The sequence below is a fragment of the Phalacrocorax aristotelis genome, chromosome W (assembly GCF_949628215.1).
Source record: "Phalacrocorax aristotelis chromosome W, bGulAri2.1, whole genome shotgun sequence".
Lineage (NCBI taxonomy): Eukaryota > Metazoa > Chordata > Aves > Suliformes > Phalacrocoracidae > Phalacrocorax > Phalacrocorax aristotelis.
In genome coordinates this window covers 28,715,504-28,944,899 of record NC_134310.1, presented here as the reverse complement: position 1 = coordinate 28,944,899, position 229,396 = coordinate 28,715,504, and the positions used below count along the sequence as shown (strand labels likewise).

The window sequence follows — 229,396 nt, the reverse complement described above, 5'->3', positions numbered from 1 at the left end:
AATAAATCAGGTCTTGTTTATTCTCGTGCCTGGACTTGGTGTGTGAGTTCATTTTAAAACGTTCTGCCTTAAATTACAGCCTAATAAATCAATACCCACTTAGCAATGCAAGCGAGCGGGAGCAGTTTGCGCAAAGAATTAAAGTTGCCTCTGCGGCTCTTGGGCTTCGTGAAGGACAAGGGAGTGAGTCCCACCAGGATTGTGGCCTGGGACACGTGTGTGCATGGCCGGGATACACATGTGCATGGCTGGGACAGGCGTGTGAATGGCTGTGCATGGCTGGGAGACGTGTGTCATGGCTGTGCATGGCCCTGACATGCATGTGTGTGGCTGTACGCGGCCAGAACATGTGTGCATGTCAGGGACACAGGTCAGGGCAGGCATGTGCCATCAGCTGCCCCACGCAGGGGCTTGGGGCAGCCTCAGAGCTAATCCCAGCTCCTCTGACATGGGGTGTCTCTGGATTCCCCCCCAAAAAGGTGACAACACAGTTCCCCCCCATCCAGCTCCCACCTGCTTCTGCCTTTCCACCCCCTCCCTGCTCGGGGTGCTTTGTTTTGCCCCCCCTAATGGCTTTCCCTGAGCATCCTCCTCCCCTTCGCCCCTCCGCTCACACCTTTCACTTGTCTAATCCCCTTATATTTGTCTGGGCCGCCTTCCAGGGCCACCCACCTCTTTATAGGGCCACTGCTAAGTAAACGCTGCCTTTGCTCTGCTAAATGGGGACTCCTCCTCGGCACAGTCAGGGTTAGCGGGACCAGACCTTTCATGTGCCGCTCGCCTTTCTCAGGGGCTGCCCTTTGCCACCTGGCATGGCACCCTCCATCCTTATCCTCCTCCTTCCCAGGCGTTTGGGGCACACCGGGCTCTAGATGCCCAGCACCGGGGCGGTCGTAGCTTTCAGTGCCATTGCTGCCTGCTCCCACCAAAGCCGCCCTTGGCGATGCCCAAGGACCCTCGTCCCCATCCCCGTCCCCTCCTCCGGGCTTGTGTCAAGGCCAGTTTCATCCCTCCCCCCCTCGTCTCCCTTGCCAAACCCTGACACTTGATGGCAGCCCATTCAAAATGCATGGACTCCCCTTTCCAAGCGCCCCGGTCCTTTTGAACTAAAAGGATTTTCTCAGAGGCTAAGTTCAAATGTATGGCCGTTATTTATTTATCACGCCGTTATGTATTATTCATTTATTTAAAAATGTATGGCAGCTGGGAGCCCCGTGTTTAATCACCCCACGGATGGCGAGGGCCAGGTGGAGCCGGCCCCTTGCTCCGCCGGTAACCTGGCGCGGTGGCTGCCGCCGGCCCGCCGGCCTCACGCCTGATTTACCACGAACCCAGCCAAAACTAACCCCAGCCCCCCAGCAGCCGTGCCGGGTGGGCGCGGGGCCGGAGCCGGTGCTTCAGGGGGAATGCCAAGGGCCTGCGGTGCCCCGATGCTGCGTGTCGCTCCGTGGAGGTGCGGGGGGTTGTTATCCCCCCACTCCGACGTGACTTTTTGGGGTCGGGGATGGGGACATGCCCTGCTTGCCGCCTGGCTGGCCCCACCGGTGGCCTCGGCTGCTGTCCCCAGTTGCTGCCCGTCTCCAGCACAAGGACGAAGCGGCTGACTTGCTGCTGATGTGCAGGGAGGCTGCAAGGGGCTGGCGTTAGCTGTCAAAAAGAAAAGAAAAAGGCAGAAAAAAGGAGAAAACTGGCTGTGCTTTGCTTTCTGCAGCATCACAGGGGGAAGGGGACACATCCAGCCCTCCCCGCATCTCCTTGTCCCTGCAGGGCTTAATGCAGGGGTGAAGGAGCGAGTCCCCTCGTGGGAGGAGCGTGAAGGGTTAAGGATGCTTTCCTTCCCCGCTAAACTCTCCACAGCCCCACATGAGCCCCCACCACCCTCTTCCTCGCTGGGGACACTCGCTAATTGAGACAGCTTCAGCCCCTGCCTCCCTCCTCTCCCCCTGGGGCTGAGCTGCCTCTTCCCAGGGGGAGCACATTGTCTGCTCCAGCCGGGTTGATGTAATCCCTAAGCCCGAACAATACTTCCCCACCCCGCTCCTGCTGAAAGGGTATTAGTTGCCCAATGAGATAATTACTCCACAGGCCACCCTAATCATCCGGCCGGCCCAGCCGCTTTCCCCGGCAGGCGATGAGCTGCCCAGCTCAACCCCACAGTGCCCGGGGTGCGGGTTCGGGGTCCCCCGAGGTGATGCTGCTGGAGATGCTCACCCCATGCGGGCACCTAGACCCCCCAAACACCAGCAGGAAACTATACAGGGGAAGGGGGACGCGCTGCTGAGATGCCACCTCCAGCCCCATGGCTGTTGTCGCCCCAAAATGCCACCCATGCATGGGGTGTGGGGTAGGCATCCTGGGATGCTGAGCCTGGGCTGGCAACGCATGGGTGGGATGAACCTGCTCCCAGTGTGATGGGGTTTGGGTTTTTCCTGAAGTCACGACCCCGCCTCGGCCCCCTCGGGAAGGGTCTGGGCTGGCAGATGTCCCTCGAGTGCGCGGTGGTGAGCACAGACCCACCAGCACATTGAGAAACCAACTATCAGGCTAAAATTTTGAGCAACAACATTCTAAATTTTTTCATTAAATACCAGAATTTGCACAGACCTGATTTAAAACCCAGAATTTCAGCAATTAAAAGCCCTGCCCCAACCTATCGGATAAATGGGACCAGTTTCCTGAATTGGTTTAACAGGAAATAATCCCGGTTTTCAGCGCCGCTGTGCATAGGGTTTGCTGCCGGAGGGGCCTTGCCCTTGCTCCCATGGAGTGTGAGGGGACACATGGCACGCGTGTGGCGTTAGTGTGCACCCCTGAGCACACGCGTGTACCCACACACGCGGCGTTGGCTGCTTGGCTGGGCTCAAAGCTGACGGTTTTCCCAGCTGGAAGGTGCCAGGGCTGGCTTTCCCCTCCCAGAGCAGCTCAGATGTGGCCGTCGGCTGCAGAACTCCCCTGTCCCTTAATTGTCCGGCGTGCTGGAATTGGGGATGCTGCAGGAAAAGGGACCTGTTCAGGGCTGCTGAAATTAAAACCTAGTTCTTATTAATCCTGCTCTTTGTGGATCTGGCTACGCTGAAGTCGGGGATTATCCTGTCCGCCTTCCTGCACGCCGGTACAGCAAGAGCGAGGCAGCCGGAGAATTAATCTCCTGTAGGTTTTGCTGATCCCATCCCTGGGAACAGCGGCTGGGGGGGGACCTGGAGGGGCTGGAGCCAGGTGGGGGACCCTTTGCCACCACGGATTTGGGCTGGGCTTGGGGAGGGGAGCCGGCGTTCGGTGGGATGCTCGCCGGGATGCTCAGCGGGATGCTCACTGGGACCAGGCATGGGGTTTGAGCGATGGGTCCAGCAGCACCGCGGCCACCAGGCTGCACCTCCCCAAGTTCCCGGCAAGGACTTTCCCCCCTCCCGGCACCGCTGGGAACATTGTCGGTGGCGCGGGGGCCGTGCAAGGCCAATGCTGCGGCGAGGGACGCTGCCCCGCTCCAGCCACCACTCCTCCCCGTCCCTTTCTTGGCCGATCTCTTCTGACAGACAAACACCGGTTCTTTCTCCGCCACAAAGTCCTTGTCCAGCCAAGCACACAAAGCGGATCCATTATCCGATGGGGGACAGAAAGGAGGGGCCGGGGGGGGGCCGCCGCCGCACAATGCGTGCAAGTGGCGCGCGGGGCCGCCCCTATTGTGTCTGGGCAGGAAGGGCTGGGACCCACGGCGCGGCCCCCTCAATGGCAGCATTGTGTCTGAGCCCCCCCCTCCCCTTGGGCGTGTGTCCCCCCCCTCCAGCTCCCGCCACCCGTCTGGGGCAGCGCCGTCAACCCATCCCGTCTCTGGTCTTTTTGGGGTCTTCTCTTCCCATCGGACACCCTTGGGAGCGCTGAGGGGTGTCAGAGGGGCTGAGTTTTTGGAAGCAAAGGAAATGTGCTGATGAGTGTGTCCCCCCCGCCCGGGGCAGGGCTGTGCAGGGTGAACGTGGGTACTGGGTGCAGCAAAGGCTGAAGTCCTCACCTCCACACCATGTGGTTTTGGGTGATAAAAAGGCTGATCTGGGGCAGAGCGAGGCATCCCATCGCCAGGAGCAGGTGTTGGGGCTGGGGGGAGATGCCTAGGGGCACTTCTGGAGGGGGTTTGCCCCCACCACCTGACACAGAGGGGTTTCCCTCCCCACCGGCTCCTGGGAAGGTTTGGCTCCTCTCCCTGCCGATGCCACCCCATCTGTAGAATGGGATGCGGGATGCAGTCCGGGATGTGATCCATGGCGTGATGGAGCCCCCGACCCTCTCTCTAGACCCCAACGGAGAGGTCAAACAGAAATCTGTCCCGAAGCGGGGACCCGTGCGGGTTCCCGGGGGGCTTTGCCGATAGGGGTGGGTGCGAAGACCTTGAGACCCTTTGCCAGGCTCCGGCGGTGCCAGGAGACACCTTTGTGATCCCCTTGAAGCATCGCCTTGGCCACGTGGGCCTGCCCAGCGCGGCGGCTGGGCTGGTTAAGATGGCTCAGTGAGGAGCAGAGCGAGATGAGTGTGGGTCTGGAGGTGATCAGTAGGTTTTTGGAGGTGATCGCTTTGGTTTTGGACATGACGGCATTGCTCATTTTATTTTTTGCAGAGGAGAAATCCCCACCTTGCTTTGATCAACGCAGTCCAAGAGCATCCATCGGCAGGGATGGGGATGGGACGAAGCGGCCAGAGCGACAGGGAGCAGCCAGGCCGGTGTGGGCAGAGCCCCGCGGAGACCACCCGCACCGCCGCACCCTCGCCCTGGAAACCAAAGGATGGAGGAGCCCCGTGGGGTGCTGTGGACTGGGCTTTCCTGCCCGTGGGAGCTGTCAGGCTGGAAGAAGGCTGCTCCCAGCATGGGTTTGCAGCAGCAAAGTTGTACGTGGCTGTCGGGGATGGGCTGGTTTGGTCGCATCCCTCCACGGCAAGGGCAGTGCCTGCGGAGCCAGGCAAGGGAAGTTAGCTTCGCTCCCTCGAGGATGCTCGAGACCCCGTCGCCACTCCCAGATGGGGTAAGTTTGGGCTTTTCTTGTTTTCCATTCCCTGCCTTCAAGCCCCCCCCCACCTGGCACTGTGTTTTCCCCACAGAACCTCCTCCTGGGCTCTCTCTAGCCAGGGATTTGGGGGGACCAGGGAGCAGCGCCAACGAGGGGGGCACACACGATGGCTCCACGCATGGCTGGGCTGCCCCTTGCCGCCAGGTCCAGGCAGGTGGCTGCAATTGCCAGGCTGTGAGGTGCTGGACTGATTTTTTTCTCATTGTTTCTGGGGAAAAAACCCCAGCTTTTGTCCCCATTTTCTTTATATTCCTCTTTGAAAACATTTAGATTCCTCCCAAAGCTAGTGGAAGATGGGCTAAAGGTAACAGCTTTTGGTTGCTGAATAATTGACTTTTTCTCCCTATTTCCTTTTAGATATACATCTAAAAATCTTTCCTCTGTCACTCAAAAACATCCCTTTTTATGACTAAACAGCATAAGGGGGAATCTTCCCCCCCTCATGTCTTGCTTTGCCCCTCGCTGGGAGTGCGACCTCCCACACCATCCATCCACAGTTCCTCCAGCTCTGCCCCATCCAACCCCCCCGAAACCCCATTTTTCCCGCTGGCAGACATTGGATTTAGCCACACAAGCGACTGCCAGTCCTGCCTGGGAGCCTGTTTTGGGGTAACATCTTCATCCCAGCCCCAGCAGCGCTGGGAAGGGGGGAGGAGCGCAGCCCCACAGCCGCAGCCGCAGCAGCATCGCATCCTTGGGAGTCAGTCAAGGGAGAAAAACCACATCCCCCGCGGTCTTTGCTCCTCCGAGTTTTTCACGTGACAGTGAAGCTGTCCGAAACATTAGAAAAATAACTTTCACCTTTCCCAGGGTGAGTCTGGCAGCTGGCGCGGGCGCTGCCGTGGTGCCCATCGGCAGCCCCCGCTCTCGGGGCTGGTTTTTCAGCAGGGATTTGGTTCACCTCCAGATTCACGATGGGGAGATGAGGACCCTTAGCCCCCATTTTCCCCCAAAACCATGCTTGTGCAGGAGGGGGTTTGGGTATCTGCTTGTTGAGGCTGGATTTTCCTGGCTTTTCCTGCTGGCCAGCACCCCAAGGGGGACACGGGGTGCATCCCCATGGGATCACGCTCCGGAGGTGGTTCTGGGATGCTCCCATGGCACGGGGCTGTGTTGGTGCTGCTTTTTAGGGGAGCAAGGCGCGGCAGCGGTCCCGGGGAGACATCCGCCACCGTGCCTTGCTCCCCATTGCCCACCCCCTCCAGCAAAGAGCTCCAGGGACACTAATCCCCGCATCGGCAGCCGATCTCCATCCGCACGGAGACCGGCGCCGTCCCATCTGGAGACCCCAGGATGCAGGGCTGGAGCGGGGAGCCCCAACCAAGGGTGAGGGGTATGTTAACACCCCCAAATCACGATGCCCCATCACTTTAAACGCCCCCTCCCATCCATTTTTCCTTCGTTCCTTCTCCCCCCTGCTTTTTAAATAGCCTCTTCTTCCTCAAAGCAATATTAATGATGGTCGATGGGGCTTGTTGGTGCCGGTACCCGGCACAGCCCCGTGCCCGATGGGTGCCCCGAGCAGATGCTTGGCGCCGCAGGCAAAGCCGCCGCCGCCGTCGTCGTCGTCGCCGTCGTCCTCCTCCTCCTCCTCCTCCTCGCTCTAAGATGGCCGGCAGCCCCAAAATGGTGCTGAGCATGAGACGCCATCTGCAAGGCTGGTCCCACGCCCGCCCGTGGCCTTTTTATGCAAAGGGGAATTAATTAGATTTGAATATGGTAATTAAGCCATCAAGCCCTCCGGGTGCTGTGAGGTCCCTTCTTTTCTTCGGCTTTCTTCTCACCCCTCTCTCCCACCGCCCCTTAACCCTTCCCCCTCTGCTTTTTGCACCCAAAGTACCGCTCCTGCATCTTAATTAAATGCTGTGTCTAGGCAATGCCATCGCCGCCCCCTTTCCCGCACCAAATTCTGTCCGTCCTGGGGATGCTGTCTGTCTGTCTTGGTCAACGGCCGTGTCTGTACCCCCGGAGCACCCATTTATCCCCCCTCTAAAAAAGCCAGGTGCTCGCAGAGGGATGAGGGTGGCCACCAAAAGGAGAAGTGGGGTTTGGGCAGGCGATGGCCGCAGCAAGAAATCGGTCCGAAATTAATTCCCCCAAAGCTGGGTCGTATTTTAAGCGTCTCTGATCCTCACATTCCCAATATTGTCTTTTTTTTTTCTGATGGCTACGGGTCGTGGGGGTCCTGGTGTCACCCAGGTGCTGCCCTTGGCTGATGCACAGGGATGGGCGAAGCTGCTTTTGGGATTTCTCCTGGGGTATTTTGTGATGGGAAGGAAAAGAATCAAGAATTGAAGGTGCTTTCCACATGTGCCCAGGAAAGGAATTATTTTTAACTGGGAATTAAAGCTTTTGCTGTTCCCACATTTCTTAATAGCGCCCATCCAGTCACCCTGACCCGTACCTGCTGGGTCTGTATCCACCTGAGCCAGGCGACGGTGCCGAGACTGGAAAACTGGAAAGAGGGATCTGTGCAGGGAAAAAAAAATCCCTGGAATATTTTTTATACATATATCTATATTTATAAGGAAAATATTTCTCTTTTTTTCTCATGTACCTCATAAAGCAAACGAAGGAAATTGGGAATACCTGTGGGAGCTCGTCAGAAAAGCCCCCGGGCGCTTTCTCAGCAAGTTGCTGAGAACTCGAACCGGCTTCTTTAAAAACCGGAATATTTGCAACAGGGTCGTTTCTTACCAGAAACTTTTAATTGCATCGGCAAGCTGCTTCCATCTGAACTAAGAAAAAGGCTGCGATAATACATATATATATTATATATGCACACATATTTGGTATGTGTGCATATATATATACATGGTGATTGGGCGTGTGTGTATATATATATATACAGTGCTGGTAAGAGGCTCCCAGGGGTTTAATCCCAGCCGGCAGCTCGGCGGCGGGCGGGGGCGACCCCGGGGCTGGGGGCTGCCGCGCTCCCTCGCAGCGCCAGCTCTGACCTACATAGCGGGTGCAGGATACGGCCACCCCAGCAGCCGCTGCAGGCACCCGCTCCCCACGGCTGGTGTGCCTGCGGTGATGGACACGGCGGGGCCGGGGTGCTTCCCCGTTCCCCAGCCTCCCCCTTGGCTTCAGTTTGGGTGAAATAAGGGAGAAATGGTGGTTTTCTCTGCCGGCTGCTGCTGCAGGGCAGGCATGGGGAGCTTGGCAGTGATGCTCTGGGCACCTTTGGGGACTGGTTCCCAGGCGCTCCTCATCCCAAACCAGGCTCAGCTCTCTCCCGAGATGCAGGAGATGTCAATGGCATCTCCTGGGCTGTATTTTGCAGCTCAGCCTGAAATAGGACCACAAGACCTGCCTGTGTCAGCAGCCCAGGGACCCAGCTTCATGGGGATGCCTGCCCCGGGGTGCTCATCCCCACTGCCACGGTCCTGCCGACCCCTCCTGGGATGGCAGAGGGGAGAGAAAAAACACTGGGAAGAGGGGAAAGGAGTAGGAGAAGAGACAGGGCGAGGAAGAAGAGGGAAATCTGTAGAACAGGGGAGAAAAGAAACCAGTGAGAGAGGAAACTATAGGAAAAATAAAAACATGGAGGGGAAAAGAGGGGAAGAGGAGCAGATAACGGAGGGGCTGATGGGCTGAAAGACAAATCAGGGGGAGGTGATAAAGCAGGAGATGGGCAGATAAGACAGAGAGGACCGGAGGCAGTGTGAGCGGGAGGCAGAGCGTGGCAGCCGTGGAGCTGGTACCCACGGGAGGATGCTCGAGGCTCTGGCTTTTGCCAAGGCTCAGCCCCTCCTAGGGTGGGACTAGGGGGGCTGGTAACGGTGGTAGTGCAGTCCCTGCCAAGCTGGAAGGACCTGAAGGTCTACAGTCACACAAGCATCCCCGTATCCCCATATCTCACTAACCAGGGGTCCCGGCTGACGGGCCGGGCCCCGCAGAGCAGGTGAGCAGCATCCATCTCAGGCAGGTGGCTGCGAAGCGCAGGGCTATAAATCTCCCGCGCGGTGCGGGTGCCACCGAAAGCCTTCCAGCAGGATTTATCTCCCCTTCCCACTTTCTCCGCCTTCCCGCAACCGCCACGTGGATTCCCCGCGGCAAGGGAAAACAAGCGAAGATGCTTTCTTTTGTCTCCGCCGCCCGCTCGGCCGCAGCTCTCCGGCTCTAATCCACCTCGGCCTCCTCCCCTCCATTCACAATCTTCTTCCCATCCCTGGGGTGGAAGAAAAGGGACAAACCTTCTATTTTATTTTATTTTTAATTGAAAAATAAATCAGTGTCGGGGAGGTGGTGGCAGCGCTGGGGAAGGAGGGATGGAGACACCCCAATAGCCGAGCCCAGCTCTGGCCGGTCCCAGGGTAACCCCAGGGGTTTCACCTCCTTGTGCCCCTGCACGACGCCCACCTCAGCTCGCTGCTGCCTGTTATTCCTTAGAGCCCTTACAAACCATTTATGCTACTTCTTTGCAAAAAAAAAAAAAAAAAAAAATACATATAAGTGATTGATGCACTGGTGAGAGCTCTGCATTGGGGGAGAGAGGGGGGAAAAGGGGGGAGGATGGAGAGAGCTTAAAAATTACAGTGGGAATTAGCAGGAGTCTGAGCTGTTGTTTGCGCTGCCCATTAGCATCTGCCTATTTATCTGTCACCAGATCCTCGTGGCATCTATCCATCCATCTGGATCCTTGTCAGTCTGTCTGCCTATCTAATTATCCATTAGCATGGCAAAGCCCCCCTGACAGCGGGCCCGGAGAGGCAGACGTGAGACCACCTCAGCTGCCCTTCACCGTCGCGTGGAGGCTTTTATGAGCGTTACCGACACGCCAGCAAAACCCCACTCATACGTGTCACAAAACAATACGTTATGGTGGGCAGGGAAGGTTCTGCAAGGCTGTGGGATGCGGATGCATCCAGCGGTGATGCGGAAAAACCAGGCTGGAGCAGGAAAATGCCGGGGGTTTCATGGCAGGGGTTGTCCGTAGGGTGTTGATTGCGTAGGGGTGCGTGTGTGCGTGCCACGGTGTACATGCGTGCCACGGTGTACATGCGTGCCACGCCACACGCTTTCATGGCTCACAGATGCTCCATCTCGCCCACGGAAAACAAACCCAGAGGCCTCGGCGAGCGCGGGCACCGCCGTGCCGTGCCATGGGCAGCTCCGGTGCCGGCGGCTCTTTGTGCCCGCGCCCTCGCGTGGGGTTTCTTTGTTCCCGGCGCTGGGCAGGTTCCCCCTCCCCGCCTGCCCACGGGCCCGGCTCAGAGCGGCCACCGAGGAGCAAATCAGCGGCGTTTGCATATTCAGAGCAGGTGGGGGCCCATATGCCTAAGATGCACCAGACAAAATTAGCCACCATAATCATAATCAAGTGTGCCGTTGTGCTGGGGGAAGGGAGAGGCTGGCAGACAAGCCTGATAATTATGAAGCTCAGCATGTGCGCAGCGGTTTTGCAACAATTATGCCTAGCTCAGCAAGCCGGCAATGATGCTTGTTACAACCACCCTCCATCGCCCACCCGCCCGCCGGTAGCTGGCTCCCAGGAGGGCTGTGCTGGCCTCAGCCCTCCCCGTGCCGCTGTTGGGAGGGAGCATGAGGCCAGCGAGGGGCTGCGGGCAGACCCCATGCTGCCCTTTGCAAGCTGGTTTGTGGCTTGGTGGTGGCCGTCGCTCGGGTATCCCCCACTGAGCTGCCCCCTGCTCCCCCTGTGTCCCAACCACCTTCCCGCACCCTCGTTTTGCGGCAAAACCCTTGTTTCCCACCTGGACTAAACCCACGGTGTCTGAGGCGTCTCCAGAAACCATCCTCTGCCAACCCCGTCAGCACCCTGCTCCTCTTGCCCCGCACGGAGAGCAACACAAACCCTTTGCATAGAGGAGCTCCGGCACTCCAGCTTCACACAAAAATCAGTTTATATTTGCCTCCCAGGACTTTCCCTTTCCCATCCTCCTCTGCTCACCCAGCTCTTTGCAGGGGCGTGTTATCTCCCACGCATCCGCTCCGCAGGCTGGGAACGAGGGCGGTGGCAGGAGGTGACACTCCAGATTCATCTCCAGCCGCCAGCGCTCAAGGGCCGGTGTCACGGAGCATTTCCCTGAATGAGCCTGGGGAAGGGCAATGGGAAGCAGCCGCGTGCGCACGAGGCCGATGGGGGATGTTCTGCGGCACAGCGAGGACCAGCCTCTGCGCCGTGGCCTCGGGAAGCGGCGGATCTGGGCTGCGCAGGCACGGCTCGGCACCGAGCATCGGCAGGATGCTCCACGGCGCCTTCCAAACTGCATCCAGCGGAGGAGGAGGAAAATAAACCGGTTTCCTCTTTGAAAGAGGCTGGAAGCTGCCCCAGCTCAAGCTGGGTCAGAGGGTGGTGGTGGGGGACGCTTGTGTTTCCCCGGGGTTCAATGGGGACAGGGGGACTGAGGTTGTAGCTGTTTCCCTGATGGATCAGCTGTAAAGGAGCTCAGCGTGCATGGAAATCACGGCTCTGCTTTCCCCATCATCCCTCCTCCTCCTCCCTCCCATGCAGCGTTTGGGGGTCAGGATGGGCCATGACCCCAGCCCCAGGGAAAACCCTGCTTTAAGCTCAGTGGTACCCGCAGCTCTGGGGTTAAACAGCCCAAAAGGAGATTTTCCATGCAGGGAGGTTTGTGGACGTACCCGGCATCCCGTCACCTTTCTGCCTGTTACCTCCTGGCTCAGGTAACAGAGGGAAGCACCAAACCAGCGCAGAAATGCCTGTTGGCACTGGAGGATTGCTCTGCTCGGCACCGGGATCAGCCTGGGGCTGTTTTGCTCACTGGAGGATTTATCAGAAGTTGATGGCAAATCTCGGAAAGGACCAGCTTTATCCCATGGCCAGCACAGAATTGCTCCCAAAGTCCAGTGAAATAGCCTCAAAATCCAGTTCCTGTGGGATGGGGCAACACTTGCCTTTGGAAATGGCGCATGGAGCAACTCGACATCGCGGCGGGTGTTTAGGCTCTCCGAAGATCCGGCCCGGCTGTTGGAAGAGCTGTCGGTGTCAGTCCCCAGGTGCCTGGTGAGTCATTTGGGGGATTTGCTGGATCCTTTCTGGGCTGTTTTTTCCCCCCAGGAAGCGGGGAAGGATGTAAGCCTTGGCAATTCCCCGTCACTCAGCAGCTGGTCCACAGCGAGAGGCTCCCACTCTTACCCACGTGGGAATAGCGGCGGTAGCATCCGACTCAACTGACCAATTTCTGCGCAGCTGGAGCATCTGGGAACAACCAAAACAGCCCACATTGGCCCCATTTCCCACCTGCAGAGATCCACTGCTTCAGCCCTGGGTTTGGTAGCATTTGATATAACTCTGCAGGAACCTGGATTCACGCCCGGTCCCTTCTTGCCCCGAATCACCCATCAGGGAGAAGTTACCCTTTATCAGGATTGTCCAAATCCCACCAAACCAGGGTCATCACTGTGCCCTGCGCCTTCACCGACCCTCCTTCCTCCCCAAATGTTAAGGTTTCCCTGGTTGATCCTTTCCTGAACAAACACCTTTGCTTCAAACATCTGCTCTGGAGCCCAGGGTGCCGAGGGAGCCTCCTAGGGACTCCGGTGATCTCAGGGCAGACCCAAATCCCCCCCACCCCGGGGGTACCATGGCTGCACCCATCTGCAGCATCTCTGGCAGGAGGATCTTAAAATATTCTTTGCTGGAGCTTTGGAAAGGAGCTCTCTGTTGTTTTAATTGATGGAGGAACTGGGCAGTGAGCAGAAACACAGTAAAATAAGTCAGCAGAGCGTTTTCATCGCCTTCTCCACCCCCCAAAGCTGGTTTGGGAGCAAAGCGGCTCCACAAGACTTGGGAAAAGTGAGAAAATTCCCCCACTTGTTTGCTTTTAAACAGGCGTTTTTTAAGGAAAAAAAAAAAAGACTCGAGGGCTGTGAACAGTACCCGGAGCCAGGCCGGGGCAGGTTATTCACGCACACATGCTATCCGAGGGGCCGGATCCACCACTCCACACCCCACGGGGCTAAAGAGCAGCAACTCGCCGGACTATAAATTCCCAGATTCCCTGGATCTCACCAGCCCGGCTGTTATTGAGATGCAGGGAGCAGGGGAGAAGGTGACTGCTGACTCCATAAATATTATTGGGGGCGACGGGGCTGCGCGGGGCCGGCGGGCGCAGACAAAGCGCCCATTGAGCTGTCGGCGGAGGCGCGACGGCCCAGCTGCCGCGGGGAGCCAGGATGGGGGTCAAGGTCAGAGGTGGCCCCTGCCCGTATTATTTCCCCCCCCCACCCCCAGCCCTTTTGCTCATGCCCATAAAATTAGTAAAGTTAACTGGGTATCGCCGGCTCAGCGTGCCCACGGAGGATGCCGGGAGAAGTGGGTGCTGACGGCAGCCCCCACCTTGGTCGTGCAGGAGGGGAAACTGAGGCGCCGAGCAAGAGCCTGGCATTGCATGCACTCTGAGGGGGCAGCACTGGTGTCTTTATCCCTTGGGGACCCTTTTGTGAGTCTGTTTAATAATATATATGCTTGTTTTAAAGGGTGGCGGACTTGACATCGCCAGCTCTGTGCTGCAGCACCCCCAGGACCATGCCAACGTTGGTGGGGAGCCCGTGCCCACCCCAAATCACCCAGCACCCTGCGCCCAGTTCTCCCCGTGCCAGGGGTTTCTCCATATGGACGGAGAACTGGAGCTTTCAGCTGCACATGGGAGCTGCTGCGAGGGCAGCCCCCCACAGCCCCATCCACCCCCCAGGATTGGGAGGGTTCAATCCTGCAGCCTCATAAACTTAGATTTTTAGAATATTTTACTCCCTATTAAGCAATCCCTTAGCAACGCTTGTTTCCATGGCAAAGAGCAGAGAACCTCCATGCTGATGCCGAGCTTTGCCTTAAACTATAATTCAGCTCATTTCACTTGGCCACAGCCCCGTGGGCCAGGTCCCCAGCACCCATGGGAGCCACCCACCCTGGGACAGACCACAGGTTCCTGTTCTGGGCTCCAGGCCAGGCTGGGGACACAAAGCAAGGGTGGATTACCTGGGAGGAGGAGGTGTGCAGCATGCAGAGCCTCTTCTTGCAAAAAAAGAGGACCTTGGGCCACACTGTGCACCCCAAAAACGCTGGTTTCCATCACCTGCAAGCCCAGCTCTGGAGCTTCTGGGGTTTCAAGGCAGAGCCGTGCCCAGCTGCGGGGCAGCCCAGGCTTCTGAAATGGCTCTAACGAGCCCAGCTGCCAGCAGCACTGGGGGATTTCCTTCCATCCCTGCTTTCCCGTGTCTCCAAGACTTAACGAACTCAAGCAAAGGAGGTGCAGGACACTGGGACAGCACTGGGTGCCAGTGGGGGGCTGCAGCACCAAACCAAAAAGGGGGTGGGTGCTTTAGAGCCTGAGTTGGTGGGGGCTGGCACTGCACGGTGAGAACTGCCCTTCCAGCAGCCTCGCTTTTCCAAAGGGGTAGGCGAGTCATTTGAAAATCAGAATTACTAAAAAAAATCCAAATGGAAAGGGTATTTTTTAGTTTTTAAAACCCCCGGTGATGGTCTGCGCTTTGCTTGGCATTTTCAAAGAAATAGGTTTAATCCTGACTTATCCATCCTCAGTGGAATAAAGCTCCACTTCCTCCAGGGGAACATTCCCTCCAGAAATCAGCCAGGATCCCTGTTTTCCGCCCCAGGGCCCAAAATCGGTATTTCTGTGGGTACAAGACCCCTGGCAGACCTGGCATTGCTGGGTTTGCCCGTCTCCATCTCCATGGGAGGAGAACTGAAACTCCTTCCTCGCTGTGCTTTTATTTTGCTGCAGAGGTAACGACTTCTCGCAGCAGTTTGTACCCTGAAACCTTAAAACCTCCCAAATTTGACGGCCAAAAATAGCTATTGCTCTGCTTGTTTCCAAGTATTCACTAGCCCTGATTTATTTACCCCGGTTATTTGAATCCGTCGTGCACTTTGAATCCCAAACCCTAAGCAGAATAGAAAAAAAAACCCCTGCATGTGTCATTTTGATGCTCTTGCACCCATTTAATGGGGGGGGAATTATAATTTCTCCTCGCCGAAAGGGTGTCCCCTGCGCTGGGGGTCCTGGGAAGGGCTGGAAAAGCTGAAAGACAACATGGCATTATCAGCTCCCAGGATTTCCAAGCATCTGGACTGTGCTGCGGCTTGAGGAGTATTTTTCCCAGCCCTCGATATCCCCATTTGTGGTGGGGGAGGCTGCTGGGGCTGCGGGTGAGCAGAGCTCGGGGTGACCCGTGGGCTGAATTACTCAGGAGCGTGGGAGCACTGAGCAGCGAGAATTGCTGGTGGCAACCCCGTGCACCCCCTCTGCCACGCGCCGGGGGTCCCCCACGCCGGCGCCCATCGGTGCGGATGGAGAAGCCCTCGCTGCGTCCCTCCTTGTCCTGGCTCCGCCGTGGTTTTGGGTCCGGGGAGCACTGAAAAGCAAAATGCAGATTTTTGGCGCAGAAGGACCCAGGTCAGGCACCCTCAGGGCAGACCCCGTGCCAGGATGAGGCCAGGACAAGGCTCTGGTGGGGCTGGGGGACTTCCAAGGGCTTTCAATCATGGCAAATCCCGTGGATTTTCTTCCCCACTGGCTTGCGCAGCCCAAATCTCTCTCCCTGATGGTATTTCAAGCCACCCGATGCCGACCCTTTGCTCACTGTAACTCTGTTTGGAAAGTTTTGCAATTTTTGGGTGCTGGATGTTTTGCGCTGGATGATCCCCCCCTGCTTGGGTCCAGCATCTCTGGCACCGAGCACCCGCTGGGCCAGGCTCGTGTGTGGGCGAGGACAGGCTCGAAACCTTCCCGAAGCTGGAAATGAAGGGATGAAGGGCAGCGAGGGTGGATGGGGCTGCGGGGGGAGGATGGTGCCCCTCATCCTCCTCATCTCCCCAGCTTCCCCAAAACAGGCTGAGCTTTTCTTGCGTGCACACACAGACACACGCTTGCCTCCGCCACGCCGCTGGAGAAGGGGTGAAATTAATCCCTATGGAAATTTATTTAAATGAATTCCCTGCCCGGACACTCAAGCTGTTCCCAGCCTGGCGAGGGCAGGGCAGCCGGGGAAGGAGGGAGCGCTGGCCCCCCGCGGACCCCCATTCCCATATTACAGCCACATCTCACAGGGTTATTCCCCCCACCAAGAAGTTGTCCCAGCGGTGCTCGGCCGCGCCACAAACCCAGGTTTGGACCAACAGATTGCCCCGGGGCTCCAGGAAGGGTCGCTTGTGTCTCACCTCAAGGTCAGAGCAGGGAAAAGATGCCGGTGGCTCTCGCTGCGCCTTGGTGAAGGGCCGGGGAGAACATCTGAACAGGTTGCTTTGTGCCCTGTAAGCAGCTGGGCTTGGTCAGTTCGTTGGGGAATAGAGAAATTAGCTGAGCATTTCAATAAATACGAAATACCGGTTTTGCTGCCCAAAACACACCCTGGTTAATTAATGAATTTCACACTGTGTGCAGCAGCGAGATCGAGCCCTTCCCATTCCCATCACATTGGATGAGCTGCTGAGATCCTCATCCCTCCCAGCCATCCCTGTGCCAGGTGCTGCACAGATCCTCGGCTCGAGTGGTCTCACCCCATAAGATAGGGGAGGTGGGGGGCAGATGGGGAACCCCTTAGCTACAGGGAGGCAGAGCAAGCACCACTGTGATCCCCCAAGCTCCGGGGAAGCAATGCAACTGCCCTCGGAGAGGGGGATCCAGGGCATCTGCATCCCCCGGGCAAGGCTTCTTTGAGATGGGGCACAGATGTGGTATTGTCAGCGCAGGCAAGGGGCAAGGGGGATCTGGGAAGAGGGTTTGATGAGGGATTGTGGTGGGAAAGGTTGGGTTTGCAGGGAGCCTGGCTGTGCGAGGGACCCCCCCGGCAGTGAGCATCTTCCCAGCACCCCGGCGGCTTTGCAGCATCCTGGAGGGAGAGCCCAGCCGGGCTCTGGCAAAGCCCAAACATAAAAACATCGAGGAGGAGTGTCTTTAAGCACAATATTCCTGCTGGAGCATCAGGTGATCTCGGCACATACGAAAGCGCTTAGGCCTTCCCCAGCCCTGCACGGGCATCCCTACGCACGGCGGGGATGCCCGGCCCCGCGTGCGCATCCCTGCGGGCATCGGTGTGCGCGGGATCGGAGGGGCTCAGGGGAAGGAGCCTGCACTGATTTCCCGCCCCACGCAGACCACGGAGGGAGATGGACCCGAACCCCAAAGCTGGCAGAGCCCTCGTGGGGGTTCAGGGCTGGGTGAGCCAGCAAGAACAGGCACTTCTTGGGGATTTATGCCATGCAGCGCTTGTCAGCGCAGCTTTAGCACCCCATAAAGCAATGCCGAAGGCTGAACGTGAAGGGAGAGCACAAGGATGGCCCGACTGGCCAATTAATGAGCAAATTTGGGCTCAGGCCCTGCAAAGCTGTGTAAGGGAAAGGCTGCGGGGGGACGCAGCCATGGGGAGGAGGGGGAAAATGCAGGAGGAAGCTGGAATTAGGGAAGGGGTGTATATGCTGCGACGTGGCGTGGCAGCCCCGGTGCAGGCAGCAGCTAACGCTTTGTGTGTTCATCCGCAGGCAGCTGCTGGCAGCACACGGGGGGCTTTGCTGACCGCGCCCCACAGTTGGGTCATTGGGACCCCCTGCAAGCGACCGGCAGCAACAAGGACATGAGTGAAGAGGTGCCACCGCATGGGCCGGGGACGGCGTTGGGGTCACCCTGTTTGCAAGAGACCCAGCACGAAGCATGGCTCTTGGTGAGGAGTTTTTGGAGCAACCTGCGGGAGCGGGGCGGGAGGTGGGCACCCCGTGAACCCCACAGCAGTGCCCAGGTTCCCCCCAGAGCTCTCGCTGCTGAAAGGTCTTGCACCTTAAAGGTCTTGCATGAGTCTTGCGCACAGAGGGGACACAACCCCTTCTCCTGCCTGCTGGGAGCTCTCTCCATTAGACACCAGCAGCGACGTGGGTTTTCCTGCTCCCGCTGTCACCTGCCTTCTTTCAAGATGTCCCGAGGGGTCACCAGCCACTTGAACAGACGCTGACCCCAGACTCCTGCCTGTCCCCACTGCTGGACCCTGTTAGAAACGTCCCTGGGTGCATGGTGGGATGGCAGCTGTGGAGTTGTTCGGGCAGGGAGTCGGCGCGGTGGTGACATGGTCACCTCCCGGCCATCCCGCTGGGACGTGGCCCTGGTTCTCACGGGGTTGGGACTGGGCTCACACCAGTGTCTCCCATTAACAGTTGACACGAGCGGATTCCGTGGGGTCCAGGTGACCAAGGAAGGCTGGAGAAAAGCCAAGGCTTGGTTTGAAGCGTGGGCAGGATCCGTGCGGACGCCCTTCCTATCCCCAGGGTAAGGGCTTGCTCCCTCCCTTCCTATATAAACTGAAGCCAGATGTGCCCGGGGGCTCCCACCTGGGGGTCCCCCCACACCTCGGTGCCAGATGGGGAGCATGGACCACGAGGTGACATCCTGGGAAGCTGGAGGGACACAGAGCTGCTGCCACCGAGCCTCAGGCATCAGGAGGACGAGGTTGACAAGGCTAAAGGATTAAAAAAAAATCACGTGCATTAAAGGTGTTCAAAGCCCCCACTGTGTCACAGCCTGGTCTCCCTCGCGCCACTGGTGTTCGGGCAGGATTTTGCCCCTTTTTCTTACAGGACACCCCAAATCCCTGAGAGACCCCATGTGCAGGGTGTGTTTCCTTCCCAGCGTGTCGAGTTTTTATCTTGCCAGCCCTCTCCTTCCTCACGGCAGGAGGTGAGGGGTGCCCCGAGGTGGTCCCAGCCCCAGAGGGGATCGTGTCCCATCCCTTTTGGGCTGGGGAGAGGCAGGAGGAGCCCAGCTTCGGGCTTGGCCGGTTTGAGGATGGGCATGACTCACCTCACCCTCGCTCCCTCTCCCTCCCCTCATTTCCACCCCAGACCTGGGAACTGGGTCTGGCCCTGCTTTGCCCATCCACAGGGCTCCCCGGGGTTGGCCCTGATGGGGGACAGGCGGGACAAACGGGGACCCGGGAGGGACAAACGCCCAGCCAACACCACCAGCTCCCAGTGCACTGACTGGTTGCTCCAGCCCCAGCTGGTGCTGCTGCTTCTGAGACTCACTCCAGCCCTCCAGCCCATACTTTTCTGTCTTTAAATCAAATTTCAAGACAAAAACAGAGCCTGGAGACCTGCAGCTCCAGGAGCAGACAGGGGACGGTGCACAGCGTCACCGCAGAGGTTGGTGACTCTGGTTGCTCACTCGGCATCGGGGTGCCAGAGCTGTGGAGCTGGTGCTGGGTCCAGCCGGGGCTGCCGTGGCTCAGTCCCCTCCCCAGGGAGGGCTGTGGGGTCCCACCAGTGTTGCTGGTGACCAGTTAAACACAGCGTGGGTGATGTGGGGCCGGGCTGGCTCCCCTACGGATGCGTCAGAAGGACATCCTCACCGAAATCCCTGCCTCCAACCCCCCCCAGAACGCGCTCGCCCGCTGCCGCCAGCAACCCAGACGCCCAAATATTGAGCTATACATTAAATAACCCCGGGAAAAGGGACCGGAGGGAGCCGGAGCACGTTGGAGGGAGCGTGGCAGTTTGTTATGCTAACCGAGGGGGGCTCCGCTCAGGGGACGTGTCGGAGAGGTCTGAAGAGCAAGGAGTTCACAGGCCCTCTCCTTTTGTCATGCTAAAAATGCAACACAGAAAATATATACAGGCAGCTGCTCAATGGAGCGTGAAATACAAGTGATTTCTCCGGGAGCCCTGGGTAATGCGATGCAGCCCGGACAATGCCCACCGCCGCCGTCTTTGTGCAAAATGGGAAACTTCTGCTGCGGGGAATGGGCACAGACCGGCTCCCGGCCCGCCAGCTGCCCCCAGCATCGTCCGGAGGTGGAAAGTCCCCCAGCCAGTCCCCGGCCACGGTGCCCAAGGGGTCCCGCGGCTGTTCCCACGGGGTCCCCCGGCTGCGGGACCAGCAGGAGCTCGGTTGTCCAGGGATTGGCTCCGGCTTGGTGGGCACCGTGTAGCTGCCAAGTCCCAGCCCTTCAAAGAAACGTCCCCCCGGTGCGTACGGGGTCTGTGCTGGGCCTGGCACCCCTTAACTGGGCGCAGGGCCGGGGCGCCCCGTTAATTCAATGACTTTACAGCAGCACTGACAACGTCCGTCCGTCGTGGCAGCTCCCTTTGCTGATGCTAATTTGGGCGTCTCTGCAGGAGCGGTGTAAAATCAATCCTCAAAGGGGCTTTTGTGTCCTGGGGGAGGGCAGCCGGGCTGGGGGTGCTCCGAGCATCCATCTTCCACCTTTCCCTCCTTTTCTTGTGTCTCGGCGGGGCTGAAAGCTGACGCTGTGGGGGCTGCGAGGATCCTGGGGCCCTGCATTCGTTCCAGAGATACGCAGCCACCGGTTTGTGCAGACCCTGCAGCCAGTGCTGCGTCCCGGTGCAAGGGCTGGGGGGATCTGGGGGTTCTCGGGGGGCCAGGACACGGGCTGTGCCCAGACAGCAAAGGTGATGGAGCAGGTGCTTCCCCGACCCCAGCTCGGCTCGCAGCCAGGGGTACCTGGCAGCCAGGATCGGGCCACTTGGGGTGGGCGAGGGGGGTTTTTGGCTTCACAGCCCCTGAGTTCTCCCTGCCGTCGGGCGGAGGGGCTGCTCAGCTGGCACGGGGGGGCACACTGGGGGCTGCGTGCCCAGGCCGCCCTGGGGATGCCTGGGGCGGGCAGGGATGTGGCACCCCCCCAAACCTGGGTACCCCAACCCACAGGGGATGCTCGGGGCACGGGCGGAAGCGACATCTAGCGGGAAGCGCATCCCTTCGCCTGGGAGATCGATATCCATGGCAACCCTCGGGGCCATCAGCACCCTGCCAGGGGCACCCACCAGCACCTGCAGAGCCCCCCACGTGGGTGAGTGGGTGCTTCTTGCAGGGCAGGGCTGTCACAGCCCTAAATAACCCCGAGCTCAGCTGAAATGCCTGCAGGTCCCTGCTGTGAGCAGGAGCTGGCATCGTGGTGGGCCCTGAAGCCCCTCACCCACCGCCAGCCGGGACGAGCTGCACCCAGCGGGCTGTGCTCGGGCCTCGGCCACCTTTTGCTCCTCCAGTGCTCGCAGGGAGCCGCAGCAGGGAGCAACGGGGGATAAGTGCAGGAGAGGAGCCCGTTTGTCTTGCAAGGAAGACATGGGCAAAAGGACACAGCAGGGTCACAGCCTGCCCCGTGGCATCATCGCTCCACAGAGAGCACTGAGGAGGGGAAGGTCCCAACTTAGCCAGCCCCGGGCCCAGGGGGGAGCACGACGGGGAGGTCACGGGGCTCGAGCTGCTGCTGCCCAAACCCGTGTCCTGCTTTGCCCCTGAAATGCAGCGCCCAAGGGGCTGCGTGCAGGGATGGGTATCGCAGAGCCTCGGCCCGAAGGGGCCCTTCAGGTGCAAATACATACCCACATGCGTGCAGGTAGATACATAGGGGGTGCAGGCGTATACATGCATATGGTTTAATTTATAGACATACCTGCAGCTGGGGCGGGGACCGTGCCGCTGACCCGCACGGCGCAGTCGGGGCTCGAACCCGCGACCTCCGGGGCCGCGCGGGAACCACAGCTCCCAGCAGGCAGCGCCCGCGGAACCGCGCGCCGCGGAGGGCCCGCCCCCGCCCGGTGCCGCTTCTCCATTGGTCGAGAAGCTGCCAATCAGCGAGAGGGCAGCGGGCGGGCTTCCTGCGGCCGCCTTTGCACTGACCCCGGCATGGTGAGCGGGGGGCTGCCGGCGGCTGCCCCCGGGGGTCTCTGACCGGGGGGTGCATGCTCAGGCTTTCCCAGGGGGTTACAAGCTCGGGGGTGCATGTACGGAGGGTGCGTGCTGGGGGTGTCCCGGCGGGTTCATGCTTCAGGCTGTCCCGGGGGGTTGCATGCAAGGAGGGTGCATGCTCGGGGTGTCTCAGGGGGTGCACACCCGGGGGATTGCATGCACAGGGTGCATGCTCGCGGTGTCCCGGGGGGTTGCATGCACGGAGGGTGCATGCCCAGGGTGCCCGTGGCAGGGACAGGGGCTGTGGGGAGCAGACCGCCCCAGCACTGCAGGTTGGTGGGAGGGTCCCCAGCTCTCCCTGGCTCTGGGAGACTGGGTCCTGGGGTCGACCCCTGAGGGTGTCCCCAGCGCAGGCGGTGATGGGGGTGCAGGTGGTGGTGAGCCTGCTGGCAGCCAGCATCATGCAGAAGATGGCCCCGCACTACTCCTTTGCTCGCTGGCTGCTCTGCAACGGCAGGTACGTGGCCCGTCCCTCCCTGCCCGTCCCCGCGGGGCCCCAGGGACACCCGGTGCCACTGACACCCAACTACTCCCTTCCAGCCTGCACCGCTACAAGCACCCCTCGGACGAGGAGCTCTGCGCCCTGGCAGGCAAGCAGCGCCCCAAGGCCAAGCGGGACAGGTCAGCTCAGCTCGCGCCCCTGGCACCGGCGGGCGGGAAGGACTTAAAACGATAAATATGTTGGTTTGGTGCTAACAGAAGTCATCCTGGTGTGCTGCGGGACTCTCCTGGGGAGGCACGGCACTGAGCCTTGGCCACAGACGGGCTCGGGGCTGGTGCTGGTGATGAGGGGCCCCACGCTGGGGACGTGCCACCGCTCGAGGGGCTTTTGGCACCATCCCACACGAGGGATGAGCCAGCTCTTTCCCTGCTGTCCCGAGCCCGGATTTCCCTTGCAGGAGGATGAACGGTGTGATGGATGACAAGCCCCTCTCCGTGCCCCGGGACATCGACCTCCGCCTGGACACCAGCCCCATCACCGCCGTGGATGCTCTCGGTAACCCCCGCAACCTCAGCCCCAGCACCCTTCCCGTGCACGCAGCACCCAGCCATCCTGGCACGCGGCGTCGCCCTGGACCCGGGACCCTCGCCCACACCTGGGGACCCCCCACGGGTCCCCGCAGCGAGGTGACATGTCCCTGTGTCACACCAGTGCTGCGTTATTTCCTGGAGTACCAGTGGTTTGTGGATTTTGCTGTTTACTCCGCCGCCGTGTACGTCTTCACCGAGGGCTACTACTGCCTGGCGGACCCCCAGAAGGAGACGAACATCGGGGTGCTCTGGTGCCTGCTGACGGTCGTCTTCACCATGTATCCTTCTGCCGGCTTTCGGGGTACAATTGCTGCTACGTGCCGGGTCCGGGCTGCCGATGGGTGGGGGTGGAAACCCACCGTCCTTGGTTTTTTCCCCATTAAAAGCCAGTTGAGGTAGAAAATGGAAATTTATGGATTTATAAACCGCTCACTGATGATCTGCGAAGGTGCCTTATGAGAGCCTTCCCTGTGGAGAAGGTGGTGGTGGCCTAACGGCATGGATAGTTTATGATGTGTTAATGAGCAGGGGGGTCCTGCTGGCGTTGGGGTGTGGTCCTGAAGCCCCTGGTTTCCTTGACGGCCACCCCTCACCCGCAGCAAGGTCTTCTTCATGGTGATGCGCCATTACTTCCGCTCGGAGGAAGGGGGCGAGCGCTCTGTCTGCCTCACCTTTGCCTTCTTCTTCCTCCTCCTCGCCATGGTGGCCCTGGTCATCCGTGAGGACTACTTGGAGTTCGGCCTCGAGCCCGGTGGGTATGGGGGGATGGGGAGAGGTGGGTAGGCAGGTGGTCCCTGGGGGCTGCGGGCCCCCCCACTCATGGGGAGTCGCTCCCCACAGGGCTGGCCGGCGTCAGCAGCAACCTGGAGAGCATCCTGAAGCAGCGGGGCTGGGAGTGGACGTGAGTTGGTGGTAGGGCGGGGAGGGAAATGGGGTTTTGGGGAGGTTTTTTGGAAGTCTGGAGTGGGAATTCCTCTTGGGCTCACCAGGGCCGACCTGTCCCCCCCCACACTGCTTTCTCTCTCCCCACAGGCTGCCCCTCGCCAAGCTGGCCTTCAAGGTGGGGCTGGTGGCCCTGTGCTCCTTCCTGGGTGCCTGCCTGACCTTCCCGGGGCTGCGCCTGGCCCAGACACACCTCGACGCCCTCCGGATGGCGGCCGACAAGCCCCTGACCCAGTTGGGTGAAATCTGTGGGTGGGGAAGGAGGCAAGAGGGGGGTCAGTGTTGGTATTCAGGGACCGGGACCTCCTGCCTCTGTGGCTGCAGGGCGGCGAGGGGTTGGGTGGTGGGAGAGGGTAGGTGGAGCGTGGGTGAGGACTGGTCCGTGCCTGCGGAGAGGGGGAGGGAGGGAGTGGGGGGCACCAGGCTGCATGGGGGTCTCTGACGGCTCTGCCACAGGGTCCTGCTCCACCTGAGTTTCTTGGCGCCGGTACTCGTGGTGGTGATGTGGATCAAGCCCATCTCACGGGATTTCCTGCTCCACGCACCCATGGGCAAGCAGACGGTGCAGATGTAAGTGGGGCACCGACAGTGGGTCCAACTCTGTGCCCCAGCATCCTTGCTCCGAGGGGAAACTGAGGCACGGGTGCACCGGTCTATCTCCTCCAACACCAGTACCCCCCACTGTCATCCCACCACCACCACATCTCCCATCAGACACCCTCTCTGGGGCATAGGGGGTTTTGTGGATGCTGAGAGCCCCCTGACAGCCCCCTCCTCTTGCCCCAGCATGTCGGACTCTGCCTACAACACCGCGCGCCTCTGGACCATCGTCGGCCTCTGCCTGTTGCGCCTGGCCGTCACCCGCCACCACCTCCAGGCGTACCTGGGCCTGGCCGAGCGCTGGGTGGAGCAGATGAGGAAGGAAGCCGGGCGCATCACTGTCCTGGAGATCCAGCGCAAGGTCCGGACGCGGGAGCTGGGGAGCGGGGGTCCGGGCACGGCCGCCGGCCTCCTGCTGATCCCCCACTGCTGCCCACAGATCACGAGGATTTACTGCTACGTCTCCGTGGTCAGCCTGCAGTACCTGGGACCCGTCATCCTCACCCTCCACTGCACGCTGCTCCTCAAGACACTGGGTAAGCAGGTGGGAGGGGGGGTCACAGGGGACTTGGGGGCTCAGGAGGGGCAGGATGAAACCTGCAAGACATCGTCAAGCTGTCAGCATCCGAGGCATCCCCAGGCTCTCAAGACATGGTTTGCAGTTGGCACGAACCTAACGCGTGCAGCAAGCGTGCTGGGACTTGGCCGTAAGCACGTCTGTAGCATGGGGAGGGGGCTGCAGCGCAGGGACTGACCCCTGCGGACCCTTCCCTTTGTCATGCAGGGCAGCACTCGTGGGGGCTGTACCCGGAGCCCCCTGCCCTCCCTTCGGCAGCGACCGCAGCGTCGCCACGTCCCGGCGGCGAGGATGGGGAGGACGTGCGTGCTGCGGTGGAGCAGATCACAGGCGTCTTGGGTGGCATCTTCACCCCACTCTTCTTCCGTGGACTCTTTGCCTTCCTCACCTGGTGGGTGGCTGCCTGCCAGGTTGTCACCAGCCTCTTCGGCCTCTACTTTCACCAGTACCTGGCAGCCTCCTGAGTGGGGGAAGCTGGGACCTGCCTCAGGGCACAGTCGGTGCCCGGCTGCTGGTCCCCTTGCTCCTGCCTCAGCTCCTTTCCCCCTTTGCACATGCCTGTGGCACACATGGACATGCACATGGGGTCACTTCTGCCACCAGCTCTCAGTGTGACGGGTTTTATGCCTCTGGACTGGCACGGGCATCACCTGCTCCTGCCGCCCCTCACCACCGTGCCTGCTCTCGTCCTGCTGCTGCTCCGGGCTGTGTCCCTCCGGCCCCTCTTACCCTTCCCGGCCCCGCACGGTGATGGAGGAGGCGAAGCCCCGCAGCCAGGTTTGCTGCTGCCTGCTCTGACCCGTCACGGCTGCCCAAGGCTCTGCTGCTGTGTTTTTGAGGGCGGCAGCTCCTGCCCACGCCGGGCTGTACGTGCCAGGCAGAGGACTTGGTGGGGATCGCCCTTGTGTGGTGGAGACCTCACAGCCGGGCTAGAGCAACAGCGTGGCGTGCCAGCACAGACTTTGGGGTTTGCTCTGCCTAGCAATTGCCTCACCCGGCTGAGGGTGAGTGTATTTTTGTAGGGTCACTGCTCTGGCCAGCCAGGTCAGAGCTCCTTGGGGCCACCCCTCTGCTTTGTGTGAAATCCTCCGACCCAGCAGCCTCGGCTGTTGACTCTTTTAGAAATAAATAAGTTAACCCAGAGGCCATTTGCCGTGCTGAAAGCTGGGGCTTTGTTTGCGCTTTGTGGCCCTGAAGCCCCTCGAGCGGGGCTGGGGGTCCCACGGTGCGAGGGCAGCTGCCTCCGGGCAGGCGGGCGAGCAGCAAAGACCCCGTACGTGGTATTGCAGCAATGGGAAGAGGCTGAGCACTTGCCCAGACCCTGCAGCCGTCCCCGCCACGCTCCAGGAGGGGACCTCACATTCACCCCGTCACAGCCCAGCTCGGTGCCTGTTCTTGGCCCTTCCTCCCCTCGGCACTGGGATCACACCCGGGCCGATGAGGCACTGCTCAGCCCGGGGAGGGGGACGGGGTCCACGGCCCCTTGTCCATCTCAGCCAAGCTCTTCCCCACCGCATGGTGGGTGCTGGTCCAGCTGCATGAAAAAGGATTAGTAGGTCTGGGCTGCTCAGAGAAAGGGAGAGGCTCTGATCCTATTTGATAGCCTTGTAATGGTCTTAATTCCCTCTTGCTAAGGGCTGAGATGAGAAGGCAGCCCTTTGCCCCGTGTTAAAGGGCTATTCTGGACAGCCCTCCTCTGCCTGGTTCCCAAGTGCCCAGGCTGCAGAAGCAGTAAAAGCCCTTTTGCAAAAAAAAATTATGGGTAAATTCCTCTTTAGCAAAGAGCTGGGGAAACCAGAGCCCAGCGCGGCACCATTAACCAGCACAGGGCCAGGAGGAATTTGGCTCCAGCAGCACCGTCACCGGGATATGGGTGGAAAGGTGCAAGGAAGAAGCAATTCCCCCAGGGCCAGGGTGCAGAGGGACTTGTTCCAGCCTACCCTGTCCCATTAAAAGCTAGTCCGACTGCCTTGATGGCTCATTTATCTAATTTTCCTTAAGCATGTGGAGCAAGCAGCCGGGGGGCTGAGCTGGCAGGGAAGCCTTCGCAGCAGGAGGACGGTTGCTAGGGCCTGGGGTTGTGCTGCATTCAGACATGCAGACAGTTCCTCCCCTGAGATCTGCCCAGACGTGACCCTCTCAGGCGGGGACAATGACTGATAGACTAGCCAAGAGCAGGAGACAGATCCACAGGCACTGAAATTGGGCCACATCAAATAAAATGAAAGAGCCCCCCCATCTTCCTCTCCCCAGAATTATTTTTACTCTTTGTAGCTTTGCTTTACACGGGGTACGGGCGCTGCGAAGGGCCACGCTCAGGCTCTCAGCAGAGAGGGGAGCAGCTGGGGCCGAGGGGTTGCGTTGCTGCAGAGGCTCCGCTGGCACCAGGGTTGAGGCTGGCACCAGGAGGCCCTGCGGTGACCCGCATCTGGCCTCGCAGCGCCCCTGCTCGCCGGGTGCACGCCTACCTGCGGCTCCCGCTGAGCCAAACTTGGCAAGACACCACAGTCTGGGGAGAGGGCTTGGACTGCAGCAGCTCCCGGAGGTCTTCCTTCACGCCCTGGCAGGGAGGGAAGCAGTGAGGGCTGCCTTCCCACCCCACTTCCATCCAAAATGAGATCCCCTTGCATCCTGCAGAGCGGTGCCTGCTTGGAGCAGAGGGAAATTTCTAATCGCAGCTCCCTCCGTGGCTGGCAGCCCCAAACCAAGCCGAGTGGATGCTCCCCTGCGCGCAGGGAGCCGAAGGTAGGGATGCTACCCTCGGCTGGCAGGGTGCGGAGGCAGCCGCTCCAGGGGAGGTAGATGGGGACCCTTCTCCAGCTCTGCCACGGGCTTCCCGCAAGGTTTAGCGCAAGTCTCAGCCTCTGGGTCTCAGTTTCCCTTGGGGTACAACCAGGACATGGGCTGTGTCTGTCCTCGCTGCCGAGACCTTCCTACCTTGCAAGGAAGGTAGCGAAGGAAGGACGCGGGGAAGATGGCAAAGCACCACAACGGCGCATCCACGCTAAACCTGAAACGCAGCTGCAAGCACTGAAAGCCCCAAGAGCTGAGCAGGGCTGAGCAGCAGCCGGGGCGGGGGGGACCCCCAACTTCGGGCCATGCCTAAGCCGACAGTGCCACCTGCTGCCATTGCACACCCGTCCCCGTCCCACACTGCGGCGCTGGGGAGGGGGACAGCACCCGCCAGCTCTGGATCCAGCTCCAGAGGGGCTTTCCTTCCTTCTCCCACCTTCCACGGGAGGGACCGTGGAGGGAGGGCCACTTACAGGGGACCTGCGTGGTGGGGGGCACAGTCAGCCCAAGAGGTACCCCCAGCCACAGTCGTCCCCCCCCCCCCCAGACATTTATCCTTCGATAAACGCACCCAGATGTGCCAGACCCCTCTTCTCTGATGAGCAACGTGTAATAGGAGACACCCTCAGAGAGCCTGCGAAGTCAATTATATTTTTTATTAAATATACATCCTCTCTTGGCACAAATCTTAAAATATATAAACATTATGTAACAAAGTATCTTCACTGCAATAAAATAGAACTCCAGATCCAAGAAAAGCAGTCAAAATTGACACACACGCATACACGCACACATCGATGGTGAGGACACGTCTTGACGAAAGGCATTTAACAGTGTTTGTGCTAACATATGCATAGACCACACAGGCAGCGAACAGCGCTGGGAAACCCCGCATCACACGGCTTTAAGGGGCAGATGGGGGTAGCAGGAGGAATCAGCCCCTACAATAATAAAAAAAAAAACAAAAAAGGGGTGTTTTGTAGGAAGGCCACCTCCTCCTCTGGCCCAGTCCAGGTAGGGAAGGTCCAGAAGATGCCCAAGTACCCAGTCAGGCACTGGGGAAATGCCCTGGGATTTATCCCACTGCATTTCCTCCTCCTCCTCCTCCTGCCCGCCCAGGACTGGCACCAGACTCGCTCAGGGTTGCCACAGTGCTTCTGCTCAAAGTTTCCTTTCATGCCTCATCTGCTTTTGTGTTAAAGACACCAGAGGTGAAGACGATAGTGCTTGAGTCCTCCTACGTGGAAGGCCGTAAAAAGTTAACCGAATTACCACTGCTTTTCCACAGAAGCTGCGAAACCGCTTTTGGGGAGCTTCCACAGAGTACCAATGCTACACCACACTACCCACCCCATGGCTTTCAGTGATTTCATGCCTCAGGAGGCCACGATTCCTCTCCTGATCCTTCCACCACAGCCCTGCCAACCACCAGCTGGCTCTTCGGCAGCTCTGTCTTCCCAGGGAACTAGCAGAGGGCTGCACGGGGCATGCAGGGCAAAGGGGTTTGCAAGAAGCCAGCTCAGATCCCACCTCTCACACACTGGAGCTCCCTAAGGGACCCTCCGAGGCTCCCCGAGCTCCCTACCCAGCAAGCAGCCACTTCCACAGGGCACAGCGGGCATCACGTGGCGGTACCGAAAGAGGAAACGATGAGAAGCAGCAGCGTTTCGCAGCTTGTGAAGGAAAGGCGCTAGGCTGGACAAGTAGTTGAAGAACCTTGCAAGAAAACCACGTGCCCCACCATCTAGTGCCTTTAACTTCGTGGCCCCGCACGCGAGCACCCTCGCCTGCGCGTGGGAAGCCGAGTTGGGCTGTTTGGGCATCGCTATCAAAGCTGCAATTTTGTCATTTTGGATGCGTTTCATTGGATCCGATTCTCTTGAAGTGCTAGTGCGGGACTAAAGGTGCAGAAGCAGGAAGGGAGAGTAGACACGAAAAAAAAAAAGGAGTAGAAATTAATGTTTGGTGGTAACGCATTAAGGAACAAGGAGAAACACGACTGGAAAATAAAAGCAAGAAATTTGAGAAGAATAAAGTGACAAAAAAAAAATATGGGGAATTTGGGGTAGTAAAGAAGTTCTAAAGAAAAGAAGGACTAGAGAACATTCCTGTTCGACTTGCCTCCTTTCTCACAGCTAAAGGCAACGGACCTTCTTGGCCAGCACACAGGCACCCTCCCTGTCCAAATCAGCGTGCCCCAAACTCCTCGGGCACTCACTCCAGGCAGCAGAGAGATCTGGAACGTGTCTTAATACATGCAAGGATTAAAGGAAGGGAAGAGAACACACTGTTTCTCCTTTTCTACATTCAAATCGAAGGGAAAAAAAAAAAAAAAGCTATTTAAAACAACCCCAAGCAGTAACACACAGTTGCTCTGAACACTTTTGCCCAAGAAACAAAAGCACCAAAACCATTCCAGACTGAATTCGAAGGTCTGCCCTTGAACACTCAGCCTGCAAAACTTGGAAAAACGTGTTTGGCTAAAATTCCGTTGAATTCAAATCAGGCGCAGCTGCTAATTAAGGAACAACTTATCTGAGCCCAGCGCTTCCAAGTCTGGCTGCGCTTCAGGTCTTGTTTCTCAGCTCAGAGTCGCCAGGCTCTGGCCGAGCTGCCTGCCCCGCGTTTCAGCTGCAAGGCGGGTGCTGCCCGGGCCGCCCAAGCGCCGCCTCCTCCGCACGCTTCCCCGTTCACTCAATACACTCGCTGCGCTCCTGGCGTGGCAGAAGGTACCGTGTGCGGATCTGCCCTCCCACTCAGTCCCAAACAAGAGGCTAGTCATCCAGTGTAAATCCCTTCTCAGTCAGGACCCAGGAGGAATTAAGCCACCTCCGTTACCATAGGGGTTCAGTGATGCTCAACATCTCATAAGACAAGGTCTGCTGCGCTTGCCTCCGAGATGACCTACCGTGTTGTGGAGCAAAGGAGCCCGCCCTAACTTGGGTGCCCCAGCTCAGCTTCCTCTTGGCTTCATATAGTACCCGTCGGCTGTGCAGAAAGGACTGAGCTTCCAACTGGCAGCCTCCAAGCCGAGAGAGACCCTGGCATGGATTGTGCACACAGTCAGACACGCATGTACGCGCCGTCAGCTGCCGACACACCTAGGTGCTGGTCTGTACCTCGCTTCTGTGGTAGGATGCGACTGCCTTAGTATTTCCTCACTGGGCCAGACAAGATAAAGACAAGAGCACGAGTAATTGGCTTCTCCATTGGAGAAAAGAAATCAGAGCTCTTGCAAAGGACTGAACAGAGTTTTACCCAAACGAAGGGAACAGCTTATCATCTTCCATTAGCAATGGGAGCTAAAAATATACAGAAGTCCTGGCTATCATCTCTAAAGACTCTTAGAACACCACCACCTAACGTTTCTTTAACTACAAGGTAAATCAGTGACTGCAGTCAAGTTTCACAACAAAAATCATCATTTGTGGGCTCGGAGGCAGAAATTACTGAGGTTAATACCCCGCCCATCCACAACCATTAAAGCATGATTGATCCCACGTGTTCTGGGAACAACATGCACGTTAATACTTCGGTCTGCTGGCGCTCTGCCAGTCCACAAAATGGAAGCGTAGGTGCTCAATTCCTAGGGAAATATTTGGCATTAGAAGCAAGTTATGCTCCAAGAACAAGTGCAAAGACAAAAGAAAGGAGAAAGCTATTTCTACCGGTTGTGCAATTACCTCCATTCCCATTAATAAAGCAATGACACAAGGCTCAAACTACAACGGCTAAAATACATGCACCAGAAAAGGACAGCTTTTAAACTTATTTTTCTTTTATACATTACCGACTATATCAGCTGGAAAAGGATTTTTAATCTTGGTTTACGTAATCTGATTCTCAGAGAAGTCTAAAGTTTGCTCTGACCTCTCCTGCACTCCAAATTTAATATAGGAATGGAACATAAAACAAAACCACCCCCAAATCTCCATTTCCTTGAAGACTGTTTGAAATAGAAACACTGAAAGGTACTTTACCATTCGTTTTCAAATTGCAATTGGAAATGATTGGCACTATATGTAATTTCTGAAGGGTCAATACCAGCTGTGGAGCCCATTCTCCCAAGGACCCAGTTGGTCCAGAGGAACTCTAGGAATAAAAGCAAGCTGGCTTAGGTGCGGAGTAATGAACGGAGGTGACAGAACCTACACAGCAGGCACCAAAAGACAACAAGGTTGTTCAGAAGCAGGGCCAGCAGCTTGAGTCAGCTGCATTCACCAGACGTGAAGAGCCTTTCGGGACAGCCAAGCCTGCATCACACGCGCGTCTTTTGGAGATGTTTGTTCTTGCATCGTGCGTAAAGCAGCAACGGTAATACTGAAGGATAAAACTGCTTCAATTTTAAGCTTGTAACACTTCCTTTTCCTGCGCATTGACAGTTCAGCCTGCCAAATCCCTTGCAAAACACTGCCTTCAGGACCACGACAACACGGAAGGGTTTGGGTAGCCCGAAAGCACTACTGGAGTTCCACTCAATCCAGTTTGTGAATCCAGGCTCAGTCCCAACTCAGCAACACTGACAACGAACATGAGAATTTGATTTACAGAACCGCTCAGAGCTTTCCTCCCCTGCTGTCTGCAATCTTTGGTAATCTCAGAGGGACACTGCAAGCAAGGGCTTTTATGCAACAAAACCCATAAATGAGAAGAACATTTGAAAGAGGGCGGCGTTTCCAGGCAGAGCTCGCATTCAACTTCCAGAACAAAAGTGGTGACCTGGACCTGTTAAATCCTGCTGCATCCTGTTTTACAGAGACCGATGCCTACACGTCGGAGGAATCTGGAATTCCCTACAGACTAACTGGAATATTGCACTTGGCAGACTGCCTCCAGCTAACACATGTTCAGTGACTACAAACCGCCTACCAGGAGCAGCAGCCACACTTCCCAGATTCAGGGGTTCACTCCAACAGCACCGAGTCCTCTCTTTCATCATCCACCGCTTCATCTGCCCACAGAGACCAGGTGAGGAGCCAGCAGCAGCACGGGTTTGTTTGAGAGGCTCCGCTCCTGGTATCGAAGAGTAAAACAGAAGGGTGAGGCAGCTACTTTAGAGGACTCAGTTCTGCAGAACTGTAAGAAGAATTTTGTTTAGGGAAGAGTTAGTTTCAGGTCGAGGTTTCCAAATAACTCCGAGGCTCATTAAAAAGAAAAAAAAAAAAATCCAACAACAACAGAAAAACCAACCAACCAAACAAGTTTTCAGCTGCATGTACAAAGTGAGGGAACACTAGCATTGCTCTTTTGACACGTGTTGTACTTTTCCCCAGCGAGGGACGTGGGGATTACGCTACTACCTTTCAATATTAGCGCTGTGCTGTAATTTACGGAGAAGGATCTGCGTCAGGTCAAAGGTTGTGAAGCTTATTCCCACTGCAATTGGACCTTTGACCCAGTTCATGCTGAGTCCTTTGTACAAGCCGCGGATTAGTCCCTCTTCTCTTATAATCTCCTGCATGGTGAGAAGGATGGAACTGTACGTGTGTCCCATAACCCCCGCCGTCTGCATTCGTCGGCGAACCACGTCCAGGGGGTAAGAAGCCGACTGGCCAATCAAGCCTGCACAGGCACCAAACAAAAGCCGCTCCGGGGGGGAAGGCTGCGATTTCCCACTGTGATCTGGGAAAGAGAAAGTAGCAGAGTGTAGAAAGCTTCTTGAACAAACACACGATTAAGGTCAAGTGGGCTGAGAGCCAAAGAGAGTACTGAGTGCCAGAGCTCCCGAGATTTTGTTCCCAACTTGGTTGTTAGCTGACTCGGTATGCATCCGAGTCCTTCTGCACCCAGGGCTTGCACCTTCTTGTTCCTCTGCAAGACAAAGATACTGCTTTTCTGCAGCCTGCCTTCTTCATAGTCTGGAACTGGAGAGATGAGGGCACAAGGCATCCTCCACGAGCACAGGACTGTGCAATTGGCTTCAGGGCCAGGAAAAGGCCTCGTACCGCTGAATTCAAACATTTCAAATTGGCCAAAAGCCTACACCACGTCATTTGAAAGCAAACCGAGTTGCCTTTACCTGCATGTAGTTTCTTGAACGTCTCGTAGGTGAAGAAGCTAAGCCCAGCATATGGAATCACTCCAAGGATGGTCGGTGTAAATCCCCTATACAACGTCTTCAATCCTTCCTCTCGGGATATCCGGATGAAGACATGAACAATATTGCTGTACCTAGCATGTGGACACAGGAAAAGCAAATCTGTGCTGGTTAGTGACTGCACACACAAGAAATATTTCCAACAGGACTTTCTGAAGGATCAGCAATTAATTAATTTGGCTCTGAGCTCATCAAACAGCTCAGAAGGGATTTCAGAAGCCTGTCTGCCAACGGAGAAGCCAGTCACTAGCTCTCCTACAGCCCTATCACAACGTGCTGTCCTGTCTGTTAGATCTCTTCCAGAGGCATCATGCCAGCTGGCCTCCTAAAGAACCAACACACAGGTTTTACTAGTGAAGTCTTTCGGTATCGATCTCCTTCCAGCCCCTGGACTAACCAGGACTCTGGTCATTTAATCAGTGCTCAGACCCCAGCAGTAAGAGGTTTATTACACCAAAGGCTCCGAGCAAGAAGTGACCCAGAAAATGGCAATAAAGTCATCTGACCTTAAAAGAAAAGTTCTGCATTTGTTCGTGGTGCTTGTACTTGCTTTCGTTAGGCACTTACATCTCCTTCGGCGTGACAGCCATTCGAGCACGGACCATATCCAAGGGGTAGGTTAACATGGCAGCCGTTGTGCCTGCCAGAGAGCCAGCAATGAATCGAGGAAAGGGTGTCAGCGCTCTAAAGTAAGGTGAGAGAAGAGACCAAATAGATCACCTGGAGATGGAAATAGTATGTGGCTTTTGAGGATGGCTCTACTCTATCAGCTACTGAATCCCTGCCCCGCCTGGGTACTGAAGAGAGTTGGGGTGGGGTTGAAGCAGCTGTGGTTTGCCACAGCCATTCATGACATAGGCTTAGAAAAGTATCTGCTGAGGACAGAAAGCCTGACTTGGGGTGTTTCATACGCTACATGCCCAAGAGCAAGAGGCTCAGGCCACGTGTGTGGCTCGGATAACAGTGCAAGGCTGGATCTTCTTGCTTCTCCTGCAGAGAAAAGCTCTTTGTTTTGCCTGCCCGCTCTCAGCACAGGGAAGTGCTAACTCAATGTCTAGGCCACTTCTTGCTCATGCCTCTAGAAGATGGGGGTCGTCTTCTTACAAAGATCTCCCCTGTGCAAGACTTTCTGGTCTTCTGCCCAGCCCTTTGCTTCGCACCCTTACGCACCCCCTGATCTGCGAAGCCATCACGAGAGGGGCCGGCACAGCTCTGCACCAACAGAGCCTTCAACTCAGCAGGCCTGCACACAGAAACGCACTCCCTCCCTACGATCTACGGTCCCACAGGCTGCTCCATCCTCCTCTGCAAGGACCAAAGCCACGCTGCATCTTACTTTCCCTGGAAGCCGTAGTAACTCCCCAGGAGCTGCTTGTACTCTTCGTGCGCGCAGAACTGGATGGCAGCGTAAGGGATCACACGGACCATGGTGGCTGAGTTCCCCCGCCAGAGACTCCAGAAGCCTTCGTTGAGGTAGGTGCGATAAATCAGCCTGTAGGCCTCCTGCAGGCGAGGGAGCAAAGGTCAGACGGGGAGATCATGATAAGAGGGAGTCCAAACAATAGAGGGGGAAAAGGTGACCCTACAGCTTAACCTCTCCAAATCCTCCTTCCCACCCCAGCCACAGTAAGCTGATATCAGCTGCTCACGCTCGCAACCCTGACTCTGGAATAAGACAACTAAAACGTCTTCTCTGGGGAGACTGAATCAGACACATTAGAGCGAAAAAGAACTGGAGTCAGGAAGACAGAGTTTTACATTCAAAACACCTTCACTTTCCCTCGGAGGGCAAGGCACAGAGCTGGGCTGCTGTTTGCAAAAACCATTCCTCAACCCAAATTAATCTTCTTAGCATAAGACAGAAACATTTGGGTTACACATATTAGCACACCACACGTGGAACAGCCATAACGCACATGCAACAAAACACTCGGCAAGCCATGAGAGCGATCAGCCCCCAAAATTCAAATTCCTTATATACTCTGAAACAACTCCGGTGGTGGTTGGGGGAAAGAAAGCAGCCACTAAAGGAGAAGGCCTAACAAAACAAAGCCCTGAGCGATGCCACAACATTTACTGTCATGTCACAGGTAGAACCCGGAGCATCAACGAGGACCGAGGCCCCTCTGTGCCAGGCACCGGACAAAACCATGAACATGAAAGGGCACCGTCCTAGGGAACATTATAAACACGACTGTTTCCAGCCTTTCCCTCTAGGCTCCTTCACTATGAGTGCTGCTAATAAAACCAAGCGAGAAAGTTAAATAAATACAAACAAAAGATGCTGTTAGGGCTATTACTACCATTAATCAAACATTTCAGGTCAACAGGAGACAGACACATCACCTCACCTTGGCAGAAAATCTTTTCGAAGACACTAAAAAGAAAAAATGAGCATTAGGTCTTGCAATACATTGAGATGGATCAAATAAACCATACAGGCATTTTATCTCAGGGATAAAAATAGAAGCAAATGAATTAATGCAAGAGAAAAATAGAGATTCTTTATAATAAACAAAGACATTCACTGGTAAGTGCTTCCAAACTCTCTTTAGCACATAAGTTCATTTTTCCAGCTACTGTTATGAAAACGCTCAGTTTCTGTCACATTTCTTACGTTAAAGCACCAAAAATAAATGAATAAATAAAAAATTAAAAAAAACCCAAAAACCTGCACCGACCGCTTATTTTAGTAGAGCATTTCCATGCACAGGTTCCAGCCCAATGCCAGAATCCAGCAAAGAACGGGTCTGTTTAGTGAGGCTCCACGCAAGAATGGTTTCATCCTAGCGAAACTCAAATGAACACTCAGTTTCTCTTCTTGCATCCATTCAAACTGACAGCATCTCTTTAACTATGTAATACACAAGGCATTTGGAAGCAAGATTTATTTGGCATACAGCAGCTCTGTTTTGTAACGTTCCTACAGCAGGAAGGAAACCCAGGCTAAAACGCGAACAGCAACGCTAATGAAACATGGTTCCAATTAAGTGTCTGCTGCAGTTTCTTTCAAACTCCTTCGAGACTTGTAACCTCTCAAGTGTATCAAACAATCGCATGCAAATACATTTTCACCACGCTGCTCCTTTATGCAATTCAACACTTGTTGTTTTTTTTTTTTTAAGAAACAAAACCACCTCGATAACCAATTGCAGCTGGCTCTGCAATGGAAAAGAGCTCTTCTCCCTCTCCCAAAGGAAAATTCTTCAGTCTCTAGTTCAAGGCTTAACCTTCCTAGCTCGTATGACCCAAAGATGCTTTTCCTCTTCACAGACAGGGAAGAGGTCCCGTAGTAAAAACCTTCAGGAGAGCACGAGACTAAGAAATCCATTAGATACAAACAAATTAGTCAGAACAGGCAATTTTTAATCACATCCTTCGCAGCGAGTTTAATGGGCCAAACCAAACAGGTCTTTTTCTAAACGTAGGCTTGAACAAATTAGAGGTGATTTATACGGACAGCTGTTGACTCACTCCAGTTCTGCCGCTTTCATCTCACCTCTGATCCTGACATTTCTAACCTTAGGTGAACTACAGCGTTTGTTCTGGCGCGAAAGCACAGCGCGTACTCGCTGCTGCACGAGCATCTGGTCCCAGATGCGAGCCCAGCCTGCAGCCAGCCCAGGCTTTAGCTCCCTGCAGCCTGAACTCCCCGATCTATATCCCTGCTATTGCAGACCTCAGCCCCTGGTATGTTGAGAATGAAAATCATGTCAAATGAAAGTCAATTCAAAATTAAATCTCATCCAGGGATTAGATTAAAGCTACCCAGTTCATTTAATCGGGGATGTCAACCAGATTTAAAATTCTTGGCCTCACCAAATGCCTGCTCTATTAACTGTCTGCGCCCCTCCCTTTGGGACAATTAGTGCAGCTGACGGTTCCTGCACTGAAACAGGGGAACCGACCAGAGCCCATGATGGGGCTGAATCCCAAATCCCACTAAACACGTGACAGTTTTCTATTCCAATTAGATGAATTTCATTTTCAGTTACACACTTTACGGGTTGCAAAAAGGGCTTTGTAATACAAAGCTAGGTACGCCAGCTTTGATGCCTCTTGCAGTACTTTTCGTCATGAATTTTAACTCGAAGCAAACCAATTCAGCTGCAACGCAACGCAACTCGGAGTACAAAAGACTGCATGCATTTGAGCGGGCACAGCCTGGCATCCAACCTTTAGCAAGAAACTCAAACAGCTCAGTTACCTCCCTCCAGTGTCGCCACATCTTATATCGCTCCGTTCCCCTCCCCACCTTATTTCTCCAAGCTGAACAGACACGGAACTCCGGAGAGTTACCAATCCTCCCCTCAAACACTGCCTTTACAGCGGCTATTTACTCTGCGCTCCAAAACTCTTCCGTATGTGACAGAACACACGTGGCCCAGCCAACATTTGGGAGCCACAGGCATCGCCTCTAACCAGCAATACGTGCATCTGCGTTACACTGAAATAGCCAAGCTCTGGCTGACTACCACGAGACTTGGATCCAAGAGTACGGGCCAGATGCGCAGCTGATTGACACCTGCAATAATCCTACCATGAGTCAAACAATAGGTTTTTAGACTCAATTCTTTGATGTCACTATTCTGCCCGCATCCCGCCAGGTCTCTGCGGCCTGAAGGAGGGCAAAGCACTGGAGAACAAGCCGGCTGAGCAGATCAGAGAAGCTGGTTTGGATTCTGCTAACAATAAAGCAATAGCATTTTGTGAAAGCCGACGGGACTCACCTTGAAACATGATTTTTGTCCTATCCAGTGGAGCTACCGCAGTTTTAGCGACAGCGCCAGCCAATGCACCAGACATCAGGGAGTTGAGTACTTTCTTCTTCTCCCGGTTATCCTGGAACAAAGCATTGTTCAGTACGACACAGTCAGTCCTAAGCAAAAGTTGTAATATTTTACCTTTGCGGCAGCGTTTACCCTCTCTCGAGGACTTGGGTCAGAATTCTCTTCAAAATTTCAAGCACAGTAAATTCCTGCTCCGATCGTGAAGAACAAGGTTAGACTTGTCTGCCAAGATGCAAAGTTCCAAGGTCTGCCACCTCTTACATGCACTGTTTTCTCTCTGTTAAGATTCCTGACAGCTAAGCCACTACCTCCTCATGATTTAGCCACGTACAGAAGGTAAGTTTCTTTCTTGCCCATCCAGTAACACGCACGCCCTATTTCCACATGTTCCCAAGATAAAACAAGACAGGTTTCCTACTATGATAAACTGAATGGGAATGTTTTTGTTATTGACATTCCTGCCACAGCTCATATTTATAAAGCAGCTATCTTCTCATAACACATGGGCAGAAAGCAAGTAAACGACTTGAAATCTAACACTGAAGGTTATGGACTGAAAGTCAAGTCAAGACAAGGCTTAAGAATGTTAACTTTTGATATGCTTTATGTTTTCATGGAGAAAAAGAGTTAACATTTTTCTATTTTCCAGAATTTTTCACAGCTAAAGTGTTAATGTTCATTACCAAAATACATGGTTCAGTCCAATTTTCCATTTCAGCCTTTGCCTGTCTGGTGCTAAGCATGAGAGTAGCCATGCAAAGGCAGCACTGCGTGAACCTGAGCCTGAGTTTTGGTCTAAATCAGACCAAGGTTCAGCGTCTCTTCCATTGTTTCTAGCAGGAGTCTAGTAATAGCAGCAAGAGCAGGGAAACTAAGACCTATGGCTCTCTTCCCAGCCCTGCCACTGAAGACATAACAAGACGTAACCTTGAAGGCGAAACACAGCCCTGCCTGCCCGTCAGCTGTGAGCGATGTCCAGCCTCTTCCCAGAGGACTGGAACTGCTGGGCTGTCCTCTGATAAAGCCAGAGTTATGCATTACGTGGCTTGCGTGTACACCGCGACTCTTTCAGGACTCTGCAGCTCAAATCCCATTGAGATGCTTCCTTTGGAGAGCAGCCACGCAGCCCTTCTCTCAAACCCACTGCATATACCCAACAATCTCCTGCTCTTACCTCTGATGGAAGATGGGTTGATGTAATCGGCTCCGCATCCTGCCGTTTGAAATCCACTTGACCTTCTCTCACACCATTACCCATACCAGTTGCACTTACGAGTGGGCAGAAGAGCTACGGCTCCTAAATTGAAAACAAGAACAAAGCAAGAGTTAGCGTCAAAAGTAGGAGATATGCAGGTAATGAAAATCCCGTACAAGAACAAGAGCGACCTACTCCCAGGGCCACTTTCTGCAGGAAAACCCCCATCCCAAGCTGAGCGTTTCCAGGATCTCAGCGCCATTTCCTTCCTTTAAGGTGTGTGTTTGTGTGGGGGGGTATTTTGGTGCTATGCAAAAACTGTGGCAATCATATTCACTCTTTTCAGCCCACAAGAAACCCAGCTACAACATCAAAATATCCATGGTTTCTAAGACAGAAGAATCGGACCCTGCTCTGTCCTCTTCCATCGCTTACAGTAAGGAATTCTGGTTGCTGCTCAGTCTGATGGCTGAGCGTTTAGATACTGGAGAGGGCACACAGAAATTTAAAACCCAGCCCTGGAAAGTAGAAAAAATAGTCACAGCAGTAAGTCCCGAAAGCCTGCCCTAAGCAATAGGAGGTTATTTTAGGAAAGATCCAATGCCTCACACGTGCCATAAAGGCTATTTTGATGACGCTCGCGATTTGACTGCAAGCAGCACAGCAGTGATTTCAGAAGTCCCTTTCTTCACAGTCGCAGCGCACACGTGCTTGTAGCCGTGGATCGGTGCAGTTTGCACAGATGTTTCTGGCTGTGATACAAGCTCTCATTTGCCTCATGAAAGGCAAGGTCAGTCTAACCTCAGTGCGGAGTATAAATGTAGAAATAATGCTTCAAATAGAAGCTATCGCTTTAGCATCGAACTTTCTAATATTTCTGCTTTTTATGATGCGGGTTTTTTTCATCCTTAAATAAGCAGGAACGGGAGAGCTGAATTTTGAAGAACTTGAGTTAGCGCAGAAAGGCGGCCTCTCCGAGTTCTGAACCTATTCACAAATGGGATGTGCAACCACAAAGATCAGTTTTCTAAGCAACAAGCCTGCTCAAACAGCCACATTCCCATTTCGTCAGCTTCTTTTCAAGGAACGTGGTATTTGGAAACCTGAATTCCTACATCGCTCCCCAGTTCCACCACAGCCCTCTCACATGTCCTCCAGCAAGTTACTTCACCTCTTCCCCGCTCTGGTGCCTGGGAAACCTCAGGCACAACAGCTTGCTTGCTTGGAAAGGCTGTCTTAAGGCTTCCCCCCTCCCCCCCCCTTTTTTTTAACAATCTCTAGATATTATATGCTTGTCAGCACCTTTCATACTTGCTGACCTATTTTTTCCCCCACATCGCTCTCATAAATTAGTGCCAGACTTCACTTCCAAAACCCCTCGGTTGCAGCAGAGATATTAACGCAAAGCCAGAGGCGGATCAGCTTTGTCTGTATTCGTGCATGACCGATTTGGGATGATGAAGCTACGCATGACCCCAGCACTCAGTCCAAGGGAGGACAAACACACCTGGCTTTCTTTAATGCCAGGCACCACTTGCTAGAGCTTTAGGAAGACACGTATCAATGTGTTTACAACTCCCGAGGGTGTTTTCGGAAAGAGGAGATGGCAGGGTGTTGCTCAGAGAGTAAAACCTCAACATTTTAATGAAAGATAAACATCTGATTGTCCAAAGCACGACCTAAACAGCACCAACGTTTGCACTTGGAAAGTTCTACCACGGAAGCCTGGTCACATCAGTCCACGTGAACAAAAACTCCCGTATAGATCAAGAGCAAAGATGATTCATAACACCACGGAGCAGAGCATTTCATTACATTATTTTGAAGAACACAGACTGTTGATTATTTCTAATTACTCTCTGTAGCTGCTTCCCTTCTTTTTATCTCACGTACCTGGAAAACGTATTGTAAAACAACATCTTTCAGCAAAAGCAGGAAAGAATTCACAGGTAGAGACGTTATCCCCAGCTATCTCCAATAAAGAAATGTAGGTCACAGTATCAGATTTATCTCTACCAAAAATAAGCCCACAAAAATAGAAATCATGCTAAAGAGCTTAGAAATGCAATATGCTACTTTATTTTAAAACATGATTTTGAAAGATGATTGAGAAAGAGATGACTAAAAGGAAATTTTAAATACTAAACTGATGTTATTAAGCCTGGACTTATTTCAGAACATGCACATGCATAAAGATGATACCCATTTACTCAACAATATTCTCTTTGATCCTACTCAGAGATGGTCTTTTTTTATTATTTTTAGTGCCCAGTGCCCTGGTCTTACAAACACCTGCCTTTAGGCTCAATTTTACATATTAAAACTGCCCACATGCTCTACATAAATATAGGCCCTAAACTTGCAGGGGCTTAAGTGTAAAAATAGCATTTATTATTTTTATTCACATCTGCTCTCTGCAAAGCAACGCAGATTTATTTTCTTTTGGAGTTGGGCCGGATTCTGCCATCGGTGAGTTATTAACTGAATTCTGGCTGTTCTGACCAATAATACATACAGCAGCCACTGGTAACAAAGCTTTGCCTTAAAGTTTCGGTGTGAATTTGTAGCGCCAGGCCATTAGAAGCCAGACGTTATTTTGCATATGCAGCAATCTGACTCGCTCATGAAGTAATCCGCTGAAACCCAGCGTGGAGCAGCTGGATATTTTCTAAATCCTTGTATTTCGTATAGCCCCGTACACAGTCATTACTTATGTTTACAAAGTCACAAGAAGCGAGAAAAAAATAGCTGCGGATTAGATATTTTTTTTTTTTTTTTGGTAACACGCTTCTGTGTTATTTATGTTGTAGTTACATGGGTCCTTGTCACACATCTGGATCCAGGCTCCTCGTCACACATCTGGATCCAGGCTCCTCGTTACTACACGCTGTAGAGCGAACCACTTCCCTAAGGGAATATATAATCAGAAAGCAGAACTGCTGGCGAAGGCGAGTTCAAAAGTTAAAGAGGTTTAATGAGTAACACACCCCGTGCTTTTACAACAAAATTCACGACAGTTTATTGAAAGTACAAAGCGCTCACTCTGGCATCCAGTTTCAGCTCCATCTGTACTGCAGCCACGCTAATTCACAGTCACTGATTAAAGCTTATTTACCAAGCTGCGAAGCAGGGAAGCTCAGGCCCTTCGTTTCTGGCAGTGGCGTCTTAGACAAAGTGCTGAACCCGGCTGCAACGGTCTGCTTTGTGACGGTCCTCCGAGCCCCGGGACTCTTTCTAGGGATCCTGCCCGTGTTCTAGCAATTGCAGAAACATCTGTGCGCGAAAACAAGTTTCGTTCCCTGCATACCAGGAGATGCACGGAATATGCTCTGCACATTAAAAAGTAGAGCATTGTTAGTGTCTCCTTTCCATTCTCCCAGCTCTCTCTAGCGGCACTTAATGAATACCTGAGCAAGTTCAATCAAGCTGTCAAATTGACTCTCTGACAAGTCAGACATTCTGCTTTTCTTGGTGGTGATTTTGATTAAAAGGACAGGCGAGACAGAATCAAGTTATTCAGATGATAAAAGCAACCTACTAGGAAGGATGTCTTACAGGCAGGTGCCAGTTCATTGCCCAAAGCAGGGGTGGGGGTGCAGAGAAAAAACCAGCTCTAGCTGTCCAAGCCACTTGTGAATCCAGTCATGAGGCTGTATTTCAGCTATTTCATTCAAACGTGTTTTAAATTACACAGAGAGACAATTAGTTCCTCAGCAGAAAAGCCAACGAGTTTCAGAGACCAGCATCACAACTAAGAAATAAGCACAAATTCTCCAGTTCGGGTGCGTACAATTAAAAATCACACTGCTAACGTAGAGGCTTGCAGGTTATTATACAGTTCCATATTTCAGAATTAAACCTTATTTAAACGTTTGACTTCACACCATTACAGCACGACCTGCCCAAAATTCCTCCTTTATGTATTTTATCAGCTACGCACATGCTTTCCCCTGGCAGATCGACCCCAGCAGCTCCCAGGAGCAGCAGGAGGGACGGAAGGAGAACAACTGGGGTTTGCACAGAACTCACAGCCGATGGAGGCAGAAATCACGATGCCCATCCTCTCCAAGCTTCACCATCGTCCTAACCGCTCCCATTCTGCCAACACCCGGGCAGACCCAAAACGACCTGTTCATAATAAAATACCTTAACTACAAAAGCAGACCTAGTCATTACGGTTTTCACGTTACTATATGGTCAGAAATCAGGAGAAGGCCGGGCATCCAGCCCAGAGACTGGCTCGCAACATGTCATTTACCGAAAAACAAGTTTGTCTGATCTTCTCCAGCGGAATTTAGACCTGTCACAAAATCCCAAGATTTCTGAAAGAATGCCATCCATCCATCTATACTGCAAAGCAAACAGTCAGCACCATCAGCTATCTGAATCCAACAGCAGCTATTTGCAAAGAAATGTTTGCTTTTACCTCGAACAATCCCACTAGTAATTATAAAAGTAGTTTAGAGCCCTGGACATGGGAGTGTCCTGACAGACAGGTAATGGCAGAGCCACGTAGTTTCAGCAGGGAAGAGCTGCTATGGCTCGATGCCCACAGAATACTCCGCGCTCATAAGGCAGGCGGAAGAAACGTAGTCCTGCTATCCACTTCTCTCTCATCGTCAGCAAAGCCAAGGCCGGGTAACTGCTTCTGAGGAGACAACATAAGGTGCACTCAGGAGCTTAGCACACTTTTGTGTTCAGTAACTGGGAGCTGCGTACAGCACCCCCATACTTACGGCTCACAGATGTTCGTTACACAAACTTTGATGAAGTCACAGTTCACCTCTGGGGCGGAATTTCAAGTTCATTCGGGTAAAGTCACTCGTACGCTCCATTCAGCCGTGCCAGCTCCCCTCATTACTCACCAGCTATCCAGTTCCTAATTCTTGGTTTAGTTTTTTTTTTACTATGTCATTAACATCACTAATGAAAGCGTATAATTAAATTAGGAAAAAAGAAAATCAAGACAGCTCCTACAGAAATTTTCACACATAATCCCAGGCAAGCTGAAGTTAAACAGTACCCAGGGAAGTTGCTCAATTAGGTTTCCTTCAATTGTTACTGTTAAACTGAGCAATTGAGCCTGACAGAGGAGGAGATGTGGTTAAGAGCTGAGATTACTACGGCCCTAAATTCACCCTTGCAGCCAAAGCATCGCAGGAAATCACAGAAAAAAGGGCTGAAACACTCGGAACAGGGGGATGAACCATAGTCAGATGGCCCCTTGAGGTCCATCTTTGCCTTCCAGTTTGATTAAGCCATTAAAAATCAAAGCCAGATATGCCCTGCAGACTCAACTCCCCTCAGTCACGTTCACCTTTCAGTTGCATACAAATCCGATCCCAAAACATTAGCCGTGAATAGCCCATTGCATTTCTTCCTTTGAAGGTCTGTACAGAAACTGTTAGCGTGATTTTAAAGAATCATTGGCTAGAAGACTCACTAAATTAGAATATCTGGAAGAGTTTAATTTTTTCTACACGCTTTCTTAGCTCCAAAGCTCCTCCTGCCTCCCTCAGCCAGATACAACTCAAGCCTGCCAATAAAATTGAGGGTGAGGATACAAATTCTTTGCGTGGCTTCAGATTATCTGACTTCAATTAAGCCAGTTGCAGAACACTGAGAAACAGTTAAATATAAATCTCTGCGAGCAAAGCCAGCTGTATTATTCAGAGGAGTCCAGGAGACTCATGTTTTGAACTAAGCTTGGAAGGAAGGCATGAGCCACAGAACAGAGAAAATCTTGGCAAGAAAAAACAGTGCTTCATTCTTCAGCTGCTAAAGACTGACTGTTGCTGGGAACACCTCAACTATACTTTCCACAGCCAAAAACTGAAGACCTGTTCTTATCTTCGAGGCAGATAATGGCTTCAGCTGGGGGAGGACAGAGCACTTAACCAAGGGGACTGAATCACAGGGGCCCTCTGCAGAAGCCCCTCCATGTGTCAGACAGCAACCACCTTCCTGCAGAAACAAAGGCTGAAAAACAACCAAAACCAACGACCACACAAATCCCCAAGCATCCTCCCAGAAATTACTTCTGAAAGGTAATGTCATAAAGAAATAACAACATTATGTGTGACCTCCGGCAGGTCCACGCAAACCCAAGCTTTCCCATCAGCGGTCCGTAGATATGCTCACCTGACCGTCACCACGGGCACATAAGAGGTCCCAAAGTGACCGATCCCAGCACAGACTAAATTGTGGAATTAAAACTGAGATTATTTGGAATACAAGCAACCCCCAGCCAATACATGAGCAACCTTTGCCAGGAACTATTTCAACACAGTAACGGATAATTACAATCTCTGCTCTAAAACCCCAGCAGTTTAAATTGCCTATTAAAAAAAAAAAAAAAAAAGGAAAATAAAGAACTAAAATCTTCCATCGACAAGCAGAATGCCCCACCAGTGTGCCAAGCAGGCGGCATTTCCTAGCAGCAACACTTTCCGTGTTGACTGTATGGAGACACGCTAGAGCGCGCGTTACCCACCCTGCTCTCTCGTACTTGCTCTAAATGGTACAAAGACTAAAGCCAAGTTTAGCATCAGCCCTGCTTAGCCAAAGCGTTGCCAATTTCGACTAAGTTTGAGTACCTTACGGTACCTGGGGCCCAGCAGCGCTGACACACGGCACAGACCTTCACCGTTAACTGCACAACAGCAAGGAGTAGCAGATTTAAAGCACAACTAGACAGCAAAGAACTCCTCCAACACTCATTTATTTTGTGACCTGGAGTAAGCTGCTTGCATTTCTGTTCACCTTGCCATACAACGCAGAAAGCAACCTCCTTTGTAAGACAGCTATACCAGGAGTACTTACAGATCACCCAGAAAACAGAGAAGAGCACTGCAGAGCCAAGTACCGGTATCAGTTTCACATAAGGACGGTACAAACCCGAAAATGTCTTCCTACCTTTAGCAGCAAAGTTACTAGAAGAGGATTATTCCTGGTTCCTGAGCTTTTTTCTAACAGCAAACCTGTCTGACCTGTACCAAGCCCGTCTGCTTCACCAAGTAACCACACACTCAAGGCCGCCTCGGTGCGCACCTTATTTTGCTCTTGAAGCCAGGTTTAGCACACCAGGTATGCCCAAAACATGCACTTGCCTAAATCACTCTGCTGGCTACAGTTGCAGGTCAAGCAAAAAGAAGCGACTGCAGCTCCTGACTCATGCTGCTGCGCTATCAAGAGCTAAAATTCCCCTGCCTGAAGCAATCACCAGGGTCAGAGAGTTCTTGCTGAAATCCAACATCAAGGACAGTCCCAGTCCCCCCCTACACCGTGACTCTCCTCAAGACCGACGTTCAGAGGTCCTGAACACTGATTTTGACTTGCAGCGGGAAAGAAAAATAAGTGTTGAGTATGCACAGCTCTAGAAGCTTGCAAAGGTGCTCAGAGTTACAGAGAATCCAGCCCTGGTGTTTCAGACACCCAGTCTCACAACTGTTTTTAAATACATTCACCCACAGGTTGCTGGTACAATTATACCAACCCTCTGGTACCTTTATTACAGTGTCTCTCTTTCGTCAGCTGTTTTCCAACACCCACAGACATCTCTTCTGTTCCTTTACACATGCACCCTTCTCCCAAACTAGAGCCATATAAAAAGCAGAATGTTTTCAAAACACTTTAAATTCATCAAACCACAGAAAAACATCGGAGGAGCACACAACCTCCGGAAAAAGCTTTGCACTTAATGTGACCATAAAGCACAAGAACTGAACACAAAAAAGAGCCAAGTGACAGCAGACTCCAAACCCACCCTACATGGTTTGCTAAATTAACAGCCAACTGGAAAAACCCAGTCAACAAACGCAAACGGCATCTTCAACCCCTCCGAACTTCAGGGGAGCGCAGGTTTACGGTCAACACAGCAACTGCAGCACCAAGCGCTGCGCCTGCGGTTCAGCGAGTTACACGTTTGCATGCCGCCCCGAAGGTGGAACGGTGTTTATTAACCCTGCGCGACCACTTCCAGCATTTTCCATGTGCCTTTTCACGTTACAGTTTAAACCCAATCCGAGACGCTTCTTCCATTTCCACACTTGAAGGCGAAGCAGGAAAGTCACCCCTGCTCTGCAACTTTTTGCTTACGCTGAAGCGGGATAGAAGCAGAAGACGTCGAGAGATGCGCATTTAGTATCTTCCACGCCCTCAGCAGAGAAACTCAAGCTTGCCTTATTGGCGGGTTCACATCAACTTAAAAGACAAAACAAAAACCACATCTCATGTCTGGAGACACGCGCTCCTCTGAGCCCAGCTTTGAGTGAAAGGCTCTGAAGGGAAGAGGAGCCTCATGTGCCGTGTCTGTGCCACACAGGCAGCCGCCTCGCACCTGAGAAGTACGGGCTGGCGGGGGGTGGGCAGGAGGCGGACGAGGTGAGGGGCGAGATAGGCCGACAAGGTGACAGGGCAGGCAGGTGGGCAGGCAGGGGCCAGGACAGGCAGGCAGGGAGGGCAAGGGACCGGGCGGGCGGGCAGGGTGGGCAGCGAGGAGGGCAGGCAGGCGCCGGGAGGGCAGGCCGGGCAGGCGGGGCCGTGAAGGCAGGCAGGGGACCCGGGCAGGCAGGGGACCGGGCAGGCGGGCGGCGGGGCATGGGCCGGGCAGGCAGGGCGAGCCGGGGGCGGGCCGTGCCTCCGCCGCGGTGCCGCAGCTCGGCGGGGTGACCACGGCGGAGGCCAGCGCCGCTCTCCTGCAGCGCGGGGCCGGCTCCCGGCGCGGCTCCAGCCCCGCTCCCCCGCAACTCCCGGGCAGAAGGCGGCGGCGGAGGAGACAGCCCGGCCGGAGAAACCCGAGCCCCGCCGGGCCGGGCCGGCGGGGAAGGCGGGGGCGAAGAGAGGGTGACCCCGCGGGAGGCCGCGGCAATGTCACCCGGCCCCGCACGCCGCGACACAGCCCGGGACCGCCCGGCCGTCAGGAGCGAGGCCGCGGCGACGGGCGCCCGGGGACCGTGCAGGGGTTGGTGGGGGAAGGGGGCCGCGGAGGGGCGCGGGGCCGCCCCACACTCACCGGCTCCGCTCCGCGATCGCCACCGCCTCAGCCGCCGTCTGCCCACGGCCGCCAGGCCTCCCCCTCCCTCCCCTGCGCCCGCGGGAGGCGGGGCCAGCCCTGACGGCCCACCAATGGCCGCGGTAGGGGCAGTACGGCGGCCGGGGAGTGGCTGCACGGCGGAAGACGGGCGGTGACGGCAGCCAACCGGTGCCGGGAAGGGGCGGGCTGAGAGGGGGTGGGCCGGAGGGAGGCGGGGTGCGCCCGGCCGGAGCACGCAGATCCCGCGCAGATCCCGCGCAGGGCCCAGCTCAGCCCCCAGGCTCTGCCCGCTCCACCTGCGCGCAGTGCTCCGCTCCCCCGGCGCCTGTCCGGCACGGCTGCGCGCCCCGTCCGGCCCCCGCGTCCCCCAAAGGCGGCTGCGCCCAGCCCCCGCGTCCCACACAGCATTGCGGGGTGCCTGGCCCCGGCGGCGTGCCCCAGGGGGGCATGCAGCGCCTGGCTGGTGCAGCCTGGAAGGCGGCACGCCCATGCGTGGCTGGCAGGTCCTGCAAGGCAGCATGCCGTGCCTGGCTCGCAGCTGCAACCCAGCAGGGCTTTGCCCATTCCCCGTGTCCCAGTCAGGGGTTAACCCCAAGACTGTAGCTACAAGAAGCTCAGCATTCCACCTACACATGTTTAAAGTGGAAGGAAAATAAACCCAAGCCTTCCTGCCACTGTAGGGGAACTCCACGTTTGATTCTCTCACAGCACCATGTTATGCCTCGGTGCTGCTTCTCACCCACCCCAGACCCACCAGCGAGGCAAAGCCCCGAGAGAGCTAGGCTGCAAATGTGGTCCCCAGAGCACTCAGGTGCTCCCTCCAACACAGGGCACCCACAGGACTTGGGACCTCAGGGTTTCTTCATCAACTCTGCCACAAAGGAGCGGGGTACCTCCACCAGAGGATGCCAGCTGGGAGGTCAGAGCCGACGCAGACCCAAGTGTTTCACACAGCAGGAAGAGAGGAGACCCAGGCAGCTCCTTCTCGTACAGACACTCTTGCGGGGTCAGAAGCCTTTGGAGAACGCAGCGACCTTTGCTACCCGCTGCCAGATAGCGCAGGGCTGCAGGGGGCTTTACTTACAAACTCATCAGGAAGGCACTTCCACCACCTTTCTTTTCCTGTCTCAAAAAGGCTCCATGAAGAGCCAACCACCCTTGTACATTTTAATGTTTTATAAGGTCAACATTTCTACAGAGAATATCACATTAGAAAACATCCACTCACATACAACACCAGCAGCGCAGGAGGAAGGTTCAGCACCCAGGGCAGAGGTGGTAACGCCAGAGCCCAGCAAGCAAGAAATAAGAACCACGTGGCTGGGGGCACACAGAAGCCTTTAGCTGAGGCTTCAGAACCCTTCTGGATGTTTCACCTCTCCTGTTTTGCCCCCAACTCCGCAGTTGTCTTCAGTCCACGTGGCGCACAGGCTCTTCGTTACAATTACAGCACTCGGGGATTCAGGGAAGCACCGCCCTGCTAAGATGTGAGCAAAGCCCGGGCTCCCCAGCGCTGGCGTCCTGCTGCGTGCTACCACTGCCAGTTTGTCCCTGCTTTGAAACTACCATCCTCGCCACCAGTCCCTGACTTGCTCATCTCCCTGAAAGAGAAGATGAACTTTCCTCCTGGATGCAAACGGCAACATCATAAAGTACATTGCTTTGGGCCGTACTACGGTAATCCTTACTTTGCTTTTCTTTAAAATGTCAGCTGAAAATCCGAAACAGAGAAGCAACACAGCACATGGTGAGCAGTAAAACAACAGTTAGTAGAAAAGTACAACAGGACAGAACACATTCACAAATGATGGGATTATTCCTCCTCATCCATCCCATTAGCAGACCACACTGCTAGCCTCCATCGGCAGAGAGCGGAGGAACAAATCAGAGCCAGCTGCCACGGTATGTACCCAACTCCGACCAGAAAAGATTCACTTTTGCTCCTCCCGTATAGAGCAGCACACGCGGGAACGGCCCCGCTCTGTGCACAAGCAACATACGCAACAACAGGGGGGAGCAGATCATCTTCAGGCATTAGATGATGCGGGGAATGATTACTACACAGGGTTGATTTGCAGCCTGTGAATGCATAAAGCCATTTCAGCTGTAGCTCCCAATAAAAAGTTCACTGCAGCCTCACAAGCCAGGCATTTGCTTCAGATAGTCCAGTTCAATGTAACTGCAAATTAATCCATGCCCCTTGGTTTCCCCCCCCTTAGGCTTCATGTCTTGAAGCTCCGCTGCTCAGTGGGAAGATGATTCACTGAGCTAGGCTTCCCTTCTGACCTGTCCACAGCTCTCGGAGCTCCACTTTGCAGCCAAGGTCCCTCAGCGCGGCTTTGGCCACATCATCGCAGTCCCTGTGTGTCGCACGAGCTTCTGTTATTAAGTTCTCAGCTCCCATCTCTAAGATGGGCTGAGAAAAGTCCCGGCTCCGGGAGACCAGGTTGCGGATCAGCATGCAAGCCTGTTTCTGAGGAGAGAGGTAAATGAGAGATATTAGCGTCTTTTGCAGGGAAATACCTTCCATATAGGATGCTGGCACACACAGAGCAGATCTGGCTCCAACTACAGAACCTTTTCTGGTCAACCAAAGGTTAGATGCTCTAGACGGCAACAAACTATTTTCTGGAAGAATAAAATCCACGGACAAAAGCATGGCTGCTATTTCACACTGAAGTTTGTACAACAAAACCTCCTGCCTCTGCCAGAACACCAGCAAATCTCAAGCACCAGCCAGGCAATACCAAGTACTTCTTTAAATAATGCAAAGACAGACCTCTCCTGCTACAGCAGGCTCACTTTTCCACCCGCTTGTACACTGTTCCAGGCACCTTCCCTGGCACTTAGCTTAAACTACTCTTTCAGAAAATATTTTCTATGGTATTTTAATACTCTGAAGAGCACAAAAGTAGACATAAGGCCTACTGAGACTTGCATGAGAAACCAGAGGCTAACTTCTTGCCGTGTGGGTGTTTTTACTGGACTCTGGAGAACAGACGGCAATGTCTCCTATAGGCCAGGTAACATCATAGTACAGGCTGGGTCTGAAAGAGCCTATCCTCATCCTGCTCTTTCGAGGAGGAGGAGAAGTAATGTCTGGAAGAGAATCATGGCATTCCACAGTCGCTTGAACCTGCATTCAGGTGGATTTGGCACCCAAACTGAATTCTGCTCTGATCACATCAGGGTGACAGATGCAGGCAGTCCTGCCTTCAGCCGCCGCGTTCCCAACCCATTCAGAGCGTTTTGGTGTTTGTCAAGGGAAGCACAAAACTCCAATGAAGCAGCGAACACAGCCAACGCCAGTCCTGAAGAAATAATCAAGTGCTCTGAGGCAAATACCTGCACGGCCACTTCCCGTGGGTGTGCTTTCATAGCCTGAAGAGCTGCCAACGCCCCTCCACCTTCCATGATGACATTACAGTTCTCAGGTTTGCGCAAAGCCAACATGCACAAGGCTGCACAGCCTTGCTCGCAGATCTGCAAGATAAAGGGAAAGAAAGGCTCAGGGGCTGAAAACGTTGCTTTAAGTAAAAAAATGAAATGTTTGGAGTTTGCTTCCTTTTTTGGCAATTCTTAAAGTTTATTTTTATAAGTTTCTTCCACTGAAACTTCCTGCTTCTCCGGCAGGTAAACCAATTTGTACACCCTAGAGGTGTAAAATGCTGTATCCAATATCCACCTGATTCAGAAACAAGATAAAACCCTCATAAAAAAGGTGGACATAACTTTACATTTACACAAGTATTTGCCAAAGCACGCGCTTAACTGCTCTGCAACTACTGCCTGTTAGAGGTTTCATACATTGCTCAGTTGCAATCATTTAACAACTGCTCTTAGAATATATCTGCTCTCAGCATAAGCTGTTTATCACAAGTCAGAGCAATGCTGTGGGTTGTTCCCCCACACGAAGCCGAGATAACACAGCCACACTACGCAGCCCAAACCTGATGTCCCCTCCCAGCCCCGGTGGGACTCCGTCAGCCACCCAGGTGCGTACCTGAGGGTTGGCAAGGTGATGGCTTATAGCGAGCACAATGAGGTCCGTTCCCCCAGCGTTGACGATGGCATCTTTCACGTCGTCGTTACCCGCAACCGCTCGGATGGCACTCAGTACCTGCTTCACCACGTCCTGCGTTCGTCAGGGAAAAACAGCTTAGAGAGCTGCGGAGATGGTCTTACAGGCTTTTGAAAAGCAACCAGAACATCCCCCAGCAACCCTTGTAATTCCCAGTTATGAACAGCAATGCTATTCTCAGTCCCTCACACCTCAGACACACTTTCTTGCTAGACAGAGCAATAAGGAACCTTGGTAGTTTGGCAGAGGTTTTCAAAGCAGCTTAAAGAATCAAACATCAACCCTCTGGGACCCCAGCATCTAAATCCTCTTGAATCTCTTCCAGCTGGAATGGTGGAAGACCAGCAGCTCAGCTTTTCTGGGAGCAAGCAGAGTTCTGCTTGTGGAGGACCGAGCAATAACTAGAAGCCAGGAGCTCTGAATGACTGTAGTCATATCTGACAGAGCGTATGTAACCTAGTGCTGAGTGTAAGGCCAAAATAGGGAGGTAAACAGAGATCAGTGGGTGGGTTTCGACCCTAACTGCACCTAAAATAACACATAGTCTATGGCCCATTCCCAGCCAGGACTTGAAACTGAGAAGCACTCCCTGCTGCACTATCTCCACTCCCAAGCAGACTTTAAATCACTCACCGGATGGTCGATGCAGTCAGCCAGGAGAGCCACCATAAAATTTAAGCCACCAAGGTCCACGATTTCTTGACAGAATTCATTCCTGACAGAGAGGCGAGAAAGGGTGGCACACAGTTCACTGAGAACACTGGAGTTATCTGTGAACGCTGCAGAGGAGAGATGATGCATGGGGTAACTGTGAGGAAGGAAGGGTGCTGCAGAATCAAGGTGTTTTACTTTGCTCCATTAAAAAATAGAAACAGGAAACAGTGACTTTCCCTTTATATATTAAAAAACATAGGCACAGATGACATCCGGCTCACCCTGTATCTAGACAGAGACAGAGCCTCTTTCCTTGGCAAGGATGCAGCACCTCAGCACAGATAACCTGTCTGTAAACCTGCACTGGGCTGTAAAATACTTCCTAGAGAGACTGACAAATAGCTCTGATAACTGCCACCTTGGTGCTGCTGCTAACATGACTGCTCCAGAGGCTATTTTTCTCTCTCGGGGCACATTTCATCGAAAGAATTAAACATCGTTTCAGTGGCACGTTTCTGAATCATCTCTGGGGAGCTTCAAGTTACGACAAAGCACAGCTCTGAGATAAGAAAGAAGGGATGATTCAAAATTAGGATCAACAGTCACAGGGTTAATTTTACCTTTTGCAGCTTCAATGAGGACTCTTAACCCATCGTTTTCCAACACAATCATTTTGGCATGATCGTGAGCGTGACCAAAGGGCACGCGGATGTCATCATCAAACGTCATGATCCGGAGTGCTGAGGCGGCCGTTCGGACAACATCAGCGCTGTCTCCATGCTGGACTATAGCTCCGGTCAGAAGCGGGAGAACCCCGCCTTTCACAAAGTCCTGACGATTCTGCTCGTGTTTCAGACAGGCATGCCGAATGCATCGGATCCCAGCCACCGACATTTCCGCATCCTCCCTATGTTCTTTCAGAGTTTGTAGCAGTAGATCCTGGCCAGCAGAGTCAAGTAGGTCTGGCTGCCCATCCAAGATGGCAGACAGAGTATAAAAGGCTTTCAGCATTAAATTTCTGTCTCCTGAAGCCAACTGGCAGGCAGAGAATACCACAGAATAGGCACCATTCTGCCCAGCCAGGTAGCGGAAAGCCAGCTGTTCTTTGCACTGATCAGTGAAGACCACGAGGTGCTCGGCCATCTCGGCAAGATCAGAGTCAGCAACGGCTCTCCCAAGGGAATCCAAAGTCTAAAGAAGAGAACAAGGGTTACTTTTTGATCCAAACTGTGAAGGAACAAGAACGGTTCTTTAGAGTCAATCAAATTTGTTTATTTCTAATAAAAGCCTTCCTTTAAATTTAAAATTAGTTTGGCATATGAAGTAACAGCTGTCACAAAGAGCAGCATTTTGTGTCACGCACAGGACCCTCGGAGGAACAGGGGTTTCTCCGTACTCCTGCCATCGTCATGCCATCCCCCTATGCCAGCCTGACCAGTAGCAGGTGGTTGTGTCCAACCAGCACATTTCACAGGGGTCAGTGGCGTGCACGAGTGCTTCTATATTCCTGCTGGATTCAATCTTTTCAGCTACCCTCAGATGGGCTAGATAACGGCTACCGCTTGGGTTACTTGGATTTCTTTCATTCGAGGTCTTCTGCGGTTTGAGTTTACCTGACAACAGCAGGATCTGTTTCTAAGTTATGAAAGGCAGCCCCTGCATTTCCTAGGCAGGAAACGCTGGCTTTCTGCACTTATGCAGATACTTCCACTGGAAAGCGCAAGCTAGCTCTTCGAACTTTCACATTATTCCTCGTTTGCAGAATAGATGGGATTAACTGCTTGTTGAAGAGCTCACAAAGAAATGGGACAGAGGCAGAAGGTATGTCTCATTATTTTTAGTCTATTACTTAAACTACGATATTACCCTGATCCTTAGAAGACAACATAAATTTGCGCTCCTACCAGCAAAATTTCATGCTTTTGCTTTTGACCGTTCTCAGAGGCAGGCTGCCGCACAGCTTTCACAATATTGCTTAGGTCAACACCTAGAAGGAAAAACAAACCTGAGATTAATAATAGTTACAGGAGCTTGGGGCAAATTTGTCAAGTTAACCACAGCGAACAAAGACAAACTTATTGTAAAGCCTGGGTCAACGCACAAAGACGCTGAAAGGCTGCCAAAGTTCCAGCTAACTGTAATGGTCAAATATGACCTGGCACAAAGTATCAATTCTAGCTAAATGTCAACTGGGGGTGGGAAATTATACCCTGCAGTGTCACCTAAAGCAGCTTTGCAGTCATAATTATTTAATCAAACTAGGTTAGCATTAACAGTATCTATGTTCTACCTCAGAAAGGCTTCTTTTCAATGCTGGATGATCAATATTGGCGTACAAGTTGTCTTCAACTTTGAGATATGTAAAACGTCAGTCTGTAATAACCTGAACTGCGAAGCAGATGAATTTACAATACCTTGGGACTCAAACTGCTGCACGGCTTCTCTCACAGCCTCTTCTGGATCCATTTCAAATTCTGTAATGTTTTCTTGCACTGCATCATCAAATGTTTCCTGCGCAATCTGTTTTGATCCCATTTTACTCGAATGGGATAAAAGGCTTCCTCGTCCTGTCATTAAGATAGTCCACAGTTAGTTTTGGTGCGAAACCATCTAAGGTTAATCAGAAACAAAGGGAGTGACTTGCTCTTTCCAAAACAAAAAGCACAGAACTTGAAAAAAAAAAAGACAAAGGGATGGGTTTTGGTTTCTTTCGTTTTTGTTTTTTTTTTTTTTAATAGGTAGAAATATACCAATTAAAAGGAATAAGGAGGAATTCCAGAGGCCCAGGACCTGGACTTGGAAGCCGTTGCCGCTCTGGTGCCGATGGGTGTGTTACTGTGACACGGCTCGCTGGGGCACAGAGGGCAGCCTGCCCAGAAACGCACGGCCCCGAGGGCCGACACAGCCCGGAACCCCTGGGCCTGCCCCCGTCCCCACTCCCGCAGCGGGGCCCGGCTCACCCCCGCACCCCCCGCAGCAGGCCCAGCCGCCCAGGCCGGCCCAGCCCCTCAGTCTTTCGGCGAGGCTGGCCCCGGAGGGGCCCCAGGCACCGGGCGCAGGTGCCGGGGGAGCTCCGGGCCGCACAACGGCCCCCGGTTCTCCTCACGACCCACCTCCGTCCCTCGCCGCCCGCAGCGCCGCTTCCCGACGGGCTCCCCGCGCCTGACAAAGAGCAGCAAGCTGAGGGGACCGGCCCCACTCGGCCACCGTACACGGGCCGGCCCCGCCCCTCACAGCGCGCATGCGCCAAGGCAAAAAGTCACACCAATCCCCCCTCATCGGAAAAAAAATGCGGCGCGAAAAAGAACCCGGGGTGTCCCAGTGCGCATGCGTCCTGTCCCGTAACGCGCTGCCCCGCCACACACATGCGGTCGGCTGCCTTCTGCGCAAGCGCGGTATGCGGGGACTCGCTGAGGCGGGCCTGCAGGCCAGCGGGCGCCCCGGGGCCCCGCCGAAGGAGCGGAAGGCTGCGGCCCGCTCGCTCCGCTTACGGTGCCGTCTGACCCGGGACCGCGCCCTCACCGTTAGTACCAATAGGCGCTAAAGCAGCACCTTCCCCGAAAGCACCCGCCTTGAGGGGATGAGGTGTCGCGGCAGGGCCCGCACTGCGCAGGCGCGGCTGAGGGCAGGGCAGCGGGCGAGCGGCGTGCCGCGGGGGCTGCTGGGAGATTCCCGTGTGGCGGGGAGGCTGCGGGACCGGGGCGGGGGGGCGGCCTCGGTGAGGGCGGGGGCGGGCCGCGGGGCGGGGCGGCGGCGGCCCCTCCCCTCCTCCTTCCCCCCCCCCTCCTCCCGGTGCCCGCGGCAGCGCGGGGCGGTGGGCGGTGGGGTGCTGGGGGGGGGGGGGGGGGGGGGGAATCGTCCGGTGAGGGGCGGGAAGGCGGGAGGCGGCCGCGGGTCCCCCCCTCAAGCTGCGTTTTACCTCAGGTTGGTCCCCCCCACCCCGTGCGGGGAACCGGTGGAGGGAACTGCCTGCACCCCTGCTCAGTGCTCACGGGGATCCCCCCGGGCCGAGCCCAGCGGGGGGGTCCGGGGCGCCGGGAAGGTGCCGGCAGCGCTCGGGTAGCGGGAAGACCGTCCCCGGCGTCCGTGCCCCGGTCAGGGACGGCATTGTGCTGTTTTGCTACAGGATAAAAATGGCCTCTCGGCGGATCACACGGGAGACGTTTGATGCTGTAGTGCAGGACAAAGTTAAAAGGTATCGCATGGACCGGGGTGATGCTCTAGAGGACACAATCCATCATTTCAAAGGTAATGAAGCCCCGGCGTGCTGTGCCGTAGATTATACCTGCTCTTCTGCTAACAGCTCTGTGAGATTCCTTGCCTTCTATTTACGTATATTTGCCTGAAACATGGACTTGTGCTGGTCTGTTAGATTCCTTGCCTTCCATTTACGTATATTTGCCTAAAACATGGACTTGTGCTGGTGCTTTTCAACACCTATTTTATCCAAGAGGCTAATAGCTTGGTATGACTGACACTATTTCAATGTGGAATGCAAATTCCAGGCAAAAAAAAAAAAAAGAATTTCAAACAAAGGAATTCTGTTCGGGCTGCATCAGAGAGTGGGTCTGATTTCAGGGAGGTCTCCAGAGCCATCGCTGCGGGACAGAATTCTGTTGATATCTGATAAGCTAAATAAATGTAGGACTGCGTATTTCATGTTGGTTTTGGAGAAAAAGCTAGAGAAAGGACACTAATCTAGTGAACATATACAAAACATGATCTGCGAATTCTTCTAAATTTGACATTTAAAACGTCTAGAAAAGTAACTTGGATTCCATTCATAGGAAATTGAGAGTTTTAAAATGACGTCTCTTCTGTTCTCGTAAAGTTGAATAAGTTCCGAAGAAATAATTTCTTTTAAATACTTAATTTCTTTGAATATTCTTTACTTTCTGAATTTAACTACCTGAACTGGGGAATAGGGGTTCTTGGATACTTTGCAGGAAATTCTAGTGTTTTTTACTTTAACATTATCTTAGATAATTGTGTATGAGTTTGTAGAAAATATGGTCTTCTCTTCAACTGTGGAATTCGAACATTCAGCGTGGAAACAGAAAGTGCACGCTTTTGATATTTTTGCATCAGAGAAATCCGAGCAGAAGCATTATGAGCACAACGTTAGCGTCTTCCTAGACCGAGAAAGTTGTGAGCAAGTAGAAAATGGGGTTTATAGCAGAATTTGCGTTTCGGCTTTACTGAGAGTGGAATTTTTAATAAATTGTTTTGTTGGGTGTGTTTAGCCTTTGTTGATCATTTGTTGCTTTTTGCTTATTATGAATTATTCAATGTACGTAAGAAAGCAAATGGGAATATCCTGAAGTCAGACACATGTGCTGTTCTTCAGAAGTTTTGATGCGTTGACTCCTGTAAGTGTCTAAATGTGTTCATAAATTTTTTTCTCAGCACTGCTTGCAGTGCATTGGTGTATTTATGTTTTTATCGTTTCAGCTCATTCAAGGCCAGTCCCAAGACCACGATATGAAGACAGTTTTCATGATGATGGAAGATATACTCATGACAATGCCCAGCACCATCCACATGATGACTGGAGTGAAGACCCTAGAGATGACTATCCAGGACCTTCTTACAGATCTACTAGTCCTCTCATAAGGAAAGATAACTATTACCATGAACAGTATGGCCGCCCGGCGTCTTGTGACCGGGAATTTGGCCGCCCGGCATCTCGTGACAGGGAGTATGGGCATCCAGCTTCGCATGACAGGGAGTATGGGCGTCCAGCGTCGCACGATCGGGAGTATGGGCGTCCGGCATCTCGCGATCGGGAGTACGGACGCCCGACATCCCATGACCGGGAGTATGGGGGCCTGGCTTCTCATGACCAGGACTATGGCCCTCCTGATGCTTGGGAATCCACCGGACCACACGAAACTGACTTCAGTTCTTCAGATATTTTAGGTGATTTTAGATCACCAGGACTCATGGAAGACGAGTATGGCAACATGGAGAATCAGGAGTATGACGTAGACTTTGGAATTCAATCTGACAGCGAGTTCCGACCCCCGATACGGAGGGGCAACATTGGCAGGGGAAGACCTCTGCGAGGGAAGCGTATTACAAGGGGCGCTGTTAAAACGAAAGTATTCAAAGGAGATATCAAAACTCCCCTGAAGAAATGGAACACTAAAAAACTGCCACTGGGCCCTGATCAGAAGCCAGCTATGCAACCTGATCAAATGCCGGACGCTGCTGAACGCCCTAACCAGCGGCCGGTGGCCATCCAGCGCCCTAATCAGAAGCTGCCCCCACGACCTACTCAGAGGCCGACTATAACAACCCAGAGACCTATTCTCAGGCTCCCAAAGCCTGCGCATGTTTTCAGAAATCTCAATTTTGACCTTGTGGACAAATCGGACATTTTTTCAACGTTTGGAATAGAAATTATAAAATGGGCTGGGTTTCATGCAATAAAAAACGACGCAGAGTTTTCCCGGCTCTTTGGAGCTCTCTTTGAGCTAGAGACAGAAACCTGTGCAAAAATGCTTGCTTCGTTCAAATGCTCCTTGAAGCCAGAACACAGAGATTATTGTTTCTTTACTATCAAGAGTTTACAACATGCTGCTCTGAAAACTCCCAAAGTGGACAATGAGTTTTTAAATATGCTATTGGACAAGGGTGCTGTGAAAACAAAGAACTGCTTCTTTGAAATAATAAAACCTTTTGATAAATACATAATGAGGCTACAAGACCGGCTCCTAAAAGGTGTTACGCCGCTGCTTATGGCCTGCAATGCTTACGAGTTAAGCATTAAGACGAGCGGTTTTGGTAATCCAAGAGAAATGGCAAGTGCTTTCGAGACCACTGTTTCTCTGTGTCGTAAGTCTTTAGCACTTCTGGGTCAGACCTTCGCGCTAGCCTCTGTTTTTAGGCAAGAGAAAATACTTGAAGCCGTGGGGCTCCAGGAGATGGCTCCGGCACCAACACTATTCCCAAACTTCGATGATTCAACGTTGTTTGGAAGAGAGTACATTGAAAACTTGAAGGCTTGGTTGGAGAAGAGCGGGTATCCGATTCAGATGAAAAAAGCTGAACCAGAGTCCACAGTACAGCTTAAAAAACCCTCCCCTGACACAAAAGTTAAAAGTGAGTGAACTGCTATAAGATACTTTGCACTATATAATGTCTTTATTTGTCGCTAGCATTTTAGCTTAATTTTTATGGTGTCATTAGGTCAAGAATTCCTGGTTCTGGGAATCCCATGTGCATCCCTAGCAGTGCCGAGGCAGGTAGTAGATACTATCTGTTGTAGCAATTGCTTTCAGCTTTGTGGATGAAAGCGCGTCTCCTTCCTCCCCTCTCCTGCACATCCTTACAGTTGAACTCTAGGCTTTTCACCTTGTGCCTGTGGCTGCTTCAGCTGCCCTGCCCTCCAGCTTCACAGCTTCGAGGTGGGGAAGGCAGGACCACAGCTGGAGCTGGCTGTGCCACACAGTAAGTGCTTGCGTGTAAGCAAAGTCAGAGATGTTACGGTTACTGCGTTTATCAGATGCAGGTGTATTTCTTTGAAGTTGTTTATATATTACCATCTATAGGAGTACTGTCTCCTCTATTCTGTCGGGCCACCGAGTTTGTCCTCCCTGAAGCATCCTCCCTCACTTTACTCATCTGTTTTTTCCTAATTGAACTTCAGATACTTCCGCAGGGAGGTCTTGTGGCACTGACACTGAATAGCTAATAATTTGGAGATGTCCCCTTCAGAGCACTGTTCAAATATGCTTCTTTTGCACAAAATCCTGTTGATGCAATAAGTAATTGCCATTTAAAGGATGGCTTGACTTGCCCAGGACGGCAAAGGTTAAGTTTCCTAAACCACAGTCCTTCTCATAATAAACTGTCCCAGAATCTAAGTTGAGTTGAGAAAACAGTTGGAAAGTTTCCAAGGTTTCCTTAGTTTATTCTAGTATTAAGTGCAGCCTTTTTAATATTAACGTGTTGAAAAATTGCAAATGTCAGTATGTCAAAGAATAACGAGGATGCCATATTGATACTCTGTTGATGAGAATAATACGACTGCATTTTATTTCTTCCTGCAGCCCCACAGCGAGCTGATCGGAAAGTTGTAGAGACAATTGAACAGCTGGTGAATAGCATTGTTTCAGGAACATTGTCTGCCAAAGAGAGAAACGCTCAAAAGAACTGTCCTGAATATTGGTAGGTGTGTTTGAACAGTATGTCGTAATACTACTCTCTGCTGAAGATATTTGGAATATATTTAATTAAATTCACTATTTCATTCCAGGGGTGTAAGATCAAAGCATATTGTATATTTAATGAGACTTCTTGGAGATGTTTCCTCAGCTAATTATACTTCCTGATATCCCTGGAAACTGTCCTGTTGCTTCTGCTTTGTCTAGTAGACCACATTCCTTTTGATCTGTCAATAATGACTGTCTGTCAATCCAAATAGATGATGTTAGAAGCAATTTACTTTTACAAGATGAAAATAGTAAGCAAATGTAGTTAATATCACCGCACAGGAAGGCAACAGGCTCACGGATCTGGTGTTCTATGAATAATGTTGGGAAGGGAAAGCTGAGACACTTCCAAGTGTGATGACCTTTAATACAACAGTATCTCTTCGTGTGTGAATTGCAGCCCAGCTGATTAATTACTAGCCAAATGATTTATGTCAAACCCCTCCATCATTTATTTGCTTGGCATGCTTTACTCACTGCTGTAGAAGTGGAGTTGTATGTTCTTCTGAGAAGAACCTCTGCTGGCCAACGTTAATGTAGCAACTTGTGTAGGCCCCTGGAAAAAAGGATCAATTGCTGCTGAGTTTCTGATCTGAGAATTTGAGGTTGGTTGTGCTTTCAGCTTAGGCTTTCCTTTTATTTATATGATTTTGTTTAGGTTCTTGTCTGATGAAGATAGTCTAGAATACAAGTATTACAGACTGAAGTTATCGGAGATGCAAAGGCGGACATCATCGGGAAAGGAAGAGGGTGGTGAGGGCAGAACGCTAGAAGAATCTGCGACAGAATCAGTCAGGGCCATGTTGTATGCCAGGAAAGTCGCAAGTATTAAGAGAAGGCTGTTTAAAAGAAAAAGGCTTGGGATTATCACACAACATGGTATTCGAGGAAGGAAGGTGAGGAGAGCAACCATAGGGACCCAGACCGTGCTTTCGGCTGGTACGGTGCTGAAGCACCAAGACAAGCATCTTCAAGGTTCAGTCCAGACAAAGCCTTCCGTAGCGGAACCCAGCCTGTCTGAGAAGAGTTCTTCCCTCGATGCAACCTTATCGTCACAGTGTGCCACCAGTTCGGAGGTCCCTCTGCCAGCAGAAGAAAGGGCGGATTCTGAGGATTTACTAGCACCGCCTGAACTCTTCCCACCATTGTCCTCTCAGTTTCCTGACGGTAAGCGAAGATTCAAGATTAGATTTTAAATTGTAAATTATGTGAGAGAAAAATCGAATAATGTTCTGCTGGAAATTCTAAAAAGGATTTATTTTGCTAAAGTAGATACTTCTCAACTGTAATGACCTTCCAGTGATGCAGGTTTTGTATGAAGCTATAGATAATGGCCGTTCTGTTTCTTGCAGTGGATGCTAAAACAATGGAAACTGCAGAGAAACTTGCCAAGTTTGTCGCTCAGGTAGGACCAGAAATTGAGCAGTTCAGCATAGACAACAGTGCAGATAACCCAGATCTTTGGTGAGTAACCTACACATTTATCTGCGTAAATGGGCCAATACGAAAAATCAAAATACATCTAAACAATTGCTAGAGAGATATTTGCTTTTATCGTTTGTTGAGATGTGTGCTTTTATTCGATGTGTTTAGGAACAGAGGACTTTGAGCAATACTCCCTGTTGTCCTGCTCAGCACCTCCATTAATGGTGAATATCTGAAATATCTAAGACAGACAAACGCTTCTCCCAAATGCGTACATGCACTGATATAGTATCTCTTCTCTTATATCTTAAGTAATCAGCTTGCATCTTGAAACAGTGCTCTGCCACAGTATTTTCAATCTCGTTATTTTCTTTAAGCGAGGCTTTGATTAGGAAGGCCTAAGTGCTCTGGTGTCAATTAGCACAGGTTTTTTCCTTTTAGTCACGCTGTGCCAACAGAAGCGGAGCCCTGTTCTCTCTTCTGTCTCTCAGAATCGATACACCTCCTTCCACATAGACCGCAGGACTGAAATCTGGAAAACTTGAATTCTCTTCTGGGGTCTGTGGTTTGCCTTCTGGGTCATCCAGAGCTAGCGTCTTGTCTTAGTTTCTCCATCTCTATAGTGAAGAGTAGCGAGTTCTTTACTGCGCAGTTAGAGAAGTGCTGATTAACAGTAGCCTATAAGAACTGAGGAGAATGATTGCTGCTCTTAGTACGTGTCGTCGGGGAATCCTGCAGTTCTACAAAAACACACCTGGAAGGACCGTTCAAAAGATTATTAAGATATTTACTTCTAGTGTCTTGCTTCATGCTTGCTAAAGAAAATGTCTTTCTGATGTTATTTTCACTGTAATTTTTGCTCAGGTTTCTACAGGATCGAAACAGTTCTGCTTTCAAGTTTTACCGAATGAAAGTCTATGAGTTATGTCCGTCTATTAACTTCAGTGCTGTGTCAGAAGTGTCTGATGCTGGGGAAGGTGCTAAACCTGAAGAGAGAAATCCAGATATTTCAGAAGAGGAGGAGGATGAAGAAGAAGAGGAAGAAGAAAATGAGGAGGAAGCTGAGTTTGAGGAGGATATCTCCCAGCCTTTGGAAGAAATGGAAATGGAGCAAGCAGAGGAGGGAGAAGAGGATGACGTGTCAGCAGGTAGAAGTGTGGAAAACGTAGCTGAAGAGATGATTTCCAAAACAGGAGAGGAAATTTCAACAGGTGAAATGCAGCTAGCCACATCATCTGATGGTGCTATACCAAATCTGTCGACACAGGCATCAACTCCTGCTCCTGGTACCCTATTTCCTCGCAAACGAATCAGCAGCAAGTCTCTGAAAGTCGGCATGATTCCTGCATCTAAAAGGATTTGCCTCATAGAAGAACCAAAAGGTGAGCATTAATTAAAAGATATTTTGTAGGCATCAGTAGAGAATTCCTGATTTTTATGTACTTTGTTACTGTTATTGGCTAAAAGAATTACATTTCTTTAATACAAAAATGAACACGCTGTTCATTTAAAGGTTCATTCAACTGACAAAGGGGAATCTGAAAAAATTGCATAACAGTTCTTGTGTTAGAGTGCAATAGCAAAGTTTGTGTCAAGCGTCACTCCTCAAATATTCTCGAAGTGTATGTGAGTGTTATCCTCCCTCTCCTGCTTAAAAATCACACGGCAGTAGTTTTTTGTGGGGTTTGTTTTATCAGTGTACGGAAGGTTTAACAGACTTAAGTACTGCACTGAACATATTCCGAGTGTTTGACTAAATATGTTTAGACTTTGGATTGGCCTGTCAAATTTTGTCAGTATGGCCACAGCAGGGGTGGGTCATGATATTCTAAGAACTGGGAAAGAAGTAGCTTAAAACTGATTATATGTGCTCTGCAGCTACTTTAACAAATGTCTTGTCTTTGCATAATGATTTTTTTTCATGAAGGTTGTCATTTGTGCTATGAAGGCGATGTACAATAACCTCATTTAAGTCTAGTCTGAATTTTCTATCAAATACTACAGAAGCTCAGGGAAATGAGAGATCTAAAGTCCTTACAGCATATCATATATCAGTGTATTGCTGGCATGATATGTCCAAAACTAAATACATGTATGTACTAAACGCCTGTTTTGTGGTGGAGGGGAAAAAATGTTGTATAATTTCTTTTGTGGTTTGTTTTTTGGGGTTTGTTGTCTTTTTGTTTATTTGTTTTATTCTCATCTTTTTTCTTGGCTCTGATTTGAGACCAAGGCATTGAGTTAGTGGCATCCCAGTTGAGACGTATTTTGGAATTCTCTATTAAAATTGGTTTTCTTTACAGCTGAATTTTGTCTTTGATTTGACTTGCAGTGCATGAACCTGTCAGAATTGCTTATGATAGGCCTCGTGGTTGCCCAGTTACAAAGAAGAAGAAGGTAAAGGACACTTCTGGTTTACCATTGCATTCTGAGAATCGACTGTCTTTACAAGAGACAGCCGCTGAAAATGTGTTATGGTCAGAAAATCGAATTAAAACCTGAAGAGCCTGATCCTGAAAAAGACTGGGCTAAATCTGACGAGAGCCATGGCTCCTGTTGTCTTTTAATTACCTGTGTCATAATTAAAGATTTTATGCTCAGAGCACTATTGAACAGCTCTGTGTTAGTCTTGTCTTCTATTAAAAAAAAAAAAAAAGAAATCAGTGTGTTGCTGTCTGGAATATATATTGTCGTTTTCCAAAATTGGTGAGATGTTATTTGACTGCTTCTGTATTTGTAGTAGGGATTCAGTCATCGGATCAGTCAGTATTTATTACTAAAAAACCATAAATACCTTTTAAAATATGAAGGTGTACTCTTTGCTGTTTTAATAATGTAATTAAACAGTTTGAGACTCTGAAATAAATTTGTTAATTTTTGGGTTTTTTTAAACTAGCAAGGCAGATATTACTCTTTGATAGGCCTTTCCTGGGTATCTAGAGAAGTGCTCCTTAGAAGATATTTCTGTATATCCGGAAATTCAAACACACTTAGTTCTATAAGCGGGTTTTTTTTTTAAGGGATTTTTATTACACGATCTCCCTGTATAACAAACTCCCCCCTTTGCTTTTCTGTTATTTCCTCTCCACAGAAACCAAAAGACTTAGAATTTTCACACAAGAAACTGACAAACAGGAATGTGGGTTTCCAGATGCTCCAGAAGATGGGCTGGCAAGAAGGACATGGCCTTGGTACACGAGGAAAAGGAATCAGAGAGCCTGTAAAAGTGTATGTAATGGGCACACGCTACAGAAATTTGGCAGCTCTGGAAAAGGCTGGGATTCTAACAGTAGCTATGTTTGTCTAACCCGCCTAGATGTGGCCGGTTCCGTGGTTTGTTTCCTTCTTGGCGCTGGCCTCTGGCCTCAGCAAAGTTGAGCATGGAGAATTCACGCCTTTTTCTGGCCAGGTTGGGCAGAGTCTGGTCTGGAAGGGGGCTGTTTCTTGCCATCCAATTTGACGTCACTGAGGGCTGCAGCGTGAATGCCGCAGTGTGCAGACACTTTCTGAAGGTACATGGGTGCCCCTGTTCTTCAGCAGGTGTTTTTTGGTGTTTGGTATATTTAGTTGTTTGGGGGTTTTATTTTTTTAACACATAGTATTATCCTGGGGACCTCCTTGCTACCACACCAGCTACATAATATAAAAGTAAACTTTAGGAATGCCATGCACAGTGCTTCTAGGTTTAGGCCACAAATTTATTTGCACTCTAATTATGTGATTCATTCCACTGCATACTGAAAGAGGTAAGTGCATCTGCCAGAAGGTAAGTGTGCTTTTTCCTTTAAAATACACTTTTGGGTTTGAATCTTCATTTTTGTCTTTTAAAGTTGCTGTATCCAGTATCCACTGCTGCCAGCCCGGAGAATGGATAATACCTCCTTCAAGTCCCTGACTGCATAAGGAGGCAGAAATGATTCTCCTTCAACTCCCTGACTGAATAAGGAGGCAGAAACTATTAATTTCTCCCTGAACCCATAGGACAAGCTTTCTAGTCCGCACACATAATCTGTGGTTTAACAGTCTTCTTTCTCCAGGGATTTCTATTTTCATGCCTTGGACAGTTCTGGTCATTGTAGCTGTGGGATCCTTCTGGCTGCTTGCTTGCTTTTTTTCCTTAGTGCTCCCTGTGGTCCGGTGGCCGTCGCTATTTGTCCTATATTTCCTTCCTCAGCAGCACATGGACAATGAGAAAGCAGCTTACTTCGCCTGTAGCTCTCTTGTGTTCACCAGTGTTAGAACCTTGATTCTGAGCCTCAAAACTTGTTGCGACCAAATATATTAATAAATTTTTTTGTTCCTGTAGCTCCTGGCCCAAGCTCCGCTGCACAGCTAATCACGAGCTATTCGGTTGTATCTGGTGTGACAGCTGGCCCACCGCATTCTAAAAGTTTCTGGCCATCACTAAGAACTGCATTTTTAATGTGCGAAAATGCAGTTTTTCCAGCTCGAGTCCATTGCTGTGTCACTTCTGTAAAGACACCTGCGAAGAGTAATGAAGAACTGCTTTCTGTACCTCTTACAAAAACTTGTTGACTTGTAATGTAGCGAGAGCTCCATATTATTATTTCCGTGGTGTGCCCCCTCTCCGCTTTCCCACCAGAGCCATTCTTTGGACAATACTTCAGGACAACCTCAGTGAGGATGAAACCAGTGCCATTTAACGTTTTGCTTTCTCTTGTTCGTTGCTTTGATACGATACAGGGTGGTTTTTTTCCATTTAGTAATGTGTAGCCTCTACTCTTTCCTCCCCTTTTGAAAACTACCAGCTCTTCTATTGTTGACTTGTTTAAAAGGCCACGTGCTGTCTAATCTCATTCTCTGAGCAAAAGGGGATGGATTAATAATTGGAGACACTCCAATTGTAGAGCATATCTTCATCATTATGTAACACTGATATCTAAAACTGATGTATTCAAGCACATCGGTTGTTACACAAAGAAACTCGAGGCCCTTTTTTTGTTAGGAAAGCTTAAAGCTTGTCTTTGGCTGTGAGAGCAAGTAATATTTGGGGGTCTGAGGAGATTTTTATTTATGTTACTGTAGAAGATGTATGAATTGCATGGTGACTCCTTACAGAAATGGTGGGTCCAGAAGTTTTAAATGGAGTTTCATGTTAATTTTGTGAGCTGTTCCCTCTCTTAAGAACTTGTCACAGCTATGGGTCTGACCAATTCTGTGGTTCAAGAGACTTTTAAAACCAAACCAAAACGCAGTCAAAGGCAGAACATTGTTAGGGGATAGAACCTCCTGTGAATCATTATCTCATGTCTTCGACTACTTTCAGTATAAAAAAACTAATCTAGAAGAGGAACAGTGGTGTAAATAGAAAAAAAAAAATATCTGTTCTTCCTGTTTGGAAGTGTGAAGCGGCCGTTGTGACATGGAAACAGCCAGTGAAGAGACTCTGCTTCAGACAGGTCATACTCTAAAAGGTGAAAAAAAAGCGCAAAGTTTTGGGAGGTCTTTTAGGTGATTTGACTTCTAACCGTAATTTAAAACGTAACTTCACTTGATCATACAGCTGCCAAGTCGGACTCTGTACTGTTCAGAAGAAGAAAGAGCACTCAGGGGTTCTGCTGTGGCCTGTAAATTGGATTTGCTTTTTAGAGTCTGTGAATATTCTTTTAGAATTGCACAACAGTCTTGGCTTAAGTGTACCTATTATTACAGAAACTGGCTAAGAATCATTTTTCTTTGTTTTACTTAAGGTCCTCTGGTTTCACTCTGATAGCACAGAAATCCCAATTTCCGCACATGGGGCAGTCTAAATTTTCTTACTTCACGTAATGAACTCTTTAATAGAGAATGCCAATGATACTGACTTGGAGGATAAAACTGGCACAGAGGATCACTCCTGTGGCAGAGGTTTCATTAATCTTAGCTTTGTAATATCTGCGTTCTATGCACATAGCCTGGAGAAAGAGGTGGTTTTTAATTGTTTGTATCTCTACGTTCTTGTGGGTCATCCTCTCCATCTACTTCCAGAGCAGAAAGTTGTTTTGATATTGTTGAGGCCTGTCTGCTTCTGTTGGCATGTCTGGGTGAAGAGAGATGAGTTAATGACTCATTTTTCTTGGAAGGGCAGGAGCTCCAGGTTTTGTCTATGGTATGTGTCCTGCAAGACTTCAGCTTGCTTTGGGCGCTAGAAACTTTAAGCAAGCAGCATTATGATCCCTTGGTAAAAATTTCCTCTCTTTTCCAGAGGTATGTAGTGTTTCCTACTCATTCCTCGAAGCCTCTGACTTCTGTCATTTTTGAAATGTAAGAAATGAGGCAATTTTTGCTATCTTTTCAACAGAGGATCCTACCTACCATGGATAAAGTGTTTAATACAAGAGTTCATGTGAGAATTTGATCCGTTAGATGACTATATCTTCACTGCTCCCTTAATACCATAGGAGCGTTTATCTTCTGGTGGGTATTTGCATGTGTAATGGGAGGTGGGAACTGTTTTATAGTTGATCTGGTATGCCAGGTACCAAGCCTCCGCTCCCCTTCTCCCCGAAACAGAGCAGAATTACTCTCCACTTGAATTGTGTCTATGTTGGAAGCTACTGTTTAGATCTCTCTGCACGTTGTCCAATGTAACGGAAACAGAGTGTTCTAACTATTCATTTTACTCCCTAGGGGTGCTACCTCTGCAGGGGAGGGCTTGGGTGTTGCAGGGGAAGAAAATAAAGAAGATGCATTTGATGTTTTCCGTCAAAGAATGATACAAATGTACAGGCAGAAAAGAGCAAGTAAATAGGTATGTGCAATGGACACGTCTGGTTTATGAATTCCTGCAAACATTAAAATACCAGGGGTTTTTAAGTCTTCCTTTACCAAGAAAATATTACTGTTTCCATGAGTATATCTGGCTTCTTAACATTTCATGAAAATCCAGACCTACGTTGAACTGCTCTGAACTGCTGAATTACCCCAAATCTTGCTTCCTAGGTTTGACATAAGAGCCTCGCTCGCTAGGAAGTGCACGGATTTGCAAAGGCTGCTGTGTGAAAGATCTTCGGCAGAGTATGCCAGTATGAAGAACGCTTTGTTCTATAGTAGTGGACTTGAATACTAATGTATTAAAACATTTTTCCAAGATTAAAGTTAGTCTTGTATTCAATTGTGCAAGCTAACAACTTGGATGTCATCTTCTGAGGAAGAAACAACTGATTTTGTTCTCGGAAGTGCCTGTTTACCTCTCTCTTTGGCCAAGCTTGCCTGTTTTGTGATGAGGTGGCTTACCAAAAAATGGAATAAGCAACATGAAAAATATGACTAGCCTGGTTTGGCTCTGATCCTTTCTGAAGCTAAGAGTCTTCTCAAATTCAGATCTTCTTGCAAGGCAGTTCAGATTTTATTTTACTACATTTTATTGCTGGGCTAATCTTCTGATCTACTTCCGGAGTCTGCATAAAGCAGTTTCCTTTCCTCCATACGCCAGTTTTAAGAAGAGTCTCTACCTGCGTGCTTATTTGGTATAGGATTCTAGACTTTAAGTGTAGGATGAATAACTGAGCCTGAGAACACTAAGCTCTTCCTTGAAAGCCTCGGCTGCTAAGGTTTTTCATTGTAATGAACAAGTAGTACATATTTTAAGTGTACTTTTTGTTTTTACACAAATTTGCAGCTCTTCTCCAACAAATTCTTGAATAGTTTCTTTCCTTCTCGAAGTTTAAGCCATGAGCAGGGGCAATTCATGCATCTGCAGAAAACGCTGAAGAAAATACTTGGAAGTCAGATATTCGGAAGTCATCTGGAAGCGGATCATCGGTTTTATAAGACCATCAGTTTAGAGAGTCATTTCTGTTTCTATTCAGTATTTGCTTTGCAGAAGTTCTTTTATTGAAAAGCCCTGAGAAATAAGACAAAAAGCTTATACTTTTAAGGGACGATTCCAGAACTTACTGAAAGAGAAGACTGGATTAATCTGCTGTGCTTCAACAAAAAGCATTGCCTAACTGCTTGGTGAAGCAGTTCTGAAGACGTGAAAGATTTAGCAGTGTTACCACAACTGAACGCCCAAGGTCTGATCATTCATCTTTTCCCGGCTTGCACATCAATAAGGGATCTGTGACTGGGTTACTGAAAGTGACAGAATTTAATATATCGCACTTTTTAGTGTACTCCTTCTCCATCATTGCCTTTCTAAAACTAGTCGAAAGTCTTCACTTGAATGTTATAGTACCAAAACCTACTTCACCGACATTTTCTTTAACGAGTTTATCTTGAGCTGACGCATGTTTTGCTTATAGGAGTGAGTGCTGTCTTGCTGTTGTTTTCATCCCGCACCATGCTTCTTGTAGAGCAAAGAGCTTGTGGTACACCACTAATAGCACCCCCCAGGAATGTGGCAGCATCTCAAGTTCCTAACTGACAAATATGCAAGAAAATGTGTTCTTCAGTTATCAACTTGCCTGTGCCTGCTGGTTAAAGAACAAAATTATATTCTTGCTCCATTAAAAACCCAGCTGGTCGAAAGGGAGTGTCTTCATTTTCATTCTGCAGCAACGCACTTTTCCTTGCTTGTAACAACCAGTTTTAGTTTCTGAATGCAAGTATTTTTTTTTCTTTACTGTATGGGTCTTTGAAACCATGAGAAACAAAATCATGTCGCAGTGTAATTTTCTGATCACTCAGTTTTCACTGCCTTGAAGCACGTAATCACTAAATAAAACCACGATGGCGGGTATGGAAAAATATGCTGGTAGTTCTGTTTTTCCATGAACATCACACATGTCTTCACCTTTACATTGCAAGAAATTGAAGCATGGAGGCTATAAATACAAATAAATATGTCGGGTTGTCACACTTGATTAAGGACGTTTGATAGCCCTGACGTTTCTCGTAGGTTTTACTTGGAGATGTTTAAAATCCTTAAATGCTTTGGATCAGAGGCTACTTGAAAGATCATCAGCTACAGTATTTGGCAGCGTATGCTTACCTGTTATGTTCCTATTTGGGTGTGTTCTTCGCTGCCCCCCCCCTTTCTTTCCTGTGCCTAATTAGCCGTTCCGCAGTGTAAAACGTGAGCCTTTCGAAGCGGAGATCTATCGGCCACGGGCTGTTTTCGAATGACACACTGGACCCAGTATTGTTGGCCTCTGATTTATTTCTCAGACCCACTCAAAGGGTTTAGCTTTTCTTTTCGTTTCATTGATGAAGCTGCCAGTGTTGCCGCTCGCAATTTTTATCTCCCTGCAAACTTCCCGTTCACCTCTTTGTTCGCATGCACATTTTGGAAGGATTCTGGATTATATGTTATGCTGTTTGCAGAAAGGCGCAAGGCAAAGCGTAGCTTCACACTAGATTGAAATCCACTCTCTCAAACCCAGACGGGCATTCCCCGCTGCTCTGATTTAACCTGAGGTTGTTGGGTGCGGTACCATTCGGGGTGCGTTTGCTAAACACCTGCTTACCCGATCTGGGGAAATTGTTGGTATCCAGATTGGCAAGTGGTACCGTCCTTTCCGAGTGCAATTCCAATTTAGAGTATAATGCTGTCTTGAGAATAACGTTGGGAAAAATCTTAATCTGCTACCCTGGATGACTGTAGTACGGTCTGTCTTTCTTGTGCCAAACTTTAACTTTGGACAAGATATCAGCAGAGCAGTACCGGTGCTGAGATTCCAGTGTTGCTCTCAAGTGAGTTACCGTTTGCCACTTTTATCTTGTTTTACCAAGAGATGACCTTACGCTCCTTTTGCAAAAGGAATTTCCTTTTATTTTGACCTGCTTTTGCAGGCAGCTCTGATTTGAAAATTTTAAATACTTGTACATGTGAAACATTTGTTATGCAGATACGTTGCCTTGTTTAAAGTTTACTAGCTTCTTTTCTGTTATTTTAGTTCCAGGCTCTCTTCCATGAAGACTGCAAGCTTCAGTGAACATTTTAACTAACTTCAGTGGTGTGTCTACTGTCTTTTGGTTGTTTTTTGCCATTAATCTTGTAGAGCAATTTCCTAGTTTCTGTTCCGTGCAAATTGGCAGTAGTGCTAAGCGAGTAACAATTAGATGCTTATGTTATTGGATAACTGACATTTCTTTTTAGTGTAAGTAAACATGTTAGCATTGTTAATCTTTTAATATCTGCAATAAATGTAGAACTAAACAATTTCTGGTTTAAATGTGTTGCTTGTGAATTTGGCCATTTGTAAGAGATATGCATCATTTTGGCACTAACAAGTGGAATTGAGATTATGCAGTGTGACGTTAGTGTAAAGCAGGATTTTATAGTGTACGAGGGAAGGAAGGTCCCTCCGTTTCTGTGCTGCTAAATGTCTCTGTTGGGAATACCCACTAAATCATTTCTTAGTTACTTTTTCACGTGGCTTCTAGTGCATTAAATCCATACACAACAGTGTTACTTTCCACATGAACGCCAAAACCGTTGTGCCCCTGTCAGAATTTTACCCTTTATTCACATATCCCAGGCATTAGTTGTCTCTCTGATTTTCTTGGTGTACTGACTTTAAAACAGCAAGTCTTTCTCTTTACATACGTGCGTGGTTTACTGTTGCCTTTAAATTCAAATTCCTTTTTTAGACAGGATATGAGGGGGAAAATTGCAACGAACTGAAATTTAGCACTTGCGCAGCCGCCTTCTATCGAGAGGTAAAGTGAGAGTGTTCATTGCGAAGGTACCACCTAGGTCTCCTGTCCCTTGCTTTTATACTGACAGCTAGGAAAAGCTTTACAGAGGCAAGTTCAAGCCCTGGCTACACCTTTTTCCTCCTTTTCCTTCAAAAATTTGTTGTACGTAAGGACCTGGTTCTAGAAGAAAGGACGTTTGCTCTCGTTGGAGAGAAATGAGGAGATCCCCATTTTGGGGGAGGTGCCCTAACAGAGTAAGAGAACTACAGTCAATAATACACTGTTTGGAGTAATTGTGTGGGACTGAAAGATGGTTTCTTTTTTTTTTTTTTTTGCCTTCAGAGCTTTTCTTTGGTGTCAAACCAATGACATTTTTCCTATTTATTTTTTGGAGTTTTTTAGAAGCACTACAGCATCCTTAGTGTGAACACTTAATCTGTGCTGAGATGTTACTTCTCGCAATCAATGTACAGTATTTTTTTCTATTGCTGTTCCGTTCTGCTTAAAGTTAATCCTGATGTATCGTGCCCAAAGAAAGTCTGGACTCAGAAATTCAAATATTGTTAGTTTGGATTGTTTTTTATCCTACAAGCAGGTATATTTTCTAATTAAAAATGAGTTCCTGAAAGTCCTGTATCATCTTTAATTCTGCATATCTCATGACTGAGTGGCCAATCACAACCAGACTGTAGATTTGAGCAATAATAAACACCTTAAACGAGAATATGCTCAAAGAACAATAGGGTACTTCTGAAATACATAGTTTTTGTGAACCTTGTTAAGTAGGTAACTTGCTGAATTGCAGCAAGTGTGGAAAATGTTTGCATTATCTGTGGGCAATAAAGTTACTGCTGTTTAAGAAAGCGCTAGCACACAGTGTGTTCTCTTCAGCTTTTTGTGCCTAATTCGTGTCATTAGAAGGTTGTGCTAATTTCCTTGAAAATTATCTCCTAGACAAGTCTTTCCTTTCACGGGGAAGTCATATTTCGTTATCCTGCCACTGGGTAATAAAGCAGTAGTAAAGCAGCAAGTACTAAGCAATAGAATCTGATTTTTAAAACAGCTGCCTCTTTGGCAGCAGTTCGTTATAGGCTGCCTGATTCGTGGGGCGAACTAAAGTTTGGTCTTCGAACAGTTTACGAGGCCTGTTTCAGAAACCGGAACTATTGTTGGATGGGAAATAATTTTGAAAAACAATCTAAATTGAGATCAATAAGAGGTCACACAACACAAACATGAAAAGAGAATCCGTGAGTTCTGGCTTTATTTGATGCCTTATCAGTTACAGTGTGTGATATACCAATTGTCAGGGGAAGACTGGCAGAGGGAGTTCTGCAAAGTTCTCATTTGTCGTGAAGGCCAAGCACAGAAAAATCCATGGCTGATTTTGGGGTTCAATCCCGGTAATTAAATCCAAGCCACTAAGAGGATGCAATCACTTCTCACCTATATGCATAGGTAATTTATGTATATTTCTCTAACTCCCCAGAGTGAATATAAATACCAAATACGATAAAGTGTTTCGGGGTGCAAGCAGACACAGAGAAAGGCAACTTGCTGAGCATCAGCAGTCGCTTCCATAGGCTGGTCCCGCCATGGCCATCTAGCAAGAAACCAAACATTACGACAGGCCGGGGGGAGACAGACAGGCTTTACTCTGAAGCGAGGAGAAGGTTTTTGTTCAGATTTCTCGGCCGGTCTCAATACACCCGTAGACGAGGGAGGTTGGTACCTCCGTTTCACAGCACCCACCTCTCCCACGAGCCTCCGGCACCGCGTGGTCCTTCCCGCAGGAGTGCGTATGGCTCTGGCACTGTGCTCTCCTGGTCCCCGGCGGGGGGACGGCTGGGGCTGTGCCCTGGGGACCGGGGTCGCCCCGTTCCGCCACCGCAGCAGCAACGGGTGCGAGGCTGCAGGGCCTGTGCCCCGCCGGGCCTCGCCGTGTGGCCGGGCTGGCCGGTGTCGCGAGGTGCCAACGGTCGCTCCTCAGGCCGGGGAGGGCTGAGGGAGGCGGCGCCATTTTGGGGGTGTGTGGGCTGAGGGGAGCGGGGCCTGGGGAGCGAGGCCTGAGGCGCGGCGCCGTGGGCTGCCGGGGCCCGGCGGGGTGCAGGAGTGTCCCCGGAGGGGTGACGAGGCTCAGGGATGGTGGGTTGGGGTGTAGTTTGGAGAGTCTGGGGCCACAAGCGGTCACACGCCTCCTGTCCCTCAGGCCTGGGCCGCCTCTGCTGCGTCGCGCCACACACGCGGTCCAGAAGTGCCCGTCAGGGAGGGCGTTAAAGCGAAGCGTGCTGTGGGAACCTGGGGTCAGAATTAAGATCTGTCCACTGAAACCAAGATGTGATGGGACAGGACAGATCTGGTGTCCGTTATTGCCAGGACCAGCCGTCCCAGGCGCTGTGGAGAAAGCTGGTCACAGGAAAGTATGAAAAAAATGGTGGAAAAAGCCTGTTCTCGAATGCCGTATGTCCTAGGAGATGGGTGCTGTTGGCTGAGAAATGCCTTGGCACATGGGCAACATCTGCCTGTGCAGACTCACACCTGGGCTGCGTACAGTACAGGGGCTAACTGAAGTTATTTAATAGTTTTCTGCAGTTTCCAGCCTGATGTACTAATTTAAAAATATTCTAACCCAAACAATATATTACTTGGCTTATGCTAATGCAAACGGTTTCCTCAGCTGTTGGCATTTGCCTACAGATGAAAGTGCAGAAAGAGCAGAGATGCCCTTCTCTATGAAAGCGGATTTGGAATCTGGCTTTGTGATTTCTCTAATTGCAGATGACAACTACCTAGCTTTAATTTTGCTCAATTTTCTAGCGTTGGCTGGAGGGCATATTCATTTTGACGCGCTGCCAAAATTCCAGGCATAAGAGTACCTGATTCTAATTAACTTAATAAAATATAAACTCTTTTTTGATAACGTATGGTTGATTTGACTTGTATATATATTATTTTTATATAACATCTATATAAATACAGGTGGACTACTGTAAATAAAGCAGTTTTAGCTATGATTTTTCTTAAATACTTAAAAGAGCTGACTGCTGCAAAATGTTCCCACTTGTTCTTATTCTTTGTGAAGTAATACTGAGATACCCTGAGAAAACCTGAAACACCGCAGCCTGCAAACGAGAATCACAGACCTGGCGCAAAGCTTGGTTTGCTGGTAATAGCTTGGAATTGCCGTCAGATTAGCGTCTACTTCTGATTAGTATAACCAGAGATAATAGCTACAAAATCTTGTGAAAGGACACGGCTCTACATCTCTTAGAGAAATGAAGGTAACCAAATATTACAGTGAACTTAAAGTGCTTTCAATTTTAGGGCGTCTGGAAGTAGTTATCTGAATGGAAAATGTAAGAGGTTTTGACAAGTTTCAGAAAACAGTTGAAGACCGCAGTCGCTTCCTTTGGAGGGCTTCCGCGGGACATTGTCAAGAGCCTTGAAGAAATTGCTGCCTGTAATTATTTAATGACAAGGAATGAAAACTGGGAAGAACTTATTTCTAGTTGACTCTCTGAAAATGGGTAGCACTGCTGTCGTCCTTTACCTTGTTTTGCAATTAATACAAGAGATAAACGCATCTGTTGGGAACTGCATTCCCAGAAAAACAGTGAAATACCAAAGTAAGTGAAAAATAGTAATTTCACAAGCAGAAAGAAGCACAGCACAGTGTTGGGAGTTTATTTTTTATTAGGCATAGAAAGAATGCTATGGACTGTTTCACTTCACGTTGCGGATGCACTCATCCCAATGACAGTGAGGAATGCCTGAACAATAACTGTGGAGGTTCTGGCTTATGGGTAATAATAATAGTGTTGTTTATTTTCCAGTAATAAATTGGGAAACAAGTATGTACGTGTTGATTGAAATACTTTCATACTATTTAGAAAATGTTCTGGAAATGTGTATAAGCTTTTGCCTTTGTTACAATTTGGTTTCAATCTGGAATTTTTACTACGTAACACTGTGATTCTAGTGATAAATATTTTAAGAAGAACTTGTCTTCTGTGTTTTACAGCTGGAAATATAAACACTTTTATGAAAGAAGGATTATCCAATGTTTCCACTCTCCTTGTTAGTGAGGAAACCGATACCTTATTTGTTGGAGGCAGAGATGCAATATTTGCTCTTGACTTGAATAATATTTCTAGAGAAATAGCCAGGGTAAATGACAGACTTTTTTTTGCCATGCCTTCTTTAAAAAAAGTAATACTTTCCTGTGGTTTTCTTAATATGAACCTAAAGTTCCGATTTTAAATGTATAAAAGTGTTACTCTTTCAATGCTTGAAACTTTATCACAGAATCTTTGAAGCAAAGTGATACCTTTCGTCACATTATTTGTCGTGCCTTGTCTGTTACAGAGGTACAAAGAAAAATGCTTATTTAGCCGATAGGGTCAAAGTTAGGGTTATTTAGGGATTTTTTCACACATAATTTTGTGGAGAACAGTTTCAACATATCACCTTACAAGTGTTCTTGGCTCCTAGGAATACTGGTTTGCTACACAGGAAAGGCAACTGGAATGTATTCGTAGAGGAAAGGACAAGGTAGGAACTTCTGTTTCCCCTTTGAGTTATTAACTACGATGAAAACGGCTACATTATCAAGCTGCTTCTTGATAAATGAAGTAAAAGCAAGTTCATTTAAATCTGGTGGGTTTGTTTGCTTGCTGCCAAGACACCAGGATATTTTCAGATGCAAACCGCTACGCTATGTAAATTTTATATTTCATTTTCTATTTTAGATAAGGTGCCAGAACTACATCCTCTTCCTGCATAAGATAAACAACTCTAACTTATATGTTTGTGGAACCAACGCGTATCACCCCACTTGTGATCATATGGTAATTATGTTTGAATACAGGTTTTACTGAAGATATTTGAGTAGTACGGCAGATCTTTGGCCGCCTTTCTCAAAATAGTCCTGTTGAAAATTAGAAACTTTCCTAATCCTTTTATAAAAGTACGAAAGACCAGAAAAATGCTTGTCAAATGTTTTTTTTTTAATCCTGTTTCAATGATTGTTTGCCATAGGTTATCCATGGGACAAACATAAGCTTGCAAGGAAGAGCTGAGGAGAGCAGAGGAAAGTGTCCATTTGAGCCAACTCTAAAGCACGCGTCTGTTTTTGTAGGTATGTTTGGACTGACATGCAACCTGACATGGTTTTCCTCACCGAAACTAAGTTATTGGATACTGTTATCCTAATTCTATTTTTTGCAGGTCAACCCCAATTTGTTCCTTGTGATATGCCTCTGCATTTTAAAAACAAGTACTTCATATTTTTTTGTTTCTTCCAAATCTTTACAGATGGGGAATTTTATTCAGCTACTTCAAATAATTTCTTGGGAACAGAACCTATAATACTTCGCAGTATGAGAAGTCCTCTAAGGACAGAGTTGAAGATATCATGGCTAAATGGTAAGAAGGTTTTTTGTATATATTTCAGTATCTTGAACTTTAATTTGGTGTATGAATTCTCTCTAGAATGTAGTGGTATGTTACGTTTTGATTTTGTAGGGTGAGCTTTTAAACTAAGGACAGAATTTAAAAGAAATTCCTGACTACAGACTGCAGGGATGAGGCGAGCCACAGCCGCTCTCCCTTTATGAAAGCCCAGTTCCTTCTCTTAATGTTTGATAGATTCATAAATACTTTTCAGCCCTTTCCTTGTCCACTAGTCCACAAAAAAGTTCAATTAGACTTAATTTTAATATAACATCTGGCATTTATGTTTTTCTTGGAATGAACTTAAAACGTTTTGTGTGTTTATGCATTTCAGAACCAAGCTTTGTCAACATGGAAATCGTGCGCGAAAGTGAATCTAACCCAAATGGAGATGATGATAAAATTTACGTGTTCTTCACTGAAACAGCTGTTGAATTTGAATTCTATGACAAGCTTCTGGTGTCCAGAATTGCCCGTATCTGCAGAGTTAGTATTTGTAGTCTAAATATTTTGTTTAGTGGATTTCAGATGAAGTTTCATAGCCGAGTGATTAACAGTGGCATCTGCACTGGCTAACCGAGCCAAACTCTGTCATATACCTTTTATTTCTGAACTGGCTTCCTCTCTTTCCTGCTAGAACAGAACCAGCAGTTCAGGTTGCATTTGACATTTAAATCTTTTTTCTTTGCCTTTGAACCCAGATTTGTAACGAAAGCCCAAGGATATTCTTCCCCACAGCAACACTATTAGGTGCAAATTATGCTTATTTCTTTATGCATTTACGGTGTTGATGTTATTCCTTCATTTAGGGTGATCTTGGTGGAAAACGCATATTGCAGAGAAGATGGACGTCATTTTTAAAATCCCGCCTTACCTGCTCCGTTCCAGAATTAAACTTCCATTTCAATATTATCCAGGACGTCTTTTTACTTAGGAGAAGGAAGTGGCAGGACAGCGTATTTTATGGAATCTTTTCCCAGCAATGGTGAGATGGAGGGCTCCGTGTGCTACGACAGTTTGTAATGAACTGAGTAAGGGTTCTCCCTTCAGTATTAACAGCCTGGGTACAGCCTTTTGGCTTTAGCTCAGAACAAGAAGCTACCAGCTACTTATGCTGCATGTTTTAATGGACCACGTTTGTTTTTCTTACAGCTTGATCCAACTGCGCAAACATTATCATCCAAAACAAAATGGTTTTGGTTCCTGGGCCAAAGCCTTCAATTAAAGACTAACCAAAAGCTGCTCCTAAGCCAAGTTTTGAGAGTTATGTTTTCTCTAGTCGGATGGTGGGGCAATTAAAACTAATTACATATGAAATTACATAATTACATGCACAAAGCCCTGGATTCTTCTGGTCTTTATAGCACTAAAGGGAATAGCTGACATTTCAAGGTGCAGAATTATACTCCTGTTGCAAAACATGGCCTGCTTGTCTTATGTAATGTTCTGTGAAAATGAAAACTGAACTCCAAACAAAATACCTTACAGGTTTTAGGGTTAACTAGCTTTTTCTCAGTTCTCTGACTCGTGAAGAAAACCAAGACAAAGTGTATCAAAACTTTACATGTCAAAAAATACCAGTGACAACGGAGCTGTGAGTAGGTAGTTCTGTTTTATAGAAGCATCAGGATTACCGGAATCAGAGCCAGCACTGTCCAGCTTAACCCGCTGCCACCTATTTACCCATCAGTTTATACCCACTGGAGCTCATGTGAGTTTTATTTCTGGTTATGGCAGGTTGGGTTCAACGTGTCCTAAGACAGGAATTTGTGGAACATTTATTCCTTTGGGTGTGGCAAAGAGACGGACGCTTGGTATTCACTGGTAGAACTGAAATCACATCACTGTCTGATCCAGACACTCCTAAGAGTCTAAATTTTCAGTCATCATTTATAATGGGAGGTAAAGAGGAAAAGTATTGTGTTTTTCAGTGAGTTAAAAGGATTAGAAGAAGAATTAATGGTCTGTGTCAGAAGCGTGGAGCCAAAGGGAGGAGAATCCTGTCAAAACGTTGATTACCGTAATGCTCATCTGTCTGTTTACAAGAAAGGGTGTCACAAGGTCCTCATTCTCTAAGTTGTTTCCATTTATTTGAGGGCAGTTACTTGATTTTTAACAGAAACATATTTAATACCATCTTTTATGAATGTCTTTGGTTTATTCTCTTAGTGAATCATGAAAGCGGCAACAGAGATGTATTTTTAGAGTTGGGTCTCTTTTGACTAATGCTGAAAAAGATGTAGCAGTGTGCGCTGTGGGGATTGGGGTATTTTGCAGTATTTCTTTTTTCATAAAAGCCAATAAAACTGGCTTTTATTTTGTGTGTTGTTTTGTTTTGTTTTGTTTTGTTTTTCCTTCTAAGGGGAAGATTAGACATATCGGCGGTTTGTGCTTACAGTATGAGCAAGATTCAGGAAGTCTTCTCCAAAGGAAGCTACAAAGGACCAGTCCCTGTAGAACATTCCCCTGTTAAGTGGATGGTGTATAGGGGAGAAGTGCCTGTTCCACGTCCTGGTGCTGTAAATATGAATTTCCTTGTTCTAATTAAAGAATAGCCTCTGGATTATATAGGTTTTTGGTAGCAAATCATTACCTCACGCTTTACCAGTATAAATGGAGTGTTTATAACCAGCAAAGAGATGCCTTCTTTCTCATTCCATCATATGAAGGCTCCTAAAAAAAAGCTGCCTTGCTTAGAGTTCCACCCCACAAGAGATGCAGGGTTATTAGCTAGTTCTTAAAGCGTGAGGAAAATCTTTTGAAGATAAGTAGAAATAAGCGAGTGTTTAGAAGGAAACACACCTTTTTTTATATACCTTGGTGAAGTGTAAAAGCAATTGTAATCATGTTCCTTATGTTTTGTTTCTAGTGCATTGATAATTTTGCCCGGAGTATTGGGTATAATACTTCTTTTGACTTGCCTGACAAAGTTTTGCAGTTTGCTAGAGATCACCCTCTAATGGATAATTCTGTAAATCCAATCGGTAATAGACCGGTGCTGCTGAAGAGAGACTCAAACTACACCAGGATTGTAGTAGACAGAGTCACTGGCCTCGATAAACAAACATACGATGTTATGTTTCTAGGAACAGGTAAGTGTTTTTATTTTAGGACAAGATACTTCACATTTTTATGTATTTTGTTCCCAAATTCTTTTCTGAGGATTCAAAAAAGTAAAAGTATTCATCAGCTCTGTTTGAAGTTTTGCATTCAGAAGCCGTCTTGCTAGTTTAATATTTTCATCCCAGTTAGATTAAATGGGTGTTTGGCTTGTTGGATATTAAAAGGCTCCCTTTAGAAACTTTCCATATCAAAGGGGACCTGACATAATAATATTTGCAAATTCAGGGATTGTTTGAGGTCTTTTTTCCCCTGAAAAAAAAAAATCACTGCTTCTCATTGAAAGAAGAAATAAGAATTGCTTTGAAGAATTTAAAAAATTCCCTGTGCCCAGGAATGTCGTCTAAATCTCTATCTAATTTCAACATGAATTGTCAGGCTAAAACGTTATGCTATGTTTAAACAAGTTTATCTTTAGAAATACATTTCATTTTATGTAGATGATGGCTATTTGCATAAAGCTTTCAATTGTGATGGGGAAATGTTCATTGTGGAGGAGCTACAGCTGTTCCTGTCTCCTGAGCCCGTACAATCTCTCCAGCTGTCTTCTGAAAAGGTACAACTTCTGTCCCTACATATGGGAAGTGACTGCTCTAATCGCTTGCCTCAGGCCTTGCTCCTCTCTGTTGTTCTTCTGGCTTTTAAGTAGCCTGTAAATGTCTCATAATTCTGCTTCTACCACGTGTTCGTTAATAACAGAAGCACAAAACATCATTTTCCTGTAGAAGAAGAATTTGTGTGTGTCAAAACGTAACTGAAACAAGCCTTCATGTTCATTAAAAAATCAGGGGAGGAACTCTGTCATTTTACATGCGATGGAAAGCTAGGGGGGTTTTCTCATTCATGTCACCATCTGTTCTTACAAGATTTTTAGTTTCTTGATATTTTTAACACACACCAGAAAATCTTACAATCCATATTAGAAAATAACAGCTTAAAACCTCGCTCACTGGCGTAAAAGAACTCCTTCCTGCATTTCTAGGGCATGCTCTACGCAGGGTCCCTGTCTCAAGTGGTGCAGCTTCCAGTTTCGGAGTGCCGCCGATACCAGTCGTGCCCGGATTGCATCCTGGCGAGGGATCCTTACTGTGCGTGGTCGCAGCCAGCTAACGAATGCGTCCTACTGGCAAACCAGACCGGTCATAGGAAGTAAGTAACGAGCTGCTGTTTCAGCTGCGCACCTGAGATCACTCTGTCAGTGCACTCTTCGGGTCTGTAACGCAACACTAGGATGATTCCTAGACATGGGATGAAGCAAGCTGGAACACTTCTTGTCTGTGTTCTCATCTGTTTGGTTTTGGGTTGTTTTTTTCCTTTTTTTTTTTTTTTTCCAGGCATTTAATTCAAAGTGTGAAATATGGGGATGCTTCCAGCTGCCTTAGTGTAGGTATGTGAACGCTTGTTTTAAGAAAGAATACTTGAACTTCATGTGATCAAAATGCTTTGTGCTCACTGGAATTCTTGCACTACAGAAAACCACAGAATTAAAATAATGTTGATTATTACTTTTGAACTAAAACCAAAAAAAACCCACGCTGAGCTGGTACTGCCTAATGCTCTTAACCCTCTCAATCCAAATGTCAGAATACTTCGGTTCAGATTGAAACTTATTCCCAAGGGAAGCATAAATGTGACCTGTTTGAGGTTATTGGTGTCCGTCCCGCACCCACTTTGCAGAAATCACACGACACATCGGCTGTCCTACTAAATCTGACACTGCTTTGGGACGCTGCCATGCACTTAAAAAGAAGGGTGTTTGTTATCGGCCATTTCAGATTACTTTTATTATTTTTAGTGGGTTTGGGAAATAAATTACTTTTACTGTAGAATTGCAGGGGTGTGTAATCTGGTGGTATCATGCGGTGACTTTGTAATGAGTCGCAAGATATATTGCTTTCTTCGTGACACAAGATGTATCTCTCACCTCCATTTATGCCTCTTTAAAGCCAGAGCTCTCTTTAGTCTTGTATATTTTAGACTGCACAACAAGTTATAATAATCAGTGGGACAGTTGGGGAACTTTTACATAGCTGATACAAACCTCGTGCAGGCAAACTGAAACATCAAAGCATCTCTGTGAAGAGATGTCATTAACCAACATAGAGGCTGAGGCATAAGAAGGTGAATTTATTTCTGCAAGGCTATGTATACAGCTGAGGCAAAATCAGAGTAAAATCTGGAAGTTTCTTCCAGAATTTCTAGTCCCGTGTTCATTCCGTTCCACATCAGTGGAAGCAAGATGTCACCGACAGTCAGACCCGTTAGTAATGGGATTGCTTTGTCTTTACCCCTCACCTGTTCATTACCCATTGTCAGACTGGTGAATTAAATTTTATATTTATTTGAATATGGATTTGCTTATGTAAGTTAAACTAAATCCCCGGGGTTCTTACTTAAAAAAAATTATCTTCCTAATTTCAGAAAATAGTGTGAGAAAATGTCTCTTTACCCTTGGAAACAATGTTCATCTTAAATGTGTTCCTCTGTCGAATCTGGCAAGCGTAGTGTGGAAGTTTAATGGGAGCCGACTTCAGGCCGAGGACTCTAAATATCTCCTCTATGATGGAGGAATAGCAATATTTAATGTGACAGTGGATGCGGCCGGATTCTATGATTGCCTCTCGGTAGAGCAATCCAAAGGGAAGGAATTCCTTATCACCGTGGCCCGCTATGCCCTTTATGCCCAAGGAAGGACAGAGGAAGCAAATGTCACTGCCACAGCAAACAAGTATCACGAAGCAGGAGCTGAGGGGTTTCAGTCTTCAGTACCACCTTCTTTACCCAACGAGGCAGCAAGACACAAATCTGTGGACAGCCAAAGAGAGAAGCTTGCTTTAAAACTCTTGGGGGCTGGGTTTGCTCTTCTTTTCCTTTTCTTGTTGGTTTGGAACTTCTACAGGGGCCATTTCTCTCTGCCTTGGAAGAGCAGAGAAACCAGCTCAAAACCCACCAGCACAGCTGGCTTGGGAAGTCCGGCACTGGCTACGGAGGGCCCAGGCGGTGGGAGGAAGAGTTCAGCCACACAAACGAACATGTCTTGTGTTAATGAATCGGTGCTCCTGAGCTTTTCTTAAGGAGCACGGCGGGAATGTGGAGCGGTGCAAGCTGCACTGGGAGCTTGCAGCTCGCAGAGCTGTTTGGTTAAGACGACGTGATGTTTCCTGCTAAGGAATGTGAAATGTAAATCTGGGTAGGAGTCAGAAGCTCTGAATTGACGATGACGAGCTGCATTGTGTATTACATAGAAGTGTTACCAGTTACTGCTTTTAAAAGCAAAATTCCTTGTTCGGGTACCTTTTTGGTGTGATAGAACCGTACGAATAAATTTCTTTCAAAAATTGACACTGATCCACTTTTTTGTAATGCTGGGGTTGCCCCATTACAGAAATTAATACTTCAGAAGCTAATAATACTGAGCCTTTAGTGCTTTCACCTTCAGACTTTCTGTTGAATCTACAAATAGCAACTAATTAAGTCTCCCAATGCCCCAAGAGGTTGCTACTATCCTCGTTTTACATGTGAGGTTAAATTACTTGTCGCTGACCATAGTGAGTATTGGTGTCAGATCTGGTGCTTTGTTAGAAGTTCCTGACTCATCTTCCTGTATTTTATCTTTCTCCATTTCCCTCTCCTTTCCCTTTCTTTCAGCTTGCAAAACACTTTCCACACATTTATTTTTCTCCTGTGTTTTCAGTGACCTTTATGATACATCTTCCTCCGTCCAAAACTGTCATGAATCAGCTTAGGTTCTGCATCGTCGTTCTGACTTTATTTCGGAGGTGTGGTCAAAATTCAGGCATCGTAGCTCCTTTTGTTAAAGGCCATTGAAAGTTGAGCATTTTTTCTGAGACACTTTTTTCTTCATTTTCAAATAAATGTTTTCTTACGTTTTCTTGTTCGGAAAATAACACGGCTTCTTGATCACAGAAATCCCTGAACAAAAGGCTGGGCTGCCTCACCCTGTCTCTTGCCAGACACGCATAAAAGTACACGGTTGGTTCTCTTCTAGACGCAGCACTTTTTTTTTTCCAGTTTTCACATAGCTATGGAAGGAGAAACCTGCTTGGAAATGGATTCTACTCTGTGGAGGGCTGTACCTGCTGTAGCAAGACACCTGCTTTCAAGTTAAACAGGAATGCTTGGGAATGAAGACGACGTGTACAGCGTAGCTACCTGGGTAGGAAGAAAGACCAGATAAGCGGCTATTCCATGTTTTTTCTCCCCTAAAATATAAATAGATGAAGCTGCTTTACATTGGAGCAAAGTCACAGTCTTTTTCTTTATGCCTTCTTTCTCCCAGATCACGTTATTCTCCTGTTACGCTTCATAACAACAGGTTCTTGTGTATTTTGTGCAAATACCGTAGAAGGAAGGCGAGGCCAGCTGTTGGACTCAGAAGAAGCAAATTCATAGATTACTGCGTCTCTGCTACGCTGCCGCTTCCCAAGACAGCGGTGTTTGTGCTTCCGTGGAAGGATGTAAAGGCAGGAACAACGTCAGCCTTTGTGGCAAGGTGAAGCCATAGGCACCATGTGCGGACAAGAGGACTACATACAACGGACCTCTGGAAATCGGAAGACCGGACAGGTTAAACCGTTATACCAGGACCCGCCTGGCTGCGTTCCAGTGACTGTATCAGCACAATGCAGAAGCAAGATCTGAGGTGCTTATCTCACCTCACCTCACGGTTTGAGAGGGAGTCTACTTCCTTGCAGGGTTCCTTTACCTATATTCCTACCGGCTACATGTCGGTATGGAAATTAATGGTGCCGACGGGATAGAGGTGTGTAACTCATAACAGAGGAAGTGATCAAAATTTCCATTCTTATCTTTGGGGACACTTCGTCTCTTCCCTCGGTGGCAGGAAGTGCAGATGGAGTACAAAACCCCATTTCAGAAAATCCTCACAAGGCTACCAGCATTTGGTGTTAGTTCAATTCCTGCTGATCTAATTACCCTAATTTAAATGTGTAAAATAATTAGCTTCTAAGAGAAGCCGTAGATAAGTTACAGTTAACAGGTCGATATGAAAGATACTGTGCCCTACTTTCAGTAGTGTCTTCAGTGCAGTTTTAGTCCTTTTGTCATTGGTTGCCACGCCGCACAGAGGAAGGGCAGAAACAGGGGGCAAGGGGACGGAGCCGAGGTAGTCCTTGAGCTGCTTCTTCAGCTGCCAGCCCGGAAGAGCCGTCCAGCGCTGCTCCAGCTCGCACCCTGCAATGACTTGTCCGAGCGTACACCAATCCGCTGGGAAATCGCAGGCCTTCCCCATCGCTTCTGACGTTGGTTCACCTCTCTTGGTGCCAAAAGCCTTCTGTGCTGACAGCTGCTGCCGTTGTTTCAAAGAGAGCATTACCTTAGTGCGCTCAGAACGTATCTGTCCGATGTTACACTTCAGATAACCAGCAGCACACTGTAACCCCAAGCACAGGGGCAGTAGTGGTGGGGACACTGCGGACAAGGAATTAACCCGTCTCAGCAAACCTCCCGTCCATAAATACCTTACGCAAAATGGTGGAGGGAAAACGCTGAAAGCGGAGTGTCAGAAGTGTTATTGCTAGTGTTTCTGCTGCTGGTATTGCACCCTGAGATGAATATTGCTAAATTATGAATGCTACTTCCACCTTTTATTGTAAAATTACTAGTACAGTCCTTACTATTTTGGTGCAAGTTCCGAAGTTATTAACCCACGGAGCAATTAATGTGCAGAACTGTCAGGGATTAACAAAATCTCTCTTGGGAAGGTTTCCTATTAAAGTGTCCTGATAAGTAAGGAGCATGAAGGGGGCTGGGATCCCCCAGCAGCGACATAACTCAGCACCGCTGAGTCTGCTCGTGGGAAGCTTCGTGTTAGGGTAGCGGAATATTTTAAGGCAAAACTGAGGCACTTGTGGGAACTGAGTGAGGAGTGTTGGTGTTCAATGGGATCCAGGTGTTCTGGTAGGGCTGTCCAGGAGACAACATGGAAGTAGTTTCCTGCCACAGCCAAGCTGCGGGTTCTTTCCTAGGCTTTTTGTATGAGACGCTTGCACAGTTATCATCTGCTCTAAAAACTGTGCAAAACTTGTCCACAGCTTTAAAGTTACTGACTTAAAGCCCCAAATAACTGCGCCCAGTGCAGTTGATACTGGTCAATTCTCATTTTTCTCACAAACAGAATAGGTAGAATTCAGAGTTCACGAGCAGGCCCCCATTCTTGTCCTCTTCTGTGGAAACACCAGGCTGGACGCACATCGGGCTTTGCAGGACACGAGCAGCGCCCGGAGCAGCTGCCGTCTGCAAAACCTCTGCTGTGAACCTGTTGGAGATGATGCTGAGAAGGAGCAGGCATGCAAAGATCTGTTCCTGGTCTGGCCTTCTGTTGTCTTCACGAGGCCAGGCTGCTGGTGCAGCTCTACCCTCATGATTAAAAGCGCCTCTTATTCCTAGACTGACCTGTTCAGCGCCTGCCTCCAGCCCTCAGAGCTTGTTACACCTGTGCTGGCTAAACTGAAAAGCACCAGGAAGTTTTTTACGGTTATGATCGAGTCACTTTTCTTTGACGAACAGATGAAGCACTTTTATTCTTTCAATAGAGAGCCTGTTTTGTTCTCTCTCACGGCTATCCCACGAGCCCTCTCCAGTTGTTGGGCATCGCAGAGGTGTGGGGTTTAGACCTGGGCAGAGGGATCCCTCTCCTCTCTCCTCTCCGTGCCCGGGTGTCACAGCTGAGGACTGCATCCCCTCCTCTGGCTACACGCTGGGGGTGGCCGATTGCCAATGATCTGCTCCGCTCGACCAAGCCTTTTCAGCCTCCCTTCTTCCCAGGGTGTTTTCCCATTTCATAAAAATGTATTCATGGTTTCTGTTAATTTTCCCCTTGTATAAGTGACTTCATGAAAGACAGAACAACAAAGAGTTTCCTATTTCTGATAGATGTCTAGGCTAAGAAAAAAGAACACAATTTTGGTTTTCACAGGTAGCCAGTGCCCATTAAAATCCCAGTGCAGTTCTGGGATCCAGCCTGCCAGAACCCTCCGGGGGCCCCAGCCAGGCCCGGGGCAGTGAGTGCAGGACTGGCTCAGCTCGGCCTGGCCCAGCTCTCCATGCCCTGTCCTGCCCAGCCCGGCTCTGCTCGGTTCAACCCAGCCCAGCTCAGCTCAGCCCAGCCCAGCCTGGATGGGCCCAGCTCAGTCCTGCCCTCCCCTGCCCTGCCAGGCCCGGCCCAGTCCAGTCCAGCCCAGCCCAGCCTAGTCGAGCCCACCTCTGCCCGGCTTGGCTCGGCTCGGCCCGGCTCAGTCCAGTCTGGTCTAGCCTAGCCTAGCCTAGCCCAGCCCAGCCCAGCCGAGCCAGGCCCGGCCTAGTCCAGTCCAGTCCAGTCCAGCCCAGCCCAGCCCAGCCGGGCCCGGCTCTGCCTGGCTCGGCTCAGATCAGCTTGGCTCAGTCCAGTCTGGCCTAGCCTAGCCTAGCCCAGCCCAGCCAGGCCCGGCTCAGTCCAGCCCAGCCTAGCGAACCCAGCCCAGCTGGGCCTGGCTTGGCTCAGCTTGGTCCAGACTGGTCTAGCCTAACCTAGCCCAGCCGAGCCGGGCCCGGCTCGGTCCGGTCCGGTCGAGCCGAGCCGAGCCGAGCCGAGCCGAGCCGAGCCGAGCCCAGCCGAGCCGAGCCGAGCCCAGCCGAGCCCAGCCCATCCCGGCCGAGCCCGGCTCTGCCCGGTCGGGCCGGCAGGTGGTGCCGCCGAGCCGGCCCCGGCCCCAGCCCCGGGAATAAAGTCGGGAGAAGAAGCGGAGAAATGTGACGGCGCTGGGGCAATTGGCGGAGGGAGGACGCGGGGAGGGAAAGAAGAGAGAGCGAGAACAAAGAAACGGCGCTCAGGAGGTGGCCGCACTTCGCGGGCTGCGGGGAGGAACTTGCGGGGCTGCCGGAGCAGCAGCCGGCTTTGTCTGGAAGGGCTCGCAAAGCACCACCTCGCCCCGGCGCTCCCCTCCCATGCTGAAGGGAAGGCGGGATCCTGGGAGCCGGAGAGGGGGAGCTGCGGCGGCCGGGGGTGCCCGAGGTCCCCGCCGGGCGCTCCGGGCGGCGGCTGGGGCTGGCTCCGGGGGGCTCCGGCTGCCCCTGCCCTCCCTGCCCCGCACCCGCGGGCGTTGCTGGGCGTTTCGAGCCAACAGCAAAACTAGCAAGATCTCAAAGTGAAATTCCGGAGGAAATTTAAAGAGCATCCGGATCCGGAGAAAGACAGAAAGAAAGAGGAAGGGAGAAATAAATCAAAACGTGGAGAGAGTCCCCGGCAGCTGAAGAAAGGACGGGAGAGAAAGAAGCTGACACCCAGGCAGCGATGGGGTGAGCCTGGCAGTATATTATTCTTGAATTGCTTTTATTATTTGTGGCCGCCGAGCTATTTTTAAGGTAATTGCAAAAGAAATGAAGGCTTTACATTGCGTTTTTTCCACACTGCAAGATTTAAAGTTTAGGCTTGCTTTTTATTTTACGGGCTACAAAGTAGGGAATTGCAAATCTCTGCAACTTCTTTAAATAAACTCGTCTGTAAGGGAAGCCTCTCGTGATCTACATGTTGTATGAAATCCAAACTGGGAGGCTGGGTGGGAGGATTGGAGCTGGGTCGCGTTCACAAACTTTTCCAGAAGTTAGAAATCGGGGATTTTGTGTGGCTCCTGTGACTTTGGCATTCAGTAAAATGGATCCTGTTTGCGTTTCTAAATGAACAAATAGCTGATCAAAAATCCCTGATGACTTAGCTTATGATCCCCCTTGGGTTTTCCATGAGTGAAATAATGCTGCATGGATGTGGCAGCGGATTTTGGCATGGAAATAGGAGCTTAGTCTGGTATTTAGTGTCTGTCCTAGTTCCAAGTCTCAATCGTGCAACTTTAAGGACGTGTTGTTGTGAGTTTCTTGTGCAATAAACTCTTGGTGGCTGTCTGAAAGCACAGTGGACCTGCAGGGAGCCTGTGATCTGCTCCCTCCGAACGCGTGCGTTTGGCAATGCAAGAGAAATAAATGATGTTCTTAGGGGCTTGTTTTGCTAATTTTCCTCTTGGGCTGTCTAGATAAAGTGATTGAGCAGTCAAACACGGATCCACGAGGCAGAAAAGGCAGAGGCGAAGGATCAAAAGTGACAGCAGCGTGAATGTGGCGGAGATCCTTTGAAGCTGGCAACGTGTGCCGATGCAGGTTAAATCACAAAGTGTCCCTATTTTCCTGCAACTTTTCCTGTGATCCACAAAGTTACTGTAAAACTTCTGGAACTGCTACGAAGGGTTTAACAAGCAGATAGTTTGGGACTAGTGCTTTATTAGTGCTAGTGGATGAATCTTCCTCGGACTTACCGCGGGTATGCCCAGCGGCTAGGGGAGTTCTTTAGAGGGTCGCCAGCTCCCGTGGAAGACGTCGAGAGGGTGTCCCCACCTCAATCTGCTTAGACGTCGCTGTGTAATTATAGTGGCGTAGTAGCAAGACTGTCGTTAAGCCAGAGATGACGTTTCCACCCCAAATTCCTTATTTCCACTTAACTCCTGAGATACAAGTGTCTTTCTGCTTGTACATTGATCACACGGGGAGAGTGAGTAGCTTTCAGCAGCATTTAGATTCCTCTGGATACAACAGAGATTAAAAGCGCATCACCTCTTACATCACGTTTTGGCAGTTCATTTTAGTTACCTGGTTTTTAAAGCAGAGATTCTGCTCGTGTTCCTCTGTATTAGATTTCTTTGTAACATCATGTTCTGGTTTTCACGGATAAATTCTCCGTGGGCTCTCGTGTCCACTGTACCGTATGTATTAATGCACCAGCACTTGCCCTCTGAAGGGGATGGTTGGTCATAACGCTTGATCCTGAGGGAGGTGAGTTTAGTTAGGTCCTAGCTCAGTCCTTGGCAGACACTTGCTCCCATTTCCCTGACTCTCAGCTGATAGTATTGGCAAACATAAGTACAGGTAGATGCAACTTGCCACCTTTAATTTGAGCAGTAGAGAGTTTACCTCCTTGTCACATATCAGGCAAATGAATTTGCCCACTCTTACCTATGCTGTCATCCCACCGAGCTCTGCTAAACCGGCAATTCCAACTGGCCTTGCCAGAGGGGCTGCTCCTTGTGCCTCTGGAGCTCCGGCAAGGGCAGGTGGAAAACAGCAGGTCTTGGGGACTTGTTCTAGTGAAGCTGAGCAGGCATCTGTGCCTGGAAGCGCTGCGGGTCCTGCAGATTCCAATGAAGATGCGGAGGCAGAACATGTTGGAGGCACGGAGCATTCTGAAATGTGCACGTATCTCCACTGCTCTGGTTCTAATTATGACTGGATGTATTTTCTGGAATGCATAAAGAATTGCTTAGCTGCAGTCTGGCTCTGCTGGGGTTTTGAACTTTAATTGCTGTACAGGCTTCCAGTAATGGCTCTGTGTGTCTCAAAAGAAAGAGCTGCTGAAGCTCAGCAGCAGGAGTAACAGTTGTCCCAGGAAGGTGAATGCACAGATTGTGTTGTAGACACCCAGTAGCATAGCGTTCAGCAGCCAAGACGCTCTGGAGATGGAGACTGGTTTCCAAAAGCGAAAAACCCTAAAACCTCTCTCAGCTGTGTTGTGTCTTTAAACGCCCTTGACGCCCTGCCTCTGCGCCTGACCTTGCGTGCTTGTCGCCGTTCCCCACGCTGATCCAACAGGAGCGTATTCCGCCAGGATTCCTTTGCTGCCCTTTATCTGCAGACAGGCCATGAGGCAGCTGCTTTTCATTCCTGTGCTAAGCCCTGCCGGGTAATCTCTTGGGAGCTGGGGGAGGCAGAAGGGAAAGCAGCCCCTAGCCAGCTCCCGTAGCTGGAGCTGCACCGCTCTACCTTCCCTTTGCAGCTGAGGGGTAGAAGTCTCCTCCAATCCCACCTGGACGCAAGCGGCGTCTGTGCGTTTTCCCCAAGGTGACATTATGCAGCACAGAATGAAAGCGAAGCTGCAGCTAAGAGGGCTTGAAAACCTGCCTGGTGTTTAGAACAGAGGGCTGGGAATCAGCCCTCCCAAACTTTACTCCCGAAGCAGTTTGGCGCCTAACAGTCGGTGTCCTGGGGACTTGTGCCCAAACCCTGGGTAGGCGATATCAAAGCACGGTCTCTGCACCCATTTACAGTGAAGCAGTAGTTTCCATAGGCTCTGGAGGGGGTTACACCCAGTCGGTGGCTCAGAGGAAGGGTTAGACTTTGGGGAGAAATGCACAGGGAAAGAGATGAGGTTTGACTCTCATTAACCCACACTTCTTCCCCAACCAGCACTGACGTACAGTCAGCAGCTATTCAAGCTGCTGAGGGAAGATAAAAGGAAACAAAGACAGACAGCAGTGGAGGAGGAGATTGGTTCTCATGCCCTCTCTGCGCTCCAGTTCTGCCTTTTGAAATACGGGGCTCTGTCTGAAACACGTTTCCCCCCACCCCTCCCTCAGATTATCCCGGACCGTGCTGCTTTGCGGGGTTTCTTGCACCCAAGCGCTCTGGCTGGGGCTCCAGCAGAAGGGAGAGCCCTGGCCCTGACGCAGCCAGCACGGCCTCCCGGCTGACTCAGCGTGGCGGCGGGCTGAGCGCCAGAGCTCAGGCATGTATCTTTCATGCTCCCATGCTCTCACATACCCCTTTTTGCTCCGCACAAGCTGCCCCGTGAACACCCATCCAGGAAACCAGACCTTGCAGAGAGAAAGGACTTTTGGGAAGATTGCAGTGAGAATTGCGAAGTTCCCGCCACAGCGGCTGGGCAATCCTTACCTCCTGCTGTGGCCTTTTATCAGAAGAGGTTCTCTTTTTTGGGGGCTTGCTCGTTGTGGCTGCACATTGAGCCCAGCCACAGGGATCAGTGTGAAACTACGTTCCTTGGTCTCTGTGCTCTGAAGGTGTCCTGCTGCTGTCAGCAGGAACATCGCAGCCCCAGAGCCCTTCCCTGCCCTTGTGGCTGAGTACTGCGGTGCCCGTGGTCCACAGAAGCAAACGATTCTGCTGATCTGGTACTTTGTGATTTCTTGCAAGGCATTTTTGGCTTGGTTTTTAGATGAAGGGAGACCACAAGCTGGCTACATGCAAAGTATTTTAAAAGTGATTGTCTTCTCTGCGTCCAAGTGCGGCGAGGCTCCTTTCTCTGATGCGTCAATGAATATCCCTGCAAAGAGAAGCTGCAGTGAGCGAGAGGAGGTGCAGGCTGGGGAGCAGCACATGGGCTTCCTAGAGATGCCCTTGGCTGAACCCCATCCAGGAGCACAGAGGCAAATGCAGTTAATGAGGAGTGAGCTCAGCCTCCCCAGCACATTCCAGCTGCTGCCTTAAGTGGCTAAAAGACTTTATTCCTAAACCTCAGACCTATTCACTATTTGTGTTCCTGGAGTGCTTTGAACTCGGTCTCACCCACCAAATCTCTCTCATAAGGCTCTATACTTGTGCCTAGGTTTGAATCCTGCTCTTTTGTCACACACCTCGTGTTGGAACCGAAAACAGGACAGAAACATTAGTATAAATTTGGGGAACGATGACTCTAAAAGCTTCCTCCTCCAGAGCAAACGTAAGGTTTCTTCTCTCTGGTCATGCAGCAAAGGGTGGGGGCAGGTGAGCAGGATGTGATCGGTAATTCGGTTAACTAAATGGGCATGCCACAGGGAGGCAGACAGGATTGTGAGGCAAGAATTACTGAGAAGAGGAAAAAAAGAAAAGATCTCAGTGGGAAAAATCTTTCAGATGGCACAGAAAATCAGAGGAGAACACGGACAAAGCCTAAGTCAAATGCAGCTGTGCGGTCAGAAAGAGACCCCTCCCCACAGCCGGTGTAGGAGCTATTGAGCAAAGACATCGCTGGATGCAATAAAAGATCTAAAGCAAACAATAAAAACCTGATTTCTTTCTCTCCCTTTTGAAGAGGTCTGGCAGGAGGGCTTTGTTTTAGCAGTTGCCCTTCGGTTTAGGAACCTGCTGAAGAGAGGGAGGGAGACCCTGTAACTGTCAAACAGGATTTTTTCCCAAAGAGGTGCTATTTGCATTGGAAATACCCTGAGATGCCCCTGGAATGGCTAACTCTTCGCTGGGTAAAAACCTGGCTGGATGGCCAGGCGCAAAGAGTTGTGGTGAATGGAGTTAAAACCGGCTGGTGGCCCGTCGCGAGCGGTGTCCCCCAGGGCTCAGCGTTGGGGCCAGTCCTATTTAATGTCTTTATTAATGATCTGGGCGAGGGGAGCGAGTGCACCCTCAGGGAGTTGCAGATGACACCAAGTTGGGTGGGAGTGTCGATCTGCTGGAGGGCAGGAAGGCTCTGCAGAGGGACCTGGACAGGCTGGATCCATGGGCCGAGGCCAGTTGTGTGAGGTTTAACAAGGCCAAGTGCCAGGTCCTGCCCTTGGGTCACACCAACCCCAGGCGACGCTACAGGCCTGGGGCAGAGGGGCTGGGAAGTGCCCGGCGGAGAAGGCCCTGGGGGTGCTGGCTGACAGCCGGCTGGGCATGAGCCAGCAGTGCCCAGGTGGCCAAGGAGGCCACCAGCCCCCGGGCTTGTGTCAGCCCTGGTGTGGCCAGCAGGAGCTGGGCAGGGATGGGGCCCCTGTGCTCGGCCCTGGGGAGGCCCCACCTCGAATGCTGGGCTCAGGTTTGGGCCCCTCGGGACAAGAAGGCCCTTGAGGGGCTGGAGCGTGTCCAGAGAAGGGCAGCGGGGCTGGGGCAGGGTCTGGAGCACAAGTGTGCTGGGGGGCGGCTGAGGGAGCTGGGGGGGTTTAGCCTGGAGAAGGGGGGGCTGAGGGGAGCCCTTCTCGCTCTCTGCAGCTGCCCGAGAGGGGCTGGAGCGAGGGGGGGGCTGGTCTCTTCTCCCTAGTAACAAGTGATAAGACAAAGAGGAGGTGCTGGGGAGGTTGAGACTGGATGTCAGGAAACATTTCTTCACCAAAAGGGTTGTCAAGCATTGGAACAGGCTGCCCAGGGAAGTGGTTGAGTTACCACCCCTGGAGGTATTTGAAAGACATGTAGATGTGGTGCCTGGGGACATGGTTTAATGGTGGACTTAGCAGTGCTGGGTTAACAGTTGGACTTGGTCATCTTAAAGGTCGTTTCCAACCTAACCAATTCTATGATTCTATTCTGTTAGAAAGTAAAAGCAATAAAATAGAGATTCTCCAAGGAGACACTGTGCTACTGAAATTCAGACACAGAGATAAATGTTTTGCTGAACAGCTCTTTCAAAGGTGGTCTGTCCCTTCCTTTAACTTATTCCTTAAAACAGGAGGTATTTCTTTAGAGGACTGTACACCATTACCTCGTGGCAGGAGGCTGGAGGACGCAGTGGGGAACATGCCCCGTTCCCAGCTCTGCCTGTGGCTTAAATAAAAAAAAATCTCTTCACCTTTTTACTTCTGTTCCCTTATTGGACTCGTCTGCAGGTTTGAGAGTATTTTTCTGGTGAGGATTAGAGAGAGGACTCTCTGAAATCCCCCTATTAAAGCCATACCTAGCGGAGGGATTCAAGGTGGCTTGCTCAAAGCGTCGGCAGATGCACGTGGGGAACCCTCCATGCGAGATGGGCTCTGAGGCAGGGCCGGCGAGCTGAGCTCCCAGCAGCCTGGTGTCGGCAGCTTTGCTTCGGCTTGGACGTCGTTTTACTGCGGCGTGGTGGGCCTGCGTCACTGCTGTGCCTTGTACGTGCCAATCCCACGCGTTGCAGGTGCATCATGGATGACCCTGGCACCGGTCCCTGATGCTGTCTCCTGCTCAGGGGATGGTGTAGTCCCTCTTTAGAGAGGCTTCCCTGGGAGGTGGCTCATCTCCCTTTCTGTTGCGTTCTCTCTGTAGCAGCACTGGGGTATTTTAGAAGATCCTGCTTAGGAAGAGGCCTGTGTGCCTGTGAGGAGGAGGGTAGAGCCCACATCTAGGTAGGACGCTCAAGGACAGTCCATGCATCCAGTGACATATGTGTGCCTGCTCAAGCCAGGGGGGTTGGACGCGATGATCTCCAAGGTCCCTTCCAAACCCCACCATTCTGTGATTCCATGATTCTGTGTTCAAATCACACAGAACAGAGGGGGCAGCGCTGGTTTTAGTCTTCCCCAGTATTTGGCACCTTCTATGCCTGCTGTTCCCCTGCTAGGTGAAACTTGGCGCTGGTGCAAGGGACTGAATTGCTGCCATCTGTACCTCCTTGGCACAGGGTGGTGCTTGCAGGGCGTGCTTCTCCTCCGGGGTCTTGGCAGTGCGTTGGTGTGTCCTAACCTGACGAGGTCCCTCACCCAGCCTTAGCAAACTTGGTTCCTTTAGCCTGCTCAGTCCTTTGGTACTCTGCTGAGACCATAAATTAAGAGGACAAATAATGATTTGCTTTCCTGGCAATGGTTGAAATAAGCAGCTATTCATTAAGAAATCAATTTGGATGCCGTAGAGAGGGGAATAGTATAAGAACCAAGGTGGAAATGAGACCAGCATGTGGTTTTACGTGTCATCGTAACGACCACTGAGTCAGAGACTCCAGTTGGTGAGCAAATCGGAAACCATTGATCCGTACCCTATATTCACGTGTCCTTCCCAAACACCCAGTGACCTTCTTCCAGCTTCTCTGGAAGGAGGAGCCACAAGAGGAGTCATTGAGGTCTTTCCTTGGGCAGCATCCTGGAGCCAGGTGCTTTGCCGATGTGAAGAACACATTAGGAATAGCTAGATTAGTTAGATCATCTTTTCTTTTCACTTTCAGCTGCTGGTAGCTGGGAGCCTGCTGCTGGAGTGTTAGGGAACATTCATGGGGGACAGGTCATTTTTAAGCTATCAGCAGGGCATGGGATATTGATTTTTGCCCTTCCCCCCTGGGTTGGGAACAAATCCTGGCAGCGATGAGACCTGGATCCCTTCCAGTTGCCATCAGGCACTTGCTGATCATGTCTGTGTCTCAGCCAGATCTTTGTCCCTTCGAGTCATTTGCTTTGGTTTTTCTTAATTATCCCCAAAGGACAGCCCTGGAGGGATGTAAGTGGTTTTATTTACACATGTCCTTTTCACTGCTGTCTGTGTTGTTATGGGGACACCCAGCTGGGAGCAGGAAAAGAAGCGTCAGCGTTTAGGGATGCGTGGTGTATCCAGCACATACACTTAAAACACAGGGGAAAAGAGGGCTGTAGTGGGAGAGAGAACATGACAGTTTGAATCCTAGGCACTTGTGGGACTATTTTTAAATGCTTTGTAGTGGTTTGGAAACAAGGGGTCAGCAGCTTGGCCAGAAGCAAGCGGAACACAGGCGGGTGCTCCTCAGGCATGGCTCCGCTTGTGCATCTCGGATCTGGCTTTCAGCACCTGTGCTTTTCCTGCTCTGAACTTCCCTCGGCACGTACGCCAGTGCCCCGCAGCGCTGCCCATGTCCCCACCTTGCTGATGCACTCGGCTGCGCTCAGCCGCGTCAAACCCTGCCCGCGTTCTTTGCTGCTAAAGGAATCGTGGAAAGGGTGAGGTAGAGGCATTTTCCATTTAATAAGGCATTTGTGACTTCTTAGAGATGTGCCCCTAGATTTGCAGGCTTTCTTGCTTTCCTTCTCTCTTGGTTTGCGTTGCTGCCTACTCTTCCTGTTTTTTATTGTGCTCCACTTGGACTCTAGGAGAGCTTTTGTTTTGTAGCATTTGCTTTAACCTTGTCAGACAAGTGAGTGAGTACCCAAAGGCTGGTTTCCAGGCTAGCCAGTATCCTTGACAATGAAATTCTTGTATTAGCTGGATACAGTTTGTATCATTTGATGGATTTAAAACAAAGACTTTTTTTTCCTGCACAAGCACTGCAAAAGGAGCATGAACACCTCTGTGCTGTTCCCAAGCAGAGCACAAAGCTCTCCTGAGCGTTACCTACGGAGCTGAAGCAACTGCTTCCTAGAAAGCACTGTCCCCATGCCAGGCTGGCGCTATACCCAGAGAAGGCAACGGCGTGCTGGCCTCGTAAAGCAATCTCCAGTCACCATTATTAGGGACGTGCAAGTTGGCAGCAGCTGTTCCCAATTGCACTGAGGAAAAGGGAGATGTGGAAGATAATTTCAGGAGGTTCTGCAGAGTTTGCTTCCCTCGGAGGGAGATGGGTGCGGGAGTTCCCTCCTTGGCACCAGGCAGGCAGGTGAAGTAGCCGACATGCCCTGCTGCTGTTGCTGCCAGTTTGCTGCCTGTTGGAAGCAAAGCACATCTGGTGTAGCTGGCAGCAGGCCTGTTCGGAGAGTCTGCGAGACTTTCGTGTTTGTAACTGGAAGGGATAGACCTCTCGCAGACCCCATGAAGTTTTGCTGCTCCAGGGAGGACCGTAAGGCACGAACAAACGTATGAGGAGTGTCAAGACAGCGGTGATTATGTGAGGGCACAAGAAGTAGAGCCCCCTTCCCCATCAGCACCGTCAGCAGTGCATATTTCGGCGTACCTGAGACCAGGAGAAGAGCGTGCATGCCCGGGGGCTGCGTGTCAGGCAAGGGGGCAGCCGAGTCAGCCTCGCTGGAGCAGAAAAAGCATAAGCTAACCCCTCTGAAGGCGGGCTTTTCTTCTGTCTGCCAGGCCTCCCAGTGGCATTTTATTTTCTACTCCTGGTGCTCAGAAGGAAAGTAATGCTGGCTTTTGTGGTTAGTGACACTGTAATTACAGGACGGTTGACATCCAAGCGGCCTCCTGAGCCTCCCCTGTCTTGGAGCGATCAGTAGGAAGGCAGTGGGGTTTTCCAAGTATTAAGACACTCTTAGTTGACCTACTGTAAGGCAGGCTTAGCAGAGAGGCTGGGAGATCTGGGCTCTCTACCCCTTCAACAGGCATCCTGCATCATGCAAACTCACTTTCTCACCCTTGTGCTCCCTTTTTGAGATACGCAATCTCGGTTGATATGGGGGAGAGCAGGGTGGGGACCATTTACTGGAGAGACTAATTTACAAAGCAAATGAATAGCACAGCTGTCTCTCATGTCATGGGGAGGCAGTCCAGGGCAGCTACAGGGGCTCCTCGCTGCTGGGGTCTGGGATCGTGCCTGGCTCCGTGGTGGGTGAAGGCCCAGGTGTGGCTGCGACCCCCATGTCAGAGAGCTCCATAGGGGTGCACGGCAGGGGCTGCTTGAAATATCACTGGGTCCAAAACCTGCCGCAGTCAGAGGACGGTTTCCACTGACTCCGGGTGCAGACCTCGCTGATGAATAGTGAGCACAGGAATAGCTGCCGTGCGTGTGAGGAGTGATCTCTGGGGAGGGTTTTCCCTCTTGCAGCCAGCATCACGTGTGTGTGACTGCAAACCCTAGAGCCTTCAAGGCTCCTCTGTGGCCTTCTCCCAATGGCCAGCGCCTGCTGCCAAAGGGATTAACTCCAGTTACGCAGCTCATCCAATTATCTCCCGTGACAGGGAAGAAAACTTGTTTGGTGATGAGAAATCATTACAAATTACAAGCTTTGTGAGTTTGGGACAAACGAAGCCCCTAAACGCTGCCTGGTTGAACGCTCTGTGCTCTGTGTGATAAATAACAGCTGACTTTTCCATCGCTAGGAAATGAATCACTGTGGAGGCAAAACCAAAGAGGAGCCTCAGCCCAGCTAGGAGGCCTGAGAAGGAAGCTGTTGGAGGAGACGCATACTAACTCCACTGGCCTCTAGTCTGTCTTACCCTAACTAACAAATGTCAACAACTAGGTAATGTCATTCCTCTGTTCTTTCTGACACTAGCCCAGGACGTGGGGGTTAAGGTGCAGAAACATTACTTTTTCCCTACTCTGTAGACACGGCGTTTCAAAGGATAGGTCGTGACCCACGTAAAATTTAGTGTCTGTTAGTGGAGCCTGGAAAATTTGAATCTCATTCCAGAAACAGACTGTGAATGAATAAAACCAGCCAGAGGGGATGCTGAGAAGGGGCTAGTTTAGACCCTCGTGGAGTCTGCCTCTGAGTAAGAAATCTGAGCCAGGGCTGTAACCTGGGAACAGGCTGGAAACTGGGAGGTAGCAGGGAGCATTTTCTCTTCTTCCTAAGTTTTGGTGATGGGTTCAGAAAGCACGAGGTCTTTGGATTGATGGGAAGGTCTGCTCATTGCAGCTGTGAGGGCTTGGAATGGGGAGGAAATAGAAATGTCTGGACTTCGGGAGCTCGCGTGTAGCAGGATTGTGATTTTGCCTCGTTGGCAGCTGTCACGGGGGTGTGGGATGTTTCCAATCACATCAGATTTCACTAGGTTTGGGGAAGGAACGTGGCAATGGCCGGCGCCTTGGGTTTTAACCAAAGTCAAAGACCCCAAGACCTGATGCACCTGGACTGTTGTGTCATGGAGACATTCCTTCCTGCCTCCTGAACAGCTCAAGTTCCGTCCTGGTGCCTGAGATTCAACTCCTATTTCAGCTCAGATATTACCGGTTACAAAATCCGGGCAGTGCTTGGTTCAGTGCTGTCTTGCAGCAGCTGCGCGTTGTGCGGTGAAGTGTTTCCTTTAATTCTTTGTGAAGTGACTTGCTTTTGATCCTGCGATGTGACCCCTCACTGCAGGATGTGCTTCCCAAGCGTGAGTCAAGGGAGGAAGAGCTGTGCTGAAAGGAAGGGGCTTTTTGTTCTCACATCCCAAATGCATCCTCCATCTATCCATTTCACTAGGGTTTGGAGATATCCTATAAAGTACAAATAATAGAGCAGCCAGGGAAATCATATACCTGGTGACCAAACCGAATACCAAACTGACCACTAAGGCACAGAGGGATGGTGAAAGAAAGCTTCAAGTCAAGCTAAAAATAATATAACCCCTGATCATTAGCATAACTCTGCCACACCAGCTGTGATGTGAAGGACCATCAGGTATGCCCCAAACATGAGATTGCCGTGTCCTATTTGCGCTTCTGCTTGCAAGTTTTGTGCCCGTCCTTGGGCAAACATGCATTTAAGACCTACTAACCCGAGGGCACAGTCTGTTGTTGCTGGAACGACCTGGCTGTGGTCTTTGGAAATGTCTGATGACTGCAGGGGAGGACAGAGAAGCTCTAGAGGAAGATAAAAACCGGTATCTGTAGGTTAAACGCCCTTGGTAGCTTTGTTATTGCACCAAGGGTGTTTTCATAGACCAAGGTCACTCGCGTGCAGTGAAAGCTGCTGTCGCCAGGCTGCCTGGATGGTGAGCAAATAGGAGGCATAAACAGCCACAGGCTTTTACTTTGCAGGGGCATCAGCCAGCAGTCCCTCAGCTTCTAAAGTGGGCTTTAGAAGAGTGCCAAGAATGTGGAGGGCTCCTGGCGAGAGCACAGAGAAGGCCAGAGGTCTTGGAAAAGCAACTCACAGGAATGGTGGAGAACTTGGGTCACGACTCCCCAGATAAGAAGGGACACCAGACGATGCCAGCCTGGACAGTGCGGAGCTGCTGCTCCCTGCATAGAGGCTCAGTGCGGGGCTGCTGGTCGAGACACGCTGTGTCCCTGGGGGCTGCAGTGCTTAGCACCTAGTGTCACAGATCCCTGGCGAGAAGGCGAATAGCAGAAGTGCTGCTGGCGGTGCAGAATGCAACCCAAGTGCCAGGAAGCCGATGGGCCTCCCCCGTTGCTCAGCTTCCCCTCTGCCCTGACAACCCTGTCCGTTTCTCTTGCAGGGAGCAGCCAATCTTCAGCACCAGGGCCCATGTTTTCCAGATCGACCCTGCCACCAAACGGAACTGGATCCCTGCCAGCAAGCACGCTTTGACCGTCTCCTACTTCTACGATGCCACGCGCAATGTGTACCGGATCATCAGCGTGGGGGGCACCAAGGTAGGGGGGGATTCGCCGGCAGCATCACGAGCTTGACAGCAGGTTTTTCTCCAGTCAAAGTCTGCTCTGGTGTTGATGGTTTTGGTGTCAAGTTGGTCAGTTCTCAGCGTGGGCACTCTAGCATCCTCACTGCAGGGAATGGAAGGTAAAACACTGCCTCTGTGCTCGAGTGTCTGTGTTGGACATTAGAATCCGTGCTGGTGAACCGTGTGCCCCAGGGTCTGATGTCGTCCCTCCCTGCCCCACTCTCACCTCACCCCCTGCGTGCGCAAAACACAAGCTTTTTCTGAGAGCCTTTATCCTATGCTAAAACCGACCCCTGTAGATACGATGAAGTGACAGAGTTTGAGGGAGTCTCAGAGGTGGTCTGTTCAGTCGCTTCCACAAAACGCGATTAACTCTCTCTCTCTTAACCCGTTCTTGATAGGCATTTTCCTGACCTGTTCTTGAAGGCGTCCAATGCAGAGATTTGGCAATCTTCCCAGGCAATTTATTTTGTTGCTGCCCTAACCAGCAGAGAGTGTTTTGTAATAGCTAGTCCTGACTGCTCTTTAAGCCCTTTTTATTTTTTTTTTTTCTTACTTGCCACAAAAATGGAGAACATCAGAAAGCTGTTAAGTCCCCAGAGACACGCTGTCTCTTATCTTCTTTTCCAGCAATGGAGGAAGCTGATGGTACTGAGGCTTTTTTCCTTTTTCAATAGACAAGATGATTGAGATTTGTTCATGCCACAAAGCCAGATTAGAAACACTTTTGGTCACCAAAAGCCTAAACTGTTGTGTTATAGATTAAAAAGCAGACCTTTCTATGCCTAGTTCCTAGAGTACTCAGGGCTGGTTGATCCCACACCACCGCCCCAGGGCAGCAGGCTGGAGTTTTCTCTGACTCTCATTGTTGCCTCTCTCTGCAGGCAATCATCAACAGCACTATTACCCCCAACATGACCTTCACAAAGACATCCCAGAAATTTGGACAATGGGCAGACAGCCGAGCCAACACAGTCTATGGGTTGGGCTTTGCTTCGGAGCAACACCTCTCGCAGGTAATGCTGCAGGTGCCGGCAGAAAGCTGGTGCTAGCAGGGGGAACGTCCCTGACCCCCTTGAAGGGGAGACTCTAGGAACCTGATGCAATGCTCTACCTGCTGTGCCAAAATCTAACGCAAGATGCAGGAAGAGCTCGAAAGGAATATTTGCAGAGTGTTTTGAGCATCACGAATTAGGACTCCAGGCTCAACTTCTGTCATTGCTGTTCAGCTAATCCCACAGTCCTGAGTGCCAGAATCATGGGCCAGGGCAGGAAGGGGCTGTTCCCTGAATTCTACTGTTAGTTGAAGAGAAATTAAAAAGCATGTTGAATGGAGTTGCAAAGAGGGGAGTAACCCAGGCATCAATTCTAGTTCGTTCCGCATTTCAGTGTAGCACTGGAGTGACTTTGCCACCCCCCTCTAGTTTGCAGAGAAGTTCCAGGAAGTGAAAGAAGCTGCCCGTTTGGCGAGGGAGAAGTCCCAGGATAAAACAGAGCTGACCAATCCTGCCCTGAACATCACATCTCACCAGGTAATGCTCGGAAAGAGGCGTGAGTAAAGCTCGCTGCAGAGCGATGATGGCTAGGGAAAGCAGCCACTGGGCTGATCTCCCCGAGTAACTTCTTGCTTTCATCCCCTTCTCCCTGAGAGCTTTCTTGCCAGACACTGAGGTTGGAGCTTCACATTTTGATGACACCTGTGGCCCTGAGGTCACTCTGCTGAAACACATGAAGTAGGTTAACTAATTAGTGCTTAAGTGGAGCTCCTGGGAAGGTTCGCGCTCCTCCCTCTTTGCCAGTTAAACCGTCAAAACTATTCCGTGTCTTATAAAGCCATGCTGGAGGTTTTTCTTGTTGGGTTTTTCTTGTTGTGGTGGATGGGATTTTTTATTTTGGTGGTTTTTGTTGTGTTTCTCTAGAGCTGCGGGCTCAGTGTGAATAACAGGCAAGCAGCATGCAGGAGTGCGTGACACCTGGTTGAAGGTCATAGGAAGGGAGATGCGTGGCATTTCCAACCATTTTTCTTCCTCTCCTGGGGCCGCAGGGGGTTTTTCTCCAAGTGCCTATGATAGGTGATGGTGCTGTTCATGGGGGTCCATGGAAAGACAAAGTGATTTCTTAGACCTGGTGACTGAGGAGTGCTGGCCTGACTTCTGTTTCTGTCATATTTCCACTGTGGAAGAGAAGCTGTGCTGGGAGAGTAGAAATCACTCCCCTCCTTGGGACGCATGACAGCCAGTCATTCAGTTTCTTTTTCCCCAGGAGACCAAGCCAGAAAGCTTAAGCCCATCACAGATCGTTCTCACGTGTGTTGCATTCGCAACTGTTCCCTTTCTCCCTGCGTAGCTAAACCAACTCCAGCAGCAGTGGGACGGAAGGGAGAGGACAAGCTGTGGAGAACTCTGCCCTGCTTTATCCCATGGTGAAGCAGTTCAGTGCTGATGGTGAAGGTGCCATCCCAAATAGTTCGCTCCAGAGGTGATTCTGCGTTTCCCAGAGCTGCTGGCAGTAGGAGAGGAGCTGTAGGATGGAGGACACTGTGTTCTCTGGGCTGAGTACAGATGGAGTGGCAGCAGAGGAGGAGGAGGGAGTGTGAACAGTACCTTGGCCTGCAGGAAAAAGAGGGGGAGGTGAAGGCGGTGGCTCTGCAGAGACTGGAAATGTCATGTGGGGTGCAAAAATGGGGAAAATCTGCCTAGCTTTGGCTCCTGCTAACTCTAAGCCCCATCCTAATGGGTGGCAAATGAAGAAGGGAGTAGGGCAGAGCATTCATGGCAGAGCCAAAGTTTTAGGTAAGACTCTGGCCAGTAATAATTGCCCAAGATGGAGATTTATGGCCAGCTGCAGCTTCCATCCCTATCCCCCCTGGCCAGGAGATGGAGGCTGCGAGTAGAGATATTTCCTTTTATCCCCTGCCACAAATGGACATGTTCATCTCTCCTGTGCTGCGATGGCAACTTGTGACAGAAGGGATGAGGAGGCCAGAAGGTGAAGGTTAAACACAGATCAGGGAAATGGCCTAAGCCTCTGTTCTCTCTTATCTGACTCAGCAGTGCTAAAACTGCCACAATGGGAACCCACACTCACTCCTCCCATTCAGCCCGCCTCGCCTGGCGGTGGGAGAGCTCCGACACAAGCATGCACGGCCCCTGCCCGCAGCCAGCGTGCTGACACAGTGACACGTGCAGCGTCCCCTGCCACGTGGGCATGCAGACCTCGGCCTGCCGTCCCCAGCCTGTACGTACATCAGCCCATCATCCCTTCTCCCTCTGTCCCATGGCTGATTCTCACGCTCTACGTTAGTAGAGCGTCAAACATGAGCTTCATCCCTGAATAATTGATTGTGTTTCTGTTTGCAAGTGAGCAGAGAGCAGATCTGTCTCCTGAAATTAAATCAGCGCTCCCTCATTTTCTGCATCCGCATTAGTTTACTTAGACTTCAGATTTTCAGAGCTGAGGAAATCCCAGGACAGCAGCAATCTTCTGTCCTCTAGTACCTTTTAGGCCAATCCCCATCCCATTTAGCATCCCCATCACAGAGTATAATGTAAGCAACAAAACAGTGTGGAGCATCTTCAACCGTTACCAGCCTCAGCTGGGCTCACAGGGGCTCAATACACCAGAAGAGGAAACTTCTACCCCTTCCCTGCCGCCGTTTCCCCACCTTGTGGTAAAGGTGAGGCAGGGTTGTGTCTTACAGGTCTTGCTCCTCAATCACGCTCTGGAAGGCTTCGTGGAGCTGCTGTTCAATACATCTCATGGCCCTGTCCGGCTCTATTTATAGATGTCAGCCGACTCCGAAGGCAGGTGGCTGTCCTTACCACAGGCATTTGAGGGCTACCTATCAATTCCAGCAGGCTCACCAGCCACCTGGTCTCACAGCCCCCAACTTAGGATCCCAGAGGCTCATTGCTTGCTCAGAGAGTCTTTTTATAGCTCAGTTTGCCCTGTCAGTGCCAAGCTTCTTCCCTGCTGTGAGAGGAGACCGTGCAGGCAGGGTCTTCTGGAGGGGCCGGAGGATGTAAAGGCTGCTTTGGCTTCTGCATATTCATCTCTGCTCCACTGTCAGTTCCCTCCAGCCTGGGAGGACAAATTGTTTGTCTCTGCTAGTTCTGATGTACGCAGGAATATAGAGGAGGGTGTATTTTGGTGCAGGGGCTGTGAGTTGCTTCTCCCACACCTTTGGAAAGCGGGTGCCACGGTCATCTGAGCAATAGCAGTTTCCCTCCCTTGAGCCTGAAAAACACTATCCAAATGGCACCTGGTGTCTTAATTCGAGGTACAGAAGCTGGACTTGCCACTGAACCCACGTGGCCTGGCAGGTCTGTGTTTAGAGTCTTTCCACTGCTCTGAGAACCAGCAAGAAAATCCTGTTAAGAATTCAGCAAACCCCTGAAACGGCTGGCTTGAGCAGCTGGGAGTGTCGCCCACGGCCGCGGGACTCGGGTTACAGGCTGTAACGTCGCTGGCATTTGTCAAGGGGAAGTTGAGGGCCAGAGAATTCAGTACCTCAAGTCGGGAGGGAGGAATAGCTGGTGCGTGCAAGCTGTGAGCCCACCTGCTCAGGGTGTCTGTGCACTGGGATCGCTGCCCCAGCATGGCATGGAGACAGGGAAAGGGAGGACGCGGGAGCAGGGCAGCTGCTGGAAGAGCTAAGCACTAACCTACGTATCCAAGAGAAAGCCCTGTGTCCGCATCGCTTCTGAAGACATCACTATGTCACGACTGGTGCTGCTGAGCTGTAAGTGAGGACCTTCACCACCCCTGGTCGCGCAGACAAGCACAGCACTACCTAAGGGCTAGGACTGAAAGCCAGCGTTTCTCACAAGAGTACAGGGACTGAGAACTAACCCCGTGAACCCGGGCTGCGAATGAGTTTGCAGAGGCCTTGTGGCCACGTGTCCTATCTTCACTGCTGTGTGATAACCTCCTCTTCCTCATCCCCCAGGTACTTCCCAGCCCCATCATCAGCTCCAATGGGCCAGGAGAAGATAAACTATTCCGGAGCCAAAGTGCCGATGTTGAGATAACAACGGAGAAGGAGCGGCTGAAGAAGATGCTTTCAGAAGGGTGAGGTTGCCCCCAGTGCTCTCTGCTCCTGAGCCCCAAGCTGTCCATTCTGTCCTGATTTGGTGCATGTCCCTGCCATCCCAAATGGTTTTGACCCAACAGTACTTCTTTAGGTAGCTGATAATGCCCCATGTCCGCTGCTGCTCAAGCCCTCCGCTGTACCGATTTCCCCTCTTCCCCAGTAGAAAGTTATTCCAGCTTGGAGGTGAAATCTGCTGTTCAAGCAGCGTGGGAAGGAGAATGCTTTGTGCCCACAGCGGGGATGATTTGATGCCAGTTATCTACAGATCAGTAGTTTGTGATACCAGAAGATGTTCACGCTTTTTCAGCTGGCCCAAGGCTGCATTTGTGTTAATTCCCCTTATGATTCCAGCAAAGTCCCTCCTACTTCCGCTCTTTGTCTGTTCAAAAGACTCTGGGCTGGATTCTGCCCTGTGGCTCCCTTTGAGCTCCCAGCTGAACACTTGGAATACTTTTAAATCAAAAGCAAGTGTCCTTTGCTACCTTCTCCTGATTCTGGGGTGGTAGGGTTTTATTCGAAGCAAACTCAGATCTAACAAAGATTTTAAAAATGGATTCGCAGTCCCACGTTGCAAAGCTCCTTTATAGTAGCTGTATCTTCCCCCCACCCCCTACCCCATTAATCTCACAGTGTGGTTTCTGCTGTTTCAAGCAAGCCCACATGGCCTCAAAGTCAAATATTATCCAGGGATGAAGGAAAGAGATGCAGATTCAGGGCTGGAAGAAGCATTTAAATTTGGGAAGTGATTTGAAAGCCAAATAGAAAACAGGGAGCTGCCCAGTGCTTCCAAGAGGGTGGTTTCAGTGCGTGTTAGCACTGGGGGAAGAAATCTTCATGCCGAGACTCTCTAACGCTCTCCTGCACGCTCTTCCCTGTGTTCTCTCTCACAGTTCGGTGAGTGAGGTCCAGTGGGAGGCTGAATTCTTCAGCCTCCAGGACAACAACAACAAGCTCGTCGCTGCTCTCCATGAAGCCAACGCCAACGTGGACCAGTGGAAGAAGCAGCTGGCTGCTTATCAGGAGGAGACGGAAACCCTGCGGCAGCGGGTGAGCATGGGAGGGCACTTGCAGAGCAAGTCAGAGGAAGCCCTGTCCCAGAGCCAGATGGTGCCCTTGACCCCGTTTTCCCATCAGTTTTCATGGGTGTCAGCAGGAGATAAGAAGGAAATCCAGGATGCTGCATGAGCCTGGCAGGGAAAACATGTCAAGGAATAAGGCCACGTAACTAGGGAGCTCTCACAAGAGCTCCTGTTTTCTGCAGAGCAAGGTGGGGGTGTGCAGAGTCCCCGTGGATAAAGGGAGGAGGCCGGAGCACAAAGTCAAAGAATACCAGCTTCCCTTCAGATTTTCTGGGGGTAGTTCTTAGCTGCCAGCGATACTAAGGCCCGCGCTCCCCCTGAGCTGGGCATCAGGGCAATCTTCTGGCTGCTGACAGGAAGGATGAAGATTGCTCTATCTGCTATAATTAGCTCGAATCCAAGCTGCCACATCATGAAACCCGGGTGGCGCAATACAAACAGGCCCTTGTTCGGTTGGAATAATAGGATCTTTTGACCTACGTAGTATCAGAGGGGTCACAGATCAACTGAGGAGGCCTGTGTGCATCTGGGCAGTGGAGTGACAGTCACACGGTTGGGTTTGTTGGGAGGGAAGAACTGCGGAGTAACTTGGGGAAAGGGTTTTAGGACAGTTGGGGTTTGGCTGGGAAAGGACTCTGGAGCCTTGGAGAAGGCATAAAGCCATTTCACTTCTAGATAGCTCATTGAAAAGACAGCAGGGATTCACAGCAATTAACAGCTGTTTCCACTTGATGGCTGTTGTGTGGCCAGCCTGTGCAGTAAACAGCCGTCCCCCAGGACTTGCTGTGCCCGTTGCTAACTCTCAGTGCTGGAGTCAGACAGTAAAAGAGCTGCTCGGAGCAAATTCTCTCCTCTGCAGCAGGAGCCTGCCCTAGGTACAGCAGAGATCGTGGCTGTGCATATATATATGTGTGGTTTGGGGACTGGCTGGGGTGAGCTGGCTCTTCCCTGCCATCACCCTGTGCGTACACAGCTGTTCGGCAGCTGTTCTCACAGCTGGGGACTAGGAGCCAGCCTTTTGTGAGCCTTGGGCAACGGGCAACCCCTGGGGGCTCTTGCAGAATCTCAGAAGAAACTGTAACTCAGTGAAACGTCCAGATGGTTGTCCCTGAACCGGAGCACTCCGGGACCAGAGCTGGGTGATGGTGGCCTGGCAGCTCACAACCACTGTTTCGGTGGGCCCTGGCAGAGCCCCAGTCCAGGCAGCGTTGCCCTGCTGCCCCTGCAAGAGTGTCACACCAGGGTCCGAGCCCTGCCTATGGCACAGTACCCGTCACTGGAGCTGCTCTTGCACAGCTCAGTGCAGGCCCTGCGAGAACTTGGGTCCCAGCAATATCTGCCGCAGACCTTCTGATGAGCTTTTAAAAATGAATCCTCTTCATGAATAATCTAAGCCACTGGGCTGCGTTTTTCAGGAATGGGGAGGACACTTGGGCAAACCCTTCCTTCCAGCTCTGCCGTGGTTGAGATGCAGTAACTCCCTTGCCCTCGGCAACCTCTGCCCAAGGATGCAAATGGAGCTGGACCCAGCCGTCGCTATGGCTTTGTAGGCTCACGCACTTGATGCCCACCAGTGAGGCTTTGCTGGAAGTGCAAGACCGCAGGAGAAAGCGGAGGCAGAGTCTCTAGACAAAGCTTTGCCGCAATGCGTTTCTGTGCGTGATCTACGCGGAACAGGAGAGCGTTTTTTCCCGCGCAGCCCCGGGGTGGGAGCTGCTATCCTGTTGTAAGCCTGGTTGGGTTTGCAAGGAAGCCAAACTGTGACAGAGAGTGACTGTGGGTGATAAGGTGTCAGGACATTCCTAGATCTCTGAGCACGCCTTCCCTGTGCTTGCTTCCGTGTAGGTAGCAGAGCTGGAGTCACAGGGTGCTCACGATTCCTCCAGCGAGAACAACAAGGAAGAGCTGAGCCAAACCCTGGAGGAGCTGGAACTACTGATCAAGGCTAAAGACGAGGTAATACCCCACAAAACAGAGTAAAGCCTGAGGCTGGGCGGCTTGTCAATCACCAACACCCCGTCTGTCACCACAGCTTGTATGAGATCAGAGAGCCTCTCGCGCCGTTGCACATGCTGCCTGCGCAAGCCAGGAGCCTCTGTAAGCCAGCACAGCCCCCTCGGCGGTCTCCCCTGCCAGAGAGGCGAAGCTGAGCGAGAGTAATGCGCTGGGAGTTTCCCCTGCAAATAGCCTCGAGTGGAGAGTCTCAGACATGGCACAAACGCCAGGGATGTGTCTTACCCCTTCCCCTCTCAGCCATCTGCAGCTGCAGTTAGCCTCTAGTGTAGTAACTGCTTCTCGCTTTCACTGCATTTAAATGAATGATTTAAAGCAGCGTTTTAATTACAGAGGCTGTGATGGAAGGGAGATGTGGAGAGAATCTCTCTGATTTGCACATCTGCGGCTCTCTGGCGGCCGTGCTTCTGCAGGGTGGGTGGACAGAGCCTCAGGGTCAGAGCCACAAAGCAGGGGTTGGGGAGGGGAGGCGTTTTGGCGTTCCTGATCCTTAGCAAGCAGGGCTGTCTCCCCCCTCCCCAGAGCTACTCAGGCTAGAGGGAAAACGCTGGGGCAAGGCAAAGGTGTGCAAAGGCTTTCACCCAAGAGCTGAGCAGTGACCCTGGCCCCAAAAGCCTGGGATCTGATCTTGAACAAGGACGCAGCAGGGTGCAGAGACCTCTGAAACATGCTGGCACTCAGCCGGTCATCTTGATTAGGACTGACAGCTTAGCGGGAGGTAGCGGGTACAGCAGAAGTAGAAGGTTAATAAGGCAGGTATTAAAATTTGGAGCTGAGCGTGGTTATGTGATCCTTGGAGAGAGGGAAGGGGCCTTGGCTGGGGTATGTGGTAGGAGCCAGCCCCACTGGGACAGGAGTGGGTCTGACCTGATGCTCTTCCTCCTTGTGTTTTAGGAGATTCAGATGCTAAAGAGCCAGAAGTGTGGCCGATGGGAAGCAGAGGGTGAGCGTGAGGAGACGCTGCAGAAGCTGCAGGTGAGGATGGCAGATCTGGGGCACCTCTGCACTCAGAGCAGAGGGATCCATCCCCTTTTCTCCTTTGAGCCAAAGAGTGAATGCTGCAGAGCTGCCACGCCTATCTCTGCCTCTGGATGATGGGAACGGGTCCTTGCCTAAGTCCCTGCCTTCTTCCACCCTCCCTGGATCCCTCAGAGACGTGGCATGGGGCACAATCGGCAGGCAACGGCAAACCCAGCCTTCACGTGCTCTCCCCCAGAGCTTGCAGAAGCCCCTGACATGAGACTGGAGCAGGACCCCTGATGTCCTGTGACCCTGTGTCTCTCCGAAGTCCTGCTTGCCTTGCTGGATGGACAGGGATGGCTGGGGAGCAGAGCTCTGACTCTGGCTGGCTGGCAGGAGGGATGCAAGCTGCTCTGCACCTCAGGGCAAGGACACAGATGGAAGCACGATCTGTTGTGCGGTCTCGGGGGGAACTGCCTGCCTGCGTTCACCTCCAAGCTGCTGAACAAGGGGATCTGCTGCAGGGCTCAGCCCCAATCACAGGCACTGGCTTTCAGGGCAGAAAAATATCTCCAGACATCAAATGCCATCAGACCTGGAGATGATAGGCGTGTGAGGAGATGTGCATTTATACGCCTTTGCAAGCTGTAGGCAGATGCCTGGGTTTGGGGAACATCTGCTCACGTGCATGCCGGGGTGCTGGCAAGAGAGGGAGGTCCCTCGGCGAAAGAACTGATGGAGACTGGGCTGGCTGGGTGTGGGTAGCCTGGCGCTGGGGTGCTAGCAGGGCTGTTTTGCGGAGATAAGGGTGGTGGTCTGAGAGCAGCGAGTATCAGTGCTGGGGCAGCCACCTCACCGCACTTGTGTCCTTCGGCAGGAGCTGGAGGCGTGCAACGCAGAACTGGAGCGACGCCTTCATCTTGCTGAGCAGACGCTGGCAGAGACCCTGGCCGAGAGGGAGAAGATCCAGAATGAGGTCACCAAGGTGGCCGAGATAATGGATGTGAAGATATTTGAGCTCAGTGAGATCCGTCAGGGACTAGCCAAGCTGGTAGAGAGCAACTGAGCAGCAGCACGCTCAAAGGAGACGCCTCCGGCGGAGGGGAGCCCGAGCTGGGACTGGTCACTGACAGCAATTACAGTCACGGAACAGCCCCGAGGCCTGTTCGGGCAGGATACGCCAACATACCAGCAGCTGCCTGGACAGTGTGGAGACCAGCCACAGCCACTTACTGCCCACTGAACACCCAGACAGAGCACAGAGGACCCCAGCTCCTGAAACCTTCACAGGGAGCATCTACAAGTGACAGCCAGACCTCTCTGGACCCTGCCATGGCTGTGGCACGGTCCAGAGACAGCAGCTGTCCCCGTGCTGCCTTCCCGGCCTCCCTGCTGCCACACTGTGTCTCCAACGTTTTTACAGTTTTCTAGGGGAAGGGGCTGAGCAGCCTTTGCGGTTTTTTCAGTAGTTTTTTAGGAAACCACTTGCCTTTTGCAAATAAGCTGCCTGTTTCCCCACCTAGGGAGGGAGGAGAGGTTCTAGCACACTGAGGACAACAGTGGCTCCTTTTTCTCTTCCCCAGCCCTAACTGGGCTGTCTTTCCAACAGAATCCAGTAACACTGGTCACTGTCAGGAGCTTCCAGAGGTAGCAGAGTCCCCGCTGCAGAGAAGGGTGCTTGCCTGGCCGTGTGTCCTTTCCACTGTTCAGTCACATCCTCCAGAGGAAAAGGAACTGCAGGTTTTAAAGCTCTTATTAGTTTAACACAGTGGGATTTAATGACTTGTTCAAACTCCTTTAAGCTGAGAAGAGTAGAGGCTTGATTGGGAAAGGGGCATTTGAGAAATGGGACATCCCTGAGGGGATGGCCAACAAACTGCTCGATTGGCATCTCTCCTGGCCTCTGAGGGCTGCAGTTAATTGAAATTAAATGGAGCAAATCGCAGTTGCTCTTGGTTTCTTTTTTTTTTTCTTTTTTTTTCTTTTTTTTTTTTATTTTTTATTGGGAAACAGTCCACAGAGGTGTCCCGCTCCGTGTCAGCCGAGCAGTATTCCTTGCGAAGGGTGCGGGTCCCAGCTTGCCATCCTTGGCCAGATTAAACAAGAGCGGGAGGCATTTGGAGCGTGCTGGGACTGGTGCCCTGCGGGGCCTGTGGGAACCTTGTGAGTTACCGTAGATGTTGTCTAGTCATAGGAGTTGAGCAAGGCCTGAGGGAGGCACCGCAGAAACCTGGAAAGCTGTGTCCCCCCACGGCGCCCGCTGCGCCCCCGTAGTTACCTAGGAGCATGCTTAGCCCTGTGCTGAATGACAAAGCAGTGTCTGTGTAGAAATAGTTAGTAACCTTACGGGAGTGTTGATGGATTTGGGTTTTGTTGGGTTTTTGGCCCTCTTTGCCGCTATAAGTTAGGGAAGGACAGCAGTAATCCTGGGAAATCCAGGAATCCTGGCACTGGCTGGCAAGTACTGCCCTCTCCGCACCCAGCCGAACCTCGGCAGACCTGTGTTAGAGGCTCCTCGGGGCCTGCCTCTCCTTTCGCTCACCTGGTGACCACGAGAGGAGCCCACAGCTCCACGCACTGCCTGCAGGTCGGGGCAGGATTAGGTCTGGCACCTTGGGAACCTGCTGGAGCGGAGAACTGCTGGTGACTCTGTGCTCGATTGTGTCTAGGCAAAGCCCTTCCCTCTCCCAGGGGTGATGAGGAAACACCGAGATTTCCAGACCTGCATAGCTGGGGAAGGGCTTTTCTGGTTGGGGTTGGGGTTTGGGTTTTGTTTGCTTTGGTTCTTTTTTTTTCTGTTGGTTTTTACTTTGTTTTTTGCATGAAGTGTTCTCACAATTGTACGGGGCTGGAGCTGCTGTAGTAATATTTGTTTGTTTCGGGGTATTTAAGAAGGGAAGGAAGTAACTGGGTGGCAGATATTTCTAGGGACTTGTTTACCACCCCACACCAGTGTTCATATTCTATTCCTACAGGAGCAGCCTTCTTTTGAAATAGAGACCAGCTCCGAGAAAGGCGTGCTTGGTTTGCGTCTCCGTCACTGTAATACGGAGGGAGGAGGGTGGGATTTGGGAGCATGGGAGAAAGTAAGTTGAGCAAAAGTCTCTTACGTTCTGTACTACTACTCTCTCGCCACTTTTCTGTGGCCGTGACCCACAAGGTGGAGCTGGGTATGGATCCTTAAATTCTGGCAGAGACCATTTCGTAGCCCCGCGCCTCGGCCGGGGTTGTATCGCCCATTGATGGGGGCTGACCAGGCCGGCGTGGGCCACGCCTGGGTGAATCATCTCTCCCGGGGGAGGCGATGCTCAGACGGTTCCCAGGAAGCGAGAGGGAGGACTTGAGTCAAGCTGCTGCGCATCCCAGCAGGACTCCCTCTGCGGGAGGCAGGCGCAGGCTGCAGCGTGGTGCTCAGCTGAGGCGGCAGCTCTGACAGCTTCACGGAGCGCTGGGCTGCCGGCCGCTCTCCCCAGGACCTGCGCTGACCCGGCTCAGGCAAGAGAATAGCAGGAGACCCAGCTCGTATGCTCTTTAAGGCTTTTCTCGTCCCTTATGCATTTTATATCCTCAAAGTACAACCTGGCATCACTGGAGAACTGCAGCAGACCTACGGCAAAGACGACAGAACCGTTGACAGTCAAGGTTGAGTGGAAGAAGGCCTACAAGCCATGCAAGAAGTCACAAATATAAGGAATCTGCAGTTAATCTTCCATCCTGCAGGAAGCTCTCTTTGTTTCACACAGTGTTCAACCTCTTCGTGTCAGGCTAAGAGTCAGCCAGGGCCAGGCTCTGTTTAAAAAAAGCCATGAAAACCCCACAGTGCTATGAAAAGCACAAGTTCTGGGCTGCTGCTTATCCTCCCATCCCCTGTGAAGCCAAAGCCCAGGTGTGACTGCACACCAGGTGCAGTCCCAGCCCCACCAGGTCTCATGATGCCGGTGTGTAAAATCAGCGGTGAGAGCGCTGCTGAGCTCAAACTGTGGATGGGCTGTCGGGGTACCAACACGAAGGGGTGCAAGGTACTGGTCATGCAGGGCTCCTGAAATAGTGCCTCCTCTCGAGACTCAGCACCCCGAGATCTGATACCCTGAGGAGGTGTGACCCCCTGGAAGTATTGTTTCAGTCTAGTGGGCGAGGTGTTGCACCCAGTCACATTAAGTGCAAATTCCTCTGCTCGGCTCCTGTGAAATCAGTTCTGCAGCGGGAGCAAACGGAGCCCGGTCACTAAGCTTTCTGCACAGCCTGTTCCTTGCGAACAAACGGCGCTGTCTGCCTCTGCAGACTTGGCTGTTGGAGCTGCCCCGTCCCTGGCAGGCTGCTGGACGCTGGTTCCCTGCACGCAGCATGCCTTGAGGCCGGCGGTACTTCTCATGCATTTGCTGTGCATCGCGGTCCTGGCTGCTCTTCCATTGTCAGGAACCAAGAACAGAAGCCATTTGCCTTTACACTCTTCCCTACGGGTGCTGGTTGCAATCCTTTTCCTTGCCAGAATAATCTGAATAGTGGCTTTTTGATGAGATCTGTCCTGTGCTCGGCATTTGTTAAAAGTCTTTTATTGAGGCATTGCAGGGCGGTGTGATGGATGGTTCTGGGAGGCGCTTTCCGTTGCCGCCTTCCCCTCGTCTAAACTAATGAAAACCCATTCATCACCAGCTATTTCCACAAAAGCCCAAAATCTGTGGTTAGCAATGAGACAACCCTACTGTAGACGGCAGAGCAGCAAAGCACTAATTCCATCTGCCCCACTCTAGTGAGCATTTAAAAAGGACTTCAGTTGTGTTTCAGAACAGCAGCGCTCTAACACATCCCCACCACGCACTTTCCAACCCTCACCCCTTCCCTCTTTATGCTTCTCTTGCTTCAAAAGGAGGAAAGTATTGTGTTACAAAAGCCAGCAATGAATGTTTGCTTCTGTCTCACAATAACGATTACTGTCAGCAACTAAATAACAGCAGGTTCCTCGCTGGAGGAGAAATGCTGCTGATTGCGGGTACCTTGAGAGACCTAATTCTTTTGGCAAATGAGGATCTTAATTATTCATAGAAAACCTAGACAGAACATTAATAAAGGGACCGTGGGGGAAATGGTTCCCGTCTGAGATCAGGATGAGCAAATGAAAAAAATCATGCATCCTTCCCCTCTTCGCACGGCGTCTGATGAACCGCGGCGAGGTGCGAGTCTCTGCTCCGGAGCCGGACCCGTGGCGAGGCCCTTCTGACCAGCTCAGCAAGAGGAAACGAAGCTTTGCTATTGCAGGACGTGCCAATAATAGAGCCTCAGAAAAAAGGATGTGCCTCATGCAAACTCCATCTGACAGATGCCAGTACAGGCCTCCCGGGCTGAACAGGAATGCAAATCCAGTCCCGACCTAGAGCTGACCTGGCAGGCAGAGTGGCAGACCACCACCAGCTCTGCCGCTGCCTTGCTCTGCAAACGCCCTCGCCTCTCCGGGCTTTGGTTTCTCCTCCTCCGCAAAGTAGATAATTACCCTCCCTGAAGGACTGTTGGACTTAAATTACTAGCATCTACGAAGCGCCTGGAGAGCCAAGAGAAGAAAAGGTTAGCACAGGCCGGGCTGGTTAATACCCTAAGTCCGCTGAGTGATTTTAAACAAGAAGTAGAAATCTTTCTCTTCCCAAATTGCAGCAGCGGAGCCCCCTGGTAATGCGTGTTGTGTCACTAGGCAGCCTCACATCACAGTTGCTGAACAGATTGTCCTTGCTATCTGTAGTTCTGTGAGAACACACTGAAGCAAGGTCTCGGTGGAGGAAGAGCGACTAAGCACTTTGTTTTAGCTCTCCAAAGGCTCAAACTTAGGGGAATTTGTAAATAAATAGCACCATTAATGAAAAAATAGGTGACCTAATCCTTTTGAGCTCTTGCATCTGGGCTTCAGAGATCAGCTGCTCCGTTACTCAGAGGATAGGTTATTTTTAGGTCAGAAATGGTCTGTTTACACTTGACTGCACAGGCAGGCATACTCTGGGAGAGGAACACCCCCCCACACACACATGCACACGCTAGAAGACAATTTCCATGTGCACCAGAGAAGGCAATTAAATGTGTGTTTTGGAACATGTCCATGAACACATAATAAAGCTCCAAAACTCCAGCGAGGTTCACAGTCCCCTTTCCCAGAGTAATTTATAATTATTATCGTTATTAGACTGTGGTGTGTAAAGGCAGTTTCTGCTCCGAGGGAAAAAAACATGAGCTACAGCACTAATCACCTCTGCACAAGGTCCTACCTCTTCCATCAGCTTCCCTCCACCGCACCAAAAAAGCAGCAGCTGGAATAACGTTGGGACACTTGTAAGAGCGAGCAAGGCTCCAGCCGCGAGAGACGTGGCAGCTCCAGCAACAGCTAATGCAGAAGAGCAGCCCTTGCACGCCCCAGTCCGCTCACAGCTGGAGCACCGCTTGCAGCCGCGCAGCTCCCCGGGCTCTGCTGAGCGCAAGCCAGCGAAGCGAGACTCAAAGGTACCAAACTCCATCGCCTCGGATGCCGCCGGCAACGCAGCTGTACGAGGCTGGCATCGCTTCTGGCCCCGTGGCATCACCTCTCTCCCCATGGCATGCAGGGAAGGGCCCTGCACTCTGCAGCACCAGCTACTCCCGGGCCTACGTCCCCTTTGTAGGGCGCTGGGACTTGCGGTGGCTGCCACAAACGTGAATTGTCACCCCCTTCTCACGCACCCCCATCCCGCAGCCTGCACGGGCGTGACGCTGTGTGCTCCGGAGCGAGCCTCTCCGCCTCAGCGCCAGCTCCTCACCCTCTTGCTAGCTTATTTTTCCCAAGGGCTGGCAGAACAAGTGAGAGAGGGTGCTGCGTATAGCCGCTGCCTTCTGTTTCCACCAGTGCCAGGCTAACAGGGTTTCAAATCCCCGCAGGCAACAGCCAGAAAACATTTCACGTTAGCCTTACTCGCTGAAGATATTAATGTCCAGACCTTGTTATGGGTAGATTAAAACAGTGTCTGAGCCTTGAGGTTGGTGGCACAAGTGCCACTTCTCCTGTGGCCTCAAGCTGGGAGCAGCACAGCTTGCGATGGTTGGGCTTGGGAATGCAAGAATGATACCACAAAGTACTGAGCAGAGCTGAAGGGATGGGGATGAGGCACAGCAACAGGTTAGTGCTGAGCTCACACCTTCTCTTTGCAAGGCCAGAGCAGAGTCTTCTGCTCCTTGACAACTGCTCTCCCTCCCCGAGGTGACAGGAATCCAAAGCAAGTCATGCAGGGATGCGTTCCCAGGAGACAGAGCTGCTGCAGGGAGTGAGGGATGGGTATGAATTAACCGGAACCAGCAGGGAGGTTTTTCTTAGCACACAAGATAAAAAAAAAAAATCCACGTATTCCTTCCCTCTGTCCCATTTTTGGAGGAACTAGCGGAGTTACAGTGTCTGGCATGTCAAACCCAGAGTGAAGACACGTGTCTGGGCATCTGCAGTCAAGCCCTGAACGAGCGTGTGCCACAGGCAAGGAGTTCAATCAGCAAAAACTGGCAGGGAAAAGCTTTAAGGTGCAGCGCGGAAGGTGAAGGTTCAGCAAAGAAAGTGCAGGGAGTTGGGAGGAGAGCCCTGGATCTGAGGAGCAGCTTCTAACTACGATGGAGCATTGTAGGGCCCAGGATCAGAAAAGGGAAAATCCTGAGGCTTGAAGCACTGACCCAGGAGGCTCCCGGCAGCAGCAGCACCCAGCTGGGGTCTGACTGCTGCGTGGGCAAGGCTTGGGTTCAGGCAGCCCCGTCCCCCCCCACTGTCTCTCTGCTTTCTCAAGCCAAATCTTTACAATCCAGCTGCCCAGCCAGAAGGCCTGTGCCGTATTTCCCCTCTGAACAAGGATTAGACCCAGCAGCGAGGGCATCCAGAGCACACCAGCTGCCATCTACCGGCTAACCTGGCGGCGGGGCCCCCCCAGGGCTGCACACAAGCAGCCCCAGGAGAAGGGCTCGGAGGGGAAAAGGCCATTCCTGGTAGAAAAGCTTGTTAAGCAGCTTTTGAAGGCTTTTGACACAGCTGAGTCTGTGTTTGCAAAGAACATCCAAAGGTAAGGCGGCAGCTGACACAGTGCAGGCTGGACCAGTGAGGTTTTGGCCAGCACGAAGGACCCACGTGGAGGAACAGCCGTGTTAACCGCACGCAGAGGCGGCTTTTGTGCGCCAAGTGCAGCCCCTGCGAGGGGGGAGCTGACAATGGCTGCACCCGCAGCCCAGCAGCAGCAGCGAAGCTGGAACACGGGCTCCAGTGCAGCACTGCTGCCTCAGCAGAGAGAAATCAAAAGCCCAGGCCAAAGATCACCCTGGACTATTTCATTGCAGCAGCCTTTTCTTCACTGTGGAGGTCCAGAGCTTCGCTGCCTGATACAGCAGCCACGTACGGAGGAGGCGGCAGCCCCTGACGGTGACCGCTGTGTTCCCAAACCCGTCCCCGCTGCCACGGTTCCTTGTTCGGCAGAAGGGGGGGATTTATCAAACACTGTGTATCTCACCTGGGAGGATCCCAGCCCTTCTCCCTGCAAAACGGGTGGGAAGCACTCCTCAGAGATGCCTGTTCCTCCATAAGGGGGGGGGCAGAGATGGGGGGAAACGCTCCAGGAAGAGACAAATATTTCCTTAAACACAGCTAAAGCAGCCAGTTTTGGCAGGTGCCTACAGACCCATCGGTGTAAAGCCCAACAGAATTGCCCCGCGAGGTGGGAGCAGAGGAGCACGCGCGTGCCAAGCCCCTCGGAGCAGCAGGGCCGGACGAGGGTTTCACACCCAGAGAATGACAGGAGGATGAGGATGGCACAGGTGCAGGACCTGCCTCTGTGCACAGCCCGGCACAGCCCCTGTGCCAGCGCGGTGTTCGGCGGCCGCACTCGGTCCGGGTGAGAGAAGAGCGAGCGATCTGAGATGCTGAATTGAGAAGTTTCCATGGCAACCCAGGCAGGGAAACCCCCCCCCCCAGAGCTGGGGAGCTTGGGCTGAAGAGGGGGGAGAGCAGAGGGCAAGAGGTGAGGGCGTGCTCGGGCCCAGCGGGGCAGAAAGAGGCAGCCGTGCTGGGGCAGATTCTCGCGCAGCACAGGCGGGGAAGCGTGCGAGCGCCTGCCTGGGGGACTGGCAGGCAGAGCCACACACAGAGGAGGGTGGTTTTACAGCCAAGACGCAATCTAGGCTGTGATGAGAAGGAAATCCTTTTATTCCTAGGGCATCCCAAAGGTTTATGACAATGCTTAGAGACCCCAGAATGGAATATCCTACTTGAGGGCAGTACTGACAGCACGTACAGAAACGTCACCCAAGATGTAAATTCCTAATTTGGGAATTTAAGCCATCTTTCTACATCCCAACTAGCACAGAAACCTCTTTTTCTACTCGGCTACTCCCAAAACTGATGATCTGAAGCACTCCAGAGCGCTCTTATTTCCAGCACGTGTCCTACCCTCACAGAGAAGGCTGCTCAAGAAAAGACAAGAAGGTATTAAAAGGAATTTTGAATAAAGCTTCAAGACAAGAGCCTTGATCAAACCCCACATGTCACATTATGCTGGAGGGAGACGAACTGAGAAACCCCCACCAGGCTAAAGCAAAGAGACTTCAGACGGCAGGTTAAGAAGTGTCTGCGAGAGGGAGGGCATCAACTGACACTCAAAGGCAGTATCTGCACCCTCCTCAGGAAGGCAGGAGCAGCCTGTCCCAGAGAGGATGTCTTTATAATCTACAGCTAAACAGGCTTGTTCCACAAATTAGCATGCACGAGGCTGCAGGAGCATTTAGTATTCAGAAAGCATCAGTCCGATACAAACCTGTTGGCTGCTGCTGCAGCGGCTGCCACCGGTGACAGTGAGCTGCGCTACAAGGCAGGCAATCGAGTGCGTTTTTCTTCCTGGAGGGCACCCAAGAGGACAAAGCGAGGAGGAGGAAGGCGTTTGGGCACCTCTGAAACGCCAGACGGTACCACACCCATCTCTGCCACCGGGCAGCCGATGGACCCGCACCTCCCCAGCCCCGCCGCACTCCTGCGGGCAGCGGGAGGCCCTGCTGTGCCAGGCTGGAGATTCCCCGAGGGAAACACCAGCTCTCCTCTGCGAGACCTCACTGCGCACAGACCACGCTCGAGCCAGGCGGCGGCGGCACAGAGACCGCGTGCTCCCAGGAAAGGAGCTTGGCTGAGGTTGTGGGAAGGGTCTGAGGGATGTAACACCCAGGGGAAGCTCAATCCTTATCCACCTCATCTCTTGAAATAAAACCGATTTTATCTCCAAGCTGTTTGCTCACACAAGTACTGCTCCCCACCCGTCAGATCCCACAACTCCCCCATGTGTCAGAGACGGTCAAACATCGGTCACTTATTGCAATAAATATTTATTTGGGCACTGACCACAGAAATTATTGTCATAAGCCTGAGGACAGAAATAACAGATTTTCACTCTCGAGTCATAGAAAGCTCAGAACATTAAAGAAGGCACCGAGGATCAAATCTGACATCGGATCAGAGGTGGCCAAACTCTGGCCTGAGCTACTCTGGGATTTTAAGCTCTGCCTCCACAGGGAAACACAACGGCTTCCTAGGAGAGCTCAGCCCCCTCCAGCCTAACCAACCTCCCGTTCCAAACAGATGCGATGCAAATCTACACAGGGAGGCCCAGAAACCTACAGAGCAGACCCAAATATAAACCACTCTGGGTAGTCTTGGATGGTACAAGAAACAAGGCAATCCTACTCCTGGGGTGGTTGTTCTGTGCCAGAAAATAGATCATCTGGGAAAATAGAGTCCCCGGCAGCCCCCGTCCCCAAACCATGGCTCTGCTCTCCCTGGGGACAGCAGCCCAGGGCTAGAGTCTGAGCCAGCAATCGCAGGCAAGAGTATCACTTAAATGTATGAAGCAGAATTATCGCAAGAAGACCCCAGGACAGCCACACAATACAACCTCCCCACGCATTCCAGGAATTTTCCTCTCCGAAAACCCCGGGCTATGGCACAGATAGGGGCTGAGCTCATTTTGTCACAGTATTTTTAGACTCTGGCTCAGGGGACAATCTGTTGATATAAACAAGCGTGAGTGGCCAGCACCAGCCCTTGAAAGGGAAAGAGCAATGACTGAATGAAGGGGGAAGAGAGAAGATCTTTATTTCCCTTCACGTCACCAAGAATTCAGGTCTGGCCTCTGCTTTGCTGGAGGAAGGAAAAATGCTCTTGAAATACATTCTTCCAGGAGACTGATCCGGCCTGCCAGGAGCAGCCGAAACCAGCGGTGTTGTGCAGGAAGGAGAAATAACGGGGATCGTTTATCAACACGTCCCTTCTCCCCTCACCCACCTTCCTCCCTCTCCAACACCGATTTCAGGTCAGAAGCGTCCACATTAAGACGCGTTAGAGCCCAGTATTCCCAAAGCAGCAGCGACATCGGGGCAGGCCAAGCCAAGCGAGCCAGGCCGAAGGATGTTACTTCTCTTCTGCAGCACGCAGTTTGTTCCGCCGCTCCATCTTCTTCTGCAGTTTCCTCTTCAGCTGCAGTTGCTTTTTCTTCTGCAGCGTCTGCTGAACCTTCTCACGGCATTGCTTGTTTTTCTTCTTGATCTTGGCTAGCTCTGCTTTCCTTTTTGCCTCCAGGTCGGGATCCTGCAATGGCAAATGCCAGGACACTAGTGACATGCCTAGGGACAGCGCCAGCCCCTTTGCCTTTCCTAGACGCCCACACTGCCTTCTAGCCCATGACCAAGTAGCCTGCACAAGTCAGACACTACTCCAACGCGTTTTTTATCAGTCACCCCGCAAGATAAAACTTCACCGCCCCGAAGGGGAGCGAGGCGGGCGCACCACAGCACTGAGGGAGGAGTTGTCATTCCCCTTCCACATCGATGGCGTTATACTAGCTACTGATCAAAGCAGTTTATGCAGCAGCAACTCTCACCTTCCCTTCAAGGATCATTTGTTTCCGCTTATTTATTTCTTTCTTCTCATCAAAATCCATTCCCTCCAGTTCCTGTCAAAGCAAAAACGCAGCAGGGCAATCAGTAACCAAGCACCGAGTCTGACACGGAGAAAAGCGGACCTCACCCGTGTGCACACATCTGCACACCTTCCCCCCAGGCTGCCAGCCTCAACACTCAGCAGCATAAAAATGCCGCAAAGCTGTGCGATAATAGAGCAAACCTAGGGAAGATAACTAAAACAACCCTCCACACACACACATCCAAGTGCTTCCAACTAAAAAACAGGAGCAAAAACTCTAATTTACATGCTCAAGAGCAAAGCTGCACATCCAGAGCCGCACGTTAGACTGCAGCGACTCTCCTGGTTACGCCCAGAGGCCCAGGACCTCCAGCCCTCTGAACAACGGGGCTTCACCTTTGCGCACTTACTATCTCACATTCCCTCCTGGTGACGTTCACTTGGATGAGGATGTCAAGCACAAACCGCTCCTCCACGGAGAACTCCTGCAGCTTCAGTTCTAAATCAGGGCGAGACATTTACAGACCGTGGTCGGTTCCAGAACCCAGGGGCAGATTCTCAACTCATAAAAAACCCAATATAGTTCCTCGGATTATCAGCGAAATTTTTGTCGTATGCTATGGTCACTGACTTCTTCATGCCTACGACAAAGGATTAAATCCTCCCCTCTGCCTACGATTGCCCGTAGCACAAGATATTGCATTAATTAGATCTACTTCCTAAACAAAGATGAAGCCTGAACCTATGCAAAGCAACCTGTTCTTTTTGTCCACCTCAGCACTCACAGTAGCAAGGGAGTATATTAAAGCAGCCGGCTTCCTCCTTAAAGGTAACAGAGGAAGTTCAACACCCTGGTTCTCCTCCACTAGAAACAGCAGGAAGACAAACACGTTCATGTGTGGCACACTCAGGAGCAGAATCCAAGCTGGAGATTCAAGTGCTCCTGCTCTTTTCCAAGCCTGAGCCACACAGGGAAGAGAGACCATTTTATGCTGATGTTCTAGATCATACATTCTTATATCTCAACTTTATGAGGAGCGGCTGAGGGAGCTGGGGGGGTTTAGCCTGGAGAAGAGGCTGAGGGGAGACCTTACCGCTCTCTGCAACTGCCTGAAAGGAGGATATAGTGAGGAGGGGGTTGGTCTCTTCTCCCAATTCACTACTAATAGGACGAGAAATGGCCTCAAGTTGTGCCAAGGAGGTTTAGATTGGAGATTAGGGAAAATGTGTTTACTGCAAGAGCGGTCAGGCCCCGGCACAGGCTGCCCAGAGAGGTGGGGGAGTCACCGTCCCTGGGGGCGTTCAAACAACGTGCAGACGTGGCACTTTGGACATGGTTTAGGAGGCCTGGGGGTCTTTTCCAACCTTAATGACTCTATGATTCTACACTGATGAAATCAGTACTGCAAGTACCACAAGCACAAAGGAACACACGTGATCCCACGTTTTAGCAGCATTACTGGTGCTCTACTTACTGATTTCCTCCTCAATAGCATGTACAAGATGGATGTCGTACTGCGTCACCAGTGTAATAGCTATTCCTTTCCGACCTGGATGATGAAAACACAGCGATAAGTGAATCTTGACAAGCAGAAGGAGATGAAGCCTAAGCCATGCCCAATTCCGTCCATCCCATGAGTCACATTATGGTGACAGGGTGCTCAGAGGGGTCTTTATTTGCTCTGAAAATTCAGTTAACTATTCGTGCAGACCAGACACAAGTCGGGGAAAGCCACCACTGCAACCTCAAGGCCGAGCCAGTGATCTGAGTAAGACCGCGCTGCTGCGAAGCCCCCCTTGCACCCGCTGAGGGCTCAGCCCCAGCGCTGGGAGCCCAGCTTTAGCCAGCAAACGGCACGCTGTTGTCCCTGCTCACCCGCACGGGCTGTCCGGCCAACCCGGTGGATGTAGATTTTCGGCAGGCCGGGAGTGTTGTGATTGATGACAACTTGTACTGCAGGAATGTCCAAACCTCTGGAATGCAGAGAAAGAGAACAGAAGTTGAGAAACGCTGTTTTAATATTAATATATGCAGCTTAAGTTCCTGTCCTCTGCTTTCTCCAAGAGCCCCGTATTCTCACAAAGATAGTCATTATTGTCTTGGGCTTATTTAGGACAAACTCTCCTCAGGCGACTCTCCAACAGCCACAAAATGCGATGTTGCCTTGCAGCCCACCGCTCCCTCCTAGACCCAGAGAACACACTAATCCTCCCAGAAATCATTCTCCTGCCAGAACACACACACCCCCCACACACTGCAGCAAAACAAGCCGGGATCGGAGCTACATCACACACAAGCGGGCTCCAAAACACAGCTCAGATGTTCTACAACCCAAGTGAGGGAGTTTAAAGCTCTCCTCTTACTAAACCCAGCCTAATCTCCACAGTGGTTCTGGCACTTAAAGAGCAGCCTTAAAACCTTTGGCAACAGCAACCACGTTTTTCCCGTACCTGGCAGCAACATCAGTGGCAATGAGAATCTTAAAGATGCTGGACTTGAACTTTGCTAAAGCTGCAAATCGTTGCCGCTGTAAAGAGAAACGTCTGTATGAGGGATGTTGTGATCCACAGGAGCTGTAGGGCTTGGGCAGATGGCAGGGATGCAGCTGGAAGCATCCATCTCCCAGATCTGTCCCGCCACTCACCTGCTTCATCATGGAATGCAGAGCTACGGAAGGAAAGCTGTATTTCCTAAGCATCATATTCAAGACCTGGCAGTCCCTTGAAGGAAAAAAAACGTAATCAGAATGTAACAAGGAAACGTAAAGCTGATGGATCAGGAGAAAGCTGGTGTTCCTCAAGAAGCGCTCTGACAGAGGCAGGGCACAGCGCACCCGCTCACCCCAGAGCGAGTGACTGGCTCCCCACCTGCGCTCAGGGGAATGTCATCAGCTCCACAGCTTGATCCCAGTCCCCTGAACCACCCGAAGGAAGGGAACAGCCCGGGGGAGCAGACAGTGCTATTTTCCCCACCCCTTTTGCAGTATCCATCAGCAAGAGGAAAGGAAGAGGCAGGGAGACAAAGCAGCTTGAGCTTCTGGCGTGCTACATTTCTGGGAGGCCCTTCAGCACCGGACTGCTCAAAGGAAAAGGTGTTTCTCTACCAGATTTCAGAATAGACTAAGGAAGCAAATACGACCCCAGCCCTACACCGAATACAGTAGGAATTTGGAGTCTGAACTAGAAACGTAAAGGCACCCCTACATTAAGAGCAATCATGAGGAACAATGCCACTCACTTGCAGGTTTTGGTAAAGATAATAATAGACCAGTCTTCGTGCTCATCCTGGAAGGTCTGGATTAAATGGACGAGGTACGCGTCCTTGAGTGCTTCGGGTACGAGCAAGTAGCGTTGGTCCAATTCATCCACCGTCCGCACCCTGTCGGGGGAAGAAGGCAAAGCACCAAGGAGCACAGGTTTGGCAAGTAAAGATGGAACACAGGGAAAGACAGTGAGGAGACAAGATAACGGAGAGGAAACGGGATTCCTCATCCACTCGGTGGAATGGGTGAAGACTTACTCGGACACAGCCTCCCAGAAGAACGGTCTGTTGGCGGCCAGGCTCTTCAGCTCGTTCAGCGTATCGGTTAGCGTGGCGCTGAAGAGCAGCGTCTGTCTGCGTGCTGGAACAGCCTCCAGAATCACCTCCAGGTCTGCGGTGAAGTCAGCACAGCCCTGCTCCAACAACCGGTCAGCTTCATCCAAAACCTAGGCACAGCCAGGAATAAATGAGATCATTTCCATGCATACCTACAAAGCCAAAAACTTTAAAAGCATTAAAAAAAAAAAGAACAAGCTGGAGAGGTACCTTACCAAGAACTTCAGTTTTTTAAGGCTGAAAGTGTTGGAACTGCGGAGGTGATCTGCCAGCCTGCCGGGCGTAGCGATGACAACGTGGGGTTTACGGGAGAGCTCCAATGCCTGCGCCACCATGTCTGCAAACAGAACCACAGAGCCGAGTTACAGGCAAGCAAACATGGACCCCTACAATCATTTGGTCTGTAAGGCTAGACAACATGGCTCTCCTTATTTCCACCAGCCTCTGCTGCCTGGGTCGCTGGATAACAGCGCGTCAGCGTGAAGAAAGTGTGCCACGTAGAAGGAGAGCCTGCCCGGGTGCTCTGCCCTTGCCCAACCCGAGCGTGCCAGAGGTGCCAGCCCCCGTGCAGCAGCACTCACCCAGGCCGCCCACCACCACGCAGTCCTTCAGGCCGAGGGGCTTCCCCAGGACACGGAACTGCTCGGCGATCTGGTACGCCAGCTCCCTGCCGGGGATGAGAGCACTGAAGCGGTGCCGACCACCATGGTGGGGCCTCCCGGGGCCGGTTCGCCCGGCCGAGGCCCTCCCGGGGCCGCTCCGTACCTGGTGGGTGTCAGCACCAGGCAGAAGATACCGTAGGGATCCTCAGAGAGCACCTGCAGCACGGGCAGCACGAAGGCTGCCGTCTTCCCGCTGCCCGTCTTGGCGCAGCCCAGGCAGTCGCGACCTGTGAGGGAGGCAGAAGGGCAGAGACCGGGAGCAGCCGTTAACCGTGGGACAGGCAGCGGGACGGGGACAGTGAGCGGGGAACCGGGGGGGGGGTAACCGGGCGGGGAGCCGGGGGGGGGCGGGGAGCCGGGCGGGGAGCCGGGGGGGGAGCCGGCGGGGGGGGGGAGAACCGGGCGGGGAGCCGGGGGGGGGGGGGGAGAACCGGGCGGGGAGCCGGAGGGGGGGGGAGAACCGGGCGGGGAGCCGGGGGGGGGGGGGAGAACCGGGCGGGGAGCCGGGGGCGGGGGAGAACCGGGCGGGGAGCCGGGGGGGGGGGGGAGAACCGGGCGGGGAGCCGCCGGGGGGGGAGGGGGGGGGGAGAACCGGGCGGGGAGCGGGGGAGGGGTGGGGAGAACCGGGCGGGGAGCCGGGGGGGGGGGGGGGAACCGGGAATGCTCACCCTGCAGCACGGGTGGGATGCAGGCGGCCTGCACGGGCGTGGGCCGGCTCAGCCCCACCTGCCGCGCCTGCTCCACCAGCCACGGCGCCAGCCCCAGCGCCCGAAACTCCGCCATTACCCTGACTGCCCACACCGCCGCTTCCGCCCACGCGCCACGCCAAGAGGGCCCGCTCGCCCCTCATTGGCTGGCTCCTGCTAGTCCCGCCCAGACTAGCATTTCCCGGCAGCTGCTTCCGGCGCTCTGGTGACGTCTTCACCGCCTTGCGTGCCTATTGGCTGGCGCGGGAGATCTCCATGGAGACCGGCGTTCCGCTGCTTCCGGGAGACGTGTCTGAGGAGGGGGGAAATGGCGTCCGGGGCGGGTGCGGGCTCCGCTGCTCACGGCGGCGACGCCGACGAGCTCTTCGACGTGAAGAACAGCTTCTACATTGGGGCCTACCAGGCCGCCATCAACGAGGCGCAGCGGGTCAAGGTGGGGGCGGCTCGGGGAGCGGGGTGGGAGGGCAGGCCGTCCTTTGGCCCATGGGTCGGTGCCGCTCCCTGAGCGCTGGCTCCCCACGGCCCCCGCGCGGTTGAAGGCGCGGACCTGGGGCTCCCTGAGCGCCCCGTGTCCGGGCCCGCTTTCTCCTGGGCTGATTTTGGTGCTCCCCGTCTCCCTGCCCTAGCAGCGGGGGGGCTTCTGTGGGCCCTGGGAATAGGTGTGTGTGTATGGGAGGGGGTGTCGTTTCCCTGTGGGAAACTCTACTGTGCGGAGTTGTGTCGTTGTGGAGTTGGGTTATGGTTGTACAGGTCGCTCAGAGGGGTTCTTGTTTCTTCTCATCCCTTCAGCCGTCTAACCCGGAGAAGGAAGTGGAGAGAGATGTTTTCTTATTCCGAGCCTACATCGCCCAGGTGAGGTTGCAAGCACTGTGTTTGCAGCAGTGCAATCCGAGTACAGGGCTGGAGATGGGGAGGTTGTGAATCTGAGTCCTGTGAATACAGCATTATACAGTTTGGTAATAATCACAGACTGGCAGGGGTTGGAAGGGACCTCTGGAGCTCATCCCATCCCACCCCCTGCTTGAGCAGGCACACCCAGAGCAGGGGCACAGGACCGCATCCAGGCGGGGTTTGAATGTCTCCAGGGAAGGGACTCCACAGCCTCTCTGGGCAGCCTGTGCCCCTGCTCTGGCACCCGCACAGGACAGGAGCTTTTTCAGGAAGTTTCTGTGCTCCAACTTGTGCCCGTTGCCCCTTGGCCTGTCGCTGGGCACCACTGAAAAGAGCCCAGCCCCATCCTCCTGACACCCGCCCTTCAGATATTTATAAGCATTGATGAGATCCCCCCTCAACCTTCTTTTCTCCAGGCTGAACAAGCCCAGGTTCTCAGCATTTCCTCATAAGGGAGATGCTCCAGTCCCCTGATCACCTTGGTAGCTCTCTGCTGGACTCTCTCCAATCGTTCCCGGTCTCTTTTGAACTGGGGGGCCCAGAACTGGACGCAGCACTCCAGATGTGGCCTCACTATGGCAGAGCAGAGGGGGAGGATAACCTCCCTCGCCCTGCTGGCCATACTCCTTCTCGTGAACCCCAGATAAGGCCTCCTTTAGCACCGGAACATAATACCTCCCCCAAAAGTAATGCAATTGTGCATGCAGGGTGTTGTTTGTAGGGTCAGGGTGACCTGACAAGACCTCTTTGAGAGGTACTTTTTTATCTTTAAAATAGAATATGGCAAAATAATTCTCAGTTATGAAGTTTGGCTGTGTTTGTGGAGTATGATGGGGGGACATAGAGTAGAAATTTGCCGTTACTGGTGGTGGTTGTTCTAAAAATGGTTTTAGAAAATAAGCAATTATTTCATCTATTCTTAAAAATGAGTAAACTAGACATTATTAATCTTTGCCTTCAATAGAGAAAATATGGTGTCGTCCTGGATGAAATTAAAGCCAATGCTGGTCCCGAGCTGCAGGCAGTGAGGATGTTTGCAGAATATCTTTCAAATGAGAGTCAAAGGTAAGCCTGATAACAAGTTAGAACTCGTAGTGCTGTCTAGCAGGGAATATGTTTCCATGTGGAAAGTTTCTTGTAGAAGTGTGGGATTTCTTATGATTTTCTGTGGTTTTGCAGCGAATCTCAAAAAGGCAGAATTGTGCAGAGGCAAGATCTTTTTGTCTTGCTTAGTAACAAAACACTCCCAAATTCTCACCCTTGCTCTTCATAGGGATGCAATTGTTGCTGATTTGGACAAGAACATGGGAAAAAGCGTTGATATAACCAATACTACTTTCTTGCTGATGGCTGCTTCCATCTATTTCCACGACAAAAACCCTGACGCAGCGCTGCGTGCCCTGCACCAAGGGGAGAGCTTGGAATGGTACGTGTAACTCGCCCTGGCGTGGCGGAGGTGTGTGCTAGCAAAGCCCTTCTCTTGTCTGGAGCGAGGAGCCCTAGAAATGGTCTGGCTTATCTCTAAAAAGCTTTGAAACCATTGAGAAACTACTTGGAGGTTTGCCTTCTAAGCAGGAAGTGATTTGGTGCTTGCCCTATGATATCAAGTCTATTGCTCCCTTGTGAAACTTAAGAACCTGATTTATTGATTCATGTGTGTTCAGAATTGCTGAAATGAGCATTATGTCAGTACAGCGAGGGAGCGCTTTGGAGCTGGGAGCAAGCTGCCTGCTCTCTTGCTTCCCCACAGCAGGGGGCTTGTCCCTGGGCGCTGGCAGTACGTCCGTCTGCTAAGCCATAGCCTCCCAGGCAAAGCGTGGGGAGCAGTAAAGCCCGCAGTTGTGAAAATCGCTCTGCTCTTGTTTGTTGCAGCATGGCCATGATGATACAGATTCTTCTGAAGCTCGACAGGCTTGATCTGGCTCGGTAAGTAAGTTCGTGTCCCTTTGCTTCTTGACGTGCCCTTGTGGGGTGGGTGTTGATGAGAGAATTTTCATCACCCAGCCTCCCCCAAGGTGCAGCATTTTAACACCTGCCGTGGACAGAACAACTTGTGCGTAGCTATGGGTGCGCTGCAGGAGGTTTTTATTCTTAAAGTTGCAAAAGTTGTGGAGATGATACAGCTGGGTACAGCTAAAGGAAGCGATGGACCTCTAGGTTTAATCTTACCTTCAGCAGGATGTGGTTTGAATCTCTGACTTCCCATAGGGAAGTAAAACAGGGAGGTCTTTCACAGATCGTCTCAGTAAAATATTACGAGCTGTTTGTGCCGTGTTACCGACTTGCTGTGGCTGACATGCTATAGCGATGGAAGAACTGAGAGAGGAAACGACAACCTTTTGTTTCTGCCTTGGAGAAGCGCAGAAGATGTCTTGTCTTTCTGTTATGTGACGCCCATGTTTGCTTCTGCAGCAAGGAACTTAAGAAGATGCAGGAGCAAGACGAGGATGCGACCCTTACTCAGCTGGCAACTGCCTGGGTGAACCTGGCCATAGTGAGTATCTGAAATGGGGATCCGTAGCCTACATCATCTGAGGAACACCGCTCCGTATCTCATTCCTGATTGCTCTTTCACACCGTGCTTTCAGAAAACCATGCAGGTTTCTTGTTGGGTTTGGGGGTTTTCTTCCCCTTCTTTCAAGGACACAGAAAATATTGGTAGCTGGCTTCACAAACTAACCGACTGTTTTGATTGTCGGCCTTTCATCTGTGCTCCTTAGCCTTCAGCTCACACAGGGAAGACCTAAACCACGCTTAAATAATTCACAAAACGTTACAATATAAAATGGAAAGCTGCTGCGTTACTAGCATCCAGACCTCGCAATTGAACCCTGAGGGGAAAAAAATGTAATTCTCTGCTTAGAGAATGTTGTGAATCAGACAAAACCATACGCTGTTTGGCAGTCCAGGTAGTCAGGTGGTTGAAAATAAGTAGTCTCCTAAAATTCAGTGAGGTCCAAGGTTATGCGTGCAGTAACCTGTTACACTATTAAACTTCTTTTTTTTTTTTTTAGCATTCACTTGGGTTTTTTATGAAATCTCTCATACACAGCCCTTGCCTTACAATAGTCTGCAGCTAGATTTTCCTTAAGACCTCAGTTTCCACAAGGGATCCCACCTCTAACTGGTGGAAGCTGCTGCATGCGTAACCTTTCTGAAGCTGGAACTTTTTGAAAAGCCAGGTCTCCATACCCGCATTTAATTATGAAAAACACCCTCATTTCGTAATCCTTTATTACGTCAAAACACCTGAAGCGGTTCGTCTGAAGTGGGTTTTTTTCTTTTTTTTTTGACAGAAACCTGGATCTTTTGATCATTTAAGTAATATTTTTACATTTCTTTCATCTACGGTCTGACAGTGATCTGTTGTGGTACAGGTCACATGAATGCCAACAGCTGTTAGCGCTGCTTCTTACATATTTTATACCTGGGCTTTATAACCCTAGAAACAAACTTTGTGCCTAGTCCTTCAACCAGGGCAAGATCATACAGGCTTCCTGGCAGCACGTAACAGGGCTGTGGGTGTTTGTCTCCTCCCTTTGCAGGGTGGTGAGAAGTTACAAGATGCCTATTATATCTTCCAAGAGATGGCAGACAAATGTTCCTCCACCCTCCTCCTACTTAACGGACAAGCAGCCTGCTACATGGCGCAGGGCAAGTGGGACGACGCAGAGGGAGTGCTTCAAGAGGCGTTGGACAAGGTGCTCCATGGTTTTTCCAGGCAGATTTGCTTTCATTGGGGTATAGGGTAAAACAACGAGGACTTCCACTGTTAGACTTCATGAAAATACCGGTATATCGAGATGTCTCGCTCGGGTGGTCGCTGTTAATATCTACCTTTTCCTCCTTTGCCTCCTCCAGTAAAGTGAGCTGTGGGTTTGGCAGAACTGGTTCTTGCAGAACCGTGCCGGTTGGCACTGAGTGGCGGTGGGGGTAAGTCAGGTAGATGAGGTGACTCTTCTTGTTTCCAGGACAGCGGCCACCCTGAGACCCTGATCAACTTTGTCGTCCTGTCACAGCACTTGGGCAAACCACCGGAGGTGAGGCTTGGTTTATTGTGCTCACCGAGCAGATACCCTCGGCCTGTTCCTGCCGCTGAGGGCAGGTTGGGTGTTCCTGCCGCACGTGGTAACTTCGCTTGGGTTTTGCAGTTTTGTGTGTTCTCATCAGCACGGGCGTTTGCGAAATAAAATCGTTCTGGGGCGCGGGGGGCTCGGCCTCTTCGACGTTCAATAAAGCATTTGTGGAAATGCCGATGCTGTAGACAGTGGTAGCCTTGAGAGGAAGGCCTGGGTGGAAAAAGAAGTCTCTTGAGGGCTGAGTTCAGTTCTCACTCATTGTTTTCTTGAACCCGCTGGTTAAGGTCTAATTTTTAAGCGCAGAGTATGCATCGGTCTAACTGGTTTTAGCTGGGGCTGCTCACATCTGGGACACTGAAAAAGTCAGGTCTTCGCTCGCTGCAGACAAATACATCAAAGTGTGATGTTTTAAACTTCCGGCTTCTCACGCGATCTCAGTTTTTAAATGTACCTGTCTCTTCCCACAGGTTACGAATCGCTATTTGTCGCAGTTGAAAGACGCGCATAAAAACCATCCATTCATAAAGGAGTATCAGGCAAAGGTACCAATTACTTCCTAATACAAAATGGAATTCATCGTGCCTTGTCCCAGTGTCTGATGGGGCGAGTGGATTCTTTACCGGTAAACACGACTGCAGTTCTGAGGGGGCAGGTCCACGTTCCTTGGTCCATGTTTTTGTGAGAGATGTTGGGAAACACAAGCCAGGTGTTAAACAAAGGAGTGACGTACCCGAACCTGGTCACGTCTTGAAAGAATATCTCTGAGATACGGGCTCTTAATGCGAGTCGGGAGTTTGTTACGCTTAAATAGAGGAAACGTCCTTCTGGAAGAGAGAATCTGGGGAGGGGGAAAGAAGGGTGAAGGGCAAATGGAACAAACTGAAAAAATTAAGTGCTGCAGGTGATCTTGCTTCTTGGAATTCCTTTTGCCTTAGCGAGCTGCGGTAGTAGCGTTTTCTTCAGCTAACGCAGGTTTTGTTACATTTTCAGTAAAGTTTGAGGTTTGTTCATTTTCTTTTTGTTTCCGACTTGAAGGAGCATGACTTTGACCGCCTAGCTGTGCAGTACGCCCCCAGCGCCTGAGGAGAGGGGAACGAGGCTGCGGACCCGCTCTGCGGTACCTCGGGAACTGGGGTTGATGGGCAAAGCCTCTCTGGTAACACAGAAAAAAGCCAGTCTGGCTTAACTCACCGTGGCAGCGTCTTGCAATCCAGCAAGCCGGTGCGAAACCTGTACATAATATGTAACTGTCGCTAATTTGGTAGCTGAAAAGCCTGTGGTCTGGCTTCCCTGGGTCCTGAACTCTGTTTAAAATAGAGTGGGAATCAAGAGTATGCAACGCTGTACCTTAAACATTCCTAATAAAGCCTTTTCTGGATCGACGTGCCCCTTGATTTCTGGAATCCAGGTAATTCCACTCTCAAAGTGAGCCCTGCCCTCTGTACTGAGGGCACTCTGTGGGAAGAGTATGAAGGATAATTTTAAGCATCTGTGTTCAGTACATGGACGAATCCCGCCTTACGGATGTTCTTTCACGCTGATGATGCCTCCTTTACCTTCAGCATCCTCTGGAAGAAGGATGTGCAGCCGTAGGGGTTACTGCTGGTGAGAGGGAAAGCTCCCCCGAAATAAAAATAATCCGATTGTAATAGGCTCAGCCTTAATCTTAAGTTGGTAAAATGCAGTAGCTCGCGTCCTGGGGCCAGGAAAGCGTTTGGCCTCTGAAGGGCGCTTGTCACCAGTCACTTGGTTGTTGAACCTGACACGTCGTGGAACATAACATGATCCAGCGCTACGCGATTATGTGTTTCTGTGGCCTCGGACCCCTGTCCCGCGCGTCAGCCCGCCGTCCGTGTCGAGCGATCGCGTTCTATCGGAGGCGCGAAGAGCGGGTGTCCGAGCTGGGACCTCCTGAACTCTAATACTCGAATTATCTTTTGGGTTGAGTTTGGGGAGACGGAGAAGAGGGGTTTATACGATGCTGTAAATGCGTCTAACCGGCATTTCCTTTGTGCCCACCTCGCCCGCGGTTGCTCTGAAAGGGCTCATTGTCTCTTCCCTTGGCTGGTTCAGCGAGCAGCTATTTTCAATGAGGGGTTATTCGTGGTCCGCTCTTGAATGAATGTTTCCTTTGTGGAGCTGTCTGAGGGAGACGTGAAAGGGGCTTGTGTGTTCGGGGCAGCCATTACCCACTTGATGGGCCATGATAAATTGACTTAAAAATGTAAACAATAAAAGCAAGTGGCATAGCAGGAGCCAGTGCTGTCAGTGTGGGAATAGGGGACCGCGTTGTCCGGACCTCCGAGAGGAATGAGTTTGTGTTTTCTCGTTGTTGTTACAGACCAATTAGAGAAGTTCCAGAGAACTTGAAGGAGGAATGACTTTAAATGAGATAAAACTCATTTAGAGCTTATCTTTTTCTTTCCCGATCAAGCTGGTCTGAGTCACGGTCCCGTGAGTGGTGACTGTTCTCCGTCTCTAGTAGTAGGGATCCCACAGCTGCAATTTACCTGATAGTTTTGGTGCTTTAGGACACAATTTACTCCTCCACGGCTGAAACCAAATACCGCTGCGCTGCTCCCGTGCCCTCAGTCTGAGCTTCCCATCGTGCCTTTCCACGAGACAACCTAAGTGTTGGCATTTTAGGAGAATCTTCACCTTAAACTTGCGTTTCTCCTAGGAAGCTAACCGTCTCACTGTCCGTACGTGACCGTGGATGTATTATTTTTAATTTTAAACATACACAGAATGAGAGGTCCGTTCTATGAAGCAGCAGCTAGCCGGTGTGCAAGCTGCCTGCCTTCTGGGGGAGGCCTTCGGTCAAGCCGTTCATCCGGGTGGCCTTTGGGGAGTGTGCATTTGCAGTTCGCAGGTGCATCTCCTTACTCCAGACCCTCCTTAACTGCAACAGGTGCTGAGGTTCAGCTGTGGCGAAGGGTGGAAACACCCGCTCGCTTCACACTGAAACGCTGCGGGAGGAAGAGGTGAACCTTCTGCTACGTGGAGGCTTTTGCTGAGAGGTGTGGAAAGAAGAAAGATGCGGAGAAACGTTTCTCTTTGCACGTCAAGGGAGGGTTGAAGGGGGAAGGTTTGGTCACGCGTTTTGAATGTGGAGGACTGTAGGAGCTCTGTGGCGTTGGACGGTGTTGCCAGGGCGCTGCAGGTCGCTTCCAGCCCCCACGGCCACCCGAAGGGCGCACCTTGGCGATTTCCCGCTGTCATAGCATCAATCGTCATCTCCTGGTACTGAAATATTAGCGTTTGTCTCCGGTTCTCGCTGCCGGCATGAAACGCCGCGGCTCGTTGCCCGAGAGAGCGGTTGCATTGCTGATAGTATATCTATTTTTTTTGGCGTGAGAAGCTGTGATATAACTTCATTCAGCGCCGATTAACAGGCACCTAATGAGTCGCTGCTCCGCGTTGATTAAGGGGCGCCTAATGAGCTCCTTCCCCGCCTCCCCCCCCCCACCCCGGGCGCGCAGCCCCGGTGCCGGCGGGGGGCGGCTCCTGCGGCCGAAGGGGCCGGGCCGGGGGCGGCTCTTAGAGCCCGGTAACGGCGGGGAAGGGGGGGGTTAAGTCCCGTCCCGCCCCGTGCGGAGCCTGCGCGGAGCCGGCGGGCCATGGGCGGGCGGCGGTGAGCGGCGGCAGGGCCATGCCGCCCCCCGAGCCCATGCCCGGCTACGGGCAGCTCCTCCGGCGAGGTTACGGGAGCTTGGCGGCGGCCGTGCGGGGCTGCGGGGACTGCGGCTGGGAGCTGGCGCGGCGGAGCTGGGCCGAGAACGCTCACCTGGGCTGGGGCGAGGTGCTGCTGTGCGGGCTCTGCGCCCTGGGATGGACCGCGCTGCGCCGCGCCGCCGCCCGCAGGGTCTTTCGGGTCAGTCCGCGACCCCCCCCACCCCCCGGGAGGGACGGGGGCACCGGGGAGCGGCGGGGCTGCGGGAGGGCTCCCCGGTGCATGGGAGAGCACCTTCCCCTGGGGCTGCAGGCTGGGGGTGAGGGGGGGGGGGGTTGTTGCATGAGATCCCCCTTCCCCCGCTTTCACCCGGGGCTGCATCCCGGAGGACCGAGCATCCCCGAGGACCGAGCATCCCGGCGCACGGGAGAGCGCTTCCCCCGCCCCCTGTCGCTTAACCGCATCTCGGGAGGGGTTGGGGTGCGCGGGGGGAGTACTTCTTTCTCCAGGGAAGGAGAAGACCACGTTTTTGCATGTCATCCGTGGTTTGCATGAAAGATGTCCTTCCCCGCTCTCCCTCCACGGCGCGGCGGCGGAGAGGATGGCGTGGGGATCGCTGCAGTGCTGGGCTGACCTCCTTCGTGGCGTGGGGGATGCGAGCAGCCAACCCTCGCAGCCTCCGAACGGGTTTGCTGGCCGTCATCCCCTCCTCGTCAACCCAGTGCTCTGTAAGGGACAGGGCGAGCAGGACGTCCCCGGGAGCGAAGAATGGCTCTGTTGAATTTCTCGCTGTGAAAAGCGTATGTAACGACGTGAGAGCTCCCCCTCCTCCTGATGGCTCAGTCCCAGCAGAGGCGAGTTCTTCCATGCCGCTTTCCGAGGGAGATGCCGTGCGCTTTGCAGTTACGCTGGCCTCAAAAGGCAGAAGCGATGGAGTTGCGGTGTTTTGGGTCGGGGGATAGTCCTCAGCTCTCAGGGACGCAGAGACGACCCGTTTCTTGCCTACCCATGCGTACAGTGGCACAAGGCCTTGAGTAGCTGGGAGAGCACGCGTGGTTCTTTGCGGCTGCTTGGGCCAGGCCTTGTTCCCTGGGCGCGCTGCTTCCTTCAGAGGCTGCTTCGCAGATTGAAGACGGCTACCTTGCACCCCAGAGTCAGGCTGTCAGGAGTTACTGCTGTCCTCTCTCTGCCCTACCTGCCTTTTAAGTGGCTCCTCCTTTGCTGTTCAGAGTTGTCTTTGCTCCTCTGGTAATGCAAAGTGGATCTTGACCTTGTGCAAGGTTCCAGCCTAGGTCCTCTGGAGCCATTTGAAGCGGTGTGTAGGCAAGGTAACGTGCTAGGTTCTTACGTAGGGCTGAATTTCTCCTTGCTACCTCCACCCTTGTCTGCTCACGGCTACCGATGGGCAGCGTAGAGTGCCTGGGAATGCTGGGACTGGGTTGAACAAGGTTGGAGGTGACCCTAGGTCCGTTGTAACAAATTGGGGTTAATTTTCTATGTGTTCCCGTTTCTCCTTGCGTAAGGCTCGCCTTTACAGAGCCAGCGGTGATCAGAGCGTGAAAAAAGGTCTTCGTGCTGCGGGGTCCCCTCGCTGCCCTCGGAGGGTGCTGGGCAGCTGGGGTGAGTGCCGAGGTATCCTTCCCTTGGAGAAATGGGTCACGCTTGTAATCGCAGAAGAGTGAGGGGGGTTGATCGGAGCCGGTTCTTGCGGCTACATCTGCATGTCTGACAGCAATGAGATGCTGAGCGAAACCGTGATAGCGTCAGTTTTCTCCCAGCGGAGAGGTGGAAGGGTAGCAGCAGGGAGAGGCAACCTGCTCCCTCTATATTTTTAAAGGATCTGAAGCTTTTCTTTGTTTATTCTGCTGGACTTGCTATTGGGGAAGCTGGAGGTCGTGGCTTACCTCTAAAACCTCTGGCAGTATTTAGGAAATCCGTTTGTATTTTGTGGCCCTGCACAGGCGGTGCTGGAGCAGGGTCGGTCAGGAGGAAAGCCAGGGAGAAAAAAAGGCCTCCTGTTTAACTCTGGGGGAAAACTTCTCCTGTTCTCAGGACTCTGTGCTTCCCAGGGCAGACTCAAAAAGCCTTCCTCGCTTGGGATCTCTCTGTGCTCCCTGCAAGAAGTGAAACACGGTTATAAAAATGAATCCACTCACTGTCCCGAGAGCACTACCTTCTTGCGTGTTATTTATAAATAATAAATCTTGCTGCTTGGATTGTGATTCTCTGCATCTGAAAAGGAAGTGACTCTTACCACAAGGCTTCGAAGCCTGGAGCGTAAAGTGCACCTTGCTTTGCTCTGTCCGTGACCGCTCCTCTGAGAAGCGAGTGCGTTAAAGCCGTACAGCTCTTCCTGTGCTCTCTGCGTGGCCCCGTTTCTATCAGCGGGATGGAGGGGAGGTAGGCTCCCCGCTCTCTTCTAGGACCGCAGCAGCATTTATCCTGCAACACCTTGGTCACAAAAGGTCTCTCAGGTGGGGTGAAGAAGAGGTAAAGGTTGTGCCTGCCATGGGAGGGGTTTGGGTGGGATTTGAACGTGTGGACTTTCACCCGTTACAACGGGTGCGTTAGGTGTGGTTTTCCCATTGTCCTTAGAGCAAAGAGACTTTTTGGCCTGTTGCCTCTTCACGGAATCCTCACTTGGTGCAAATATGGACAGGAGTTGTTTTGGCGAAGGAAAGATCCCCCTTAGCTGAGCAAGTGTGGATTGCTAGGTAGGGAAAGACCCCCAACGCCAGCTCTACTGGAGGCACGGGCCTCCCTGCAAAGGCCTGAGGGACATATCCTTCCTCTCGGGCCTGGCCTGAGAGCCTCTGCTCTCTGTCCCGTTGACTTCTGAGTGCGCAAACTTGAATGATGCTCAGGGCGCCTCTGATTGTAGGAGCTCGCTGCAGCTGCAGACCACCTTCAGAAACGAAGACCGAACCGGGTCTAGGCAAGCCTTCCCACCCCTCAAAGCCTCCTCGGTTTGCGTGCCCCGTTCTCCTGCCTCAGCCAGTGTCTGAGCTCCATCGGTCTCCGAAAGCCGCCGTCCTTGGGGTGTCCCCTGCGTGGAGAGTGGCTGGAGCCAGGCTCTGAGGAGTTTGATTAAAAAGCAGCAACCTGAACATCCCTGCATTAGTTAAACATCCTGGAGGGCAGCTGAGCCCAGCAGTGCCGAGGCCAAGCGCCGTTGGATTAGCACCAGGCAACTCCGCTGGCGAAAGGCTCGGGGAAGCGCCTGGAGCTCAGCAAGCCTGTGCGGGCAGCCTCCCTTTCCCAAGCAGGTCTTGAGAGGTGCAGCAAGCTCGAATAGATAAAACTAAGAGCACGCCTGGATTCACGCACAAGGATGATCCAGGATAGCTGTGGCAAGCCTAGGCAGGCACTTGCAGCCCTAAACTACCCTGAGCCACCTTTGCTGCTGGGAGTTAAAGTCCCTGAAGTCAGCCAAGTGTAAGTCCAGAAGTGAGCAAAATCCATTCTGTATTAAAAGCCGCCTCTGAATCTGGTGATGTTCATCAGGTATCGCCTCCGTCCTTAACGGCTGCCCGCCTTTTCTCTGCAGTGGGTAAATGCTTTCCATTTTTGGCCCGGACGCCAGTCGGCTCGCCCTCTTAGTGGTGTTGAAATTTGTAGGACCTTGTAGTGTCCTCTGCAAGGAAAAGTGTTGTCTAAATTGAAAAATGTGCTCTGGAAAGCAGAGTTTGTAGGCGAGCGATACAGTCTAGCCCCAGGAAGGATGTGGAAGCTGGAAAGCAAGGATCCCTATTTATCCCTTCCAGTGATTTATGCAACTTTTCTCCACCTCACAGTATTTTCAAGACTTGTTTTTCCAAGCCCCAGCACTGGCTGTGTGTCTTGAGGGGGGAATTATCGCTGGTCCCCAAAACCTGCCACCCAACACCACGGTCTCTGCTGAGAGCAGAGGACACCGACGGAGCCCGGGGGTGGGAGAAGGCTCTGCCGCACCGCCGTTTCCTCGTCCCGCTGCGCTCTGCCTGCTGTTTGATGCGCAAACCCTGAAGACTCAAGAGGAGAAAGCCACAACAATGGGTCTTTTCTTCACCCCGGGGAATGAAGCTGGGCTGCTGCGTCTCGGCGCGGGGGCTGCTCTCCCTGTGCCGCTGTGTCAGCAGTCAGGCACGAGGCGGTTATTCAGCCCCCACAGCACCCTGTGGGCAGCTGTGTCTTGTCTTCAAAGAGTGTCATCTATTGCTTTTCTCTCTTAGGGGCAAATTTTACTGCTTGCAGAGGAACCGAGGAAGAAATAACGTCTGTTGGTTTGTTGCTATTGTCACAGTGCCTTTTCCTACATGTTTATCTGGAAAGTGTTGTCCAGAGCCTAGCGCAGCTTCCCGGTGCCTTCACTGCTGTGCAGGCAGAGAAACTGAGGCACTGAGCAGCTCGTGGCTCCATCCCTACACCGGGCAGCGAGAGCTGTGCCGTGCTTGGTTCGTTCCCCTTTCCTAGCGGGGTGACAGCCACTGCCCTTGGGGCCACAGACTCCAGGAGATTCATTTCTTTGAGTTCAGAGGACAGTGATGTTTTACTGGGTCTTTCCTTCTGCAGGCTCTGTGCCCCATCCCTGGTGTGGCAGGGGGTGGGCGGCTGGTCCGGGAGCAGCATCCAGGCAGCGTTCAGAGGGGATGTAGTCCCTTGGAGGGGAAAGGCACCATCGCAGCTCGGAGAAGCAGCACACCGGGCTGCGGGGAGCTGTGCCATGGCTGCGGAAGGGGCAGTAGCTGTTGGCTGTGGCCAGGTTTTGAATTGGACCTCTGCTTGCTCATCATTATCATCTGCATTGAGTAAAAGCTGATGTACAGCTGCCAGTTCCCTGGGCTGAGGATGCTTCGTGCCAGCCATTCCTTTGTGTTCCTCTGGGGAACTCGTTGTGCCCAGAAGCCAGACACAGCATGGCTGGGGTTTGGCCAAGCCGTCGTCTCTAGGCTGGGGAGGTGGCAGAGGTGATGGGGGCGGTCTGGGGGATACAATTCCTCTGTAACAAGCCTCAATTCATCACCCATCACTGCAAGCCTGCCAGGTTGCTGGAAGGATTCTGTGCTGCTGCTTTAGCTGGTTGTAGGTTTAAGGGGACTGGCTGCTTTCCTCTAGTGCCAGGGGCTGTAAAAAGGGAGAGAGCATGTGTTTGCTTTTTGCTACGAGTATTTTTTTGACACTTCAGCAGAGCTGTGGGCAGCGACAGTTTCCATTTGGTTTCTCTTTCCAGCTTCAAACCGCTCTCGCAGCGTGCTCTCGCCCACCGCTTTGCTCCTTCCCTCCCCCCGGGTTGTGTGGGGCGGTGCTGCGGGGGAACAGTCACGTCCCTCGACCAGTTAATTTTACAAGTGAATCAGAAGATGCCTGTGAACGTTTGTGTGGGGGTAACGAGGAGGAGGGGGGAGGAAGAGCCGGTTGCCCTTTAAGCAAAGCCCCATTACATCACTTGCCACAAGAGCCTTGGGCTCTTTTAGCTGCAGCCAGATCCGCTGTTCCCGTCACCCTTAGCAACAGGCATCTCTGCACCGTTGCCATGGGAACGGCAGCCGGGTAGCGGGAGGACAATCCCCCACCTTTGAGCATCTCCCACCCCCAGGGAGAGGGCAGATGCGCCTCCCGCCTGCTGTGGGTTCCTCTGCGTCTCCTTGGCTTGCGCTTCCCTGAGCCAGCGGCCCAGGTTTTGGCAGGGCCTCTCCGGGGACTTTAATGTGTCCCCCTGTTCCCCTGTGTGGGTCAGTGTTCTGGGAGATGCTGGTCCTCTTCCCATTCTTCCCCGTGCCTGCTTCCGAGCCAGCTCGGCTTCTGCAGTGCTCGGGGTACAGCCTGAGATGCTCTGTGGCTATTTAAGGGAGGAGGAGGGCTCTCTGCAGGACTTGTCATTAACTATATACGCAGCGAGGGCTAAAACCTCTCCGAGCATTAGCCACCTCAAGCTGGAGCAGAGCAGTCCTTCCCTGGGTTTTGCTTTTGCTCCAGACTGGGAGCTGCTGCTGTGCCTGCAGTGGGCTGTTCAGGCCGTGCCTGCAGGCTCACGGTAGCGATTTATTGCGCCACTGCCATCTCTGCCGAGGGTCCGAGAGTCCATAAAACGCCGGTTCTCTCACTAGCGTGTGCCTGCCCCGAGGGTGTTGGTCCTTGTCATCAGCTCTGCCTGCCTGGGGTAGAAACACGGTGTCCTTCCCCCTTCGCAGGCAGGGAACTGAGGAGCAGAGAAGCAGCGAAATGGCTTGGCTGGCGATCGGCTGCAAGGCTGCAACAGGGATTTGAGGCTGAGCTCAGCATCCTAAATTCAGCCCCAGCTGAGGAGGGCAGGAGTGGCAGGGGCTCTGCAGCTCGCTGTCATGGTAGTGTGATGAGCTGTCCCCATTTCTGAGCTGCTTCTGTGCTCCACTGTATGGAGACACAAATAATTCATGCTTTCTGGGCTCAGGACTTTCTGTCTCTGCATTATTTATTCACCCTTCAAGCTTCCTCCTCTTTTTCCTGCCGTGGCTCCTGTTGGAAGGAGCCTTGGCAGCAGCGTGTTCCTGGTCTCAATGAGGACGGCCGTGCTCTGAATGCGAGAGGCGTAAGGGGAGGCCAGAGCTGAGCCTCTCTAGCTGGAGGGGATACGGACCACTTGACAGAGCTTTGTGGGGTTGGTGCTTCCAGGTCTGACCAGCACTGGGAAATTCAGAGCTTGGGACAAAGCAGGGACCATGCTTGGAGTGGAGTCCTTTGAAAAATCTGATGCGGAGAGGGGCTAAAGCCAGACCAGCCACTGCCTGGGGACAGCTGGGGCCTTAATATAGCCTTTGAGCATCGAGGAGCTGAGCGCTGGCTGCAGAAAGTGCTGACCCTGGGGCAGGGTACGGTTGCTCTGCAGGCATTTTGTTTTCATCTCGAGCTTATCTGGTCTCTCCCTGGAGAGCTCTCAGCCGGGGGGGCCTTTGGGCGTTATCTGTGTTTCAGGCAGTGATGATTCCCTCTGGACCTTGAGCAACACTCCTCTGTGTTGACTGCTCCCCTGCAGCCACAGCCAGGGGCCGCGGAGGTTGGCGGGGCTGATATGGCTCTGTCACTCTCATGACGAGAAGCAGAAATGGTGCCTGGCGTTGCTCAGCTGCCACGGAGGGAAATATCCACGCCTGGAGCCCTGGCCGAGCTAAGGGCACGCTCGGCGCGCAGCATCGCTCGCTCTCCGGCACATGGTCTAACGTGAAGGGTGGCTTCAGCTGCTCCGATATACTCCTGGGGAGCTGAGGCTGTTTATTGCCGGGGCTTTGCTTGTCCTGTGATGTCCAAGTTGTCCCTGGCCTCGGCGTCCCAGCTCTCGCACTGTTGCAGAGCGCGAGTGTCGGGAGAGCTGGGTCGTACCCATCGTCCTCGAGAGCGCGGGGAGCTCAGGGTGAGAAAGTTTCGTTCTGAATAGTGCGAGCAATCTGCAGAGCTGCTCGTCCTTCCTTCCCTTGCTTTGGCCATATTTGGGGAGGCTTTGCCTCCTATATCTGAGTCCCGACCAGTGGGAGGGGTGCTGCAAACCACACGGGGAGAAAACCACCTGCGCTTCAGCACTGGTCAGCTGGAAAAGCTGCTGGGATCGTGGGTGAGCATGGCTAGGTGTGAGAGAGCAAGAGGACCCCGTGCCCCGGCCTTTAGTGACTGGTGACCTGCAAAGCTGGCCCCATCCCACGCTGGCTGCACACGCAGGGGAGTCTTGTGCCGTGCCGGCTGGGGAGCAGCGGCGGCGGCTGTGTGTTTAGGACTCTGCAAAGCCTTTGCTTCCTCAGCTGAAAGGCTCTTTCTGGGAGCTGGCAGTGCTGCAAGGACCGTATGCGCAGGATAGTATTGTTACAGCTTCCTCTTCTGGGTCTCCTTGTGCAGATAGGACTTGATTTTTATTTTATTAGTTATTGACTCTGTTCTGCAAAAGCTAGCTGTGGTCAGCCCTGCTCCTGGAGCGAGGGGGATGGAGTGGTGCCCAGACCATGGGACGCATGCCCTGAGCTTCCGCCTTCTCTGCGAGGCTCTGCTTTTGCAGCTCTCCGGGGTGGCTAAGGCTGAGCGGAAGGGTCTCTAGCCTCATGTTTTCCCCTGCTTCAGTCTCTCTCTAGACCCTCTCTGACCTCTGTATTCATGTTGTAAAGAAGACCAGGAAAATGGGGTTCCTGCCCCTGGTTTTGCCCTGTCTGGTAGCGCACAGCACGCACGCTCGAGTCTCTTGGAGATGTGGTGGGCTCTGCCCTGGCCTCCCCAGGGCCTGTCGTTTTGCCCTGTGTGACTACACTTCTCCCCTCTTGTTGCAGCCCTTCGGGGAGTGGTGCAAATTGCAGCCGAAAGATGCTGCCAAGATGCCTGAGAGTGCCTGGAAGCTGCTTTTCTACACGTTATCCTGGTCGTATGGCATCTACCTGCTCTTCTTCACCGACTACCCCTTCTTCTATGACCCACCATCTGTCTTTTACGGTACAGTAGGAACCAGGGAGAAGTGGGTACGGATTAGGATGCCCAGGTTCATAGGCCGTCTGGGTTGAACAAGGGAACGGGAGTTGGGGTGAACGGAAGAGAAGACTAAACCCCTAAATTGCCTCTTCTGTGATGCTGTGGGTACAGAAAGGGCACACCAGGCTGTCTCCGTTCATTTCGTTACAGAGAGAGTCACCTAGTGGCTATTGCAGACAGCAGGGGCTGGGACGTGGCAGCTACGGAGGGGAACGGGCTCGTAGTTAAAGCAGGGGAGAAGTCAGTCAAGGTTTCTCCCTTGGATCTAGGAGAGGGCATGGGTCTAATGCCAAAGGCAGAGTTTGGGAGCCAGGATACCTGGGTTCTGTTCCAGCCTTTGCCTCCTTTGCAGCTGTGAGGTCCTGAATGGGAGGACCTGAGCATGGCGAAGTGCCGGGGCTGCCTGGGGCAGTGCTCTTTGCACTCCTGTCTCTCTGCTGCTGACGGAGGCTCTGGGTTCACCCAGCTGTCTTTGTCCCACCCCAGACTGGAAGAAGGGCATGGACGTGCCCACGGACATCGCCATCGCCTACCTGTTGCAGTGCAGCTTCTACGGGCACTCCATCTATGCCACCGCCTACATGGACACGTGGCGCAAGGACTCGGTGGTCATGCTTCTGCACCACGTCGTCACGCTGACCCTCATAGCCTTCTCCTATGCTTTCAGGTGAGGTCCCTGGCTGGGACACTGCCCCTCTGCAGTGTGCCCGGGCCAGCCTTGGGCAGCTGTGCAGCAAAAGCTGCGGCCTTGCTGTGCTCACGGGCACATAGCAGGAGGGCTCGTGCTGGATTGGTGTGGATTCTGCCTGCCTCTGTGCTATCGCAGCAATCCCAGCCCTCGCGAGCCATTGCACGGTGCCAGACCCTCCCTGCAGCACAGTGCTACGCTGTGCCGTGCCAGGTCTGGCTGGCTGGATTACTGAGGGAGTCTGGCTGCTCCTGGCGTGATGGACTGCGGGTGCTGGGTGCTAACATCAACCCACCGCCCCACACATCTCCCTCCCTGCTCCCCTTTTTCCTACAGGTACCACAACGTGGGCATCCTTGTGCTTTTCCTGCATGACGTCAATGACGTGCAGCTGGAATTCACCAAGCTCAACGTCTACTTCAAGCACCGGGGGGGAGTCTATCATCGCCTCAACGACGTCATCTCCAACATCGGCTGCCTCACCTTCAGCGTCAGCTGGTGAGTTTGCCTGCCTGATCCCACTTCCAACCCTCCTTGCCAGCTTTTGCAATCCCCCACCCGGTGCCTCGGGGTACGGGCGGCTGGGTTTGTGCCCATGGGAACAAGCCCTTTCAAAAACGGCTTGGGAAGAGGCTCCCTGCAGAGCCTGACCCCATGCTGGGCTTGGAATCCTTCTGTAGTCACTTTGCCGTCTGTCACCACAGAAGTGCCTGTGAAATCTCGCTTGCAGCATGACAAATGACCCCAGGGGAGGAGGACCTGTTTCCATTTTCTCACTCGCTTGGTTTTAGCAGTAAGAAACACTTTTGCAAGAAGAAAACGGGAGGTAGGGCTGTCCCAGATTCCAGCCTTGCTATTCCTCTTGGGGCAAGGCGGGAGGAAAAAAAAAAGATGAAGACTAGAGACTGGTAAATTGCAGGTTGTCACTCCTCATTTGTCCCTTTGTCTCCCTCCTTCTCTGTGGGCTGCTCTGAAAAGCAGGGGTGGCAACAAGAGCCCTCAATTTGAGGGGGGGAGAGCAGCGAAGGCTTTTAGTGATAAACTAGGGAAGCGCAGGACTAAGAAAACCCTCCAGCTATATTCCCCTCCTGTCCCCCGCCCAGCGGAGATAATCTGCAGTGTAGACCTACCCTGAGAAAGCCCTTTCTCTGCCCTGCCTCTGGTGCCAAGCCTCTTCTGCAGACAGAAATTGTATTCTCCCTTCACTAGCTGCCCTTTCCCAGGGTCTGTGTGAAGTCCTGTCTAGAGCCAGACCTGTAAACCCAAGCCAGATGCCAAGAGCAGGAACTGCAAGGGGAGCTGGTGGGGGCTGCTGGGAGGCAGAAGGTTGTGCTGGGGGAAGCTGTGCTGGGTCCCCCGCCTCTCCCGGGCTCCCCGTGGGCCATTAAACCCACCCTGCTCCCTCTGCCCTGGCAGGTTCTGGTTCCGTCTCTACTGGTTTCCCCTCAAGGTGCTCTACGCCACTTGCTACTCCAGCCTCCAGTCGGTCCCTAATATCCCCTTCTACTTCTTCTTCAATGCTCTGCTCCTCGTCCTCACTCTGATGAACATCTACTGGTTTCTGGTGAGTAGGGGGAGCTCAGCAACCCCTGCGCTAGCTTCTCCCTCTTCTGCTGCTCCTGCATCGTCCCGGGGGCAGCTGAGGGGACCGCAGGGATCAGGGAGGCTTCGGAGGACCCAGGGGGTGGCTGGGATGGGAAGAGGGAAACACATGTCAGTGCCCGAGGGGGGGCTCCTCTGCGCTGGAATTCAGACTGTCTCGCAGCCCCCGGATCCGTGGGGAGGGAGCGATAACAGCAGTTGCGGCAGGCTGGAACTTGATATGGGTGTAAATGCTCTGGCATCCCCTGAAGCTTTGGTGGGGGGTGGTGAAAAGGGTGGACTTGGAGGGCTCACGCCAGCAAGCTCAACCCTGGGCAGCATCCAAGTTCATCATCACGTGGGGATTAAATCAGTTGAGGGTAGTTGCAGCAGCGCTGCAGCAGGTCATCAGCCGCGTCGCAGGGCTTTGGCCATCCCAGAGAGACCTGCCCTGCCCTTCTCGGGGTTGAGGACAGCGGAGAAAGGTCCAACTTAGCAAATGGGGGTGCGGAGGTTGGGTCGAGCAGCTCTGAGCCTTGGGGTTTGTGGCTGACGGTGTCTCTCCTCCCGCAGTACATCGTCCTGTTTGTGGCCAAGGTGCTGATGGGGCAGATGCAAGAGGTGAACGACGTGCGTGAGTACGACGTGGAGGACAGCAAGAAAACCACAACGGCCAAGAAGAAAGAGGCTGGACTCCAGCTCCCCAATGCTCTGAAAGAAGGGTATGTGGGCAGCGGGGGGATTACACACGTGCACAGCATCTGCTCGGGGAAGGGGTGCTGGCCCACCTCCCAGGGCTCTGGAGCCACTGTCAAAGGGTTCACCACTGAGCTGGAAAACAGAAGAGCAGCAGGATGCCTTGATACTGAATATAAAACACTGCTGCAGGCATCAGGAAGGACGTTGTCTCTCCGTGCCTAGGCACTGTGGTGTGTCCGTCCATCTTTCTGTCCCGTGAATCCTCACCTGCCCCTTCCCCTGCTCACCCTGTAGGACTGGCTATTTGCTTGAGGCTGTTCTCTCTGAGCAGCATCTGCGCTTCATGTGGTGAGCACAAAGCCTGGCCAGATGCTGGATCCCCCAGAGCAGGTCTGGCTGAGCGGGGACAAATTGTCTGCCTGGGCCTGTCAAGGCAGGCCTGAGCTCAGTAGTGATCTGTGAAAGTAAGAGAGGGAGAGTCTGTGCAGAGACCAAGGCTCACCGTCTGCTGTGCTCTCTTTCACAGGATGCACCTGAAGAACGGACTTGTAAAAGACAAGCGGTTGTAAGGGAAGCGTGGCTGCTGCAGCCTGGCTGCATCCGGGGACTGACCCGGGACCCTACACTCAAACCCAGCAAATGAAAGGCACAAGGAGAACTTCATCCCCGATACCCCTTCATCCCCTGCCCGGCGCCGGGGAAGAGATGCCACTGACAGGATCAGGCACCCCCCCACCCCCGGGGCTTGCCTGTGACCAGGCTTCACCTGATGCTGATGTGTTTTCTGTAACCAGTCCGTGCTGGTTCAGTTGAGAGGCTGGTGGCTTTGCTGGTCCAGGTAGGATTTGGAGCTGGCTTTAGGTCCCCTGGTGTTTCTTCTGTCACGCCATCCCTCGGCTATTTCTCAGACCCATTGCAATTTCCCCTGTCTTTATCTTTGGACCCTCCCGCCAACCATTCCTCAGCAGCCCTGGAAGGGTCCTCTGACCCAGCATCAAACTGGGGAGGGAAACGTCCTCTCCTCCGTCGGCATCGCTCTCCCAGGCAACGGGAGCCCAAAGCCAGCTCTTCTCTAGCTGCCAAGCAGGGACTGGAGAGGTGATGCAGCGCACCTCTGAGCCTTCCCCCTTGGGAGGGGTCACCAATACGGAGCTGCCCACATGTATCTGGAGGTACAGCACGGTTCCCATGAGCAGGTCTGCCTGGAAACCCAGCCCTGGAGCATCATCCCAGCCTCCTGTCCTGCCGGATGAGGGCCAGGAGATTTAATTTGCTTAAAAAGCCAATGTAAGTCTTACAGTTGCTTAAAAAGCCAGTCCCAGTCCTGCAGGGTCCCCTGATGAGGCATCTCTAGACTCTCACCCAGTAATGTCTGCTTGCTTGAGTGAAGAACAAATAGTTTCTCCTCCCGGTGCTGGTTTTCCAGGCAGCACCAGCCCCGAGCCTTGCCGGGTCCCCGAGGCAGGGCTCTGTGCCCTTGTGCCCGGTGGGTTTTACAGCCCCTCAGACCAAGAGTGTCCCTTTGCTCTCCCCTCGTGGGGCCAGGACCCTCGGCTCCCGTGTGCTCCCTCCTGGGCAGGGACAACAGGCAGTGGAGGGGGATCCAGGGCATTAACCCCAGGTATCAGAGGGTGGTTAATTGTGGGTTTTTTAAGTTTGTTTTTTTTTTTTTTTCCTGTTTTTGGTCTGTCGTATCGATCCAACTCCAGGCTCATTGTGTGAGCCACAGGGAAAGTTCCTCGGTAAACAGAAAGCAGAATGTGGCTTGGGCTGATGGAAACTGCCCCAAGCTGTGGCAGGATCCGTCCCCTTCTCGCTCGCCAGCGCCTAGCAGGGTTTCGGAGGGGAGCGCCTCGGTGCTTTAGTTCCTTGCCTTTCAAGCAGGATTTGCAGGAAGGAGGAAACGAAGGGAACCGATATCCCAGGCCTCTCTTCTGCTCCCTCATAGCAGCGCTGGGGCGGCGACGGTGCCGAGCTGGGGTAACGGTGGTACCTAGTCAGTGCATAAACTGAGCTTTATAGTACCGTCTTGCCCAGGCTTCAACATTTAGCTGGGTAACTCGTCGGCCAGCGTTGTCTGTGTGTGTAGCATCAGGTGTGCTGCCTGCAGTTCTGCTGTGGGGGCTAGAAAGGGGCTGTGCAAGTGGGGAGGCCCCGGGGGTCCCTCTGCCTGGCTGCGGCAGGGACCCCGTGCCGGGGGTGGGTGCTGGGGGTGGGTGCTGGTGGCTTTCCGTGCTGGCCCTGGGGCTGCATGTCACGTGGGCAGGGCGGTGTGTGCGGCAGGGGAGCTGAAGCGAGAGTTTGGCGTGCTGGAGGTTGGCGGCCTTAAGAGAAAAGTGTTGGACTGGGGAAAAAAAATACTGATTTGGGAGGAGGGAGCGAGAGGAGACCCTGATCTGTATCTTCCCCGGATCTGGGTGGGATGTCTGCAGCGGATGGGAGCAGATGGACTTGCTGGCAGCTTTGTGTGCGGAAAAGCAGCCTCTTTGCTGCCACCAAGGACTTTGTGTTGGACCTCGATGGCGTGGAGATGTGGGAGAGATGGTAGGAGCTCTGAGGGAGGAGGGCAGCTGCCCTCCTGCCACGCAGCCTCAAAGGGTTAACAGGTCCCAGGGAGCCTGGAGGGACCGTTCACACCCTCTGCCCAATCCTGGGAATCCCCCAGTGCTAATTGAGCACTAAGCAGATCAAAGGCTCCAATCAGGCAATCAACACCCCCCTGGCCCCTGTCTTCAGGTCCCCAGCCCCGGCTGCTCTTTGTCTGCGGGAAGGAGAGCAGAGCAATGTGGCTTCTCCCCACGCACGCCAGCTTCAGAGCCGGCCTTGCCTGGGCTCTCTTCAGCGTGGTTCTGGGGATGGAGTTAAGTTTGCAGGAAAGTTTGCTTTTAAAATCCTTGGGTTTGAGCACCAAACCCAGCCCGAAAACCCCCATTCCTGTGCCATCTGTGCTCTGGAGGATCTTCCAGAAGAGAAAGATGCTGCCTTCTGCAAACAAAGACCTGGCGGATGCTTGTAGGGTGGAGGAATTCAACGTGCCTGGGAATATCATCCGCGTCTTTGCTGACCAAGGTACAGAAATGCTGTGGTTTGGGTCCTGCCTTTTGGAAGCCTTCCCCGATCTCTGGGCTGGGAGACTTTGCTCCAGTCCTTCCTTTTCTGTCTCTGGGTGTAGGTAGGAGAGGCTGGAGGCGTTCAGGGCAGTGGGCAGAATTGGTCTCCAGGTGAAATCACTGCTGTGTAAACTCTGGTCCCTCTGGATGTTGTAGATAATTATTTACAGTCTAGAAATGAGTCTGTAGACGAGGCAGCGGGTGAGGGTGTGGAGCTGCGCAAGGCTCAGTCCTGGAGTCGCCTGATCCAGTCCAGAGGTGCTGGTTTGATCCCAGGTGACTGGCCTGACCTGACCCATTGGGTTCGTGGCGGTGGAGGTGACTCCTCGCCTGGGCAGCGGTAACGTGGCTGTGGGTGCAGCGGGTGGGACCAGCACCCAGCTTTGGGCGGGGGTGGGATGCCTGGCCATTTGCCTGTGTCCCCCCCCACCCCTTTTTCTCCTCATGGCTCTGGCTGACCCTGTGGCACGTCTGGCTGCTTCAGCCTGTGGCCTCTCTGAGCCGTTCTCAGTTACATGGGGACTGTTTGCTCGGTGTCCTCTAGGTCTCAGGACACCACGGAGCTCACTTCTCTTGTGGCTCCAGGTTTCCAGTGGAAACCTCGGGCTGGCTAAAACAGGCAGCTTACCAGCTCCTAAAATTTGCTGCTATTTGCCCTTCTTTCCCCTCCATCCCAAACAGCCGGCGCCCACAGCAACCCCCCTGTGCTGGGGAGGGGGGGGAGATATTTACAACTGGGGCAAAATAACACCCCAAGATGTTAAGTAGCATCTACAGGAGATGCTGGAATGGCTGTAGCATCCCGGTGCCGCAGGCTGGAGCCCAGGCTAGCGTTTGCACCTCCAGACCTTTCTGAATGCTGTGCCATCGGGCTGATAGCCTTGTCATCGACCCAGCGACCGTGGGCACGCTTGGCTGCCCGCCTCTCTCAGCCCCAGCTCCCTCTTGCTGCGCAGCCAAGAGCTTAAATTGAAGCACGGGGAGGCTGATCCTGCTCGGCATAATAGGGTTCAATCACCACCACCTCTATTTCTCCTTCTTTGTCAGGCCACTTCATTCATAACGGGCAGCCCCAGAGGTTGCTGTGCCTGCAGAAGCGTCTGTACTTTAACCTCTCCGTGCTGGAGGAGGGCGAGCACTTGACAATGGCTCAGCTAGAGATCAAATTCAGCCACAACTCCTACCACACCTCCAGCCAGGGGCAGGTTTTTGAGCTGAGGCTTTACCAAACCTCGCAGATGTCTCTACGGGGGATGCCCACCCCCAAGAACAGCCGAAGGCTGCTGGTGGAGCAATCCTTCGCCCAGCTGCACAAGTCTCTTCTCTTCAACCTGAGCGGGGTGGCGAAGGACTGGAGACTGTACAGCAGGAATCTGGGCTTAATCCTGGAGATCTCGGTGAGCGGCGGCGATGGTGCAGCATCCCTGACGCACGGGGGGCTGCAGAGCCTCTGTGCCAGCATCGACTCCTTCCTGGACACCTCTCTCCTGGTGGTGACCCTCAGCCAGCAGCAGTGCAAGGCTTCCAGGAGGAGGAGAAGTGCTCGCTACGCCCCCGTCACTCCGAGCAACCTCTGCAAGCCCAGGCGCCTGTACATCAGCTTCAGCGACGTCGGCTGGGAGAACTGGATCATCGCCCCACAGGGCTACATGGCTAATTACTGCCTGGGCGAGTGCCCCTTTCCCCTGACGGCGGAGCTGAACAGCACCAACCACGCCATCCTCCAAACCATGGTGCACTCGCTGGACCCGGAGGGGACCCCCCAGCCCTGCTGCGTCCCCGTCAGGCTCTCCCCCATCTCCATCCTCTACTACGATAACAACGACAACGTGGTGCTGAGGCACTACGAGGACATGGTGGTGGATGAGTGTGGCTGCCGGTAGCAGAGCGGCTGGGGGAGCGCGTGCCATGGGGTCCTGGCTGAAGCGAGGAATGAGTGATGGAATAAATCTGTGTGCGTTAAATCCCCTGTGCTGGTGTTCAGGGAGTTTCCCAGTTGGGGCAATGAGTGTCAGAGTGCCCTTTCCCCACACGCAGCCAGGGCCGAGGTCTGGCACCAAGGGAACGTTACTGGAGTTGTGATTTGGTAACAGCTGGTGCTCGGCCCTCCACGCAGCCACCAGCCTCAGGTGGGATTATGATCAAGGCTGGTGCTGGTTATTCCAGTCCCCATGGGCGGTGGTGGCACCAGGCTGTGAATCCCAGACCCCCTCGTGTGCTTGCCCGAGCTGCTGCGGGTGCCAGCACCCGCTAGGCTCGCGCTCTTCGGCCAAACCCTGCAGCTTGCTTAGTGCATAAAGAAACTTGTTTGGGTGACATAATGCTGCTGGGGGGCCGGGCTGGGCTGCAGCACGGGTGGGCCGGGAGGAGGCGAGGCGGCAGCTCCCCGGTCCCGCTGCAGGGAGAGGTATGGTGTCACGGCACGAGCTGCGTCGCTGCGTGACTGAATCCCTCCCCGCAGCGGCGGCAGAGCCTGGAGGAGCGCGGGGTTCTCGGTTCCTCCGGGAACTCGGGCCTGAGCTGGTTTTGTGGCGGGGGATGGGGTGGTTTGGGGGTGTACGTGGTTCAGAGGTGCAGCGGCTTTGTCTGAACCAGCCCGTGGGTTCTGCGGGAAGGATGTTTTTGGCTGAGGAAAGCAAGGGTGAAGAGGGGCCGTGGTGCCCCACTGCAGCGGTGGGCACGGGGTCTGTTGGCATTGGTCTGTTCCCTCTCAGCCCTGCTGTGAGTCAGTATTTAATTTACCTCATTTGCAAACTGATGAGACCAGCGTGGCGCGTCCCGTGGCTGTTCCCCACCTCCCCGGCGGCCGCAGGCCCAGCCCGACCCGCAGCCGAGCATCAGGCGAGGGCAGCTCCGCACGGTGCAGCACCGCTACAGCCCTGCTACGGCAGGTGCCACAGTCGCGTGGCTGTGCGATTTAGGCTTAGTTTAATTTGTTGGGCTTTTTTTTGGTTTGTTTCTTTGTTTTTTCCCTCGTTGGCTGTGGTACCCAGCCCTTGCAGCGGCACAGCCGAGCGCTCTCAGGCCCGTCTCGGTGCCGGCCGGTGTCCAACAGCTGCCACAGCCGCGCGTGGGCCCCTGTGCTGGGGTTTAGCACCAGCCCTTCCCCCTGCGGCTTTCCTGACACCCCCGCGGCTTATTTTTGGGGCAAGGGGGTAGAACAGAAAAGGAATCCGTGTTAGACTTGACCTTTTTGTGTGCTTTCTCTTTTTTAAAAATGTGAATCTCACCCCATAGCAGAGATTATTTTGGTTTTTTTGTACTGATGTTGTATTGTCTCCAAGGTCTGATGAAGCGGGGGCCAAGCTAAGCTGGGCCTTCTCCCTCCAGGGAAGCACTGAAGGTTTAACCACTGTTGGGTTTGCAGAGGAAATGTCTTCCTGGCCCCTGTGACAGTGTTTTTGCTAACGTCCCTCACCTGTGTAGCTGAAGCCCAAGCCAGGAGTAGCCCCCATACTTTAGCTGTGTGGTGCACTAACGTTCTCACATCCAAACGTGCTTCTTGGCAGCACCGTGGACTTGCCGAGAACTCCGGGGCCCGTCGGCCCTGCTTTACTGCAGCAGCTGAACAAGAGCTATGCTGAAACCCATTTCAAGCACTTAAATGTTTTAAGGGCTTAGAGTAGGACTTAACTGAGGCAAGCAGGAGCCCTTTCTTTCCAGTTTAAGACAGGCAGGACTAAGAAAACATTTAAGTAACATTTAAGTATTAGTTGTTTTGTGCCTGTGCTGCAGGAGACGAAGGGGTGACTGCGTACCTGCCTCCCGTGTGCCGCAGGGTGACTGTCCCCCTCTGGGCCCCCCACCAAGCACCAACAGGATGCAGGTTACAGCAGCGACCAGAGAGCGAGCCTGGGAGTAGCTGTAAGAAGCTTAGACACAGGGTGGTGCTAAGACCAGGCCTAAACACTGGCACCGTGTTGCAGTAGATGCTGAGCCGCTCCTGGGCCAGCCCCGGCTGCCTCAGGCTGAGCTTTGCCAAACACGCACCTGAAACGCAGGAAAACACCACGTTCACATTTACTGCGGCGCAGGGGCAGCAGGAGGGGGATATTCCAGGCCGGACTGGTCACCTCTAGAGCCAGCCTTAACTCTGGCAGCTCCCCCCTGCACCCCGGGCCCAAACTGCCGCCAGGGGCTCAGCACCGTCCCCTCTGAGCCAGAGGAGGGAAGGGGGGAGGGTATTTAACAGAGCTGTCACAGTTCATTTGCTCACCCATGTACGCTATGCACTCCCCCCCCCCCCCCTTTTTGTACTAGTCTGTGTTTAAACAAAGTAATAAACTTGGAAGTTTATACAATCAGACTAAGCTTTAATGAATGTTGCATGGTTTCGTCATTGAAAGTTAGGGGCCACCTTGAATGCAAGAGCTGTTTATTAATATTTTAATCGATGACAAACAGGTTTAAAACAAACTGAGACAAAATCAAAAAAGAGTAACACCGTGCTAGCACTGATGCCTGGATTTATAAAACTCAGAGTAACTGCTACAAAGGAAAAAACCAGCACAAAGCAGAGGCAAGCATTCCCATCAGTGAAATAACGGGGGCGAGGGGAGAGGAGGGGGTTACGTTACTCAATGGATTGCATTGCACAGAGGGTTACAGCTCAAACCTATCGGAAAAGTCTATGCAACTACGCAGCCTACGGAAGGAAAAAAATTAAAAAGCCCTTCGGCAATGTTAATAAATAAAACAGTCCATCTTACAAGGAAGGAAGGTGGCCTGTGTCTCCATTCTTTCACATTTTAGAAGTCTAAACTCTGGAGGCTTTTTATGAGAAAAGAATGGGTTTTGGTTTGGTTTTTTTTTTTCATTTCTGGAAAGTTTCTTTCGCAGTTCTCGAACTACGTTCGCTGCAGGACTGAACGAGAAATTTGGAACACCTGCTCCGTGTTTATGTGCACGCTACTCACGCGGTGTGGGTACGCTACACCAGGTCTGCGCTGGGGGAGAGACACTCCTGAAAAACTACAGCAAATACAGGTTATGAAAGCGGGTCAACGATCTACAGAAAGGACAGTAATGAAAGGGCTTTTCCCCCCCAGTTTACAAAAAGTGGGTTTTATGTCATTTAAGTACATTCACATGAGAGGTATTTTTTGAGTTTCCCCCCCAAAAAAAAGACTAGAAACACTTGGAGCCCTTTGAGTATAAAGCTAACTGAATTCAAACTTTAAAAACACCTAAGGTTAGTGAACCACACTCTACTGTTCTTCGCCAATTAGGAGGTAGAGGTTAGTCTAATTTAGGGATCTGATAAAAATGGGTCTGTAGGAATTTTAAATTCTCTGCGCTGTTTCTAAAAAGGTTTAGACAGAAATAAAATGCTCCCAGTGTTCCCATAGGACTTAGTTAAGACATGGGTACAACTTAGAAATTGGATGGCTTCTCTTATGTGCTGTTTTCACTTTTGACTTGCAGCTATTTCTCAAGCCAGCACTGATGGCACGGCCGTGTCCGCTACCTGAAACATAGGCTCCGGGTTTGGTTTTCAACACCTGAATCTTTCAGCTATCTGCGTTAGTCACCGAAGAAGCCACACAAAAGCCTAACCCATTATCTCTAATTATACCCAGCTATCAGAGGCCACCTTCCAACAACTGCCTGCTTTGTCCATTTTTCCAACCTGCTTCGGTAACATTGTAGAGTCTTTACTTCAAAACCAATATAATCCCCAGTTTCCACTACTTCTTCCCCAGATCTGAGGGAGCGAGTAAAGCAGGCCTGTTAGCATCTTTTCCTCCAGGGCCGAAGGGCACAGGAACCCATCCCCTTTCAAGCGCAAAGTTCATCTTGCAGAAAGGCTTGTTTTTCACAGAGTAGAGTCCAGACAGTAGCCAATTAAAGCATACAGAAAACGCTTTGAAACCCTCCTCCTGCTCGAGCGCGCAGGCTCCTTTCACTCTAACTGCTATCCAATGTAGGAAGAAGAGGCTGATTGCTGCAACTTTTAATCACGCTGAAGAGTTCTCAAGTTTGGTGCTCTAATTTAGTTTTGTTTTAAACTTTTTGTAAGCTTCTCAGAACAAGGATCTCCCAGGTCCACCACTAAGAATTCAGAGACAGAACTTCTAAAAATTCAGTGCTCCTTTGAAAGAATCTCTTTAAAACCACCTTGTCACGAAAGACCCGTTCAGAATGTGGGCGACACGATGACACTAGGATTTCAGAGCCAGTGTTGGACAACAAAACCTGCATCTCAGAGTTGAGCATCAGCTATGTTCTGCTGGATTTCTGCTTGGCTTGCTGTCGCTTAGTCAGGAACTCTCTCCCTCTCTCTCTCTCGATACTCTGCTTCTAAAAATGTAAACAGTTACTGCTAAAATATAGTACCCCTTTAAAACGAGAACAACTCTGAGATGAGGGTTTTCCTCTCCCCATCTGCTCTGAAAAGTAATGCCCTGCTCGCAAAGAGAAGTATGGAATGAAGTGAAACCTGCTTAAGGCCCTTCTCTTGAGCTTGTTTGACTGGGGGAGCAGGGACTCGGCTGACCACTCATTTCAGGGTGAGTTGCCTTCCCAGTGAGGCGCCAGCCAGTCCTTCGGTGCTCTCTCTCCTCTCCGGTCAGTCTCCTTGTCTCAGTGAGCTAGCAGTGGGCTCTCTCGCGCGCGCTCCTTTCTCTCTCTCTCCTCTCCGTTGGTTGGTTTCTTTCTCCTGTTGCTCTCACACAGTGGTGCTTCAGTTTTAGCAGTGGAAAACAGGTATCCATTTTATTTTATTTTTTTTATTACCCAGAATAAAATGCCGATGAACTAAGCTCCACACAAGCTTAGCTCTTCTTCCTCAACCTGAAAGCAAGCAAGCAAAACAACAGTCGCGTTAGGGACGTCATTCTTAAGACAGACCCTGCGTTCGTGAGCTTAAATCAGGGAGTAAGAAGCAGAGGCGTGAACCTCAGGTGCCTTACACTCTAATACTGTGACAGTCCCGTCACTCCGCCATGTTGATATGCACGTTCACCCTGGTAAGTAGAGTCCTGTGACAGTGCCACGTCAATCTGAGATTTAAACTCATCACCAAGGTAACTGTCCTGAAAACGAAAGTGTGTGTTAAGCCTCTTAACCTGTTATCAAGCTCAAGTGCTCCCTTACAAAGCAGAATAGCTGGCAGCCAAGGTTAACGATAAGAGTCTGAGAGGCCGTGTCAGGGTTTTTTTGTTTGGTTGTGTTTTGTTTTTTCAAATCGACTCTTTTTGCTGCAGAATTTCCACAAATAAAAGGTTTCTGCGATAGCTGGCTGTTGGAACAGGGAAGCGGGTCAAAGTTAAGGCTCGAGTTGAAGCCTGTCCACGCAGCATTTCACTTTTATGCCTGAGGATACCTGGGAAGTCCACCAAGTGGAAGAGTATGAAATGCTGTGGCTGAGTCACTGGCAAACAGTTTTAGCTCCCGTTTCCCTCAGCACTAGGCAACAGGGATGTGCATGCACGCGGATCACCGACATAAAACCCAGGAAGAAGAGCAGACTATACATCAGATTCTGCTTACCTGTGATAATTCTGGTTGGGAGAGCCCAGGCTGACTCATCTGTGATGGCTGACTCATGGAGATATACCCCTGAGTCAGTGGACCCTGGGAGAAAGGCTGGGACACCACATCTTGGCTCGCCTGACTATTTGGAAGGTTTGACTGACTAGTTCCAGGAATCCCAAAACGATTTTTCTGGCGCCCACCACGACCAGTCTTTCCTTTTGGCGCCCCACGTCCTGGAAAAGCATTTATTCCAACCAACAGTGAGAAGTCTTACACATGCAAACTTGTGAGAGTTAAGGTTTCTATAAAGACTCGATGACTCGCAAGAGGCAATATTTTATAAGTACTCAAAAGGCAGAACCATCAGCGTAGACATGGCGAAGGAGCCCTCGCTGAAGGCCGCGGTGCCATTGCGTCTGTACTCCACACAACTCCGATCTATTACTGAAGCGCATTGTTATCTACTCTCACCAACACCGCTGCGAGAGTAGCAAAAACCATTCTCCGACTTCAGACCTAAAATGGGGCTTTTGTACCATTTCACCCGTGTCCCCGTACCTGCGGCTGGTCCATTCGCCTGGCCAAAGTATCCCGGCGGTGGCATCGGTGGCATCACGAGGTTGAAAGGGATAGGAATGTTCATAGCAGTGACGTGGCTGGGGCCGGCGCTAATCATCCCAATCTGGTCGTGGGTTTGGAAGTACATGTTGGATGGGCGCCCTGGGGCAGGGAAAAAGAGCCAGTGATTCCAGGCACCCCGAATATTTAAAAATCAATTCCTATTCCTGCTTCTAGCAGTAAGGGGAGGACTTGCGAGCAGGATAAATCAGAACCAGAAACTGAAAGGACAAGTCTACCGCTGCCAAGAACCGCCAGGTATTTCTAGTCCACCATATACTCCGCAATTGAAGATTTCACACACTCATCTAACATGTTCATCCCTACGCAGTTAGTCTTCCACAGCACCATCTAAGATCCCTGAAATGCTTACACACACACACACCCACACACCCCCTTTCCCCTTGTTTCCTACTTGCTCCACAGACATCAAGTTAGTCTGAGGGGCTTCTATATCCAGAGAGCAAAATCCAGGCATATCACAAACATTTTTAGCTCTCAAATCTGTATTTTTCTGTAGTGGCTCTTCAAACATGTAAAAGTTTGAAGCGTGTAAGATACCACACCCCAAGGACTAGTTGGGGGAAGAAAAAAAAAAAGGTGTTAATTTTGATAGCTTCCTTTACCTTGACTGCTCCGGTCATAGACAGATCCTGGAATAATAGCCTCACGTGCATCATACATGGCAGTTGTCATGAAACGGGCACCCTGGAAGCATTATAGGAGTTAGACAAAGCCTTTGCATAGAAAGCTTTGCATTGCTACTTCAGTCTAAGTTATTGTGGGTAAAAATCCAGTTAAACTCCACAGGTAATGCATACTTTACACGTGCTGAAGAAACTAGTCCTAATACATGGAAAACATCCAACTATTATTTCAACTACATCATGACAACGAGAAAAAAAGTAATCCTACAGGGAGGCTGTGAAACATGTGATGAATTTTCAGTCAGTTTTGAGGTTCTGATGACAGTTCTCCCCTTGCTCTGTTCCTACCGCTGCCCTGTGATGGCTGACAAGCTGCCTCCCCCCGCAAATGACTGCTTCTGTTAAAGCACCAAGTGTAAAACTTGCAGGTTGAGGACTGAAGTACAACGCTATTAAGCACACAGGCCAACGACCTTGCCATTTCTACACAAGACACTGTTTCATTCACCTCACAAGTTACCCCCTTACCAAATTCTGCAGTAAATAAAGGGCAATTAAAAAAGCACCAGAGAGGCTTTTCTACACACACTCGACTTAAAACAGCTGAAGCAGCAACTTACTTGGGTCACACCGCATTGACTAGGCAACAAAAATGGCAAGTCATGGGTGCGTGAGGCTGTGGGTGACTTTTTTCCATCCATTTATAACTGATCAATCAACCCCCAGTTGCTTCGTGCCACAAACATCTGAGAGACAGGAGAGGTCAACTTACTGGGTTGATGGTATTGACGAGTTTCCGGGGCTTGCTGAACTGCATAAGGCTTTCCCGGAGGTTATTCAGTGGTCCTTCCACCAGAACCTTCTGCTCCTTGTAGTAATTCAGCAGGTGATTCCAAAGTGGTTGTTTAGACAGCGCTTTTGGGTTCCCAACAATAATTACTCCATATCTGTACAACAACAGACAGAGGAACTAAAAATTAGCTTTGACTAAACAAAGCCATGCTACACGTTAATGTCAAAACAGCCTCGAAGTTAATCTCTCACAGTACATCCAGGCACCGAACAGGAGCCCGTGACGGTAGGTGTAGGAAGCCCTGACTCAATTTGTTTACAGCAGATGATTTCTGTAGTATGACAAAACACTGGAAAGAAGATTGCTCCAGCCAGTTTCTCAATAATCACAAGCTTCCTTCTGCAGGCTTGCCAAACACGTCAGCGTACTCAACCAGCCACGCTGTACTGGTTTAAAGCTTGCAGAAACCAAGGAAGCCAACCAATAGATTACTGACTCCACACTACCCTTCTCAGTAATCAAATCCATTTTAAGAGAAGCAAAATGGTTAAAAAGAAGAAAGTGGTTGCTGGAAGGGACGGAGAAGCAGACGAAGGGAAGAGTTCTGTCCTGCAAACGACACTGTGGCTTCTGCAAACTACTGATGCCAAATGGGTACCCCATTAGGTTGAGATTGCTCTTGGAAATTGTAGGGAGTGTGGAAATCATTCAAGGCTCCCTTAAACTGGGTGGGGAATGGGCCCGTTACCCATGAAACACAGACCTTTTGTTAGTCAGACTGTATCAATGCTTTAGCAGACCAAATTAGGTCTCTTATTCTAAAAGTTTACCCAATTTTACTTCACCTTGCTCTTGTAAGGGCTACATTAAGACGCCTGGGGTCATTCAGAAACCCTATTCCTTGGTGTTCGTTGGCCCTCACACAAGAAAGGATAATAAAGTCCTTCTCTCGTCCCTGGAAGGCATCCACACTTGCAATTTCCACTTCCTGAAAGAGAGGAAAACACGTAAATCACGGAAGCAGAGTGCAAAACAGTTATGCTACCAACAGGCATTACAGAACGCGTTGGCCGAGCACTAGCAGTTCCCATCATTTAACAAAAATGTTATTTTTCTAATGACGAATGATTTCATAATTCCACTGGTCATTAAATAGTTTCCCTAAAGGAGAACAGACAGTCTCAGTTTAGGACAAATTACTTTTATGTTCACTGTTTTATGGCTCTCGCATTTCCCCAAAACTGGCATTCGCACTATGGAAAGCATCCTTTTCTAGGTATGGTGCCAATAGGACTTCTGACTATTCCAAAACCTCGTAGTAAGACAGCCTCAAATTAGCACTGCTGCTCCCAGCTACCAAGAAACCTGCATCAGAGGGACAGATCATTCCTGGCAGAAGTAAAACTATTTCCACCAAGTTTTCCTTCAGTGAAAACACTGACCAAGTTCTCAATATTGCAAAACAGACTACATTAAACATACAACCGCCTTGTTTGTAGCAACAAATTTTGATGTTTGGTAGAGGAGTTCCACTGATGGGAGGACATATTCCCAAGCAAATAAATAGTATGACCATCAGAATTTATGGAGCTTGGTTTCCTGCGTCTCTCTTGGCCTGATGCTTTTATCCAAGACACAAGCTGACTACAGCTTTTCCACAGCCAAAGCACTAATGGCCTCTCCCTTCTGTGCCTCAATGAGTCCTCAGAGGATGGACTCACTGAAGCCTTCCTTTCAACAGAGACCTTAACAGGGCTCCTCCATCTGGCCAGCTGCTCCCCCAACACTTGCTGGCATTTGATCCTAAACTCTTCTCCCTGGTCTATTTTAATGACAATCAACTAAAGCACTCTAAAATTACTAAAGAATAAACACAGACTGAAGCCCAAGAAGCCAGACTAAAAATGAAAATACTGTGAAGTTTCACAATGTCTGACTTTTCCAGCTTCTCTGCATCCAAGCATCCTCGTTCATGCAGGGACTCCTTACCTGGTAGAGCTTCGTATGCAATGAACCACTGAATTGCATGTACTGCACCAGATAGGATCGTTGACCTTCATAAGGAGTAATAATGCCAATCTGATCTGGTTTGGCACCAGCTTTCAATAGCTTTGTGGTTATCTTCTCCACATTGGCAGCTTCCGTCCTACAAGGAGAGATTTGTTTATCTAAGGAGAATCAAGGCATTAGGTGTAACTTTCTGCATGTTAATGGGCTTAAAAAAACTTGAACATATATGCTGTGCTAGCCTTTGTGGGAAAGGCTTCTTCAGGAAAAAGATCACGTTGCACTGCTCGAGCACTCCAGTTAATTCAACTATCACCTCCTGACTTAAGCCACGCATAGATATTCTCAGCCAGAGGAACACGAGCAAAAGCCAACACCTCAAAAAAAGGTCTCAGAATGACGCAGCAATTTCTCTTTAATATACACCTCCGCCTTCTCAGAACTACACGACTACACTTCCCCAGGACAGCAAAATTAGCAGTGGCCATTGTTCTGGAATGGTACTTCTTAGCAGAGTTAAATGTACACGGGTACTTCGAGATCATTAAAAACGTTCCGGCCTGCTGTGCAAACAGATCCTTCAGTTGCTTTATCTTAAAGTTTTAAATATAGAATGTTTTTTAATGCCAACCTCCCTGTCAGCCAACTATTGTGCCATTTGTTTGTGCACAATCTGGCTTGCTGCGTTCAGCAGTCTTGCACATGCTGCTCATGAAACAGACAGATTAAAAATATCACAGCAGATATTTTTCGTAAGTTGGTCTGGTTTCCCTTCCAGGCACATGAACAAATGCGTATGACTAAGAGGAGCAGAACGTTTCAAGCTCAGTCTTTGATAAAGAAATTGGAACGTGCAGGAAAAAAAAAAAACAAGCGAGAGAAAAAATTAAATTCCCATCCCTTTCGCACCCCCACCAAAATCTAAGACTTGGGACTCTGCTTCAGGAGCTACTGGAATTTTGGCTTCGAAATGGGACTTGATCAGCATTTCCTGCTGCAACTGCAGCCAGTTTACCTGCCGGCCCAAATTCATCCCACGTATTAGGCACTTCATCGTCCCATGCTCCTTATGCTGCCAGTGAAGGAAAACACGCACCTCCACAGAAGAATCCAAACCCACTAAGATCTGAACTGCTCCCAGTGGAGATGCCTTTTTCTCTTTGTCTACTGTAAAGGGAGCCTGGGGCAAATGAACTCTGAAATGCAGCCCAGCCTGCACTATCCTTGAAGGCAAGTTTTTATCAGAAAAACCACGCAGGCAGTTTCAGTCATAGCTGTTAACAAGAAACAGCGTTTTATTAATTTCGGAGGAGTACTGCAGGACATAAGAATTACAGCACTGAAGCACGGTAGCCCAGCACACTGTACATTTGAGGTCTGTGGGTTGGCTCACTTGAAGCACAGATACCACCCTCACAGAAACAGAAACTAACTCTTCTTTGAAAACAGAAGCCTTTATTTAGCCGTTACGCCTTTCATCACATCGCAAGGCACCACAAGGTAGGGTGAATACCCAACACTATGGATTTTGTAGCAGAGACTCTGAAGGACAGAGAACTATTTGGTTTGCAGTGGGAACCGTGTGCTGCACTTTCCCTTGACTTCATTAATTGTGACTGTCTCCAAGGGCTGTCACAGGATTATTCAGATTCCTTTAACAATCTCCTCACATTTGAGATACTTAAAGTACTGCGTCCCAGTGTAAACTTACATCTCACTGTTGACTTTTACCTGTTCAAGTAAGAGGTGCCTGAGCTGGCAATTTCTTCCTGTCCTTGTGTAACATAGAAAAACATTGGCTTATCTGGCTGTGGCCACTGGAAATCAAAACCCTTTTTCACACGGTCCGCTGAGGAGCACAAAAACAGTAAGTAAAAAAAGTTAGCACTGCTTTACTAGCAAGAACACTCATTTTCATATCAAAGCACCTTAAAGACTCAAAACTGTAGACCATAGCAGCAATTCTTTTTCAGCAAATGTATTAAAAAGCTCATCTAGATTAAAGAATCCTTCCTTTGATCCTTAATGAATGGAAAAGAAAGCAATTTGCAGAAGAACTACTCTCGCTTACCTGCAGTAACACCATTCTGGAGTGAACCCTCATAGAAGATATTGGATGGAAACGCACTGAGGGCGGGATGCATGCGATACTGCACCTGCAGGCGAATGGGACGAATCCCCAGCACCACGAGCCTCTCAAAGAGGGACTGAGACAGGCCAGCCTTTGCAGCTTTTTTACACATCACAACAGGACCAAGCTGGCAGTGGTCACCCACAAGAATAAGCTGTGGAGAAGAAAGTTAGATCTCAGCTGGTATTTTCTGAAGCATGCCCAGGAGGTAGAAACGATAGCAATATCCTGCTATATTTGGGACTAATTAATCTGATTTTTCATATGCTGCAGATCTAATCTAAGGCTTAGAAACCTTTGCTGTCAACTAGCTATTGGGCTGATCATTTTCCAATAAAATCTTATTCAGTCTCCAGCTTGTTCCAACAGGACCAGCATGTTCTAGGCAGAGATTACGCTATGGAGATAGAAGACCAACGGGACTGATGCAAAATAGTCATTTAGATGTATATTATGGAAGCATCTTCCGTGAAAGGAAAGGACTTTGTATCTCTACGTGCCTACACTGCGAACATTACTGCTTGACGCTACTTCCTCCATTTACAAACTGTTCTCTCTGATGAAATGCAACGGCTCCTACCTGCTTTGCTCCCAGGACAACTGGCACCATGCACTCTGGCTCGGTAGCCTGGGTGCTTTCATCGATCAGAATGGAGCGGAACTGCATTTTTGCAAGTCTCGGGTCACCAGCTCCCACACACGTGCAACAGATCACATCTGCATTCTGAGACAGAAACGCAATGGATATCAATCACGCAGGGTATCGACGGACAGTATTTCTACACGGAAGAGCATTCAACGCCATTCCAGAAATCCCCCCCGCCAAAGTTAAACTGTACTCTGATCTCCACCAGCAAATTGCAACTAAGCCTCAAGCGGCAGAAAGCAGTTATTTAAGCTGATGGAACCTTACCATAAGTAATTCGCGCTCTGCTGTTCGTTTCAGCGCACGGTAACGTTTCTCATCGGCAGATGACAGTTCTCCAGTTTCATCTTTAAGCTGCTGCAGTTTCTGAAGCTCTGGCATGCTGCAAGAAGTGGAATTTTGCTTTACGGCCTAATTAACAACTTGGTAGGATTACAGCAGAGCTCGTTTGTAAAACTAAATATGGCACGTATAGAACCAGAGTTACCGCATCAAGCACATACGTGTTGCCGTCGTTACGCAGCTGATCAGCTGCGTCCACCACAACGCTTAAGTTAGGGTTTTTCACTCTCCCGCCCCCCCTCAGCCATTTCTTACCTATCCATGTTTCTGATCTGGTTATGCAATGCCAAGAAGGACACAGGAGAGTCAATTGCCTCGCGGCTTTTAGCACACAGACGAACCACTTTCAGTCCGGTTTGATGGATCTTCTCGGTCAACTGATCTACAGCTATATTACTTGGAGCACAGACTAACACAGGCCTTGAAAAAAAAAAATTAAGCAAAAAGTCTCAATGAGCTGTAAACTTTTCCAATAGACTCACAAAAAAATCATGTGTTACAACACACGTCCCCTAAAAATATGCTGGGGAAGAATATTTCCTGAAATAAGCGCGTCTTCCCAGAAAAATATACTTCTAGAAAATCTTTTCACTTCAGTGATTCAAAATATTTTCATTTTTAAAAACAAGTTGATTCTTTGGCCATTAATAAAGTAACCTCATACATCAAGATTTAGAGAGATTAATTCTTACCCATTGCCCTGTCTAGCCAGATGATAGACGATTGTGGCTGATGTCACTGTTTTCCCAGTACCAGGGGGACCCTGAATAAGGCTCAGAGGACGCTGCAGGACAGTCTTCACAGCATAAACCTGTAACATTTTTTTAAATTGCTATTTAGCATGCAATGCTCAGGAAGTTACAAAGCTCTTCAACCTCTATTCGTAAATCCTTGATCATATTCTCTGCGTTCAGTAAAAAGGAGATGAGGTTACCTGAGAATGGTTGAGATCAGGAAGTCCTTGTGCTGTAAAGCGCTTTGGCAACTGGCATTTAATAATTACATCTTCTACCTCATGACCTAACAGCTTGTGATAGATGTACCCAGACACCGAAGTCTCATCCACAGCAAAGGTTTTTAAAGCACTCTGCATTCTGAAGCGAGGGAAGGACAGGAAAATGTCAGTGTGAGCTCAAAGGCAACTATCCACAAGTGTCCTACACAAAGGTTCATCAGACATCAGGCACAAATTAAAATACACCTTGGGAAAAGAGAACAATGTAGAAGGCTTCCTAAAGGGTTAAGAGAAAAATTAGACTTCAAGAACACAGATCATCTTTTTCCCCACGTAAATACTACAAAGTATTATAACCAGGAAAATCCGTAGAGAAACACCAGCCTTTGACAGAATCTGCAATAGTAATTTTGGGTGCAAGATTTGTACACTCAGTCTCTGCTACGATAACTTCATTATCTTCCAGGATAACAAACTCTTATCTTACAAAATGCAGCACAGACACGTCTGAAGCCTGTTGATCTGATTCAAATGCCTTGAAATTTCAGCTAAAGCGATTCACAGTTTCTGAAGGCCAGCTGAAGCCAGGGAGCACTCCGTGGTGCAGCAGCGTTCAGGAAGCTGAACCACAAAACAGTTTCTCTTCTTACATTCCAAGTATCCCTAAACATAAGGTAAATTTCCCCCCTTGATGTATTTGCCACAAACCTTAAGCATGCCTTCAAAAGGCAAAAAAACCAAGTTTGATGGCTTTCAGATTAACTCTATTTCTAGTAAAAGTTAGGCCTGTCGCTCTATGAACCGGCTATTGTGTGTTCATAGACCTGTGACACCAGGCATATCGAGTCTTCTGATCACAAGTGTTCCAGAACAAAACAACTTTTCTTGTTCACAAATTCCCACTGAAGATATAGGAAAATACGTACACCAGCTGCACCAGCTACCTGCCAAGTTTCAAAGCGCTTTCTCAATACCTGTCAAACGAAGTAGACTTCCATACAAAATCCACTTGGAAGTTATGAGTAACTTCCACAGGCGCTCCAACGCTGCTCCTCAGCTCAATGGCTATCTCATCACCATAATCTGTAGAACCTCGTTAAGTAGTAATCTATAGCAAAAATTTGAATTTTATTTTTTCCCAATTTTGATTTCTTTTTAGCAGATCCCCACAGCAAATTAAAATTCTCAGAATTACTTTTACACACATTTACTGATTTCTCAGAGAGATTCAACCTTCAGGTAAGCCCTCGTGAAGGCTCGCTAAGTAAAGGATACTATCAGGAACTTTGATAACATGACCAATTCCTTTCCATAAAGGGGCCAGGTCTCCTTTATACCTCAAGCAGATCTCGTCTCCTTGCATAAGACGCATATCTACAAAGGAAGGAAAACAACGCTTTCAGGATATTCGCCAGCGAACAACCACCCCCCCCAACACAACGCTCTTACAGTACCATCCCAGGCCAGAACATCACAGTTCTTTAAATACTGATGTTATTTACCAGGCATAAAAAAAAGACAAAAACATGCAATCAAGCTGTCAATACCTGAATCAGTCTTTGGCAAAGTGAAATAAGCGATTCTTTTCTTGTTCAAGCCCAGGTCCCATCTGACCGTGATGTTATCTTGAGTCTAACAGTAAAGAAAAGGTATTGTTATGTTCTTAAAGAACTGTTTGTGAATTACCAGTCCTTGCTGTCCTATACTTCAAAACAGTGGAAAAGTACAAAATTTGCTGTTCCAATGTCACAGTACAGACAGATATCTGTATTTATTCTTACAGACTGAGTTCACGCCATCTGCAGATAAGTCTGTTCTACAAAAGAGTTACTTAATGAGAAACAAAGCCATAATCACCATCTGCGTTATTCCCCCTCTCTCCTTAAAAACATTCAGTAAGTGCTTGCATGACCTCATATAATTCAAGTTTGACTGGAAACCGACTGCCAAAGGTACCTGCAGGTTATGAGGATAACATAAAAGAAGGTGGCCAAGTTGCACAGTTCCACGATAGAATATGGTTCTTGGAAAGATAAACTCTGAACACAGGAAAGAGGGAAGTTCTGAAGTGGGTCAAGCTCTTTTTTAAAACCTCAGTTTGAGGATTTTTCTTTCCTCTCCCTGTTACCGTATGCCACCATTACTACTGTAATTATTACAGCACTGTTACATTGCAGTAAAGGTATTTATTTCGCTTGAGCCTTCCTTCTACGCTGTTAACAGTGACCACGTGTTTTGGTATCAGAGATCTGGTCAAAAGCCCCCTCAGACATATTTCAAGCATATTACCTGAGACTCCTTGAGTTTCTTGTCATAGTCTGCCTCAAGCTTGACTAGAGGACCAAATATATTTTGGTATTGATAAGCATCTTCATATCTAAGCAGGACATGCTGGGGTTCTTCATCAACACCAGGTTTTTCTAAGTCCTCAAGGGTTGCAGATGGATTTTCCTAGAATTTGAAGTACAAATGTTTTGTTTCAAAGTTTTAAGTACACAAAAGCGACAAGCTCTCACTGTGCGACAGGACCAATAAGACTGGCTTTCACTACTACAGGAAGTCACAGCAAGGTGTAACAATCTGTCAGAACACCACCAAGACATTGTGTGTCGTGCTCTCTCGCATCCAGTCAGGTTTGTTATGCATTAAAGCATGTATAGAAAACCCTCTCAAAATGCAGTTACCGAATACCAAGCGTGGACAAACAGTTCCCTACTCAGCCAGTCATCGCACAAAGCAGAAGCAAGGGAAAGAATCGGTATGGGAAAGTTGTTTTTTCAGATTGCTTGACCTAAGTCAGCAGAAGAACCTAAGGATGAAACCTTCCCACTTTGATAAATGACCTCCTGAATCCTTCGATCAATCCCCAGTTGCATTACTTGTCCTATCTGCAAGATTTAAACCTCACGTGATGCCTGCCTTAAACAGTTTCTAAAAGTCTGGTTCCTCCTTCATAAAAACATAAAACTAGCACTTGGTAAAATCTAATCACTATTTGAAAAGCAGCACGTACCTTCCAGAGTTCTTCCAGTTTGTTAATCTGTTGAGCTGTAATCTGACGCGCTCTCAGCTGTTCCTGTTCAGATGGAATCTTTACCAGCCATGAAAGGAAACAGCGATCTTGGATAAGAGGCTGCCACTGGGAGCTGTCCCAATTAATATCCTTTAAACTGCTCTGACTGGCACATGGCTGCCTGCACAACCAAAATATCGGAAAAAAATTATTAAATTAGACAAGTGTAAGAAAATCTACCATGTGAAGTGTAAAAATAGGTTTATTGTGTTCTTAAAACAACTCGGGTGCCTCACTTCAAAGGAAAACACAAATCAACCTAGCCTGCTGGGCCAACGCGTTCTTTAGCTCCCGTGTTCGCTGTTCCAGCACTTGGCACGGCTCCGTATTGTAAGTGGTATTTCTTGGGCGTTTCTAAACTGAAAATTTCGGCATCTAAGATATTAACTATGACATTCACCTTTGAAAGTGGTTACAGTCCTTTAAGATCATGCACACATATATATCAGGAAACACCCAGGATTACTTCCCATCTCTTGTTTAAACGAATAGGGGAACTCATTCTGTAGAAACACACCTTCTACTGTCAAACACATGGTAAGTGGCAGCATTTAATAAAAATACATACAACTATAAAATCATGATTTCTGATACTGTTCTCTGATAGAACCTTTCTAATTTACTGCCATCTTCAAGTGATTTTACGAGCTGACAGAAAAACATGCTGTGTAATAGCATCACTATTCCAGTAGGGCTCCAGAGTAACTTCTGAACTGCTCTGTTACTCTTCCAAACCTGAAAATCCCAGTTTAACGAAGGGGAAAACACACCTTTCTTCCATTAAATCCTGCTTCATTTGGGAGAAACACTCTTCTATAGACCCAAGACATTTGCCCAGCGTAACAGAATGTTTCCTTTTTGCATCACCTACTTGTATACCATTCACAAGGCCTATACGATCATTTAAAGGAAAAAAGGTGGCAAAGCAGAGTATAAAATATATGTCGGTACAAAATGAAAGCAAGGGTTGCCATTTAGAAAAAAGGTTATGCAATAGACTTGACACAAACATGCCAACAAAGGCATTCTCTCACCTGCACAGCAAAACCACCACAGAGTCTGCCTTGGCTGGAATAAAGCCAAGGAGGAACACATTACGACATCCGCAGTTATAACATTCCAAGACAGTCTCTCCTAGAGGTCCATCTTTATGGAGAGTCACCTCTTTGCACTTCGCTCTCACGAGATGATTAACAATGTGGCTGAAACCAGAGAGGACATAAATTTCTATGAGGTTAAGAGGAAAATCAGATTTAGTCCTAGCTTAATATATCAGCTCAGTCATTAAGAGACGCAAACAAAAACCTATTTTCGCTGTGGCAGACACTGGTAAGATCTTGCTCTTTTCACCTAAGCAAAGATACCGCTAACACCATTTCAACAGTTTCTCAGGGCACAAATGCTTTAAGGTAGTTGAGAGTGAAAGAACAGGAAACAAAAAATTCTTTTTATGTTACTGGTAATTGAAAGAAGCCTCCTGAAGCTCCGTAAGTCTAGAGCATCAGTTCTACTGTGCTTTGCAGGAACACAGGATGGGGGAGGAAGCAGCGAGTTCACAGAAGTGATTCAAGTTTTGCTGAGATCGAGGTTTAAGTCAGTAACAGTGGAAAAGCTAAACAGGAGAGTGGAGGCTCCTATTTAAGTCACTAGACTTCAATTATCACCAAAAATGCAAGTCACAGCCATCATCACACTTCAACACAAACACCCAAAGATGAGATTGTTATTTCCATCATTTGACCATTTACCTGCCAGATGTATTTCCACGCCCATTACAGAACCACTTTTTGCTGGTGTTACAGTAAACCACACAAGCAGGGTCATGGATACCACAGTAACTGGAATTAAAAACAAACAGGAAGTTACTTATAGGAAAATTCAAATACAAGATTTAAACTACCTAGTAGTGTACAAAAACAAGGGGGAGTGAAAATTAGGGAACACAAGTGCTAGTGAAAGCATCAAACACAAGTTAAACTCTTTGTCTGGGGTATTTTAACACTTCCCACCATCACCATCCCTCAGCTGGCTTAGCCTTCTGTTCCTCGGGGGAGGTCAAAGCCTGCTGGACCCGGCAGCTGTAAGTATACACAAGAGCTCACCAGAGGGCACCATTTTCCTACCAGTACGTGGCTGTCTCCAAGGAAGTTGCTCTCAAAATCTAAAAATCCTCTAAGCACGCACCTTTCACTCACACAAAGTGCTCCTGGCCTCTGGATATAAAGAAGCCCGACGCAAAGATTAGGTCGTACCTGCAAGCGTGCACAGGAAGATCCTTTGTGTAATAGGTATCTTCTTCATCTTCTTCAAAATTCAACTCTGCCAGAAGCTGGCTGGTTTTAGCCACGTTATCATCCACAGCTCCGTTCTGTAAAATGCCATCAGGGCCATTAACCTGAAACACAAGGTCAGTGCTTGTTATATAGACAAAACACTCAAACGTAAAGCCAAGGACAGCAATCCCTACTCCTCAAAGCAAAAACTTGTTTAATTTAGACAAGCGTCAAGAGGAAAATAAAATGCTGGTACGAGCTGAAGCGCACACCAGTTATGTAATCACTACTTGCTTCATTAGCTCCTATTTTACAGGATTACTTGAACTCCAACTGATGAGTAGAAAAAAAGTTAACAAAAGGAGATTCCTTTTCTGCAGATTGCACTTTTTTCTACGCAGTCTTACAAAACACACAAAATTCCATTTAAACAATTCCTGCAGTATCAAACATTGGTTTTTCATCCTTCATTTTACTCTAGGAACCTACCTGAAATCAGCATCTTTATTGGATAGGACCTTCCCCACCTATTTCTGCTGTTCTCTAGTCACTAAATCAACCTTTCCCCTCCACCCCACCGTATCAGAAACACGACTTCATGACACTTGGACAATAGTGAGCAGGTAATCAAGCAACCTGTTCTCATCTAAGCCTAATTAAAAAAAAAACCACAAAGGTAAAATTGAAATAGCACAAGAAGTAACAGAAACTGGTTTTCAGCATCTAACTCTCCAGGCAGTATCGGTTGTTCAGGATATACCAACCGTGTTACATACGGAATCAAACATACTTGCAAAACACATCAGGTGTGACAGTCACTGTTGTGGTACTTTGCATTTGTTCTATGATATGCTTTCCTTTAAAACAAATGAGGCCTCTCTCAGTTACCCAAGAAAACTGCAAAAGTCCATCAAAACTAGTAAAGCAGCTCAAGCTTCCAAAGCAACACACTGCAGAGATCGAGTGTGCCAACACAGCACGTACAGGTGTGCTCTCCTTCTGCTGACAGCGCCCCGACTCCCAGAACCGTGAAGTTCTGCAACATTTGGTGCTGAGTCAGCAACTTTAACACACCGAGTCCTTCCGGACTTAAAAATAACTCCTTTTTGGCATGGTTCTAGTTGGGCTAGAGTTTGGCAATACCGAGTACCACCAGGAAGGGGCACCAAGAAGTACGAACATCACAAACCAGATTTCGGCATGGCTAGTGCAGCCGTTGCCCCTTGGGCCCTGCAGCTGTTCTGGTTTAATTCCACTGCCGCATCTCTACAGACGAACAGCCGCAGGGAGCTTCAGCACCTCAGCACCATGCTGTTGAGACCCCCACACTCCCCAGAACTCTAGTCACTCAACCCCTTGTTCAGCCAAAATCTCACTAAAACCTGAGAGACAAGCACACCATAATCCATGGTAATGTTGAATGGAAAAAGGTGGGAAAGGGACCACCACAGTGACTGCAGCCATTAGCACAATATTAAGAAAACATCTGATATGAGTGCTGTGAGGTAGTTTCCCTATCACAGCAAAATCATCACACCACACCACCCACCCCACCCCCACGTTTTTAAAGGTATTGGGTTAGAAGAGACAATATTAACTAGGTAAAAAATGGGAGCATAAAAATCACTCAAGGCCTTTGTCTGTCCATATGGGATTTTAGTAACTCTTCTGCACTTAGACATTTAATGCCATTTATCTGGTATCTGTAACTTAATTCTCTGACAAGAAACGAGACAGCTGGCCACAGTGAGAACGATGCTAAATCTTTATTAAAAGGAATTTGATAAAAATAGTTGCTGCAGCATTTTAAAGCTGTAACTCATAGGCAAACCAAACAAGCTTACTTCTGTGAAAGTCTCATTTAGATTCCACGCCAGCTAGTTTCAGTATTGCACATTAGAATTTAACAGCCAATTGCAAGAGTTAAGTTTAAAAACAAGTGTAAGCCCCTTCACATTTGCCCTCAGCAGTAAGGAGCTGGACTCAATGACACAAGCTTTGTTTCACTATCTTCAAATGATATGAGGTGCGCTTGCAAAACAATCTAAATGGTGCGACTTTCTATTGATGCTACCTCCAAGTACTGGCTTTTAATAGAAAGAATCAGCCAAGAGGAACCGTCAGCACAGAGTGTGCAGAAGCAGCAGAAGGAAAAAGGAGAAACCGAAAGAAACCGCAGCAGCATGCAACAGCCCATTAGTATGATGAACCCAAATCCAATCAGCTCACTGCGTAATAGCATCTCCACAGACATTTGAAGATATCCATTTTAAATAAATAGTGCCATTTAGACAATACAAAGATAACTTCACTGATCATAGAGGAGGCAGAATTCCAAAGCCTTAAGTTAGTCTGAATTTCTTAGAAGCCTGAATGCCCAATGTTTGCAGGTGCATTTCTGTCAGCCTATTCCAAAGAGCCACGAAGCACTTGGACAATACCCTCAGACACACGGTGTGAGTTTTGGGGTTGTCCTGTGCAGGGACAGGAGTCGGACTCGATGATCCTTGCAGGTCCCTTCACACTCAGGACATTTTACGATTCTATGATTATACACATCAGTTCACAAGTTCAGTCAATTTTTGGGGGGGATGCTCAAAAAATTCCTTCGCCAAACAGTAATAAAATTGTAAAGCTTTTTTTTTTAAGGCAAAACCCCAAGAAACTACAACAACTGCAAGCTATTTGTGCTTCTGCACCAGGTGACTGTGTTGGTTGCACCCCAGGGAGCTCCTACCCTTTCAGGGAGTCAGGCAGGAATGATGTCACCTGTTACTATGAAAATCCAGCAGCGAGTACTAGGCCTTGGCAGGCACACAATGAGGAAGTGACTCAACTTTTGTTCTAAAACCTACTGTGATGTTAGCCTATGTGCATATTATTAAAAATCTGGCACCATCTACTGTTGTATAAGGGGGGGGCTTCTCTATTTTAAAAGCGTTGACTGAAACTTCTGGCACAGCAAGTTTAACAGCTACAGCCATCTGAACACTGAGGTGCTCTGAAGCTATCACCATGGTACCAGTCCCTCCCTCGCTCCTCTTCTGGCCTCTAAAATACTGTTCGAAACACAACAGTAAAGGCCCAGGGAACTGAGTTACAGAATACCAAATGTGATGACACCATTTATGTAGTGGCTTCTACCGACCCTGGGAGCGAGTCCCGAAATCAGAGGTAACAGAATATTACCATCTCAATTTCTCACGGTGCTTCTGGCTAACAAACCCCACCCACGTCAGCAGCTGATCCACAGGTGATCACAGCTATATCCACTTAATGTAGCCCTACTTTAAAGTGGTACATTTCAAGCTGCAACAAGAAAAATAATTGCAGGTAAGTAGGTATTTTGCTAGAAGAGCACTCTCGTTACAGGGCTGCAGTCCAATCAGTCTTGGCAACGCACTTCAACCCCGTGCAGTAACCGCAGGACACCCAGTCATGCTGTCCCGATTTCAGGCAATTTTCCCCTCGTGCTTTAGGGAAAAAAGAAAATACACACTTCTGGACTCACAGAGATAACCCAACTATTTGTGCTTTGTAGATTCTTTACTTTAAAGCTAGAGACTATTTACTGTACCTTATTATAATCCCTTGTACTTATTTGTTCTCCCTTCCTAAATAAGGAAGGGGATATACTGAGAACATTCACCCCCACACCACCTCCGAAGCAGTGCGGAGCAAGCGGTATTTCCAGATGGGGACCTGTGAAACAAGGAATGGATTGTTTTGCTACCACAAAAAGTTCTTAGAGGAACTGGAAATGAAATCCAGCCCCCATAGCCTAGACCGAAACTCCAACAGGTGACCCAGCCTCCTTCCACCACTCACTCAAACAGCTCAGCTAACACTAACGCCATGGGCCTTGCCCATCTCGGACTCGCTGAGCGTGCGACTGCTTCCTAGCATCGTAACTAAGTCCTTGCCTGGAAGGGCGAAAAAATAAGGCAGAAAAATCTATTCCTATGGTTGATTTTAATTATATGTAAACAATGGAGATAGTTTTCCAAAGAGAAAACAGCTTCTGCGCTACGAACTCCTCACTATCTTTCATCAGCGGGACACTGATCAGTTGTAACAACATCCTCTTAAACTATTAAATATATGTTGGGAAAGGAAGGTCTTCTAGAGCAGCTAAATCGATCACATTTTAAGAAATGAGGTGCTCTGCGTCACTCAATCTTTAAACACTAAGAATACATCAGAATATGAAGCAACAGAGTAAAAGCATCACCTCTGAAGTTTATCAGCTCCAAATCAAAATTATTTATTCAGGTAGCCTTAATTACAATCAGAGTGACAACATTTAATTAAGCAAAATGTATGTGATAATTCTGGGGCCTTAGAAGTTACTATTTAGTATGTCCCCTGCTGAAAGACAAAATGAGCCTAAATTATCTGTTGAAGGCAGCGACATATTCTCCCGGAATCTTTAAAAACACATCATTTCTAATCTTATCTCACACGAGACCATTGAAGCGTACAAGTCTGAACAGACCCAGGGATCTGGGCTTCGCTGCACTCCAGCTCAGGAGGACACTCCACTTGCTACGCTTCTGAGAGTTCTCGTTGCAATAGGTCCCTTCCCTCCCCCAAACCTACATTTCTGGAGTCAAAACAAGGATCAGAATGACTGCAAGAGTTTGCAGAAACATAAACACACTCGTTTTTTTTAAAAAGAAAAAATCCCTCCCTTTTTGCCAGGAGGGGTGGTTGAAGGCATACGAGTGCCTGAATGTGCTCTCCAGATACTTTTTTTTTTCTTTTTACTTCAAAGGCTTTGCAAACATGTTTAGACAAAAAAAAGAAAAAAGACACATTAATCCTCTCGTCTGGTCTTTTAGCTTACAAGGCTTATTTCAGGGTGGTTTTTCTTCTTCTTCTGGCCACGCTTTCTCTACTGTAAGTTCTGGAATGATCACAACCCATTAAAGCTTTAAAAACTAAGATTTTATTAAAACTGTCTTTTTAATCAATTAGTCTACATTCTGACTCTACGCAGACACGATTTTCCTATAGCTGCTTAATAATTCTGATCTCTCAATGCTCAAAACCGATGAAGTCCACCAAACCCCAAATTCAAAGCTGGAATTAAACAGAAAAACAAACAGCCCATGGGGTCACATCTCTTAACTCTGTCTTAGAAACACACTAACCCAGAGCAAGCCACCGCGCAGCAGCTATGCCCAAGCCCTACGCCGGGCGCTTTCAAGCACAAGAAAGTCATTGAATTCATCCTGGGATAAACCCCATATGGCTTGGATGGGATAATACCACCTTCTCGCCCCGCACACCTGGAGATTCTCAGTGCCCGGACATGCTGGCCCATTTTCAGCTGGCTTACTTCTGTTTCCACAGCTCTAGTATTTACAGAGCCCGACACATCAGGTTTTGCAAGTAAAAGGATAAATCAAGCCCACTCAAACCATGTTTGGTTCAGGATTGAAGATTTATCTAGAGCATTTCAACTCCCCTTTAAACTCACCCTTTAAAACGTGGATAATTTACAAACGTTTAGTTGTTAATAATGGGACTACATGAGTATTTACCCAGATGTAATGAAACTTAGCAGAATATTCCGTGATCTTTAAATGGAGAAAAGTCTGACTTTTTAAAAAGCATGAAGAGTTCTTTGGGTTCGTTTATTTTTTTACTACAGACGCAGCCACAGCGCAACACTTCTTCGCTTGTGAGCATATAACCCTAGTTCCCACTTTTCTTTTGCTTTTGTGAATTGCTAAATAAACGCGATTTAATTGCCATTTAAGTACCAAGCATCAACAGACAGGATACTAAAAAAAAAAAATCACCTGTTTTTAAGTTTTGAGGAACCAGACCTCTGAACTTAAACCGCAGGCCATATCGACTGTCGCTCCCGTACAGACCCAAAACAAACCAGCCTAGCAACCGCGCGGCGGTGAAGAAAGGATAAAAAAATATATTAAAAAAATTAAAGGCATATTTTGCTTTTTGCCCTAGGAAGAAAAAAGTCCCAAAAAGTACTGCTGAATTTCCACAGTACTCGAGTTTTGAGAACCTAACGCTACCTCTAGTCGCGCTCGCTTTAAAGAGGAAACGAGTCCGAAATGACGTCCAGAGGCATTTCTGGTTTCTTTAACGTGGCACCGAGAGGCGACACCACCGTCCCGACACGACGGCGGAGCCGTTTCCCAGCAGGCGGCCGGCCCTAAGTTTTAGCCTCTATTTCCCGGGCAGCAGCAGCAAAGCGCCGGGCGGCCGGGCCCTGCCTCCGCAGCCGGCAGCCTCCCCTCCACGGGGCAGGCGAACAACCACACGCCGCTTCCACTTCCCCCGGCCGGCGGTGCCGGGGACAGAGCGCCCGCCCAGGGCTTCCCCTCGCCGGCCCCGCGGCCGGGCCCGCCCGCCCCTTCCGGACCCCCCCCACCCTACACCCCCCCCCCGCAACGGAGCCGCCCTGACCCCCCCGCCCCAAACACACCCCCCGCCTCCCGCCGCCGACTCACCTGTGCCTCGATCGCTCCCGGCGGTCCCTGTCCCGCTCCGGGGGGTCCTTGGCCTTGTCCCGGTCCCGCCTGCCCGGGCCCGGGCGGGGTTTGGGTCTGGCTTGGAAGAGTGAAGTCGGTGAACTCGAACTCGGAGCCCTGCGTGTCGGCGCCGAGCAGCTCGGCCTCCTCGGTGTCCAGGAAGGTGAGAGTCTGCGAGCTGGGGCCGTACGCCTCCACGCTCATGGCGGCGGCGAGGAGAAGCGGCGCTTCCCCGTCCCGAGCCCGGGCCTCACCTCAGGGAACCCGCGGCGCCGCGTTACGCGAGCGGCGGGATCGGCCGCGCGCACCAGGCCGCGCCGCCGCTCACCGACCAACCCGTCGCCGCCGCCGCCCGGCTCGGGCGGTCCCGCGCGCGAAGCGGGGCCCCAACGGCGGAGGAAGGGAGGCGGCGGGCGAGCGCCGGCGGAGGAGCGAGCCCCGAGGCGCTGCGAGCGGAACCCTCCGGCCCCGGCCGCCGCTGCTGCTGCCGCCGCCGCGCGCCAGGCCAGGAGCGGTGACGCGGAGCGCACGGAGGACGACGACGCCAGCACGCCCCGTACGCGTGGGAGGGGTGACGTAGCACGCACACACCTGGGAAGGGCAAGGCGGGTGGGGGGGGCGGGACTTCGGTAGAAGGCGCGAAGAGGTTCGCGCCGCGCCGCGCGGGGGAGGCGCCGCTAGCCACCTGGCGGGCGGCGGGTGGGGGGGAGGCCTCCCCCCTACTGACACCCACCTCGCGGGGAGGGGCGGAGCCTGCTTCTGAGTGACTGCTCCGGCAGCCAATAGGTCCTCGAGATGAGGAGGAAGGGCGGGCTGCGGTGGCGGCGTGGCCCCTGAGGTGGCGGTTGGCGCTTGTGGTGGCGAAGGTCCCTGGGGCGGCGGGAGAGCTGTGGTGGTTGTCGGTGGTTGTCGGCCCTTGTGGAGGCGATACAGGGGGCTGTGGTGGCGGTGGGCTGCGGTTGGTCGGGGCACTGTGCCAGTGGATGGGCCCTGTGGAGGCGATACAGGGGGCTGTGGTGGATGTCAACCCTTGCAGTGGTAATATGGGGGGCTCTGGTGGTTGTCGAGCCCTGTGGAGGCGATACAGGGGGCTGTAGTGGATGTCAACCCTTGCGGAGGTGATATGGGGGGCTGTGGTGGCAGTGGGCTGTGGTGGTGGATGGGCCCTGTGGAGGCAATACGGGGGGCTGTGGTGGCGGTGGGCTGCAGTGGGTTGGGGGTCTGTGGTGGTGGATGGGCCCTGGGGAGGCGATACGGGGGGCTGTGGTGGCAGTGGCCTGTGGTGGGTCAAGGGGCTGTGGTGGTGGGTGGGCCCTGTGGAGGCTGCAGTCTCTGTGGTGGGAGCCCTGTGGTGGTACCAGGTCAGTGTGAGGGGAGGTGTGGTGGTGGTTGCCACTGTGGTGGCAATGTAGGGTTTGTCCCCTTTATCACCTTGTGCCTGCTGGGAGCCTGGAGCTGCAACCGCTGGTTCTGTGGCCTGCCTGCCTCACGTTCCTGTTTGAAATGAGAGTGCAGGGTCTCTGCTAACAGAGATGTAGCCTGGGTAAGGGTTTTTTGAGTCTTTGTTTTGAGACAGACGTAGTAATTAAGAAGGATCTGGTATTATAGTAATACCTGCTCTAGCTGTAATACCTGTTGTAGCTGTAATGTCCTATATCGGGGTGCAATAGTCAGAAAGCTCAGTTGCTATGAGGTGAGGGTAGCAGAGTTGGCCGCGGAGATTCTCCGAGGCCAGGGAGGGTGAATGAGTGGGTTGTGCAGAGAAGGTGAGTAGCACATGTTTCTGCCCATATATAAACAAACAGAAAGTTTGGGGTTGGGTGCCCTCATTTCAACATCCTTTTATTAGCATACAACAAATCTCTTTTAAGATGACTTCTGCGTGTTGTGAAAAACATTGACGTGAAAGGCTAGATATTCAGTCCCTCTTCCCTGCTAAAGCCTTCAGCTATAAGATGTGAATATGTATCTTCTTTTGTAAGTAACTTTAATGTTATTCTTGCTTTTGGTGTAGGATAAAGCCGGGAAGTGAAACAGCATGTACCAGATTTACAGCTGTTAAGCTGAAAAGATCTAGATGAAGACTGAAAAGCACCCTTGTCCTGGGAATACTGTGCACCAAATACAGGAGGGAAAAGAATGAGTAAAGAGAATACAGGAGTCATCACTTCTGCACACAGACTGTTTGAATTAATCTTTCACTTTAAGCCTCAAGGAAGAATAGGCTGTACCAATAGTTTATCATAAATGTATCCTAGTTCAGGATTCAGGTTAATCCAACAACCCACAAAAATCAAACGGCAGAATAGAAAATTGGTTGTTGAATTGTGACTGTCACATTGGCTCCAGTTTAACATGGCGACATCAGGATAAGTCAGTGTATGCCCATATAGAAATTCATCAGTGTTACAAGGCAGTTTGAATGATGAGACTCTTGATTCCTAAAGACTATATTTAAACCCATGGAAAGCCTAGTTGGAAAGCCATGGATGAACTAAACTGGTGCTTTCTTAAAAACAAACTGGAAGTGAACTGTTTTGTAGTTCAGAGAAAAGCATAACTGTGAAAAGATACAAAATCCCTCCTGAGGATGAAAGCAGAATTGAAGAAGACATTTATAAAACCATGTAGGCTGCTTGGTATGAACACTTATTTATTAATAAACAGAGTGTACTTGCAGCATTTGGCTGGTTTACAGAATCTTCAAAAGTTTTGGAAACCGATCAAAGTTTTGATGCGCTTCTGGATTTCTTTCTCTGTCCCCTACATAATACAGGAAATAACAATACTTTTAAAGCTAAGTTATTTGGAAAACTTGCTGAAAATTGCAAGTCCTTAGCTCACTATGCCATCAGAAGGTAAATTTGGCTTCGGTTACGGAGGCGCCAACGACCCTTGGCCGCGTTCGTGGGCGAGGTGGTGCTGCTGTCTGAGGTGCTGAAGCTGGAGGGCTGCGAGGGGATCCCCCCCACGGTACGTCCCGCTCCCCGCCACGTGGCAAAAGCAAAACCGGAGCGAGTCGCGTGTGGGGAGCCTGCGGTTCGCTGTGATGTATTTTGACGAGGGATCAAACTGGCAGTTAGTTGTGGCCATCGGGCTCCTGGTTACTGCGTTTAAAAATGGAGGCTGTGATTAGTCCGTATACCAATAGAGAGGCATGGCTTGTAAAAATGGTACATTTTAATTTCATAACATTATCGCTTAATCATAGTTCACTGCATGCTGGAAACTGTGGGCTACTTTGGTGCTTTTAAATGTAAACACGGAGGCACATACGCAGGCAACGCTACAAAGCTCCTAGACAATATTTTTTGTGTAAGCCATGTTTTGTGAAAGTTTTCTTTTTTAAAGCTGGGCTAAGGCAGAGAAATGGCACTCTGACTCATTGGTCTTCACTGTTGTGCATCCAATATGTAATTTCAAAAGATAACACTTCAGAAAACTGGAACACGTTCTCTGAAAATGTCGCTGCTTTACCATTTTTATGCATGGTTAGAATTCACAGGACATGCTTAGCCATAGGAAGCGATGCAAGAGAACAAATGTGGGTGAATTTGATTTTAAAAAAGATGCTTTCTGGTTGCTTCCATGAGCTAAAAAGTTTAAGGTGATTTTCCTGATGAGGTGATAATAAAGGTTCCTGATGAGTTAAGTGTAAAACTGATGCATGCAGCAGTTTTAGGTGTTGGTAGAAATACAGTCCTGACTCAAAATAATTGGCTTTGCCAGAGGACTTTCCTTGAAACTCGTTTCAGTTCCAAGACACACCAGCACTGGGATTTGATAACATCCTCTACTCAGGACTGCACAAGAGAGGGCTGAAAACAAGCTGTTACGAAAAGGAATGAACTGATTGGTCTCTGCAAACTCCGAGCCATGGAGATAGTGCTGGAAAGTGTCAGCGTGACGTGGGGGGTTCGGAGCCAATCAAAGTGAGTGTGAGGGATCTTTGCAAAACTGCTACTTCGAATGACAGGGTTGGATTAAATAAAAAGTGTATTTTTATCCTGGGATAAAACAATTCAGATTAGGGGGAAAAGAGCACGCAGCGGGGATCGGATGCTCTTGGCACAGAATGCTTAAGGAACGCTCACACATTACCCATCTGATGGTGATGGCTGTGTAATTAGTGCTGTGGTTGGCCATACATTAACATATTGTAGACCCATAAATGCAATCAGCAAATTTATTATGCATATTAAATCGCTTTACCTCCTTGTCTGCCCTGTCACTTCACATCTGCATTTTAACATCTCTCTATTTCTTCTTTTTTGTTTAATGTTCAGGTAACTATTGGTTTTAGAGTTCTTAATTTTCTCTCTCTCTCTCAGTTTTTCCTTTTGCTTGCCTCTTCCCTAAAACAAATCTTCAAATGAAAATTCTGTACAATTTTACCTAGTTTACCCAGCCTCAGTGCTAGTAAATGGAAGAGCAAAGAATACCTGTTGGGTTTTTTTAAAAAAAGAAAAACTAATCCCCCGTATACCGACACAATCTTAATAAAAGACATTTTTTATTAAAAAAACTGCACCAAAAATGCAGGAACAAAGCAAAAAATTTTGAAGGCTGGGAATTAGCTCTTCCGTTGCAGATGTTACAGTTCTTCTCAGTTACCACAAGAGGGACATAGAAGGAAAGCTAATGCGGCGCTGGGAAAAAAAAAATCAAGAGAACAGCTTGACGCAGGTTCATTGCAACATACATTTCCCTTTTGTTTAGGAAGATCTTCTGGGATCCTAACATTCCTATAGCTTTCTTCATCCCCAATAATCTTTAAAAAGCTTTCTAGACCTTAGAAAATGTGATAATAAGCATTAATAGCTAAAATGGATTTTTTCCCAGAACTTCATAATCTTTCCTCAGCTTTTCCTATTGGAATGTCTGTAGTAGTGTCAGGACAGGGAGCGGTTGGGCTGGCCGTATTTTTGTTCCATCTCTAGCTCTTGGACCAACAAATATTGCAGCATTTAGCGGGCATGTGAAGAAAGTCATGGAGCTATTTTTGTTTATTTAATTTTCATAAATGAATGGCTAATGATGCAAATGGCATAAGATCAGAGCTCATATAAATGCCTTCATGAAACAAGAGGACCATAAAATCCCCTTAAGTAAATATTGAAGGGTTTATTGGGCTCTTGTGGAATTGAAAAGCACAGTCCTAACATGCATTAGATTGAAACTAACGCAGCATGTATGTTTAAGAATGTGCAGTCTATTAATCCCTAATGCCAGTAAAGCTTTACTTCCAGCCGTGGTGAGACAGAGGCATCACTAGCTGGGCACGCTGCTTTATGGAATCTGAACAGCAATACTGTGAGACAGGGCTGTTCTGAGTAAGGTGGAAATAAAGACCTTTTTTTTTAATTACAGCTTTATGGACTTCAGTCTTAATGCCTAAATTTACATGAGAGGTATTTTAACATCACGTTAAAAGGTCTCTGTCAAGTGGCACTAGATTGAATGGCCCTTAATGCACACAATGTTTTCACAAGCTAAAAGCGTATCAGAAAAGTATTATTTTGTAAATTTCAGAATTTCCCTAAGGTGCCAGAAATCCAAGTGCAACAGCAAATGCAGCCCAGCTTTGATTTCAGCAGTACAAGTGATGTAGTATAGAAAATTCACAGCAAAGGGCTGTTACTCATTATGGGGGAATCGCAAGGCTTTTATCCTTCAGCAAGTTGTGTAAGATTTCTGTTTCAGCTGATTTACCTGCAGGTTCAGTTGTGGCTATAAAAAGTATTCCTGAAGCAAGTCATGGGTAGGTAACTTAAAACAATGAAGGAAAAGGAGGAGGAGATCTTGACATTCCTTCAGTGATCTTGAATGAAGGTACTTAGGTATTAAGGTTGTGAGTGACATAAAGAGACAATAGCAGTATGTGAAAGCCAGTAAATGAAACTAGCTATAAACTCTATGCTATAAACCAGTTTTCTTTCACTGTCTAAGCTAAGTGATGCTAAGAAGCTAATAAACTGTGAAAACATAACTTAAAATATTTTTAATTAGTACTTTAATATTATTTCAGCATACAATTTTAAATCCTTCCCTTGGAAAATGTATTAAAATCCTTCGTAATTCCCACTCCTTGAAAATAGCTGAAGTGTGTGTTCATCCTAAACAATGCCACGTTAGCACAGAATCTGAATTCAAGGAACTAATGTAGGGGGAAAAATCTTTTTATGAACAGAGCTTCTGGCTTTCTGCAGGTTTTTGGTTGCAAAAGCAGTACGTGAAGTGATCCACTTCTCTTTAACTGGCCGCAGAAGTTAAAGCTTGCTCGCAAAAAGGCAGAGTTTCTAAAACCCAAGAAAAAATGCTGGAATCGATGGATATAGTCAAGCAGATATTTGAGAGTATCTGTTACCTATTAAATCTGTCTTTGGTAGGAGTTCTGGAAGGAGCAGACTTGTTAAAAATATTTGGTTTCTAAAGGGGCATCAATGTTTCTTTAAACGGGACTTCTTCAAAACAGATGTTGGTGTATCTGAGCTTAAAAACAAATTTTGAAGCTCTTGATTGACTACAAAGAGTGTCCGTGTTTCTTTGTTTTAATTTCTGGCAGTTTTCCTAGGCAGATGGAGAAGCAGTGAGGTTATTTTGGTATAATGTAAAATCCAGTACTTCACAAAGGGTTTTGATGTGTGTTTGAATCTTGTGGACTGGTGTTCCTCCCTCTCTTTTAGTGGGGAAAATAGGAGCATGGTGCATTTTCAGGTTATCCCTGGTGTCTCATTGAAGTTTATAAATACTTTGAGTTTTAGCAACACAACTTCTAACGTGGTAACAGCTTGCTTTCTTCTCAAAGCATTACCGCTTTACAGACGTGTTTTTAACTTTTGGGGAAGGTGACGTGCGCAGGGTTAAATATGAGGTCGTTTTTGTAAAGAGTGGCTTAAGAGAACGAATAGTTTGAAGAACAGTATTTTTTGAGTCCCACCCTGCCTTTTTCTTTGCTCTTTGTTTAAGTGAATAACATGCTTGCATTCTCTACATATAAAGTAAATCCTTCCAAGTAAATCCTTCTTCCTGCTGTGAGAGAAGTCTGTTAATTTGGCACTCATCTTAAAAATGAAATAATGTAAGCAATCCAATAATTAGGTGTGTTGCCCTTTGGGTTTTGCCGGGGTATCTAAACACACGTGTAGGAATGTGTGTTTAGCCATATAATGTGGCTACATGACTTACGTGAGTGGTTCAGATTCCTGTTAGACTAAACACCTGCATCCAAGATGCTCCTTGTCCTGAAAAACGAACCATTTAATTTTCTGGTCTCCAGCTCGCAAGATTAATCCTCCCTTTTTTTTTTTTTCATGGACATCTCAGTTCCTTTTGATGTGAAAGGCAGAATTCACCGGCTAGGCCTTATCTTTTCATGGCAAATATTAAAGGTTCGGAAAACAATGAGTATATGAATTTTCATACTGTAGTAGCAGCTCTAGGTAGGACTAGCAATATTAACAGTTGCTTTTCCTTTACTTCTTGCCTAAAAAAAAAAACCCACAACAGATCCAGAATTGAGGGAGACCAAATCTGTGAGGTCTCGCAGGAGTTTTGCCATCATGGAAGCCCTTCCATTAGAATCCCTGTATTTCTGAAGTCTGGGGGTGAGTGCAGGGCAAGGGGAGGTTGGGTGCCTGAACCAGACTGGTTTCAGGATGGAGAAGCTTACTTGAAATGGAAAGAATGTTTTCTTTGCAGAATGCTGTGGATTTGAGGAGGAACCAAGCCAGAACTGAACACAGGTCATGAATGGTTACAGTGTAGCTGTGTAATGCCTTCCCAGAAGTCATGAGTTCCTTGGAAATGTACCCAGGCCACTGGTGGAATTTCATCAAACAGCACATGGAAAGATCAAGAGGCCAGTGGGGTCCCAGATTTTAACAGTACTTCTGAGAGCAAATGTTTCAGTTGATTATACCACTTGTTTCCTAAGCACAGTGGGCTTAAAATACAGTGGATTTGCCCCTGCTTGCTTGAAACGAGGTTTCACGCCATCCGATTGATGTGAAGGGGTGTCTCATGTAGTTCCTTTGCTAAGGGTCGTCGGTTTTCCCTTTCTCAGTACGGTTTCAGCTGCTAAGCTGGGGCAGAGATGGAGCGATTCTCTCACCCCAACTTGGCGGGGCTGCTTGCTGAGACTGCCACAGGCTGGACTATTTGAGACCCACTGACCTGCCGCGGGAGCAGCAGCACCCTGATGGCAATGCCTCGGGACCTTCTCTGGTCCCAATCCATTCTGCCTTCAACCAGGCTTTCAACAGCACTTCCAAATTAACTAACCTTTTCTTTTGGCTTCGCCATGTGCCATGTGAGGAGGCAGAGCTCCCGCTGTGGAAGGCAGCCAGCGTGACAGCGAGTAAATAAATGGCAGGGTGCTGGAAGAGCTATGGAAAGATGGAGAGATAAGGAGTCCTTCCACGCTGTTGCCTCCAGTGTCATGCAGACCAGCAATTATCAAGTGGTGCCATTTGAGAGTCACGGTGTGGAAGCTGCTGCAGGTGCTATAATGAAAGTGGAGTCTGCTTGAATTCCTGGACCCTGAGCAAGGCCCATGGCAGCACTACGAACCCACCGTGGAGCCTGGAAACTGTGAACTGGGGCTGTTTTTACTAAAAAGGTAATTACTGGACTTGATTTATGATCAAACAGAAGTTTTCGAACGGCTTCTCAATTCTGGTCCAGAAATCCCTGAGCCTTATGTCATATGGAGGAAACCCAGGACACAGGAATTTTTTATGTGGTTGTTAGCAAATGCTATTAAGAAAATGAAACATTGTTGAACTAGTTCCTACGGCCTTTATTTCAGCTGTAGGATAAAGACAGAGCAAAGGTGCTAGAGCAAGCTTTGTGTCAAGTGAGCAGTGTTCCAATTTGAGACAAGATACTAACATATTAGGCCACCTTCCTGGCAGCAGGTTAGTGTATGAGTTTGCTGGAAGAGGTGATTGCAAAAAGGTTATGAAGAAGGTCTGGAGAGCAATAATTCTAAATAGCGCTTTAGTAATGATGTCATTTGAACAAAAAAGTAATGTTAAACATTGGGCAGTGAACTCCTTTGGATCGAGAGCAACACAGGGCCGCTAGCCAAGACGCGGAAGAACTTCTACAGCAGGAGAAGTTGCACAGTGTAATAAAGAGCTTGTGGAAAGTCCAAAGCATGCAAGGTCATGATGGAAAAGCCATATTAGAAGAATCCTGAGGAGTGGCAGGAGAAATAACCCAGGATTTTCAATGAGCGTGAGGACTTACTAGGAAATGGAGGGGAGGAAGGTATCATAATGCTAGTCAAATAGTGTATTCACTCATGATCAGCCCGTGTCCCTTGAAGTCGGAAGCCAAAGCTTGGGCTAGCTGGCGCGCTGGAACAGCCTGGGTGATTGCTGAGATCCCAGACTGATCTTGGCCTGTTCTCTTGGGGCTCAGAACAAATCCAGTTATAACCTTCCTTACTGAGGAAGCAGAAAGGCTGAAACAAGACAAGGGACACTATTCCTGTGGACTTGACAACTTGACAAACCTTAGGAAGCATCAAAAATATAATTTCAAAACTGTTGTTACAGGTGTTTTCTTGCTTGAATGAGCTGTTGTGGTCTGAATTGATGGATCACTCTCAGTTAGGGTGTGGAGATCAGCGCTGTACTAGCAAGTATGTACAGTTTTAAGCCAATTCCCAGTGAATTCAGCTATGAATAGCTGAAGGCCTGGTCAGCTTTGTAGGAGGCTGCACATGCCTTTTTTCCTTTATATACTATTTGTTCCATGTTCCGCTAGAGGCCACCACAAACCTCATCTAAATTAAAAAAAAAAAAGAAAAGGAGGGGGCATCCGCAGTACTAAATGGCAAAAGCTCCTGTTTTATAGGGAGGTTTAGAAGTGGAACTTGGATCTCCCTAGAAACAACTTGTCTTCCCGCTGCGTTAGGAGTAACTCCCAGATGTGACTTGAAGCCAGCGAATGATCTCAGGCTGTGAGATCAGATTCTGCTGAGTATACAGGGTTAGACATGCTTGTTACTCTTTCCAGAAGATCTCCTATCCAAACCATGCATTGATATTTGATTTCCTTGGGAAATATTGGCCTTCACGGTAGCCCTTACTGCATCTGTGTATAGAGACTCAAAGTTTCAACATTGTCTCCTGCCTTGCCAGCAGAAAGTTGCTTTTGTCATTGCTGTTTATTCACCTGAGGCGTGGGGTTCCTGGAATTGTGTGCGCTTTCCTGGAAGAAGTGTTGAAGGGTGTAATGGTTTGTGCAGAAAGCATTCAAAGACTGAAAAGATGTCAAGGAGAGACAAGGCAGCTGGAGTTTAGGGAGAGCTCTCGGATTCCACTCTCATGATAGGTATTTCTCTGGCCGTCGTTGTCTCAGGAACTCAATGTCGCTTACACCCGAAGTGTTTTGGCTTGAATAAAGGTTAATGGAAGAAACTGCTGTGCTAGCCAAAAGCAATTGGCCTTTATTGAAGGAAGCATTGCAAAAATACATAGGATCGAACTTCTAGTTTCCATGTGGAATTAAAATTCGAGTACTTCTGTCACTGTCGCCATTAGGCTAAATATGTGTCCCTGCAACCTTTGAGTGGGAAGAGCAGATTAGATGAAGCAAGGACTTACTCTGAATCTTTATGCAGACAGTGATACTGAAAAATATTGTGAAAAAGCTTAGATTTGCTTTTTTAGCTGTTTTTCAGCTTTGGGTGGGGTCAGGAAAAGGAATTGCCAGAAATCTCCAGAGCCAGTTCATTCCTGTGAGATTTCTGGTCTGATATTTTCTTGAAAACTCAAGAGGTTTGGATTAGTCTCCAGACTCCATCTTTCTGGAGAGCTTCCCACCACTTGCGAGCCTGTGTACATGCCATTTTTCCATTTCTCTAGGGGTGAAAAAAACCCAACCCATAGTCTGGATGATGTTGAATTTTCCTCTGAGTTTATAAATGATGTACAAAGGAGCACAATTTTCGGATAAAGCCAGTAATCTGTAATGTCTCAAAGCTTATGAAAATAAAATGTGCATGTGAAAAGAGATGTATGATAAGATGAGCTGACAGTACGTGCGCCAGGAAAAGCAGGCTTTTAGTAGCCAGTGGCTTCTTTGTTTCCACAATCCGTGACGTTGGTGAAACCAGCAGTTTCACAAATGAAACTGTTTACTTTAAGGCTAATAGGCCTCTTGAATCGATTCTTTTGACTCGCACCTGTTAATAATTTCCAGGTAGTCTGGACCAGGTAGCACAGGTAGACGCTCCCTTCAGCTTGGCGAAAGCTGCAGCTCGAATACCATTTTCATGCCGTACCTGCATGCGTTCAGCCCTGAGTGGGGAGATACTTCTGCATGATAATAGCTGAGTATTTAACGTTGTTATCTAACCTGGCGTGAATGAGGGCTCAGCTGCCTGGCTCTGTGCTATTATTTCTGTTTGAAAATTCATCTTCGTATTGTATGAGATCTCTCTTTTGAGAGAGACAAAGTGCTCCTTCTGAGGACGATACCTGTCCTTCCCCACCCCCAGAGCGTGGGCCCTGTGAACATCTGTGTCTATTCATTCCTGTGACAGCTGTAATTATCTTTGACAGAAAGCCTATGGAACGCCTCAGGCAAACACTGGAAGGGGGACAGCAGTGTGGAGAATATACTGCCTTGTGATATAATGGGGTCTGTCTAGAAGATACCGTGTTCGTCATTCTCTGCTCATCCTCGAGGAGCTGGCATCCTTTTGTGGTCAAGACTTTGGGAATAATTAATGAAGGCATAAAAGACAGTTTCCAGGAAGAAGAGTCATTCTTCTTTGCTCGAAATCTAACAAAAGTTATTAATCAGTTGCAAGTGGGGTATGAGCAAAAAAGATTGAGACAATGTTCTGCTCTACCACCATCATAGGAGGAAGAATGATTTTTGTGGAATACTAAGGCTCTGCTATAATAATAAACCCATTTTCTTTTTTCATATTCAAGATTCTCATTTTACATATGGATAAGACCACTTTAGAGAACAGCCTTGACAATCTGCTGGTGCCTCCTCTATCCCCCCACTCTTTGTGCCCTCCATGAATCTCCCAGTCACCCTGATTCTACGGCAATCAAAGAAAGCACCTACACTTGAACGATTTCCACTGTGATTTATAAAGGCCTTTTTCCCCATTTCCCTTGTGTAAGAAAAAGTCATATTTCTGCCTGCAAGCGTTAAACTACTCCTATTAAAACTGAACTTAAGTGTGTAGCCTTGTCCTGAGAAGGGACGAAGAGTATTGCATTTAGTGATCGAGTTCTTTTCCCCCTTTCTCTGTCCCATCCAGTATTTTGAAGAGTTGAGTTTGGAGAAAGCAACGGTCAGGCTTCTGACCTAAAGCCTTCAACATCCCCACAGCCAGCGAAGATGTGAGGGGGGGTTAATAGAGTGCTATCTATCCCTTCTTCCTTTTCGTACAAGATAACTCTTAATTTTCAACAGTGAAAAGGTTTGTGTTTCCTGCAAACATCTGACTGCAAATTCCATTTTTACAGAGTACCTCAACAGTGGTCTTTTGATCACTGGTGTCCTGAAAAGACCTGATTGCTTGGTGCTGGTTTTGCTTATTTCCAGCTGTTAAATCACACTAGATATCTTCCTTCTGGTTTTTGGCGTGCAGTTTTTTTTTAAATGTATGCAGTAGAGCTAATTGCTATGGAGAGGTTATGTGGAAAAGAGCAAATGGGAAGAAAAAAAATGGCCCGTTGTAGTCAGTAAGGGAGGAAATGTCAAGAGAACTATCATTAATCTTGAATCAACACTTAGTAAAAAGCTACAGCTTTTTGCTGCGTGTATCCAGGAGACCTGAACAGGTTTGCTTAATATAACTTCTGGCATGGAAAATTTCTTGATGTTCCCTCGAGGTGCCCACAGAAAGGTTAGCTTTGTGGTCTGTCTGAAGACAGTTATTAGAACTGCTGGTCCAGCTTGTTGGGAAAGGTAACTTACCACTTCATACTTCTGAGACAGAATAAACTGTGAAGTTCAAATTTTCTCTGTGGGTCTTTGGGATGTGACCATAGAAAGCACCGTTCTGTCTCCTGTGAATGGATGCTAACCATTCCTTGGCTCCCGCTATAAAAAGCAAGGTTTTCTCTGGAGTCCCAAGCCAAATGTTTCCCTTTTTTCCTGCTGTTCTGCACTCTGTTATGTATTTGGCTGTGCGCTCTGTCCCAAAGGTGTCTATGTTCTGGTGGTATTAGGTATGAATAGATTGTCAAGTTCCTTGGGATCTTCCTTGCTGAAAGGATCGATGGATACTTGATCTTTTTTTGAAGCTGCATGTCAAAAGGCTAATGGCATGTGCCAACTTGTGGCTAGAAGGCAGTAATTTGAGGACTGCAAATACTCATCTGTGTAACATGTATATTTTCTGTATATATAACTTGTATATATGATACAGAAATAGTATTATTCACACACAGTACGTGCATTTATGTATAGCTACCGAACTAATCACGTGCAGACAGCTCCAGCAACGTATCCGAGTAGATTTCCAGGGTCCCCCAGGTTCAGTACTCTGCCTGTGAAGGGGTCAGTGCCAGATGTTTCTTTTGAGTTAATCAGTCTTGGTACATGATCAAGACCAAGACAGTGCTCCCTAAGAGAGGTCCCTAGACTATTAAAAAGTGTACGTGCTGTCTGCCCACCTACATGTGTGATCTCAGAGCGCTGAGCACTTCCAGCCCCTTCTGTAATGAGACAATTCCTGTTTACACTCTTGTTGAAGACCCCTGGATTACACAATAAGAAGGTTTGACCACGGGGATGAATTATATACATCATTTAGAGGAAAAGAAAAACCAGTCTGCTTAGAAGAGCTTTTGTTTTTAAGGTTTGCCATCCCTAAGAGTTTTGGGAAGTGACTTAGTGCATACTGAGCAATGAGTGAAAGCCATCAGTAAAACTGTGTTATTGTCATTATGGCTCTGGGAGGTGTCTTTTAGTAGCAAAAACCAAAAAGGGAGACTACGGCCAAAGCAGTTCTTCTGAAAAAAACCTGCATACTCTAAGCATTAATGATACTCCCAACAATAATTCCCAGCAAGACATGATGGCTTAACCATCGCATCAGTTTGCATCTCCTTTGGTCAAAACAGCCCTCAGTCTTCTCCTTTTTTTCCAGTACAATTCAGTTAATTATTCCCAGTTCTCTCAACAAGTCTGAGCTCCCACTGGCTCCTGGAGCAATAGCAGCTCATTGTTGCAAATGAGTTTAATCCAATGTTAGAAGTCTTTATTGTCCCTAATAGAAAATGGCATGAATAGTAAAGGAAAAAATGTGAGATGTTTCCTGTAAGGTTTTAACAACCCTCCTGGGTGTGTGATTACAACATATGCTGGGGAATAGTTCTGAGCAGGGTGGCGGTGGGGAGAAGGAGCTCTGGCAGCATTTTACACCCCCATCTGTGACCCTCGTTACAGCGAGCTGCCTGAGAGGAAGGGAAGGATGGGAGACAGCTCTTCTTGATCTGCACTTGCCACGGCTTTTCAGCCTCCTGGGCTTCTGGTTTGTCATAGTTTGGCCTTGGCGGGCTCAAATGAGAGGTAGAGCAAAACTGCGTGAGGGGCGACACGAAATTTGTGACTGGCCTCCTGCCCTCATGTTGTAAAAAGCATTTTAGTTCCAGGTGTCTTAGTTCTCCTCAGACAGGATTCTGTTGACACAATGTCTCAGACATTTTGGAAGCGGTGGGACTATCAGTGTGGGACCCGGGAGTGCAGAACATTTGAGAGTGCCGCAACCTTTCTCAAGACAACAAATGTGATTGAAGGAAAAATTGAATTAGAGATGTGAAATCTCAGCAAGGCACTGGGAAGTCCTGGACCTTCCCGTAAATGAAGGATAACGTTCAGGGTGAGCTTGTAGCCCTGTCTCTGGATACACCTTGGACTTACACTGTGGCTTTGTCACCAGTCCTGTCACTGGCCTCGTCTCCTGCTGTTCCTGCGTAGACTCCCTGGGTGCAGCTACTGGTAACCAAGTAATCGAGTAACCGAGACTACCTGAACAGTCTAGGTGAGCCTCATTCATGCTTCCTGCTGCTCTCTAGTGTTGGAAGTTCAGTATCACATCTGTGATGAAACCGAACTGTGGTGTTCTGACTGTGCACTTAGACACACTTTAGTTGTTGCGAGGCTATAGTTGTTCGATATTTTCTTCTCTTGTAAAAGTACAGCTTTTCTTGCTGATGCTTCTCAGAGTTCCTGCGTCATCATGCGTCGTCCTCTCAGCCAATGTGGGCAGAATATGTCAGTTCCAGGAAGATCAGCCACTTACAGTGGTGGTGTGGCTGCCCAGGCAATATGTAGTATCACTTCTTTTAGAGGAATGTGCACATGTGGGGGTTTTCTAGCATCTTTCCCTGCCAATGCTTGCTAACGAAGACTCCCCTTCTTTAGAGAAGAAAGGCAATTTAGTTATTGCAGTGCTGGCTTGAGCTTTGGGCTACCAGGTTCAATCTACTTGCATGGTGTGACCTAGCGCAAGCTGCTTAGCTTCTGAGAGATTCAGCTCTATGTCTATAGAGCAGGGTTCTTTCCCCCTCGGTAATGTGGCAATAAAAAATCAGACCATTTTGCTCTCTCAAGGTTGCTCCAAATTGGTTACCTTGTTGGCAGTCTCGTCAGAGAGATCAAGAAACAAAAAACCTTGTGGGACAGGAGCTGCTTCCAACTCCTAGGTCAGGTCCAGGGGCACAGGAATCTGTCCTGATGACTCACTTAGGAATTTTCAGACTAGCACCTTCCTTTTCCTCCTACCCCAGTATTCAAAGAATTAAAAAAAAAAAAAAGAGGAAAAAGGAATAAAGACGGCAGCCCTTGGTATGTCTTTGATGGCTTGCAAATGCCTCCTGCTTATTAAATGTGCATTTGTTGTGTTGGCTATTCAGCAGCGGAAATATTGGAAAACCCCTACTCAGGTCGTACTGGTTCTGGTTACTATTTTTCATTGAGGGTTAGGAGCTGAGGGTAAAACAGAGTTTGAATGTGCTCTCGGCTCATCGGTCTCTTTTTTGTGGGATTCCTCCCTCAGATGTTGGAAAGCATCTCCGCGCCTTTTTTCAGAAACCATTTTGCAGCTATTTTTGTACTCTAACGTTATGGTGTTTGTGTTTTGTAGCATTCTAAAACTCCAAGACAATGTTCAGGGTAAAAACTCATGTTCCCCTGAAAGTCAGTCAGCCTTTCAGATGCAGAAAGGATAAAAGTTATCAAATTTCTAATCACGTGGGAGGAATAGGTGGGAAAGTCAATCCTTCTGGAACTCCAATGTTATTTCAAGGAAGGCCCTGCTTTCTAAAGGCGTAGGGCAGTAGCTCCCTCCCAGGAGGCGACTGTCGCCATGTGCCCATTGCTGTGATCCTGTGGTTGCGGCCCAGCGTTATGTCATCCTGCCTGTTGCCACAGCGAGTTGTGTGACTTTCTTTTTAGCTCCTGTAAATGGCTTGACTGACGTTACTCCAACTCCGTTAGTAGGGTAGAAAACAAGAAGAATGAATGATACAGTTAGCATAGTGCACCATGGAGCCATGCCGGTTTATTGTATTTTGCAGGCTTGATTCTCTGTCGTTGCAGTTTGCCATTGATCAAATGAAAAAAAAAACACATTAGAAGTGCTTCTAAAAGGTCTTTGGTGACCTTCAGTGCCTTGTTTTCCTGAGGAATACAGAGTTTGAGATATAAACCAGACTGCAGCAAGCTGTAACTCTTCAAACATGTAACAAACCACAACCTGTGATGGGTTATTCCATCTTGCGATGAATGAGGCATGTGGGGAGGGGATGGGGATGTTCTTACCTATTGACTGATGGATTTTGTGTATAATATTTGCATCGCTTTAGGTGTTTATGTCAGAGAATGAATCTGTTTTCCATAAAGCATTGGCACTAATCTTTACGTTATTTAGTTAATGCCTAAACTTTGCTACCTCAGGACTGCGAATAGCTCTAAGTACAGATCATTTAGGAAACCTGTTTGTTGACATTGTGTTTTAGCAACAGACGAAATAAGTATTTGTACATAATCAAGCTGTAAAATCATGTTTTGCAAACTTTTTAAAGTAGGTTTTTGTTTTGTCTGGAAGCACATAGTAGGAAGGTAGGAAGAGACTGGAGATTCTGCTGGCAGCTGGGCCTCAGACTTGGGCGTCCCGTCCTTTCCACAGTGTGTATCTTCGGGATTTGCAAATGTTAGACAATAGCATTCGAAATAAGTACAAGCTGAAAAAAACTGTGCTGTGAAATTCTGACGTATTGGGCTTCTTAGTGATCCGCTCGTGAGTGACCCAGAAGTGAGTATTGCATGAATGCACCAGGTTGGTTCAACTTCAGCTGTAACCTGGCAGGTCACCCCAACAGATAGTGTATCTGCTGAGTCATGGACCCTTTATGTATTGTGACAATTAACAAAAATCATGACTGATTAAGATTTAGTGGAGACTTCAAGACTTTTCTTTCTCTTAGAACTGACCATTGACAGCCTGCAAGGACTACGCTCATATTTCATCTCTGCCTTTCTATATTGGTTGCATAAAACTTGGGAGCTGCATACATTGCCAGGTTCTTTTCCGCAAGAATAGAATTGAAACACAAGTTTTCGACTATATAGTGCTACTTCAACGGAGGGACTAATCTCTGAGTCCATGGTGAATAAGAAAAGAAGCAATGGGCTTAAACAGCATCTCTCGGAAACATTTTCTAACAGCTGGAAGGCTGCCTGGGGTGGTTGTGGTGTCTCCATCGCTGGAAGCATTTAAGAACCGGGTAGAGAAGTCTCCTTGAAGAATGCCATAGGTACTGTTGATCCTCTGTTGGGAGAAACTGGAGGAGATGATTTTTGAAATCCTTACTGCTCATCTTTTATATAATTTGGTTTCTTGTGACCATAAATATATAAGAAACTTTGTAGAACACTTCGCATGCCATTTCAGAGGGTGTAGGTGTTTTTCACTTATTTTTAGAACTTGACCTTACGAGACTGAAAAATAACTTTTTCCTTCTGACTTTTGTCCTTCACTTGGCAAAAATTAGTTAAAAACACAGAGATGGAAAATATTTAAACTTTCAACTAGTACGAGCTTTTCTTTTTGTTGTTTGTTTGTGTGCTGCTTTCATTTGTGATGTCAGCTCCAGTCAGGGAAAAAGGTGTAACTAACCTGGCACCGCACAGAGTGCAAAAACACTTTTATGCTGAAGGCCAAGTAAACACTATCTACTGCTCACTTTTTTTTTTATTTTGGTCTTTTTAAATCAGAAATGCTTAAAAAATTATATTGATGAATCTGGAAGATGTTTCCCCATCAGATAATAACAAGATCAGATCTATCAGCTACTTCTGGATTTGTCCTTTTTAAACAGACGCAGGCACGAAGAAATAACCAAGTCGTGACCAAACACTTTCTGATCTGCTGTGTGTGTTTAAGCTGCATTAGAGCAGTGATTTACAGGGATTTCTAGCCCTCAGATCTGAATATAGAAAGGTATAAAATAAGTCCAAGGGAAATAAAGGTAGGAGTGACCTCACCCTGTGGAGACACTATGTCTTGCTCAACTCAAGAAAGCTCTGTAGAAGCTAGCTACGTTTTCATTGTACAGTTATTTTGCTGCTGTCAATGAATAGAAATGATCCCAGAAACTGCTGGAGGCTAAAGAGAAATGGCTTTGGGTTTCTAGCAGAATGTAAAGACATACCGACCGCGGCCTTAATATGCAGAAGACTTATTTGTTCAAATATTGAAAACTGGTGTAATGCAGATGTAATATGCTTTGCTTCGCTTCATTTAGAATAAGTGAGCAATAATAAGCACAGTTCTGTCACCATGCTGTCCTACTCTAATCGTTGCTGAGGGAAATGAATGTCATTTTTCAGCAGTGAACGTTCCTGACTTCACGGAGTTTGAGAACTTGCATCTTCTAAGTACGTACTCAGAGTTTTCCTCTTGTGCTGTAACACCTCAGCTAACTGCAAAGTTACAAGTAACGTGCTCCTGGGGAGCCAGTCCCCAGCCTCCACTAGTGAATTCAGGATTAGTGACTCTTGCAGAGCAGAACAGAGACGCTGATGTACTGGCAGATCGTCCACTCTGCAGCTTGTCCACATTGCCAGAGTTCTCTTTTCCTCTGCCCTGCGAAGGAAGGTTGGCTGCTGGTGGCCTTGGATATTTTAAACTGATGAACTGCAGCTTGTCCACCCAAGGTGTTCTTCAGAAGAGGGGGGTTCACTCATTTCCTGTTGCCCTTCGCGGTGACTCCGGGAGATTGGGAGATTTCTTCTTTTTATCGTCAGTTACTTCACTTTCTTCAGTCCGTAGGGAAAACAAAGATGATCTAGCTTCTCTACAAAACAGCTCTGATGAGTTCATTTGGATGTTAAAAAAATAGGCATATTAGAAAATATAGTGAATTTTACCTACAACGTGATTACCAGTTTATAGTATTATAAAAGGGCACGTGATTCCGGGCCGCTGAAAGCGTTCAGAAAAATGCAGAGCTCTGTCCAGAGGAAGCAGGACTCTTTATAGTCTTCGAGCTCTTCCTGGATACAGATACTGCTCCCTTGCTGGCTGGGGGTCACACTGTTTTGTAAGCCGATTTCACACGGTCTCAGAAATGGTTGTTTCTAGTCAGCCTACTATCTCTTCTCAAAAAGTGGAGGTTTTTTGGCCCCTGAACACTTAGAGAAGTCTCCGGTTAGCTAGACACTGGACTTTCAAGCAATATTTTTATTAGGTGTCTGACTTTAAGGGTTTATTTTTATATGAGTTTGTTGGTTTTATGTCCTGATATCCTTGACTAATACTTAGATAGCAGAAAACATCATTACTGCTCACACATGTTCTATTTGCCTGTATTGGAATAGTTCCTTTTTTCTTTTAATTTCTTTTTTGTAGTACTAGGATTTTGATTGTCTCATCATCCTATATGGACATCTGTTTCTCCATACGAAGCAAATCTGATGTCAGTTGTTTCCGAGGTGAGCTCACAAGTGACCCTTGTCCATTCTTCATTCCATGTGAGTTACATCTCTTTCTTTCTGGAGTTTTATGACTTTGGCCCGGTTGAAAAAAATGAAGAATTGGCAAGAACCTTCCTTTATTAATGACCTATCAGGCTTCCACTGAAGTAACGCGCTTTTCCCTTAAAACTCTCCGCTACCATAAGAGGTCCTGATGGGCCTCCCTGCTTGCCAGCTAGCAGGGCCCTGGACCGAGCAGCCTGCAAAGTCTGGATGTCTCTCTCACCTCTTGGCAACAGCATCTTCAAACATAAGCTGGACGGGCATCAACCGTCACTGTTTCAGGTGAAAGTCTTGGCTTCTGGGGGGGTGAAAGGGCATTTTTCATTCACTCCCCACTTCTTGCTATAAAATAGAAATTGTAAATAATATTTCCCAGAACATCACTGGAAAAAAAAGTATATCTTTTCTTTAATAATCAGTTGCCATGGTTTTGATTCGTCCAGAAGGACGCAGAAATGCTAAAAGCTGGGAAACTCAGTTGTTCTGAGTTCCAGCTAAACCACTCTTGCTTACCACAAGTATCAGCCCCTCAAAGCTGATTCACCTGTGAGCTGACAGCAAGAAGTCCCTCGCTGTGTGTAACAGGAGATGGCATGCGCGCCAGACGAGCGGGATCGTACAAATGCCACCTAGGTAACACATGCAAATTAACTTTACTTTCAGTATAAATTTGCTTGGTGCAAGAAAATATAAAATCTGTCGGCTGCAGCATTCCTGCCATGTAAAATTAATGATATTTATTTGCTTACTTCAGCGAACATGCATGCTCACCAGCGCCTGCAAGGCTGCACCCGGCTACCTTCGAGAATTGTGCGCAGCCACACGGATGGGAAGTTTTTTCCTGAAACACGGGAGGTCTGAGGTCAAAATGAATAAAAACTCTATATGTAAATATGCAAGGATCCTGCTGCTATTACACTTGAAAGACTGAGCTACTGTTTCCTGGGGCTTTCCTGTCTGTGTCCCCAAGGGCGTTGTATGATGAACATAATGTGCGATCAAGAATTTCACTGGTCTTCAAACTAACCTTTTTTACAGGTCACAGCTTAACTTGCAATTTCCTTGATGTAGGAGCTTTAAGATTTTCTTTGGGCAGATTTTCTTTGGCTGTTCTAGATGGATTCCTCAATCTGCTCTGTGTCTTCTGATGGAAAGTGCTGGATTGAAGCTGGCTGATGGAAAATGCTGGGTTGAGACTCATTCCTTCACGGACAAGGAATGGCAAAATCTACCTTCCCTTCGTGCCGTCACTTCTGCACTGCATGCTTCCTGGTGGGGGGGTAATAAGAACATCGGCCTCTAAAGGCTAGTACCTTTGCCCAGTCCCTCTCTGAAATAGGATGTGATAGCTCCTCTTTGGAGTTGGAAGATGGTTCAATAATTCTACCCTAAGTGTGAGTGGTGAAACTGTCTTTTGAGAGTTTAAAGAGCCTTTTCTGAAACTCCAGTGAAGTCCAGATGTCTCATAGCTTTTGTGATCTTCTGAGCAGTTTTAGAAGGAAAATCTGTGAGGGACAGGGCTATGAATCATCCGTCTGTCCTGTGTCTATGAAGACGAAATAAAAACCCCAATCCAAAAAATCCATTTAATTCTGGAATTTTCTGACCTATTTTGGTGCAAGCTGGTCTAAAAAAAAAAAAAATTAAACTACTCTCCTGATGAGTTTCTCATATTGTTTACTTTTGTAACGTTCTCTGTGGACTAGCAGCCAGAAATGACGTCCACCCCTCGTCCAGCATCAGAGAATAAGAACTTCAGAGGAAGGAATGCAACTTCATAAATAGCAAACCACAGACACTAATGGGGAGCAGAGGCAAACCTGCAGGTTAAAAATTCGTTGCAAGAGAAGCCCATCCATCCACACTGCCTGGAGATTCAAAGATGATTTCAGCTCTAGCCTTTGTTTTTCTCCTCTGCCTCTCTTGTCCTTTTTCCTCATGTCAGCAGAGAAGAGCAGGTAAGTAATTTGAATTACCTCTATATTTTCTGGACTCGTATGCTTTCTAGACCACTGTGAAAATTATGCTTTTGCAGAAGGGAATGAGGAAGAAGGTAACATTTCAGCTGCACCTACTGAAGCCTAAAAACATTTAGGGATTTTGTAGTTTCATATGAAACTTGAAGCTTAACTATGTAAATGTTCAGTCTTAGATTTTTCCCCACTCCCCCCCCCAGCAGTGAAGTTTTTTTTAAGAAAAAACATTTATTTAGGGCAACTGGAAATTTTGGTGTGTTTTGTAAAGACCTGCAAGAGACACTTTACATGTGTCTGCATTTTGGATGTGATTTAAGTTATAAAAACAGATTGTACAGAATGTCCTATGGCAGGATCCTTGGATATTCTGCTTGTTCACATAGAGCTCAGGGAAGCCCTGACTTCTAGGAACATAGCCATGCTACAGTCACAACAACAGTTCCACTTCTCTGAACAGCCTGTTAGGGGAATGCTCAACTCCGAGAGCCTGCAAGATCCGGCAGACTCAGACTTTGTACCAGAGATTCAGGTGCGTGCTCCTGGACACAGACTGAGTCCACGGAGAAGGATGCATGGTAATGGAAAAGTCTGCAAGTGCAGAGAGTTCCTTTGGAAATTGCTCCTGAGTGGTTGAATCATTACTGTGAATTTAAATATTTAAAAAAAAAACCCGAAACTTTTATTTTAAATTACATCTTGCTACTAGGGATGGAAAATTATTCCCCAGAATAACAGAAGCTGCCTGAAGCCTTCATGCAGAGCTTACTCAAAACCTCTGGTTGAAGTTGGAAATGATGTGCAAGCTCCTTGTTTCAATAAAATAAGAAACGTCACTTTAATTCAATCTTTCTGTCTTAGAATGACACATTTGTGGTATTTTCAATTTAGTTCCCAAACCAAAATGTATTGGAGGGGTTACAGGTATTCATGAAGCCCTCTTGGTTCTGTGCGGGGAAGACCCCTGAGGCTTTTCGGCTCATCTGCCACATAAGAATGCCGAAGCGTTGTACTGAGTCAGTAGCATGGGCTCACACCCCGCCTTTGGCACCGGCAAACTCTTCGTGCTCGAGGAGGCAGACCCCTAACTCCAGCTAATTTTCCCCTGAACACACAGCGCTGTTTGCAGATGCTGCTATTTCTCTCTTTGTGTAAAGGTTTGCTTACATTGAGGGCAAGGTGTGACTTCTGTTAGAGGATCGATGACTCTGCAAAAAACTAGAGAAAGGAGGTTGTACTTTCTCGTGGCAGACGGGAGAATACCAGAGTTGTATGTTGCGTCCAATTGTTTTGAAATGCTTCAAGTTTTCTTAAAACTTACATAATTCTAGAAACAATGAGCCACTTCCATTCATTCTTCTTGAGTGAAGCTGGAGTATAGGCTACATTTTTAGCATGTCTCAAAGGACCAGGCGAGCCTGGAATCTAGCACGTGGGAGGGAAAAGTCATATTCATCTGCCCTAGATGACCTTGTAAGATGATTTATATCCTCTGTTCAGCATAGCTTAAACAGGATTTTGCAGTGTTGCATGGATGAGCAGATGTATCCTTTGTGTCCCAAAGCGACTACGCGCAGTTTGAAACTGCCGCTACCCGAAACGAACCCAGCTCCAGCAAGAAAAAAAGCCTGTACCTTGAGAACAGGCGAGGCAACGGCTGATGTGCTGGTTTTCCACGTTCAGTGCTTGGCAGCACGTTTGGGATAGACTCAGCAAAGAGCCTTACTTTAGTGGTGCCCTTCATAGCAGCTTCCACAGCACTGAATTATTAATTTGCTTCTTTTGGCAGCAAAGCTTTCCTATGTGTGAACTGCAGAGACCACGCCAGATTAACAGCTACCACAACTGCCAGACTGCCAGGCCAATTTGTTTGCTGAGATGTAGCTGCTACCTACCTGACAGACATGGCTGATTATCACTGTCTGCCCTCCCCAGCGCAAATCCTACCCTAACTGCAAGTCTCTGTTAATTCCAGCAAGCTTCTAGTTAGGGACTGGCGCAGATTGGTGTGGAGGAGTCTGTATCTTTAATATTAAGCTGAAGTTAACGTCGCTTGGTTTGTACTGCTAATGGCTCTTCTGTGTTTTTCCCAACCGCTTTGGTTGTTTTAGGAGGTGAAGTTGGGCCAGAAATGCTGGAAGAGATGAGAGAAACTAACCGTGTGCTAATGGAAGTTCGAGACTTGTTGAAACAGCAGGTAGGTGAGAAAGGGGCCTAATTCCTTATATTCGGCACAAGGGAGATCTCTGAATCGTCGGCCCTGTTTGCGGAGTTCTGGAATTGGGGGGGAGGTGGGGGGCTGTTCTTCTTGCGTTAAGTGAAATGAGCAATGGAAATATTGCACCGCAAACCAGAATCAAGAGGTGGTCTCACCATCAGACCCGTAATTCTGAGATAAAGCGGATGCATTTGAACGCCAGATTCTGCTGCTTAGAACCGCGTCTGCTGAAAAACAGCGTACTTGGAGAATGAGCGCTTGAGAAGGAGACACGCACACACAGGTATATATTTAACTGGAAAAACAAGTAACTTTTTCCTTGCTTTTGTGGGCTCATGAAATCAGTAGAGAGTCCAAACTTGGAAGATGGAAGAGACCTTTCAGCCATCTATTAGGGTCCTGGAAAGGGAAGTCATGTGGAGTCTAAACAAACTCTGTATTCACTCTTTCCTCTTGTTGTGTTAATCCTAAGCCTTTCTGGCTCCAGTTATTTCTTGGGGAATTTGGAACTTCTTGGGTGCTTAGATCTTTTCCCGTTTTAATGACGAGATGGTGGTTTGTCTGGTCAACTCTCTTTTTAAGTATAGAAAAAGGTTCCATTCTCCCTTTATCCACTCTGGGAGCTGAGGGCAGCAGCCTCTGCCTGCCAGATAATTGGAATGGCAGACGGGTCTCTGTGCCAGGGCAAACTGGGCGGCCTCTAATCTGCAAAAACATGTGTTGCATTGAGTTACTCTCACATTTCAGGCTGCTGCATAAATACCCAGTGTTTACTAGGAATCAGGTCAGACATGGTTCCTGGCAGCCTCGAGCAATGATTTCCAGTGTTCCCTTCCAGCTTAGGGCTGCTTCTCCATACAGGTTTTCTATTTGTTCTTTCTCTCGCTCTTGCCACCTCCTTTTTTTTTTTTATATCCACGGCCTTTTTCTCAACAGCGCTTTCAAGAAAACGCTTCCTCACAAGACAAACTTGCATATACCACTGGAGAGCCAAGGTGGCAGTTCATAATTTCTTAATTTGTGCAAAGATTTTCTAAAACCTACTTTTCCTTGATTCAGCATTTGGGATGTTGGCAATGAGGTTGGCAAAAGGCAGAACAATAAAAGGCCACATTTGGCTCCCCTGAGCCAAAGGCTGAAGGATTCTTGGCACAAAGGAATCACCGATACTCCTGAGAAGGGCTCCGAATTCTCCGCTCTGCTGTCACCCGCTTCTAATGGGAGATGGCCTGGCGATTTGGGTTAGGTCTCTCTCTGCATTAACTATTCAAAATACATGACCCCAGGCCATGGTGGAGGGAAGAGAGACTCTAACACAGAATGAAAGCTTGCTCTTATACCTGGGAGGTGGCAGAGAGACATAAGTAGAAGCTTTTGTCAAGTCCACAGGGTGTGGAAGGGTGGTCCTGACCATCAGCTGTAGATAGCCAGTAAGGCTCCTGCAGGAAAGAAGGCTGCTAGGATTGCTAAGATGCTAGGGAGTCGTATAAATGTTAGCCTGAGACTGACATGCTTACTTGTGCCTGTCCCATATTCCTTTCTTCACCAAAGGAATGGCACCTTTGCGCTGCTGATGCTACAGATTATCTCTTCACTGAAGCAAGATTAAAGGAATAGGAGCGTAGAGGAGATCAGGGAAAGTCTGGAGGGAGGAGCTTTTGTGAATAGATTCTAAACAGCCTCATGGCAAGAGCATTAGGGCCAAAGAATGGCATAAGCAGTGTCAGAGATTATTCATATATATGCAAAAATGACTCAGAGGGGAACCTCCTCCTGACTTCGCCTGTGCAGTACGTGGACCTATGCAAAGCAGACCTGTCTATGCTAGTTCAGCAGCATCTAGAGCAGAAGACCCAAACAAAGTAGATACCTGTTTCTTTATGGCACTTGTTTCTGTGTCTTCAAATGTTCCCTGCATCGGTGATGGAATAGTATTGTTATCCGAAAAGTGGATCCATCGCCCGGTGTGCAACGAGCTGATGATCACACGCTCAGGAGAGACACTGCAAATTTATTTCAGGGTTGCACAAGCCTGGGTGCTCTGTGGTTTTCCACAAATCAAGCACACTGAAGCTGGCTACCTTATCATATTTATACAATATGTCCATAGATATTCTACCTAATACACCTATCTAATGTATCTTCATTCTAATCTACGTAAATTATATAATTGACACTGAGTCATTCTTCTTGGCTCCGCTTCGGTTTCTTCCACGCATGCTTTCCTTTCTTCAGGGGTCTTTGGTGATCTTGATGGATGGGGCATCCTAACTCCTGTTACGTAGAGACAACTTAGAACTGTTTTCTCTTAGCAACTCTCACTCATTTTTCTTCTAAAAAGAAACGCTTGTCATTAATTAAATGAGTGAGCTGATGGCCAAGACATCTCGCACCTAGTCTTAGATTAACTATTAACAATGCTTAATCAAGGAGGAAAGAGTCTATATTCACGCTAACTTCATCATATACAATATCCCTTAGATTCACACTAAGTAACACTCCTTAGATTCACGCTAACACGCCTTGTATCCAAGTTTGAGGGTTCCTCTATCAGTATTATCACGTTAGCCTGTAGAAACAGTACAGTAGGAGTAACTTACAGCATGGAATACAAGCCACCTCGCTTCCAGGAGCATACTTTGGGGTAAGAGTTAATCTGTAAGTAGCTGTGCCCTCTGAGAGACACCCTGTTTTCTGGCAGTGGGGCTATTGGTTTTCGTGGGAGCAAAACTCAGCCTTTGGCTAAGTGGTGGTTCTTGTTTTCTTCTAGATTAAGGAGATAACATTCCTGAAGAACACAGTCATGGAGTGTGATGCCTGTGGTGAGTTACTGAGCTGAGTCCTATGTTCAGCTGCCTCCTCCAAGTTCTTCATACCTTTGTGTCCAAGCAAGTAGTGAAATGCCACCTGTGACCATCTCCCCAAAGGAGGTAGCTTGTTTCACACTTATCCCGAGTGTCACAAAGTAATACTCAATTTCAGTGACGACTTCTTTCCCCACGACATTCTGCATGCGGGGACCAGTGTTCCGTGCTGTTCTCGTGGTTCGATGGCCGCTGCACCTATTACCCCTTTCCTGAGCATGGGGTGCAGAAGTAGCCTTAAAAAGCTTGTCTTTCCTTCCAGCAAAGCCCCAGCATTCTCTTACTTCCACTATTTCTGAAATAAGCTTTGTTAGTGGTTATGTGATACACCATGCTATCGTCATTGCAGTGCAAAAGCTGCCCAACCACGTCTCCTAACAACACAGCCCACGGCCAGTGGTAGAACTGCCTGGGAGCGCACGCTGGGTATCCTGTGGGATACAGCTGGCTACTCCTGAGCTGCAAGTGGAAGAGAACATCACCCCCAAGAGGCATCGCTCTGCTATTCCTTCCATCCTAGTGCTGCCACCGTCCAAGCAAAGAGGTTGTTTACAGAGGGTTCGGAAACAGGGTCTTAAATTTTCCCATGCAAATCTTGCCCTCTGCTCCCCAGTAAACGTTTTTTTCTAGACTGGGACTTACTTCCAATATATCTGGCTTTCAGAAAGCACGGTTCTTGGAGATGCTCTGTTATTTGCCAGTACACTCAAAGGGTGGAGCAATAACCGTTTCTGGATTTGGAGAAATTGTACTTCTGCTGGAAAAGAGATTAGCCGAAGCTTTTGGGACCTGCAGTACAGAAACGCATTCATCCGCAGCAGTCGTTTTAATAATTTGCTCATAAAACTGTCCTGAACTTTCTCTCTGTTACTTGATTTCTGCCTTCCTCACTTGCTATTCTGCTTTGTATGAGTTCTTCTGTACTCCTCGCTGTAGAGTTTCGGCCTCTTTTAGTCATGCATCGAACAATGTGACTCACAGGGTCGTGTGCTTCTCTCATTATTTCTCAGAAAGAGAAGCGTGAAGAGAGGAGGCCTTGTTTTTAGTGAAGACTTTGCTGGTGGTGGTGGTAGCGTGTTCGTTTTTTGTTTTGTTTCAGGTTTTTTATGTTGGGCTTTTAAGCAAGAAAAAGCAGGAGCAAAAAGTGTCCCTGACACTTAGAGCAGCGGGTGTGGGAGACTTGTGACAAATCTAGTTTCCGGGAAAGTTTATTCACAGTCCTGAATTGGCCTTCGGCGAAGTTCTGTGTCCCGTGCAGATTAATTTTGCAAGTTCTCTTGCACTGTGGGTCACGTCACGAGGATAAGGACAAAAACCTGGCATTTGGCTGAAAACTCCAAGGGAAGCTGGTGTGCGGTGGTGTTGGGACAGGCTGGATATGCTTGAGTAGGACTGCAGTAGCATTTTATATGGCTTAGAATTTCCTACACGTCACAGTGCTTCATGCTTAGCTAGACCATATTGCTGTAGTCCAGCCTAGAAGCGAGTAACATCCGGCTAACAGACTGATTTCTCATCTGCCAGGAGGGAGTGAGGTTTCCTAGCCCCGTGGAGATAACAGGTAGCACGGTGCGCATAACATTATGGCATGAGAGCCTTACGTGAGCCCGATGTGAGTGTATTCCTGCCTCAAACCAAGCTGACCTCTTTAACATGCCTGCCTTCTACAGCAGAGATTTTGGCTGACAGCCCTCCACAATGCTTCCCAGCCTTAAGCCTGTGCTGAGTGGGTTCTGCTTTACCCGGGCATCTGAGTCCATACTGCCAGCGAGGTGTAGTTGTAGAGGAACCAGGGAGAGAACTGATCTCTGTGAACTCCAAAAGCAAGGGCATTGCACCAACAAGGAGGGGAGTGCGACAAGAGTTTTGGACTGGGAGCTAAGACTTCTGGGGTTTCTTGTTTATTTTTTGTCTGCTCTGACTCAGAAATCTGTCAAGCTGCTGCTTCTGGCTTCATTTTTCTCCATTTACAAAATAGAGTTACAACTGCTCAACCCTCAGAGAGGATGCAAGGACCTGTCACGTGTATGAAGCACACTGATGCTGTCTGAGACGATGGGACCACCTGATGATAGTCTCTGGCAGTGACAGCTCTGTTCTTAACGTTCCTCTTGTCCTCCAGGCATGCACACCGAGGCGACAGGCCCTGTCATCACCATGACACAGTTTAACAGATGCCTCCCAAACTCCTGCTTCCCTGGAGTGGCCTGCACTGAGACTGGCACGGGCTTCCGCTGCGGACCCTGTCCCCCGGGTTATTCAGGCAATGGGTCACACTGCACAGATATCAACGAGGTAAAAAACAAGTAGGACAGGCTGGAAGTTACAAAACGGCTTGCTTTTCTTGGAGTGTTGTGGGTTTGTCTTGTGGTTGTAAAGTCTTGCAATTCCCCTAGGAGCTGAAGTTCAAGAGAAACATCATTTCGCTGGAAGGAAGTCTGTTATCTCACCCTCCCTTAAGCTCTGTTCCATGCTGGTTTTATATCCAGTCTAGCTAGGCATTCCTTTCTAAAAGATACATGGGCTCAAACAAAATAAATCTTTTGGTTTGTAACACGCGGGGAGGTGAGTTTGGAAGACCAGAACGGTCCCTTTTGGTCTTACAGTCTTTTCAGCTAATGGCTGATGAGTTGTTAGAGATAAGATTTATTATATGTGGAAGAGAATCAAATGCTTCCCAAATAATTCTTTATCCTATAATATATTATAATAGTCCAATAAATCTTACCACACTACTTGTATTGCTTTACTTCTGCCTTTAAATCAAACCTTGCTAGGCAGATGATGTTTAAGTTTTCTTTTTTTTTTTTTAGAAAGTGTGGCATTCCATCAAGTTTTCTCTGTGTGTGTGTGTAAAGCTTTATTCAACCATTAATTTTCCATGTCCATAAGACTCCTTAGTTCTGTGGTTCCCAAACCATACTCCTATTCTGGCTGATTACTCCACCAAGCAACTCCAAGTGCCTTGCAAAGCCGTATCACCTCTATAACACTGCAGTTTAAAAACCTGCTGAAGTTAAAAGGGTCGATGAGACATTTTAAGATTGACGCTAATCTGTTAGTAACCGAAACGGGGGAACTGCTGTATTAATGTAACGCATCTGCCAGGACAGAGCATAAGAATTCAGTGAAAATAAGAAAGTGTCGGCGAAAATAAAGCAAGCGTTAATGCCGACTTAGGAAAGACACCTGCTTCCCAGCGTAGTAAACAAACAACTGCTCTTGTCTTTCAAAACCAGTGTAAGAAATTATCCGGTTCTCTGGATTCAGAGGCGGCCAGGAAGGAGAGTGTGAAGTGAAGCCAGCTCTTTGCCTGGGCAATTGATGTCCCCTAAGAAGAATTAGTCCTGAAAGTTGATTTGTTTTACTTGTCTGCACATACTGGGACTTGGGAGAAAACTGAGATGGGGAAGCTGCATTTTCCACTTGCAAGGAAAGCCAGGAACTTCTATGCATTTTTGTTCTATTCTTTAAAAATAAAAGCACAATAGCTGGATCTCACCCAGCAAGGCTTGCTCTGAGAGCTGCTTTCACAGCTGGCCTTGAGCGAGCCCGCCTCACAGTTCTGCACAACCCCTTTCTTGTTTGCAGTGCAACGCAAACCCCTGCTTCCCGAAGGTCCAGTGCATTAACACCAGCCCTGGCTTCCGCTGTGATCCCTGCCCTCCCGGCTTCACTGGGCAAATGGTCGAAGGAGTTGGGCTAGCTTACGCCAGGGCCAACAAACAGGTAAGGGCCAGAAAGGTTTCTGTCTCCTGCAGAAGCCATTAACTCTTTCCCCTCTGTAACTAATTCAAAGGTCTTGGAGCCCTTGGAGAAATGGCAGGGAAATACAAGTTGACTGGGTTGTATTGGTGGGAAGACTGGTGCAGTGAGAGGAGTGACTTGCCGAGGATGTCCTAGCACACCAACAGCAAAGCAACCTCCACTCCAGGACTTTCCCTCTGCTGAATTTATGCTGGACCAAATCTTATGTCTCTGTGTTATGTCTTTGTGGCTGTGAAGCCAGCCTGGGGAATCCTTCATAGTAGGACACAGAAGAGTTGGTGCAGCTGCTGCCCCCCTCCCCTTCCCAGACAGATATAGACAGATTAAAGTTAAAAAACAAACCCAAAACAAACCACCTAGCCTTAGTACAGTTTATGAGGATATATTGCCAAAAGCAGGAATGGCATGTGGCTTGTGTTATTTAGAGAGCTGCTAGCTGGTCACAGGATGCAGTCTTTGACCTTCTTGCTCCATTGACTCTCTTCTATCCTTTTAGAGTAAGGAGATACTCTGACAGCTCAGCTCAGAGCTAAGCTGTTTTGCCAGGCTAAAATCTCTGGTGACTCTGCAGAGGGTGAACCGCTTGCCTGGGGTCAGGGGTATCGCTGGGACCTGACTCGAGCTTCTCCAAAGGAAAATGTTGAGCTGTGGGTCCTAGTAAGGTGTGGCAGGGGCTTTGCTCCTGCATCTAGTGGTGCCCTAATTCTGTACTCTCATGTGGCAGCTGTTTAAGAGTGAAATTAATGACTATTTTGTTCTTCCTGGGCAGGTTTGTACCGACATCAATGAATGCGAGACAGGTGCCGCCAGAAATTGTGTCCCGAACTCCATCTGCATCAACACCCGGGTAAACACTAGTGCAAAGCCTCACGTGGCTCTCTCTTCCCCGGCCACCGGGCTCTCTGTTAGCTGCGGCAATCCAGCTGCTGTGGCAGGTTACAGCAAAGGTTTGCCTGGACTCATAGTTAATTCCCTGTTGCTTTTCCTTGCAGGGATCCTACAAGTGCGGGGCTTGTAAACCTGGCTTTGTTGGGGATCAAGTGTCTGGCTGCAAGAGCCAGGCAGTGAGACGCTGCCCTAACGGTGAAATTAGTCCATGCCACGAGAAAGCGCAGTGCATCGTGGAGCGCGACGGGTCCCTCTCCTGCGTGGTAAGGTCCAAACCTCCCTGCCATTGAGGTCTGCTCGCTCTGGTTTCCCTTGCACTGCGCTTGCTCTCCTGGGTCTGCCACTGCCCTCTCCTGGAGAGCATGCCTTCCCGACACGGACCCGCGCTCCGTTAACACCTGAGCTAGGGCAAGATCTCTTTCAGCGTTCTCTGGAGAAGCTCCTGGCATCTCAGATCCACTGCTCGTTGGTTGGGGCTGTTTTTTTTCCTCTGAAGCACTACAAATTTGTCAGTCACGGAACATTACACGCAGCCGAGCAGGGAGCAGCACCGTTCAGCAACCTGCTGGAGCCAAGAAGTTTTGCTGCTGTGTCTGTCTTTCTGATCTCAGGAACAAGCATAGAGCTTGTCACTGAGCTATTTAAAATGCTATTTACAGCATAACTGTTTCTTCCAGACAATATTTTTCCTGTAAGCATTTTGTACCTGGTTTTGTGCTGGTTCTCATGTTTTCACATGAGAATTTTGGAGGGATATGGCCATTAGGGGACTTAGCGGCAGCCTCATTTTGTTTATCTGCTCTCTTCCAGTGCCTCGTGGGGTGGGCAGGGAACGGCTATGTCTGTGGGAAGGATACGGACATTGATGGAGTCCCTGATGAGAAGCAACGCTGCTCTGACAAAAAATGCCGCAAGGTAAGATGTGGTTGTCTCACGTTTTGCTGGAAGCAGCTTATCAGAGGAACGCCTCACCAGAACTGGGCAATTCGGATCCGAGGGCAGGCCGTGGGTGCTGGCGAGACCCTGCCCGACCTTCGGAACGCAGGCTAAATGACACGCGCAGCTCGCTAGCAGGCCTTTTGTCGCTTTCCTTTCAGGATAACTGCGTGACTGTCCCCAACTCTGGCCAGGAGGATGCAGACAGGGACGGAATCGGAGATGCTTGTGATGATGATGCCGACGGAGATGGGATTTTAAATGCTGAGGTTTGAATTCTAATGCTTAAGCCCTGACATACCTAAATGTACCCAGAGGTCCTGCAAAGCAACTGCCTCCACCTTTAATGTGAATTTAGTGAACCTGCAGGTCACAGCAATGTTGCCTTTTAATCCAGATGGTCTGAAGACTAAAAAAAAGGCAGACAGGCGAGAACATCATGGCACTGAAGGGACTTCACAAGCCATGGTCCCCTGAGAGCTAGGGAGTATTGCTCCCTCACTTGGTCAAGCACTGGTTGGAGCTATTTTCAGGTGCTACCGGTATTCCCCGAACAGGCAGTGACTAGGCTGTTCAGAGGAACCCAAGGCTGGCTGCAGTTAGGCTGCTGGGCTTCTCAGAGCGGCTGGTCACATACCTCAGAACTCTTGGATTCCTTACCCCTCAGTGCCAAACATTTCCTCGAACCAGCCCCTCTCTCCCGCAGGACAACTGCGTGTACACGCGCAACACAGACCAGCGCAACGCAGACAAGGATAACTTTGGTGATGCCTGTGACAACTGTCGCCAAGTGAAGAACAACGATCAACGGGACATCGATGGCGATGGGAAGGGAGATGAGTGCGACGATGACATGGATGGAGATGGTAAGAGCAGCTGGAGAGCGCGCTCAGAGAGCTGCATATATGCTGCTAAGGCCCAGAAAGCTATTCAGCACACAGCTAGAGACCCCCGTGGCACGTACCAGCCTTCAGAGGCTTGAGCTCTGCAGGAGCAGAACTAATTTCTGATGGGATGAAGCACAGCTCAGTTCTTAAGATGCTCAGATGAGCAGTCAAGCCAGCATCCTTCACAGGTCACCTCTTGTAGGGTTTAAAGCTCTATCTTCAGGATGGTGCTGACAATTTTTATTAGTGCCTTTACTGTGCACAATCACATCAAACCTGTGTCAGACTTAAGAAAGAAAGATGTACCATGCGAACTGGTCTCAGTCCAGACAAGGACACTATTTGTGCTGCAATTTAAATTTATGAAGAAGTATGGGAATATCCAAGTCATTAGCAGCTACAGGCTCAAGGCAGTGTGTGTCCGGGCTGTCTTCTGGGGGGAAAAATAACCTGGCTGGCTTTCGAAATCTGTGAGCTAATGATGCTGTATTTGCACAAAGTCTGCTTTCAAAAACCAGAAATCACACCTACTGCTGGCTCGAGACATACTTATTTATTTACAGAGTATTTCCAGTGCATCTAGTGCTGTTTGGCCCTGGCTACATCCTGCCAAGCAGCTCCCTGCTGGCATGATTTGCTGGTGTAGTAGGTAAATGCAGAGAAGCGGGAAGTGAAATCATACAGGCTGCCAGTTAGATTGCTCCTGTCCTGTCTCGGGCCTTGAAAAGGCGCTGTCTAAATCTTCCATGTCAAATAGCCAAGGTTAACCTTGACTTATTTTATAACTATATAGACGTCTACTTTAGAGGAAAAAGACTGTCATGGTTTAGGGAACCACAGACAGTTCTGTCTTCACCCTCTTGGCCACTCACTGCTGCACAGGTATGACGCCAGGTTGGAGACATGGTCTTCAGTTCTTCACCTTTCTCTAAGGAATGCAGTTAAGGACACTTCCTCCCAGGTTCGTGTGCAATAGCACGCTCAGACATCCATCACGGTGCAGTCTGAAGTCTGTTTTAAGACCAGTTGCTGCTGATCTCCATCCTCCTTAGCTGCCAGGATGTAACTTAAATTAAGAGAGTGTAAAACGTACACAAAAACTGAAAGTGTTGCTTTACTACATGAATTGAGCTGTCCTAGATTTTCGCCATCTCTTACATCCAAAAGAGACCTTGCTGCACAGACCTTAACAGCGCTCTTGCCTTGATGGCTTCGCTTTGCACGTGTTACAGGCATCAAAAACCCAGTGGACAACTGCAGGAGAGTTCCTAACCCTGATCAAAAAGACGGTGATGGCGATGGAGTAGGAGATGTGTGTGACAGCTGCCCCACAGTCAGTAACCCCGACCAGGTCAGTAAGCGCTCCCTGTTTTGTCGCCTGACAGGTTCAATCTTTCTCACTCGAGACGGCGCTTCTGCCACCTGCCCAAGGTGTGCGGACCTGGTAACGCACCAAGATTACCGCTTGCAAACGTTCGCTGCCATCCCGCAGCACAAAAGCGCAGCCCCTCGAGAGCCGACGGCCTGGCTACAGGAGAGCAAGCGAGGAAGTGTTGCACTCCGGGCTTCTCTCTTCCTGCCCTGCTCACCTGTGTTTAGAAACAGCCCTGCTTGAATTCATCGGGGCAACTAGTAAATCCTGCAGAAGGAACCCTCCACTGTTGTCAGCGCTGTTTTCAGTCGGAACGACCATGGCGCTGAGGCTAGCAAACACCTCTGTTCTCTTTCTTGCCTAATCCTCCTCTTGATTTGAAATTATTATTGCTTTATTTTACTAGAAAGATACTGATCACGATCTGGTGGGAGATGTCTGTGACACCAACCAGGACAGGTGAGAGCTTGCTGCCAACATTGTACTTGGGTTGCATGAAATCTTGGGGATGGAGGGGGAAAAACGGATGCGTTGGCAACTCCGTGACAACCTCGCTTGGCCTTACCCGATAAAAAGACAGACATTAAGGGAGGTGGAATTTTCTTCAGACCTCAAAAAAACTCGCCAGTAGAAGTATGGCCCAAAGGCTAGCGGGTGCAATAGCTACCACTCTCAGCTTTGTTCATACACTACAGCTGGAATATTTCTGATCTATTGTTGATGTAACTCATAGCTTAAGGCTTTATAAGGCTAAAGTCACTAGCTTCTGCTGTTCTTGTCAAGGGTCCCAGCTCCTAGAGAGCTCCTAGAACACTAAGGAAGGCTTATTTTAAAAGCACGTGTCAGTAGATAACCTTTGCCTGCCATTTTCTCCACCAGTGATGGAGACGGCCACCAAGATTCACGGGATAACTGCCCATCAGTGCCCAACAGCTCCCAGGTGGACACAGACAACGACGGGCTGGGAGATGAATGCGATGACGATGACGACAACGATGGCATTCCAGATGAGAAACCTCCAGGCCCCGACAACTGTCGGCTTGTCCCTAACCCTGGCCAAGAAGACGCAGACGGTAAGGGAAACACACACCCCTTGCGTCTGCGTGGGGATCTTCCCTCCCCGGTGGCCAGCGCCTACCAGTTTGACCTCTAGAGACAGACAGTACTGACTTGAGGCAGTCCTACGTCATTTTCAGATCTCAAACAACCCTCACATCAGGATCGTATTTGGGAGAAGTTCTCTTCCAGAGTGTCTCCAACTTGAGGCGTGCCTTCTGTTCACAGCATCTCCGCAAGCAAGAGAAGCCTCAGGGTTTCTTTGCAACTGCCATAAAGGAAGAGCGTGACAGTGCTCTGACAGTGGCATAGCCACGGCTACCTTTGTGCTAGCCCAAAGCTGCCTGAGTAAACCTCAGGCGCAAGGGGCAGGAGAAATTAATGAAAGCTCGTTACTCCTTTTCTTTCATCGTGCTCTCAGGTGACGGTGTGGGAAACCTTTGCGAAGATGACTTTGACAGAGACGCGGTGATTGACAGAATTGATGTGTGCCCAGAGAACGCAGAAGTGACACTGACAGACTTCAGGGCTTTCCAGACGGTTGTGTTGGACCCTGAGGGTGATGCCCAGATTGACCCCAACTGGATTGTCCTCAACCAGGTAGGACTCCAGAACGGGCTGGTGAGTCAGGCGGGAACAAGCCTGGGCCCAACTGGACGCAGTTTTCATTAAAAGACTCTGCATGTTTAACGGTACCGTCCAACAGTGTCTCAGTCGTGGAGTCTCGCCCTTGGGGTACGTCTCCCCCCATCACTTAACAACAGTGAAGTCGGGACTTTTGGAACTACACTAACGGGTCAACATTCATCTTTCTCAGGGCATGGAAATTGTCCAGACCATGAACAGCGATCCCGGCCTGGCTGTAGGTGAGGCGCTTATTTTTGTCCTATTGGAAAATTATCGCTCGTTAACTCTCTTCTCGGTGCAGCTTTTGCAAGTATTTCAGGCACTACTTAATGATTCCATCCACCTCCTGGGAAAATACTTGCTGGAGTAGGCAGTCTTTAGCTTTGGCTTAGGAAAATCCACCTCCCCCGTCTGAATCCGGGAAGAAAAGGATCTATGTTTTGTTGTAGAACACGGAGTATTTGTTTTCCTACCTCTTACAGGTTACACGGCGTTCAATGGAGTGGACTTTGAGGGCACGTTCCATGTCAACACTGCCACAGATGACGATTATGCTGGCTTCATATTTGGCTACCAGGACAGTTCCAGCTTTTATGTGGTCATGTGGAAGCAGATGGAGCAGACGTACTGGCAGGCAAACCCCTTCCGAGCAGTAGCAGAACCTGGAATTCAACTGAAGGTAAAACTGCCACTGAAAAATAGATCATTAGGGGATTTTTGCCTTTTTTCCTTAGCTGTGCTGCTTGTATGTACAAGCTGCTTGTGCTGTACAGCGGGGCAAGCAGCTACGGTCAGACAATCCCCTGTCTGCACATTTTACCAGTCTCTCCTCTGTCGTAGGCAGTGAAGTCTAAAACAGGCCCGGGTGAGTATCTCCGCAATTCCCTCTGGCACACGGGAGACACCACAGACCAGGTCAAACTGCTCTGGAAAGACCCTCGCAATTCAGGCTGGAAGGACAAGACGTCTTACCGCTGGTTCCTGCAACATCGGCCTCAAGTTGGATACATCAGGTAAGGGGCTTACAGTGTCCTTCGCGTGGTGGAGGGGACGTTTAACACCGAGAACAGGCAGCTCTAGCGCAGCCCTGCGGTAAAGAGGAGGGAGAGCGTCTGACTGAGGAACAATTGCTACAAGGCTCTGTCAGTCTCCCGCTCAAGTCCCACACGTGCTTATTCTCTTCTAGAGCTCGCTTCTATGAAGGCCCTGAAGTAGTAGCCGACACCGGAGTTGTCCTTGACACAACTATGCGAGGGGGGCGCCTGGGAGTCTTCTGCTTCTCCCAAGAGAACATTATTTGGTCAAACCTGCGTTATCGCTGCAACGGTGAGTCAGTTTTGCAAGTCAAACACAGACGTGTTTGCCATTTTGCTCTCAAGATGTGAACTCGTGCTCGCCTGGCCCGCGCAGATGACTGGGAGGGGATGTCACGCAGTAGCTTATTCTATTTCTCGCTTCTGATTGTACTTCTAATCTGTATTTGCTTTAATCTCCTCCTCCTCAGACACCATTCCAGAAGACTACGAAACGTTTAGAGTTCAGCAAGACTAACCTCCGATTTAAACGTCTGTCCAGCAACACTTGCTTTTAAAAAAAAAAAAGCGCTCAGCTGCCCCACTCCTGCCTCCGGTACGCTGTATAAAGAACTGTAAGTAACGTACCACCGCACTCTGCGCAGCACCAAGCGTCAACGCATTACCTGGCATCTTTCCTACAACGGCAACTTCCTTTAAACGCTACAAAAACCTATTGGACCGGCAGAGGTGTCGACAGCAAGTGCCTGCGCCGCTGAAAACACTAGCTCGCCACGCTGCATGGAAGAAGATGGGCGGAGAAGCTACCTGCGGTAGCTGGAATTGTGTGAGTTTAGCGTGGATGATTCCCAGGAATCTTTTCCCTACTCAAAGGCTCTCACGTGTGAATGTTGGGCTCCTTTCCAAGACCTACCGCGAAGCAAACCCAGCGCTAGGCTGAAAAGGACACAGAGAGCGGCCTATGTACAAGTTGCTCACAAAACATTAGAAAAAGCACTTTAAGGAGAGTGTCTTTGTTCTGGAATGTTGGATAATAAATAATCTGGAATGTTGAATAATAAATAATAGACGTCTCCTTGGTCACGTGCATGTTGCTTTTTCCTCTCCCAAAACTCTTCCGATACGGACGCGTAACAGCGAAACCCTCCAACGGCTGAAAGCAGCCGTGCTGCTAGCGAGCCCTCGGCAGTACAAACGCACAGCGCCCCTTTTTCTTTCAAGAGCCTCCCTCTAGTTAGACTGTCCTACCCGGTTCTTGTAACTGGCACTTAAGTTTTAGAATGAAAAACGAAAAACGTATGCTCGATTTGCCTTTACGGCACCACGGCAGCGCTCGCACAGACAGCCGAGGAACTGGGAAACTGCAGCCGGTCGTATCGGGGTGCTCACCTGAGCTGGGAACAGCGAAGGCTTTCTGCAGTTGGTAACTTGGGAAGTTGTAAAGCCTGCACTACTGTAATCCCGAGTCTTTCCCAGGCAAAGAGCCACCCAGCAGCGCTCCTGCCTGCCTAAAGAGATAATAAAAGCCAAATTTTGCAAGATGCTTCTGGGTGAGCAGTTTGCGTTAATTATACTGAAACTTGCTCGCGGTTTCATCAGAAAGGCAGCTCCTGTCGAAGGCTTAACAGCGCGGTTCTGCAAGCCAGGTAGACGCTCCCCTCTAGACCGAGGCCGTAGGATAAATACCCTACGCGGGTTCACAAGCAAGGTGCAACTGCAACTTCTCCTGGAAAGCTGGTGGCAAAAGCTGGGCTTTACCACGCGCGCGGGTCTCCACAGCTTCGGGCGGTTGAGTTCCGCGCTCCGGCGGCAGCAGCGTAAGCAGAGACCTGCCAAAAGAGCACGACTGGCCCGTTCAGAGGCTGTCCGCTTGCAGATCGCGGCGCTTTGAGAACATCGCCCTTCGCCAGTCTAAGGCTGCCACGAACACGGCCACTAAGTTCTCCCAGCAGCAAAACCCGCAGGTGAGGCAGCCCGGAGTACACCATCCCCTGCGCAAACCGGTTTCAGGTAGCGAAGGGGCGTTACGTGGCCTCCAGGGAACCGACTGCAAGGTGGGTATGGGCAGAGATGGTGCGTTTCCAAGCTGAGAGCAGAAACGAGCTACCTCTTGCTCGGTCACTGGCAAGTCGGGTACACTCACAGCCTCGCTGCGCGTCGACTTAGCGACGCTTCACACAAAATACTCAACCAGAAGGCCGGCCTTCTCCCCAGCACGCCCCTCCCGCGGGTCAGAGTACTCACTGCAGAGGAACCCGTCCCGCAGATGAGCATAAAGCAGCACCAGAAAAAGATGAATTCCCTTCAAAAGAGCTATGAAGTAACAGCCCAAGCCAGGGGAGTTGGTTGTTCTGCCCCAGCTGCCTCCGTACCTCTTTTCATCCCCGGCTCTACTCACCTCGCTGACCAACCTAACGCAAGCTTTACCGCGCAAGCTTTAGCTAACGCGAGCTTTACCGCAGTGCCAGCCACACCCGGCTGCTGAAGCACGCACGTACGACAGCCGAATTCGGCAGCTCTGAACATTTACGTGCGCGTTCTCTCTTTCAAACACCCAGCAACGCCAGTAGGCAGGCAGACACTCCTTACCCCAGGCAGCTCTGAAGTCACGCAGCAGCCCAGAAGCGTGACCGATGCTCTGCCTTGAGACTCGCGGAGAGTCGCCACGCCGCCGCCGAGAGACTTCGGAAGGCGGGGGACGCTTCTGCGGACAGTTTACGTTTTGAGACTTATCCCAGTGCTTTGGGTCTTTTCGCTCCCTCCGCAGTTTCCTCTTGGAAGAGTAGCGCAGAGGTGAGTTCCCACAGCTGTAGGAAGCCAGCTAACCGAAATAATTTAGTTTTGCTGTTTCTCGAGAGACACAAGCACCGAAACCACCCAATACTTCAGCTCTGAAAAGCTTCAGTCGAAAAGCAAACCAACAACAAACACAACTGAGAAAAAGCTGAGCAGCCAGAGACAAAAACATTTGAACTTTTATTACATTTCATTTACAAATAATGCAAAGATACAAAGACAAAAGCCTTCACACACACACACAAAAAAAAAAGACTGAAAAGAATGTACATTTAGTTGAGCTGCTTTTTCACATCATTTCTCAGATTGCAAACACTTAAAGCCAACTTCAGTTTTCCACTTTACCTATAGAAAAACACAATAAATAAAAGTTCAATGTCGCAGGGACAACGTTTCCAGAGTTCCTGTGCCACCGCTGCTGTAGCTGAATATAGGATTGCATATATCAGTGAAATAATCCACAAATTATCTGAATAGAAAAAGTTTAGCTTGTAAAGGACAGTATATTATACTGTCTCTGAAATGCATAAGTCTGACATTTTTCCCCAAGCCCCAACGAACTACGTAAAGTTGTTTTTAGCTGCCAGTCTGTGAGAGAAGCTGCCAAAAGCAGCTGTATTTAATTTTATTAAAATCAAACTTTCCCTTCGTGAGCACTAATACACTTAACGTCCATTTCTTTTACAAGGAACCCTTCTGCAGGTGGGGGCTCCGTTAAGGTAAGAAGAAAAAGCATCTAAAAGCTCTAGCTCCTCCCCAAAATAAAGCCTCGATATCTACTGTCTCATTAGTTAAGAGCTGACTGAACACAATGCTTTCATCACTACGCTGTACAACGCTGGCCGAAGCCCGGTGCACGGGTACACGGGGTATTGATACACAGTTATCTTCCGACTGCGCCGATGCTCGTGCCATGAATATTCAGGACCCAAGAAGTAAAGTTTGGTTCAAGCAAGCCCTATCCCCCCCCTCCCCCCCCAACATTTGGCCCCGTCAGTATTATCATGTAACGTCTGTATTCATCATCTACTCTGCAAGGACGGAAGCTCTACCTCCACATCTCCTCTGTATTTAATGTCTTGGAAATTCCAAAATTGAGCCAAGCTTCATCTTTTCCTTCCAAACGGAGGCTCGTGATATGATACGTAGGCAAGGGTATTTGAGACCTGCTTCCTTTTCTTTCTTGACACATCGCCAGAGCAGATTTTGTTGAATTAAAAAATTGCCCTCGGTGGCGTATAATTCAACTCGGTTTCTATGAGCACGTTTAAGCCCGTAGAATTTCTGAAGGAAACACCAACGACTCCACTGCCCCGGTGGCAGAAGCCAGTTCTCACATTAATTTCTACGTGGAGACCTTCCATCCCTTCGTTTTTCCTAAACCACAGTATAAAACAGTTGGAGGGAATAATCCACAGGACGCGTAGAAATGAACTTTACGTTCCGCCGCCCGGACGCAGCGGCTCCAAAGGCAGGGCGAGACCCGGCGCTCTGAGAGCAGACGCCTCGCGACAGCACAGAGAGCGCCCTTCCAGCACGTCGCTTTGTACTTCGCTATTCCATCGATCCCGGCTCCGACTGCCCCCGCATCCAAACCCCTGCCCTGCCTTCGCTGACTTAGCCGCGATCCGTCACCAAGATAAACCTCAACCACCAGCTGAAGCCTCACCCGAGGCTTCCCTTCGCTGACCCGGTTACGACAATTTAAGCTTACTGAGGGAAGAACTTCCATTGCACGTTGAAGAACCGAAGGTGGACGAGTCTGCACAGGCCTCTGATTAATCTTTAAAGGTTTCGCCAAGTTTGCCTCTGGTCGAGAACAGCATTCCTGGGGCGGGATACACACTTCCCCGGAACTCTGCGTTTTTCCTAGTTAAAAATCTCAACTGCGCTTAAAACCACCCCTCTCGGCTTACTTGCAGAACAGGGCGCCCTTCGAGCTTTATCTGCGTGAGGCTGTAACTACATTTGATACAGAAAATTCCCTTGCGAAAAGCCAGGCGTCGGGGCGCGGGAAGGTTCGGCCCTCTGCAGCCGGACCCGGTTTGGGACAAGCCACCTCAGGAGCCTTTATGGTCTCCGACTGAGACGTGCTTTTCTCCAGCAGAAGCACCAACTCTCTTGGTTTTGCCTCACTTTCAGAGACACTTTTGTTCATTAAGTGGGTTGATACAAGGCTCAAACCCAGCTTCCATCTGAAGAACATCCATTTCAAGACAAGCGCGGGGAGGGAAATGCCGTGACCGGTTCTGCCGCCTCGATTCACGTGCTGAGAGCGCCTGTTGCGATCTCAGTTCTGTTTGCCCTGATTTACTTATCGAAGGATTCTCGAAGGTCCAAGATAGGCCGGGAGACGAAATCTGGCTAAGACTGGAGTCGTTTAACTGCGTGTTGTCACCCCCGACCTCTGAGGGTTTTGAAACCATTGAGCAGAAGAGTCGGATACCATAAGACAGCAACTGTCGCCCACCAGCACGTCCAACACCCACCAGTTCCTAGCGCAGCGAGGCCCACTTCCCTCCGACTCATGCACCATGAAGAAAAATACTACAAACCAAAAACTTGACCCAACGTAGACGAAAACCCAACAATTTTAAGGCCGACAAAAGCCGTGCTAACACTCAAAGCCAGGGCGCGTCTGTCTGAGTTCCCTCCTGGGGAAGTTTCTGCTACACCGTAACCAGCAAAGTAGTCGCGGTGTAGCTCAGGGCTTCTACGGCAGTTAAAGCAAACCTCAAGCTCGGGTCTGCACTCGCGCACAAACCACCGCCGTCACTGAAAACCCATTTACTGCAGAGGGGGAATCCTCACACCAGCTCGGAAAACGCCGTCCCTTCTGCACAGGGACAGAACTGTTAATTTACAGCGTGGCTATCGGCAATAGGCGATTAATGCTCCCATCGAGCAGACCGACCGCTCGGGTTATCATTTTTAGTTTTGAACTCAATAAAAGGAGACGAGAACCAGTGACAAATTAAACGCCAACACATCCACGCTCCAAAACAAACCGCTTTAACGTGCGGCGGGCTGCAATGGCCGATCCCAGTTTCCTAAAAACCGAAGGAGGAGGATGGCAAGAAAGCGCGATCTGTGCCCAGCGTCGTGCGGTCCCGTGCATGGCAAACGCTGTGATTAGCTTCTCCTGCCAATGGCTTCCTCGCTCTCGCCTGAGCGCATCCACGGCCACCAAGGGGAAACCGTCTGGGAATCCGTAAAAAAAGAAAAGCAGCGGTATCTAGAAGTCGATACGGGCTGAAGGCAGGCAAAATTAAGGAGTAAAAGCGTTGAACTGTCATCTCCGTTTCCACCCTCTCATCATGCTGCCAGAAAACATCTGAAGCGCCGTCATTGTTTCGAGCGGCGTCTCGCGTGCGTGACGGCGGCGACAGAAGCGCCTGTGGCGAGCAAAGCCGTGCGGAAAGCGCCGAGGCGCTGCAGCGACGGCTCCCCAGTAGCCGCCGCCGCCTCCAGCGCCGGCGATGCCCGAGGCGTTCGCCTTTGCCCCAAGGACTAATGTTTTGCCGGTGCGGCAGCAGGTTCCGCGCACGCTTCGGGGCAGGACAGCGGAAGGGCTTCGGGGCGCGGCGGCGTCCGCAGAGCCCACCCGTCGCTCCGCACCAGGGGACGCCGCCTCCGCGCTTGCCACGAGCCTGCGTGAAGGGCCGGTGCGGCGGCAGCCGGCGGTTCTGACGCTCCCCTGCCCCGCTGCGTGACCGCGCCGCCGGGAACAGGGACGAGCGATGGGATCAGCTCAAAGCACTCGGGTAAACTCGAAGCGACCAGTTACCGATGGCCAAACTCAGACCGGTGATCTGCTACCGAGCTCCAGCGGGCTTATCGCGGCAGCGAGCGGCTGGAGACGGGTCGAGAACCCTTAGCGTTTTTTCCCTTTCTCTCTTAAGAAACAGAGAAGATGTGTCTCTTGCCACGCGGGTTTCCTGCCCCAAATTACGTCGCCTTAAAGCTGAACCAATAAACTAACTTAAAACGCAATCGACAAGCCAGGACCTTCGTACACACCGGAAAACACCGACATTAATCGCTGCAATTCTCCAGCAAGCAGAAAATGTACATCAAATAACTCAACACGTAGCGTTCACTTTGTTCTCCCTTAGCTACTTCACAGCAAAATTTAACGTAAAAAGAACCAAGACAACCCAAACCAAACGCTCTTTAGGCATTTCCCCGCCTACTATTTAGTTCCGACATGCGCAACCTTAAAGAAGCAACAGGTTGAGCTGGTTACAAGGGGGCAGCCGGGCTCAGAACACAAGTAGGGAAAAGCAGCTGCCGGGGCGGCGGCACCGTCTTGGCCCGAATCCAGCTGCGTCTCCCCGCCGGCACACGGCGACCGAGGCAGCTGCCACCGTGACGCTGCTCCCAGACAAAAAAAAAAATACATCGAGGCAGAAGGGATTCGCTGGCTTCGAAACGCGAGGAGGGAAGGATCTACGCCTGCTCCGACCAGCGGGCGGGAACGCAGACTACCAGAAGCAGGGCACCGGGGGGGGGGCGGCTCCCCGCCGCCGGCCTCGCGGCCGTGCCGCCTCTTCACCCGAAACACGGGGCGCGGGCACCTGCGCGGGCTCTTTCCTCCACCCTCAGAAACCCAACGGCGCTCGGAGGCGACGCTTCGTGTCGCGGAAGCGGGAAAACCGCCACCAGGTAAGAGAGCAGCGGGATCTTCGACAGAGCATCAGGCGCGGCCCGTTCTGGGCGGGGCGAGGCGGTTTTCGCGGCTGCTCCGAGAGGCGACCGCGCGGAGTTTCTTTACGAGAAAGGTGGGCGCGCGCAGACGGAGTCGGAAGGGTCGGGCGAGGCTCTTCGCGCTCGCTACGCAGCTGCCGGCGTCAAACGGTCACGTAAGGCTGGGATCGCTTCTCAGGCGGGCGCTCCTCGCGGTTAATTCGTTCCGCAGCTGCGTTTTCTTTCCGTACAGATCCTCTACGCTACGGATTTCCTCCCCGTTAAGCCTCCTACCACGTAGTTTTCCGCAGCTGCCTCCGTGGCAGCCACGAGTCAATTTACTGAAGAAAACAGTAAACGTAATTTTTACCCCTTTAGGCCTTTATTTTGATAAAATTGGTCAAGCCCACATAAGGCAATATACACCACAGGTAAAACCGCCCCCCTCCCTCCCCCCCCTCCCCCCGCCCCCCCAAATAATAAAATAAATAACACAAATGAATATAGTACGTAATGTAGTGTTTTGTTTTGCAGTATAGAAATTCCACACAATGATTCCGTTTAAAAAGGTAAAAATGATTTATAATACACAGTTATAATGTCATCATGGTGCCCGCATAGAAAACCGACATGCAATCCATGCCTACACTGCGCAGTATAAATAATACGCAACTAAAAATACAAAGAACAGGAACACTACAAATTTATTTCTTTTTTTTTTTTTTTTTTTTTTTTTTGCTTTTTTGTTTTAGTAAAAAGAACAGAGACACGTAACAAACGCTACCTGCGCTTTCACATTGCCATCACAGTGACGGGGCTTCCGTTTGTCAGAGGAATAAACGCTTTTTTCCTTCTCCTGAAAGCACAGCGGGCGTCGGGAACCTGCGGGACGAGGAGGGGGCTGCCCTCTTCCTTCGTGTACAAGGGGGGTTTCCAGGGTGAGTACCGTGCTCGCTAAGGGACGGATCTCAAGCCTTAATTCTGGTTTCTACAGAAATCCAAGCTTTTACGAACAAGCACAGCCAAGACCTTATTTCTGAGGGAAGTTTAAACGATTCCGTGAGTTATCGGATGCCGCTTTTATGCAAACTCAGAGGGGCAGCTCGCGCTTTTCAGCTGTAAGCGCTCGTGTCGCCCGGGTTGGCGCCAGGGTTCTCAGGCACGCTTGTTAAAAAAATTAATTCCATTAAAAATAAGGAAATGGACAAATAATTAACAATTGCTTAAATTAATTTGCAGCCTCTTTCTGGAAACCCTCGTTAAAAAAAAAAAAAACAAAAACAAAACACAACAGGAAAAAACCAAAAACAAACAGAAAAAAGAGGAAAAAAAAAAAATAAAAGGCAAGGTTCTCCGTACAGGAAAGGTTTTGCACAGTTAGAGCTCGCTGGCGAAGCGTCCGCCGCCATGCAGAAGCAGTAGCGAGCCGCGGGGTTCGGCGCCGCCGTCAGCCGCGCGCGCCGGAGAGCGACCGCCCTCGGCCCGCGCAGATTCGCCGGGAAGAGGACGCGGGTCGCTATGTACAGCGAGAGGAGCTCCCCCCCTCCCTCCCTCCCTCCCTCCCGCGCTGCAAGGAAAGCTCTGCTTCGCTTTTGAGAAAAATCACAGTATTTCATACACCGAAGGTTTATTCCTATTATTTCCCCATTGTATTGGCAAATGCAACAGTCTAGCTCGGGAACTTTTTTATATATATATATTTATATATATATATATCTCTCTCTCTATAAAACACACGGTGGGGTTCACTCAGCAGGTATGTTTGGACGGTAACCCTTTGAGACACCAGACAGTTTCAACGTCATTGAACTGAAAAAGTTATAAATACTACTGCTTTTTGGGGTAGTTTTTCTCTTTTTTTGTTGTTGTTGGTTTTTTTTTTCTTTGCTAAGCGATCGTTTTTTTTTCTCGCCGCTGCTCCTTCCGCTCTCGCCCGTCCCCGGGCGGGCAGGGCCGGCCGCTCTCACCCTGCCACGCACCATCGAAAATGAAAACTGAATTTTCAAATCAAATCGGATTGCTTGTTCCGGAAACACCGGGGATCTGCTCCGCGCTTCCATCTGACAACTTAATACATCGGTTTTGCTTTCAAGTCAGCCTTATGCACACGTACGTTACAAAAACGTGTATTTTAAGGGGAGAGGGGGAGAAAATTCCCCTCTCGACGTGCAGCTCCTACACGGCGCTGTCAGGAAACCGGCCTTCCGGGAAGCAAAACGCCAAGAGCTGTTGAAGTAACTGCTCCGGTTCTCAAAGGGTCGGCGCTGGAAGCGGCCTTCGCCCGCCCGCGGCCGGGGCCTGCAGGGTGACGCATCCCCGGCGTCACCTTTCCCGCTCCCGAAGCGCCCTTCGCCGCTTGCCCCGCGCGAGAGGAACAAAACCTGGGTTTCTCTCAACTAGATGGTCCCTAATTTTGACAGTTGCATCCAGACATGGTTTGTTTTTGTTGGTTTTTTTTTTTTTTTTAAATTAAGGCCATTTTAAATGTCTACTTACAAGTCTAATAAACAAGATCTCTTATATACACATGTAGTTTAAAAAAAATTAGAAGGTAGCATTTAGCAACAGCTCCCTGTAAAAGTCTCCAGTGAGGAATCCCATCTCCCACCCGGACGCTTCCTTCCGAAGTGACTCTGGTTTTTAAAAAAAAAAAAAAAAATAGATGGCAAACAAGAATTTACATGCACGAGAGTCATTCCAACGAGAGCGCGACCCAGACAGAAATCCCACCGAGGAACTACGTGAGCCGCGAGAAGCGGACTCGACTCGCGCCGTACCTGTGGACTCCGAGTCGCCTGTGCCCAAATTACGCCTGTTCTTTCAGGGCGGCCTGTTCGAAGCTACCTTCCCCCCCCCCCCTTAAATCGAAAAAGCATTAGCGATCTGAAACAGGCGGGCACCGGGAGTTAACAGGTACCGCTAGGCTTAAATCCGGACAAAGCCCATGAACAAAGATGCAGGCTGACCTTTCAGGTGCACGGGAAGGAACAAGAGAGACGCGGGGAAGCTGAGGGATCAAAAAGGAAAAAAACACGACGTTTTTAGTGCAAATGGTCAACGAATGGCACAAACGTGAGCAAACACGCACCCGGATTAGAGAGATCCCAACAACGGCTCTGCTCAGCAGCGTTTGCGTGAATCTCGGGGCGGCGTCCCGCCGATTTCTGGAAGCACACAGAAACTAGTATAACTCATTAAGAGCAGGCCAGCTCCTCTGCGGGCCGTCGTCGTCGCTTGCTGAGAACAGCAAGGGGAACCGCTCCCGAGGGCAATGGGACGGGGAGAAGCGCTGAGGGGGGTTTGTTTTGCTCGGAAGTGGCGACAGCTGAGAAAGAACGGACACGTTTTTAGACAAAAAGCGAATCCAGCTGATGCAGACCGAGTCGGGAGGGAGCAGATGCATGCCAGAGCGGGGCGGGGGTCGGCAAAACGCAACCCGTCTCGGAATGAAAACGGAACCGGGCTCTTTTATTGAGGCGCTATTAAACAAGACCGGGTGTTCAGCCCCCTGCTGCGCGGGAGCGCGCTGCCCCAGCAGGTTCACCTCGCGCTGGGGGTGTTAGGCCCAACGTAATTTTTAGTTTGTTAATACGACTCAAAATAATGTTAATTCCCAACTTGTGCTGAAGGGAAGGGCCGCGCCCTCGGGGGTTCTGTCACTGCGCGGATCACAGCGTAACGGGAGCAACGTTTTCACCATGCCCCGGCAATTGCTACGGCCCCGCTGGGCTCTCGATAAATCTTTAAACACACTTTGCAGATTTGATAGAGAGTCCCAAGCGCAGGGATCTGGGAACCGCCATCAACTCAGCCGTGACACCCCCGGGAAACCGCCGGCTCAGGGCCGATGGGTGCTTTGTGGTTGCGTTTGGGGTTTGTTGGGTTTTTTTTCCTCCTTTAAATCTGCCACTGATAAAGTGTCGTTCACGAGTCCGTCATGCCGCAGCACAGAATACCAACGAGGACTAACAGAAATAGCCTGTTCTAGATTTACCAGGATCACAGCCTGGTTGAGGATACAGTACTAGTCACTGTGGAGCAAGCTATTTTTTCCCCAGGGTGAAAGAAGGAATATCTAAGTTCCTGCCACCCTGTTTTGACTATATAAAAGGAAAACATCTAGACTTGCCTTAGGCTTCCTTATCTGCTCAGCATCTGTTTAAAATTCCAGTTAGTTAAAAATACCTATATATATATAATATATATAATATATTTCTGGAATAAAAACACAACAAAGATGTACTGTACAAGTATTACGTAGAGTGCTTCAGTCGGCTGTATGTAGTTTAGCTACTTTCCTAATATCCAAATACTTAAATAAAAAAAAAAAAAAAAAACCCAAAAGATCATAAATAATGGTAACAGAATAAGTAATGAATAAGAATAAAAAAATTTAAAAATAGTCATCGTGGTTGGAGCCAGGCATCACTAGAGAAATGCCCTTCCTGTTGCCCAGGAATCTCTCACAAAGTAAAATTAGAAATATGCTCTGCAAGTTAGTCTCCTACGGTCTTT

General features: G+C 49.9%; 12 protein-coding genes and 1 long non-coding RNA gene across 29 annotated transcripts; 9 read left to right on the top strand and 4 right to left on the bottom strand.

The window, feature by feature from the left end:
- Positions 1-21,640: 21,640 nt before the first annotated feature.
- Positions 21,641-25,783, top strand: TMEM161A (transmembrane protein 161A). 2 transcript variants are annotated; one of them, XM_075077087.1, is made up of 13 exons: positions 21,641-21,694; positions 22,108-22,211; positions 22,295-22,375; positions 22,654-22,751; positions 22,908-23,064; positions 23,386-23,537; positions 23,627-23,687; positions 23,819-23,962; positions 24,185-24,298; positions 24,515-24,689; positions 24,768-24,864; positions 25,113-25,296; positions 25,509-25,783. In XM_075077087.1, exons 1-13 carry the CDS (start codon positions 21,692-21,694, stop codon positions 25,654-25,656), a joined length of 1,518 nt encoding a protein of 505 aa, XP_074933188.1. In that variant the 5' UTR covers positions 21,641-21,691; the 3' UTR covers positions 25,657-25,783. The 2 variants fall into 2 exon arrangements, with proteins under 2 accessions (XP_074933188.1, XP_074933189.1); XM_075077088.1 differs by lacking the exon at positions 25,509-25,783 and having other exon boundaries at positions 25,113-25,500.
- Positions 25,784-28,335: 2,552 nt separating this feature from the next.
- SLC25A42 (solute carrier family 25 member 42) lies at positions 28,336-48,943 on the bottom strand. The gene is made up of 9 exons (XM_075077237.1): positions 48,794-48,943; positions 39,760-39,882; positions 38,526-38,637; positions 36,147-36,172; positions 35,132-35,298; positions 34,363-34,479; positions 33,718-33,869; positions 32,999-33,320; positions 28,336-32,711 (listed from the first exon to the last, which is right to left on the bottom strand). Exons 2-9 carry the CDS (start codon positions 39,841-39,843, stop codon positions 32,603-32,605), a joined length of 1,089 nt encoding a protein of 362 aa, XP_074933338.1. The 5' UTR covers positions 39,844-39,882; positions 48,794-48,943; the 3' UTR covers positions 28,336-32,602.
- Positions 48,944-49,967: 1,024 nt separating this feature from the next.
- On the bottom strand, positions 49,968-56,900 carry ARMC6 (armadillo repeat containing 6). Its single transcript, XM_075077236.1, has 8 exons — positions 56,663-56,900; positions 55,964-56,116; positions 55,454-55,536; positions 54,170-54,740; positions 53,529-53,674; positions 52,818-52,949; positions 52,160-52,297; positions 49,968-51,287 (listed from the first exon to the last, which is right to left on the bottom strand). The coding sequence occupies exons 1-8, from the start codon at positions 56,826-56,828 to the stop codon at positions 51,075-51,077; spliced, it is 1,602 nt and encodes a 533-aa protein (XP_074933337.1). The 5' UTR covers positions 56,829-56,900; the 3' UTR covers positions 49,968-51,074.
- Positions 56,901-56,926: 26 nt separating this feature from the next.
- Positions 56,927-74,136, top strand: SUGP2 (SURP and G-patch domain containing 2). 14 transcript variants are annotated; one of them, XR_012657731.1, is made up of 12 exons: positions 56,927-57,072; positions 57,676-57,797; positions 59,001-60,653; positions 61,604-61,721; positions 62,424-62,932; positions 63,118-63,229; positions 64,055-64,338; positions 64,458-64,572; positions 65,523-65,587; positions 66,282-66,418; positions 69,821-69,941; positions 73,030-74,136. XR_012657731.1 is itself a non-coding variant. In XM_075077228.1 (11 exons), the coding sequence occupies exons 2-11, from the start codon at positions 57,683-57,685 to the stop codon at positions 69,546-69,548; spliced, it is 3,480 nt and encodes a 1,159-aa protein (XP_074933329.1). In that variant the 5' UTR covers positions 56,927-57,072; positions 57,676-57,682; the 3' UTR covers positions 69,549-69,927. The 14 variants fall into 14 exon arrangements, 8 of the variants coding, with proteins under 8 accessions (XP_074933329.1, XP_074933327.1, XP_074933331.1 ...); XR_012657732.1 differs by having other exon boundaries at positions 70,856-74,136; XR_012657729.1 differs by having other exon boundaries at positions 70,133-74,136.
- Positions 74,137-76,045: 1,909 nt separating this feature from the next.
- LOC142049591 (semaphorin-4E-like) lies at positions 76,046-85,657 on the top strand. Its single transcript, XM_075077412.1, has 14 exons — positions 76,046-77,400; positions 77,796-77,941; positions 78,266-78,325; positions 78,523-78,621; positions 78,812-78,911; positions 79,088-79,198; positions 79,560-79,711; positions 80,035-80,210; positions 81,588-81,744; positions 82,095-82,317; positions 82,786-82,901; positions 83,328-83,494; positions 83,680-83,732; positions 84,767-85,657. Exons 1-14 carry the CDS (start codon positions 77,256-77,258, stop codon positions 85,417-85,419), a joined length of 2,358 nt encoding a protein of 785 aa, XP_074933513.1. The 5' UTR covers positions 76,046-77,255; the 3' UTR covers positions 85,420-85,657.
- Positions 85,658-90,086: 4,429 nt separating this feature from the next.
- HOMER3 (homer scaffold protein 3) lies at positions 90,087-115,216 on the top strand. 2 transcript variants are annotated; one of them, XM_075076824.1, is made up of 10 exons: positions 90,087-90,661; positions 100,802-100,944; positions 102,872-103,028; positions 103,939-104,070; positions 104,479-104,586; positions 108,003-108,124; positions 109,037-109,193; positions 111,071-111,181; positions 112,133-112,213; positions 113,076-115,216. In XM_075076824.1, exons 2-10 carry the CDS (start codon positions 100,931-100,933, stop codon positions 113,262-113,264), a joined length of 1,071 nt encoding a protein of 356 aa, XP_074932925.1. In that variant the 5' UTR covers positions 90,087-90,661; positions 100,802-100,930; the 3' UTR covers positions 113,265-115,216. The 2 variants fall into 2 exon arrangements, with proteins under 2 accessions (XP_074932925.1, XP_074932926.1); XM_075076825.1 differs by lacking the exon at positions 100,802-100,944 and having other exon boundaries at positions 90,089-90,661.
- Positions 115,217-123,294: 8,078 nt separating this feature from the next.
- DDX49 (DEAD-box helicase 49) lies at positions 123,295-129,267 on the bottom strand. The gene is made up of 13 exons (XM_075076742.1): positions 129,065-129,267; positions 128,500-128,623; positions 128,316-128,401; positions 127,950-128,071; positions 127,657-127,844; positions 127,375-127,515; positions 126,782-126,857; positions 126,588-126,664; positions 126,013-126,110; positions 125,612-125,686; positions 124,547-124,635; positions 124,096-124,167; positions 123,295-123,803 (listed from the first exon to the last, which is right to left on the bottom strand). The coding sequence occupies exons 1-13, from the start codon at positions 129,177-129,179 to the stop codon at positions 123,627-123,629; spliced, it is 1,440 nt and encodes a 479-aa protein (XP_074932843.1). The 5' UTR covers positions 129,180-129,267; the 3' UTR covers positions 123,295-123,626.
- Positions 129,268-129,347: 80 nt separating this feature from the next.
- COPE (coat protein complex I subunit epsilon) lies at positions 129,348-135,455 on the top strand. The gene is made up of 10 exons (XM_075076745.1): positions 129,348-129,536; positions 129,893-129,955; positions 130,959-131,059; positions 131,268-131,420; positions 131,867-131,920; positions 132,407-132,488; positions 133,540-133,695; positions 133,966-134,034; positions 134,541-134,615; positions 135,109-135,455. Exons 1-10 carry the CDS (start codon positions 129,411-129,413, stop codon positions 135,154-135,156), a joined length of 927 nt encoding a protein of 308 aa, XP_074932846.1. The 5' UTR covers positions 129,348-129,410; the 3' UTR covers positions 135,157-135,455.
- A 2,206-nt stretch (positions 135,456-137,661) lies between these two features.
- Positions 137,662-149,868, top strand: CERS1 (ceramide synthase 1). Its single transcript, XM_075076744.1, has 7 exons — positions 137,662-137,947; positions 146,011-146,170; positions 146,693-146,873; positions 147,231-147,392; positions 148,311-148,458; positions 149,049-149,197; positions 149,701-149,868. Exons 1-7 carry the CDS (start codon positions 137,726-137,728, stop codon positions 149,741-149,743), a joined length of 1,065 nt encoding a protein of 354 aa, XP_074932845.1. The 5' UTR covers positions 137,662-137,725; the 3' UTR covers positions 149,744-149,868.
- A 1,955-nt stretch (positions 149,869-151,823) lies between these two features.
- On the top strand, positions 151,824-154,305 carry GDF1 (growth differentiation factor 1). The gene is made up of 2 exons (XM_075076746.1): positions 151,824-152,243; positions 153,332-154,305. The coding sequence occupies exons 1-2, from the start codon at positions 151,958-151,960 to the stop codon at positions 154,165-154,167; spliced, it is 1,122 nt and encodes a 373-aa protein (XP_074932847.1). The 5' UTR covers positions 151,824-151,957; the 3' UTR covers positions 154,168-154,305.
- A 2,337-nt stretch (positions 154,306-156,642) lies between these two features.
- On the bottom strand, positions 156,643-180,274 carry UPF1 (UPF1 RNA helicase and ATPase). 2 transcript variants are annotated; one of them, XM_075076734.1, is made up of 24 exons: positions 179,728-180,274; positions 173,225-173,367; positions 172,721-172,810; positions 172,007-172,174; positions 170,913-171,093; positions 170,189-170,350; positions 169,447-169,531; positions 169,175-169,273; positions 168,874-168,991; positions 167,879-168,038; positions 167,637-167,755; positions 167,200-167,364; positions 166,870-166,984; positions 166,537-166,680; positions 165,897-166,110; positions 165,557-165,674; positions 163,808-163,964; positions 162,664-162,806; positions 161,798-161,972; positions 161,005-161,086; positions 160,319-160,480; positions 159,776-159,993; positions 159,196-159,318; positions 156,643-159,076 (listed from the first exon to the last, which is right to left on the bottom strand). In XM_075076734.1, exons 1-23 carry the CDS (start codon positions 179,950-179,952, stop codon positions 159,199-159,201), a joined length of 3,363 nt encoding a protein of 1,120 aa, XP_074932835.1. In that variant the 5' UTR covers positions 179,953-180,274; the 3' UTR covers positions 156,643-159,076; positions 159,196-159,198. The 2 variants fall into 2 exon arrangements, with proteins under 2 accessions (XP_074932835.1, XP_074932836.1); XM_075076735.1 differs by having other exon boundaries at positions 168,874-168,982.
- A 521-nt stretch (positions 180,275-180,795) lies between these two features.
- Positions 180,796-182,430, top strand: LOC142049254 (uncharacterized). Its single transcript, XR_012657648.1, has 2 exons — positions 180,796-181,291; positions 181,763-182,430. It is a non-coding gene; the product is annotated as an uncharacterized LOC142049254 (long non-coding RNA).
- A 19,055-nt stretch (positions 182,431-201,485) lies between these two features.
- COMP (cartilage oligomeric matrix protein) lies at positions 201,486-218,482 on the top strand. The gene is made up of 19 exons (XM_075076736.1): positions 201,486-201,734; positions 203,861-203,946; positions 206,738-206,789; positions 208,954-209,126; positions 210,423-210,560; positions 211,369-211,446; positions 211,592-211,750; positions 212,298-212,402; positions 212,585-212,692; positions 213,130-213,289; positions 214,543-214,661; positions 215,089-215,141; positions 215,562-215,755; positions 216,160-216,338; positions 216,556-216,604; positions 216,848-217,044; positions 217,206-217,378; positions 217,552-217,691; positions 217,870-218,482. Exons 1-19 carry the CDS (start codon positions 201,659-201,661, stop codon positions 217,914-217,916), a joined length of 2,286 nt encoding a protein of 761 aa, XP_074932837.1. The 5' UTR covers positions 201,486-201,658; the 3' UTR covers positions 217,917-218,482.
- The last annotated feature ends 10,914 nt before the right edge of the window (positions 218,483-229,396 follow it).

Excerpts from the sequence above, each read along its gene's own strand:
- TMEM161A (XM_075077087.1), top strand. Across the intron at positions 23,688-23,818 it reads CAGCGGGGCTGGGAGTGGAC|GCTGCCCCTCGCCAAGCTGG; the intron begins GTGAGTTGGTGG and ends CTCTCCCCACAG. Across the intron at positions 24,299-24,514 it reads GGCAAGCAGACGGTGCAGAT|CATGTCGGACTCTGCCTACA; the intron begins GTAAGTGGGGCA and ends CTCTTGCCCCAG.
- SLC25A42 (XM_075077237.1), bottom strand. The coding sequence starts at position 39,843 with ATGGGTAATGGTGTGAGAGAAGGTCAAGTGGATTTCAAACGGCAGGAT. Across the intron at positions 36,173-38,525 it reads GACAAAAATCATGTTTCAAG|TGTCTTCGAAAAGATTTTCT; the intron begins GTGAGTCCCGTC and ends TTTTCTTTTTAG. Across the intron at positions 34,480-35,131 it reads TACTACGGCTTCCAGGGAAA|AGCGCTGACACCCTTTCCTC; the intron begins GTAAGATGCAGC and ends ACCTTACTTTAG.
- ARMC6 (XM_075077236.1), bottom strand. The coding sequence starts at position 56,828 with ATGAGGGGGGATTGGTGTGACTTTTTGCCTTGGCGCATGCGCGCTGTG. Across the intron at positions 55,537-55,963 it reads GCAGCAGTTTGAGTCCCAAG|GTGTTGACCTAAGCAATATT; the intron begins GTATTGTAAATT and ends TTTTCCTTCTAG. Across the intron at positions 54,741-55,453 it reads AAAAGCATGAAATTTTGCTG|ACTTTGGATTCCCTTGGGAG; the intron begins GTAGGAGCGCAA and ends TCTCTTCTTTAG.
- SUGP2 (XM_075077226.1), top strand. The coding sequence starts at position 57,683 with ATGGCCTCTCGGCGGATCACACGGGAGACGTTTGATGCTGTAGTGCAG. Across the intron at positions 64,573-65,522 it reads CCTCATAGAAGAACCAAAAG|TGCATGAACCTGTCAGAATT; the intron begins GTGAGCATTAAT and ends TTTGACTTGCAG. Across the intron at positions 65,588-66,281 it reads CAGTTACAAAGAAGAAGAAG|AAACCAAAAGACTTAGAATT; the intron begins GTAAAGGACACT and ends TCCTCTCCACAG.
- LOC142049591 (XM_075077412.1), top strand. The coding sequence starts at position 77,256 with ATGAAAACTGGGAAGAACTTATTTCTAGTTGACTCTCTGAAAATGGGT. Across the intron at positions 82,902-83,327 it reads TCCAGCTGTCTTCTGAAAAG|GGCATGCTCTACGCAGGGTC; the intron begins GTACAACTTCTG and ends CTGCATTTCTAG. Across the intron at positions 83,495-83,679 it reads AACCAGACCGGTCATAGGAA|GCATTTAATTCAAAGTGTGA; the intron begins GTAAGTAACGAG and ends TTTTTTTTCCAG.
- HOMER3 (XM_075076824.1), top strand. Across the intron at positions 104,587-108,002 it reads TGAACATCACATCTCACCAG|GTACTTCCCAGCCCCATCAT; the intron begins GTAATGCTCGGA and ends CTCATCCCCCAG. Across the intron at positions 109,194-111,070 it reads CGGAAACCCTGCGGCAGCGG|GTAGCAGAGCTGGAGTCACA; the intron begins GTGAGCATGGGA and ends GCTTCCGTGTAG.
- DDX49 (XM_075076742.1), bottom strand. The coding sequence starts at position 129,179 with ATGGCGGAGTTTCGGGCGCTGGGGCTGGCGCCGTGGCTGGTGGAGCAG. Across the intron at positions 128,402-128,499 it reads CTGGTGCTGACACCCACCAG|GGAGCTGGCGTACCAGATCG; the intron begins GTACGGAGCGGC and ends CATCCCCGGCAG. Across the intron at positions 124,636-125,611 it reads TGCTATTGAGGAGGAAATCA|AACTGAAGCTGCAGGAGTTC; the intron begins GTAAGTAGAGCA and ends GCCCTGATTTAG.
- COPE (XM_075076745.1), top strand. The coding sequence starts at position 129,411 with ATGGCGTCCGGGGCGGGTGCGGGCTCCGCTGCTCACGGCGGCGACGCC. Across the intron at positions 129,956-130,958 it reads TCCGAGCCTACATCGCCCAG|AGAAAATATGGTGTCGTCCT; the intron begins GTGAGGTTGCAA and ends TGCCTTCAATAG. Across the intron at positions 134,616-135,108 it reads TAAAGGAGTATCAGGCAAAG|GAGCATGACTTTGACCGCCT; the intron begins GTACCAATTACT and ends TCCGACTTGAAG.
- CERS1 (XM_075076744.1), top strand. The coding sequence starts at position 137,726 with ATGCCGCCCCCCGAGCCCATGCCCGGCTACGGGCAGCTCCTCCGGCGA. Across the intron at positions 147,393-148,310 it reads CTCACCTTCAGCGTCAGCTG|GTTCTGGTTCCGTCTCTACT; the intron begins GTGAGTTTGCCT and ends CTGCCCTGGCAG. Across the intron at positions 148,459-149,048 it reads TGAACATCTACTGGTTTCTG|TACATCGTCCTGTTTGTGGC; the intron begins GTGAGTAGGGGG and ends CTCCTCCCGCAG.
- GDF1 (XM_075076746.1), top strand. The coding sequence starts at position 151,958 with ATGTGGCTTCTCCCCACGCACGCCAGCTTCAGAGCCGGCCTTGCCTGG. Across the intron at positions 152,244-153,331 it reads CCGCGTCTTTGCTGACCAAG|GCCACTTCATTCATAACGGG; the intron begins GTACAGAAATGC and ends CTTCTTTGTCAG.
- UPF1 (XM_075076734.1), bottom strand. The coding sequence starts at position 179,952 with ATGAGCGTGGAGGCGTACGGCCCCAGCTCGCAGACTCTCACCTTCCTG. Across the intron at positions 169,274-169,446 it reads TTTGCCAAAGACTGATTCAG|ATATGCGTCTTATGCAAGGA; the intron begins GTATTGACAGCT and ends CTTCCTTTGTAG. Across the intron at positions 159,319-159,775 it reads CCCAACCAGAATTATCACAG|GACAGTTACCTTGGTGATGA; the intron begins GTAAGCAGAATC and ends TTTCGTTTTCAG.
- COMP (XM_075076736.1), top strand. The coding sequence starts at position 201,659 with ATGATTTCAGCTCTAGCCTTTGTTTTTCTCCTCTGCCTCTCTTGTCCT. Across the intron at positions 209,127-210,422 it reads ACTGCACAGATATCAACGAG|TGCAACGCAAACCCCTGCTT; the intron begins GTAAAAAACAAG and ends TCTTGTTTGCAG. Across the intron at positions 214,662-215,088 it reads CAGTCAGTAACCCCGACCAG|AAAGATACTGATCACGATCT; the intron begins GTCAGTAAGCGC and ends TTATTTTACTAG.